Below are 288,358 nucleotides of genomic sequence, written 5' to 3' on the forward strand. Positions count from 1 at the left end.
GGATTTTTATCAATACTTAATGGAATATTTGAGGAACTCTAATGATTTTTAACCATTTTTCTGCTGTGATATTGATTTATAAAAGGCTTTTGGTTGAATTTTATGGATTTTTAAGGACTTTTTTCGCGTTTCAATGGAGTATTATAAGAGTTTAACTTTTATTTAGTGAATTATATGGCTCTATAATAGTATGATTGATGAACTTTACGGATTATTAATGAATTTGATGAATATTATCCCCTGTTTTATGGTGTTATGAGTGATTTTAGGAAATTTCCTTAATATTTTTGGGTTTTTACCAATAAATTATGATAAAATTTAGGAATTTTAAGAATTATGATGGGTTTGGAGGCTCTACTATGGAGGCAGTGAGGAAATTGAGTTGGTTATTCAAGAAAACTATTGATTTTTAACGAATTCTATCACTTTTTTAAGGATTTATAAAGGAGATTCAAAGATATTATCTAGTAATGAGATCCAATTGAGGAGTTTTTTGGAATTTTTTGGGATTTTTCAAGAATTTCTAGGATTTTTATCAATAATTTATGGAATATTTGAGGAACTCTAATGATTTTTAACCATTTTTCTGCTGTGATATTGATTTATAAAATGCTTTTGGTTGAATTTTATGGATTTTTAAGGACTTTTTTCGCGTTTCAATGGAGTATTATAAGAGTTTAACTTTTATTTAGTGAATTATATGGCTCTATAATAGTATGATTGATGAACTTTACGGATTATTAATGAATTTGATGAATATTATCCCCTGTTTTATGGTGTTATGAGTGATTTTAGGAAATTTCCGTAATATTTTTGGGTTTTTACCAATGAATTATGATAAAATTTAGGAATTTTAAGAATTATGATGGGTTTGGTGGCTCTACTATGGTGGCAGTGAGGAAATTGTGTTGGTTATTCAAGAAAACTATTGATTTTTAACGAATTCTATCACTTTTTTAAGGATTTATAAAGGAGATTCAAAGATATTATCTAGTAATGAGATTCAATTAAGGAGTTTTTTGGTTTTTTTTGGGATATTTCGAGAATTTCTAGGATTTTTATCAATACTTAATGGAATATTTGAGGAACTCTAATGATTTTTAACCATTTTTCTGCTGTGATATTGATTTATAAAAGGCTTTTGGTTGAATTTTATGGATTTTTAAGGACTTTTTTCGCGTTTCAATGGAGTATTATAAGAGTTTAACTTTTATTTAGTGAATTATATGGCTCTATAATAGTATGATTGATGAACTTTACGGATTATTAATGAATTTGATGAATATTATCCCCTGTTTTATGGTGTTATGAGTGATTTTAGGAAATTTCGGTAATATTTTTGGGTTTTTACCAATGAATTATGATAAAATTTAGGAATTTTAAGAATTATGATGGGTTTGGTGGCTCTACTATGGTGGCAGTGAGGAAATTGTGTTGGTTATTCAAGAAAACTATTGATTTTTAACGAATTCTATCACTTTTTTAAGGATTTATAAAGGAGATTCAAAGATATTATCTAGTAATGAGATTCAATTAAGGAGTTTTTTGGTTTTTTTTGGGATATTTCGAGAATTTCTAGGATTTTTATCAATACTTAATGGAATATTTGAGGAACTCTAATGATTTTTAACCATTTTTCTGCTGTGATATTGATTTATAAAATGCTTTTGGTTGAATTTTATGGATTTTTAAGGACTTTTTTCGCGTTTCAATGGAGTATTATAAGAGTTTAACTTTTATTTAGTGAATTATATGGCTCTATAATAGTATGATTGATGAACTTTACGGATTATTAATGAATTTGATGAATATTATCCCCTGTTTTATGGTGTTATGAGTGATTTTAGGAAATTTCCGTAATATTTTTGGGTTTTTACCAATGAATTATGATAAAATCTAGGAATTTTAAGAATTATGATGGGTTTGGAGGCTCTACTATGGAGGCAGTGAGGAAATTGTGTTGGTTATTCAAGAAAACTATTGATTTTTAACGAATTCTATCACTTTTTTAAGGATTTATAAAGGAGATTCAAAGATATTATCTAGTAATGAGATTCAATTAAGGAGTTTTTTGGTTTTTTTTGGTATATTTCTAGAATTTCTAGGATTTTTATCAATACTTAATGGAATATTTGAGGAACTCTAATGATTTTTAACCATTTTTCTGCTGTGATATTGATTTATAAAAGGCTTTTGGTTGAATTTTATGGATTTTTAAGGACTTTTTTCGCGTTTCAATGGAGTATTATAAGAGTTTAACTTTTATTTAGTGAATTATATGGCTCTATAATAGTATGATTGATGAACTTTACGGATTATTAATGAATTTGATGAATATTATCCCCTGTTTTATGGTGTTATGAGTGATTTTAGTAAATTTCCGTAATATTTTTGGGTTTTTACCAATGAATTATGATAAAATTTAGGAATTTTAAGAATTATGATGGGTTTGGAGGCTCTACTATGAAGGCAGTGAGGAAATTGTGTTGGTTATTCAAGAAAACTATTGATTTTTAACGAATTCTATCACTTTTTTAAGGATTTATAAAGGAGATTCAAAGATATTATCTAGTAATGAGATTCAATTGAGGAGTTTTTTGGAATTTTTTGGGATTTTTCAAGAATTTCTAGGATTTTTATCAATAATTTATGGAATATTTGAGGAACTCTAATGATTTTTAACCATTTTTCTGCTGTGATAAAGATTTATTGAAGGCTATTTGTAGAATTTTATGGATTTTTAAGGACTTTTTTCGCGTTTTAATGGAGTTTTATAAGAGTTTAACTTTTATTTAGTGAATTATATGGCTCTATAATAGTATGATTGATGAACTTTACGGATTATTAATGAATTTGATGAATATTTTCCCCTGTTTTATGGTGTTATGAGTGATTTTAGGAAATTTCCGTAATATTTTTGGGTTTTTACCAATGAATTATGATAAAATTTAGGAATTTTAATAATTATGATGGGTTTGGAGGCTCTACTATGGAGGCAGTGAGGAAATTGTGTTGGTTATTCAAGAATACTATTGATTTTTAACGAATTCTATCGAGCCATATAATTCACTAAATAAAAGTTAAACTCTTAAAAAACTCCATTGAAATGCGAAAAAAGTCCTTAAAAATCCATAAAATTCAACCAATAGCCTTCAATAAATCATTTTCACAGCAGAAAAATGGTTAAAATTCATTAGAGTTCCTCAAATATTCCATTAAGTATTGATAAAAATCCTAGAGATTCTTGAAAAATCCCAAAAAAAAACCAAAAAACTCCTCGATTGAATCTCATTACTAGATAATATCTTTGAATCTCCCTTATAAATCCTTAAAAAAGTGATAGAATTCGTTAAAAATCAATACTTTTCATGAATAACCAACACAATTTCCTCACTGCCTCCATAGTAGAGCCTCCAAACCCATCGTAATTCTTAAAATTCCAATATTTTATCATAATTCATTAGTAAAAACCCATAAATATTACGGAAATTTCCAAAAATTACTCATAACACCATAAAACAGGGGAGAGTATTCGTCAAATTCATTAAAAATCCGTAAAGTTCATCAATCATACTATTATAGAGCCATATAATTCAGTAAATAAAAGTTAAACTCTTAAAAAACTCTATTGAAATGCGAAAAAAGTCCATAAAAATCCATAAAATTCAACCAAAAACCTTCAATAAATCATTATCACAGCAGAAAAATGGTTAAAAATCATTAGAGTTCCTCAAATATTCCATAAAGTATTGAAAAATCCTAGAAATTCTTGAAAAATCCCAAATTGTACTAGTGCAATCCATTCCTTTTTATATTTTCTCGTATACTTCAATATTTGTTTTGGAATACTTACGAGTTAAAGTCTATATGTAAATATATTTTATATATTTCTTAAGAACCATTTTCGGTTAACTGATAAATTATAAACTTTTTTCTATAGTTTTTACCCGTTACAATAAAAGCATATCAGTGTGTCACGATAGTCGTTATAGCGTAATGACTATACTTAAACATTAAGTTAATAAGAAAAAACTGGGGAAAGACAATTTTTAGAAATGTTTAGTTTTTTTTATCAGTGTTGATTTAATAGTCTACAATCAATTTCTACTGTACCTACTAATATGTCCATGGTATAGATTCATTTATTCTCTAAAATATTAAACAGTACATTTTATAATATCACATTATGTGTTATGTGTTTATTTACCTATGAATAATTTTAATTATTTATTTATTTTATTTAAAATAATGATTTATTATTTCACTGTAAATATCATTTTATTTATTACAGAATTTAATATTGCTGTTTTCTGGACTTCTTACTCTAATACGGATGAAGGATGATCCAGCCATATCTAGTATATCAAATGTCGCCATATCATTTTTAACAAAAAACTATTTTATCGTAAAAAATGAAACCAACTCATAAAAGTTGAAACATTTTTTATACATTTTAAATTTAATTCCTAAATTTACAATTAGATTGGTAGTAATTTATGTTTTGAAATTGATTGAAAATAAACTACTAACTATGTCTACAAAACATTAGGTCAAAACTATGCCTTTGGTCCTACTCTCATATCACTAATCAAAACGTTGACACTAAAAACCACTTTAATATTTAAATTCTAGTGTTAATAAATATTAATCCAGTGAAATAATTAAGTATAAATACGTTTAATTTGTTAAAATGTAGATGAATTAGTTTATAATATTAAAACACGTATATTTATTAAAAATTAAAATTTAACACACACACACTTAGAGTTTAATTGACATTACGTATAATATACATATACTGATTAATTAGCGGTACCCATTAATTGGGTTACCATTATTCAGTAACTAGAACTGTAATTACTGAAAATGTGGTCGTACTATCAATAATAATTATATTGATATATTAGTAAACATATATTTGAAACCAATATTACAATTAAAATTTAAAATATACACACTATATTTTATTTTATTCACTGCTGTAATTCTAAATGAATCTTGAAGAATCCTATAAATCTATAGTTTAATATTTTTTTTACATAATATACATTTATATTCTAAACGGGACATAAGATAAAATGACGTATCTATTAATGATTTTTTACCAAAACATTAAATTAAATATAAATATGAAATACTTGTATAGTCCTTGTCCCTGCGAGTCTTATATATATATAAAAAAAAAAAATAGGAGTAAATTAAACGAATAAATCCTCGCAAGACACCATGTATATGAAAACTATATGTTAACTCAACCATCAAATGTGTATATTGCGTAATTAAAAATATAGAATGCAAATATAACTTTTAATAAATAAAGTAAATAACAACAATAATAACAATAAAGAATTCTCACAAAAAATAGTCGAAAATTTTAATAGAATTTAATAATATTGACACGATAAGCGTTTGAATTGATGTGTGAAAACAAACAATTTTCAAATAAGTAAATATCGTTTAAGCAAATAATAATTTCAATTGTTTCGGTTGATGGTAATTGATGTTAAACATTATTGTTAAAATGAAAAATGCGTAGTGTTCTTCCGTATTATCCAGTATTTTATCGTTGTAAAAATAATATTAAGAATCAACTTACTATCAACATTGAAATTTATGAGTACTTACTAGTAAAATGACGAACGTTTTTTAAATAAATACCAGTATAGTTTATTAATATGATCAAAAATTGTTGGATTTGTGCATATTGTGTAGATAAATTTGAAGTGGAATTATTAACCAAAAACACACACAAATTACACAAAATATTATTTTTGTCTAGAATTCATGCAGACGTTGGTGATGCTGATACGTACGTACTCAGTAAATGAAAAAGATTTTGTTTTTCATGCTACAATACAGGGCCTTGCACCCGAATTAACCCGAACCCCTAACACCCCTAAACACCATTAAAAAATCAAACACCCGAAACCCATATAACCCGAATGGTTCTGTTTTCCTAACACCTGTATTAACCAAAACCCGAATAGATCATTCGGGTTAACCCGTAACCCGAATATCTTTTTAATCTTCATGTGAATATGTGATATATAATTGTGTATGTATTTCATGTGGCGAGTTTAATTTTGTAGAGTTAAATAATTAGTAATAATAACAGGAACAATCATACAATCAATCATAGGTAAATTCAATAATTATTTACAGATATTTACTGATTTTTCCAGATTACTCAACACCCGTATTAACCAATATTAACTCGAATAATAACGGTTTTGAAAAACCCAAATGTTTGTTTAAATTGTTTTTTTCCGGTGTTTGAACACCCGAATAGATCCAGCACCCGAAACCCGAATAAATGATTCGGGTGCTAAACCCTACTACAATATTTATTGAATAAGTATTGATTATTAATTTTCATCATCAGAGTTTAAGATCCTCGGATCGTAAAGTAAGATTGTACAAATAATTATTATATAATGTATAAGTAGTTGATTTTAAAGTAGATAATATTTAAATTAAGTCACAGTGTGTCTTGGAAAAATATGAACATCTATGTTAAGTAATTTAATTCGAAAAATCACATTGAAATTAATCTTTATTCAAATCTGCTGAATACTTATTTTATTTGTCATATTAATTAGTAAGCTAATCACTGTCTTATTTTTAGATTTATTAATGACGTCATTGAATTTCACCAAAAAAAAAAACTAATGCTACTTCCGACCAACGCTGATAGACAATCTACGTGCATCAACCAAATGCAGGAAATTGACTAACATTGATTGTGTTATTATAGTAAATGTTATTGTTTATCATATAATATGTACTTATATAGACGTTCTATTTTCTATTATGTCACACAAAACTTATGATTTTTCTACAAAAACGATAATTTGTTTTTGGATAATGTTTTTATATCCATAGTAGTGATATACAGTAGAATCCGCTTATTTGGGACAACCGTTTAAATAGGGACAGATTGGCATAGTCCCGAACGAATGTATTGGTTTATTAGTTATTCGGTTAATCGGGACAGTCGGATAACGGGGACAAATAGGTAAACGCTCAATATGTTCCAATTAAGCGGATTTTACTGTATTTATGTTTTGTGATTTAAAAGATTTCTTACAGCTTGATCACGTGGTTTTGCGGCGATTCCAGGTAAATTAACACAATCTGCTATAATAATGTCTATGGAGTGCTTACAAATATTGCATGCTGATTTTTGCGAAATAATATAATTGTTAAGTCTAGGTAACGGCGTGATTCTATTAAGGTATTTCGTATTTTTAGTTTCCTAAGGTTATCATTGGTTACTATTATTTATACTTTGTCATTAAATATTCATCATAGGGCACATAATTTACACCTGATCATTACTTGGTGGTTGCAATTATTTATGTCGTTTATGAGATATTTTAAATGAAGCATCTTCCACATCAACATTGTCGTATATGTATCATTCATAAATGAATACGAGGTCAGCAAGGGTACCTGAAGGACCAGACAGGAATTATTTTCTGGGGCCCAATAATTTTATACTGTATTTTTCGGTAACACAGTACAAGAGCCAAGGCAGGAATCCCGACCCTCCGACCTTGGCCAGGCCGACCCTGAATGAAAAAGTAAGAAATTGTTTAAATTTTAAATCAATCATTACTAAAATTAACATAACACATAACTTAATTATTGTTATATGTTAATTTTTGGTATTTTTGAAAGTTTACCAACATGATATGCAAAATTATATAATTAAAAAATCTCTTATGTGTAAAACCGCATAAACAATAATAACAACTAACATTATATACTTAGGTATACTTTACATTGGCTTACTATAAATCATTTTATTAGTTGCACTTAATTTTTATTAAACTGATATTTTGACTATATAACCACAAATTACCTTTCATACGAGCCGCTTATTAGAAGGTTAATAACAAACAACAATGTGGACACTCATTATCTAGTTTAATTTTCTTCTTCTTTATAATTATTATTTTATATTATACTTAATCATGCATGCACTTAAGTTTATCATTGTAAATACTCTTAACACACTTTATGTAAAAAAGGCCTTGCCTATTAAATAAATAAAGTACATAAGATTATAAATGTGGTGCATCTAAATTGCCTATCTATAGTGCCGTGTCTAAAAAAAACTTGTGAGTATAATTTTGGGTGTGGCGAAGTATTTAGGTACTGTATTCAAGTTAAAAACCACAATTGAAATTTTCATTACATTATCGGCATATAAAAGGGAAATAATTACTTAAATGAGTAGTACATAAATTAGTATACTTATATATATATATATATTATATAAATATTAATATATTACACCTAACATTCAATTACATTAATTTTAGTAGTATTTATTGTACTTATGTAAGTAACTGTTGTGTCTTGTTGTCCGAGTTAATCGACCACTAAATATAGTTTTTTTTTCTATTGAAATAGAAGTTAATAACTATATTTAATTGTAATGTTTAATGTTATCTTTTTCTCTGGTGACTAAAACAAGACAGTGTTTTTGCCATGGCTATTCCTTTGACTATTATCAAATTTTGTGAAAATCTTCAGGAAAAATACAAAATGACGAGTAATTGCGTAGGCGGATATAATATATACAAGTATATTTGTATTTGAAATATTTTATATCTTATATTATACATTGATTAAAATAAACCTCCAATTGCATCGCTAGATGGCAGACCGCATACTATAATGGAATATATTTAATACTATCTAAAACATTTAAATTTTAAATACATGATGAAACAAATTAAAAATATTATTTTAAATTAATATTTTATGAATTGTAAATCTGTAAACAGTTGTTAAAAATAATGTAGTATTTTTATGAAGATAAACATTTATAAATTGAAATATTATTGTTCACGCATACACGTACATTATAGTTAATTTATTACTCAAGTTTGAGCATAAAATTCATCGACCGTCAATCGCAGCATATAATATACAATACATGATACAAATAATTTGTATAAATATCAATATGTCTACCTGACACCTGTAGCTACTTCATTTAATATGTTTAGGACTTATGGTACCTTATGTAATGCAATTAATTATTATTGTAATGTTTTTGTTCAAGAAAAATCGTCTATTCTAAATACTAAATAAACAGTTTATTATATTATATATTATATTATCTACTGTACTGATAACTTTGAATTATGTAATGTTTTTGGTAGTCAGTGTCATTTGAATAACACAAGATAAATTATTTGTTTTCTATTTATAATTCATAAAATACTTCAACTTTACTGGTTTTTTTACATCATGTAAAATGTCTACATTAATGTCATAAACTAGAATAAATTTTATTTATTATAATTTTTATAAAAATAATTTAATTTTTTTTTTTTTGTTTTCATAGCAATTGTAATAGAAATAATTTGGTCAGAAAAAAGTGTTATATCCAGCACATAAACATGTATATTATATTAAAAGGAAATATATTCACTTATACAACTCACTGATTATTTCTGACAACGTTAAGTTTGGTTACATGGTTTTATTTACTTATCAGTTATAAGTTATAACATATTATATACATATTTTTTTTTTCAAATAATTATACTGTGATTTTATTATTATACAATTATAACTATCATACTCATTATTTCAAAATCTATTTACATTTTTAATTTTTTTTTTCTTTACGTAATTCATAGTCAGATTAAGATAACAATTTAAAAAAAATATGTATTTTTCTTTTTTTTTTTTTGAATTAAAACAAATATATTTAAATTCATATTCTTAAACAGAATATTTTAATGTTTATTCATCGACATGTAGACTAGTAGTTTATAGGTATGTGATGAAAATAATAAACGCTAATCTAATGTATATTGCATATTTTATTTGGTTATATTTTTATTTTTATTTGTGATTATGATGAAGAACTGTACAATAATCTATTTTTCGATCTGATAACTTTCTAAATTTGCAAAATCGTACATAAAATAAATTATTAATCTGATTTTTAGATGTTCTTTTTCTGTTTGTTATTATAATATTATATATTATATTATTTGTACATGTGTATAAATGTATAATCCAGTCATTTTTTAAGTGTGATGATAGTAGAATGGGCGATGAATGATGACAGTCTTTAGACTCTAATTAAATGTATCTATAAAGTATATATCATTAGATTTAAATAGTATGTATCACCATTTACAAACTATAATACTAATATTGTTATCTATTATATAAAATTCTTCAGGTTAGAAATAAACGTTTGAAAATGTTTTGGTTTATGAACAAGACAATGTATATAAACAATAACGATATACGAGTTGTAGTATCTATCTACCTATAATACGTGCACAGGTACTATGTAAATGTTCCGGCGTTCCTTACAACATCGGCAGAACATCAGACCGTTTTTCGAATGACTCTTGTAGTCTTGCCTATAGTATATACAACTACGTAAAATAATAAATTATGCATTTATGTATATATTGATGACTTTGTGGCATACGGTAGCTGGTATTATACGTAGAATAGGTTGATACTTTAAAATGGTTATTGCCTTTTAACATAAATAAGTTCGTGTTGACGAACTAGTATAGCCAGTAAACAGATGTACAGGACTATTTATTTTGCGTGTATGCGCGCGCGTGTGTGCCCTCGTCAATCGCATTGGGTACGATATAGAAATAGCAATGTTCCATCGCTAAAAAGTATCTATAATAAATTGTATATACATATATATATATATATATATATATATATATGTGTGTGTGTGTGTGTATTGCATATAATATACAATGATATAAATTAATAATTATAATGCACGTTTTAGTATAATATATAGTATACTCAATACTAAAACGTTAGAAACGGCGTACATATGGTATGTATATATACATATACGTGTATGGCATACAACGGTATTTATTATTGCAGTAATAGTACCGTACTTCATTCAATATATAGTGTGATTATTTTATCAGTAAGCACTCGATTTTAATCAAATATTTTCAAGAAATGTCAATAGATATTACTACTTTCAAATATAATTATTTGTTCACTGCATTAATAGAATTACATTATTATATACATAAACAGATTTCAACAGTGTCGTCTCGTATAAACTTTAAAACTTACTTAAATATTTGAATACTGTTTAATAGAAATAAACAATTCAATTTCTACAATAATATTTACACTTCTTAGATTTATGAGTTGGTCATTTTGAAAATACAAGTTTTAATTTAAAATTTAGGTAAACCAGATAAAAAGAAAAAAATTAAAATAATCGTGACTTTCAGACTTGAGGGTAATGATTTTCCGAGATCTGTTTTTATATTAATTTAAATTTAATCATAATATTTTGACGGGACAAATGCGGTGAAACACTGTTTTACTTATATAAATTAAGACGGACCATGACAGTGAATCCTCCATTTTGAGTCGTATTTGGGATGGGATATGGGGAATGGATGGGGGTCTTCACGATACGTTTTAGATCATTAGAGGAATGGTCGACAGCTAATTCAATCGGTGCCAATGGATATACCACGATTGTGGGCATTCACCGAATAGTAGAAAAAGAAGAACGCCAAGAACATGACGAACGCTGACGGAAACGTGAACCGGGCCACCATATCGATCGTCTTGGCCAAATGGACTGGATCAGTTGATTTTGTCAAGATCTTTTCGTTCTGAAAAATCGTAAAAAAAAAATAAATGATTATTTTTACTACTTACGTAAAAATTCCACTTAAATAGAATAATGTAAATACGGTATTAATATGTCACAAGTCGGACGGTTACAACAGGTCAAATGCTGCACGCGATTGAAGAGAATGCGATAAAATACTACTATACGTAAATATAATTATTATTCACTTTACTTATATAACATATTAGTTTTAAATAAGTGAAAAATAATGCGAAACAAAATCTCACAATATAATATTATCAATATATTAGTTATTTCGCTGTCATTATATAAATATTAATTGGTTTTACATTTTTTATTTGGGATTTTGTATTACTCATTATTTGAATCCAATCGTATAACCAGCGCCTGGTTAGGTTAAATTATATATAATATAAACTAATAAGCTAAGTTAACTCCACCGCAGTTATAGTTTAGTTTTTACCACAACTCCAGTAGAGTTAACATAGTTTATAGTGCTTATAATCTACACATCGATCAAGTATACTTATGTGTTATGTCCAAAGTATATTTTGTCTGTCAGTATATCTGCTGTACACAAATTATGGTTGATAGATACAAATAAAAACCGTGATAATAATTCGTTATTTCTATGAACTATATTTGTTAAACTGCTACTTGAAATTAAGCTAGAGCACACAAATATAAACATTTTCTAAATTTGAACTAGCCCTTTTTAAATATTTGTTAAGGTTTGTATATTTTGCAAATCAATTAACACGTGGTGCCACCTTTGCACTGACACTATGCAAAAAATTCAAAAATAAGAAATATAGGAAACATTAATAATGTATAAGTTGCTGTACAGTAAATCTTGAGTGTACCTCGTCATAGAGTAAATCGCTATAGTAAATGTATTTTAATTTAAACTCAATAATAAGTGTTTTTAAACGGAGATTGTCTGTCAGCCTTTATGAATATGTATATTTTATTATATATGTCTAATTCCATTATATACATTTATTTTAATATTAGTAATACAGTATAACATAAAACTATAAATAGACAATGTTTTTGATTAGTCTATATTTTTTTTTAAATGACATTGCAACAGTGAAGTTTGAAGTCAAATGCTTCTAAAATAAAGTCATCCATATTATATATTTTATAATAAATTGTAATAAAAATAACTTTTGCGAGATCTAGTTTTAAATGTTCACGTTAATAGCCTAACCGTTTTTTCATTTTTAATTAATTTTTTTTTATTAATTCTTAACAATATTTTAAAATGTTATAGGTATGTCTATAAATAGTTTAAAATTAGTCTAAATATTTTGAAAATTTCATTGATTATAGGAAATGATAATTTAAGGAACAGTCGAATGTTTCAAGTCTTTATGATTATTAATTTATTTTTTGAATTACAATAAAATAAATAAAACTGTTTTTAAATCTTTATGTTATGCGTAAATATCTAATTTTGTCAAAATTGAAACTTCAAACATTTATAGAAAATTATATATTGAATCATAGTCAAACGCAACAATTTGTTTCAATATAAGTAACTTAATATGAGAAACCTTGTACTTATAATATTTTAATTTTTAAATAAATATAAACACATATACAAAGAAAAATCTAAAAAAAATTGTAAATTTTAAAATTCTTAAATAAAATAGTATTTTATTATTTTAACAACGTGCGGTTATTTTTTTTACGCATTTCATGATAATTTTTTCACGAACAAACATAGTGATGACGATTTATTTTTGTTTTGATACTGTTGTTACACTGTTTGTGATAGTGATTTTTTTATAATGTTTCCCGGTGAGATGGACTCCGCTTTGTATATAGTTGATACATTATTCTATTATAGGCGATTTAGATATGATATATTATTGTTATGAGGTGCTATTGTTTGCTATCAAGCGAGTATAAGTTCTAACGACTATTTTTTTAACGTTTATGATTATAATGATGGTGAAAAGTCGTTAATTATCATTATAACTATTTGATTTTTAAAAGACACCAGTGGTATTTTTATGTCCAGATTTACATTTGAAACCAAGATTAATGAATCTCCCAGAGAGTTGTTTTTAAATTTTTATTATATTTTAGTTATTAAAACATTTAAAACTAGGTATTTTATCTTACTAATGACTTTGGGTCATTTAAAGAATAAATTATCCTGAGAAATAAAACAAAAAACCCACCTAAAGTGTTGTTAGGTTTTAAATAGGGTTGTATTGTTCAACATTCATCGCAAAATTTAAATTTTATTTAGTGAATTAATCATATAAATCTTACGTTAGTAGTAAAAATTGATCTTAATAAACAGTATAAGGTATTTATTTTCTCAATTTTTTTAATGTTTTTCTTTAATCTTATTTTTTTGTAAACTCTCTAATAATAAGAAAAATCTTACTGTTTTTGGGAGAACATCTATGAGAAGCGAATGTGAGCATACATTTTGGGCGCATTCTGGACATTTAACTTCCTTGGAAATCTTCTAAAACAAACAAAAATACAATTATTATAAGTCATTATTTTTCAGTAAATTATGCATTTTTAATTTACAATTTAATGTATTAGTTTTTCAATACATTTTATATATTTTTGGTTTTAAATTAATTTTTTAGTTTCTAATGATTTTTAAGTTTATATAGTCATCAAACCCCTTTGGCTACAATTTCTTATAGTTTTTATTTATATACATACGTTTGTAGATTGTAGAGTTATAATTAAGAATAATAATTATAGTACCCAATACTGTTTAAACAAAACAAAACTTGTGTATAAATAATTTTGTTGAAATATACACGGTGTGTGGTATAGACTGTAATATATTATGCATCACATAATTTGGACATTAACATTTTGAATAAAATATATATTCTGTTCTATATTATAATACACGTACAATTGCTAGCAGGCAGTATATTATTGAACGAATGGATTTATGCGCGGATTTCAACGCCAGCACGGTGTGTATAGGTATGGGTTACATTAAATCTGAATGTTTCATGATGGTAAGACCGCATACAGTTGGTCATATAGCAAGGTAGCCTATATAGGTTTAGGTACCCAATAAAACTGTCGTTTGTTGTGGTTTTATACTGTTTCCATTAAACGCACAATAAAACTGAAACTGTTTAAATACCTTTTTATAATGTAAAATAAAAGATACAAACTGCGCCGATAGACGTTTATTGAAATTTCATTTTACAGTGTTGGTGGTCTCAACTACGTTATTGTAACCAATACATTTACAATAATAATAATGTTTTAACTGTGCCTTGCATAAAATATCGATAGACGATGACCGCGGTGTAACCGTCCCAATCGTATATTCCACCTAAGTTTTTTTTATTATTAGCTTCCAATGTTTAAATGAATACAACTCGAAAATTAATATATATCATATAAAAGATACTATTACAGTTCGTAATTAATATATATATTATAATAAATATACAGATATGATAAAAGTTATTGGAATTATATTTGTATTTTTATCTTGTATGCGTTAACTGTTGAGACACAAACAAACCTCTATACAATAATATTATGAATTATATTATTGAAAAAAATAAAAACATAAAAAAGTAATACAGTTCTCTCCTCTGAAATGTGTACCTACAGAATTCGACCTACAACCAAAAGCCTTCGATTAAACTGTAATTGTTGACAAATACAATTAAAGCAACGTCATGTCAATTTTGGTAGCTCATAGATAAAATAACAAATGAACAAAATTATAAAAAAATACAATAAAATTATATATAAGCATTAAATTTTATACCAATAAATACAAAGAATCAATAAATCATTCCTTTGACAAGTGCTACGATAATCAATCTCACTACACGATTGACGTCCGTAAATAACGATTTTTCTTATTAGATAAATTATTGATGTTACTGAAGTATAGTGTATACGACGATATCCGATTATGTCGTATGCTGTTATTTACGTCATACATTATATGCAGGTGAAATTATAGTATATAAGTTAGCGAATCTACAATTTCGTACTATCGAGTACCTATACCTGATTAGCTATAATTTGGTATGCAATTTGTGTAATTTGACTACAGTCTATGTTTCCAGAAAAAAACTAAAATTTTGTGAAGATTAATTGCAAAATAGTATCAGTAAATATGTAATAATTACCAGCTCCACTCACATGATTCATACTATTAATTTATTATAATTATATTATTATTAATTTTACAAGAAATTCGCGTCAATCTATACGAGTCACTCGTGTGCATGATGTGTAAAATAGTATGCATCTGCATTGACTTGAATAATTTTGTTAAAATCTATGTTTTTAGCATTCAAACATTTTGGTCGAGAATTTTATTTAAAAGTTTCGAAAAATAAACTTTTATATTAAGTCGTAAAATAAATATAACTTTGTCTATACATCGAAAGCAACTGTAATAAGCAATGCATTAAATATTGTCATATTGATCCGATCTTTTTGTCCTTCATCCGATTGTTGATAATTATTATTTATTATTCATCATGTTTATCCACGTGAATAGTCGTCGTGTGCTCGTACGTATTCCATATAATATTATATTAAACTAACGTATAATTCAGCATTCTGCGCTTCTGTCATTAATATTAAATAAGCAGTAATATAATAGAAGAAAATATAATTCTCGGACCGTCTCCATCGTATTCAAAGTTTGGTGACCCTTCCTCTACGACTTATTACAAACTTCCGAATTGATATATCATTTTCATATTGAATTAAATTAAATTAAACGTCTGCCACGCACAAACACGGTTATTTATGCGCCCGCACGCGCAATACTGTATTATATATAGAGCTGTAATTCGGAAGGTACCTACGTATTTTCGTCTGAAAGGGACTGAATCTGGAACGGGTTAATCGAGTCAACGAGTTTCTGTGACAGTCACACACACAGCACATCAGACGTCTGTGTGTAGTGTGTATCTATATACACCATATTTAATAATAGTTAATCCCTGTACGTTCCAGCTAGAGAAATTGAGCGGAAAATAATCGGTTTACTAAAATCGTCGGAATGTTCCGAAAATACAATTACCACTACCACATACACATATTATTGTTTGTCGGCGAATCCGGAAAATAGACTAATGTTTAATGCATTCCGGTCCACGTGTTTACGATGACGAAGGAATATTCTATACATAGGTACGGTACCTATTACGGTAACCTATTCGTAAAACGATGAATATTATATGACTGCATATACATATAATACAAGTGAAAAATATTGTATGGATTTTCTCGGGATGTTCAAAATTAGACGGTTTCATCGCGTCATTTATGTGTACAATACTAATAGGCACACGTGGCGATCCTATAGAATATTCACACTCAATACGATTGGATGGTATTTGTATTGAAAGCTTATTATTCTAAACGTTTTTGACGAATGAACATAAACCAATAAAGTGTATTATTTAATAAATAATTTAAAGTTTAGACAAGTGCGTGCAGTGGTGTGATTGTCGGCACTCGTCAAGGGATGATCATTATAAAAAAATATTGTCAGTTTTTGCCGTATAAAACATAAATAATCGTAATAAGTTCAAATTAATTATAAAAAATACTAAAATATTTTTCACGTGTATTATAAACTTAAAATCTAACATTATAATACGTTAATACGCACCTATGTATACTTTATAGCACATTTATCAATATATTAATATATTAACGAAGACAGTTTAATGAAACATTGTTTATTAAAGGACATATTTTTAAATGAATATTACTACAATAAACACGTTTTAATCATAAGTCTCAAGTCATAAACTCATAAACTCATAACAATTAAATTACCAATTAATCACACCGGTTTTTAAATTGAAATATGAATGTTATAATTTTCTGGGTGTTTTTTATATTATGTTGTATAGTTATGTCGAGTTTGCGTACAATTTCCGTACTTGTAATAATACCGTTCTATCTCACCACTGGGGACGGTGCGATCGTTATGTTCCGTTATACCGTACACTCGACTATAAACCTACCTAGGTACTTGATGATAACAACCATATCACCATCATCAATACAACTGTGTAGACAGCTTAACTACGCCATCGTCTGCTGTTGTAAATTCCACGAGTAAAATGGAATCGTCTTGCAATTCGTTATTATAATAATATTGTAGGTATGCGCCATATTTTAGTTTAAACTGAGCCGTTAAGCGTCACGCGTTATCACGGCCACGAACTTATTTTAATCGTGTTAATTTTTTTATTGACGAGATCTAGCTACATCGACAGTGCGTTGTCGGAAAATTTTACGCGAGATATAACATTAATGTATCGCGATTAGGGACAGCATTAGCTCTTATAACACATATATTATATTATTCTTATCGTCACCATTAATGTCATGTGAAACTCATAGTTTCATTGCTGTTTATTTATTTCATTTTATCGTCATCCCCTTAAATAAAAACCCAACCTAACCGTTACGAAACAATTGCTTTAGTATTATATGATATATTTGTTTTCCTGATAAGCGGCGTCCTTCACGCGTATAAAACGAAAAGAACAATAATTTACACCTACCAGTAGCGAATCTGATTCGTCTCATAGAAGGAAGGGGAATATTATCTTTTTGGTCCAAAGATTTAAATTTTTACTATTTACCCACTTTGGCCAATGCGGAGAAAAAACATGTTACATGTATTTAATAGTAAAATTCGTAGTTAAAAATGTAAAATACATTGTCATATTAAACAATTAAAAACAAATTTATATGTTTTTCTAAAATACAAAATCTAAATTTATTTTTTTCGCCGATTAATTATATTGTCAAATTATATATTATGATACTCTGTGAGCATTAAGTAGCGTCAGTACTACTTATTTAAAAACTATATTATCAACATCATGGACAGACGTAAATCAATCAATCGATTTTCCAGAAAATAACAAATATAAATACTTTGTAAAATTAAATGGGTATTTTATTTTATTTATTTAAGTATCTATTTAACTGCAATTATTTATAAAGTAATGTAAGTTTACATTTAATACGCTCAGCATTTCCACATCCATAAATTATTATTTATAAATTTGGCGACATTTGTTTACAATCGTATCGTTTTGGGGTCCATTGTTATCCTATATAACTGTCCACAATTGTGTTCTTATAAGGGTCGCCTCGATAATGACCATCTGCAAACGTGTATCGTCGAAAAATTCCATAGAAAATAAACTCTTGGAAATAAAAGCTCATGCAAATTACGTGGAATTTTAATATCATTTTATATTTTATAAAATATGAAAGATTCAAGTATGCTTAAGCACATAAGTACTAATATAAATAATAAAATAATTGACCACCTTCATTTGAAGATATAATCTTCATTCGTATATTTGATTGATTATTATAAAATAAAAAAATAAAGTTTAACAAGTTGATAGAAGTAATATTTAACAAAGTTAAAAATGTATCTAAATGTTGTTCGTTGTATAAATTAAAAATTTTAGTCACATTTAATACAACAAAACCTAATTATTAGACTATTTGTTTATTGTCTTCACATGACAATATATCAACTAAATCAATAATTAAAATTATATAAGTTGATTTCCTGAAAGTTGATTTTTTCCCGTGTTTTTTTTTTAGGTTTTTTTTCTGGTGCTTTAACCGTGTTTAGACTACACGCACTATAAACTAATCAATAAATATTAAATTATATTGAAGTTTAACAGTTATACTCATACCTATTGTGTGTTTATGTAAGAAATTAAATGTACTGCGAGTTGCGACTGTCAGCCGTCGGCACGTTCGTGTAGTTTAGGATGAAAAAAAGACGGAATATTAGCAATTAATAAAAATCAATACGAATTACGTTTAACCTCTGCGCTTACATAAACCATAGTGTGTTTTTAATAACTGTTAAGTCAATATAGTTTCTGTTATTATTATTATTATTATTATTACATCATCATCATCATCGTCATCATTCGTAGATACATTTATTTTTATTTTTAGCACTCAGCAGGGTGTGTCCGTTCACAAGCCATTTCTGATATTATTTAAAACAAATTAAAATTCCACGAGTAAAATTCGCAAAGGGCGGTCTGTAATTAAAAATATTATCGTTCAACTGCATCGATTATCCGTACATCGAATAACTAATTATTACTTTCAGTTGCGTCATTTCGTTTGGTATTTTTTTTTCAATAGATTACAATAATTAGTACCCTATGCAATATTATAGTCCAACCCCAGTACAATAAAAACAATGATTCGCATAAAACAATTTTTAAAAAATTAAATTACCAATACTTACCTATAGTAAGCTACAGTAGACTATACTACTGATTCAAAATATTGTTTTGTATTTTAAATTGTTTTTTTCTAATACAGTAATACTTAAAAGCGAAAAGTTTGTATTTTAGTTATCATTGTCTTATAATATTATTACCAGCGATGAAAATAGTTTATTTTTACCCAAACGTTAATTATAATCAACACGTTTAATTGTGCCTCGTGTCATTTCATTCATATTATAGTATATTGTAGTTACGCACCCACCCACAACACTGCATTGACACTTTATAATTTTGACTTGTTCCTTTGGTTTTACCTATTTTGAAAGCTAATTCAGAAAAGTTCATGACATGGTATATATACTTGGATAATGTCATAATATTTATTTTATTTTTTCAAATTATTAAAGAATAAATTAAATTAAAATAATATATGACCATTAAAAATTTCTTAGAATTTAACAAAATTGTCGAATACAATATTCAATATTCACGCATTGCATTTAATTTTGTGTAAAAATGAATTAGGATCAACCGATGATTAAAGTTTAATAATAAGGAGTAATAAGTATAACGATTTTATTCACAATTCATAGTGTATAAATGTATAATTGCATGTCTCAATATCTTTATATTAGCGTGAATGCAAGTATGCTTTTTGTATATAAATAAATTACATACAAGTTTGTAAAATTGAATTCTCCGATTTGTAATTTCCACGGCAAAAAAAAAATTATAGTAATAATAACTTAAAATAAAATGATTACAGTTGTGAGTACTGAGTATTGTAATATAAGAATTATTTAAAAAAAAAAACATTTTCTGGGGGGGTAGACCAATTAGAGGGGTTGGTGATCAGAGCAAACAGGGGCAAATCCCCCTGGAAATTGAATAATAATAATTAATATAAAATATAAAACTAAAAAATATGAACCATGGACAATAATTCAGTTATAATCTTGGAGTAATTTGTATTTCACTAAATTTTTTTTTTATATATATATATAGCAGTTTTATTTATTTTTACATAAATACACACCATTCACATTCTATGAATGTCATTCATTGCAATTTACTTAATTCAATAACATAATTTAAAATTATAGATGTAATCTTTATTAACTCCAATCATTTTTAAGTCATGGACATTATTTTATATTTCAAGACTTATCACAGATCGTGAGAAAACACGCAGAGGCGATTGTCGGAAATTCGATCAAACATCAAAATACTGGTTTGTATAGGCACCAGACCGCCAGGCACGATCCGAGGGATAGAACACAGCAGTTTTGGCTCACTATTGCACTGTTGTAGTCATATTATTATCGCATGTTTTTTCGACAACGATTTACACGGCAAGTCGGAGCGGCGTTTTCGAGTACATGATCAAATACCCCGTACATGCGCGTATATTATGTACAAGTCAGTCGCGGCTCCGCGCAGGTACAACGTTATCGCAAAGTCCACTAGCACGCTATGCGCAAATAATTGTATGCCTTTTTTTTTAACCAGTGCGTGCATGGTCCGCTACTGAATTTAAAATCTAGAATTTGATTATCGCGGGTAATATTATGATATTTTGATGCGGATTTTGTGAATGCATTCACGTGTCCGAAAAACATTTGCATACCCTGCCACAGATTGCTTTGAATTTTTCTTTTGTGAAATGAAAAAATTAAATCGTGAATCATAATGTTATACGAACCCAAATTGTATAATACTTATAGTGTTATTAGTTATTATGTGGTAACGGTGAACTGTATATTATTTCATATCAAGTCACTTTTAAAATTTAATAAGTATTCATGTCTTTCCAATACAGCTCTAAGACTATTTTATTTCACTATTATTGGTAAATTAAAAAACTTTATAGCAATTAACTTTATATAAATAAACTCATAATCAATTACATTCACAAAATATTTTAAAATGTGTGATTTATTTGTGAATGTTTTAAAAATATAAATTAATATTATCAGACAAAAATCATGCTGTAGCTATATTATGATTTTCATATTTCGAGTAATTAGGTAAGAATAAAATTTCATATAACATACTAATATAATATATATAATCATTAAAAATATATTCCCTAAATATTTGTTTTTAAATATCTTATGTAATATTTTTGTTCTATGAAATTCTAAAAAGAAATATATTTTTTTGATGCATTTACTAAAAATGGTTTTTCAAAATTCGTACGAAAGAAATGTATCACAGAAAAGTTAAGTGAGGACTATTTAATGTAAAAAATAATTTATAAAAACAATGTGTTTTAAATATTTTATTTAATATTTGACTATGCTAGGGCTTTTTCCATCAATTTATTTTCGGCAACAACTGATGAGCCAAAACCAAAAGTTTAGAGATTCGCAATAATGATAACAAAGAAAAAACAACATGCGTAACAAATTCGAATGTAGGTCATTAAAACATTTTTCAAGAGGTATTGTTCAAAACGATTAATTTTTCATATTTTTTATCATTTAATACAAAACTCATGATTTGTATGCTTTATTATTGTGCATTTATTTAATATTTGTTTTTTATAAACTATGTTGCTATACTTGGATATAAATATAACTATACCTAATAGTATTATTATTTTATATTGTTTAATTATATATGATTTATCTATATTCATAAATAGATATATTATACACGAATTCAATCTATAATTTATAATTATTATTAATTTGATTTGTAATGTATGCACTGTGTACTATAAGTTGAACTTAATTTTTCATGGATACAATTTTTTAAGCTACATTATTGTCGTAGATTCACTAAAAATGATGGTGACTATATTATTATAATAATATATAATATATGGATAATATTATATGCTGTGAATACAAACCATCGTTCACTGCAGTGGTTTAATCTCGAGGCTAAGTATCATAAAATGGCGAATGATTCAAAAAACAAAACACGTTTCATTATTCGAATTTCGTTTCCATGACAACTTTGTATTATCCTTTTTAGGAATTCAAGTTTGTTTGATGGTGATTTTATACATAAAATATTTTGGAAAAATATACAATTTATCCTTTAGTAATTTTTTTCTGCCGTAAGGCATTTTCAAATCTTGTTTACCAAACAGAAATATTATATATTGGGATAAAAAGACTCTTTTCATTTAGATTAACAAACATATTTTAATTTGTTTATACAACTTGCTGCAAGTTTGGATTCAATAATATAATACTTAATTTAACAATTGATAAAAAAAAAATTACAAATACATTATAAAGTTCAAAATGTTCTACTATTACAGACGAATTGTAAACTTAATAAATTGTGAGCACATCATTCAAATTAATTTAAATAACATAAAACATTATAATATTCGATTGAATACAACGAAACTCCTAAAATCTAACAAACAAAAATACTTCCAGGAAAAAACACAAAATAGATTGAAATATCTGTTTGTATTAATCGTTATGACATAATTTCAGTTTATAATTGTAGAATTTTTTCAAAATGGAAATCCTTACAAGTTTGTATTGAATTACACATTATTAGTTTTGTATACTGTGTGGATATTTATAGTTCAATATTGTTCAAAATAACTGTATAGTTTGAGAAAATAATAAATAAGTACATTTTATTATGTTGTTTCAATGCAACTAGTTATAGACTTCAGTATATTTTTTTTCAATCAATTATATATTATATATAGTATATTTCATTATTTTTATGTTAAAATTAAAAGAATTAATAAAGTATATAAGTACTAGTTACTAATTTCATATGTCTATTAAAAAATTGTCTTTGTATTTATTGTTTGAACTTTCTTGGAAATTATTTCTATTTAAAAAAACGTCACACCATATGTGTTGTCGCCGTCTTACTAACAAATAACATATTCAATTTTATGTTAAAAATATTAACATTTTAAAATGCTCATTACTTACTCAAAAAAAAAAAAAAAATTAAAAAGCATACGTAAACTAAATTATGTGTTTAATAACAAGTCAATTTACACTGATATTAAAAATATTTTATTAAAATGGATTCTTTTGAAAATAAAATTGGCTAAGTATTATGTTATGTGTTAATAAAACGAATTTCAACGTATGGATTTATAACGTTCTGTTAATCGAAATTGGGCCAAATTTAACCAAATGCTAATGTATAATGAAATAATTTAAATCTATATTTTATATTCTCGGTATAAAGTATGATTACATAATATGAAATTTTTTACTACATATACCTATGAAAAAAAATAATGCTAGAAAATATGAAATATAATACTAAACCGTTTTATTTATACATACAAATTGGTCGTTTATTCATCCCATGAGTGTTACAACATACTTTTTTCATACATTCAGAAATTATTCACAAGTTAAAATTATAGTTTATAGTAATCGACACAGTTGAATTAGATATTATGTTTTTTTTTTAGAAATTATTTATAATTTGCTCTTTTATCTGTAGTAATGGTTTAGTTTTTACAAAAAATCAATTCTCAAGCATAATTCAGAGCAGATATTTACAGTTAAGGTATAGAAAAACAATATACAGATCTAGGTTTAGTCGCACATCTATTATAGTACTTATATAAAAGAAATATAGCTTATATATATGTATGTGTGTATGTATGTATGTATGTATATATACGAAGGTGCACCAAAAGACGTTCCTTCTTTTTCTTTGTCACGGTAACTATAATTGTAATTTATATTGCTATACATAAATACTGCTGCAGCAGTGTTATTATCCCCTACTGGGAATTCGTCGTCCGCGGTTTTTCTCATCGCGTTCATACCGCATAATATTATTTTCTGGGGTGTTACGGCGTCGCTGCATTTTTCATTTTTCATTTTTCATATGCGATAGAATAGATTTTGTCACCTCAAGGTGTGCTCATAAATCGTACGAAAATTCTCGTGTAAGCCCAGCGATTATTTCATGTCTTTTTCTCACATTACTTTGTTGAAGTGGCTAAATGAAAATTTCACGTCTATTTTTTGACCGAATTGCATGCATAACAAATATCTCAAAATACGCTTCCAGCCATACCATACACTCTTACGTTAGCAAAATGTGATAGTTTGTGTCTATGTTTTCATAGACTCATTCTTTATAAAATATATATGGAGGCAACGGAGGGCGTGAAAATCTACAAAATTCATTCGGATTTATCTGAAATAATATTAAGAGAAAGCTAAGCGGGCTCTAATTGGAAGCACAATCTATCAACTACTGATTATTATCAACAAAATTTGTTCTACGGGTAATAATAATAATAATAATCAATATGCAGCTTGACACTATGCTGTTTGTATGTTAAAGTAATAATAAAGTAATTGGTATTATATTATAATATATTATACCGTAATTTATTTATTGATGTATATATCTACCATACATCGTGGATTTTTGTGATTTTTAATTCTTAAATTAATTTACTTTAATCTTAAAGTTGTGTCACCAAAAATAAATAGTAATATTCATAATATTTTTTCATATAAAATAATTTTTTTTTTGGATACATACTTAACTATCAACAGTACTAACAATTGTTAAAATGAATTACAAATTATTGGCTGAGGAAATATCTATTTAAGAAATTTATAGGGTAAAATCGTTTATCAAATATTGTTTTTTAAGTATCTAAAAAACAATTTTATCACTTAGATATAAATCACATCATTCACACCATTAATTAGTTTTATGAAGTTAAAACAAGAAAAGGTTATTTATTTAGTTAAATAATTATATTTAAAATATTATAATTTATAATATGTAATGACTAACATTTTATAGTGAATATTTAACACAATATACAGAATATATTCATAAAATAAAATAAAACTGCTTATAACCATTTTTTAAAGAAAAACTGATAAGGTTAGTTGTACTTATTTGATAAATTTAACTAGATTTGCAGAACAGAATAAGAATATCGGGTGTTTACTGATATTTGTTACACGTACACTACTTAATAGTTTTTGTCGAATTGGTAAGTACTTGATTTGGTTATTTTTTCATTGATAATTTTTTTTTAGTTGTTTTCCAATAATTTGAACTGTATAATTTTATTATTGTTGATTATTATAAACTAACGATATACCATGCGCACATGATTATTCCTTTGATAATAAATAAAAATTGAGTAGTAGACATTTAATTATCAGTAGTCATTAGTCAATAATAAAAAAAAAAATATTTATTACAAATACTTAATAATTATACTGCCTCAGATTTAACTTATCATTAGGGCCCCAAGTTAACCTTGGCCTCTAGTTGTGCCCCTGATTACATATTTAAGTATTACTTCTTCACAAAACATAGTATACTTCTTCACAAAGCATAGTATACATTAATATTATATTATAGGAGACATTAGTTTAAATAAATATATTAAACTCAGTCATACTATTTTAATGAATAATTGAAATTTGCACGAATAAAAAAATTAGCTTATAAAAATTGATTATATTAATAACTATAGTATTATAATATTTATAATTGATAATTTTCTACTTCTATTTTATCTTTAATAAAACACAAATGCAAATCATATTATTTTTAATCTATTTGTATGACAGATATAAATGTGTTTTATTTTAATTTGTGCCAATTCAATGAAATAAAATATCTGTAAAAACTGATAATTTTTTTTTTCAAATTAATGAGTAAAAAAAAAAAAAAATAGTACTTGCAATAGTACTACTAGTATATTACTATTACTATTATATACTAATAGTATTTGCAATTCCGCCAAATTTCGTCGGGCGAGGGTGGTTTAATCACGATTGGTCGTCATCTCTTGCTGCCTGATCGAAATTTCTCTCTGGACCAGCGCTATGTTGAGCCTGTCCAACGCGTTTTGCGGTCATCACGCGTGAATCGACGTAATTCGCTATTTTAATACCATCTGCGGTTATATTACCCGGGCCGTTAATAGGAAATACCGAAACGAAAAAATATACACGGCTGTACGTTTGTTTTGTAATCGGTTTCGGTTATCCGGCGACAGCTGTCAACGGCCAGCGAATCCGTGTGGGATACGTTCGAATCATATTTCACGGCACACAAGCGACTGCAGTGTGCTCATTCGCCGCAGGTGCAAGCGTTTCCGGTTTTGCCAAACAGAACGGACGAGGTTGTACAATATATTTTGTTTTTGTTTTATTTTTTAATAGGATCATTTATTACTTTACGTCAGTACATACAAACTACATTGAACTATATAATAGAGTTATTGTTAAATGTAATTCGATCAACCGCAGTACCTAACGAACCAACTCTATTCGGTCGCCGAATCGTTTTATTAAATATGTATAAAGCCATTGATTGCAATTTGTGATTTATTATACAATAAATGGTTTATCAAAAAAACAATACAATAATATTTTAGTTAAAATTATGTTTTTTTTTTTTTTTAATGTTATACAATGCTCATAAAGCTATTATATAACTGTTATATTGTATAACTATACAGAATATTATCACCATTTTTCATTTTTTCACCATATTTTTCATACCTCGCTTATTTGTATGAGGGTATTTTTTTTTATTTAATGTCGTGTTTCAGAAAGCTTTTCTTTTATATACAATTTTAGATTTTAAAATCTATATTTCCGTGTTAGTTGTTAAATATTATGTATTTAATGTTTTGGTAGGTACTAGCTTGTTCATTCGTATAATATTTTAATTTTATTACAAAAACTTTTTTAATTTGTTATCATAGTTACATATATTTATTTAACTATTGGTACAACTTAATTAGTTACTCTATTCGATTGTGAACAATTAATAACATTAATTGCTGATTTTTCTATGACAAAATACAGAATAACGAAAGAATTTGAAGTACTAAATAGTTGTTCATTAATATTGAATTATTTTTAAATTTAAATTTATCACTAATTTATTTAATTTTTTGTTTTGTATGTAAGAGTTTTTAGGCCATCAGAACTATACATATAGAACCCGAATATTTCAACCATTTGTCCACAGCATACTCGTATATTTGACTTTTTAACAGACAAAAAACAACAGTAATATTACTCGAGTCGTGTAACGATTTTGTGTACAGCTTAATATAATTTACTACAAAAAGTTATTATCACGACATATACACATATATAGATGTGACGAATTAACATGATTTGTATTTCTTCAACTATACTAAGTAGTAATATGGTTAAATGTCACGTGAAACACGTATACAGTATTAATATTTACTCATAAAACCCATTTAATACATCTATAAATGTTAAATAAAATATTTTACTAAACTATTTTAATTAATCTTCAAATTATCAAGCTTAACAGACTCGATTAATCATGCACTTGTACAGATCAACATTTTATCTATCTCACAATTATTTTAAAAACATATTTATAAGGTATCTAAAATTTATAATAATATGATTTTTGTATAGTAGGTATAATATTATCATCTTATTAGTATTCATTAACGTGATACCTAATTTAAATTATCAAATAATGCCGTGTATATTTACAAAAAATAACCAAAATGGAACTCAATTAGTAAAATGTGCAAATACTCATAAGACTAAGGTAATTATTTCCTAAAGCATAACTATTATACATAAAGGTACGTATCATATAAAATATATTATTTTAATGAGAAATGCATATGTATAATATAATAACATTTATATACGATACATATACTATTTACAGGATGATTCTTTTATCAAACAACACTCATTATTTCAAAAAGTATTAATATTTTTTTACATAGTTTCAAATTGTTAAAAAACAACGATTTTATTAAAAAATTATATTTTTAATCCTTATAATTTTTTAAGTTTTTCACTTTTTTGAATGACAACATAGTGTTTTAATTTCATATTCCAAAGCAGAATAATTTTTTGAGTATTTTGATACATAAAATTCGAATTTAGGGTGAGTAGTTTATGAGTTATACCTATTTAAAGTTTAGACAAGCGGAGTAGTGGACAAACATTTTGCAGGGTAACCTCGTACCATTCCACTCCACGCAACTAAACTTTAAATACGTATAACTCATAAACTGCTCGCCCTAAATTCGATTTTTATGTATCAAAATACTCAAAAAATTATTCTGCTTTGGAATATGAAATTAAAAATGTATGTTGTCATTCAAAAAAGTAAAAACTTCAAAAATTATAAGGATAAAAAATATTTAAAAATATAAATTTTTAATAAAAACGTTGTTTGTTAACAACTTGAAACTATGCAAAAAAAATATTTTCAAAAACATTAATACTTTTTAAAATAATGAGTGTTGTTTGATAAAAGAATCACCTTGTATATTACGTGTATATAAAGAACCGTACAATAACACAGTTTTAATAAATTAATTATGAGGGATATAAAATAGTTAATACAAAATTATATGTTATTTACAAAGTATATATTTCTTTACGATATCCACTGTTTGACTAAACTAAAACTATTATTTAAATATGAAGCGACCCTTATATAAACTCAGTTTTAGAAAAAAGTCCACAATCAGCCGTAACCTAAAACAATTTGATGTAAAATGTATGCGTCCTTTTTGCAAGTTACCGTGAATTGTTTATTAGTGTTTGCTGGTTGAAACTTATTCATTCAGTTAGAAACCAAATTTATTTATTTTTTTTTAACTTATAGTTATACCATTGTCATGAAATCACGATGAGGTCACGTAAAAGGCATAGGATAGCGCCGGATTAAACTGAGTTTACGCATAATAATTTGCTATAAAATTACCCTTATACCTACGTATGATGTCAAATCTTTGTAAATTTATTTCTAAGTCATACTAACCTGTATGTATTATCTGCATATTTAAATAATAAAATACAAAATTTCATTTCAAAACGTACATAAAATAGGTATATAGGCTACATTAATCACATACACGATTCTTTTTATCTTTGAATTTTAGGTTTGTTAGATATGTTTTTATTTCATATCGAAATCAAGTTATAGAACTAAATGTTCATCATGTCATAAATATTCAATTAATGCTATTTTAGTGATGGTGAAATTACATTTCGAAATAGGTAACGGCCTAGTGTATTATTTGAGGGAGTGGTAAGTACCCAGGAGGTTTGTCCAAAACGTAACTTTATAAAGAATTAATTGAAATTAAATAGTAGAAGTACGATTGGTGATTAGAGGATGTAGTCTCGAAAGTACCAAAGGGTAAAAGGTGTAATCTCCAAGGGTCTTGTTTTAATGGAGATAGGTAATTTCACCTATCTTCTTAAAATTAAGTTCAACTCTATTTACAAAGTTATATGAAATAATTATATATTTTAAAAATAAAGGTAATATATTATCTAACATTTTACACAATGCTATTAAACTGTATGGTTGATAGGTTGTGCAATTAAATAGGTTTTTAAATTAAATGTTAATATAAAGATTAAAACGTAGTTTTAGATTTTTTAAATAATTTGCTTAATTGAAACTAACAAAATTATTGTTATAAAATATATTTTATGAATAAAATTTTACATTTATCATTGTGATACTTGAACTTTAAGCTGTGTACCCGTATTTAGTTATATTAGTAAATAAATATTAAGTTAATTTTTTAAGATATTACGGGATATCATGGCTCACATTTAATTCGTTTAGTTAAAAGAAACTTTCAAAAAAAATTAATTTGTTATTTAACTTAGTTAAAAGTAACTTAACTTAAACTTTTCAACAAGTAAAACCTAACCTTGCGTGTAATAGAAGTTCACATTACTTATCATTCCTACAGCCTATACAGTATACAGGTATATTTTATTATTTGGTAGTTCAATTGTACATGACCAACATTTTCCGAGTAGTGTTGAATGTATAAAATATAACTACAGTAATAAATATAAAACAAAGAAAAAAAATTAAAATTATTAGGAAAGACTTGAAGCAAAAACTGGTTTGAAAAAACCTAACCTGGCCTAGCTGATTCAATGGATGAATAAGTTAAATGGCTATACACAAATACAATTTGTTAGGCTAGTAAATAATTAATAATTAATGACTTCAAATTTTGAGTGAACATAATCATAGATTATAATCAAAGTTATAAGGCGAAAAAAACCAAACGCCAAGTCTTCTATGAAAATTGAAACTCACGAAACATATCATATAGTCTTGAAAATTGAATAGTTAAAATATTGACAACGTTTAGTACGCAATCGTGCGGTAATATTATGGATTTCCTTTGTCATTCAACCAATATCTACGAATGTGTTTCTAAAAAGTTATATTGTACGCAATCGGATTCTATCCAAATGATGTACGATAAATGATAATTTAATGTAGATAATCAAGGTTAACAAGTAACGTTAAAATGATGAAAAACCCAAAAGTCAAACGATGTCTAACAAAAAAGGTCAAAATTAATAAAATTGTGATGACCAATAAATATTATCATAAAATAATAAAGGTCAAAGGGACTTATTTTTCTACAGCTAATAATATATGCATATACTTTACATATATAAATATAGTATTTTCTTTTCTATACAATTATAGATGTACAGAGAAAAAAGCCGTTATTTTTCATAAGAAACGCTCTCGCCAACGGATTTTAGTAGTCTATAATGTTCATAGAATTATGTTCAAAACACTTGTTGTTGAATGAATTTGATACAAAATATCTCGTACCGTATGTATTTTGAATAGAATATAAACACACCTTTACGCAGTTATTCTATAGATGCCTCTTTAAAAAAAAAAATGTATACACGCAGTGTGGCATTATAAATTACAATACACGGCAGACTGTTCTGCAATGTTTGTATATTATGTTTCTTCTGTTCGTTACTAAGAAAAATACGAGAAACGAGGGGAAGTGCGGTTTTAGAACACGTCCCTATCATTATTAGTGTAGAGTGTTGCCCTAATGAATGCAAATGCATACGCACTCTTATAATTTGGTATAATATAGTCAGTCAAGGACGGGACACAAATGCGACTCAAAAACCTCTACTGCATGATTTTATACAACAATCATAAAAACGATTTTCGTGCGAGCTTGCCAAATAGACACTGTAAAAAAATTGATTATTTAAATATTTTTCGCATTATTGTTGTATCTGTAAAGTTTTGAAATTCTATATTGCTATAAATGTATTATATTTTTTATCAAATTTATAAGTGAAATTTATTTTAGTTTTACCTATAATAAATACTTATATCATATGAATGGAATAATATATTATATTATATATATATATTATTAAATTAAATTAATTAATTTAATTTAATAAAATCGCTTCCGTTTTAAAATGCATAGTTAACATACATAAAAAATATACTAGTATGTTGACCATTTGTCGTTCACCTGTGTATACTATTTCTATTTTTATAAATTCAAAAGGTGAATCTAAGGGGAGTTCTTTTAAGACTTCACTCACCGGTATTTCTTTTATATATTTTGCAGTTAGTAAATATTTTACTTCGCGCTTAGGGAAATTACTGAGAAAATCGAAAAAAATTACACGTTTCAAATAGATATCTATTTGATTTTCAATTTTTAAATATATGAAGTTTTAGAACTTTTTCAATGTCTGGAAAAAATGTTGACGATAAAAAATTAGGTTATCGTAAACACAATATACTTTTTTTTTAAGTATGAATTATAGCCATTATAGGATAAATAAATTAATACAAATGTGTAGGTGAGTGTGAGGTAAGTTCTAGTAACGACACATAGTATTTGGTAGAAGTCCTAGCTGCCATATTATGTAATTATCCAAATTTTATTATATAATTTGTTGTTTATATAAGATACAGACAGTATAAAAATTGTTATCTTATTCGAGAATACAACTGTGACAGTAATTATAAATTGAGTGATCACAAGAAATTTTTTTAGAATACATTTAATTGAATGTTAAACTATTATTATTATTATTTATTTTTTTTTACGTATAATCATCAAATACTTATTTAACCATCTAATTAAGTATATTTTATAAGTTAAGTATAATAATTATGTAAAAACACAGTTACGAATTATTATAAAGTATGGAACAAAATTGATTTTAACCTTAATTAATACGGTTATAAGATTCTTACATTCTAGTTTTATGACGATATAACCTTGAAAATATATGTGTAATTTAAAAAAAAAAGTTCTAACGTATATTTGTGAGTACATAAAATACATGTAAGGTATTATATTACAATAGTACATAATAATATTATAATCTAAATTAAAATAATGGTAAATTTTACTTTCTAATGATAATTTTGCACATAGTAATAGACAAGATAATATTATACTACATATTTATTTATTTTTTTACGTGCTCTCTGGTTACTCATAGCCGAATTTGACTTGATCATTTTAAACTAAGTATTTACAATTTTAAGAGTATGATTCTTACTACAAAATAAGTGTTTTTGTTGTTTGTTCACAAATACCAAAGACAATACAGGGTTATAAAATTAATAATTATGTTATAATTTAACGTTTTCTCGGGCGATTCATATGTTTATTAAAAATAAATAAGGACAGTTCTTCGGTAATTTAATTCTCATTTTAGATAATTTATAATTTATTGTTAAACGCAAGAACAACGTGATATGTTATTAAATTCGTATGCCATCGAAATAGACTTATAAAATTACATAAACATATTACATTATAACTTTAGAGATGATAATTAACAGTAAATTAATACATTTTGAAATATTAAAATAGAATTTCTATGCATACAAGTAATTCTAGTTGTATTCAGTGAATAATAATTGATGAACATAAAAAAAATAAAGCCACTAAATTAAACAAATATTAATTCTATAATATTATACATATACAAACATTTTATCCGTTATTAAAATGATCTTTATGAAGCTGAACTCATAAGCTTAGAAGTTTTATCATCGTATTTAGCAACACTTTAAAAGTTTCTTTTAACAATATACTGCGTGTCTAGTATAGGTATTATAGCATTTTGAATCAATACATGATAAAAACATTTAATAAAATTAAAAGGCATATATTTTTATTAACAACTTAATTGGTATCGACAATAGTTTTATACTATAAAGAAGTCTAAAGTTCTAGATCACTGAAAAACATAAGGAGTGTTATTTTAAAATAATTAAATACATATTTAATCAATTATAATTGATCTTACGTGTGAATTATTCATTTTCCTTGATAGTTGTAAAATTATTTGATCAAAAAATTTTCCCTCAAATTGAATATTAAATGAGTATGTTGACCCGAAATGATTTTTTTATTTCTCACGTTATGTACATTATTTAATTTGTTATTAATTTAATTTTCATTATTTTTGATAAATTAAGTAATTTTTATTTAATAATAATTAGAAAAATTACTACGTAAGTGTTATAGTGTAATACATTATTTCTTATAACAAGTCACAGTTAATAGTAAAATCAAACTATTATTTTAATTTCAATAATAAATATATTCTTATGTATTATAGAACAGTAATGTTAAATATCAAATTCAATATACGTAAATACAGTGTACTTATCTATACGATTCGTGTATTCCCACACCAGTAATTGTTTATAAATAAGAATTCTACGTGGGTTGGAAATTATTTCTGATTATATATATCGCAACGTATAATGTTATAACCTAAAATTGTAGGATATTATATACGATTATAATCGTCAACTAATGGCATTTTAAACCATCATAACTTGTAAGAATAAAGGCATAAAAAAGAAATGAAAAACAGTACACGAATAAATCAATGCTTGAATTCAACAGCTAAGTAAGTGTTATATTATTTATCATCATTCAGGTCATAAATATTATTTTTGGTTGTCTGTACAAAGTTCTTACACAAGAATGATAACATTGTATTTGCACGTATGACATGAAAGCCAACGATGGTTTACGAGAATACATTGATGATAATATTTAGATGATAGAAGTTTTAAAGAGAAAAGATAAACAATAAAAACATTTTGATACGAAAAAAAATATATCAAGGTAATATAAAAAAGCTATAACCGAACTTTAATTAATTATATAGACATTCGAGAGGTAAAGAGATGGATTATATATAAGAAAACTAGTAAACCAAAATGGTTGGATACTAAAAGCAGCAGTTGACAAAGATAAATAGCATTGAGAACACTTTATTATCAGTTTTATTTTTTTTTAAATATAAGCAATTTAAAAAAATGTTTGTTTATATGGTTTAATAATATTGATTGTTACGAGTCAGCAATGTATGTATATTTTATAAAATAAAAAATCAATAGTGAATTATAATTTATAAATAAATTCATTTTAATCAATAACTTTAACCTTAATTTCAACGGCGAGTTAAATTATTAAATATTTAAATATTTCCATACTATTATATCAATCATGTGTGTGTATATTTTTTCTACTCATAATTAATATTTTATGGTTTTATAAGTTTTAACAGCGCATCACGTAGTTACCAATACTTTATGCGTTCAAACGATATTTGAATAATTCGCAACTAATTATCTACGTGTAATGTGTATACCTACTCGATGCGGGGAGATAGTTTTTATAGGTATTTATATCTCCGTAATTGACGTAAATCGATCGATTAAACATAATTTTTTAGATGGTTTTTATTATTTTCTTTTACATTATTTTTATTCAAATAAACGCTATCTAAACATATTATAATATTCAAATAAGATGTCTCTATATACACGAAAAGCATGTTTGTTTGCAGTTGATATACGTAGGACATAACTATAATGCATTCTAAACGAGACATTCTCAAACGTACAATAGGTTTCAGCTTGTTCAGATGTAGATAATATTTTATAATATAATCGTTAATCATTTTATTCCATTACAAATTTAAACATAATACAATTTAAAACTATTGTATTTTTTGTTAAATTCAACTAATATTTAATTATTTCAAACATTTCAAATAATATTATTTTGTATTCACTATTTATTTATTGTATTTACACTGTGTACTTATGTACGTTTTTTAGAGTTTTTTATTTTACATAATATATAGTTTATATTCTCTTTCTTGTTTTCCATGATTTATTGATTGATAATTAATAAAATAAAATAAATAATTTGTTGATAAAACCCGAGATAAAACAATAAAATTGATAATAATTTCAAATAATATATAAATTTATTAAAAAAATTTAAAACTAAAAATATACAGTCGCACAATATAATATAATCTAAACACGGCACATCGGTTATGCAATTTTATGGTGAGCAGATGTAATTGTAAAGAAAAGGCTTTCAAACTACAAAAAAAGATAAAATATTATTTATTATACTTATTAGCATATTGTACATTCTTATTATTATTTTATTGTAAATCATGATTCTAGATAGTTATAATAAAAGGGCTTACATTGACGTAGTCAGCTTATGTATTTATCATTAATAATATTATTATAATAATTCACAACTTATAATCTCGGCGAACAACTTAACTAAACCGCTGTGCGAAATTTAATAATGTAATTGTTACTATAAATTTTTTATAGATTTCCGATTTCTAACAAAACGTTTAAATACAAATTTAAAAAATATTATTATTTTATAAAATTATCGATCTTATTATTATTAAAATATTAATAAATCGTAAAATCCAAAACTATACGTTTCATTAAAATAAATTATATTAGGAAAATGCATTAACATTACCAAGTAACAATTCATGAAATTACAATTAATTTCAATTTCTCAGTAATTTTGACTTAACATTTTTACTAAAATATATTTTTCAAGTATATTTATAACAATACAATATATGATTAATTTTTTTTTACATTTTAGTAGATTTTAAATTAAAATAATATTAAGATTTTTGATTAAACGCATAAATAGAACCACTATATGCCACCGTCAATAGTTAATGTGGCCGGAATTTATGTATTCATAGTTTTATAATTAATTTGATATGGACGAGCAAAATAGTCTGAAAATTGTATTGCCATGGTTCAGTGTTATTGATGACATAATAATTTAATTCGTATACGAACAATATAGGTTTTAGATAACAACTCGATAAAAAATTCTATTTATAAAAGAATAAAAATAATTAATTTAATAATTTAAATAATATTTGAACCCTATAGTAAGTTATATTCATTTATATGGTGGAAAGATTTTTAAAATATTAAAAATGAGTCAGGGATAAAGTTGTATTCACATCTTATTTGTTAAATACACAGGATCAATAAATGAGATACACAAATATTAATTATTATTTTTTGGGTCGTTAACTATTTTAATGTTTGCTAAACGTTTTATAATTGATAATTTCAAATTTTAATTTAATATTTAAACGTATAATTATACTGCCAACTCAGTATTTTTAATTTCAAGAATTTCATGGAATTATTATAATATTCGTTTTTGAATGTCGTTGAAAATGCAGATGAATTTTTATATAATGTATCATCGGACATAATTACTACGTTTGTATGCGGTATTAACTAAATGCTAAAATATCAAGATTAGATGTTGAATAAAATTAAAAGTCAATGCGTATATCCATGCTTTATACTTTGGATTCTATGACTAAAATTATTATAATTTGACATTTTAAAATTCCCGCTAAAATATTAATTCACTTTAAGCGTTTACCTACATGCATTTCTTAATCCCGGGGAGTGTTAATTCGATTTGACGAATCAAATTAAATAATAAATGCGCATCAATTTAATACGAATTAAAAATGTGTTTATATGCACCTAAATTTCGTTTTTTCACCAAAAACTGCTGCATATAAATGCGGTAATTATCAACAGTTCTTTTTCTTTGAAATAGCTTCTAATGAATTTATTTTTTTGTGAAAGTTTATACTTTCTATTCATACTTTGTGCTTTCTTCATTATCATCCAGCCACCATATTAGTTTTATTTCTGCCGTGTCATATACCAATATTATACTGACGAAAAGTTTGAGTTCTGTAATTTGTCTATTAATTGGAAATAATTGGTGAAAATATTTATGAACATTTTCAACGTACAATTTCACGTATTCTTCTCACAATAATTTTTAATTTTATTGTATATAATGAACAAAACGTAAAAAGTTTTAGCGAAATAATATTGTATAGAAAAATACAGTAAGTTTGGTCTCTTGTACAAGTAAAATAAAAAATGTATGTTCTAACTCCTTTTTTCCACGAACTTACTTTTATATTAATTTTGAAACGAACGAATTTCCGTTTAGGTATTGTAAATAAAGAAATGCAGAAAAAAAATAAGTTCGGAATATAATAAGGTAAAATTGTTTTATAATATGTGTAGTGTAAGTAACTTAACTATTGGCATTTATATATTTTTTTTATTTAGAAAATCATTTGTTTAACACATTATAGAAGTCAATAATTTTAAAATGGCCCATTATTATAATTATTTGATAAAAATTCGCAGAAGAATAAAGTAACATGAACATTATTTTCATCGTTGTTGAAAAGTATATCATATCCACGAATAAATTGCACGGTATGTAAACAAACTAAATTACGTCAACATTTAATAATTTTATGGAAGTAAAATTATTTTCAGATATATTTTGTAGACATTTGATATTTTTGGCTTAAAAAATATAGTTTCAATTTAAAAATGAAAGTTAAACGTCTCAAATAATTTATATAATTTTCAAAATTATTATTTTTTTTTTTTTGTTTTTGTAATGAAATATTTCATTATAATATGTTATATTTGTGAATGTTTTCATAACAATCATGTTTTTAAATTCTATAAAATATAATGCTAAATAAATAATTATCCTCGTATTTTAGTCATAATGGATCCAGGGCTACTCTAGGTTCTCAGTTTTTGGAGTACTTATGGTACATTATTTTTATACAGATATTAAATACAATTTTTAATGGAATAAAAGAATGTTTCAAAAATTATATTATTCCCATGAGGATGTGAAAGTTTTAATGGCTTTTTATTCGTGACATTTTTTTTACGCCAAGTAGCTGTGCATTGGGTTTTATGGAAAATTACCACGTTGCCCTTAAACGAAATATATAGTGACCGCGTACACAAACACACGTCTATGTGCCAACTAACCGACAACTCCATGTTATTAAGAATGTATACGTGCCAAGTTTAATAAAATTCTGAGGTCTGATTTACCAGACTTTTTCACGTACGTTACCTCATATTATAGTTCATACAGAATAATAAAGGGTTTTATGCTTTATATTGTATTCCATATAACAATCAAGAGACGGGATTCATTGAATAATAATAAAAAGAAAAATATATTTATATATATATATTACCATGTATGATTTTCACTATATTTTAATGTGCCGACGAGAATAAAATAAATTGATTTTTCTCGTTTGAGGTTTGTAAAGTTAAATCACGAATCTGTACGATTAAAGAAACGCGTAGTTGGCAAATTTAGTCAGCTGTAGATCGGTAACGATGATAATGATAGTAATAATAATAAAATGAATTAATACCACTCTAGGGCAGCCTATTATAAAAACCGAAAACAATGTTTACTTACTTAAAAAATTAAACGATAATTTTAGACTGGTTATAGTGGTTATTGAATTAAGCGTTATTGCATATTTAATAATGATTGCGTGTGGATAATACGATATGAAATGTTTACAGTAAACATGTTTGTATAGTTTAATAACATACATAATAATTTTACAATCTCTCTAATTATCTTAATACATTAGAAGAACATAAACATAATTCCATTTGCCACGAGCATAAATCGTCTGCCTGCACATGCTTACTTGCCTTGTTGGAGATCCGGGCCAAGGATCGTTGTTAGTTATAACTACATATTTTATTTATCCAATGTTCATATATTTTATGTTTTTAATTGTTTGTGAAATTTTCTAACGAACCCTTAAAAATATGGACATTACTACCATACATATAGAATTAAAAATGTTCAATAGATAATTTTCCAATATCTAGTATACCTACCTATTCATTTTAACAGGCTGGCTTCCGTATAACTTGTGTTTATTATTTTACTTAATTGTATAATTTTAACTCAATCAGTATAATATTATAAGGAAATTAACATTATACATCATTAGGTATTCCTTAGCGTAGTAGTTTTATCAATAATGAACAAATAATCTCTTACCTTTGAAATACTGCAATTTCCCGCGTTACTTGAAATGTTTGATTTTACTTTTCTCCTCCCCGTACAATTTACTATTACGAATTCTACAAAACTGGCAAATACAAAGCACATACAGACTCCGTCCCAAACATTCATAGCAGTCAAATTAGCTACATCGGGCAAGGTCCGACGGAAGCTGTTGGAAGTCGTAAAGTAATTCAACATTGTCGTAACGCCTTAAAATACGCAAAATCACACTTAATTTAGTATTTTAATTAAAAATAAAATACAGTAAAAATATATAAAAATAAAGACCAATAATTGTTCTTGCTGGTACTGCGTCCCATTCAAGGAAAAATGTGATGAATGATGAAGTAACTAAAATTAAGCCTGGTATGAAAATAGTAGCAAAGTAAAACGTTCTATCTCTACTAAATATCATTTCCACTTGTAGACAACTGTAATTACCTAAAAAATATATATATAAAAATGTATTTAAAAGATCGGTTACAGTTTTAAGGTACAACAATAATGAAACATGAATACATGAAAATAAAATAAAAATAGCATTCAATATAATATAAAATAAATAAAAATTATTGAAAATATAGAGATTATAAGTAAAATAAAAATATTGTATACCGTATTATGTCTAATATATTAAATGTATAAACAATTAATTACCTCTCCAACTACCAGTAGAAGCACATTCATAAGTTCGATTTCGCTCCAAGTAAGCATTTGAAGTTTTCAAATTAGATGATTTTACTAAAACTGAATTATCGTCTTTCCAGACATATTTTAAATCAGACTTCTCATATGATACTGTGAAAAAAGGTTTACAAATTTAAAAAATGGTCGAAAAAAATGTAATTTATCATACCTACCTACCGTCAATTGATTATAATCACCAATGCCCAACAACATTTATCTTATGCAAGAACAAACATCATTATCTCAGCATAGTAAAAATTATTTTTAATTTTAATAACAAGTAATAAAATACAATATAATATGATATATATTATATTATTAATAAGTATTGTTTTAATACCAATTTAAAACTAAGATTCTCAGACATATTTCAAAAAATACTTTACAAAAATATAAATTATGACTACGTAATATCACCTTAAGGTTGAAATCTTTATTGAATAGTATTTTGTAGATTCTATGATACTCCGATTTCATCATTTCAATCAGAATTTGGGTACATATATTTTATATAATTAAGGATACCTTTATCTAGTACACGTTTTATTAATTTATAGTCATTATTATGATGTATTATACTTACTACTTTCCATGGCAAACGTACATAATGGTTGATCAAATGGGAATATATTCATTGATCCTTCACAACACAACGACAGATGACGCCTATGAAAAAAAAAAAAATTATAGCTTGAAATTATCTGCTTTATATATACAGAAACAGACTATAATCATTATTTAAAATTTATTCAAAATTTAATTTGGGATAATTTAAAATATATAAATGGAATTCTAATAAAACATTATTATATTGCTCTTATATTTTTCGAAGAATTTTTTATAATCAATGTATATTTTAATTGTTTAGTTTGAAGTAGGAATTTTTTATCGAACATATAAAACCGATGATATGTTTTCTATTAAAGTTATCTGAAAAAGGACAAAATAATAAAATATGTTAAAATAACTCGTATCTGTCTCCAAATAATAAGATAAAAAAACTTTTTACTTTTCTGTGTAACAAGCAAACTCATTGTTAAAAGCTTGACTATATAATATCATATATAAACTATTGATACATCATTAAATATTTAATAGTTATATAACATTTAACCTAACCTAACCAGTATGCAATAAATTAAGTATACCTATCTATCTACCAACTAATAACAGTAATAATGATCTACAGAAACGTAATATTCTATTTTTTTTTTTTTATTTTTTCAATTTTTGTATTGTTCAACAAATTTATATTTAATAATTGTAAATAAAATTATAAATTTAAAATAAAACATTTAAATGTATTCATACCTAGTATGATTAGTATGCAAAACATACGTTTTTATGGAAAATATACACTTATACCCAAAATATGCAAAATAAAAATTTTAATATTATTTATTTAGATATGATTGATGAAAATCCATTTACTGCATGTAGCTACTCGTAATTGCTTTTAAAAATATGAACATTCATTATATGCAAAATGTGGTCTTTATATAAAATGATTGGGATTTTGATGTAACATCATTTTTTCAAGTGTTATGACTTATAATGTAGCTCTTTGAGTATGAAAAATATTTTAGGCGATACTGATTATTTTAATATACAATATCAATATATTTTTAGACTGGATAAACAATTTTTTCTGACCGATTCCGTGAAGTATCCATGTTTCGCATTCATACTATTTTTAATCATAACTTTAAAAATATATTAATGATTCAATGGCTTTCCATTTAGTATTCAGCAAATAAAATATTAAGTTATTTTTTTTTTTAATTTATTGTAAAATTTTACGTTTTATTTTTTATGAATTTTTAAAGTATTTTATTTAAACTCTTGAGCGTTTATTTATTGTTATAATAAAAATCTATCCAATTGATAAGTATACATAAAAGCCAGATCGTGGCTATCATATTCTATTAAATATAATGCAACACTCATCAACTGCTGTCTCTTACCTACAAATGACTGAAGATAGCAATATTTCTATTTTAGTTTTCTTTATTCCTTCTATCATTGAAGTCTAGTTTAAAACACACATTTAAAAAAATATTAGAGAATTATTTTTTTTTTTACCTTTTAAGTTCTTATAATAATACATTTTAAATATCTTTTTGAGATTTTTAAGTAATTTTCATTTTTTTAGGACTTTTTATGATTTTTAAGGCATTTCAGTTGGTTCTAAATACATGTATATATAATTATAGACACGGGTAAATAATATCTCTATAACTCTACCTGGTTGTGTACTCTACTCGGCCATCACCGTACACGTTCAGAGTGAATCGTATGGGCCTCTGGGTTGGCTTAAAGTCGCCGTGCATGTGAAAGTTCGTGTCCGGCAGCCAAATGTCGCCCTGATGGTGGATGCCGTTCAGAACGCTAAAAGCCGTCTGATTGGGAAACTGTAGTCTTGAATCATACCATTCTTGTTGCAGCAGAAATTCAATGTCGTATTTCTGGAACAAATGACGAGTTGCGTGATAAAACCACAACGATATCGAATTAAGTAGCGAAACAATGGACATGGTTACGGGATTGATTACGGGACCGGGAACGAAAAACAAATAAATAAAACTATACACTCACGCCTATTTTCTTGCTCAGCACTTGGCAAAAATAATATGGGTACTAACTTTTCTAATGTAATAAAAAAAAATTACGTTTCTTAGCGCATTGTACACTTTTCAGTTCCCTTAAACGTTTTATCGCAAACCAACAAACATTTCGAAACATTCAACTACAGAACGTTATTCTTCAACAGAATGCCGGTACATTATTTATTATCGGTGTAAGTTAACTTTTTTTATGATAACCATTTTTGACTTCCGTATCAAATTTCTTCATTTGAATAATTTCACAAGCTGATATACTTTCAAAATTAAAAAAAGCGGCATTTTTTAAATCGTTTTAACAGTTTTATAAAAAGGTGTAGTTCAGCATATTAGTTGAAAAATAACATACCATCAGGTGACATTCCATTGAAATTGAAAATAGGGACACGCAAAAATATCTGAAAAATGTTCACTTTAAACTCAGTTCCCCTGCACTTCTCTCCCGGTTCTAAGTAAAACACCGCGCTTACCTTATAAGCGGTCTTGGTCGAGTCGTCAATCGAGTAAACCTGCTCTAAGTGTGAACACGTCGTAAAAGTATACCGGCCGGCCGTGTTTTATAAATAACGGAAAATATCATACGTATAAATTATATACGCACTTCGCGTTTAATGCGCGATTATAGTGCCGACGGGGCCGTTATGCAAATTAATCCTCGAGGTGCTAAAATGCACTAAACAACACGAGTATACTTGGAAAATTGCCCGATTTTGGACTATGGTGACAGTGCGTGATATATATGTATATATACACACGAGTAGTTCATCAGTGTTTAAAACACGCATGTTATAGAAGTTCCCATTGTCCGACATGCGTGGAAAAATATTAAAACACCGAATTCACCGAAATATATGTACCGCCTTGACATTGTTATCGAACTAAATTAAAACGAAGGGTTACGCACGTTACGCACTTACACGGAAATAGCGTGTATGTGCGTCGTAATTAGATTTGATTTAGAATGTACATATGTATTTTTTGTATAAATGCCTTTTTTTCGTCGTCATAAAACCGTACACGACTTCATCAAAAACTCATTTCTAAAAATGTGATATTGTTTTAAAGCTTAAAAGTAAACCGTTTCATATTTATTTTTTGGTTCAGAAATATTTTAGAAGGCGATTTATTCAAAACGGTCCAATAATATTAGGTTAGTTATGAATATTTTCTTACAAATACAATTTGTTTTGGACCATAGTTTGAATGAATTATGAAAAACACTAACTAACTATATTATATTGTAGAAAATATATTACAATTTTTTTACGACTTTAAGTCGGACGATCGATTAGTCCCCTTAAATCCACGAACAGACAGTTTGGCATACCCAGAATAAGTTTTATTTGCATTGTTTACAGCAATGATACTCATTCGTTGCTATTGTTTTTCTTAGAAAACTTATCCACAGTAGAAGAATAAGTGAAAAAAAATAACTTATCTCTGTTATTGGATATTAGATTATGTGATTATTAAACTTTCAAGTTTTAACCGAATACTTGGTAACGAATATTTATAGCTGGGTGATTGGCTGTTCAACAAATTACGAGAAAAAAATAACAGTACACTCAAATAACAGCTCTAAATTATTGTTTAGTATTCAAAATACGGCTACTAAAATCGCTATATACTATAATGGTTCATTATGGGTTACATTTAAATATTATAATTTATGCACTAATTTGATATGGTGCTTAACATAGATTTATGGTAAGTATATATACTTTCATTTATGAAAAAAAAAAATACAAAATAACATCAACTGTATGGTATAGTAGGTATTGACATTTTAATTTTATATAACTTCATGATAAATGTCCAAATCGTGTATTTTAATAAATATTAAAAAAAATCAAAATAATTATAAGTTTACCAAGCTTGATTCGTCGGGGGATGACAATGTAAATAACACTACGCTGACATTGACTATTGAAGGACCTGTAAAAATATATTTAATAAATTATAATAAATTCTTAAATATTTAATATATAATTATTTCATAGGTAATTTATTATCTAATAATATTATTGTACCTACGTATTATTATAACTATTAACACACCGATCTATAAACAATTATCAAGTACTAAAATTGTACAATGCAATTTAATAGAAACTCTCGTCGGGACAAAATATTATATATTTTAAATTGCACAGTAAAAAATTAGGAATCATAATGTACATAACTAATAAAATTTAATAATATCTTCTAGTGATCAGACTTATATTTTTGTGTTCTATTTGAAATACGTATCTGTATGTTAAAAAGATATTGTAAATTTTAATGGATAACCGATACCTCTAAACTATTTTTAATCGAGGGCCATATAAAAAAAATAAGTCTCTTAGTAAGCTAAAATTTCAGAGTAAGGTTACCTTACACTGTACCTAATTGAATTAATAATACATTTTAAAGATAAATAAAAATAAATAATTGTAAATTAGGTGTTAGCGTGTGACATTATAAATTTAAGTAGTCAATCATATTTAGTATATAGTATATAGTAGGTATGCTACAACTTTATAATTTAATTATATTTTGTAACACATGGGGTCAGTTGTCTCGTCCACAATTGTAGTTAAGAGTACTATGCTCCTATATATTATCTAGTAAATATATCTTATGAAATAAAAATATACTAATATATAATACAATCATTATATTTGTATATAATTTTAAATGAATACTTAAATCTATATAGGCACACAACAAGATATGTCTTGTGCAAAACTTACATAGAGTTACGCAATTTAGAAGTAATCGAGCAATCCATTAGTCATACTTAACTAAAGATTAAAAAGGATGTATGGTTAAAAAAAAAATAACTTAGGTAAATCAATAAATTATGGCTCCATATTATTTTGAGTAACTTTTATTAGTGTAGGTATATGTTGATTTTATAACTTAGAAAATTTTAGTGTATTAAATTAGTGTAGTATCTTTCTCAACTGGTCTAATGCCAACGTATTTATAATGAATAATTTAGGTAATAGGGATGAAGTGACTGTGATATTTTGGAATACTTTAATTTTATTTAACTGTAAATTTTTAGCCGAACCCCGTAGTTATTGTATCGAATGTGTCAATATTAGCTTTATAAGCATCTGATTAACTTAGAAATTTGATATTAAAGCTAGTAAATTTGTTTTTTGACAAAAAAAAAATTTTATGAGAGGTGTTGTTAAAAATAAACTTTTTAAATACTTTTATAATGTAAAAAATAAATGATTACATTACATAAATAATGTTTATACATTACACCGAGTAAAATAAACTCATTGTGAAATCTATATTATGTATATTATCTAAAATCATCAATTACCTAATGAATCCAGAAACCTAATTAATAATAGTTAATCGTGTTATGTATTATGTTTAAATTAATCACACGGTAACATAATATTGTATCGATAATAATAATTTAATAGTTTAGTCTGTTATTGCGTCCACTATATGTATGTACAATATTGTGGCGAATCTATTGTTATGTATATATACATATATATATATAATACCTATCTAAGTATTTAAAATAGTCAACCGAGGAAAATATTTGTGTGGAGGAGTTTGAGCGGTATGCAATTTTCAGCACAACTACACATGTCAACAGTAATATTTGATAAATGTAGGTATGAATAGGTGTACGTAATCTGTTATCCACCTCGATTATTAATAATATTATACGATTAATATTATTCCATATTTCATATTTCTATTACGGTTTTCTGTTCGTTGCACATATTGTATGATGTAACTTAATCATCTCTTTACGTTTGACTGGCTATATAAATTCGTTAAAAGGTATATAAACTTGTATGCATATAATATAATATTTATAAATATAATATGTGTACAACTAAAGTTTTTGACAGTTAATATAATTTCTGTAGAGTGAAAATATACACCTATTTAAATTATTAAACTCGTAATCATAATTAACTTTTTATGTAATCAAAAGTATCAGAATAACAGTATTGTTTAATACATTTCCATACTATATTTTGAGTTTTAGAAAATGGATTAAAAATGTATGTTTCTCTAACTAAATTACGAATTTCAAAATTATTTATTTTAAAATCGATTGTGACCGAATTTAAAATGTATAATCTACTCACAACAAACTAATTTTTTATTTAAAAACAATAGTAATTGAATCAATACAGTTCTGTTATTAGATTATTGAGTTTCGTTTGTGTACTTCGTACTCATTTCAAAGCTGAAAATGTAAAAACAATTTAATTTTTATAATATACATACCATAAGACGGTGGCAATAATCGCTTGTCATAAATATCGGTGTTCAATAGATGGTCAAGTATATGTTTGTCCGATTTTCCATTTTCAAATCTAAATACGAAATAAATATTTTATGTATAAAACTAGTTAATTGATGTTAAAATCATTAAATTAGTAGTACTTTATAAGATAAAAGAGAAGATGATTTCCAAATATATTCAAATATTACAAGAAAAAAAATAACCTATTCGTTTTATTTTTTTTTATTTTGGTGGTGCTTATTAAAAATAAATATCTTTTATTATAATTAAAAAAATGTAAATTATAATGCTTATTAAATTTAAAAATTTTAATTATTGAAGTTATATAAGTATATAATATTTATAAAATACGTTAAAAATGGACTAAATAAATCAGTGTAGACGGTGTAGTTAATCACGCCAAGGATAGGCCCAATAGTTGTAAATTTTAATCGTATTGGTAATAACGCTCAAAGCCATTTTAGATTTATTATCTTTTTGTAAGAAATGGTACTAAGTATGGTTATATTTCCATTACATCATTGTGATGTAAGGAAGATAACTTAGTGCAGTATATTGTTTTTTTTTATTTTAATTCTGAAATTTCATCAAAATTATAAAAGAATTGGACAATAGATTTATAAAGAACTAGAAAATATATAATTTTTTTCGATCAGTCTTGTTTTATTTAAAATGATTTAACATAAAATTTAAATGTTAAAATTGACATTAATCATTAAATTAAACATGATAATGTATATAAATAGATTAATCATCATATTTGTATTATATACATTTTATTATAATAATAATGAGTGATGATGAAATATTATAATAAAAATAATGAATTAAATTATTTAAATTTATACTTATGGAAATATTTATAATTTAATATTAAGTTTACATTTATTTATTTTTGAATGTATAAATTGGCTTGTAAAATTGAAAAAAATGGGCCTTGCTGCATTAAGTATAAAGCTCTATTTATTTAAATAGTTTTTTCTCTTACTATGCAATTATATTACATAATTTTATAATTTTTTTGTTTATAGCATCATATATTACTCTACTATACAGTATATATATAATTTAAGTATAGTAAATTAATTTATGAAATTTTAAATTTTTATTATTCATCAATATATATTATTCAATATTATATTTTCCCATATTTATCGATGATAAATAAATTAATGTATTTATTATTTACCATTCTATAGCAAAATATATTCCACAAACATTGATTTAATTTAAAACGTTAAATATTATTTAGAAGGTAATTACTTACTTAAATGGTACTTCTTTTGTCTGCAGTGATTCTGTATACTTCAATATTGATACATATAGTAACGATGCATACAATATTTTGGAAAATTTCATCGTCCTAAGATAATAAGTAAAAACAAATATTAATTTACAGATCAGTTGTGTATAATACTTGGCTATTAATTAAGTTTTTGGTGTAACGAATATCTACATTACATTATTGTGATATGTGTGAAATACTTCGTTTTTATAGACCAATCACGTTTATATATTATACCAATTATTAATACATATTATATACACAGCCAGACGTATTCAAATTATCAGTTATCGATAAATTATTATACATAAAAATTGTTCAAAATTCATAGAAATAGCTAGAGCTTTTATCAAGCGTGTTATCTATCACCACATGCAGAATATTAATAATAAATTAGAACACTTATAATATTACTTTATTAGTATGGTTATAAAACAAAAGTATTTTATTTTAATCAATTGGCTGCTAAAACCTCATACAGTAGTATTTATAGGTACACAATTTAGCAAATAATTAATATTTGGTCGATTTTGATCTAAATCGGTCAATTTTATCGAACTAGATTAATTACAATACAACTTACACTAGCGTTTTGTATGTCTACAACTATACATTTGTTTGATTATATTTTTTTTTATAATATCTAATCGTTAATACTGCACAGCAATTATTATTGAATAATCTAATGGGGACACGACCAATAGATTATTCACTGAGGTTATTATTCGTATTAGTTTACATAGAAAAACCATAACATGCCATCCGTACGTCATATTTGAAAAAATTAATTTGCGTAATGAAAGTTATATTATTACTAAAAAAACATATCAATGTATGTTATTAAGATTTATAATAAATTACATTTACTTGTGATTTATAAATTTCTAATAATATATAATATTATTATTTATTATATTTTATATTTTATGATTTACTTTTGATTAAAATTATGAATAATCCTACTAGTTGTGAGTGTTGTGACTAATTATTCGATAAAGAGTACACAATTTAAGTTTATACTTTAAAATATTGTTTATTTTTTTTTTTTTTTTTTTTAATTCACTTAACATTGCTTATAAGTACAGATTATCGGAAAAATACAATATATCAATATTATCATGTCATATTCATGAGCATTTCTCTCTGTATCATATATTTTCTCTTGACAACCATTTCTCTTTAAATCCAAATTATTTTTTATTTTTTAATATATTACCTTCTCATCATTCTACATACAAATTATATTTAAGAAAAAAAGTTGAACAAGTGTGTACCACTATGCTGTAAATTAGGTTTCGAGTGGATCACTGTAATTTATGTGTTAAATTTGATTTGATGACACATTTGATACAAAAACGATTGTGATCGGAGACGGTCTGTTTGTCAGCCTATGTAATTAAGTATATTTCATGCTATGTTATTGATATCGATATTAAAGTGAGGACTTATTGGTATTTATTATGATAGGTTGAATTAATTTTTTGGCGAAAACATTGCATTTATTATATTATTAGTTAATACTAAATTATATTATTGTTACTGACTTTTAGTCAGTACTACCTTACCATAAAGTAGTATGAATATTTAAGTAATCAAGTATGAAGTAATAATTTTTTTAAATTCTGTCTGGAATTATTCACAATTATATAATATAGATAAAAGCTGATATTTTATTGGTTTAATTTTCATCTGTCATTTGACCCAGTTTTTCGCTCGAACAATACACAAATCTTTATGTACTTGTCGTTTCATCGTGTTTTTAAATCACAATAGTTCACTGATTCAAAAAATATCGTCCTTTTTGTTTAAGAACGAAGCAATGTAGGAAGTGTAAGAATAATGCATTCGGAATGAGCAACGTTCATATTATGACGTATAACGTATTATAAAAAGAGAAAAAAAGAATCCTTTGAAACCGACCACACTTCGTGCGCTTTCATTGCTCATTACATCCACCGAAAGCCCGTAAATACTATACCGGTGGCCATTTTCTAGAATTTTTACACAGATGCACAATAAAGGACTTTTGATGTGCTTGTTTTTATTTAATTTTTTTTTTCGTTAATAACCGTCACTCTTCACACGCGAATGCAAATGTGCACATTTTTTTTCATAATGATTCATAATATATATCACATACTTTATATATATATATGTAATAGCATCGCTCGAAGAACAGCGGTTGAGGTTAAACATATTTCTTATATACTTAGAATACTCTAAATAATACCTACACTATACAACCACTGTAGTTACAATTACTATATTGTAATAAAATATTTGGTCTACGAAGCTCGTGATGTAACCATATTCCCATAAATTGAGGTTCGTAAATACGACTACGATCAGTTAATATTAATTTTTAAAATTTAAATATGAAAAATAAAAAAGCCATTCGCAATTATTTATCTTTAATATTATATATGTATATGTGTATATAGTAGCTGCTGTTAATACGAATTATTCTAATAATATCAGCCACCATTATTGCTTGCTCGATAAAAATAAGCAAATAAAATTTATATACACAGTTATTGCCAAATGGCTCTTTCAAATCCTTAATTGCTGTGCAAAATTTTTAATTTTGATTTATAATAAAATATTAAGTATTACAACTACAACTGTAAATTAATCATAACAAAACTATTTAACTGTTCTATACTGTGAGAGAAACTTTTATTTTAGATTCGGTATTAATCTTACAAAGTTTTTTTTTTTTAATTTTTATAATTTTGTCTGACATTTTGTTGTAATGCAGAATGTTTGTTTCAATTCAAAAATTTAAATTTCTATCTTTGCGGGTTGTTAATGGTGGATAATGTAATCTAATTTGTAAAGTTTAGTTGGTTTTTATGTATTAATAATTGAAAATTTGAAGTACATTTTTAATAATAGAGAAAAAACTGAAATCAGATTGTTAAACGACTTGAGTATTTCCCCAATACCAGTTGTAAATTTGTTTTTACGTTTCAATTCAAAAATAAATATTTGAGGTTTCATAAGTTCCATATATTGTTGCATCAGTTTGAAAATATCAAAAATAAATAGTTACAAATATTGTTTTTAGGCGTTTGGATTCCAAGATTTGATATATTTCATTAACATTACAAAATTGACTGGTCCTTGGTTGAAATTCTAAAGGATAATTAAATTAAATTAAACAGAATTTAGTGACAGAAGAACAAAAATAATTACGTTCGATTTCTTTGTAGGAATTCTGAAAAAAATGATAGGAATATAACGTAAACTATCACAATAAATAGACTCTGAGAATAAGTATAGATATAGTCTATATTAACCTAAACAAGATGTTTACATACTAATTATAAATGTTACTGAATATTAATTTTACAGACATTTAAAATAAGAGTCTACAAATCCCTGTCATTTTAGCTATCCTATTTCCTTTTATATTTTACGTTTCATTTTCAATGAGTTACAGAATTCAAGAGGGAATTAAAGTCATATATGCAGTACATTTTATCTTCCACATATACTTAATCTTCATTAATTACTTAATTTAAGTATTTGAATTCTATCAGATATTTCTGTTAGCAGATGATAATTTAAAATAAAAATAAAATAACACTTATATGATGTTGTATTATTATAATCAGACCTTAAATAAATATACAAATGTATAACTAATGTATATTGATTCAGTAAATAAACAAATTGTTACTTTTATGAATTTCAAAAGATTATTAATATACATTATTAATTGATTGTAAACATTGTATTAATATTGCTAATTTTAAGTTTAATCATTATAATTTTTAAATAAACATGTAATAAAAACAAATCATTAAATCGCATATTATATTATTATACATTTACATAAATGCATGATCAGTATTATATTAATTGCTGTCTGCTTATAATGCTTATCAATGTTCGCATTAATAATACAGTTTAAGTATGATTAGTTTATGAATTATAACACTAAATGATTTAAATATCGGTTATTATATGTTATAAGTAGTTCGAATTCGGTTTAATTAGACAGACGTTTTTGATTATGTTCTATTACAAATAACATTTAGAACTATACAAACCCGAAATAAAACAGTATTACGGACTAAAAAACATACGAATACGGGAAATGTATGAAATATATATTTCAATATAATTTTTTAAATAGGTATTGCTTATTCGAGTACTTACTACAATATATTATACAATATTCAATATAACTTGTAATTGTATGCTCATACCGATAACTGAGCACTAAAACGATTTTTTTTTTGTTTCTGCACTTTAGAACATGTTACACAGAAGGAAAGAAACAATATACCACGTTTCCATTAGACAGTGGCGGATTGCGGTTCTGAAACATTTTAATAAAATCGACGATAAATTTTGTACTTCTGAAGATATACATGTTAATACAATAACTGTACTCGCAGTGTAAAATAAAAGTGTCTACCTAGCCGGATTTAGAAGCCATTCAAAAAAACGGCGTGAATATAATATTATGCTTCCAATGCTCATTTTATCCATTGAGTCAACGCCCAAACGACTGTTTTCATTGAAATTGTTTCCAAAACGTTAAAAAATGCATTAAACATTGTATCGTTAAACGTGCGTGTATACATTATGTTTGCATATATTCCATTTGCAGCAGAGAACGGTTTGGATAAAAGAGAACTCAGTGGCAATATGTATAAAAACTCTTTGTGTTCGCTGTTCACGTTATAATGAACTTTTGAAATATTTTATACACGACGTGTGTACTGATATATGTACTCGTATTCAGTGTACTTAGAACGACATACAAAGTTTAACTGTTTTCGACATCATAACTGATTTCGCTTTCTGCCTTATAATTAATATTTTTTTTTGTTTTTCGATTACAAAATCCAAAAAAAAAAAAGTTATAAAAAAACTGAGCAAAATTAATTGGATCTCAATTGTTATTATAAAATGTTCCTGATTCTATAGTTGTGTTTACTAGCCTTTGATATTATTGTACATTACCGTACTATAATTATTATTTGTTATTGGAAATAATTATTATTAACCGTACTCTAAACTTTATGACTAGATACTTCCTAAATATTTCATTATTTCAAATGATAATTTATTGCTAATTTAATTAAATATATGATATCTGACAATAATAATATACCTTATTGATATAACTGTGTATTAAGAATTTTTTATAATTATTTGCTTTCAATAATTTATCGACATTTTCCATTATAATTATAATTTATCTTAATTAATTGATAACTTGTCCCTCAAAACCTCAAGACTTCTGGGAATATGCATGTATATTTAATAAATATTAATTTATGAAGGTTAATATTGTTTCATTTTTCTATTATTTTTGCGTACGGCTGCCAAGGTGTCTAGTTCGCTCTTTTTTTAGACACTTAAATATGAAAACTTCATTATCACACCTTGTAAAAAAAAAAAATCCGGTATACAAGTTCAATACAGTTTACTGTCAACAGTATAGTACTACTATGTCTCATCAATGAAGTACTTAAATTATTAAATACTGTACTTAAAGAAAACCAGTTACAAAGAATATAATATAGTAAACAATTTTCTACTGAATGTATAAAATAATTAAACATAATATAATGTATTACATTTGCTTTTATTCTTCCACACAAATGTCAGCTATCAATTTATAGTTACTACTTGGTACTTAGTCAGTTATAAATAACTATTATTTATTTAATATTAGGTTGGTGTGTACATTTTATTTGATGAATCTCATTTTTAATAACGATATTGATTATTACAATGTAAAGAATGCATAAAATATGTTATAAGTATAGTACCTGAATAATATCTATCTGTAATATTTATTTATAATGCTATTACAAATTATAAATGTATAATAATAAATTTACTATTAATTATGAATACATACAAATTATTTTGCTTGATCAACGACGATAGATTTAGTAAAGATTTTTTTTTTTAATAATATAATATGGTATCCATTACATTCTTTTTGGATTTATCAAAACTTCTTATAAATAAAAATAAATATTAAAAAAAACCTTTATATCTCTAGCCATTATAATCAACAAAATTAACGCGTGGGAGTAAAACAAATATTTGTAATGTTGAAGAGTAACCGAATGACTCATAACGAGCATTGTTAAGTAGGTAGGCATTTTCAAAAACTGGTAAAAAAATGTCAAAACAAATTACTACTTGAAAAATATACTCCTAATAGTTTTCTTTGTTAAAGAAATATAAATGAAAACATAAAAGTCCATAACAAAAGTATAAAAATAATACCTATATAAAAACATGCATAGATCGGTTCTGAATCTAAAGTAAAAAAATTTAAATATCTGATACAGTTTTATTGTTTTAATTATGTGAACATTTTTAATATAAAATTATAGTATTAAACAAATCGTTTTGTTAAAATGTATATCTCAATGTATTATGAGTGAAGTGAGAGTAATTTATTATTGGTGTTACAATTATATTGTGTTTTTTTTTTTTGTCAGTTATCACAAGGTTTAAAAATGCCTAAATTAAATTTCATACTATTATATATATATATATATATAAGTACAGATTTTGGAATTTAACAAAGCTTGAATTTAAACAAGTTAGTTTTTAATTCTCCTGTAACTAAAAAATTAATTTATAAAACCGTAAAAAAAAATGAGTAAATTGTATTAGTACAACACATTAGTTATTAATAAATATGATTTTGATTATAACAATATAAGAAGTAATAATTTTAATAATTTTACAATAATTTAAACAAGTCATTTGTTATAGATACATTAAACAAGTTTTGAAACCTTATAGACTTAATATAACACATTAAAAACTTGGTAGAATAGTATTTTTTTGGTTAAATTTGTTTATAAAATATACAACTTTGATTTTTTTCCCAAATTATCAATACATTTGCTAGTGGTTTGCATAAAATACGATTTTAGGTGAGAAACAACACTGATGATTTCATAGTTAATAAGGAAAACATTATTATTATCAAACTGTTTAATAATATAAAAAATAACATTAAGCATTTAATGTTATTTAAAAAAAAAGTACTGAAGTAAGCAAATTACAATTTTTTTAACATAATTTAATTTTAAGTACCCAGTTCAATGTTCTACCTCTCCACTTCATTTTTTTCATTTGTAACTATAAATTTGATATTCTAGCAGATCTGCCGATTACAGTAACTTCAATCATCTCGGAATGAATATAATAATCTAAGATCTGAATTATTTTGTTTGATAACATACCTATTTGGTATAAATAATGAAACATAAAATGGTCGTCAGTTTAAAATAATCTGTCCTTCTTCATAATATAATATACCTATACAAACATATAACAAAAATATCTTATGTAACATCATAAATTATTGGAGCATCAGATTACAAGTGATAATAAATAATACAATGTTTATTATTTTTATTTAATACGGAAGTGTTCTTAAGGATGATAAATATTTTTTGATATGTTATGATAATTTATGATAATTATAAGTACAATAATTATGTGTATAGTTTAATGTAATCTTGTACTTATAGTGTTATAGTAATGTTATTTGTTAAATATATTATTAATACGAAATATGAGTCAATCTAAATTCTAAATTGTAAAATTTAAAATAATTAGAATAATATCAATAATAATTATATTATTAATCATATTTTATAGCTTTATAGGTATTTAAATAAAACTAAATAAATATGAATTATTTGTACACATAAGGTATAAACGATAGGTAAAAAAATACGCATAGTCTTAAATTACAATCGTTTTTGAATGTTAAAATTAATATATCTCCATTCCACGCGTTATTTTCATATAGTAATTGACAATTATATTTATTTGAAATTATAGAGCGAAGATATTTTATATTGCTCTAAAAAACCACCATTGTATATTTTTAATTATTATTTGAGTAAACCGACTGTTATTTTCTTGTATACTTTATTCAGTATTTACAATTTATAATGCTGTTATGAATTAAAATCATAATTGACAAAATATTGAAATTTGTTATTTTATAATATACTATATTATAATGAGTTTGTTCTTAAATAATAGTTCCCATTGTTTATCATACAATTAAAAACTAAAACTATTGCATTTATATGAATATCTGATTTTTAAAATCTCTTAATCTCTTATTCTTATTATAATATAATAAGTAATTACATATAAGTAAACACATTTTTATTATTTATACTAAATAAAATCTTATTAATTACTTATTTAATGATTTATATGCCGTGGGTAGGTATATGCTTGATGTAAAAATATTTAACTTAGGTTATTTATTTATTTTTTTTTTATTTTTTTATATTTTATCGAAAAATAATTTATAGAAGTGATTATGATTAAATTATTTAATTAAATAATGACATTTAGTCTTTAGGATAAAAAAATAAACATGTTTTTTATACTTCAAAATACAGACATAACAACTGTAGATAATATGATATCCGTTAAAATTATAATTGTTGGATAATTAAATGTGCATATAGTATAGTTATTTGAGTTTCGGAAATCCAAAAATTAAAAATCAGACTTAATAGCTAATGAAACCTTCTCATCTTAGTCTCGCTCAAAAATAAACTTAACAACATAATCAGAAACAGAAACATTTAACCTTATTAAAAGCAAAAAATGGCAAAACAATATTGAAACAGCTTATCTCGCTCTAACAAACTTAGAAATGTAAAATTTAACATTAAAAAACGGAAATATAATTCTGATATTAAAATAACAGATGAAGTAATAATCATTCTAAAAAGAATAGTTACACTACTCATCTAACTCAATCATATCACATCAATCAAGGAACTTAAACAAGAATTATGTGAATAAAACATTATATATTCTAACAGATAGTGATCGGCTGCCTTAATACATATAAACATGGACCATTTTCAACAATCCATCTTCACTAAAACAAGAGCTCTATAATAATAAAGAAAATACTAAAAACTATTTATATATTTTTTTCCAAAATAAACTTTAGCCAAACATTGTCATATTTGAAATTAAACTTCAGATTTTATAAATTGTATTAAATTTAAGAACAAGTAAGCTAATAACCAACGACGTCGGAGCCTTAAAAAATAATAGTAATAATAATAAAAGTTTAACTGTTAATCCACAATATTATGATAATTCTATAATTTCCATCTTTTATCCATAGAATAAATGTTTCTTTATAAGAATTTCAACTTTTGATTGAATAGTCATCAAATGAAACTGACTATAAGTTAAATAATTTACGTAGTGTAAGGCAGAGGTCACACAGTCGATCTTTCTAGGAATATAGGTCAAACGTTAAAAAAAATCGGATAATAATGTGGATTATTCTCAAATAATTATTCTTTAAAGATTGGACTTTTTTTTTGCTCATCAAACAAATAAATCTTCCTAAAAACCTCAATTATCCGGGATGTCGATCACCATGGAATTAAAATTTCAAATATAGCTTACTTGTATTAAAAGGTTGGTGACCCATAATGTAAGGGATTGCAGTCTTTGTGGCTGATGTTATCAACTATTAACTTACTTTATCTTTATCCTATTTTTATTATGTACCACGCCTACATCATAAAAATAAAATTCTCCTCTATAAACATATATTGAGATTCACATACAAAAATTTACATTAAAACCATTTTTTACGCTTCAAAATAGAATTATTAAACCTAATATGAGTATCAACGATAATTGTCAACCATAACAAGTTTAATTATAAAAGTGTTATAAATAATTAAGATTTAAAAATAATAGTTATTGATAATCATATATTCGCATTTATAATAATTTAAAAAGATCGCACCAGTTTAATAAGTATTAGTCTAGTATATAATTACTACCGTTTTATATTTTATGAACAATCATTATTAATTATCATCACCCTTAGAAGCTTGTAGAAAAAAATTGTAAATAACTCATTTACCCTGAAATAAAAAATCGTTAGAAAAATAAAATATTTATTCAAATGAACTTCAATTATCAAGATAAATAATCATTTATTGTGAAAAAAAAATGTTTAAAGTATATTATTACGTATTATATTAAATTCATGAGAGATTTGTATTTTATGTAAAATTGTATTGCTTTTATTATCAAAGTCTTTTTTTTAAGTAGTAATTTCTCGTGGAGCATCAAGAAATATTTTATGTTAATTTTTATCTACCTATGTACGAAATGTACATTAGAGTAAAAGTAATGAGATATTTATTAATAAAGAAATCAATAGGATTAAAAAAATTGGACATAAAATGTATCGTTTATAATAATAATAATAATTATTATTATTATTATTATTACAATAGAACGTTAAATGTACATGTCTAATGTGAGAAATGTGCCAGCTTTTTGAGAAAAGTTTGTCAATTTGTCAGTGTCCGGTGTTACATAAGTCAACTATTGAAGACACATATTGTTATCTCAGTTATCTGTATCTAAACGAGCTTAATATTTGGTTTTTGCAGCCGTGTACTTTGAAAAAGCCAGTTATTTTAGTTATGCTATATTTCCTTAACAGGATTTTAATATTGTTTAAATATATCAATGAATATCACATTTAAATTGACAGTCTTGTTAATATATATATATTCGTTTTAAATTACGATATTATAAATTATTAAATGTTGATAGTGAAACGAAAGGAGCCCTTGAGAAGCAATTGCAGAACACTAAGGGCTCTGCGGAACATAGTTTAGAAATTACCCGTTTAGCTTATATGTATACAATTGCAACCATAAAAACAACTATAGAATATTAGAATTACGTAAAAATAAACACGGTCCAAAAGGAGGGGTGATTGGAAATCGCCATCCATATATCTGCCACTGACTTCGTACTCATATTTGTGGTGGTAAATACGGAATACAAATTTTTGTTTTTTAAGTGTGAGTAGGAGAAAGTTAAGGTATTGGACTAAAATGGCTGATATTCATACAATTTATTGTTTTAAGCTGAGTTTTGAAAAGTTTTACCCACCTTGTCATCACTAACCAACATACACATCGCATTCGTTGGTATACAATTGTTTTCTTAGAATTTAAGGGTACTACTAACCTTAACGTAACGGTAATGACTATCAATAATAAATATAAATGAGTAGTAAAATAAAATAAAGTGATAATACCGATATAATGTTAGGGTAGGTGTATGTTCACTTTGGCCCACGTCCATTGATCATAAATCATAACCATGATGATATACAGCATACGTACACGCGAACACAGTTTGTCTGTATTATATTGATTTTATGTTTGAAATTATCGCCCTCGTCGACAACGGTTGCAATATTATTTTTATATATATTATAATATACAAATATGATAGATTTTGTACGGAATAGTATACATCGTACGCCTGTAGTGGTGTCATTCTTTATCCTATTTTTTCGTATGACATTACATTATTATTATGTAGCAGCGTATTAAAATAGTCCTGAAAACGACGTAATCGACTATACTATTTGATTTTACGATGGTTGTGCCATAACGCCGTTATGTCCTGTCAGAACTGTTTGAATTTCATTATTTTGCAAATGCGATTTTCGCGACACGAATTTCTATTTCAAATTTTTTTTTTAAATCGCGAGTTCCCAGTCACGTATCCTCACTATATGTAGTATGGTTTATTGATTTATTTGTACACGAGTCATTCATACTGGGTAACAAATCCTAAATTAATCAACAAAAAAAATTAATTGTGTAAGTACACGATAATAGAAATAATATTGTTATATCAATCATCAAACAAGAAATAATCATATTATATTTTAATGAATATTGTTTGCTTTATTTGAAAAAAAAAAAATGTATCTCTAGTCTCATCCGGGCAAGTAAGACGTATTAGGTCGTATACAGGTGCAGCAGCTATAATGTTTCACCAATGATACATCGCTCTTGAAATACAAAGTGATGTCCATGCTTCGTTATAAATCATATGGGATTTTTACAGCGTTCTTTCTAGTTTCTTGTTTCGATGTTAAATGCCAAGTTTAAATTTAATGATTTGGCTTCTACAAATTATTTTGTCTGTCAATTTTTTTTATCTTGTATCTTGGTAAATTTTCCTTTGAAATTCCTATTGGTACAGACAATAAGTATAAATCAAAATCACGGTTAAGTGATTTTAAAATTATTTTTGAAAATAAGGAGATAAGTATGTTGCCTCCTAAACACTTTATTTTTTTTTTATATATAACTGAATAATTTTATCAAGCATTGCGAGAATAAATTATTTTATGTTCTCGCCCACTTTTCTCTGATAATATGAAAAAATATTGATAAAATACAGTAAGTAGTTATTAGTATATTGTTCATCGTACAATGTAATGCTATTTTTATTAAAAATTAAAATAAAATTCAATTTCAAAGATTTTGAAGAACAAATTACTTAGTACTGATGAAATTTTAATTGTATAGGTATTTAATAACTTAATAATAAATTAGAATAATATCCACGTGTATTTAATGGCCAAATTAGATGTATATTACAAATTCTTGTAAATATACGCATACACGCACAAACATAAATATATAATATGTATGGCACATTGGTTATTACGATAATTATGCTTATTTCTTTGAAGGCCATTGAAAATAGTTTCAACCGTACATACAGAACATCACATAAAGATTTAATAATTACAGAGCAGTAAAATTATTTACATTAAATTAATCAGTCACTTAAAATTACTGAATTAAAACTAATATATATTTTTTTTTTATTACTTCGCAATAAATTTAAAATGTTACAAAATTCGCACACGGTTTGATAGCAAACAATATTATAATATTATGTATAAATTACTGTTAATTATTTAAACATAATATTATATTCTTTGTAGTTAACACGATACGTAATTACCTAAATATGACGTTGATTATCTATAAGTATGGAGTACATTTGATGATGTTGATATAAGTATAGGTAGTATAGATATAGGTTATACATATTTAATGTTTTATTTTTAGCAATATTTATGAGTAAATGCATATTATGATGTACGCCGTAATCGTAAATATCATCTTACACTCTATGATTTTACAACCTTATTTTAAGCTATCACAATAAACGGGTATGCTAATTGTTTTATTTTGTAATATCACTATAAGCATTATTATTTTATAAATAAGGTAAAAAAAAAAACGAAGAGGTGTATTATATACTGATAGGTTATTATTTAACAAGCATTATATTTAATTTTCTTGTTGGTTTAGAATAAATCTTGAGATATGAAAAACTATTATACGCTATAAGTATTAAAACTCATCTTATTATCGTATCGTGTCACAATTTTCTCAAACTATTTTTCAAAATGTTAAATACGTATTACGAATTACTATCTTTGTCGAACTGACGTTAAACTAACTAACACCAAACAGAAATAATATACTCTCTCACTTCTCTAAGAAACCATATTTAAAAAAATAAATAAAAATAAATACATCAAAAGGCCAACAAAATCTAAAAATGTATAATATACTTATTCTATTAAAATGTAACCCATAAGTCTTTTATCGTTCCTCTTGAGCCACTATGTTATAAAATAAGTATGAATTAAACAAAAATGTTATTGTTTTTACTATTTCTTTCATATTAGTTTATTAAAGTGAAAAGTAAGCAACGAATTCATTTAAATATATACCATATGGTTGGTTCACGGGTAAAAGGGAATACTTAATTAAATTTAAACCATTTTATTTTTATTGCTTTATTTTGTAAAAAAAAAAATGTTCAGCGTAGTTTTTTTACTAAAATATAAGTGACTGATGTATTGTTTTTCAACTTAAATTAGCAGTAATGAATGAAAAATCCATTACAGTAAATATAGAAATGAGACGTTTCTTTCGTTTCCTGAAAAGTAGTAATTTTGACCTATTTAAATATTTCGTTATTTCGTTTCACCCGCAACAAAATATATTATAGTTTTAAATATGTCGTTTAACAATTTTGTACTATTATTGACGGTCACATAATAGCAATAATAATAAATCAATGTTAATTGGAGTTATAATAGTTATTAGTTATCTATTGGACAATTCGAAAAAATTACCATAAAAATTATTAGCTTTATTCTATTAAAATGCATTGAAAAAGAGTGTTGGATGAAACACGTAATTTTATATGGATTTATGAACTCGAATAACTGAATAATCATATTTAATAATTAATACATACCTCAGAAGAGAATTGTTTTGCTATACAGATGGGCAAATAATATGAATATTTAATTGTTTGGATATCCGTATCCCTTATCGAATGTATAATGTAAACACGGACCTTTTTTTATATGAAAAATTCTGCAATATTAATTTAAAAATCGATTTGGAATATCTAATTATTGTTATTTATAACAATATATGCGCGAGGTATCCACGTGGTTACAGATATAATGATAATCTATCCACGTGGATATCACTTATTAATTGATTTATGATTTAACAAACTTCTATTAAACTGTGGTAAAAAAAAATTAAACCTACTTTATGAGCAATGTAATGTATTGAATAGCGTTTGTTATGTGAATGCATATATATAAACAAACAAAATTCCGTGGTAAATATCATAAACACATCGTATTTAAAAGCATCTATTATATTTTTAGTATGAATTTGAGAATTTAAAAAAAAAATCTAGTTTTACGATGTTTATTCGCAATAGCTAATCAATTACTTAACCACATAGTATCATAATAGTTTTCAAATTAAATTAAGTGGAAAATTATACCAACTAACTGATATTTTATCTGCATACACACCGATTATAAACACACATTATATACATACGCGCACAATTTTCATTCAACGGTACACCTAATTTGATTAAAACTTTGAAAATCTATTAATTTAATTTAAATATATAAACTCAGTGAATGTATCTACGTTTGTTACAGTATAAGAGTTTCATTATTTTTCGATGGTTACCTTATACATAGTTCCAAATTTTATAAATATAGATAGATGTCTATCTATTATACACACCTTCCTACCTATATTTTACTTATTTAATTTACAGCCGTCTTAAAAGATTAAATGTTTGTTGAAAAACGTTTATTTAAAAAATAATTAAAGCAATTTTCACAACTCTAATTATATTTCTATATACTCTAACTAACATAGCTCCATCGTACATAAAGAATAATCAAGTCGCATACACTATGATTCTGCAAATGAAATACGCAAATATGTGTTGGAAACTCGACAAAAGAGTAATTACTTACAATTAGGATGACACAACAAAATACATGGTTCATTATTTCTCGTGCAATTATCTTCTATAATAAATTAATAACAATAAGAAATATTAAGCTACAACGATAAATTAAGATCTAGCTAAATATAATGTTAACCTTGAAATTAAACGTTTTTGAATAACTACTAGATGTATCATATATAAATGTATAATGCGTGAATAATAATTAAAAATATATTGAACTTATTACTATAGGTATACTTACAAAAATTGAGAGACACATTTAAGTTATAATATTATTTGTCTCTCGATACTGTATACCCATCTAATATTGTATATTAGTACTCGTATTCGATTATGGGTCGATTTCGAAACCAGTTATTTACATTTAAAAGTATTTAAGAGTTCTCACTCAATATTTATTTGCACGTAAAAGTAACTTCCAATTCATACATAATACTAGATCAAATACATCAAAACAATAATTATTTGCTTTCACATCTCATTAAATTATCCTAAGAAATCGTGTTGAAATCAAGGCTGTAACTTATTGAAATTAACTATATTTTAATATATATTATCTAAAATACTTATAGTTTAAAAAGTACAAAGAATAGCGTTGATAGAATTAAATAAAATATCGAATAAAAATTAAAAATTATACATATTATTATTGGTAATAACGTATAACGTATTATTCTGGTTATGAAAAAAAATATATCATTATTAATAGCTTACTAGGCCAAAATGCTAAAAATTATACAGCAAAATTATAAAAATTATACTTATGTACTTACAAAGTATAATTATTTAGAATTCTTTACTATCTATTATGTATAAAAAAAAACAAGTCAAGGACATTATCGCCCATACTTAATCTTTCAAAATCTGATAAAAATACTATAAACTGAATTATGAATTGTTCTTATTATCTATGAAAAGTAATAAATTACAATTATAATTTTTGGCAAACCTTTAAATTAATATTTATAAATTATAATCAATAATATTAAAATATGATATGAATTTAATATTTTTATTCAAAATAACTCAATAATATTCAACCAAGTATAAAACTAATATTTTATTTTCATTTACCACGAAGATGAAAAAATGAATAACTGTGTCTTATCAAATGAATAACTTTGATTCATCATTTATTGCAGTAAATTCTATGTAGATATTTTATTGGTTCGTAAAATATTGTATAACTATTATAATAATTTATTGTACAATTAATATAAATAACGTTTTAAATCCAATTTATTTAGACGGAATATAATTTTGTTGTGATACACGTGTGAAATACAAATTTTATAGACTGCCGATGTTGTGGTCATTTCAAAATGTATACCAATTAAAAATACATTATGCAAATACTTTAATATATATATATATATTAGATTATATTTATTATTTATACATTATTATGCATATAGTATTATAGGTATACCACTTAATTTTCAATGATATTCATTTTTAATATTTTCATTATTATATATTTTTTTATTTATTTTTTATTCTGGTAAATCAATACATACCTATAAATATATCTAGTATTTTTTTATTTTATAAAGCATTGAATGCAAAACTATTATAACTGCATAGGTTAAATTAAATAGTATAATAAGATCGTGTTGTAAGATGAGACAAACTACACAGTTTAATAAGTATAAATAAAAGTTTAAAAAATTCCGTTTATAGTAAACCATAGTATTTTTATAAAAGAATACATGAGTATTATTTTTAACAATATAACACATATTTATTTTTAAGATGATCATAATATAAATTATCCAGGTATATAAATTGTTGAATTAGGGTGCAGTGGATAAAAAGAAGTTTGAATAATGCATACACCATATCAGATAAGCTAAGCTAAGAAAACATTAATAGCAATAAGAAAAAATTAAGATCAACAAAATACGTAGTTGTATGAATGAAAAAATAATATTAATAAAAAGAACAATTTTGAAAAATAAATAAAATACCTATAGGAAGAAAAACAACTAGTGCAACGCAGATAAAAATGCAAACAATACATTCATCGTTCCACTCAGAATCTAAAATTAAACGGGTATATTTAATATATACATGGGTAAATTATTAAATAATAGTACAATTTTATAGAGACATTTAATTTAATGTATTATAATAGGTGGCTTATTTAAAATTAAAAAAAAACACGTACGGCCTAATAATAATAGTCTTCTGTAGAATTAATAACAATTTACATTTCAAATGTCTTGAAAGAGAGGGAATAAATTCTAACATATTATATAATAAACGGTATTCATTAATAACAGTAATAGTAAATACCCACAAAAAAAAATACTGAAGGTCAGACACCGAATATAAGCATAAAGAACAAAATATATATATATATTATAAAATTGTATTAAAAAATATTGTTATAACAAATTATCATACTACCAATAATAATAATACAATTATCAGTTGGTCTCAACTATATAAACAATATTTTATAACTTTTGATAATATTAATTTAATCTATTACCAAAACAGTGTAAAAAATAAACAAAGAAAGTATTTTATATTAATTATTATCGTAATCAATAGAATATTAATTACTATAAAGTACAACGATTATTATTACTTTATAACATAAAATGGAAATAATTAAATAATAACTATAAAATAATAGTACCTATGTTTGTTTATTACTGTATAATATATATTTTAATAAACATTATGTAGAAATTATTAGAATCAAAAAAAACATATTTTCATCAAGAAGACATGTATAACTTACGTCGAAACATACATATATTGATAATATAGAACAGGTTTTAGTACTTATGGCATGATGATCAGAATGTATAAAATCGAACAAGCCTTTTGTTTTATTTTTTATTTCACCATTACAATAGTAATTTTAAATATTTAAACATTTCATGCTGCATTATTCATTATATTATATAATTTCATCAATTACTTATTAAAATACAAGTAATACCATAACCTACGTGGTAGTAATATTATAACTTACTAATGTTTTAGTTTTTCACACGTGTTACACGATCACGCACACATGTTTATGTGAAATCCTGACAACAAAATATCAACATGTGTCTTTTGATACAAAACAATATGAAATATAAACATAACTATAATAAATTATACGAATTGCTTTGATAATAACTATTTGTTAACTTTTAAGCATATATTGTTTTTAAATCATACATTTTTCTTGTGGGGAAATAACAATGTACACCTATTTCTCGAATGTTCTTAACTACTCGTTTATCAGCTAAATATGTTTCTTTTATATTATACTCAACTACTGAATATTGACTTTATGTCACAGGAGTTTTATTTTTTCTATAGTGATACTTTTTTTTTTATTACATAGGTATAAAGTCATCTATAATTCTTGTATTCGAGTTAGTGTTGAGCTATTAAAGAAAATTACTTTCTAATTTAAAAATAACATAATTAAATGCATTTGAAAAGACATTTACACAAGGGGTGGATATAAAAATGCGTTTTTATTATTTGAGATATTCAAATTCTAAGTATCGTCGACAAAATTACTACTGTAGTTATAGTAGTATATACTACTAGTTATAAAGTACTGAAAGTATTAAAAAAAAAAAAAAAAATGTGTCTACAGTTACTGAATATTGTAAATAATATATTTTCTACTTAACGGTAGTCGGTGTAGATTGAATTTCTCGTCACGTATAAATTCGATTTTTATTATTATTAAATATAAGACCCCGTTACCATTCGCTGTATTAAACAAATAAAATAGGAAAAACAATTTTTGAATTCAACGTACCTTTCACGTTCTGTTTTCGACTCCTTAATCTGCAAACCCGCAAACGTCGAATTTTACATACACGCGATCTCGTTCGAACGATGTGTGCCGTCTGGTATAATCAGACAACGTCGATGATGTGCTCTATACCAACGGATGTGTAAATTAAAACGCCGCAAAATGGAATTATTTTATAAGCCGAAAAAAAAAACGATTAGACAAATAGAATAGATGCCTCTGGTCGTATCGTGTTTATTATTGATACGAATCCTAATCGAACTATTTTATGATATCGTTGTCTTACTATTGCGGTGGCTCAACAAATTATCGATGCACCGTGAACGAGCAACGGCTAAGCGGGCACTGCGTGGACGATATATTTCATGTTGAAAACACGTTACACATCGACGAATGGTTCACAGACCGACAAACCGCTGGGGTGTTGTGATTTGGTTTTTTTTTTCGATGGTAGTGGTAAAATCACTGTGACGTAGCACCACGGCAATATTATATTGTATGCACGTGAGAATATCAATAGTGCAGGTAGGTGCCTACAGCGATGCGCACACGCGTAGGTAAAACAACAATAATGATATATTGTAACATAATCGTAAAAAAATTAGGTTCTCGATTCGTTGGTTTGCAAAATTAAATGTTATTTCTTATGTTTCCGCTCAAAAATAATCTCATAGAGATCAGACGTAGATCATTTCATTCATAATTTGTAATATTATTACGGTCTTGTGTGTATTTATTTTAGGAAGGATTCGCTTTAATCGTGCAAAATAATGTCAACAAACAAACACAATTTTTAAATGGACAGCATTTTTTTTTTATTTGGAAGCGGAGCGCTTGTGAATTTATCCCGTCCAATAAAATAAAAACAAATGGCAAATTCATCTTGTTATTGATGTTATTTTTACAAGGTTTCGTCGTGTATTTCTGGCTGAGTTAGTTATTAATACACACATTAATGTTCATTAAAAACCACACAACAATCGCTAATGAACGGGTTCAATAAATTGTAATTCAAATAACAGACGTACCTTATATAAAATCATAATACTATTCAATATACAACATACATTACAAAAATATTGAAATTGAACATCATAAATAAATAAATTGCGTGGTATTGTACGATTAAAATGTAAAAAAAAAAATTATTATTTTGTTAACTCTTATAATTTACAACTATTACTATACTCGTGGCTATTATCGCAGCTAATGATGTTTGGTTGTAATATTTGGTATTTTAATAAAATATGTAATGTACATTAATCACTAATCAATTCACTTTAAATCTCTATGCGCCGTTGAAAATCTGAAAATTTTTTTTAACAATATATATAAAGCCAGTATTTTAATACAAAAAGTTTTACTTTAGTAATTTTCACTAGGATTAACATGGCCGGTCAATATAACAAGTCTGTTCAAAACGTAGTTTTTTAAAGAAAAAAAAATGATAATTTCCAGGCTTGAAGTTTTGAAAATGTCATTAGAACTGAACATGTATGTGATTGTTGCGTGGTCGTCAAATTATGGACAGAACACGGAGACTAAGATTAAAGTATTACATAACTCGTCCAAAGAATGTGTAACCGGTGAAAATGTAACGTAAACACTACCTAGCCAACATTTCTTTGAATCCCAACGGTAATGTTTAGCGCATACAACAAAATATTATATGTTTGAGGCCATGAGTGGGCTACAGGTAGGTATAATGAAAAAAAAATTGCTACTTTTCATGTGCAAAAAGTGAAACTGAACAAACTGCTCTAGAGTAGCTGCCGGTCCACAGAAAGATTGCAATCGAATCGTGAGTTTTAGTTTTAAACTGCTCGCCCGAAGTACAAATGCTACAGCTGTATCGCGTGCAGTATAAGCATTAAATTATATCCATATAGTTATGCGTTTTTCAATACAAAAAACACGCAGTACACGTTTTAAATTAGTTTCATTGACACCGAATCTCATAGGGTCTCTTGGTGTCATTCGACTCGTATTATCTGTCAACTATTTTGTATAGATAATAACAAAACACCAATAAAAGATATTTCCGTATACCTATGATGTGTGCGGCGAGATTAAATTTACTGTTTCATTGTTCGACAACTTCCTTTCGCAGTACATAACAGTAATAACCGGATAATTTCATAGTCTGTTGCATAACATTAAGTACAACATTATAATAATATTATGTATGTCAGAAAAATTAAACTCTTAAGAAAACGTGTTAAACTGTGTCGTACATACAGTCAGTTTCATAATATATGAATGATCAATAATCATTAATATTATATATTAATATTTTTATTCATTAATAAATAGTTGCACAGGCCATAACACTAGTATATTAGTAGATATATTATTTTCAAATAATAATAATAGAAAAAAAATGTGGATAACAATAATATAATGTTCGTATTTTTATTTAATAAAATGTTATTTACTTTAGCGTATTACAGGTATAATAATATAGTATCTGGAGCTTTGAAGGCTTATTCAATATTTCAATTCCTTTGAAACATTAAAAATATTCCATAAATTCAGTAGTATACCTATTATTTATTCAAGTTTCGACAGTGATTAAAATATTCCTTCAAGCAAATTTTTGTTAATTTATATTTATCTAAATTTAATGACTGATTCAGCATTATCCACATGCATATAATATATCACATATAGGTATATATTTTTATCGACGTTTTATGTTTCAAATTTTTTTATGATTACTAATAGTCTACATTTATGTATATAATAATTATATAGTAGGAACAATATAATTACTAGTGTCGCCACAAAAAAATCAAATGCCATTTTTAATTTTTTTTTTCATATATATATATATATATATATATATGTATAGCAAGAAACTTGTATACGTGTATTTAATCATTATATAGTACTATTCTTAATTCACCTTTATTCTTTTCAATGATGCCGCCATATCAATTTAAAACCAAATCATAGTCTCTCAATCAATGGTGTATCAATGAGGAAGGGGGAAAAAGGTCAAAAATACATTTTGTTTATAAACTTTTTTTTTTGCTATTAAAATTCTGACCATGAAAAATTTATTATATTAGTATAAATTTAAATTTAAAATACATACATGCATATTCATATATAAATAATATAAATTTATTTCAATAGGTTAAGCGCACTCAGCTATCCACATGACACATAAACACGTTCACGATACGTATTTACGTATTGATTATGTGCTAAGACATAGATACTTGAATCACCGTTAGATAATCTTGAAATAAAAAAATAAAAAATATAATATTCACAGAAACTCTAATTAACCCAAAAAAAAGTTTGATATAGCGTCTTAGAAAATAATAGATTATTTAATTAAAAGAACTGTCAATAAATTAATACTCTTTTCTAAACATTTAACGCATGAAGAAAAGAATGGAACTCCCCAATAATAATTACAAATATAACTTTTTTTCAAGACTGAATGTCTATTCTTACTTTAGAAGATTTATACTAATGACAATGTGCATAATTAACAAAAATAAAATTTCAATTGAAAAATGATTGTTTTACGTAAAACGATAACATTTTGGCTATAGACCAATAGTAACAAGTAAATACATAAATATTAATAATGAAAAATGATTTATACTTACGAATGTATTTTTTTTTTTTCATGTAACTACTCTGTTAAATATTATAAATAATAATATATTATTTATTCATAAGTACATAATATTATAATTTCAAATATTTTTTAGAATACTATTATTTCTAGTAATGAAATAATATTTATTACGCTATAAATAGCGTAATAAATATAGTTTAAGTTAAAAAAATACATATAAATACCTACTAAGTTATTTTATTTCAAATAAAATAATATGTATCATATTAAAAAGACAATTATTCGTAAACTTGGTTATTTATTTGAACATCATTATCTAATGTTATTCAACAGTATTTCCATTAAAGAATTCAAAAAACAAACGCAGAAAGATATACAGGTCAATTTAGCAAGCATGTTTATCTTTTTTTCTTCAATAATACAGTCATTCAAGATTTGATTTTTGAAAATCTTAATGATCATATCTTCAAATTCCTGACGTCTATTGTACTGCTTGAGAGTTATTTTATAAAGATGTAAACTTCTATTTTTTAAATAAAAATCTTTATTTTCATTTTAAATTATTTAATAAATAATTTTTTTTTTAATGTTACGTATCAAAATTCAAATTTTTCGAATAATTTTAAATTATTTAACGTTGTGTTGTACTAAAGGTAAATAGATCCATGATAATAGATATGGATGACACGGAGATAATAATAAATTGAATATGTTAGACGTTAGTGATTAATATTAATCTATCAAAATTTATGATTTGTTAATTGGTCTAAGTATAATAAACACTAGATCCAAACTTATTTATATTTTATATATTTTAAAGGTCATTTTTAAGAACTATCATATTTAGTATAAAAATTATAATAATTGGAAAACTACTCACGTGAATATTGAATTAGATACTTCAATAAACATAACAAATATATTTAATAAATAATTTACAATAAAAAAGGGGTTCTCATTTAAAAAACTCTGTATCTCCACATGACTATTCTTAAGTTTTAAAAAATTAATTAAAAAAATTATCTTTGAGTATATTTAAAATTCCAAACATTAGGATTCAAAGAAATTAAAAAAATAGGGGTGAGCTATGCTCATGAATCACTCAGTAAATATATTAAAAAATATAACCGTATAATACTGCAATATATTTAACGAGTGTATTTTTTTCATTAAAGTGCATATCCAATTTGAAACATATTCCCGTGTAAGCAACAAAACAACGGACAGAAAACTAATATTAAAATGTTTCAGATTTAGAAAATAATTAATCGGTTATTTATCAGAATATCAGTTAATCCACGATTTTTTTAAATAATTAATTAACTTACCATTAATAAGTATAACCAGTCAAATGAAAGATGTAGATTTTTTGTAATTTATATGTAAAAAAAATATCTTGTAAAAGAAGTAGTATAAAAATTAGAATATTTTGTTTGTGAATAAGCGAGATGTTAATTAAAAATAGTTAAATAGTTTTTTAAATTATGATAATTGTGTTAATACACATTCCCGATCACTAAACAGTTGCTTGATTTTCAGCTTCTAAGAATTACAAAAAACTAAATAAGTTTAAAATTACACTGCACATTAATAATCAATAAAATTGTATAGTATTTTTATTTTATCATAATATTATAGGTTCAACTCAACGCTTTTACTCGAGCTTGGCAATTTATTTGAATTTACGTGACTCTATTGTGTATAATGTATATTAATAGTATCGTTGCATCAATTAGGATTATGAGGTGAACTGAGTGAAAAGAATACACCCGGTAGCTGTACTCTATTATTATGTATGCAAAAAAATAATGTCTATCGCTAATCATTTGTTTTCAATGTGCGTCCATTGGGTCTCAATAAACACGTGCGTATGTACTAAATACTACATGAAATAATGTGGAAACAAAGCAAACGGATGGGCCCAAACGCCCCAAGCACAGTGTTTAAGGGAAAATATCACAATGCGTTGAAACCTCAAATTCCAATGAATCGACCGTATCATTTTATTCGCGTTTTACGGCACTGTATACACTAACGCACAATCCGGCACCACGATCGGACGTTTGCGGGAAAAATGTCTGTAGACCGATTACCGAACTCATTAAAACTCTCTGTTTATCGGTTCTTTCGAGTCAATATTACATATTTACATTGTACTCTATAGGAATAAATAAGGGGAGAGGACATATCCAAAAATAACTGCATTAGTCCGTTCCGATAACTTGTTGATACTGAAACTGAACGTTTCAAGTTCTCGTTTGTTATCTGCGAAATAAATATCCGTCAATCGCCGCAGTTTACCAATATCATGCCAGTAAGAATACCATATTATCTACTATACGAGTGAAAAATGTTAGATATTCTTAATGGATGATCACAGTGCATAAAACGTACAATTAAGTCGATATAATGTTATAGTTGTTAGTAAGAATACGAATAGTTCAAATCATCCGTGTGTTGATTTAATTTATTTTATTTATTGTGCGTTCGTACGAAATTCGATGATGTCAATGCGAATTTGCCTATCCCCGTAGACTGGCGCTAGCTACAATATAATGAACACGATTCTAGTATAATGTGGTCTATGTATATATACATAAAATATTTCCATTACATTAGGACGATACAAAAACCTAAATTACGATTTACTTTAACTCGCATAATGTTGTGAAATTAGATTCGTGTCTAACATAATCAGTACGTAAAATACTTTACTTAGTTTTTAACCTAATAATATACTTCTACACTATTCAACGTCTAGTACAGTTTGTGTTCTAGACTACAATTTATTTTCATACGCTTCATTATTGCAATCCTCGTAACGATTAGATATTAGCTCGAAATATGGTACACTCTCATTCGTTTTGATTTATTTTTTAAGAAGCATTTCATTGTTTCGATTATTTCAGAACGTTTAGTAAGCACTTTAATCAACACAGTCTCGCTGCGTTATCGCCTCAAATAAATTCTATAGTATTAAATCCGGATCTGAAATTCGTGCGTTCGGAATAGAATGTATATATGCCGATGTATAGCGACAATAATATGTCACATTTGTCCAATATTGACGTGCTTTAACATACCTAATTAATAGTTAATGAATAATGATATATTTTGGAATGTCATAAATTGTTAGATAAGTATGAATTTTAATCACACGTTACATATTAATATTATTTGTACCACATTTCAAACGTCTTTCGTGACATATAGCGGCTTATCGTAATGTTATATAATATTGTATTAATAAAAATTTAAGAGAAATAAAATACTCCATCAAACTCTGATCAAACTTCATTAGTCATTAACTTAAACCGTAAAGAAGAAGATTCATTAAACATGATCAGAAGAGGTTCATCGAGGTACTCGTGGATGATGGCAAAGACATACGTTGTATACATCGTGCAATATATAACTATACAAGTAATAGTTAAACACATTGTTGTCAACTGTTCAAATTCTACAGAGCAGAAACGAATTCTTCAACCCGAAAATATCATGAAGCGATTGGACTTGTTTCAGATGTAAATAGATATAAATATAAAAAAAAATCTAATTTTATCAAATAATCTAATGAAAACAGCTTAATATAAGCTATTAATAATAACATCATATTTAATGCTAAAAAATAAATATTATGTTAAATCAATTCATGAAACATTTCTGGATTCACAATAGTTAAGTGATTGTTTATCATAACTATTGTAGTAAGTATTTACTTCATTATAAATATAAATACATCTTATCTTGGTTTATAATAAGCATTACATATTATTCTATTTTTTTCTGTTCTTAAGAAAAAATAAATGAAAATACTTACAATAGCCTTTATCATAACATAGCTCTGCACTCGAAAAATGAATTCTAAGATATTCAGATTTTAATGCAAGATTAAAAACAACTCGTATTGGTATTACGCTTCACATATAATTGGCATACTTTGGGCATCTTTTTTTTTTACAAACAAAATACAAATGTATGTACAAGACCAGTTTTATAAAAGCTTTTTACAAAATTAACAAGCTACTTCTTGTTTTTTTTTTTGTTATTTACTCAACAGTTTTAAATTGTATAGTTTTTTAGTTGACTATTTATGCGTCATTTTTATTCATTTCAAGTCTGGAAGACTAAAATATTTTATAAATAATTTTTTGCGAAAAAATTTTAATTTTATAATTTAAAATTTAAGTAATAAATAAAATCTTTTCCTTTGATTTATTAAATATATTATAAATACACATGTACGTATTATATTAATGCTAATCTATTTAAACACACATATATTATTGCTCAAGAATATTATAAGTCATAATATTCTTGAGCAATAAATTATAACGATAAATAGGCAGCAAATCATTGTACATTAAAACTCAAGATATCAAATATTACTAAATAATTGTAATTTATAACAATGATAAAAATATAACCATTGATAATAATATTTTATTATTTTTAAAATAAATTTAAAAATATATTATATTAAAATAAATTAATAATTATTCATGTAAGCTTATGACGTTTATAAATACAAGTGTTAATTGTTCTGAAAACAAAAGTAATAACTACAAATTATTACTTAATTAAATTTAATATTACGAAATATGAACGTAAAAAATATGAACGAATTAAGGCAAACAAACAGATGCAAAAACTATTAGCATTATACACAGTCGAGTTACATGGTTTTAAAATAATACAAGTTAATTTATTGATGTTTATTTTATTACACTTACTTTACTGGCTAAGTTTTATTTTTTATATACCTTACTATCATAGAAACTTAGTTTTTAGATGAAATAAGAGTTTAGAATAATATTTTATTTTATTTTTTATGTTTCTGCTTCGTTGTAATAGTAATCACTTTAAATTAGAACGTACTTACAGAGTTTCATATTATCTTATAAGTTTTAACGATAATGCATTATGCTTAAAGTTAATATACAAATACTTTAAATTTATTCAAATTCAGTTAATTTTTTTTAGATTAGGAGATATTTTTAGCTAGATACTATTTTTATCTTGACAATTATGCAGAGGATAGGCGCCATGCCCATGTATGTGTTGCTAAAATTCCCAGGTGGTCACCTATCCGGAAATTAGCAACGAAAAAAAAATGCAACAAAACTTTAATGTAATACAATCTTATTGTCACATACATTTCTTTGAATGTATAATACTATATAAGTAAAAATGTATAACATACTTTAATATTCAACAACCTTTTCCCTTAAACTGACATTTTATTTAACATATATAAATTTAGTATATTTATATAAGTTTTTATTTTTCGATATTCTTGTTTAAAAATTAGGTAATAATTGGATAATAAATAAAAGAGAAAATACTATGCTGTAAAAAATACATTGAACAAATTTGACTAAAAGAAGATCATACATTCTATAATCTTAAATGGATTTAGAAAAAAAAGAACAATAATGAATGCTTTAAATTGTTTAAAAAAAAATAATATGACGGATCGCAGATTATAGGGCTCAGACTGAGATATAGTTACGAATTATACAGTTAAATTATTGAAGGAATTGCGAAGGACATACGATCAAGGAAGTGAGAAGACAGAAAAGAACGTACATCAACCCAATAATGAAGGACTTGAGGGTTACTTGTTATAAAGAGACCAAGGATATGAGAAATATGGAAAATTTATTTGTCATAAACTCATCTTTGGATTGATAAAAATATTAATTTATTAATACGGTCATAATTATTAGAATTTATAAGTCTATATTGCATTAATTATTACAATTAATTTGTTAAAATATTTTTAAATACTTGGTACTGCTACCAAAAATGTTAACTATTGTCTATTTTATTATTAAAATACCTTCTTTTCATTTTTTCATACGAAATACATTTTTTTGGACGATTTGATAAAATAAAAAATTATGTCATTTTCAAGTTTAAATGGTTAAATATATTTTTAAATGACAACAAATTTTTATATTCTAGCATAAAATATATTCCTGTAAATGGATGTATTCATCATACTATCGATTATTTAACCTATAGTTTATTATTTATAAGTATTTGAGGTTCAGAGAAACGAAGTAGTGCAGTAAAATTTCGAAGGTCGTGCCATGTTACGTTACACCTCTTATATAAACTTAAAATGCTTATGGATACTAAATTAATGGTTCAATATTTTACACACAAATTTTTCAGAAAATAATCATCACTCAAAATTTAAAACAGAAGTTTCATTTCGTATTGTACAGACAACTCGAAAATTACCATAAATACAATACTAAATTGAACAATCTATTTTTCGTATTTTTATTTAATGAAATTCTAAACAATAACTTTATGCCTTTATCTAATTAAAAATAAATTCTACAATTAATGTCATTTTTCTACTTTTGTTAACGAGTAAACCAATCTACTCATCAAAAAACATACAACTGTGCTAGTCACTATGTAGGCTAGTAGTCAAGTAAAAAAAGTTCCTAGTCAAGTAGTCTAACAACAGGTTAACATGGTAGGAACTTAAAAACTGTTATTTAATACATTGTATGTACCAACGTCATAAAATTCAGAGTATCTATATATTGTTTAATTATTTTTATCTAATAATAGTAATATACTCATACTCGATGTTATTATTTGACGATTACATTTTTTTTCTAGTAATGAGATGTATTATTATGTAGGAAAAAGATCACTATTTATACAGATAAAAATAATATAAAGGATATATGTTTGTTATTTTATCTGGTATAGTGCAACATATTATGAGGATGTAAATCTATTTTATTATATTATGTCATCTTACATTTATTTTTATTAGTCTGTCGTTAAAATAACGATAAGTATACATAGTAACTGAAAAAAAAATGTAATCTTAACGTTGATATAGTATTTTATTTATTATTTTAATTTAAGTATATAAAAATAAATTCTTATAGACACATTACAAAATACGATTTAAACGCAACTAAGTTCCACCAATCTTTTTTTTTAAATACGTACTCAAATATAGTCAATAGTCTAAAATATTTAAAATGTTTTACCTTTAAAATGACACATTATTTCCGAATCTATTGTTACCTATGCCGTGTAATAAATACGACTATATGCGATCATTGGTTGACGGTGATGTGACAGTTTTTTTGCTAGGTGCCCGGCAACAATGATACTATAATAATACAGCTGAAAATAATATCCTTTTAAACCAATAATTCCGAGCTAAAATTTTTCTATGAAATAACAAATACATTTAGATACATTAAATTGGTTTGTAAATTCATATCCGGCAAAATCAAAACCAAGTATATAATATACAATTTATTGACTCTTTGTTTTGATACTTAACAAGGGTATGGATTTAATGTATTCATAAACTTGCTTATAACTACTTACAAAAATTTAAAAAAATATATTTATTTACACAATAACGACATGTATTAAATAAATGTGTTAACTATTGAGAACACTTTACCAAGGTGACATTGACAATATATCTATATATCATAAGATTAAATTAAACATAAAAATATAAATTACAGACATTTTGTTAAAAAAAAACCTAAGAAATTTAAATTTTTAACTAAAATTATGTTATCAAATTTACATATTTTATAGATTGCGGAGAAAATGTTAAACTTGAATTCGAAGATATATTATTTTATACGATTTTAAGAGGAGAAGGTATGTATATCACATTTACATCATTAAGTATATTTCCTAATAACATTGCTATTATTGAAGTAATTTATTATACAACGATGTAATATTGATATTACAGCAGTTATTTTTTTTTCTAAAAATATTGCATTTATTTATTAAAATAATAGAATATCTATATCATTATATATTATTGTTTTGTAGGAAGATGCTGCATCAGCATATTTTACGTTCTGAAGAATCCATTTAACTCCATTATGCTTAGTTATTACAATAATACAATTAGTTTATCTATTATCAAATTTAAAACTAAGAATATTATTTTTAATAATCAAAGATTTAAAACGACTTATGAAGATTTTTAAATTTTAAATTGTTTATGCATTATTTTCTGATTCTTCAGAACATTTCATTTGCTATATTATGCGTTTTGTAAGACGGAGACAACGCATGCGGATCCTCTTTACTTTTAAGTCAACCTTACCGTAAAATAGTGTGAATAAATTTATAATAAGAAAATATAAGAAAATATAAGGTATAGGTAATATCTTAAAATTCATTTATTCATTTTGAAAATGTTGTTGCGTATAATAAAATTCATAATATACGTAAACATTTAAAGTCCTGAAAATAATGATTATTTAATCGTTAAAGTTAGGTAATAAGTAGGTACAGTATGTGGGATGGTGTATTCTTAATATCACACTCAATATTACAGATAACACTAACTTTTTTGAGCATAGTTCTTTAATATAAGTTTAAATTTAAATCGTTACAAAAAACAACATTTTTTATGGTAATTATTTTTTGAAGTCTTAAAAGCATCAAATTTTACATACACTTTTAAGTTGTAACATACATTTTTAATTTCATTTACCAAGTAAAATTATATTTGAAGCAATGTCATTTATAAAAATCAAATTTTGGACAAGTAGCTTATTAGATATAAATATTTTAAGTTTAGCATTTTTCGCGGTGAGTACTCCTGTACCGCTTTACTTCTTTAATCATCACTTAAAATACTTATATTTAATAATCTAGTCATTCAAATTCAATTTTTATGTATCTAAGTAATCCAAAAAATACTTTGCTTTGAAATAAGAAATTCGATGGATGTTATCGTTAAAAAAAAAAAAAGTAAAAAAGTAAAACATTTTGAAAATAATAACCATAAAAAATAGAAAAAATATTGTTTTTCACAACTTAAAATTATTTAAAAGAAATATTTTCAAATAAAATAATAGTTTTTGAAATAATGAGTGTCTCGTGTTAAATGGATCTCTCGGTAAAGTCGTGGCTGAGTACCCACCCTCGGAACGCAGGCCCACCGACGTACCCGCACAGCTCGATGAGTTATAAAACGGAGGTACACGGGTACAGGTGAAAGCCGTTGTCCAGCCATTGTTAGGCACCGTAATGGACGGCACAGCTACAGTACATTTGTGGTCAAAGACGTTAAAGTACGTGTCGAATTCGTACTTGCACCCGCCCATCGGCGTTTTTTTTTTTTTTTTTCGCGTCCCGTTTTTGTTTCGCGTTTTACATCCCTGTCGGGACGGCGGCCACGGCGGTGGCGTTCATTGTTCAGTATCCCTCCGATGCGACACCGAGCTTAACGCTCGACACGCCAGTGGACGATTCGCATGGGGTTCCGCTGACGTCAAATTCGTTTGTGTCCGAATCCGATATATTTCGTTGTATTTATTATTTTTCACTAATATTATTATTATTACTACTATCGTCATTGTTTTAAACACGAAAAATAATTATTTCAAAATATTTAAATTTCGGAAGTGCGTTTTCCACGAACCGTAGAAGATTGGAACGGCTGTAGTAGCAGAGGTTATCAACGACATTATCGCTGTTGCCAATACGCGATAAGACACATACACACAATTAAACGATTACAGGTACAGAGTAAACTGCAACTGCATATAAATACGCATACGTCCCGCGTATTCCACAATCCAGACAAATTTTGTTAATGGCCAATATATTATATTATTAGTTATTTTTGCTGGATGGATAAGGTCATTTCGAAAGGTTTTTATTATACATTATTTATGATTTAGTATTTTTTAAATTCCAGAAAATGATTATTTAATCCGTCGTTTCTTTTTTGTGTTGTTGAAATGACGCTTGAATCACGCAATGTTGCTTATTTAAATTCATATAAGAATTGAAAAATTATTCTTATAATAGTTTTGAACGTTAGGGTGAATCGGTAAAATGGTAAAAAGTCTATGTTTAAAAATATGATATTAGTATATTTTTAACAGTCTTGTAATATACCTACTTGTAAATTGAGTAAAATTATTCAAATAATTTTTAAGTAATCAAATATACACAACGCACGTATTTTATATTTTAAAAAAACATTTGTACATAGGTACTCGTATTTTAAAAAATTTTTCTATATCTAATAATATCTTTAATTTTTTTCATTTAATATGAAATACTTATTTTACCACAAATGATTAGAATGAATTGAGAAAACTTTAAATACCCTTTAGGGTTAGCCTTTTGTTTGATTTTAAATAAATAGTTGACTAACGCAAATCAATAAAAAACTATTTCTTTACTATTTTGGTTTTATATTACATATATAATTTTTGATTTGTATTTCTTAATGAGGTAAAATATTTGTAACAAAAAATACGTTTATTATTATACTAATATTATTCTAAATAATAAATTATAATAAAAATGATTAAGTTATACTTGTAATATTTATAAAATATACAAACTAGAATTTGTACCCTAAGGATATATTATTATTAAAATATGTAATGCATCAAATGCACGTATTTCACAAGAAAAACAACTACTCGTTATTGACCCATTCAACCAGCTTTTGTTATATTTTTTGTTTGCTCAAGAAAAACATTGGGATTAGGTACATAATTGATTATTATTTATACTATCATACAAAGTAAACGTTTTTCATTGTTTTATGTTTCTGTATACAATATTATAGAATATAGGTATAAAATATAATACATACTCCTATTACATATTCCTATAACCATGTTTAGCCAGACTTTCTTAGGCGTGATAACTAGTTACTGCTAACTGTAAATCAGTAGCCAACAACATTATTTTATATTTTTTATCCATTTATTTCTCTCATATCTCAATTAATAAGACCATTAATTAATTTCAGTAATAAGTTAAACACATATAGGTATATCAAAAATCATGTTTTTCAGATTATTTTTTTTCTATATATTCAAAGCGACAACTGTTTTATAATTATGTTTGGGGAAATAAATCTGATTGGTTATAATTTTCAGAAAATCAATAAATTTAATTTGTGAAAAGTTAAATTATTTCTCCCTTAAAAGGACGCCATAGTGCCATACCCACATGTATTGTATCTGTCTTACTAACGTACATCGTAACAAATTTCCATTCAATAGAACACATTTAGTGATGTTGGCTTTAATATTAGAGTAAATTTACTTATTACCTAATTTAAAGGTAAGAATATTATCTAGGAAATTACATATGCTTTTATTGATATTACTATTTTAAAGTGAGTTATAGCTATGTATAATACTACAACTTTAAAATGTTCATAACTCACTTTAAAATAATAATATCAATAAAAGCATATGTAATTTTCTAGATAATATTCTTACCTTTAAATTTAGTAATAGGTACATAAATTTACTCTAATATTAAAGCCAACATCACAAAATGTGTTCCTCTGAACGAAAATTTGTTGTGATGTACGTTAGTATGACAGAAACAACACATGCAGATATGGCGTCCTCTTAAAAGAAATAGGCTATAAGAGAAACACATTTAAGTTATCAGTAGATGATTAGATGCTTAGTTAAAATGTTTTAGTTTAAGGTATTTAATAAATGTATTAAAAATTATTAAGTAGTAATTAAGTATAGATTAAAAGGTATATTATAGTTAAAAATATAATGCAGTTAAATTCACTCACTTAAACTTGTATAATTTTATTAACTTTTATTCATTCGTCTAAAAAAGATAAATTTTAATTAGCATAGATGATTTTCATAAATTAATAATTATATCGGAATATGGTAAATATAATATTAGTGAAAATCATGCCATTGAAGAAAGAACTAATATTATATAATAATAAAATACTTTTCGGTGATTTATAAAAATTAAACATCTATTTGAACTTTAAAATGCAATATCGCCATTTTATAAAACAAGCTGTGACCCACTTATTAATTAACCAGTTGAGTGTACTTAAATTTGTTTTATAATTTTAGTACATGTATTTTATTCAACTATGTTAATTTTGTATGCATTTATATCATCTAAAATCAAATCAATATTAGATCAGTAGAATATATAGCTTAATATCAAGTTAAAAGCATCTCACATCGATATAAAAAATATTGTTCAGGAGGAAATGTGGTAGAGTTATGGTTTTAGAAAATCGAATTAATTTAAACGATAGTTTTTCAATCGTTTTGAAATGTATAGACCATGGGATTTTCAAATAGTACTTCTATTATAGTATGTTATATAACAAATCAATTTCTTTCATCGTACATTATTTTTCTTATACACGTGTAGTATACAACCAATTATTTATAAATTACAATTTATAATTTTCAATCAATTTACTAATTTAAACTTAAGAATATTAATTGTATTATAGAACATATTAACAAATGATATTAACCATTATAAAATAATAACAAAAGTTAAGACATAATATATATTATAATTACCATTATATTTTGTTTTATGGTAGGTACTTAGAATGATTTAAAATGTATGTACACGGAATGCCTACATTATTTATTATATAATGTAGCCACTTGTTTAATTCTTTTTTTTTAACAACTAATTTTAGTTATAATATTATACCAATTTTTATTTTTTTAATACGAATTCATTTTTATTACAAGATTATCACGTAGCTCTATATTACTGAGATTATAAAATATGATGAAATAATTTATCTAATATTATAATCAAGGTATTTACATTTTTTTTTTTAAACATATAAGTTTACGATAAAATATTATTTCAAGCACATTTATATATACATTAACCATAATTTGTTATATAATTAATGTCCAATATGAATCCATAGTTTTTTAATGATAATTACGATACCAAGTAAAAAAATTATAATTAATTTAATTTCGAATGAACCCGAAATAAATTTTCCAGTTTTCACTGTAATTACAGAAATTGTTTCAATTAATTTATGCATAATAGTTATGTGTAGCAATAGTTTTAATGAAATATAATTGTTATATTTTAAAATCTTTAAATGATTTTACGTTGAAAACTGAAAAATGCTAACGATACATTATTTCATATAAAAATGTAATAAATATAGGTACTTTATATTTAAATAAAAACATACTAAAAAAAAATCAATTAATACTTAATTTGAAAACAAAATACACTGTGATTTCTATAGATGAAATGACTCACAGAGTCACGGCTAATATAGGAGGATATTATACAGTGAAACTTCCAATTAATGGTTACCGAAGGGACCATAAATAATGACCGCTATTTAGAGGTTGTTGTCCTATAGAGTTGACAATACATGGCATAACACTTGATGGGACCAAAAAACCTAACCGTTACATAGAGGTGACCATTAACGGAAGTTTTTCTGTAATAGAGTATAGATTTTTACTCATCCTTTGTACACTTTTCTATATTGAAACGATTTTTGTAATTTATAAACCATTGGTTTATTATTTAATTGACGTAGATAAGTATGTACACAAATACATCAATATTTGCACAGTTATTTTCTATTTAAGGCTCAAATAAAGCATTTTAATTATCTGCACATAATAATATAAGGTAAGGTACACATAATAAACCACAGTGATATTGTAAAAAACTTTTTAAAATCATTCACAGATTAAAATAAAATAAAATACATTATCTGGTATATTACCTTTTTTATTTTCGGCAAATATATTTATATATATATATTTTTTTTTACGTTAGAAGAGATTTTTAGCTAAACACTATTTTTAACTCGACGATTATAGTTAGGTAGGACACGACGTGTGTGTTGCGCTAAAATTCCCAGGTGGTCACTCATCCGGGAATTAGCAACGGAACTGCTAGCTGAATACCAACACCGTGGGGCAACTGGTGCGTCCACTACACCCCAAAATAATAAAATATTTAATTTATAGTGCCTGAACGTAATCAGAAAAAAAATAAAGTATATATGGAGATGATTGTCTATCTAATATAATTGGTAAATTTTTAAAAACACATCGAATGTGTTTCACATTTATATTCAAAAGTATGTAAAAATTACAGATTACGAATTACGGAAATCATAAGCTTTTTCCTAAGTTTATAATTTAATTTTTTCAGTTTTAATTTATAATACTATGATATAATTTTATAATATTTTTAATATATTTTAGAAAAAAATGTATTTTATTTTTAAAACGAAAAAGTATAAACATTATTCAGTGTAATGTACACATAAAGTACTTATAAATAATGTACAAAAAATACTGAATTCATACTTAATTTAATACATTAATTTTTAACTATATTATGAAAATTAAATCATCTATAAATAGTGTTATTATAAAAAAAAATAATAAATATTTCTAAGTCTCAAACATATTGTTTATGAATCTATAGCCATTAAAATGTATACAAAAAAATATGTTTATTTCTCAATTCAATCTTTATTCAAAATATATATTTTGAAATTAATTATTTCTGTTAGTTACCAAAAAATTAAATATCAAAATCACTATCAACTTGAAATTAAAAAATTAAATATACTATAAATATTTATTTTAACTTAGGTATGTAAATAAAAAAAATGTATACAAACTTTTTTCTTTGTTCTTTAGTTTTCTGTATTTAATATTAACTAATTTTCTACTTGGGCAAATTGAATGCATTTTTAAGTACCTATTAAATGAAAATATTTTAATATAAAATGTGATAAAAAATGTTTACTGTGTTTAAAGAAAACCTCTTTCTGTAAGAATTATATTAATTTAAAAATAGCAGATACTTATAAGTTTGTATTCTCACAGTACTGGTATATTTATTTATGTTGTTATTTTAAATGTTGGAAAAATTTTCTTTTTAGAACGACTTATTTAAGTATTTTATATTGTGAGTATCTAGCTGTAAACTTAAAATAATTTTTCCTTTTTTTTTCCTGAATTATAACTTAATCAATTTTGGTAGTGAATAATACGAAATGTTCCGTTTTTAAAATTGCCCTAAAATATCCATCGGGATATTCGTTCGACGACTTAAATTATAATAGAGTAACTATTCTATCAATGTATAACATTATTTAAGGAAACTATTCAGATTATACCTACTACAATGCATCTATTGTTATACTACAATCAATAATCACGAGGGGACTTTTATTTTATGATTCCTCATTTCTTATAGAATTATTGATTCTTTGAGATGTGAACTCTTCTTGCTTTCTCTGAAAGCTGCTAAATCACATTTAACTGTCCGGACGATTAATACGGAAACTTACAGTACAACTTATAACTATTTAGAAGAAAAAAATATTGAGTTTCACGCTTTTTTTAAAAGCTAACTCCACTCCATTACTCATGACTCAATTCATCCAATCCTTTTTGAACTTAGGCATTAATAGTTACACGCGTTTCTTACAATATTCTAGTAAACTTTTCATTTCACTACTTGTCATGAATGTACATTTTTAGTATTCACATTTGTATGAAGTACTTTTCAATGAAGTATTTAATTTCTTATTCATGACTTGCTGGATTATTGTACGTTATTTCATATGACATATTTAATAATTCATAATTATAATTTATCATAAAGTTATTCTTAAAAAACTGTTTTTGAAGATTGCTATTTTTGTAATACAAAGACTAATGCTATCATTTACAAACTTCCTTCTACTTTCTAAATTTAAGATTTTAGTTATTTTCTTACGTGTTTTATCATAATTTTCTTTCAGTATTATTGACTAGAAAGACTAGTAACTAGTGAGTAAGATTGACTTTACATCTTAGGTACTTTTTTTAATAAAATCCACAAATAGTTGTTGGAAAAATTATATATCATGGCATTTTAAAAGTTGGCTAATTTTATATACATATTTTTATTTTTTAACACGCAAAATATAAATTATGTCTAAGATTTTACAATGTACCCATAAATTTATACTAAAAATAAGTTTTTGAAATGTTCATTAAGTCAACTTTGTTAAAAAAAAAGGATGTTAATTAATGAATCTATTTAATTTTTGTTTAAACTCAATACTTTACTTTAGGTATGATTAAAATTAAAATAACAATGGATTGTTTTTTATAATATATAAATAGCATAATATAAAATATTAATATCTTATTTAAAAATCTATTAGTTATTATTTATTTCATAATAATATAAAAAATATTGTTGAACTAATTTTCTGAATGAGTTAATCACTTGCTTTTTTCTTAAAATATTAATGGTTTTGGATATATTTAACTTGTATATATAATTTGCGGTTTTTATAAAATAACATTAAAAAACAAAAATTGTTTTACTATTATTTATCGTTACTACTTATAAGTTTTTACTTAATTGAATATCAAAAACCTTTTTAATTCCATATTTTGAAACACAATATTTTTTTGTAAATTTCAGTAAATATTTATCAATTATTAAAGGATAACGACTGATTTCATGTGCAAACGTGTCTTTAAATATTATCCGTAACAATTTTACTAATTAGTACGGTTTAATGAAATTGATTCGTATGTATCCATTTGTCGATGTGTGTTTTGTTTCGATTGACGTGTTAATTGGTACTTGTAGTTATGCCGTTTGATGTTGATTCGTAAGTCGTATTAAATTGTTCTTCAACATGATCTTCATTAGCTTCGTAGCTAGTGTTAAGCCTTTGATGCCATAACAAGGTTCACAACTTCTCTACAAAGGTTTCTGTCTTGAATGTTGAATCCATTTATTATCGTGCTCTTTGAGTATACTTATCAGTAAATAATAGTTATTAAACTTTTTCTTTTCTAAATGATAAATAATAGCTGTAATAATGCTTTTTATATTTATAATATTTATAAATAAAACAATAATTAAGATAATCTACTCATAAATCATTATTAAATTAGTTTGTATAGTTTATTTAGTAATATTTATTAGTATTTATAGTATAATTAAATATGAATATTAAACATAAGTAAAGAGTTTTTTTTCTTAAAACTAATTTCATATTAAAAGTTTTAAACAAAAAAATTTAATTTTATTGACTTAAATATATCTATTGCATGCATAGTACATGCAATATACATTACTTAGTTGCTGTATAAGTTTAACTAATGTTTCACTTTATTATATTTTAAATTATAATTATTATGACTACCTACTTGCTTAATAGCACCTGTAATTTTATTTGACATTGAGATATGAATACTGCTGAAATGGAGTTGTTTTTACTTAATAAGAAAAAAATAATTATTGATCATATTTATTAGTACATTAATTTTAATTTTCAATAATAAAATGTGTCTATATGTGCTACATTTTGAATACCTACATGACATATTGAATTCTCATTTATGTAAATTGCATTGAAATAAAATCGAACTAAACGTTGTTAATAGTATACTTGGACGGAAGCCCATTTAAATTTTAATAACCTGTCATGTCTCTTTATTATATCTTGATATACCAACAAAAACTGGAGAAGTATCTTTGATTGCACAATAATAATAACTGTGCACTTAACAATTATTTCATTGAGTTTAAAAGAATAATAAATAATTCATGTTACTATGCAATATATATACAATCTACATGAAACATTTAGAAATCAGTTATTTTTTGTGATCAAAATTAAAATATACAAATATTATAAAGTGTGATTTTTGATAAGATATTTTTGCCATGTTGTTACAATCTTTGTCTCAAATGAATGTGCTTTTATGACAGCTGATAAATTACATGAGTTAGATAATAATTTACACACAAAATTTAGTATAATGATGTACAAGCTAAGTTGAAAATGCAAACTTTTTAAAACATTATTTTAAGTACATGTCATTAGCAACTCTAAATTATACATCTATTATCCTACTCAATTTTATAATTTTGTTCATCCAAAAATTACTTTTTTGCTAAACGATAAAATTGAATGTCTATAAACCTCAAAAAAAATTATAAATGCGTTTTGAAAAATATCTCTATTTAGATAATAGTTAATATACATTTATTTATTTATTTATTTTTTTTTTTTGAAGGAATATTTGTCTGTATTTTGTTGTTATTTCTACATAAACTACATGTATAATAATATATGCATAATACATGTCAAGTAGCACTAGACAAAAGATATGTTTTTAAAATGTCTAAATTTAAAAGTTTTAAAGGTTTTACATATAATAACGAAACATGTTATATAAAAAAAAAATCTATTACAAAATTATTTAATAACGGAGAACTAGAATTCTACTTATATGCATTTTCGCGCTTAAAACACTTATTAAACCATTATTTTCTTATGTATCAAAAACAATGTCAACAAAAAAGTAACAAATATTGTTTAACACAAAAATAAATAGATACGTAAATGTTTAAATAATAAATCCATAAAAGTAAAATAGTTATAAATATTAAGGTTATATAATAATGGATACCAAAAAAAAAAAAAAATAAATGACAAACATTAAACGAAACCTATAAACGTTATATGTATTAGTGTTATTTTTACTTCTAAGTAAATCCTTTTAACTAATTTAGCCGTGTTGTGATAACAATGTAAACAGTAAGTACATGTAACACAAAACTAATATAGATGACAATAATTTAAAAAAAAAAAATACTATTTAATAACACGGTACAATTTAATTTTTATGTAAACATATATAAAAATTCGCGGATAATTCATATATGAACATATTTTAGAACTTTACTGTGCAACAAACAGGAAATAGCTTATTTTTATTTAGTGCGAAACATATAGAACTACTATAGGTTTATATAAAATTTGTATTGTTCCATATTTGTATTGATTACCTATTTGTATTGTTATTAAACACATTGTATAAAAGACAATTTATTTTTCAAACGCTTTATTTAAAAATTATTTTAAAACTCAACTGGATTAAAATATACAAAAAACATGCCTCGAAAAGTTCAAAAAACAACATGTTATTTGACGTACGAGTTTAGACTATAAAGTCTATGTAACCAAATAAAATATCAGTTTGGTCTAACTTATTTACGTTAACAAACGCCATTCGAGATACCCACATTAATAACTTGCCCGTTTTCTTTTTTTATATAAAACGATGATTGACAAATTTCAGTGTAGACCTTCAGGTAAAAAATGGCATTCGAAGACTTTTTTTTGAAATCATTCTACATTACATTTTTAACTGGGACAACGCTTTCCACTATTATATACATTATAATAATTATTCAGACTATCGAATTATATTGTTCCAAAACTTTTTAAACTGGGGTAAAACATCAAAAGCCCTTGAACTTTGCATTTTAGAATAATAATGCGCATTCATACACAATACACAACGTGATACTTAAACACATACACACTAAATAATATTGATTTAAGGGTCACCTCAGTAGGTCTTGAGAAAAACGCATACCTTCATAACGTCGTACCATCATGACCTTATGGCCACTAAATTCCTATAAATTAATATAGAAGTTATTTATATAAAACGTCTATTTATTTTGGTTTGGATAAAACAATTACAAAACGATTTTCTTACATAATATTTAAAGAATCTTGATGAACTAAATAGTATTACAATGTTTATATTACACGTATGTATATAATAACCATGTATATGAATTATATAGTGATTCACCAAGCATATTTCTGTTGTAGAATTTTGAAATATACTTAAAGACCGTGGTTGTAGATTCTTGAGATTTTTTTACTTTTTAAAAATTATTCTATGGACATACAAACTTTTATTTTTCAAAAAAAATCTCTTTTTTCAACTGTATATTATTTAAAGGATAATTTTTCTAAAAATGTTGATATAGTATAAAAATAAAAATGTTAACGAATTGTGTTCAAGTTATTTAGCTTTGCGTACAGAAGATTATATAAAAATGAGTTCAGATGATATGATGGCTATGGTACCTTAAAAATTTTAGTAGTTAATATTAACCTATCAATATATTTTATAATTAGTAAAAATGGTTCAATTAAAAAAAACATTAACTCTAATATTACATATATTTCCTATTGCCGTAAGACCATTTTTAAACACTTTCATCTTTAGATAAGCATTTTAATAAATAATCAAAAGAATTTTGAATTAAACACAAAAACCTATAAATACATTTATCCATTAAATAATTTACAGAAAAAAAGAGGTTGTCATTTGAAAAATGGTACTTTGTATCACTTCATAACCTTTTAAGTAATACAATAAAATCTAAAGAATTTAAAAATTAGAATAAATTAATTAGGTATTAAAAAAAAAAAAAAATGAGTAAATATGCTTGGTGAAATACCGTGTAAAAATTTACAAATTCAGCAATCGTAGTTTGTTATATTTTATTTTTTTGATGTGTTTATCAGTAACATATATAATAAGAAAAAATCGATTTATGAATACTCAATGCCCCAAAGAAAATGAGGTTTATTCGTAAGACAAATATTTATCTTCTATTACTTGTACGCCACGCCGGAACCATTTAAGCTTTACAAATATTACTTTAAAATTATAGCTGGAAGACAAATAATGGAAAATATCGTAATGTGTTTTTTTTATACTCAAAATAATATTTTTTAATTTGTAATTTATTTTTACTCACAAATCATGATTAAATATTAATACTAAATAATGCTCTCCAAATAGTTTATGTCATATTTTCATGACTTTCTAAATAAAACTTAATTTTATTTTAGATTTTAACGGAACAAAAACGTAAGCCCATTTGTTTGACGGTGGGTTTGTTTTTATGTTTTGTCTAAAACATTATTAAGTTGTAAATGTGCGCCAAAAGTTTTATGTATATAACAACTAAATAAATATTCCGAAGGCAATGATTTTTTTGACTCTTTATTATTCAAAATTGTTATTGCTGTAAATAACAAAAAAATAATCATAGTCGTTTCACATCAATACAATAAATTGTCTACCCATGTAATTATGCTATAAATATTGTTGATACATTGCATTTTGATTTGTGGAAATCAAATAAAATTCAAACCGTTATGAATATAGATAATTTAACATACCTAACATACGATTTAAAGACTGTAAATAGCGATTTTCGATTTTTTTCTGTTTACGACACATTAGTGATTAAGTTTAAAAAAATATTGAATAAATCTCAAAATATTTAAACCTTAGCTACTTCTAATATTTTTTTAGAATTAAACGATTGATTTTAAATGTTTATTAATAATACACAAAAGTACACTACTTAAAACTTAAGCTAAGGTAAGCAAAACTAGAAAAGTAGATATTTTTTTCTAAAGTACATTACTATGTAGACAAAATATAAAGAAAATCCAACAACACAAAGGGAAGTTTACTAAATTATTGGTATAGTAAAAGGCATGAATAAATTTAAAAAAATCTAAAATGTATGTGTTTTTTTCAGAGAAATAAATATGATTTTACATTCCAATATCAAAGTGTTAAACCTAAGCAATTCTGACTATGTTTGAAAATCATCGTTCAAATTTATTTGGGATTAGTTTGTTTTATAAGCCCGTTCACTATATTTTATGATTCAATATCCTACCAAAAAATATTAAGCTTGATATAACTATATAAGGTTATAAAAGCCAATTTTCAGATAAAATGCACAAACAGCATGTTATAACAAAAGTCTGCTTAGAATCTAGGCCCTAGATAAATATCCATCAACCATAATAATATAACAATATTAAAACAATTAAATATTCTTAATAATTTATATCTATTGTGCATTACTATATAAAATGTATTACAAATTTGGTCCTATAATTTATAAATACACACGTTTCTTAACCTTAACAAAAATTAATAATTTGAATAAACCGGGCAATATTAATATATTATGTATTAAAGAGCACAATTGTATTAAAAATCATAATTAATCTCATGTATCAAATTATTCACACGTGTTTAAGCATATGCAATCTCAAATTATAATATTACTCTAATTATAAATATATATTATATATTTTAAGTTATAATATAAATGTATGGGAATTTACATAAAATTACATTTTGAAAAAATAACTTTCAAATTGTTCTTTAAAATGCGTTGGAGATATAACAAATTAAAATAATCTATTAAAACTTGAGAATGTTCTAAAGTAATAGAATGATTACTTTTAGAAGCAAAATTATACTCACGCAACAAGTAGTGTTTTGAATTAATAACTGTTAATTTATTAATAATTATCAATAAATATTTAAAATAGAGTTCTACTACATTCGATATGGATTTTACTTACAAATTAATTACCGTAAAACTTATTTTTTTACACTGTACAACATTGTTGAGTTTACATTATGTATTAAATAATCCAATAAAAGGCATAAATAATTAAAAACGTTTTTGCGATATAATCAAACCTTTTCAATAATAAATACAGAGTGCTTTAAAAATAGGATATTAATTATGATCTAAAAATGTCCTTCTAAACTTTCTAGGAATTGAAAAGCAAACACAATTTTATAGTTATTTTCATAATATTGTTATAAATAAAACTCAATATAAAAAAGAAGCCAGTTAATGAAATTTTAATCCATTAAAACTATCGGATTAATCAGAATTTTTACTTTTATATACAAGGGTTTCGGAAGGGAGAGGAGGCAAGTAGAGACAGAATTATAAATACATGATAATAAACGATCAGAACAATAAATAATTATGACCGATTGTTAAAAAAATAAAACGGTACTCGCGATTCTCCTATAATTAAATAATAGGTATCATATTTGAAAATTGAACAACAGTAAAAGTTTATTTGATGACATAAATATAGCAAATTTAAATATATGTGGTTAGAATTTCAAAGATAATTGATTTTTTTCCATCTGCAAAACCAGCAGCATATTATAATACATTCAAAATGTTTGTGTATTCTATACGTTGATAATAAGTGATGTACTCGAAGGCCTTACTATATGATATATTATGTATTGCATAAAGAATACATAAAAAAAATAAGTTAAAATATAACATTGGGGATATAGCAGCTATATATTATAATAATAATGTATACTATATTAAACAATTTGTTCGTTTCCCGTAAATATTATTCAATTTTATCTTTATAAATTTAATACGATTTTTAAAAATGTATGATATTATATATTTTTACAGCTTAGTAATTTCTTACCTCATTAAAAATAAAATCATTCATATCATGAAAAAAAAAATGGAAAATATTAAATTCAATAATACAAGTAACAACTAAAGTAGATATCATAGTAAATCTCTGAAAGTCTGACATAAATTCGTATCGTAACAATAGAAACTATACATAAAATGTATCTATTATGCAAAAGAAAACCACTTGAATAGGTGTGTTTAAAATGAAGTATTTTTCAACCACGTTTTAAAATAATTCTGAACCTATGTATTTTGATTTTTTATGAATAATAACAAGAGAAAAACTTAAAACTAAAAATAACCATATGTAATCCTAACTCTATAAATATTAATTATGATAAAAAGTAATTTATGATTAATTAGTTTATTTTGAACGAGTATGAATTTATTTTAACGAGCATTTTTGCCACACACAATTTAAAATATTGGACGCTGACTACTTCATAACTACACTGATCAAAAACAATGGTAATAAGAGGTGTGATCAAAGAATACCAGAATTACATTCAAAATATTGGTATCTCTACAGATACCGAAACCACGATGATCTTTTTCAATAAAGTAACTTCTAAAGAGTATTAAACTGTTGGTACCGATAATACAATTTAATTTTATTTCTCAGCGTTTTCACCAACCGTGTTTCAGTCGTATGGAAAATTTCGTTATAGACGTAACTGAAAATCGACGTTTGTGCGTGAAATTTCGTTATAAATAACAAACCAAAATCTATTGGAACTTTTAAACTTTTACAACAAACGTTTGTAGATTAAACAGACGGATATTGGGTTTTGAGTGGTTTAAACGGTTTAAGGAAGGTAGAACAATAATTAAAGACAATGAACAGCCTGGAACCCTCTACCTTTAAAACGGATGAATCCGTTGCTTTTGTTCATTAAATTATTCGAAATTATCATCAAATATCTATTAGAAAATAAACAGAAGGTAAGAGAGTGTGTAATAAAAATATTAAGCAAATGGTTGGAAAAAGGCCAAACAATTGGAAAAATGGTTCTAGAATTTTAATGAATAAAAAACCGAGCTTACAGTGGTATTATTGCAATATTGCATAATAATAATAATTATAGGATATTATAGTTAAGCACTTTGAATAAGATATAATTGATAGGATTAGGAATGTCGATCTTATTTACCTTGCTTTTATTTTTTTGTAAAGCCTATATATTATTACGATGAATATCTGGGGTAGTGAATTCACATTTATTTAAAGCTATTTATATTGATTTAAATAAGATTATTGAAAATGTTTGATATTATATATTTTTACAGCTTAGTAATTTTTTTACCTCATTAATAATTATTGTAATAGACTGAAAAGATGGAATCCTGTAGAACTGATAAAATAATAATATATAACAAGGAAGTAACATTATTTTACTGAAATAATTAAAACACTTTTGTGAAAAATATAATAATAACCAATTAGGTCTGCAATGACTATGTACGGAGCTTTGCTACTCTATTATCAACCCTACACGTAAACCAGAGAGAACTGACTGATCGATTCACTCACTGAGCATTGTTATTACATTTGGTCGTACTACTCGCACTTATCTGTCTGCTACTATCTAAGATCTATCATACTTGTTTTGTGCGATAACTGTTGTTTTGCTTTATTGAATAAAATATATAGTCCCAACATGACGTGTTATTATTAAGACACATTATGTCGTATTGATTAGAACATAATACATGACAATGTTCAGCGTTGTATATCATTTGATTAATTTAGTGTAGCAAATAGTACAGTTATTTTATTGGTTTAAAGAGTGACATATTAAATGGTATTATGATAATATTTAAGTATGAATATTGTAGCGTAATTAAGTGAATAAATGTACAGATAGTGTATCATGGTAAATGCTAACCCTTATAAGGACCAGTATTTTAGCGAAAAATAAACTTCTAGTTATTTCACAATTACGTCAAAGGACTTAGTTTTTAAACAGTTTATTACATTAAATAAAATAAAGAAATTAATCATAATAAGTGATTACTTGTAATGTCTACCAGTATTCTCAGAAATTGAAAGAAAAGTGGTAGTAGTGTACTGCTTCTCAGGGTGATCGCATTGAAATTTAAAATGTTTATTTAAAATATGGTGTTAATAAAGTCATATATTTAAAAATATGAATATTTTTTTATCATATTTTTGCATTTTAACCACATATTTATGCACCTCATCTTTAAAATTAAAAGCTTCAGTTTTGTTATTTATTCCTTGTTTTTGTTCAATAATTCAGTATATTTAAAATGTTATACGAATTTAGTTTTAACTATGTTTTATGATATTTAAAGTTGCTCATTACAACTTTTTTGCTCGACGGGTTTTTTCATTATACGTTAATTAACAACTATTCAACTTGTTTCGTTATAAGCCAACTAATCAGTTTCTAGAAACCAACGATAAAATTCTCACATGACATATAAAAATTAAATCAAAATATTAACCAAAATGTCAACATTTATTATAATATAATAAAACATTGAACATTTTGTGTTATCGTAAATGTTTGAGTTTACTTTATTTTTTTAATTACTGACATTTTAAACAAACTTACGCCAAACTTCGTAGTAATTTTACTATGACGCATTGAAAAAAACTTGTTTGACATTTATATTTGAGGTAAAAATTTCTATTTAAAAACAACTAAACTTTGAATAAAAGTTTTACCCAATATATTTAATATGGTTATAGGATGTATATATTATTATATTTATATATGTCTGACATTCTTGGAGCACAAAAAAAATAGGTAGTTCAACTTAATTAATACAATAAATAAATATTAGTCTAATCATAATATCACATACTATAACGAAATCAGGTGACCTAATTTTACTACTTAGATTGATTAATTTTCAATTGACATAAAAATAAAAATACACGAAAAATATACAAATATAACTGAACTCAGGTTGAAAGCCATTATGTATTATTTTTTTCGCAGGCTATAGATATAATAATAAAAAAAAAAAACAGGAAATTCGCTATGATATTTGGTAGGTTTTTTAGTGTACCTCGCCATTGAGTAGGACATAATAATGGATGCTTTTATTTTAATTCAATGATAAACCAGTGCATAAAAAAAATCGATTCTGAGTGAAGATAGCTAGTCAGTCTCTAAAGATATTTTATAACTAATTTATAAAATATATATAAGTAATAACTCATAACTAATAAGGTGGGTTAAAAAAAATCTATGTATTATACAATAATCTATTATTAAATTACTATATCATGTATTTTTATTATTAACTTATATAAGCCAAAACAATTAACGGTGTACATAATAATATGTTCGTAGTACAATATCTTAAATTTAGTCTAAACATTTTAAAAATCTCATAGTCTATAGGAAATATTTACAAACGTAATAGTGAAAAGTTGTAAGTCTTTATAGGAAATATTATTTTAACAACAACTAATAACTAAAATCGTTTTACGTATAACAGTTTTTTTTTTTTTTTTTGAGTTATCCAATTCCATCAAAACTTTAACTTACAATGTCTATAAACAATTGTGGTTATGGTAGTTATGTATTTGAGATACTGTAACATTATGAAATATAAGTATTTCAGAATACTATACGGCTAACTCATGAAAAATCTTAAATCAAATTGTTAAGCTTTTTTACTCGGTGAAATAACTTTTAAAAATACGTACATTTCAAAAAAAAAAAAAATTAAAATAATTAAAAATGTATAAATAACCAAAATGCCTATAAATAGCTTAAAAAAAGCTTAAATATTTTGAAAATATGTCACGACTATAATATATAAACACGTAAGTATTTTTTGATGATATGAAGTTTTTCAGATCCAAAACCTACCCTCAATATTGTTGATTAAATAAATTGTACTGCTCTATGGGGTAGACATACAATTAACTAACTAATAAAAAAATATATATCATTATATAAACGCTATCAATATATTAATTGCTCTGCTCAAAATCTAAAATTGACAATACGTCAAAACTGTAATAACACACTATACTAAATAAATAACTAATAAATAACTAAAATCATAATTATTCAAAAATTATTTAAAAATAAAATTACATTTAAGTATTAAATAACAGTGAAATCAATTTTTGAATGACAATGACTGACGCTTAAAAAACTTTTCTACGATCTGCATATTATTAAATATTATAAGCGTAATACATATTACAATAATGGTACTACTGCAAAGGTCACGGCGTGTTAATAGTCATGGGTGCCTTTGCTGGATATTCTCCACAATACTGCTGTTACCTTGTTATTATTAACCATCACTGCATTACTAAAACAGTAATAATATTATTATATTATTTTAAAGCTCGTCGGTTCTCGTGGTGCCCATGTTATAAACGTTTAGCAAAGGGGTTGCATCGACGACGGGGCGCATTTAACCTATTATAATTTACGACCCACGTAAATCCCCGCGGTTGCGAAAATTACACAAACCCTTTCAAAATTTCCGGTAAAATGTGATGTAGGTTACGGTTTCAACCTAGGAATTCGCATATAGCTACGCACTTGTACATACGACACGATAATAATAACAGTAAAACGCTATATTTCACGGAAGTTGCGATATGTATTAAGTCGTATGTATGATGCATAATATTACGTTTCGAGAACTTGACGGCCGCTGATGCTGTCCGCGTGAAACGTTGTATAAAATTATAAATATATACGTGTAAATATTTTACAAGTAGACAATATATCTATCAGTCACGAAAACTGGATTTTTGGTTAAAGGAGTTAAGGTGTTCTACCAAAAATTATAATATATATTATACAAAATTTTTTTCACCTATATATTTTACATTTTCTTTAGATAGTTCAGGATGATAATGGTCTTAATAATACTACAACATAAATAGGTATACAAACATTATTTTTATTGTAATTATTCTTACTTGTTTTGTCCAAATAATGACTTGATTAAACATACATTTTTAATTATATGTAAATAGACCTATGTATCTTTAATTTCTTCAACTTTCACGTAAATTATAAAAATAATTTATGATTTCTTCTAAAAAATTTTTTTTAGACTTACTAGGTACTTGTCTATACTGATCTCATTGTAAAAAAACTTTCAAAAATTATGTTTTGGTTACACATAATTACTTAATAATATTTTTACAATTATTTCAAGTCTATTAAATTATTTTAATATAATCCCTAGATAAATTTTCAATTCCTTTAGTTATTAATTTTTTAATTACAAAAAAACAATGAATTTGATTTTTCAAAAATTGGTATACGAATATTTTAATATTGACCTCTTCTCCTAAAAATAATAACTAGATCCAATTTGCATAATTTTATTGCTCCAAATAGTTATAACAGACCCCCCAAAATTAATTTATAAAACACACATCATTATAAAATCAATACCTTAATCGCTCCGTTTAGAACACAAAATTTAGAATAAATTCAATTCTAAGAAATAACTCGAGTAAACTTCAGTTGCTAAAGTTTTAATCATAAAAAATTATAATTTTCTCAATAGATAGTAAATACTATATAAGAAAATAACTAAAACGATTTTGAAGGTAATGCATACCAAAGGATAATTTATCATAAATTCATAAGCAAAATGCATATTATTTATAGCTTAAGATTTTATTATTTAAAATTGTAAGTGAACCATATAAACGTATCTGGATTTCGAATTGACATTATGATAAGTAATACATTCATTTTTTAAGCCTGCTTAAAATTACCTCTAAATTAAAAATCTATTATTATCAGCACATCTTACACCGTTAGCTAGATAAACTTATTTTAAAATACAATTAAAAACATAATTATTTATAACTAATAAGTACACAATTTAAATTAGGTGCGAAAAACGGAATTCTCGAGCATTTTTATGCCCGATTTGCAGATTGTGTACGCAAACAAAGTTCCATTAACTTTAAATCAATTAATAATGAAAAATAAATTACACTAAGAGAATAGTCTGGTTTTAATAGTGTTTCTGACAAAAACTGAGGTTACCAGATTACATATTCAAACTAAAATGGAAAACAAGCAAATGTTCTTACCGATCAATAAAGTTATTTTGTCATTTTAAATACCGCAACAGTACCTACCTATATCTAAACAAATAAATAATATTTAATCAAAGAAACATAATGGTATTAATGTATAGTTTTAGTCTTTTACGTAATTAACCAATAGACAATGGACTCAAAAATTTTGATATTCATTTTTGGATAAAAGTGTGATACATAATTTCATAATTTACAAAGTAAACGGTTATCTTGGGAATTTATATGGTTTTTCGGAATACTACGAAAATTACCTATTGATTTTGTCGCGTTAATTTCAAAATATCCTAATTGACCTTAACAAAAATACCTACATTATGAGCTACTAATTAAAATTTGGCAAATATTAATATTAAATTATAAACTCTTTTAATATTTAAAGTATATTAAATATGTATGAACTAATTCAGGAAAATAAATAAACACAGTCTACAAAAATATACAAAAGTTTCTAAAAAAGATTTTATCTGAACATTCGTTGCATTACTACGTTTTTATTTTTATTTCATCGTCCTTATTTACGGGTCCAATTGTTTAAATTGCATGTAATATTTTTTACAAGATGATGATGATTTTTTTCTTGCTAAAAAAACACCAAGGTTATATTCGAACATTATTTTTAATGCACCAAATGATTTATTATGCCTTAAACAAAGACAAACGACTAATACTAAATACATTCTCCAAGACTGTAAACAAAAAATCAATACCTAATCGAATTAAACCAGCAAATATTAGCGCACAAATGCATAATACTGTCGACAATTATTTATATTGATTTTCCCAACGATAAAATTATTTTTTACAACTTAATTCTACACAATTCTGCTTATATAAATGTATAATATAGATATTTTGCCACACTTTGATTTCATTTTATTTATTATATTAAAAAAGCAAGTTAATATTTGTAATCATAATGAACGAATGTTGTGTACTTTTTAAGGTAAGCAAATATAAGTATAATTTGCATAGTGTCGATGAAACTAACAACAACAATAATTGTTAGTATAATTATTATACCTATGTGTATTTTAAGCATTACATTACATATATATTACTTATATTATATTATTTCAAATAATAACAATAAAATAAAAGTTACATGTTACTGCTTAAACAAAATATGTATTGTAAGAAGTTTAATATTTTGTATCAAATTGTAATAGTTACAAAACGTACGCGTATTAAATGTATCTAAGTTTATTATATATTCAATATAAACAGTAAAATATTGTTATTCATAATTAATTTATACAGAAACTTAATAATATGGTTGTATTTAAAAACTAAACGGTGTTCAATATTATACAATGGAAGTATTGTTGTATAAATCATATTTATTATTTTTTAACTCAAAACATTAATTTTTCGTGCATTTAAACAAATATGTGCTATAAATTTTTAGTTGATATAAATTTTTAAATTAAAATTAATATGCGTTTTTAATACTAATAAGCTCGTGAAATCAATTATTCAAATTTTTGTTAGCCTGAAATATAAAATTTACCCTTCTATATTGTATAAAAAATCATTTTTATATCCGTGAATTTGATGGTGACATCGATCAAAAAAATTGTTAAAAATTACGCAAACTACAGTTATGTGTAAAATGTTGGGTTGGTGAGTTGAGAGATCGGGCGTATGGAGAAATCATCTAGTTATTAATAACCAAATTACTCGGTTTCCGGCGATACAACTTCTATGTTATAACACGCGATATTGAAAATAATTTGCACCATTCTCCTCTATTCATCACTCGAAATTATTAATTTAATATCCATGACCGACTTCAATAAATACCTAAGTGTGCAATTGCCGTACACGCTTGTCTGTAAGCTCATAGTATGGTGTTAAAGTTATACGATGTTGGGACATCGCGATCTTTAATGATCATATAAATGATGTTGTAAATTTATAATAAAAAAAATACTCATATATTTTGCATGCAGGGATATGTTTGTTATCAATGGTGTAGGGGTTGATGACGGATGTAGTTTATTATGAGGGTGTCTGCCCGTATTCTTTTTTTTTTTTTTTAGTATTTACGGTATATTTAATTTTTTTTATATCCAATATCCTGCCTCAGTTAGAAATTTTTCATTTCCGTAACTTTTCTTATGTCTTTCAATATATTAAATTTAACCATAGTGTTAAGGTTAAAATTTATTTATACTGTGAAAATGTAGTGTAGATCTCAAAAAATGTAAAACTGTGTTTGATTACAGTAAATGGTTATCATTGAATTATTATTAATTGTTTTACAATTGCCATGACGATTAATTAATGATAATCATACTTATAACTGTTTCTTACTAAAGATATATTTTTTTTATAACATAATATACTGTCTAAAATTATCTTCCAATATTTATGTCGTATCTAATGAATAAAAATATATTTAGATCATGTTAATTTATCTTCGATACTGTGCTAATTAATATATTATTATGTAAGGTTTATTCGTTTTATTTTTTTTTAAACAAGTTAAAATATACTATTGGAATGCTAAATTCCTGATTTTTAAACGTATTTTAGTATAACGCAGTAAACATTAATTTCATATACCTAATTAAAGTGGAATCTTGATAAGTTGAAAACCTTGATAAGTCAAAATAAATACCATTCCCTTGCGAAAATCTCGATTAATCGAAAGAAAAACTTTCTTTAGTCAAATCGAATGTTCTAAGTTTCGAATATAGACAGTCAACGACAAATAATTTGTATAACAATTTGTCTAATCTGCATGCGCGTTCCTGTTATTTAACCTAATTTATTATTATATTTTTCATTTGGTTTATTTTCACTACATTCGGTATTATCAGTTGCGATCGATCGGTTAAACGTATACAGTGGTATCGAATGTAAAAATTATTAATTATTTAATCACAATTTTTATCGTATTTTTTTAGTAATAATTTTAATATAAAAACAATCACAATATGCGCTGTAAATATATTATGTGTAACAATATAATAATTAAAAACTATAATAGACGTACATACATTTTAAAAACTCTTTAAGTCAAAATTTTTTCCTAAAACCTTCATAATTTGAAAACCTTAGTAAGTTTGAAACCTCGATAAGCCGAAAAAAATGTCGTGATGATTACTGATTAATGAATACAAAATAAAATAGATATTTTTTTCAATTAAAACTGCTGAAAATAATAAATTAAATATAAATATGACGAATTTAGTCTAAATGATGATTATTATTAATTTATAATTTTGAAGGGTACATAAATAACAAAACGTAAATATTCAATATATTCCAAGCATTTAATTTAAAGATTGAACTTTAATTCTAAACAACGAATTATATGACAAAGCGGCAAACTGTTATATGATTATGTATATATTTATTTATATATACATAGCCAATATAAGCGATGAATACCTATAAGTGCAGCACAAAATAAAATAGAATTGCTGTTGTTCCAAGCCCACACGATGCACAGTTGCACATGCGCCCGCCCATTTGTCCTCGTTCGATTTAAGCGTACCTATAACGGAGCAAAATGTTCGAATGATTTGTTTCCATCTCATCGTTACAATATCGGATATACATAAAACGGCATCATTTCCCTGTGGACTTAATTCTCACGTTCGTTTTTCTCCTCGACACTTGTTATATATTAGGAAGTACCTATACGTTATAACCTATACTACCTATGTAGAATGTAGATGATATATATCTATAAGACTGAAACGACTTAATCCTCCGTGATGTCTCATCCTCAGCAATCCATCTCAAACAAATTATTCAAATGCGTATGAGGGAGCAGTTCACACAACCCTATCATACAATACCGCACACTAAGCTGCAGTGAGGTGACCTGTATGAAACGTTTGTTCTCTAGAAATGTTACTATCTCTATTTCCAAATAAAAATTACTAATTTCAAAATATAAAATATATAAAATTTGAAACCACTATATCCTATCATTTAATTTGATTTTTGTCATACTTCTCCTGTCTAGTATCTGCGGTGTCTACCTCCATCATTAACATATTATATTATAGACATTTTAAATTTCTAAGATTTTAAAAGCATATCTTTCTAATTTTAGAGGCTTATCCACTTGTATATTGTTCTAATTTTAGTTTTTATTACTTCCACTTGAATTTATTCCTCTGTGTGTTTTAAATTTTTGAACAACTAGATTCTAGACAATTTCTAAAACTATAAATTTTAATATTGAAATTTTTAAGTTGTTTATTACTTCATATAAGTTAACGGATTCATCTTTATTGTTGATTTTATGTTAGAATTTATATATTATTGAGTAATAAGAAATTTTAGCAGTCTTAAACATTCACTATTTTATTATTTTAATTGTTTGGATTTTTATAGACTATGGTGTACACTGTACATACTATAATTTTACAATAAATATTAAACATAACCACAATAATTTCATATTAATGATGAAATGAATTCACTATTTTATACATATTTAACTGTCTCTTTATATTCTTATAAGCTACAATTTGTTATAGTAATCGTTAAAGACTTAATCCTATTTATTATAATGATTGCATTTCTATACATCTAAAAATTTTAATTTTGATATTAAATTATGTCTTGATCGAATGGTGGGGTTATAATTTTTATATAAGCCTTAGGTAAATAAATTAAGAAACCCCTGTGTTAAATTCTATGCTACTTATAATTCATATACTTTTTTGATTAAATTAGCACACATACGGTTTCAAACCTGTTGTATTTTAAAAATTTGAGTTATTATTATAATTTAGTTATATTTTTGTTATGTGTTTAATATTGTATTATATTCATTAAATATTGCATGCAACTTTTTAGTCTATTAGCATGATTCTTGATTTATATATTTGTTGGAACTTGGGAATATCAATAGTTTTAATAGTAGTGGTGAGGGTACGACTAAACCTTTAATTCTAAAATTGAAATTTTACTTGATTGGTGAAAAGATATTTTGTATTAAAAATAATAAATAAAACCTTAAAATAGACGACTCTGGAGAAGGTACACTAGTAATCCGTATAATATTTTGTGTGAAAAAGTGCGACTATTTCTGGGCCACCGAGTCGTCCTCGTATATAGTTTATTTCAACTGAAACCATATAATAATAATAATGGACTTACCACTTATACAGACGGGTATATATATTATTATATTATGCATATAGATCGTTTTATGCATATTATTTTTATTTAGGAATTTTGTATATTGAAAAATATTCTTTTGAATTATATAATACTGGATGATTCTCAATATTTTGGAAATATTAAAGAATATTAAACTAATATTAAACTTAATATTTTCTTTTACACAATTTAAAATGTCAGTGATGTTTTTTTCTGTTTACTAACAATTTTTAAATGTTTATTTGATTTATAACATACTTATATGTTTTATTTCATATTCCAATTTTAAATAATTTTATGAACACAATTTATTGCCACTTAAATTAGTGGCTAAATTGCATACAATTTTTATTTATAAATGTATCATTATTCTTTTTTACTATATAATAAAAATGTAATCATCAGCTTTTTGAGTTCAATTATAAATTCTACTTTATTATATTAGAATTTTTTATTTTTATTTTTTTTTTTTTTTTGTAAATGACTTCAGGTACCATTGCATTTAATTGGGTTTGGTCTCGTATTAATATATGCGTATACAAGGTTGCGTCAAAAAGTATTCATAACAATCTTTGTTATTAATTATTTTATTTTTAATCTCGATATTTTCACTTCAATACATACCTTCGTAGATGATCTAGTTGATGGGTTTATATGTTGATTTAAGTAAATTTTCAAAGGTTTTTATATCTCCGGAGTTGAGAAGTTAAATTACTGCATGATATTGACTGATTACCGTCAATGGTTACATCCTCAAAATTTAAATGCATTTTAATTTTTTTTTTAAATATGAATGACTCCGGCTTTAATAGAATTATAGTGAGTGTCCTACTAAGTGGACAAATATTATTGTTGTGTTCCCGCAAAAATTAGTAGCATTTTTCATGTATATATGTGTTTTTTTATTCACGAAATATATTTATTGACTGAATAATTTTATTTTGTGTATTTCAAAAAATATAGTGATCGCTATACCAAAATAACAAAAAGAAATAGATCTGTAGTCAAAAGCAGAATAACAAAAAAAAAATAAAAAGGCTTGTCACGTATTCGTGAGACATGGTAGGAACCACGGCCGATAGACGACAACGATCCATTACTAAATAATACTAGTGTACATAATATATATCCGTACAGAAAGAGAGAGAGTGGAAGGAATAGTTTAAAGTTTTTATAAATTAGTTTGTATAAAACCAGTAAAATGAAAAATTATCGAACCAGATGGTGTAGTTTTAACAACAATTTTAAAAAAATTCGCCACCGTGAATAAAATAATATGACAAACATGGGGTGGCATGGCGTCAGTCGAATCATAAATTTATATCATGAACTAGAGTTAAACTTTAGTTCATGGTTGATAACAAATGATGATTTTTGTTAGTTTTATTGGTTTGTGAAAAATATATACAAACCAATGGGCAAAGAGACACCATAGAACAGAAATCTTATACCTAAAAATTACGGTCTTTGCATATCACATATATTTTTACATGGGTGACCTAACCTATCCTCAATAGAATTATACTACAATGGAATTTGTACATAGTTGCGCTGTAAATAACTATATTTTATAGGTAAACATACTTACAAATATCGCATTTGTAGTGGTCAATAATTTAGAATAGTTACAATCTAATATTCCAATCTATATTAGCGCCTGAATTAAAACGAGCAATTCGCAAAACCATAAGAATTTCACGGTTTCACTTTAAGTTCTAGCATACTGACGGTGACGTCAGTAATTACAGCTGAGCCTTTGTTACAGCTGCCGTTATCCACTTTTGATAATTCCTATAAGAAATATATATCACTGTAATCGAGTGCACAAATTTTGTTTTTCCCTTTATACCCAATTGGACCACATCTTTCATACTCTAAGCTCGGATTATATAATATAATTATGTATACATTTTTACATCATATATTCAGACTGACGACTGTATAATATGTTATCATATTATTCGTAATAAAAAAAACAGCGTTAATATATGAAAAAGAGTACAGAACTAATTTAGAGATGAATTTTTCAGTTTTATTAGAACTCCATCAACAAATTATATGGAGTTCATTTTGTGACTAGCAGGCGAACATTTAATTTGATAGAATAACACCAGAGATAGAACGTAATACAAATCTAATAAAAACCTTTCGTAATATCGTATTATATTTTATTATTTACTATACACTATTCAATCATTAAACAATATCTTCCGTGGTATATTCATTCCAAAATGAACATTTTGTAAGATTTTTGGATTGTTGATTGCCATTAGTCTACAAAATAAGCTTTATTATCTAAATAATAAAATTATATTATATATATATCCACGTCAATTTTAATACTCTTACTCATTTATTTCTTTAAAACCCCATAAAAGCAATGAAGCAAGTTCATAAAATATAAAGCAATAAACATACCTATTTCAACATTTTGCCTCATTCTGTACAATTTTTTATTTAAGTGTAGGTAGTAGGTACAGATAAATACATTAAAAATGAAATAAGGATGTTACAATTGATGTATTATTGTAGTATTATATGACGGTCATGGATGGTGTAAAGATGTTATTTACGTAGCGGAAAAAGATACATTAAAGTAGAGGTTGTCTAGAAAAATAAAATTAGACGTGATAGATAATATGAAATTATATAGGGAACTATAAGTAATATCGTAGAGAAATAAATCCATATAGCTAAGACAAAATGTTAGAACTTATGTCTAACACATATTATACCTACTATAGTCACTATAGTATAATGTATAATGCATATTACGTAAAACGTTTCAATTAACAACTTACAAGAACGATTGTTCAGCTATTGATAAACTAAGACAGGAAATTAAATTAAATTCGTTTATACTGTCAAATTATCGCATACACATCGATCATTGATGCATATCGAACAATGGAAATCATAAATTATTTATAATGTATCATTAAAATGCGAATATATTTGATAGACAATTGCTGTATTACTGCGCCATATGCCATATAATATACACAGTATTATCATCATATCATTATTATTGTACCTGATGAAAAATTATAATCTTATGCAAGACCGTACTTGGGAGGGTTTTGAGGGTTCAACCCCCCTCCCCCAAAATGTTATCGTGTTTTATTATGTGGTAGTAAAATAACTATTTCAATCTCTGTTTTAATCAAACCACAATTTTTCTAGCTTGCCCCCTCCCCCCGAAATTAATTTCCAGTTACAGCCTTGATCTTATGAATCATTGCGTTTTAACTGTATAACTAATAAATGACGATTGCACGCAAGTACAATTAGATTAACTCCCCCTGGGATAGGTTAAACAGAAATCATTATTGAAAAAAATTTACCAGAAGAATGCTTACTAATAGAAAAATCAATATTTAGATTATTTTTCTCAAATGGATTATGCAATATATTTACTTTATTAATGTTGTCTCCGTCTTAAAAAATATATGTCTAATAACATTTTTATATTTTAGTATTTTTCATACTCATAATTCACTTAAAAATTAAAATATCGTATAAAATCATCGAAAACGCATAGAAAATGTTCCTACTTCTACGTATTATAATAGGTTAATTCACCCTGATAATACCGATATTAAAGATACCGACATAAGATTGGTTCTACTCTAAATGCGAATTTTCTATGTTGATAGCTTATAATGATTAAAGTATGATAGTGTATTTTTTAAAACGATGTTTCGATAATCATCTTGTAATGTCTATTACCATCAACGATTTATTTGTTAAAAAAATAATAATATTATATAATATGATATGATATTATGTATATTTCAATTTTCGTTTGCCGCACAATGAATGTGTGTACGATATTTTGTCATTAATAAAGGTGGCTGGCACAAGGTGTAACCTACGATGAAATCGATTCTTGGGAATTGAAAACTTCAAGTATAATATTATTAAGTAAATTATAGCAGCACTTGTGAACTAATGAGTAGGATATTTCACCTAAACATATGTGTTTATTCCATTGAGATGTGCATTATTATTATTATTATTATTATTATCAGCTGCGTTGGATGGCATTGTACTAGTATAGTACACAGATTTTTTGGTAACAACATAAAAAAGAAAAGAAAAAAAACGCTTTTGTCCGTATCCGCATAACAGCGATAAAAAATAAGAGGTAAAGAAAACTTTTTAAACCTCGAGAACGTTTATATTATGGCTTTGGAGATAGCATCTGCTAAACGACTCGAAATTCGAATGCTTGTACATAATACGTATTCCTTTGCAAAAAAAAGAAAAGTTTTCAGATCTTATTTTTTATCTATCTACAAAAAATGAATATCTGACCAATAAATAAATTATAAAAAAATACGGATATCAATTTATTTTTATTTTCTTAGTATCAAGTATTAACTATAATATTATTACTTATTAGATGACATTGGATTATTTGTAATAGATTTATTTTTGTTAAATAAATTACTAGTTTATTTGAATCTTAAAATAGTCTGTTTTCTTACAGATTTTCTGGTTTTAATAAATTCGTTCTGGTCTTTGTATATTTTAAAAAGTGAACAACAATGCGAATGCCATTTGTACATCGCATGAATGGTCTTGAAGAAGCTCGATCTTTGGCATTAAGCAACTATATAGAATTCTCGTTTATCAAATTCTGAACCTATTTATAGTATCGTTGAAAATTCAATTTTAAATTATCTGCCTTATTTCACATACAAAGTTTATATAAAGCGTTTAAGCTGTAGCAGATTATCCTAAATTACCTTCTGAGAAACACTTTGTTTTTTATGGAGTGGATTTTAGTGGATGTACAGGTTTCTAGAAAGAACAAATGTACAAACATAAAAATTAGTTTGACGTTATTTAAAATTAAGTATTTCAAAATGTAGATTAATGCTACCATTTCCAGAAATTGTTGAGTTATTTAAATTTTAAATAAGGGAATGTTTTCTTTATGAGTAATTGCCGAGTTATTTAAATTTTAAACAGGAAAATATTTTCGGCGGTTAATATAGATAGTCACAGAAAATAGGATCCTCATTTGCAAGACTAGTCGGCGTCAGTTGTACAAATTTAATCTATTATATCGCTATATGAATACATTGGCTACGGATGTTATTTTTATGACTTACTATCGTGAAAAAAAAACAATTGACTGATTTTAGTTGAGTTTCGGCTTTTGGTGCCACCGTTATCGTTTCAAAGTAGTTTTCAAAAACCAAATAAACGAACAAATATAAATATGATAAGACGTAATATAATATTGCGTCTGTCGTCTATTATGCATAAAGAAACCCAAAAAATCTCAGGAGACATTTTGGTAACCAGCCATCAATGTCTTGTACACCTATATGGTTTTTAGTATTCAAATTAAATTTGTTCACAAAAGGAACCGTATAACCTAGTTTCCCTTAACGAAAATCGTGTCGAATAAAAGGTGTGGCTGAAATAGGTTTTAGAATTGACGTCGTGATAAAAATTACGTCTCCGAAAAGTCAAAAACATTGAAGCGTAAACCAGAAATAATAAATATATTATTTTAATATAGGTGAACTATAAATAACATACCTATATAACATATGTATGACTCAACAAAAACGACTAATACCGATACATACGTGTAGGTATTCATAGGGTTCGTTGTTAATTTTAATAACTCTATAATTGCTATTATTTTAAACCATAATATGTTTAGCTTAATAATACACTCAACATTTTTTATTATCAGTTCCACCTTTAAAATATATTTATTACTTATATTTTCCACTATATTTAATGATTTTTTTTTTATTTAGATATAATAATCATAATTTTCAAAATTATGAATAAATAAAGAAAAAAGAAAAATTATTAATGATATTGATTCACTGCTATTCAATTTGCGTTGTATCTAAACTGTGATTTTTTTTTTAAATCAGATTTAATATTATAATATAAATTGTATGAGTTAAAATATACAAGATAAAAAAAAATCAATATAGATAATATTAAATACAGTACATTATTTTTAAATTTTTTGCAAAGTAAAATTGATAGAATAAAAATTATTTCATAACGTTGAGTTAATTTTTATTATTATTTTAACCAAAGTGTAACAGCACGCAATTGCAGATTCTTCAATTGAGGCCAGTTAATGATTTCAACTTGTCCCCACCAACAAATATTCCAGCACGCACAGTTATTCAAATTGAGCAAATGTGACATAGAAATAAAGAATGGAAAATTTATTATTCAGGGCACTATATGTCTATATAGAATAGTTAACTTTTTGTTACTTACTATAATCCAAAAATTGTTAAACTAGGTATACAAACCAGAAATGATTTTAACAATGTAATATAACTACTATATGAGGTTTTATTTTTAATTGCCATATGCTTGTTATTTTTATATAACAGTTATACATTAATGTTTTGATTTTATTTGTTTTCAATGCTATTGTAACCATTTAATCTTTCACTTGGTCATAAACAAAAAATGTTTTTTTTTTTAAATATATGACACTTATTGTTTAATAAACTGTGATAATAGTTAATAATCAGTCTTATAAATAAAGATATATATTATATATAATTTACCAAACGTTTACTTTATACTATGGAAAGTGATAAAAGAAACTTTGATTTAGTAATATGATAATATATCTCCCTAGCAAATCCAAAAAATACTGTAAATATGCAATTAAGAATATAAAATGTCGTGTTTAGAAACTAACAACCCAAATATTTACACAAAAATATGTAGATTCAAGTTCACTGTTACATGATTGAAATTTCTATAATGGAATAGTCGTGTTTTAAAAAGTCTTAAGAATTCAGTCCTAATTTTATTTTATTTCAATAATATATGTATACATGTAATAAAAGAGTCAATAAAATTTAAATCCCATCGATAATAAATTAATTATAGTAATGATTTAAAATAGCATTAATATAATTAGGTAGGTAATACATATGATAAATAATAGTAATAATCCAGTATTAACTATTCACATAAATAAAGGTGTGTTTACCTTTTCAATATTAATTTAAAAGCAAATAAATTATGTATGTATTTCACTTCTAGGTATGCGAGGTTTTTGATTCTGAAAACCAATATTTATATAATTCACTTATTTATAACAAAATGTATCGAACAACAATAAAGGATGTGCCTCGAGGAATTCTAATACGAACCAATCACTGTAGAAACTACCGTTTTGACACATATATGATATTGCTCGACTTATCAATCTAGGCATATAGTTATTACAAGTAATATAAAAAGAATATATAAAATAATAAACATTTATTATATTATTATAAGTTATAACAAGGGCCGAGAATTATATTTCTATTGATTAGTTAAAAAAAATAGCTAAGGAAGACACAAATTCGAATTTGTGCTTAATGAGTTAATGGGTGAAATTTTATTTTGCATATTTTTACATATTAAGAACTAAGTTTAGTTATAACTTTTAACTACAAATTAAAAATCTTCGATAAACCGTCAATTTCTAGAACATACCGGAACTCTGTTTATGTTGTTACACTGTTGTGCTTTTTTTTTTTTAATTTTAAGGGACGTATTTTTTTAAAATCTATTAAGATAAACCTTTTTTAATAAAATATATAATATACAAATAATAATTTACAGCATTTTAGATATTTTTGAAAATTAATTTGGCAATTACAAAACGGAACTTAGTAATCATACATATAATAAACTAATAACCTTCATAAGTAAAGTTTATAGGGCTCAATATAGTTGTTATTCCTCAACAAATTTGTAAACAATTTTAATTGATAAAAAGGTATATTATTATAAAAAATTTGGAGCACAGTTTTTATCGAAAAATATTGTATCATAATAGATACATTTGATTAACATATCATATCAAATTCATCACAATAAAAACAATAAATATCTATAAATTTTATGATAAATAATCGCTGCCAATATATTATTATAACATTATACTGTAGCATAAAAGGCTCTCGTTGTAATGTATAGTTTGTATGCTATTATGATAATATTTAATAACATCAAACTAAAAGCGGTATTCAGGATATTATGGTTGAACACGGTTTTCTCATGAGATATCAATAACAAAGAAATTACAAATACATATTATAGTAACGCTGATAGTCATAGTATGGAGCATAAATGCTTTTAAATAAATTTAAATACGAGTAGGTATGTATAGTATAATATAATTATAGCATATACAATTTATTGTATTCATCTAAATCATAATAACACTTAGGTATATTTTAATATTTTTCTATTAAATAAATGCACGATTGTCTCTTTAATAGTCAGATATACATTAAATTACGTCGATGTAATATTAAACATAATAATAGTAACAGTAAACATTTTAAGTGTTTTAGATATAGTAATAATATATAATAATAAAAATCTATTGTCTATATATTATACATAATTACAACAAAATAATCAAAACAAAAACTATTATGAAACAAATAACACACGATTATATGAATAAAATAATAATATTTTTCAATCAATCAATTTTTGTTTGGTAGTTTTTAGCGTCGTTCGTTTTTATATCTATCTTTTTTTTTTATTATTATTTAAAATATGAACAAATAAACAATACAAATATATTATTATATAATAATAATCTAAAAATCCCTATTAATATAGCTAATATATTATATCTTATATATTATAGTGTGTTTAATATTATAAAGTATAAATAAGACTTTTGACGAATAAATTGACATCAGTTAGTATTTGTCAAATGTAGAGACGAGTATTATTTTCCTAGTCGAATGAAGTTATACCTAAATACACTTATCCTTTAGGTGACAAAATGTAATATTCGAGTTCATTGAAAGTAACCTACATCAATTGATTTGAAATTCCTAACATAACCACTATTTTGAATATGAGTTTTCTAATTTAATTTATTGTATTTGACCAATTTCTAACTTCATAATTAATTATTCATTGTAAGCAGTGCATAGGCGCATAATGAGATTGTTATTTTGAGGAAGAGTTCTAACATGGATCATCCCCTCCAAATGACTAATTTATGAAAATCCAAACTGACCTAACAAGTTAAACACAAAGATAACGACTAAAAATGTTGTTACCTCAGAAATACAATTTTATTTATTTTAATTCTACGTATTGATAAAAATAAAACAGAAACGCGAAAGTCAGAAAATAAGTGCTTCGAAAATTTCATTATACGAAATAACAAATAGATTCAACTCTTTATGGATAATATTTTTTAAATTCCAACGAAATAACTATTTTTTTTTCGTTTAAATATCAAATTGTATAAACATTATAACCTAAAATAGCTATAAAAAAAAAAACCTTGAGTATTTTTATTATATTTTTAAAATTTTTCATTTACAAAAAAAAATATATTACCATGTATAAAATAATAAATGCAACTAAAATAAAATAATTCAAATATCTATAGTAGTATAAATAGTATAATAATAAATATAATATATAAAATGCTAATATAACTAATATTGATGGTTCCTTACCACATTATCTAGTATTTAAATGGCCTTTATATTATTATGTATACATCGATACACTCCTATGTTATCTATATGCAATTTATTATTTTCAATGACCACGAATTTATTTTAATAATAAAAAAAAATATTTGATGAAAAATTCAAGTCTACATTTATTTATCTTTTAAACATAACAAAACAACAAAATAGATAAAAAAAATTATATTGAGAAAATTCCCAATTTGTTTTCCATTGATTTTAAGAACCCATCTGCTCCTCTTTCAAACTACCATTTAAATCTAATTTGCTATTATACGGTATATATCTTTCTAAAATTTAAAGATTAAAATATTTTAACTTTTTCAAAAGGTTGTTTATAATCAAACACACACACACCACTGTAACACCAATATATTCATCGCCCATGTAACTATAATCTAAAACTAACTATTATTGTATTATGTACGAATATGAATTATTGAATTCTTAGTTTACTCATATGAATGTCGAACATAATATATAATTTTTATTATACAAAGCGATTACTGTATTATATTATATATAGGGACATTTCTCTTGTTATTTTTTTTTTTTTTTTTTGTAAAAAAAACGTGTCAAGTTTAAATACTTCAAAATAATAAGAGGTAGTAGGTATCTCTATTCCTACAGAACTTCAATTACGCAGTAAAAATAAGATCTCATACCTTACGAACACTTACACCTTTGTTATCCGTAAGATTTAACTGATTACTTGCTGCAGCGTATATACTACGCATAATAACTATTATTTTTAATTATAAAATCATTAAAAAAAAAACTACTAGTATTACACAGTAATACTTAGTACTTAGTATTACACAGAAATAAATAAACATATATAGTATTTTCTCAATTTGAAATGAACTCAAGCATTATTGTTTTAATAAGACAAATTTAAATCTAAATAATTTGAAGTACAATACTTTTCTATGTAGTTTTTGACAACAGTAACAAAAATGAGAGAGTGAGATTGGGCTCGTTTCAACTTCTATTGTGATAATAGTTAATAATAATAGTGTACGCCATAATATTATTATTTATGATGTTGTATGACTAATGACTTCCGATGCTGCTTTTGTTTCCTTGTACGTAGGTATACGTCGTTCTTCTATGTGTACGTTGAATCGTAGACGTCAAGGAAATAGAATGAGATGTCGAAATGGAAAAAACTTGATTTCATATCTTTATAATATAGGGAATTATAGAACTTTCTATTCATCTTTCAGTCTCTATGTTTTCTTTACATTTTTTTTCTATTTATTCTGGGATTTTTATCAAAACTTTATTAAAATAGATTGCTGTGAAACAAATAGGTAAACAGTTTCTGAAATTTTCTAATATTTTCTTGCTGAAGTTATTTGATTATTCACCAAACCACCGCATTCTAAGAACAAATCAAAGATTGTTTTTTGCTTAAAATAAAATAAATGCATTGACTAACTCACGAATTTGAAATGTTTAACACTTTTGAACTATAAGTATTTTTACATTTCACTCCAAAAATATCTAAATAATATTTGAGCATATATAAATATCAAATTATTTTTCCACCATATCATGCTATATATTTATTGATCACTATTAACACAACTTTTGATTAACCTAATTTTCATTGTTTATAATTGAATAATGAAAGATTTTAACATATTTTCCCCGTTGTATTGAACTCTATAATTATAATCACTTAATAATAATCATATAATATAATTTAAAGGTTAGTTTAAAATACTCCCCAAATTATATAAAATATTGTGTATGTTATATAGCAAGCTGTTATTTTTAGAAATTTTTCAGTAGATAAGTCGTTAATTTGACCAAAAAATATTAATTGTATTAGAGTGTATATTTCAAAATAAACAATAAATAATAACGTTTATTTCAAACTACAAAAACATAACATTTTGATAAGGTTTTTATTTTTTTTAAGTAAAAAAATTTAAACTTAAGAAAATACCATGACCAGTATTCAAGCTATAAATTGTGTATAAAGTCTTAAGTATTAAAGCGCCAACAAAAATTTAGATAATTAAATATAATACAGAAACAATTTAGTTGTTTAAAGTGAAAAATATTCCAATTTTTACTTTATATTCGTATTTGAAAATAAATACGATCAAACTAAATTATAAATTTAAATAACATAATTATTATTGCTATGCACTTCACATTTTAACTTAATTTCTTCTTTTCTTAAAAGTTAAAGGTAAATTATAATCTCAATTTTTGTGTGCAGTTGTAGCACACACAAATAGATGAAAATAAGTTTATGTGTATTAGTTACAACCCTTAAAAGTTAAAAGATGTTTGTCTAGATATGCTAAAAAAAAATTGTTAAGTGTATAGTAGCAAAATTTAGAAAGAAATAGATACTTAAAATATCTCTACATCTTCAAAGATCATATTAAACAAAATTAAATGAATCTATTAAAAACAATATCTGTACGACACGAGAATAATATCATTGTAGTTTATTTATTGAAGTTCAGTTTAACTTTAAAGACTGCCTAATACAGATGTAAAATCGTAAATAATAATTTATAAGTACAACACACTTTCAATGTTAAACGTAAATTGTACATAGAGTGTAGGTATTTATATGAAAGTAAAGTGTCTTTGAATTCTATAGTGTTCACTACTCTGGCTATACCTATTATTTTTTAGCGGTATAAAAGGGTTTCCATAATATATGTCTGCGCGTGTAAAATGTATTAAGAGCAAACCCAAATGTATAGAACACTGTATGGACTATAGTCAACATATGTATTGTATACATTCACTTCTTCGGAGTGTTACAATAATAGGATTTAAGTGCATAATATACATACGCATATAGTACACAGTTTTAAATTCTCAGCGAACCATCCAAAGATTGATGATTTCATGTATCGAATGAAGACATTGACGTGATTAATAATGTGTTCCGGTATTAAATAACAACAACGGTCGTATAACAAGGGACATATAAATCAATTTAGATATATTAATCATGAGGAATATAACAATGTACAAAAACCAGTCAAAAATATTTGCCGGTGCTCATTTTACATCTGAAAATATGTTAAGCAAATTATAAAAATCACCAATATGAATAATAACTAAACATCGTGTACCATAAAAAAAAAATATATTTAGAACAGTTTGTCTTTTTTTTTTAAATAACGAAGACACGTGCAACTTATTAAGATATTATTTTATAGTGCGGTATAATTTACTCATCGCTAACAATCTAAACTGAACTATTATTTTTATTGATCGCTTACAAAATTATTGAAAATGTATATTATTTCATTTTTAAATTAAGTTTTATTATATTTTTAATTTTAGTAAACAATGTTATAATATCCCAACCGTTTAATAATGCACACACACATGTCTTTTTAGCAGTGTAAAAAATATTCAATTTGTATAGTTAATATTTGAAAATTAAATAGAAGGTTCCTCAAATGTATCTAAATAATCTAATGCTAAAACCAAAAAATATAAGAAATATATAATCAAAAGATTTTTGCATAGTGGTAAAAACTACCATCCGTAATGTATTGTAATATGTTGTGTAAAAAAGAGACACAAATTAGAAAATGAAACCTTAATGAAATAAAATAAATTGTTTAACCAATTGTAATCTATTATTTTATTTTTTTGTTTTTTTAAATTTATATTTAACTTGAATATTTAGTGAAATAAAACGTTATTTATACTTCTGATGCGTAAACTACATGTTGTTCCTAGAGTTCATTTATGATTTTATTCCCATACGTTCCGAGGAATTTTCGTCATATTGTGTTTCCAGGAAGGTTAGGTATAACCCATTAGGTATATCCTTAAATGGGCGCATGTAAACTCCGCCACAAGTACCTTTTTTTACTGTACACTTCGCCAGAAAAAAAACAGGTAAAATTAAGTTCATGTAAACTCCACCACTGAAAAAAATCAGGTAAAATTGAGTTCATGTTAACTCCGCCAGTGAATAAAATCAAGTTGAAGTATAAAATTAATATGATATATTATTAAAAAAAAATTATAATATAACATAATATCATATCGTTCACATTAAATATTTAAATCACAGTAAAAAATCGTTATACCTAATAAGTAATAATATAAAATCATATTTTTCATAATAATAATCGTTATACTTGATAATCCAAAAATATATATAGTTAACTAAAATTATGTGATACAATTTGTAAATATTCTAGGTCTTGTATCACTGCATTAGTGTACATATTTATAGCCTCCTGTAATACAGCCATTTTTTTTTTTTTTTTGAATTTTTTAGTTTATTTACTTGAGTCATGCTATTTAGTTTAATATAAGTTTGGGTTCGAACTATATATAATAAGCTCACTATCGAAATCAGATAAAATTAAAAAACTTTCATCTCTGATCGTTTTTAGTGCCATCTGAATAAGTGAAGAGATAACTTCAGATCGCGAAGTTGGAACTGGTGGCATTAATTTTTTACGTGCATTATACATATTTCTTTTTACCAACGACATGCCATTCGAAGTTAAATTTGTTGAGTTTCTTATAGTACTGCTACAACATTCTAATCCCATATTTAATATTTTAGCCGTAAGAAAAATATATAAATATTTAATATCATGCAATCTTTCATTGATCATTTATTTTTTTTATTTTTATTTTTTTGTTTATGTAGATAGCATACAACACGTGTACTTTTTTATAACTATTTAATTTTGAAATGTATTTACTCGGTTTATCACGAATGTCGTCCGCCGCTTTTCTTTTTACACAACTACTTATTTCTTGTTTTTCTAGTATTTGGTTTGAAATTGGAAGGCATGAAGTAATGTGAGTATCATTTGAAAAATTTTCCAAAGTAATATTATGTTGCTCAGCTCCAACAGTTTTTATAAACGCATAAGAAATTTTTGTTATTGCACCTACATTTTATTTCACCAGACGCGTATTTTATATTTTTGTTATACTTGTAGTTGTTAAATACAACCAATAAATTGCCTCGTTAACCAGTTATTAATTTTATATTATTACTTTGTTGCGACATATTTTGTTCGGACATATTTCGTTCAATATAAAACATACATGGAGACACGCAGACTACGAATGATTATTTTCGTCAAAGTATACTTTGATTACTACTCATCATTGAAAATACTGATTTCAGATAATATGAAGATAAAATTATTAATAAATGAATCGATCTCACCTTGATATGATATTTTTGTCAATTTCGACATGTACTATGGATCGCAATAGATGTTAACGTATTTAATGTGAGAAGGCATATGGCAATGTGAGCACTGACCAGATAAACAAAAATAACTGGCGGAGTTTACAATCGTCCCCTTAAATATACTTATAGCGCCATGCTCATGAACTAAATATACACATATTTAAACCAAAATGCAACGAGTACCATAATATAATTAATTGTCCATTTCTTCTAGGACTAAGTCAGGTAGTGCAACTAGTATATACTCATATTATATTATAACATAATAATAATATATCCATGTTATCATTGAGAAAAAAAATATTATTAAAAATGTATTTGTTTAAAATGTACCATTCGCCATCCAATCATCGTTATACTATTATGTTTAATGAATAATTCATTCATTCATAATTGAAAATACAAACTTATGAAAATCAATAAACAATAATGAATATTATAACCATTTCAATTTAATTTAATTTAATTGATAGCCTAACTCTACATGGAACTTCCATGCATAATGTTAAACTTTTTTTTCAAATTGTTTAATGTCATTTTTAGATTCATTACATTAATATTAATATTTTAATATTATAATGGCTTTTATCATTTTTTTGCCTACAAATTGATTTCAATTATTCTGTCAAACATTAGTCTTAAAGCTTTACAATTTTTATTTGTTTGATAAATATATTTCCCATTGGCAATGACGTGCCTACATCCATAATAATTATAAATGGATTGTAAACATTTTTTAGTTATGAACACGAACGCAATAATTTTAAATAATATATATGTAAATAGCATTATTGTATTATGACGGCAATGAATAATATTGCGTGATGTTATTAATAGTTTACAAAACCAATGCGTTAAAAATATTTATCAATATATTTAACTGTAAAATAAACTGATAATTTTATTTTAAAGTAGAAAGTTTAATAGTTTTATTTTAATATTAATTATATAAAAATGAATAAAATATGTACTTAAATGAAATACAGTTAAATAGTTTATAAAAACTTTCAAAGTATCTTATTTCTGTTCCTAAAATTTAATTTCGTATAGAATATTTCTCTAACATTTTAGAGAATTCGAAATAATTGGTACTGACAGTTACAAACTACATTTAGTCAAAAACTATCAAAGACAACACAAAAGCTATAAAACATAATAAACTTATCTTAATTCATAACAATTCAATTGTAAAATTATTAAATTAAAACAAAAATTTTTTAGGTTATATAACAAATATATTATATACATGATTAAGAAAATTTGGAATTTATAGATTAAAATAAATTAAATATTTATTTTTGTATATCTAGAAATTGATTGCATTTAAGCGCATGCAACATTCAGAAATATTAAGTTATAAATAACATTTTAATAATAAATACTCAGATTATCGTAGTAATCGAAGTTTGAAACATTAATTATAATATTATAAAAACTATTTATTCATGTTTATTTATTCTTGATTTTAAACATTATTATGTATCGATAACGGCAAACTTCTAAAAATGGCACTTACTTTTATTTATAAATTCTTGGTATTTAATATCGGTTTCAAACAACATGTCACAAGTATTTGCGTACGTACAAATTAACAAATAAATAATTATTATGCAGAACCTCATATTTTACGAAATTAATGTGAATAGTAATGTGTTTCTATTCAATCGTAAAATTATAATCAGATCGCGTCGTATTATTTATAGACAAAAAGTATTTTTTGTATAAAAAAAATAAACATAAATAAGTATGAAGTTATGATTTTCAATATAGTTCAATAATAACGGTCACAATAAATGACGTGAATTATACGAATTTCTAAAATCTCTAATATACAATTAATGACATTTTTAAAATGTCCAATTTATGTAATTAATTTTACAAGGAACATAGTAAAGTAAGTTTAATGTCATATAACTCGAGTTCACAGTTTTTTTTTTCTTTCCTATTGGCTTAAATACGATATTATGATTCTGCTCATATCTATGAAAATATTTATTTACTCGCTATAGATAAATAGAATGGTGGTGATACTGTATATCATAACATATTACTGTAATATTAACGTGTGATAATTTTAATTTATAAGGCACCTACCTACAATACGTGTTTACTCGGCTGCTGTTTAAATGCAACAATATTCAGGTCGTGGTTAACATATTATTATAATATTTTACTTGATATACATATATACATGTGCGCGGATTTTATTATGTAAAAACAAAATATTTTACTATAATGTTTCTTGGTAATTGGTTTTGTTATCTACTTAGCACAGGAACATATTATTTATTTTTTTATGAGACATTGTTAGGAATCGTTTTTTGAAACACTTAGGTACATTTACACTGCGTATACAAAATTACAAACGTTTATGAATTATTCAAATAACACTGTTTAAACAAAATATCGATTACGTTCATTATCAAATTATCTTATCATTGTATACGCGATCAAAATAACGTTTAACCCACAGTCCGTTGTTCGCATTATGTTTATAATATTGTGCCCGCAGTGGTCCCATCAGGTGTTCATGCTTCTATCCATAAATTAGTTATGTAATCTATACAGATAGAACAAAATTGTACTGCCACCGAACGTTTGATACATAATTTACCTATAATATCGGAACATATAATTCGACGATAATATATTATAATTATGAATGATGGGTTAAAGATAAAAACATCGTTGTGTTTTGATGTCCTGCGGAATATACAAACAACCAACGGGACGTCGACTAGAACAGTAAATGTGTCGATTAAAATGCGTATTGAATATCGATACACGATAATGACGTTGTATAGACCATAGAATTCGAATATTATACAGCACACGTATTTTATACATTATGCAAAGCTCACGTGGGTCCCACACGACTACACGACCGGCGTGAATGCAATCGGCAGGCAAACGTCTTCGGTAGGTCCCCGCCAACGAAATCACTAGACATTCGTTATTATAATTATTATAATATCATATATTATAACAACGCAAACTCGTTAGTGCTAATAGTCGATAATTGGCCACTGTTCCTGTACTATGTATTATACGCACAATACAATAATTTTGCGTGTATGCCAAATATCTCAATATTACAGACGGCAAAGACTCGTTCACGGTTGTTATATACATACATATTATTATTAACGCAAATGTGGATATCATATATCTAACTCATATAGTCGTCAATAATATTATATTTTCGAAGAGCCCGCTCTCGATTATAGCCCATTATAGAATACAATTTTTACTTATTACGTCGTGTAACATAATAATAATATTTTTTTGTGTCACAAGAAAGCAATTAAAATCATTTCCAACCTACTGTTGTGGATCCAATTGATTGCCGTGATCGAAATCAATTGACTCAATTGATCGATCCGATCATTGTGTCCCATTGATTTCTTGCTGTTACTCAATTTTGCATTTATTATATAGAATAGCTATTAGCCTAAATGACAAATATATAATATAATAAAAAATATTATATCCAATCATAATAACTTTTTTATCATCTGTTACCAATGGCAACCCTATATATAAACAAAAAACAAATATTTGATTTAAAAAAGCTAAAATAAAACTCATATGTGAGCCACCCTATAGCGATCAATTGGGGTTGGAATACGAAGCTAAAAACTCTACACGAGTATAAGAAATCAATGAATATAACTTTTATTGAAAGCTGTTCATTAGTTTTTGAATTTATTGACTCAAAGAAAAAAAAAACATTAATTTATATATTCATATAGAGAGATATATTGAGCATGTCTAAACTAAATTTGTCTCATATTTAGCCTATGTAATTAATTTTAGTCATTTACAGCGCGACACCGCGACTAGTCGCTCTTACAGAATATGTTTAATATACCAACTCTCTGCTTTCATCAACATGATGCACATCGTCGCTTTGTCTGTTCCGTTTTTAATGACTCTTTAGATGTTCATTGCATCCTTTCAAAAATCAATTTCCGTGTCTATCTATTCTAAAAATTACATCCCTTTCCATATTTCGTTCAATTCATTATCATATGAGTATAATCATCACTTATCAATATAATGACCAGATATACTCTTTTTAATAGGACAAGGACAATACTATTTTTTAATTCATTGCCCTAATGTTCTTAACAATAGAGTTAAGTACGTGAAAACTTATTCATTTCTTAAAAATATTACGGGTGAATATATGGTTATGATTTTTTTATAGTTTGATTATTCATTAAAATTTTATGATTCGGCCTAATACAAATTAGTACAAACTAATATGTAAAAATTGATAAATATGAAACATGTAAATAAATATTTGTATTCAAGATTTAATTTTTCAATAACCATGTATTAGAATATTTCTTAAATTTTCAATGTATTAATGTATAATTTAGTATTTTCATCATAAAGAAACGCATATAATAAGTTGATATAATAATACAATTATAATTTCAAATAATTAGATTTTATAGTAAAAAAAAAACCAATTTATATAGATGAAGATGATCTATAAGAAAAATAGGTAGAATAATATACACATTGGTCGATTTACTCAAGAGGTGAGTTTTTTAAGATAGAAAAGCAATGTACTGAAATGTACTTTATTTTCAATTTTTATATTTGGTTACCATATAGATATACATCGTATGATACGATTTTAAAAATCAAATAACCCAAACAACATTAAACAAAAGCAATTAACACACAATTTTTGGAATTTAAGATCACATTACGATTTTCTTTTGTATAAATATTAATTTCATTCTCTTAAATTTACTGTATTACCATGTAAGATAATAATTACAAAAACTACTGTCTTGTTCTTGTATTAGCCTATAATTGTATTCTTAAAAATTGCCGTTTGCCGTATAAATAAATTATAATAATAATAATATTCCATAATATCACAAAAGCAGATTTATGTATAGAAGTGTTGAGTTATACTTGTTGTAGTTAGTGTAATAGAAATCATTGAATACAGACAATTTTTACGTGATACTCTATATAACTCTGCACACACACCTATCACGCATCAACTATACCGGTGTAGTATTATGCGGTATGGCAAATACCGATACATGCTAAGTTGAATATGCATGGAAAAGTCAGCAGAAATAATCTACTAGACAATGGCAAAGTGACTGTAGTCACTGAGTAAATGAGTAAATATTAAAGGGAGGCGTGTTGTACAGTGACGGGATAACTGGTTAGAGTAGTACGGCGTACCAGGCACGTTCGTGATTAAAACCCCAGTGAAAAAAAAAAACGTTTCTATAGGCATGGTATTGAAAGGCAGAGAGATTAATTTGTGTACTTATTATTATTATATCGCGTACCGTTGTTACTGACTCAATAATATTATTGTTATTTATAACTTGCCACTAGTTAGACCTTTGTGATTTTTATAAAGCTCGATTTCAAACACTGTTATAATAACACTATAATAACAGTCGATAAACCATATCCCATTGGCACTTTTTTCAAATATCCACACAATGTCTTAATAGTTTCGTATACAATAATACCCTTAACAACTACTTATTACGGGAGAATGTTCCTTCTCTATGCTATGGTAGCTCAATGATACATTTATAGAATAATATGGGACAAGATAGGTTAAATTGATTAGCTCTGATAATTGTTTACCAAGAGTATTACTTTGACGTTGAAGGAAGTTACAAATAGATTTTCCAAATTATATCGCAGGTGGGATATTATATTTGAACATTACTTGATTAAAATTTTAATATTTGACATATATTTCAATATTATAATTTCATATAAACGAAACAAACGTTCAATTTTATGAATCAATATTATTTTTTGAGTACGTTCTTGCGTTCCTCTACACCAATTCCATCAGTAACGTCATATGTTATGATTAAAATTGTCGGAAGTAGTTTCATTGAACCACTGGCCGTTATATAACTTCGCTATATAACCCGTCAGTAATAACTATAATATATTATTCTATGTACAACAATAATAAAAAAAAATACAATATATTATACTATATGTCTTGATTCAATTTTTCGTTTCATGGGATTATTTGGTTTAAAACCTTCCTGGCGGTTAGGTTGGGTACATTATGTACCGCTTAGTTATCAATTCCATAAGGTATTTATTTCTGTTTTAATTAAATCTTTAAATATTCGTTAAATTTTAAAAATAATAAATTAATACAGTACAAGTGTTGTAAAAATACTTTACCTAATATCCATAAAATAAAAACTATACAATATGTTTCTGTACTTTTTTCAGTTTTAAGGTGTTTAAACCATCAACCTCGATATATTTTATTGCAAAAATTTTGTTTAAGTATAAATGTTGATAACTGTACAAGAAAAAAATAATGGACTTATTTTTGTAAATAATCAAAAAATTATCACATGAAATGAGTAAATACTTAACCAAAATGTTTAATAATTTATGAATTATTACCCATTTATGGTTACATAAATCTATAATATTTGTTGCAAATTCTCTTATTTATTTAATATTTTTATCACGTATATAGATATAACAAAATATAACATAAGTTTAACAATAAAAAACTATTTAATGATGATACATTAAAAAAAAAAATTATTTCGTAACTGATTAACGATAAAAATGTCTTTTAATAGTTTTTATAGTGGAATATTATCAGTATTTTTAAAACAAATAGTCTGAGTTAATATGTATTTTTGTTAGTCTTTCTATGTAACAAATATGTATATGTGTGTACTGTGTATATATTAATATACGTACGTTTTTAACCACATATTTCTTAGACTAATACAATCATTATAAATTAAATGCATTAATCAATTTTCATTGAAATTGTATTTTTAGTTAAAATTATATTCACGAACTGATACAAACTCGAAGTATGGTAAAACATAAATTATTAATATTTCACACTTAACACTTTGGTAAGTAAATATTTAAGTGTATAATTTGAATATTTAAACGAATAATACTCTTCTAAGTATCTTCATGAAAATTTAAAAAATGGTATTTACTTGTCTTCAATTATCACATTAATAATTTTTTGTTTTTAATTTATTGTGATTTATATTTTAATAATTTTATCATACATTTTCAAAATATTACAATATTATAACCTATCATGAGTGATATGCCGAAACAAACTTCAACTCAATTGGATTCGTTCTTATAAAATTTAACATTAAATAAGATAAATTAATTTACTTAGATAAATTTAGGCATTTATCAAAATTAAATCTGTAAAATACTGGAACCAGACATCACCTTTCACAGAATTTCAAAATTACTAATGTGAGTAATAGGTACATTATATAATATACAGATTATAAGAACTAATTTGGTCAAATTTATCGAGTTAGTAGCTAGGTAATTACGAAACTAAGAACGCTTCTTGTGTAGGTACTCTGAAAATTACATTTAGACAACAACTGTGTATTATTACAAATTTCATTAGTGAACACTATTTGTACTAACTGTATGAATTACGAAATATCATACCATATATGGCTTTTAAATTATTAACAGTATTTTACATACAAATGTATAAGTGTAAAGGTATATATTTTGTAAATACTACCTATGTACTTACATAAATATTAATGCATCGATAAAATATTAAATTATGATATACGTATTTACACATCAATTGACATGATATCATGAAGTAAGGTGCAGTGGTCTCATCCATGATTTTTAAGATATGCAATGTTCAGGTTCACGTTTAATCCCGTTCAAATGAATAATATCCCTTCTTTGCACCTTTATTTACTTTTTTTTTCATCGATATTATTTTTATCCGGATTATGGTTAGGTACTTAGGTTAGGTTAAATATGAATTTGGTGGTTGGAGCTGGCTGTTAACATACATAGGAAAGATTACTAATGAAACTATAGATTAGGTTACCCGTTAGTTACCTAGTAATAATAGCTTAGAGTACCATAATCCATAATTTGTAATCTTAGCTTATTAGGGAAAAATTCAGTTACAGGAGGGGCAGTTGCATTAACTGTTAAATCAAAATTAAATGTTTATCAACTTTTATCATTGGAAATTGTTACTTGGGAAGTATTATAAAAACCAACATTTTGGTTGTAAAATAAAAATTATGTACACATTTCTTAAACATTAATATTTTAAATCTTTACTGTTTAATGTATATAATACTTGAGTACTACGTATTTAATTTTTAAATTTGAATGAATAATTCGTGTTAAAATATTTACATAATTGGATAATTACTATAGAATAGGATTTTTGTTATACGGAGTTATTTACCCTACATTCTGAAATTCTTTGATCAATAAATTATGAATTTACTCAAATTTTGATTTTTGAAATGTTTAAATATAATGAAGGTCCATATTTTCAATCAATTAGATTTTATATACAATTTGAGGAAGTTTTCTGTAAAGATACTTACTTATTTTTAAAAATAATCATACGTCCAAATCAAAATTCCCATGATGGATTTCTGAGTTATTCAAATATTTAAACCATGGATAATAGACCTTAAAAAAATGTTGTATTCATTATATTTGATGAAATTAAGTCTATTCTATTTAAAAATTTCAGAACGTTCTCACCTCTAATAATCACTATCCATCGTCCCACTATTTTTCAATAAACTAAATTTTTCCATAAGCCACTTTATCTCAGTCCTCATACAGTGATACTTGTATAAAATATTATTTAAGCCGTAACTGTAAATATATTAATTATAAATTGTTAATATTGTACCAACATGAAGACAACCATAAGGTCCCTCGTATCTGAGTTAAATTATTTAAAACAAACATTGTCTATTTCATATTCTACGAGTAAATCAAATAATAACTACTTTTAATGATTGATTATAATAATGGACTTGGGCTTATTACGAAATTGTTTAGTATAATACGTTTATGTAACTTAGTTTCACTCTTATTGTATGTAATTATCTAACAATTCCTGCATTGATATCTCTATACATTATATTATTTAGTCTTCAGTTTGAAAAAAAAATTGTTAATTTGTAAATAAACGTATGCTTATTTCAGATTATATATTGTTCTATAGTATGATCTTTGGCTGAAATCACTTGTATGACCACAACTTTATTATAAACATAATTTGTGTATTTCGAATATAATTATAGTTATCTTATCTACGCATGGAAATAAAATTTAAACTAGACTTTAAAATACGTGATACGTTTAAGCTAGAAAATATTGTACTATAGGAAAAATACTCGTGCTTATCCATCCGATTTTTATTTTTTAATACATATAGTTTAGTCGTAACAGTTTTAAAATCTACATAGAAACATGCATTAATCTAACCTATTAGTATATTTTATGTATCTGCATCGTTAACCCGTGTTAGGGCCATTTAAATATGCGCTTTTTTCTTCGTTACACTCGAAAACCGTAATGTACACTATAATTCATTATAATATTGTATGCACTATAAGACTCTTTTTCTTGAATTTTGGTAGCTTGCCGAAAATTACAGCTATCTTTTATGGTCATAAAGTTAACAGTCAGAACACCAACATAATAGTTAGTATGTAGTATAGTAAAATATTATGAAAATAAAAAATGTTCACCATAAGATGTTTGTTGACTTATAGTTGAGCGAAAAGTATAAAAATACATGCGATAAACAAAAGTATAATTTCGTACGAATGTACGATATATAATAATATATGTAAGCCAGAAAGTACGAATTTTGTAAAACATCTGTAAAAAAAAAAAAAAAAATAATTACACTAAATTATATAACAATGTAGTATAACGTGTTATTATTGTTATTATTATGGCAATATGTTATTTAGATTGCAAATGAATAATTCGGACAAGTAATTCGATATAAGTGGATACACAATAAGCGTATTCAATTCGTAAATTAACAGAGTATAATCATAATAATAATAATAATAATATTAATAATCAATACCTACTACACTATTAGCATCACGCAAAGGTACCGTCTCGGTTATCTATCGAGTAAGTATTACGAATCGCCTGCTGGGCGCCGCATCGTCGTCGTTCTAACTTCTTATCTTTGGACGTCTAGACAGCCTTAACGGGAATAGCCGTCTTTCGATGCCGATGGTCATTTATTATTTCGGTCACGTCGGTCGTGCACACTTAACAAAACGCGCGAGAATCAGTGTCTTGAAATTAATCGCACGTCGTGATCGATATTTTAGATCACGGTCTATACCTTCCTTACAAATATTTATAGCAATATAAATAATAATATTATTGTATGCTCCGTGTTCAATCTTAAGGTGTGTTGTTATCCATTATTGATACAGTACAACTTTACCGACCGATAAAACGTATGAATAGAACTACTTTTGTAAAAGTAAATTTTCCGTCAATATAAGTAAATAATACAACAAAAAAAATACTAAGGAAAAATATTATAATATATTCAGTCGGTTTGGTCATAAAAGATTGTTTTCATTTTTCAGGACCATTATAATTTATAACGTTTCGTAAAAGTATTTAATGTATTTACGCTAATTTCATGAACGTCCAAAATCAATTCAAATGGCTTTTTTTTATTTTCCACAAATGTTGTTAAGTTAAAACGCTAAAAAATACAAAAGTTTTAAACTTTGGAGAGTTTGCATCTGAGATCATCAAATGTTAGAGGTTGTTGAAATATTTAACATGATTAATTTAATGGCCTCAATGCACAAAGCATTGGTTTTTAAACTATTTGACATATTGATTTTATTTTCTGAATTAAAAATATGTGTCTAACCTATTAGGCACTCTTTAATTGCATTTAATTTAGGTAATTTTTTGAAGACTTAAAGATTATTAATTTTTTAACTCAAATATATAAAAACATTACGTATATAATCACCCGCTCGACATCAGAGAACGGCGCCGTATTATACGAAATGCACCAATATGCGGTGGCGGGAGCGGCTGATAATAACATTTCTACGGTCGTCGCCACTGCCCAACCGTCGATACTCAAAACACTAAGAGACTTCGGACGGTCGGTCGGTCGGTCGGTCGGTGAGGGTCGCTACCCCAATCGGCGAGACGAGAACCGGTCGTCGTCGTCGTGCGGGCGCCTTTTTTACGATCGTCTTGCGTGCCATTCGTTTGCCAATTTCTGTCGCACAACCCTCACCGCCAGTCTACCCCCCCTCTCCCCGCGCAACCCTCTTCTCATGGTCGCCGTGAAAATGCTAAAACTTCAATCGATAGCAATAGCGTACAAGTCACGTGCTCGCCGACACACACTAACACACCTACACACATACACATACGGGCGCACAACGAAAGAGCGAAAACGTAACATAAAATAATATACCCGTACAGTATATAACGGTATACTGTATTAAAGTATATAATATAATATACGTCATAACCCGTCCGGTCAAGCTGAATTATCAGCGCGCAACTGTTTCGAATTGTCGAATTGGACGAATAATATTTATATAATATTTTTATTTTTATATTTAAATTACCCTGACGTAAATTAACAAATTCGTTCGAATTTAAAATTGTGACTTCACCAAAACGACTACAGTAGTACAGTCTCAATACTCGCTGCCGCATTTCTCTGCATAAAATAATCTAATATAATAATGAGATAATTATATAATTGATATTTGTTATATTATAATGTGAATAATTAAGTAATTTAATAACAAATAAGCACATTTTGACTAAATTTACGATATTTTTCTACGTATCTAGAAATTTAGACGAATCGATGAGCTTATTGTCTCGTCAAATATAACATTAATCACGTATAATATTTCATAACAAAGTTAGAACAGAGATGCAATCCGAATACGATTTTTTTCTATTTTTAATTTTTCATAGGCTTGTGATCGATATTTTCTTTATATGTGTTATAAGTAACACGTGCTAAATATATTCAGTCGGTTCAACCTGACTTAAGATAAATGGTTACATGTGTTATATCGATTTGACTAAACTATAATCCTATTCCGCTAAAGAGTAAAATTTTCGATTGCGTTTGATTATAAATGTATATATTTCAAAACGGTATATAGGACATGATTCATCGGTATGTACATAATAATATGTTTTAACATTTCGCTCGTTGCAGGTTTTATCGCAGTGGAACAACCATCCAGGGTTTTTCGATAAGTTTCTTCAGTTCTATCAAATGACAATGGTTTTTATTTTTTACCCTGGCATAAAAACTCCGATGGCTTACTCAGAATTCAGAATTTACAGGATTTAAATATTCTCAAAAACATGGTTTGTCGTCTTATACTTTATCTACATGTTCTACATAACCTATTTGTCATTGTCAGTTTTATCCTTGATTCTCATTTCCCTGCATACTATAGTAACATTTTATACACAAGGGAGAAAAAAATTTGAACACAGATGATGTATCTGAAATTTTATGACTATCGATAATATATTTTTTAGTAGGCATTCTAAACAAAACTTAAAATAGTAAACATAACTCGTAAAACAATTTTTAAACAAAACTACTCGTATATAAGACAGTATTGACTTTTAAAAATCTGAATAATATTATTGCATGTTGAAAAATTAATTTTGTTGTATTTTATTTCCCAATATTTTTAACAGACATCGCAAAAATCCATTTAAAAGCACTATTTTTAATATATCATAACATATTGTTGTATATTATGCCATAAAAATATGATACATTTCACTATCGCATACATTTTTCATCGTGTACGAAATTGCATCGCTTTTTATAGATAGCCGTCAGATACCGGACTGTGAAAAGACAACTCAACAAGCCAGCGAAACTATAATTAGGTTAGATATTAATAGTGACAAATGTTCATGTTTGTCCACACCGTTGCGTTGACCAGAGTGACCGAACTAGTGTCGGATGGTAATTGTACTCTGTAAGTCTGACCTCGGAATACGTAGCGATCTTTGAACACTATATAGTACAACATTTCATAGTGATTAAATTCTATGAGAAAGTTACTTACACCGCGAATATCAAAATGATAACTGTAACTCGGACACGTCTAATCGAAATTCCCATATAGATACCAAATAGTTTTAATCTTATACTATACAATTTCTATTGAAGTTTTATAAATAAATATTATTTAATTAATTGTTTCAAACATTTTTTTTTCTTTTTGGTTTATGAATATTTAAAACTTTTTGGTTTATATACACGTACGTTTTATATTCGTAAATTATCTTGAACATTTTGAAATTAATATTAATATAAATTTAATTATCTTTTGTAGAGCAGTGTATTTAAATAATGTATGTAGATTTATTCACAATTATTTGTTTTTAAGCATAAACTGTCACTGAAGTAGGTACCAATTTTAGTGATAACAACTCATTTGATAGAAACGAAAACCAATATTTTTATCATGGTAATTGGTGGAAAAAAATGTTTTTGGAGAACTTGATGTATACTTAATAAAGTAATAAATCAGCTACAGAATAAGCGCGATTGTGGTGTGACCGTATTAAACGTCTTCAAAATAATAGTATAATTTATTGTACTATCGCGGTGTCTTAGACGATGGTTGTAATATTGATTTAGTATTCATTAATCGTTATATCAAAGAAAAACAATTTTTATTATTTTAATATATTTAAAAAAATACATGAATTTGAGTATAGAATTTTGATAAACAAAAATGTTGTGCATGATATAATATTATGATGTTGATATACTAATTCTCGAGTATATTTGGTATAAGTTAAAATATTTTCTGTTAAAAAAATATTATTGTTTTACTACCTTCCATAATAATATGTAATTTACATTTCATACATAGGTACTCAAGAGGTACCTAATAATAATCGTCGTTGCTATAATAGTGAGTTTATAAATATTACTTTATTTTATTTTTACTTTTTAGTTTTTAATATTATTTTAGTAACACGGCGATGTGGATAGGCAATATGGCTACACCACTGTCGTGGAATAATTAATTTTAGTGGAAATAATAATAATAGTTATGATAATAAACGAAATAAGCCACGAGAGTTCTGAACTCGAATAATAATAATAATATATGTATATTAAACAAAAAGCTTATTTTATTTTTTGGGAAATCATGACACTTCAATAAAATATTAAATCAAAATTTAATATTCGTGTTATTTCTTCTATTTCTATGCTTCTATTTTATGATTCGTAGCACAAACGATTATAAATAACCTGGGATGTGGGTTAGAATTTTTGTGCGACAAGAAAGGTAGATATTAAAAGCCCATATGTACCATGTATTCAATTATATTATTTGTAATTACTATATACTTTTATATAATAATTGTTAACTGATGAACTGATATAATCGATCTTCAACTTTACCATTTCATATTATATGTAGATAATTGATTCTACAATTATAAAACACATAAAAAACGTAATAGTATTATACTAAAACATTAAGTGAATAATATTTTTTTTTATTATCTGACTTCACAATTTATTACATTATCATAACTTATCATAATTATTAAAAAAAATTAAGTTTTAAATTCTTTTTCTCGGAATATTATTTACACTTTATCAGTTAATCATATATTGTGTCCTTATAAAAAAATAACGATAGTTTTTCAAGACCAACATTTCCTAAGGTAGTTAAATACACTTAATTATGTACTTGAATACATTACTTATTGGCTATTGTACTGGAATATTATGTACCTAGACATATATAATTGAAACAACTTTCTAACAATACAAAGTATTTGTAAAGGAAATCGAAAACAAAAGCACATTGCTAGAGTCAAGTTAAAACGTAAAAGTACATTAAAAATGAGGACAATAGGTAGCCACTCTGCTGTATAAGAGTCGTACCTTTTTACCTTTTAAAATTATTACCAACTAGTCTTAATTTTCTACCGGAAACCATCTTCAAATTTTAAAATTGATGTATTTTTCTTCTAAGTATAAATACACAAAAAAAAATCTAAAATATCTCAGAATTTAAAATGAAATTTAAATTAGGTTCTACGCATAAATATATTGAAAATTAATTGTAATAATACAAATTATGAGTTTTCTACATAGTCAACTAAGACAGTGTTATAGAAAAAGTTACATATCCGCGAAAATATATTTAAACGAATTAGAAAAGTATACTATTTTATGCTCATAGACGATTACTACAAATAGGTATACTTAAAGTCTGGGCTACGCATTTATGTAAATAAAAAATGACCATTACTAAACTACAACAAATTAGTCATATGCTTTTATTAAACCGGAATCACGTCTAAAAGCTTTTATTCGCGAGCCATGTTAATTAACAAATATATGACGTATTAAATGAATAAATATAACACGTTAACACGCATTTGAATTTAAAAAGGCACACGAATGAATACAAAACAAAATATAAGACACGAGTATTGATATAAATGATGGAAACCATTTATAATATGCCTATTACATTATGCTATTAATGGATTGATTCGCGGGAAACAGACAAATATCGAGTGATGACGGTAATACGGTATCCGAATTGTGACTTTTGTTGTTCCAGGTGACCGCATGGATGTAACTACGTATCGATTGTGACGTTGTAGTGGGGCCGGACTTTGTGAAAAGGTAAGCAAAATGCTTTTAGTGCCAAACCTTTCGGTTGTGTGTATGTGTATGGGGGGGGGAAGAACGGGTACACTATAATACAGGTGCGCACCTACCATCACCGTAAAGAAAACCAACAAAATAATTTTTACTTCTTCTTTTTTTATTTTTTTTTTACATTATTCTTTCGAATACACTTTATGTCGGTTGTATTATAAACATCCGACGGGCAAAAACCGTCGACGAGAAACTCTTTAACGAAACGTGACACAAATAATTATTTGATTGTCTCCACCCTTATAAGTATATGACTGTATACAGTTTGTGGTACACATGACTTGGAGAAATATGAAAAAGACCGTCTCGACCCAACTCTAAACTAAATTACCCAAGTTCTTGGAAACAATGGTACTGATAAAATTATATGTATAAGACATTTTAATACCCTATTACTATTGGTTTACAATAAACGTTATTGATTAACTATTTTATACTGTTCGAAACCACAACGCCCATACGCGAGGATTTGTAAAACTTCTATAAACGAATTTTATTCCATTTGAAGTTCTTTATTTTACAAAATGTTATAGTTACACTTGATAAAATTTAACTACTTGTAAATTTAATTTTAATAAACTTAATTTATATAAATTAAGTAGATAGTAATATTGCTATAAATAGTATACACTAATAGTATAACTAATAGTATATAAATTAAAATGTACATCAATTATAAAAAAAACTATGTACTTACTATAATAATTAAACACTTCTAAATCTACGATAATTGTAATGATTTATAAAATACATATTTATCATTTGTATGCAAGTATATTTCTTGATAGTATTTATTTTATTTGTATCTACAAACTATAAGTAAAGATTGAACAAATTATAATCTATAAATAACAACTTAAAACCATGAGAGGACACAACCACTAATTAAAAATATTCTCGAATAATAAATAAACAATATATCTATATTTAAAACTTGTAATATATATATATATATATATATTATACATTGTACAAGTATAGTTTTCACTAAGGTTCAATGCCAAAAGTATATGCTTAAATGTATTTGATTAGATTGGTATATATTTTGATTGATTGAAATGTTTCAAGTAGGTAGTACAAAACAAGAAATTTTTGACTATAAAATTAATTATATGGAACTTAAATTAAAAAATAATAAAAAAAAAAAACACGGCGAGTATATTATAGTGATTAGTGACTGGGTGTTGGCTGTAATTATGTTATTAAACTTTAAAGCAATGATAAATCATCGCATATTATTTGAAATATAATTCTGATTAGAATTTTACTTATTATATAATATCTTAATATGTAAAATATTTAAATGCATTAAATAGGTATAATATATTGCATAGTCGTGAACAATCATAGTAAAACCAAATTCGAAATCCGATTTTTATGTATCGAAGTACTCCGAAAAATATTCTGTCTTGAAATATAAAATGAAAATTGTATGTTGACATATTGTCGTTCAAAAAAATAAAACTTAAAAAAAAACTAAAATAATGAGTGTAGTCACTTAAATGGATTCCCTTTAAAACTACATATTATAAATGAAACTTTTAAGTACTTTAATTCTTCTATCCAAACATTCCAAACATTATTGTAATACTAATATTAATTACTCAACCTTCGCACATATAAATTCTAAAAGTAACGAAAAATTAGTATGTAACCTTGAAAGACAAACTTTTTAATAAGAATATACACGTGGTGTACTTAAGGACCTTCATATTATATTTTAACCTATATTTTGTTACATATTATTTACTTAGATAAAAAACTCACACACATGATATATAAACTTGTGTACACCAAGTGTATTTATGTTGTGCATGATTTAATATTATGTATAATATTATATAATGTGTAATATTTATTACTAAATAAATATATTATATTATTTATTTATTTATTTGTATTATTTTATTTTATCTATTTAATAAACAACTATAGTTTATCATAAACTGAGTTTATTAGGAGCGTATTAAAGAAAAATAATGAGAATAAGGGAACATCATTAAAATTTATTTAACAATATTAAAAACAACATTAATTTATTTATTTTTAGATCACAAATAGCATATTTTTCGTTGATAAATATCGTTTTAACACCTTGTAATCCATTTACTGGGTCCTTGTTGTTTAATTAAAACCATGGTGAAAAATAATGATTACCCTTTTTAAATTATCTTAATCGTAATGAAAAATGCATAAATTTAACACCTGCCTTATACAATTTTTTTTCAAACTTATTACATAAAATAATAAATATTTTTTTTTTAATTAAAACTGTTATTTATTTTAAAAATGTGATATTTAACATAATAATATAAGAAAACTGAAAATTTGTATGTTTAGTATAAAGTATATAAATAGTACCTATGTATATATTTTTTATAAATTAAATGTTTGTAATTATTTTCAATAATATAATAGAAGCAATTAATTATTCACAATAAATTCTTCATTTTTATTATCTTAGGGTATATTTTATTTTAACAAATAGAATTACTGCATGCATAAACATAATTAATTAAAAAAATATAATATACTCATGTTTACATAAAAAAAAAGAAACCAGAATAAATTTGAATCAATTGGAAACTTACATACGAGATGTCTATAGATTTAACAAAATGGATTCAAAAACAAATTCAATTACTATATCTTAAATAATTTTAAGGTTTTTGACCAACAAATATAAATGGGATGTAGAAAAAACTTTTAATTAACGACCAATATTGTAACTTATGAACGTGAAATAGGTAAAGGCTAATTTTTAATACAACGAGCATTTACCATAAGACTGTAACTCTGATAATAATAGATTTCAATTATACCTTGCTATAGAGTATGTCATTATAATAAAAGCGTTAAATTTTGGTTCAATGATAAACTATTGCTGCACACAATAAATTATTCTGAAAGGTGATAAGTGACAGCTTATATTTCTTATTATATTGTATAGCTTAATTTTCAATTAATAGTACACTAGTACGATGTGTTGAAATTAAACTATTTTTTACCTAAAAAAATAGCATATAAATATTATAATATTATACCATATATAATTGTTATTGTTATTGTCAAATACCACGTACCATAGAATAGTGTGTATAAATTATTGGTAAAAATAGTTTGAAATCAATTTAAACCTTTTAAAAAAATGTAATTATGTACATATAAAAATTATATACAGAATTGCGAAAATATTCAAGCCCCCGCGGTTAATATTTTTTTATTTACAACATAATCACAAAAATTCTCGGAGAATAAAACGTTATTATATATTTTAATATTCAATATCGTCAAAATTTAAACTTCAATTCAAAAGTTCAAACGCTTGTAAACAACAATAGTGCTTATATGGTTTTATATTAATTAAATTCTGTAAGAACAACTTACAAAAAACGTAATATTAAATATTAATGTTATGTTACTTACAAACAAAAATTTTGTTGTACATAAATTGAAAAATAAAGTTAAAAATTTTAAATATCTAAAAATAGCAAAAAAGAATGAGCAAACATATTTTTAAAGTGATGTAATTTTAATAAAATTTAAACTTAAATATTTGTTGAAAATTTAATTATCTTTGAACATTCCTTTTTTGGTATTACAACAAAAATTTAAATATATTTTGTCAAAAATTAAATAGCGTGCGTACATTTTCCTGATCTATTTTTATCCCCCCTGATTATTTTATAAAATATTGATAATTTTTTTTTTACTATTATACTCTCCTTAAAATATCAATCAAATATAATGTACTACCAAAAAACACACTCATAGTTTATAGTTAAAGCATTTTTATCTTAAAAATAAAGATAAAATACATTAGTTGTTATTTATTTGAGATATTAACACAATAAACACAATCTGTGTTTAAATATATCATTCTGAAGAATGAGCCGTACCTATACAAAATATACTGGTATACAATTGCGTGCAACACGCTGCAATAGTAATATACACTCGTTTGCACTTTAACCCTTATTCAAAAGTTAAACATATTTTTACTAAACTGTTATTTATCGATCATATCCACATACCTAATGTAATAGCCGCAAACACAATACAACAATATGTTTACATTTTCATTTCTAATAACGTAAAATTGTTATCGACACGTTGAAGAAGATAGAATATCGTGTTTCGATGGGTGTGAGAGTTTTACAGTGGATGAATGTATATACGATATAGTACGATAGCATTGTATATGAATAAATGTGAACAGGAACATTTGTAAATAAAAAAAAACGTACACACACACAAAAGCTGATTTACTAATACAAACACACAACTACAGGCGCGTCCAGCTAGGCCAAATAGATAGAAAATGAGCCACGAGCGAATGCTAAACACTGAACTACTTTTCTACCATACAACATATGCATTTACCATTTAGTAAATATTATGAGTGCGGTGTGTTTATTTATTTATATACATAAAGTAAAACGAGTTCATTTTCCCGATATCTCATTAGTATTTATATACGAACATATTATTTGCATTCAATCTCAATAACACAATATTTCTAACACGATAATATAGATATAAGGAGGATTCAGAATATGTAGCAAATAATAATATATATATATCTTCATATACATCACTTCCCACTTTTCGATTAACAATAAATTTATTCAAATTTTGAATTTAGGAATTTTTAAATTTACATTAAAACCCATTTTTTTAAATCCTTGAAATTGTTTGTACTAAAAGTATCGTTTTTGATACAAACTTCTGTTTATAAAATGAGAATCCCCTTTTTTTTGTAAATTACTTTTTAAATAATTCTTTTGAACATCTTGATGTACCTAATTAAATGTTCAGACGAGTAGTTTTTTAGAAATTGAATTCCTTATAGGTACTAAGAACAATGGTTCTTAAAAATTATTTTACAAAAATTTTAAATATATGTAAATCAGATTTATTATTTATTTCACTTTGGCCATTTTTAAAAATTATTGATATTTACTGATTTTATTATTTACAAAATGTATACAGTCTAATTCATTAATTTTACTGAATTCATCCAATTGTTATATTCACTAAGACTACTCATACCACACCCAACTCTACGCTTATCTCACTATATCACTCTATAAGTACAACTCGTTGGATACTGGTCAGTTTCTCAAAATCTGTACATGTTCCACCGACCTAGTCACGTCACTTAAACATTTTTTAATTTTATATATAAAATGCACCTGACACGCGCTTCACTTACATTAACCTAACACCTAAAATATGGTAACGATAGCGAACGTCCCCAATCGAGTTGTCGTTTACGATGAAGTAAACCAAGAAGACCAACTTTTTATAAAATAAATTTAATTATTTTAATATTCTGTATTTTTAAATGATTGTATCAAAATTATATTAAATCTTAAAATTGATTTAGAAATTCTAAATCCAATATAAAAGTTATGGTCAAAATGAAAGTATAGAATATACTTTTGTTTTAAAATTACAAATTATTGACAATTACAAATATTACTCTAATGTTAACAATAGTATACCATGTATAAAAATATATAAAAATAATATTTGCTTACAATTTATCATATCACGATTTTTGGTCCTTTATTATTTTATGAACCATAGTAACCATAATTGGTAACTACTTGCATAATTTATATCCATAGAGATACGAACAATCATACTATAAAATAGTTATAAATATTATTAAATTAATAAATAATAATTATTATTATTATGATAATATTCATAACAAGCCAGGTTCCTACAACTCGTGCATTTAACTTATATACACTTTACAACTTAACAGAGTACTTGTATGAGCATTTGATATTTGGTATTCATTATTCGTCATTTGCCACTTCCCCGTGGATTATCAGTACAATGGCACGAATAATATATGAATAATAATTTAAATAATGTATTATATATTCGTCAAATACACACGCTGTGGAATTGATTTAATTGACTATAGGTATAATTTGACGATTATTAGAGTATTCGTATGTATTCGTCAAATATACAAGTCGTGGGAATAATATAGCTTAATGCGTACAACTATACGCTCCATGAACTATTCATTAACTCTACTTAATAGATTTTAGTTGCTTAAAATAAAAAAAAACTATAGCATGTATGTTGAAAGAAGTTCAAGCCCATTAATTTGTCTAGTAACTAGGTATATGTATAATGTTTGCAAAATATATACATTTGTGATGTACATGCGAATTTCTTTTCAGTAGAGTAAACACAATTTGTATGAATGCTCTGTGCAAATAATAATTTGTATTCTTTTGTAACTACACTTAACCTAAACTAACCATACTTGTCATTTATCAATAAATATGATCAAGGCCATAACTGGGGAAAGGGTCCTTGGATCCGGACTTCCCTCTCCAATATTTTTAAAAATAGAAAAATTTTAGTGGTGAATATAAGCTATAATATAGGGTAATATATAGGTATCTATACTAAAAAAATATTGGACCCCAATCCCTCCCAATTTTTTTTTTCAGTTACAGCCTTGAATACGATAATTATTTATTGCACGTGGTTGCCATCTTATGAAAATAATATTATTGAAATGCTTCACGTCGATACACTTTTGGTGATGTAAATTAATACTTAACGATTTTTGACACGAAACTTCCAAAATGTCTGTGTTACATTGGTGATCATTCAAAACACAATTTGCATTGTTTGATCGTGTAACATGAATTCTATACAATAAAGTATATTATTTCACACAATAGTCCTGTAAATTATAACAATAATATATATATATATTAAAGTTAGGGAATAGTCTGTACGTTATCGCATAATGGTTTCCACGTGTATTAAAATTTGGTGACCATTTTACCTACATATTAATGATACTATTATGTAAATGACTAATAACGATCCAGAAATTATACAAAAACAAAACAATGATTTTTTTTAAAAATCGACGAAATCGAGAAAAGTAACAATACAATCTATTTATTTATTTTATAAGTACGATATATTAGCAAATAATTTTAAATTTACGAGGCGCAATAGACTTGTAAGGGAATAATTACATATTATATTTTAAAAAATATCAATATGTACACATAAATTAGTGCCTACTGCAGATTTTAAAATACATTTTACTAAGTTTTAAGACTGCAGAAATACATTTTGTAATAAATAGTATATTAAATAATGTTATAACTGAATCATAAAAATCAGTCGTATTATCCGAGAATGGGTTTTACAATACAAAACATGGCTGTACGTATTTGCATATAATAACGATTGGACTACACAAACAATATTACGGTATAAGGCTATAATACATGTATATACATTAGAAAATTCCATAAAATATTCAAAGCGCAAATTATGTTAGATAGGCAGTACCTACGTATCTGTACAAACATTAACGTTAATCGAGTAAATCAATTTAATTTCTAGACACTTAAATAAATCGAAGTACGTATGTATTGTAGTCCCAAAGACGGCACGACAGCTAGTGTAGGGATGACGTGTTAATTTGGACTTACTTGATGCATTATTCAACGAGTTGTGTTTTCCAATGTTACACAAAATAATATACATATATCATGTGGAACATGTTATATTATTATGATATTAGAGTTAGTAACTTTAGATTAGTCGACAAAATAATTTGGTAAGTTACCAAAGTACAGAAGAAGTTTTGAAAAACTTAGCCGGTTTTCATTTGTTATTATTGTTCTATTGGTTTTATTATTTCCACCTACTAGCGAGAAAACGTATTAGTTTCATTTCAAACGAATACTATTCGATACACCTGATCCCACGGTTGAATGAAACGTTTCATTAGATATATATGACTACTTGCATAAAGGAGCTGTAGACATCCTGCGTATACATTATATATATTATTATGTACGAAATAAAGTGTAAAATATTACACGTTTTTCCACTCTCGGGTAGTCGGTGACGATTTTTTTTACTTATGTTTCAAGATTCAACTAATGGACATAGACAGTCTTGTTTATTTCGTCAACCGAATAGCACATGGGTTGAAGACACATTATAACCAAAATCCGCAACTCTTTAATATGATGACATAATATTCACGGGTATTTTTATCAACTGTGAATTTTGTACATAAACTAAATAATTAGTAGACAAATATTTCAAAAATATTTATTAATTTAAAAATAATACAGACTGTACAGTGTACTTGTTCATACAAAATTCCAATCGATTTTTTTTTAAAGCCAATTTTCAAAAATTATTTATTTTGTAGCAAACTACAAAATAATTTAGTCTTAAGTTTGAAGGTTAGGTTCTTCTAATATCTTATAACCAAATCGTATTCAATCATTTACAGCGAGATAATTTTATATTGAATTTTCAACTGTCACATAGTGAACGTCACAATCACAAGCCAAGCTTTATTAAGTACTTAAAATTTAAATCATAAAATGTACGTTCATGGTTATATATAACTATAGGTTATGACTTAGGTTATAGCTATGAATAGTTAAGTGATAACATTTTTTCCATTTAAAAGCTTAAATAAAATAAAATGTACCTAATATAAATATTATATTTTAATGTAAAATAAATACATATTATACTTATCATAAAAATGATTAAACAAACTAAAAATGTGTTGATTTTATAAAATTGTCTTTCGTAAAATTGTTATTTAACAACCAACTTGTGACAATCAATAATGAGGATCAATCATTGAACAACTTAGTCAAAAATGATTTCATCTGAATGCTCTCGATTAACACAAATTGTTAGTGAAGTACCGTCCACGAAGCAAACATTTAATTTTAAATATAACATATTATAAAACGTCATTGTGGCATACAATATATACTCAATACTCATATACAATTTTATGTATGATATATATAATTCATAAATGCTTTTTAGTAATGATTTTCTTCAAAGCAAACTTAAAGTAATATATAGCCACTTCGTGTCCTCATTTTCCGATTAAAAATTAAAAATTTTCTATGTCTGCTAAAATAAAAATAAAGTAATAATTTTGCGTATATTTCATATAGTACGCGTGATATTTATGCTTACGATCGCGTGCCACATTATGTCCTATAACCACAATAATGTTTTTGTATAACAATATACCTACGCGGCAGCGTTCATGTATAATAGCGGACCACAAAAACGTTATAAATATAATTCTGACCTAGTACAACACACTGTGATTTTTTTTTTTTTACCCCCTGGGACGCCACTGTTATTATTATACCTACACGTTAGGTATTTTTGTATTTTTTTTAGTTTTGATTACTTTTACACCTTTGCGGTGGATCAATATACTAGCAGTCACGTAGTTAACAAAATGTTAACGTATGATATATACTCACTTCCAAAGTCCTTAATTATCAAAATATATTCTTTGAAAGACATACATAAAAAAATTAATAATCATTTATACATAAATATACATTTTCCATTCGAGATTATTAATTATACTACATTAATTAATTAATTTAAATACATAAAAATTGATTATTATTAATTTATGAACAATAGTAATAAACTTAATACAAAAGGTACTTTAAACTCTTTATAAAAGTATAAATGTTTTGTATGTAATTAAATATAATATAATTCTATAAAATGAAATTATGTACAATAATAAATAAAAAACTTAAACTTAAAATATATTTTATCATAGCTTAAATCATAGTTTACGTCATATAAATATGTAGAGCAAAAATATGTCCGTTTCGATACATATTGAAGCCATAATAAGAATATTTTATTTTATTTATTATTTTCAAACAAGATATAAATAAATTATTAATAAAAAAAATATAATTTATGAGACATGACTTCTAAAAAACATACCTTTTTTCAACTAGTATAAACTAAACATAATAAATTCATCGTAGAATCTACGAATTTTAAGGGATGACTTTTGAAAACAGAATTGACAAATTTTATAGCTACAGTAAAAATATTATTGGTTTATAGGAATGTTAAGAAAAATAAATAAGAAGTTATACGTCATAATAGAATATCTCAAATGTTTAGTAATTTGTTAATTACTAAAAATCGCTAAATTCATCTTATATTTTACATTGAATGCGAAGTTAAAGAACACCAGATACTGGAAATTAATCTTATCGAAATAATCAGATTCTATAAGAATGTTAAGCATGATATAGGAAATTGCAATACTTAAAATGAAACCCTTTACTATTTGAATTATATACCTTAATCAAATATTTGCTATGCATTGTTGGGGGGAAGTCAATAAATAAATTTAATCTTAAATAAATAAATATTTTTAAATTATTTGAGTGTATAGTACATGGTAATTAATGTAAATTCAAATTTTTAGGTCGGTGGAAAAGTTGATAGCGCTCTGCTGTTCGTTTGAGTCGCTTTAATAAATGTGTTAAATATTTTGAATTCCCAAAATTTGTTCTCTCATATATTAATTATATTAATACAAACTCAAAATATTTTAATTTATTTTTTAAACCTTTAGCTTTATTAATTTCTTTGTTTTTAATTTACTTTTTAACTTTTATTGTTTTCTACCTACTCTCTATATATTTAAAAACCTCATTTTTTTTTCTAACTGGAGTCCTGTTTATGGTGCTATATACCTCCAATCATATAGGAACATTACATTATATATACTTTACATGTAGGAACTTTCTGTCATCACTAGGAAATCGAATTTTGAGTGCCTTGACATCACATTACACAGATAAGCAGTATTTCAGTAATTCTGATCAGAGATGATCGATCAGCCTATATCAATATAACTATATTTCATAAGATATATTTTTTTATTGCAGATATTATATTAATTTTTCTTATAGAAATATCAAAGTAAGTTAGTTTAATTGTTACCAAAACCATTGCACTCATTAAATTGTTCATATTCACTTATTATAATAATATTTATATTTATACCAAATTGCATTATTCTCATTAAATTGTAATTCCTTTCATTACTGTAAAACAGTGTGAATAGGTGCATGATATAAATAGATGATATCTTAAAATTAATCTATATATTTTATGTCATTATTAAACTGATTTTATAAACATATTATAACGAATAAAAAAATATTAACGAATAGATATTGAATGATATTTATTAGACACTCATTAAGGAACTAAACTAACAATATTTAGTAAATATAGTATAATATTCTTTATATGTTTGAATAAAGCAAAATTAGTTTAAAAACGCAGTATGAAAAATACGCAAATTTTACAAATGACATCTACAACAATGATTCGGAAAAATTAATTAGATATCGGTATATATTATGACATATGAGTAAACGGCACATCGTCATTGCATAGGGATCAATATTTTATAATTAGTTAAAAATTAATTAATAAATTGCATTGTTATATTTTTATGTAGGTAATGACTTTTTTTTTTATTAAAAGTCTAATGAACGTGAATCAAAAGTGACGTAGTTAATATTGATTAAAAATATTTGTCAATCAATACCAACTTTTTAAATTAAATGTGTTATTTTAAGACTAGTGATTAACATTATTTTGAACCATTATAATTTATTATTGTATTAATAATATCATAAAGTGTTTGTTTCAGATGCCATAGAATGGAACGAACGTGGAGGCTGCTACAAGCGGCTTCCTTTCTCGTGCCGTTACTACAAAACGTGTTATCAAATAGCTCAGACGTGTAAGTATAAAATCATAAAAAAAAGATACATTATAATAATCGTATTCAAAACTAAAACCCTACGGTCAACAAATATGTGTTTACTAGAAAGTAAAAACTAATTAAGTTCAAGTAGTCAATTTAGCTTTATACCACATCTTTTATTACAATATCTTTCTTGATGTTCTCTATACACTAAACTGAACTTTTTTATTAACCTGAAAATTATCAATCAATAAAAACTGGAGCGTCTAAATTGCATACAAAATTATATTCTTATCAAATTTCATACACGATTATCCCGTAACAAATCTTAATTGTGTCCGTGCGCTTTCACGACATGTCAAAGTTAGGTGTGTCCCCAATTATAATTACAAATTATACATTTTCAATCTCACTTTTACAGACTGAGGACTGTCACTTACATAAATAAAATTTACTCGTACCTTTTTAACACTACCATCTTAAAATATAAATATTTTAAAACTTCTGAAAAGCAAACTTATTGACATTAATAATGTATAATTGTTTATTTTTTTTTTTCACTTAAAACTTGTAATAATGAATAATAAAAATTTCAAAAGTAAAAAAATCGTTATCGCATTATCACTTTATATTGTTAGTGCAAAATTAATTTCTAGCTATATGGTTATCACGATGTATATAATTCTCTTTAAATGCAATTCAAACGCAGCCATTTGCACATGTAACTGTAAAAATAGTAGTACCATCACTTAATTTTTAAACAATTTTTTTTTTTTTTTAGAACAATCTAAATTTTAGTTTTGAACTCTATACATATAGAGTTTTATAACCAATTTGTTTCAATTTAACCAAAGTTATACATAATTTTTTAATTTCTAAAATTCTTTATTGTTTGTAATCTATTTTAATATTTATTATGAATAAATAAATTTTAAATTATAAATTTAATGATCCCAACTTTCTGTTTATAGTATATGTTTGTAGATCGTCTGTATTATAATAAGTATTAAATAAGTTTTAATTTAAAGTAACTTAACATATTATATAATTACTATAGAACTTCAAATGTTTGAATTTATTGAGTATTTCATTTAAGATTTGAAAATGGAAAATCGGACAAAGAAATACTTGATAATTTGGTGAACCCAAACAGATATGACAAAAGATTATTGCCACCAGTGGATGGTAAGTAATTTTCGATTGATTAATATTCACTAATAACAATGATTGTATCAACAAAACTCAAACTCCGTCAGATAGATACTTAAATAATAATTTGGAAAACTACTTTTATATATAGTATATATTATTAATTGAATATTGTGCAAACATTTAATTTAAAAAATGATACCTGAAGGCAAGCGTAGTGAATTACAGTATACTCCTATTTCAGATTAATATTATAATATTTATTAGAATCAGTAGGTTTACAGTGAAACCTCTAAATACCGAACACCCTAGGTCGCTGATATTTTGTCCGCTATTTGGAGGTGTTTGGTATTTAGAGGAAGAAATATAATATTAAAGAAATAAAAAATTGAAGTTATAATTAAAAAATGCATTTATTTATTTAGTTATTTATACATATACAATATACATAGGTACATAATAAATTTAATTTATTTTTATGTATTAAATACGAAGGTAAAAAGATAAAAAATTGATAATATAAAAATTAAAACTAACATATATTAAAAAAATAAGTTACTTTAGATTGTTTCGTATTTTGACACAAAGTCATTTTGTATGTTAATGCATTTTCTAATTCCACAAATTTACGATAAAAATGATTAAAATCATAATTTAAAATTCCATAAATATGTCTGTTATTTAGAGGTTTTCCTATAGAAAGGTAGTGAAAATTTACCCGTTCTCCAAAAAATTTTCGCTATTTAGAGGTATCGCGTCGGTTAAGAGAGGTTTCGCTGTATTTACTAAACATTTTTATTTTTAAAATAATTATATCATATAAACTGAGCTGTAATTTTCGATTCAAATAAAACATAATTTTATACTAAATTAATTATTTGATTTTTCTTCTTAAAATACATCATTTACTAGTGGGCATCTCTATATTTTTATACTTTTCCTCCATCCCCCAACTTATGTCTAATTATATTTTATTTATATTTTCGTTTATGTATTTAATATTTTTGGTCTGTTATTTGATATAGCCTAATGTCTACGTTTTCGCAACAACAAACTTGTTTAGTTAATTTAATTATATATATATATATATATATATATTTAATACATTTAATTGTGGGTACCTCCGAAATCCTTTTAATTTTTTCTTCATATTGTTAAATTTATTAAATTTTTTATACTTTTTTCAGCGATCACTATGTGACATCAGAATATTTATTCATTAATGGAGTTATTAGATATTAATCAATTAGGTTTATATATTAGAACAAAATACAATCTACAGCTCCCATTACAACATAATTTAATAGTCAATTTAATTTTTTTTTTTTTTTAAATGCATTTAATTGCGATTGCCTCTGTTCCTTTCGCTATTTTTATTTCCTATTTTATACTCAAGTTAATTAATTTTATATATCTTTTCCAGTGAACTCTAAATCACATCTAAATAATTGTATGTTTTTAAACTTAATTTTTAATACATTTTTGAGATTAAAAATTCTCATAAATTTCAGTATTCGATTCTATAAGAACATAATTATATAAGTAGTGAATTTAATTTTTTTTTGTCCCTTGTCTATGTGCGCCCGTGTTCCTCTTGTCATTTTTTTGTTTATATATTATACTCAAGATAATTCATTTTTTATACTTTTGCCTGTTACTTTGGGATGTGACCTCTAAATAATCATTTATTAATACATTTTCCTGCCGATACCGCTAGACATAGTATTGACACAATGATAATGAATTGTTTAATTTAATAATTTGAATAATACCTACTAATAAAATGTTAATGAAGTAAAATAAAAGTTTATATACACATATAATATATGAATGCAATATATAAATGTAATATTGTAAGCTTTAAAATGTATAACGTATAGTGATTTATGAAAAAACATAAAACATATTTTTTCAAAAAAAAGAACACGAATAACTAATATTATATTGTACTACAAAGGGGTTAAAGTAGTAACTGACGACAGTGTAATCGTTTAATCCTGTGAATATTTTCTGGTCGTTTTTATAAATATTAAATAGGGTTTATCTCTTTGTTATATATATAATTCTTATAGCCCTTATCGATCTAACACTGAGTCTTAATAAGCACCAACTGAGCCTAATGATAGAATTACTTATTCTGTAAAATAATATTAATTATTATCTAAATTCGAATCTAAACTATAATTTATTATAATACGAATATACTTGTATTGTTTAAAAATACAAAACACTTTTTCAGTCGACAAACACTAAATACCTGCATAGTACCATAATAATAGTAGTATAACTATAACAATATATAACAACTAGATAGGTAATCGAATTCATGGTAATATTAAAGTCGGCATTCATAATATGCTAATAGGACAATGTTTACAAAATTCTGGTATTATATGAAACTATTATTATCGATAAAGGTGTATTATCTATTGAGTTATTTTGTATAAACATTGCCCTGTTTGCATATGGCCGCACAACTTCGACGTTTCTATAGGAATGTAATAGGTAATAGGTATGCAGTCCGATATTTAGTTTACATATTTATATTTATTTAATTAATAATTATTGCATTCAATATTTATACCTAAAAACCATAAAATATAAGTATTACACATTTTTTAACTTATTTTATTTATTAATAACAAAATAATTGAAATAATTGAAATAAAATGAATAGTGTCACAATTTATAAAACCCAACCATCTCCATTTATTTCTATTACGTATTGCAAAACATTTTTCATTTTTCTGTCTCCCGTACTTAAAATTCATATAGTGTGGTTTAGTTTCTACGGTCGTTCTACAAACCTCAAAGCATATTTTATAATATATAGGGAATATAATATAATAAAATATAATATAATATTATGTACCCATAACAATAAAACAATGAACAGACCAACTAAAATTATTCTTTATAATTGTTAACTTGATTAAGCATCATGTATATGATCTTGTTAAAAAGGATTTTTATATAATATTATATCGTAAGTATTTATTTTATAAAAACAGAAATTTAATAATGAAAATAGAAATGCGCAGAATCGTAAGAAGGGGGAAATTAGGTAACCGCTCTGTTGAACAGTAATAGTCTAGTGTACCTTATCACTGAGTAGGTCACTGAAATGGACGTGTTTAATTTAAATTCAATAATAAACTATTCTATACGAAAAACTATTTTGAACTGAGACTGTCTATCAGCTTGATATTATACAAATATGTTGCTATTAATTACTCTTAGTAATACGATATAAACTATAAAATATAAGCAATAGTATAAAATTGATTTAAATGTTTTTAGAATGGCATTGTGTATATAAAATATAATAAAATACGTAAAAGTTTGAAATCCCCACGGAAAAAAATTTTGAATTATAATAAAATAACTAAAATCGTTATTTTTAATTTAAATATTGAATTCCACGTAATTTTGAATTTCAAATATCTATAAAAAAAAATTATGCTTTTATATTTTTAGATTATTTGTTTTCAGTATGAACTGCTATTGGAGGAACCTTACATTAGATTTTTGAAGTTTTTGATCCAGCGAAAAATTTGTATTGACATTTATACAAAATAAAATAAATTAAATTAAAAATTGTATAAGTAGCTCAAACATTGTCAATATATTTAGACAACTATACTATAATAATGTAGGAAATTCTAATGCGAATATTTAGTGAAAAGTTTTAAATATATAATATGATTATTATTATTTTACCAAAAAAATAAAACCAATTTCGACGAAAACTTGTTATGCATAAAAATCTCTCCCTCCCTCAGATTAGTTTTAAAAGAGATTTTTCAATTTTAACCCTTCAAAAGTATCAACTAAATCAAATTTTCTATCATAAATTGTCTTCATAGTTGAAAATCAGTATATTGTATCTACTATTTTGGCGTATACAAATACAAAAAAATATACACATCATTGTATAATAAATTATCATTTATCACTCTACTCATAAACTAAATGCAAATAAATATCAAATTTAAATTTGTGTACGAACACACTTCTGTCAGTGTGAACAAACAATTAAAATAATTACAACAGTTATTGATTAGTCTCAAAGTAAATTTTATGTTTGAAAAATAACTATCTTTTTGAAAATATAAAAACCATATGTATGTTATTTAGATCAAGATTTTTGTTGTGGGATGAAAACACCTCAAGATGTAAGAGTGATACTTCCTTCGGCCAATAGACATCCTATTCGTAAAGGTATGTGCCCAAGCGTCATAGTTTTGTCCAACTTAGAAATCATATTTTAATAAAATTATAAATTTCTAGGACCTTTATTAGTAAATGTCAGCGTATTGCTACTCAGTCTGGCCTCTCCCGATGAGTCTAGTTTGGTAAGGAAAAAAAATATAATATAAATCGATCGTTTTAATGATAATAATATGCACATCCATGACACGTCTATTTTCATTTTTCTACAAGAATGTTCATTTTTTTATTTGTTTCGTCTAGAAGTACGAGGTTGAATTTTTACTGCAACAACAATGGTATGATCCTCGTTTACGGTACTCAAACCAAAGTCGGTATGATTTTCTAAATGCTATTCATCACCACGGAGATATTTGGTTACCAGATACGTATTTCATCATGCACGGCGATTTCAAGGCATCGCTAATACCGGTACACTTTTCGCTAAGGATCTACAGGAACGGCAGTGTCCATTATTTGATGAGGTAATTATAACTATATATTACCTATTTACCTACCCCACTCGGCTCCCATTTTAAAGGTCGAATATGAAATAACTGGCTAGTTGGTAAAGTCCTATAGTTGAATTGTTAGTATACCCATTACCCATATAATTGCAATACAATTGGGTTTCCCGTACATTTGTTAAATCCTGACCAGTACTTAATAAATATGTTCACACACCTACTGACATCCCGTGGGCAGTAAATATTCCATAGAAGCAATATGGCAAAGCGGTAAACCGTTAAGTCAAATAAATTTAATTTGCCTTCCTACAACTATGAAACTTCCAAAAGCGACCGTTTATTTTTGACACACGAGAATTTTACAATGATACAGTGCATATAGAAAAAAATTAACAATTTTTTCAGACGCCATTTAATCCTGTCATGCCAGGGTATACTGAACATATTTCCGTTTGACGATCCGCAGTGCACATTTTCAATGGAAAGCAGTAAATATTTTATTTTCATAACGTTTATATTATTAAGTGATAAATAAAATAACAAATTGATTTTCGTAAACAAGGTACGACGATCAGAATTGTATCTTATTTTTACGACTCATCATAAAAGTTATTGGTTTGTTTTCATTGAAGTAATGAAGTGTTACTTAATAAAAAGTATTTTTATGAGATGAAAAAGTCGTAAATACGATTAATGTTATGTTATATATTTCATTTTTGTACGTACGGGCAACGAAATTGCATTTTTTTTTTTTTTTTTTTATCACTCTTGATTGTCATCTATTCTGTTTAGTATCATATGAAATGTCAGCTATAAAATATGTATGGAAAAATGATGAAAGCACGTTGAAGAAATCACCATCGTTAAAAACTTTAAATGCATACTTAGACCGAAATCATACAACTGAATGTCCATCTACTGGCAGTTGGAGAGGTAAAATAATTCATTTTAAGTTCATAAATTATTAATTTTATAAATTCTCGCACAATCGATATTATTTATATTATAGGATTATTATTATTATAGAAAACAATTCGATATGATTTTTATTAAAGCAAAATCTCGAAAATATACATTTTTATTTTATTATTGCTAAATAATTGCAAAACCAAAACTCTAAACAAACACATTCAGATACATATATTTAAATGGTAAAATAATTACTGTTTCCTGGTGTCAACTAATTATGTTTGAAACAAAATATATGGACAATTTAAAAATCTATCCATTACATCCGATTAAATATTTAATTGATTTAATGTCAAAAATATTTTGAATAGAGGACTTAATACACAAACAAATCAATATACATATAGCTAGATAAATTTAAGTTTCAGAGAACTTCAAATATTTTAAGGTACAGAAATAGAGGTATAATTTATTTGATTCAAGTCAATTTTACAATTTTTAAATTACTATCCATTTGTAAAATATTATTATGAATCAGTATTTATTTGTTGTAATTTTGAAAAAGTATTATAGGTTTTTCATAAAATTTTTAATATTAAATATTGTGCGTTAAATAGGTATTATATTATTATACATTATAATATTTAAATACATAATTTTAACAAATATACATTATTTATAGGTAACTATAGCTGCCTTGAAGTGAATTTGATTTTTACCAGAGACAGAGCATTCTATTTTACTACGGTTTTCATACCTGGTATAATATTGGTGACTTCATCATTCATCACGTTCTTTCTTGAATGGAATGCAGTGCCAGCAAGAGTAATGATAGGTATTTTATTTTAATCTACCGCAACTATATTATTTCATTCAAAAGTCCAAATTAAGTATCCTCCATTTTTAATAATAAAGTTTATGAAAATCATTAAGTTAACTATTTTTGGAATTTTAAATAAATATATGCAATTAATAAATAAGTTAAACAAAATAATATTTTCATTTAAATAATATTTAAATACACACGAAAAGTCATGTCACTCACAAAACTCAAAATGTATAGGTATCAAAATAATACATGAGATAACATGATATAATATCTAACATAATATCTAACATAATATTACATACCTAATTAATATTATAGATTTAAAAAAAACCCGATACTAAGCCATTTTTTTTTTAATTATTTAATATTTCTTTTATTTAGTTCAATAATTTCGAGTTTATGGATTGGTATTATTAATATATCAGACCATTTAGCTATTCGTTTATAACACTATAAGTCTACAATGTACTTTGACATTTTTTACAGATTCTTTTTTATTATTTAAATTTTTATAAAATAATTTATTCATTGTATATTTGTCTTATATGACATATTTGACATATATTTATCAAATGTGAAAGGTTTCAAGTAGTTTATTAAAATTAAAACATTATTATATACAACGTCTCCCAATACATAATTGATTTCAATGGACGAAATAATATTATTAAATCCTCATTTATATCATAATAATTATTTTTAAAAACTTTAATTTATAAAAATTAAAACAAAAATACCGCAAACAACTTAATAACATATTAGCATAATATGTTGATATATTTTAGGCGTAACTACAATGTTGAATTTTTTCACCACATCAAACGGTTTCCGAAGTACTCTGCCAGTGGTATCAAATTTAACAGCCATGAACGTTTGGGATGGCGTATGTATGTGTTGTATATACGCCAGTTTATTGGAGTTTGTGTTAGTAAACTACGTGGGACGAAAACGTTCTGACTGGCCGTTACCCATTGTATACCAAAATAAAGATCAAGACTACAAACAAATAACACAAGTAAGGTTTAATATTTTACTAAGTTTTTCTTTTTATATTGTAGTTGCATACCATCAAATACGTATCATAATCAAGTAACTTTAATTGCTTGTGACTTACTAATATTATCATATAGGTGTTAACTACTTTGAAATATAGCAATGCTGTAACTATTTAAGCAATTTATGTTAATATGTATATATGTTCCTCGGGAGTTACATATCAATAATTTTATTTACTGATGTTTCTCTATTATTTACTAATATATTATAAGTTACAAGTCCTCGCCCATCACTCATTAGTAATGAGTTATTACGTATAAAATACTCGAAAGTTAAAAGATAGCTAACTATATAAATATTACAGGAGTGCATGAAACAATCAAGCAGTTCTTTATTACTTATATTTACTGATATTTTATTCGAGCTTAATGTCATTATAAATATTAAGTATAGGTACGACAGGTACGTATTATAAAAATATAACACCAGGTTCTAATTACAATAATTGATTTTATCTAATATAAACGTATTTTCATATAGCATGAGTAGTTATCTCGTGAAACACTGATGAAATATTTTTTAACCGATAAGAAATGAGTTTAGGAAACCCACTACCTAATACACATTTCATTATACTCAACAAAAAAAAAATATTAAAAAGAAACATAAAATTATTATACGTTTTTATTATGAAAAGTTATCATTCGAAAAGAGCAATGATTTTACTATAGAAGTCCTATATTATGTATGCCCATGACATATTTAATTTCAATCGTATAATATATTAGTATAATAACCTGAAGATCGTTACGGAAAATAAAATCAAACTTGCCATATATTTTTTCATATTATATAACCTACATTTATACTAAGCAAGTACATTCTTAAACATAAAATATTAATAACAATAAACAAATCTAAAACTACTGAGTTAGAAGCTAGTGTACCAGAATGAATGTGTCACGGTGACTTTTTGCTCGAAAATATTGTAAAATAAAGTTAATACATTTGCATTTTAATATAAAAGTGATAAAAATACTATATGCGACTATCCTCTTGTCTAGAAAGTTCGTGTGTTATATTATACTTTATCCTGTTATGACATAATAATAACTTTATGAAACTTATAATGTCGTCCCGGTAAACATTTGCGCGCACACGTTTTTCACAATACATATATATCTACTATATTATATACCTACATAATATAAACTTCACACCTGAGGACGTCATAATTATATTAGACTACGTCTATCTTCATTTATAAAAGTCATTTAAGTGATATTGTTTGCAGAAATGCAGTGTATTTTTTAATTTATCAGATGTTTGGTTTAATATTAGTATTCTAATTCACTCAGAGATGAATCTAAGATAATTTTATAGGAAATATTACGATTATTATTATATTACACATTTATCAGAATCAAAACTGATAATAATTAATAATATAATTTCTTACCAAACAAAAATAAAAAGCAACTGCGTGCGAAGAGGGTGCTAACGCGCTAAGCCCGCTCCCGGACTAGATCTACCACTGTAACTATATACATTTGTAATAAAATAAATAATATAATAATACGTTTTATACTTTATATTCTATAGTAAGTTAGTATCAATTTCTTAATATGGAGGATCTGCTTCCCTTTCGGATACTTTCTTCTGGCATGAATTCTTTATGAACACTACCATAGCCATAAATCACTAAATGTAATTTCATAAAAATACCCGTTACAAATTATTAGAAAAAAATTGTGTTGCACTCTACAGACAATCTAAATTACTAACTGACTACCTACCTGTTGTTAATAAATATTTGTTTGCAATAAACTTTATTAAAAATGCACAGTTGAATCTAATATTTTTTTACTTTGAAGAAAAATATTTATAAAAGTGTTATTTTCAACTATCTGTTAAAATATACACTAAAAAAACGAAGTATTCCCGTGATATCAAAAACATTCCCTAAATATTAAATTATGCAAATACGAGATATGTTTATTGTATATGTGTATATATCGTATATGTGCTGTAAACTTTGGTTATATCATCGAGAATGTTGAAATCATATTTTGTAATTACTTTGCATACAATAGAAACAAGAAAAAATATTCGAATACATGAAACAGTTTTAGTTATCACTAATCTGCAATCATCACTTACCACACTGACGCATTGACGAATCTAATAATTTTATGTAGGAGGGAGTTAACTAAGGTTAAAAAGAGTGAGGACTTTTTTTAGTCCTCAAAATGAATGTATTTTAGTGCTTAATATTCAAAAGGATAAACATGAGCCTACTGAAAAATACATGTTGTGTAGAGTATTTGTTTTGCAAGAAACAACATCCCAAGGTGGGTACTCCTCTCTAGATCTGCACCTGCTTCGACGTAACACGTTATTAAGCTCGTTGCTTACCTGTTAACTAAATTAACTTAATTTATATATAGAGGAAAGTGGGCAGAACCGTACTACTAATTTCCAAGCACTGTAGAACTCACAAAATTTTAAGAACTTGAAATTAGGTTGCATAATTAAAAATACGATTTTCCCCCCCCTATTAAAGATAGTATAATAATTTTATGATCTAAAATAGTAGAAATATAATCAGTGATACTCAATACCCTTAATAAAAAATGTTTCGTAACACTAATTATTGTTAATAAATTCATCTTTTATAAAATAATTATAACATCCATTTACCTATTAATGTACACCTATGATGCTCGTATATATTTTAGGCATTCTCACGCAGTGGGATGGAGGAGAAATTTATTTTAGATATTGTTAGAGTGATATTCATATTTAACAGATATTAAGTGTTAATAAATATTTACATTTTTTAATTTTTTATAATTCCGAATGGCATACGTTTTAGCCCCAATGATTTCGCCACATAGTAGGCTTAAAATTAACAGTACCTAATTAAGTAAAATATTTCGTTTATTTTTTACACAAAATGTGACAAAATAATTTTTATCTCGATATTCCCACAGCGTTACTTAAATCGACAAGATGCAAACCAAATTAGTTATGAAAGTTATGTGGATAACGAAAAATACTCAATATACGTAAGATTTTTGATAATAATTAAGTAATATTGTAGGAAATCGGACACGGTTTATTTACGTACCGTATTACTGATGTAGTATATGACATATACCCTGCAGTAGAAAACTGATTTAAGAAAAAAAAATGTATGCAGTATATTGTTTAGCAAGCTTACTTAAAATATCACAGGTAACACATCCGTAATAACGCTATACGTAATTACTAATTTATAGCATATGCTTGATAACAATTTTAATAAATAACACATAGTTATTATCTTAGAAGTATATTACATTATATTAAACACGACATGTAAATTGTATGGATGTTGGTCGTTGGACTTAATAAATTTGGGTATAGCGAGAAAATAACTGTATTTTATTTAAACCATTTACCCAATTTCTTTAAGTATTTCATATACAATTATTTGAATAAAATAAAAATTTCAATATCGGTTTTTTCATACCTTTTTGAGACTCATTTCGATCTTTTGTATTAACCTAATTTGCATATTTTTAATTAATTATCAGAACTAATCTTAATATATTTACCTAAGTATACATTTTATAAATTATTCACTTTTATGTTATCGAATTGTTTTTCGTGAATATTAATAACTACCATATTTATAAATTATATATATATAAATACAGAAAAATCATTTACAACTTTGACGGTTAGTGCGATTAATACATTATAATTAATTTTCAAATCTTACTTGTCTTTGCATCTTACTCTAATTTCCCAAGGCATGTTGATTTTTAATTTAAATTATTTAAATCAAATACCATTATGATCAATAATATGACATGCCAATAAAAAAAAAATACATATTTTATTTTGTATACTTTTAATAAATTAATATGTACCTATTTTATAACTAATAAAAAATTATTATTAATTGTATTTTTTCCAACATTCATAGCTATATAATTTATTTATAATCATTGTATGTAATAATAAATATATACACTTTTGCTCAATAATTTATAAATCTAATTTTATATTAAATAACAAATCCAAAAATCATGATTTATTTAAGTAAAATATTTGTAAATGTAAACAAAGTATACATCGTTTAAAAAATAAGTTTTTTAATTGAATTTTCAAATATTGATGTGCATTAGATCACATTACACTATGTAAACAACATAATTAAATGTATACATAACTAAATTAACAGAATATCATGTATAAGCATAAAAAATAAACTTCCACGGAAAAATAGATAGTTAATAATACTTATACTAAATAATATGAATACGTTTACCGAAATATAATGTTAGCTATTAGATTAAAGTAAGACAGTACTATTGTATTAAGATATACAAATATATAATTTATAATATAGTATATATATATACAAGTTATACTTATAACTTATGTCATATGTGCTAAGTTAATAAAATAATTAATATAGAGATACTTAATAATACTTATGCGTTATGCAATGTGAACTCTCCTACACAATAAGAATAGTAATATTGTAAATTACATTATTTATTTTTGATCAAACTACGAGTAATACTCGTAAATTTAGATTACATGGTTACTGGTTAGATTTAATATTTTTATAAATTGATATTGGTATAATTAGTTCAAAATAAATACTATAGTATGAAATTGCGAATAATAAGCATAAAATAATTTAACTCGCCTATTTAACCTATAGGTATAATAAAGTGAAAAATAAAAATTTCACTACCATAGGAATTAATTTTGATAGGGAAAAAATGTCAAACTTATTTTCTTATTTATATCTAATATATAATAATATGAATAGAAATTATACAATATAATAACTTTCAAATAAAGAATTTTTAACTACTGTTGTTATAACAATATTATTTTAAATACAAATAAGATTTATTTTATATACATCAACCATTAGCTATTCATTTTAACTTGCTATTATCAATAAAAATATCTTACCTTTAAAATTTAAACCCTATGGATTAATAGACTTCGTAATATTTTAGTAATGTGTTTTTTTTAATAATTAATTATTTTTTATTAACACCCTAATATTCATAGGTACTTAAAATATTTGCAATTTTCACAACCTTCAACTTATAGGTACCTAGTTTATATCTATTTTAATTGAATAGTATTTTTCAATAACTTGAAAATTTATTACACTTAGGTATGAAATAAAATTTCATAAAACATTTAAACAATATCTGTGTGGTTTTAAAATTAACTATTTCCATTTAAAGGGCAAACAATATGTTTCCACATAATATTCCCGCTAGGAATAATTATACACTTTCTAAGGTACACAATATATTTGACAAAGGTCAGACTTACTACCTTTACAGGGCTGTAGTGTGCATTATTCAAAACCACTAACGCCATCGCTGTGAAGGGGATCATAATATACAGGGTGTCTCACGAGGATTTACCCATTGCGATATCTCCTGAAATAATGGAGATATCATAATTCTGGTTTTTTAATAAGATTCACAGGAACAAGAACTACAAATATTTCATGTTTTAATTTATTCTTATGTTTTGGTATAAAAGTTAAAAAATGTATTTTTTAATTTAATTATTTAAAAAAAAATTGAAGATAGCCATTTTGTAGAGTTTTTTTTCTGAAAATATTGACGTTTTAACATTTTAATTTCATCGATTTCCTGATTTTTAATATTTTATCCAACCACACTGAAACCCGTTCGCCAGCCGTACGAGCACGCAAACTACTTGTTTGATACAATGATACCACTATGGCACTATCGAAATTAAATTCGCAGTTTTTTTCGAAACTAGAAAAAATATTAAAAATCAGGAAATTGATGAAATTAGAATGTTAAAACGTCAATATTTTCAGAAAAAAAAACTCTACAAAATGGCTATCTTCAATTTTTTTTTTAAATAATTAAATAAAAAAATACATTTTTCAACTTTTTTACCAAGACATAAAAATAAATTAAAACATGAAATATTTGTAGTTCTTGTTCCTGTGAATCTTATTAAAAAACCAGAATTATGATAACTCCATTATTTTAGAAGATATCGCAATGGGTAAATCCTCGCGGGACACTCTGTATAGGTACAGGGTACTTCACCAAGGACTCTAGTCACAGTCACCTTTCCCCTTCAATGGTGGGTTATTCAAAATCTAATTTTTAGAATTTTTAAATACACTTAAAAAACATATTTTTGAATAATTGATATTTTTATATCAATATTTAATATTTATTCAAATATTTATGTGTTTTTAAAATTGGAAATCCCCCCTTTTTCTATAAATTATAGTACAGGTATTTTTTTTAAAAAATTGATGTATATTAATAATAATTCAAACAAGTAATTTCCGAGTTATTAAATTTTATGTATAAAGGATAACTTACAAAATACGTTAGATAAGAGATTTGACGTTCGAGTTATTTTAACATATTTTAATGATAAATAATAATCTATCAACATTTATAAGTTATAATTAATAAAAATGGTCCAAGTATAATAAATAAAAGATTCAATATCAAATCTAATTTATATTTTTGTAAAACCATTTTTAAGGATCATTATTTTTATTATAATATTTAAACATTTTAATAACTTAGAAACCATTCCTTCAAATTTTTATTTAAATATATCAAATTTAAAAAAATATATATGTTTAAACATTTACAGAAAAATAGATGGTTCCTATTTAAAAAATAGAAGTTTATATCGCCATCTGGGCATCGAGCTATTTTAAAATGATACAAAAAAATTTAAGTATTCGAAAATATAATCTTCAAGTGTATTTTAAATTCCAGAAATCAGATTTTGAATAACTCCATTATTAAAGAAAAAAAGGGGCGGGCATCCCTGATGAATCACTCCGTATGGCCCACATGAATGGTAATCGTTTTTAGCCAAACATATTTCTATATTATGTCGTTCATAATAAACTGGCTTATTTGATTATCAGCTCGTAATGGCCAATTGACAGCAGCACTTTCTAACTTTAAAAATATTTTTTTGTCTAGTATTTTTCACTTGCTATAGTCAATGAATTTAAGTGGAATATTTAGTTCTTTGAAATAACAATTTTTACCGCCGAATGTCCCAGTAATACTCGTCTACAAATGCTAAGTGGTTGTGAATGTCTTTAAATTAAATCCGTTAGTTTTTGTTTTATTTTTGGTTGGTTTATTCTGAACTGCAATGATGAATTAGAGTTTTATTTCAGTATCATCTTGTTCGTTTACTAACCAAATAAACTGTAAAATGCAATATGAGTATTTCACAATTTCATGAATAAATGGATACAATGTTTCAGCTGTATACATTACATTATATTGTTTCGTTTTCGGAAAATAGAGAAACACTAATACGTAAAATGATCAGTAACCAAGTATTGTATAGATACTACTAAAGATCAGTGTGTATTTCCCCCCTCCTGAAAAAGTATACGATATTTTTACTTCTCTTTATTGCTCCTATGGCATACCCATGTTATTGAGTTGAAATTATAGAAGTCTGAATACTCTGAATTATGAAAAGTGACCTATCGCAACTATTAACCATTTAAAATATAACTATTTTCTATAAATAATTATCCTTCTTTATTACTTTACGATCATGAAGTAGATAAATATAATTATAATGTAGATAAATTGTATTTACACGCCTATTTATAAATATATATATATATATTTTAATATTCATTTAAATGCAATACATACTTTAATTTACAAACATTTTATTGAAATCCTACAAGAGTTAATATTATTGTATATAGTAATAATATTCATTCCATTACTTTTTTTTTTAATTTAGAGTGACAAGACCCAAGGGGAATGTTCCAGTTGTGGGCAAGGGGCATGCACACATTCGTTATTACACAACACCTGCCCATCAAAAACAGTATGTATACTTTTTCAATAAGCGTGTAAAAACGTTTATTAGAATAATTTAGAGTTTAAACTAAACAAAAGATAATGTTCTATTTTTTCAACAAATAACTATATTAAATTTAATTATTAAATAGCATGTCGTGGTTAATTCACATATAATACATGTATGATTAATATTGCCCGTATTGGTGAATAATCTATGTATTATTTATATTACCTATGTAAGGTTTATTTATACTATATTTACAAAGAAATGTATGAGATATCAACACTATCAACATACATTAATTCAATACTTCAGGCTAAAATATAATTTTGTTTATCAATTTGTATATTACCATATGAGTCTCTCGTCAGTCTTTCTATCTTTGACAGAAAATTGCAACTTTTGCATATAATAATAATTAATACAATATACCTAATTTATCTCCAAATGAGATTACGGACCGATAGTTTTTCATTTGAAAATGAAACTTAAACTTTACTTAAGAGATTTTTATTTTTATTACTTCATACTCATTTTACAATCATAAACCAAACAACATTGTTATTCTATGTTAACCTATGGGATACCTATATAGGATTAATTTAGCAGTTTATAAACCTTGGGCCGCAAAGTCCTGAGTCCACGTGACATTCATGCCAGGGTCCTTACGCTATTACCTATTATTAATACCGAAATTTATACGAAAAATCCTTCTACGTTATTGTTTTTATTTTAAAAAAAATTCAAAACAGTATAGAATACATATAATCCAAATTGCCATTAAAGCTTTAAAGCTTTCGTCTATTGAGCTCAAAATTCAAAAACTGATGTCCAGATTTAATACCACTCTCGCCTCGCATTAAGTAGTAAAAATTAAATTTTAAAATAAATAAAATTATTTAATAATACATTTCTATGTAAAAGGGTTTTGTATCATACCAGCTACACTCAATTTTCCATCAAGAGCACTATAACACGGTACTTTTTTAGTACACCTACTTGAAAAAAAGATCAACAAAAAAATAACACAATACGTACCTAATACCTATACTATAATTATTTCAAATCCATCATAAAATTTAAAAAAAAATGAATTTATTTGTACAATGTAATAAGTAGTAATACAATAATAAATGATATCATGTCTATAACTAACTATTCGAACGGTTAAATTATAATATTGGTATTAATTTTTATTTTTTATCAGGAGGAACAAAATATTAGAAGCAATGGCGGCAACAAACGTAAAATGCCACCACACCCGATACGAATCGCCAAGACCATCGACGTTATCGCCCGCATCACATTTCCTACGGCATATGCAGTGTTTCTGATATTCTTCTTCATTCATTACACTAGTCATCCAAGCCATTGGTCCCAATAGGCATATTATTATGTATTATACGGATGGCTCAAGAAGCTCAACGTTTATATATAGCAATATAATAATAATTTGATATAATGTTATTTTAAATACGATCAATACCGGTATTGTTTACAACTTTACATTGGACTAATAAACTCAGGGGTCCAGTGAAGTTAATCTAGATCTAGAAACACAATAATTTAGGCTTGAGAAAAAAAATCTCATATCACGGACAAAAAAAATCTTTAAAATGTAAAAATATTATCAAATATCGATACTATATTAGCGTACCATTTTAATTCTTTGAACAAAAAATACAATAAAAAAATCTATTAAAATACAATTAATTAAGTAAAATAAAACATGTTCATTATTAAGAAAATTAGAAACATGAATATTGTTTAATATTTTGCACCTATTTTATTATTCAAAACATTTACGTAGATTTCTTAACTGTAACGTTGAATTGAATTTCTAAATTATTTTGGTAATGTGAATAAGTTCTCGTGTAACCATCAAGTCATATTTTAGCATTACAAGAGATAAACTTTCAAAACTCACTCGAAGAAAAAAAAATTTTAATTATAAAAGCACAAAATTACCAGAAAAATGTCAACTGGAATATAATGCAACCTGTCTAAAAATTTGGTAAGGAAATTTAAACCTAATACAATATTATATGTTATATTTGTAATAATAATATCATCTGTACAATGGCCTGCAGTGAGTTTAATAAATTACCACAATGTCGATGTATTATATAGGTATGAAGATTTTTTTGTCCGTTGTTTGAGATTTATTTTTTCAACATTTTTTATCCAATAGGAACAGATAAATAAATGATATCAAATATTATAAGTATAATACTATCGAGTATTAGGTATGCCGGTAAATGGTTGGGGGTTGGCGGTTGGCGTACAGTGTTTTTGTGATGGTATACTGCAGAAGTTATCGAACGACAGTTGTATACAGATATCAACGCATTGAACGCATTGACCTCATTAACTAAGTGCATAGGTACATAACGGTTTAAGTTACGGGTAGGTGAACTACGCGGATATTGTAGACTTCGAGGTATAATTCACGTATTTTATTTGATTGTAAATTTACACCAATGTGTCATATACTCATGTGATAATTTAGTAGCATTTATTTGTTTATTTTTATTGTATTACTATTTATTTATTTTTATTTTATTAGGTAATAAGTAACTTTTTTAGGATTTTAAATTATTATACGCATACGCCATACGGTATAATATTATAATTGCGCCTGTATGAAGTATCATACATTTTACAGTCTTACTGTTTGAAAGTATCAATTATTAACAAGTCTCTTGGACATGTAGTAACATTTTTTTTTTTTTTGGTATGTATTCTTATTGTATAACATTTATATAATTAATGAAACGTGGAAGTGCTTACTTACCATAGTTTCAAAAAATATTTATCATCCAAATATGATAGATACTTTATTTTTTGGTTCGTCAGTTTTACGAACGATACTAAAAACAACAAAAAATGTTATTAAAGTTTATCCGTTACGATAAGACGTAGATACATATCTTGGTACATTTCGCCGTAACGTTATATTTCTCAAATGAGTATCATAAAAAAAATTTAACATAAAGATCAAACGCGCCTAACCGAAATGTTTGATCATATTCGTGTAAAAATAGTCGCATAGCCGTGGACCATAAAAAAATTATATTTACTTATAGGCAACTGTTGCAAAATATACAGGTTAAACATAGTCTCTTTTCAAAATGTTTTATTATACTAATATTATAGATATGCTAATTATACAAGTATACAGTATTCTAATAGAATAATAATAATTGATCCGATACGAAATCATTACAATTTCTATTGGTTATTTTTTCATTTATCATCATAGCTCAATAATAATTTATATAAATAGGTATATATTCCGTTATCTGTAGATGAAAATTTTATTAATAACACTATTTCGATCTGTTAATAATTTCGGACAATCAGAACCTTGTATATTATATAGTGTACGTCTGGATCTTTTAACCATTTCAAAACGATGCTGTAACTTAAGATACACATACGTGTAGGTACAAATAAAACTATAACAGATATCATTTTAAATACTACATTATTTTTTTTTAACACATCAGGATTAGATTTTAGACTTTTTTAAATAATTAAATACCGCCTTATTCACGCTTTGTTTAAAACGTATACATTTGTCAAATACCACGTAAAATTCACGTACAGGGTCTAGTGTATATTTTTACATCCAATTCTTTCAAAGATTCAATATATATTATCTTATTTGGAAAAACCATAAATAAAGAAAATTACAGAATAACTACTTGTCGACAAAATGCATCACCACTATACATCCTGTATTTGTACTTATATATAATATTATACTAAGCTAATATAAAACATCATAAACTATACCTATTTTCCATATTTTTGATTTTTTTTTTTTACGTTATAATTATAATTTTTTACCAAATTATTCCTTCAGTAAAAGTTTGGAGTTCGAGAAATGGACCAACTTATAGTTTATATTAAATTTCGATTTTTTTCATTTAAAAATATGTATGCAAAATATAGTCACACACCAAGAGATTCTTTAATACGTTGTAAATTGTACTCTGTTACGTAAGTAATAAAGATTAGATTAGATATTATATTAACACTAATTTTTATTCATTCGTTTAAAATAAAATGTAAATTTTTAATAAAAACAATAAGTAGGTATAATAGTACTATACAATATTGATTATTATATAAAAATAATAATAATAATACTAATAATAATAAATTGTATTAATTTCTTATTTTTTTAACAATATTCCTATTAGTACCTACGGTGCCTACCCATAAATGCAATTTGCGCTGTTTGAGGGAAAATGATACGAATACATGCACATTCATATAATACGACAAAATCAACTTGGCAATATACATAATTTATAATTTATACCTAACCAAACTGTAATTTTTCTTTGTACCTAGGTGGCTCGTGGCTAAATACTTAAAATAAACATATGATGTCCTTAAGTTTTAAATCATTACAATAATATTCGTAATTTCATCTAGGTAAATATACGTTTAACGACACGATGTATTACCTTATTAATTAATTCCATTTAATTATCACACATAATACAAATTATTTTTCATACTGTGTTATTGTTACACCCAGTTACGTGTTTTACAACAAGCTTTATTTTTTTACCCGATGACCACCTTACTTGGCATTTCACAGAAATTCGAGAAGTATAACATGGTATTCGATTTGCGGAGCCACGTGCGTTCAAAACACGAGAAATCACTTAAGAAAAATGAACTTTTGACTCTAAAAGGTCAACAGCTATAAAATTTACATGCACCCCGTGTCGTAAATTATACGTATAAAATATTCTTTATCAGTCGCGGCGCACATGACACATTATACATAAATCACATTTAGTGTGTGACACAAATTATGTATTTTTTTATCATCTTCTTGACGCAGATTGCATTGTAGGTACTCTTTAAAATATTAGTTTGTATCAATACATTATACAGTAAATATCATCAAAATTCTTGTAAACTATTTATAAAATTAACATCAATACAATTTTATGATTTAAAACTTAAAACTATACATTCATGGCGTAAACGTAGAAAAAAATGTTCATAAATGTCATACTATTCATTTATAGGTCAGGTAATTAATTTTTTGTTCCTGATATTTCGAAGGAGGTTTAAACACCCAAACCCCTCCTGCGTTCGCGCCTGCATTCATATAATTAATACTAATTTGAATGCATAAATATTACATATTGTATTATAATATTTTGAATACATTATAATTTAAAAATTATAAAATTGACTATTCCAGAAATGGTATTACAGCCTCTTGGCTTTTATATAATTAAATAATTTATAGAAAAACAAGACATATTCAAAAATTCATTAAATATATAATAGGTAGTTTTTAATTTTAAATACCCTATTTAAGCCATGTAATCAAGTGTATAATTTCAAAATTTAATATTGCCATACCACTTCTGTGTATGCCGTTGTATTTACTTGGTTTTACTAACGGTTTAGATAGTAGTTTAGTAGGTATAACAATTTGTTTCATCATGTCTTATATTTTCATAATTATTGTGTTTCTAATGAGCAATAATATGAATTGCATTAAAATCAAACTTAAAATAACGTTGTCATTGAATTATTAATAAAACGCTTTATTGTATAGGTGTAACACTTATTTATCTAAAAAGTAAATATTTTTATATTTTAGATTGGTACCTACCTACCTATATAAACAATAAACATATAATATTATACTCGTTAATCATAATCATTTTTTTTTCAATACGACAAGATTAAATAAATTAAACAACTAAATAAATGTTATGAATACTATATAATAAATTTATAATAAAAATGAGAGTTATTCTAAGTTTTATTATTTCTATTTTCCGCTATTACAAAAAGTATTTAAACTTATCTATTTATTATTTATTCAGCTAATTAAATACACAAATTACAATATGATATTATATATTATGATATACAATTTAATGATATTAAAATTACCTACCCGGTTGTTAAAAAAAATTATGAGCAAAATATTAAATTTACAACGAAATGTTGTTATTTTGGCAAACTATTGATTTATTTTTTTTCATATACCTACTTACGTAATATATTTAATAATACATTTTGCTAATCAAGTTCTGGAAGATGTAAAAAATCATTTTTATATCTATACGAAAGAAGTAATAACTAACGAAAAATAAAAAAAAATTTGTTCATCAATTTTGAAAAATAACCAATAATAGCTCGTTTATAAAAATAATAAAGTATAACAATTAATTTGATTAAATTAAAATATAGCCATATAGGTACAGCAACCTATACCTAGGTACCATATTCATCTTTATGTCTAGGTAGCCGGTAGGTAGGTACCATTTACAACAAAACAATTTACAATTCATTCGTATAATATTATTAGCTATTTAAAATGTATTATATTTTATACTAAACTATTAGAAAGGTAACTATCTCGTTTTCATTTTTATAGTCTAATATTTTAATCGTTTAGGATTTGTACCTATTTACAATTTGTTATTATGGCGTAATACATACCTATATATATATATATATATATATATATATATATATATATTTAGCGAACTCGATTTTACACTACCATACAATTTGCAATCATTACTCATTAGTGTACGTCATTCTGATTTATAAAAAAAAGGGATTCTAACACCATTGTAGCTATAAACAAAATCATCATGCGTTTTATAATGCCTATTGGCTAATCGTATAATGAACAACTTTTATTTAATATTTTTTTTAGGTAGGTACCTACTATATTATTACGCTATATTATTAACATAGCTAATTACGCTTTTCTTCTTTTTTATATACAAAAACAACAAGAACGACATTTAAATCATAATCGTAATATATAAGTGCCTTTGTGTAGTTATATTGTTTTGCGAATAATGCCATTGAATGGTTGTAATTCAATATTGTTTATCAACATTATAATAATGGATCAACGGGTATATTTGTAAATTACAAATTGTAATCAAAGTTTAGTGGCACATTGAGCGTTATGGAAAACACAATATTTCATTGTTATGTGTGCGTATATTTTATTTGAGTATTTTTAAGCAGTCAAGCATATCAATTTACGCTGTGTTATTATTTTTAAAATTGTATAACTCGTATTATTATTATTATTATTATTATTATTATTATTGTTATAATAATATATATATATAGTTGCATTTGCATATAATGATTTTAATTTTTGTTAGTTCGTTTTACAATTATTATATTATGGCAATTATTAATTTGTTTTTAAATTTTTTTCTGTTAACATTGTTCTTTTCTATAAAATATAATTTAAAAAAATGATAAAGAACGTTATTGCTAAATGCTAATCGTACTCGTGAAATATTGACACATTTTATATTATCAATAAACATACCAAATAGGTAATAATAGTAATATGTAATATTACAAAATTTATTATTATTATTTAATATACATAACTAAACTTTAAATTGTATAGTTTACTGTTTAAAAAATAAATTAATAAATTGCTTATAATATTTTAACATATTTGGTAGTCTTAGATTCAATTTATATACAATTTATATATACCTAAAAAATATACATAATTATGACTTTAGCTGAATTTAGATTTAATATAATGTTTAATTTAATATTAATTTTCTTTAAATTATAGAGTAGCTACATAATTTGTTGTTTTTCTTAACTAAAAATAGTTTTAAAGTACTTTTTTTTGCATTTGTTATTTTATACACAGGTACTCATTTTTCTTGTAATAAAAATATATACTTATAGATATTTATATTATTACATAATATATTATTTGATACACATTAATTGTATGATTTATATAAAGATGCATAACATATGATATTAATAACAAGTAATAATTAATAAGCAATAAGTTATTATTAATAACTATAGAGCAAGGATTTTTATGCACTAAATATTCCATATAATAATATTTAAAAAAACATTTTTTTTTATAATGAATTATGGAAAAAAAAACCAAAAATAATTATTTGATTTGCAAATTTAACAACTCATAATAATAAGATATATACTTAAATGAAAAAAAAATTAAGGATTTTTGAATAAATTATTATATTCTTAAAATGTTATTGATAATTAAAATGAATTATGCATTTCCAGTTTTTAAAGCGTCACAAAGCTGTGGCGTTTATCTGTTAATATATTTGATGTCAACTGAAATTATTTGGGCATATTTAAAGGAACTACATATTGTAGATAGGGACTTAATAAATATATTTTATTTATACATGTCAAAGTTTATCATATTTATATTACTAATTATTGCCTACAAAATGTATTTTTGATTTTTACTGACAATAAAATCATGCATAATACTTTTTTTTTTTAATTTTCACTTCAATATACAATAGCCATTAAATTTTCAGAAGTATGCAAAAAAAATTTCACCATTAATTTCAAACTATTATGATTCTCAAAAATTACTGACAAAAATCCAAAAATATGCAATTGCATAGAAATCCATGCTCTAGTAATAACCAACCAATAACAATATATAAGGTGTAACAAGACTACTTGACAAATTTCCTTTGCAAATGTTACTATATTTACCTGTACATTCATACCCACTTCCTAATAAACTTTAAAACTTATATGTTATTATTTTAAAGCACATAAAATAAATTAGTTACTTAATTTATAAATATTTATTTATCTACCTGAAATAACTTATTTAAATAAAAATATTTTTAATAAATTATAAAACATAATTTTCTGGATAACAACATAACATTTTTGGATTCTATTCTTATTTTAAACTATAAAAAATAGTTATAATTATGTTTATACATCTCAATGATTATTAATTATAATAAAATGTTGAAATTTTAACTTCAATTACTCATATAAAATGTAAGTATATGTACGCTAAACTATTTTTCTTAGTTTCCAGTAGGTAATAACATTTATGATACGAGGAATCCGATATTACATTTTCAAACATTATATAATTATATGATAAAATACAAAATTGTATACATTTTTAACTACTGTAAAAAATATACATATTTACAGTTTTTTTAATAAATTTAACTTCAATACTTATAAATAAAAAGGAGATTACTTATATTTTTTGATATTTTTAATGTCTATAAGAATAACTTATGAGAAACCTTGTAATAGATTTTATGCATTTATTAGATATCTAATCTAACCTTGTGACAAAAGAAGTTTATCTTACTGAAAATAAATTATATTAACACCAAACTTCTACAAAAATCAATATTCTCATTATAACTAATATATTCTTTTATTTTCTTAAGTTAACAAAATGTATATATTATTTTTAAGTACTTTACAAAAGAAGTACAAGGGTATTAAATTCACCATTTTCATTTTTTTTTTTCTATTATAATTATTCTAAACTAAAGATATTTCAATAATTTTTCTAACTTTGTTCATAATTGGTGAATACAAAACTTATACAAAATAAATAAATAATAGACAAAATATTTTAACTTAAATATTTCAATTTGAAACTTAAAATATTAATATTACTACTATAGATATACATAAAAAAAAAAAAATGACTAAAGGAACAAAATATATAAGTTTCATTTACAAATTAAATGGCCCTTCATTATCATATCGAAATTGACCATTGTTCAAAGTGGTAATACCCAAGCCGTATAAATGACCACAGTATTTTTTACTGTCGATCATTCCTTCAAAGTACATATCTCTAATTTTAAAAAAGGCCATGCCTGTTAATAAGGAATCACTACCAGCCTGATGTTGAGGCCCAATACGCTTTAATTCCAGTTGATCAGCCACTTCTTGCAGACCGCCCTTCAAATTTTTACAGCTCTTCATTAGGTATTTGATATCATACACACAGGGGAAGTACAGAGAAAACATCTCAAAGAACTCAGATTCTTCCTGTGGAAGTTTTTCATCAGTCAACACTTTAACCAAGTAACCAAAATCAAAACTACTGTGGAATGTCATCCATTTTAAATTATCCATTAATACTAAGCCAGATGTTATTATGAATTCAGCAAAAACTATCGGTTCAATTCCATTCTCTTCATGATTTTTGAATTGTATTCTGTAAAACAAAAATTGATTTCAAGACATACACCATTGTAAAATTATTTTGTTTATTTATATAAATTGATACAATTTGGCTTAATTTAAGTAGTACTATACAAAAATTAAAATTAAATTATCAATTACCTGGAATTTGTCAATAATTCTATACTGTCTTGAGCGTACATGTCTTCGGACAAATTAAATTTAAAATTAAACTGCCATGTTGTATATTGGCCAGTGGGTGTCCTGCCATCTTCATCAAAAAATGAAAGCCCTAATTGAATGATTCTCAAAAGATCAACATTGCATCGTAACAACTGATATAAATAATCAGCAGCCGTCTTGAAATCGCCAATTGGTCGGGCTACGACTCCAGGAAATTCAGTATCCATAGCTACATAACAATATTTTGGCAATAGTTTTCTAATTGATGCAAATTCTTCTTCTAAATTATGAGCCCATACATCTTTTATACCAAAATTGGGACATACCCATGACTGTAGTTCCGGTTCTTGTTCATCTACTTCAGTGGCAAGTGTTAGATTATTATCAGACATATCAATGGTGTAATGCTTAACCTGTGTAATATGTATACATATAAGTCTTAACAACTTTTTTTTTAATTTATAAAGTTGTATTAGTTTGTATTTTTTTTAAACATTAGATAGATACCAACCATTATAACTATTATATATGACTAGAAAGGTTAAAAAACATAAGAAAAATAATGTTCTTTTTACAACTTTACTGCATTTTTAAATATTACAAATTTTTGTATATTAAAATACAAAATTAAATTGATTTTTATGTTTAAAAATTGTATACATAATACTATTAACACATATTTTTGTTTAATAAAACAAAATTAATTTAATTTAAAAAAAAAACCTTCATGTAGGTTACATACTATAAATTGAATAATTATTTTTAATGAGTATGTATTGAATATTAATATTTAAATTAGATAAAAAAATTTAAAAAATATTGTATAATTAATAATTAAAAAAAATGTTATGAATTAAAAATTTTTAAAGTTTATTCTCGCGTAAATGAGTATACATATTATAAGTACTTTGTGTTCAAGGTTTTTTTAATACATGTAATTATGTTTTCACTCATTTTTTTGATTTGTAGTGTATAAAGTTCTAAGCCTTGTAATTTGAAAAAAATTGTAAAATAATATAATTTATCAATAGAATTAGAATACTTGCATAAGTACATGTAAGCAAATGAAATTATTCAAAAAGTATTAAGTTATGTACTTTATACTACAACCACAATATAAACAAAATATTTATGTACCAGCAATCTGACATGTACCTATAACATAATACTAGTCATGTTATTATTTAAAAATTAATAAAAACAATAAAAATTACAACTATAGAAACTTTAACAAGTATATTAGCTTGTGAAATGTGCCTAATTATTAGAACTTTCACTAATATGAAATTAAATAATATGTTTACCAACATTTATTTTGAGCAGAATAAGGTTATCTAAATGTTGAGAAAATTAGAAATGAGAATGTTAATTACTTTAAAATCTATTGTTTACCAAGCTGGTAAAATAACATTTTCTGGGCAAATACTCATATGAAAGTATTAACATTTTATTTCAAAAACATACAATTAGTTAAAATATTAATTAAGTGTTAAAAAATAAAGAACAAACACAGAAAACACTAACCTAATAGCAATAAATGATTTGAAATAGTTTCTCATTTATACTGATGCAATTGGACAATTGAACAAGAAGCTAGACGTAACATTTTATTAACTTAAAAATCATAAAGTACAAAGATTAAAAGATAATGAAATTGGCACATAAAATACCTACATTAAACAAATTTACTAACATAGACAAAGGATGTTTATATAAAATAAGACAAAATGTATTAAAGTTTTTTTTAATATTAGCATGTGAATATTAATTGTTAAAATTAAATATTTAGGTACAATATATAGGTAATGTAATTAAAACACCACCAGTAATATTTGACCTCTGTAGTTATATCATTGGTGTTAACTATTTAAACTTTTAAGTAGTTACCATTCCAAGGACCTCTATTTAATTTATAAATAGTAAATACCTTTCTACATAATAAAACAGTACCAAAAATAAAAAAACACGATTTATTGATCATCTATCAAATTAGATAATATTAGGTACCTAATACCAGGTACAAATTTAAAAATACCTCGGCAATTAAAAATATAAAGTCAAAATAATTAATATCAACATTAAATTGCCTAATAAATAAACTACTTATTCTTAAAAATTAGAACAAGCTACACAATAATTTATTATACTTACCAATAAATTTGTTTTTGATAACTAGGTTTGATTAAAACTTAACGAGAACACAGTGTAATACTAAATAGATACCACCTTAATTATTAATGTTTCAATCATATTAAAATGTTCTACACATTTTAGTCGTCTACAAAAATATCCTTGAAATTTGAATCGTGAAACAACGATACTGATATACTACTATAATAATATTAGTAATAATAATTGTTAAATGACTAGAGAAAATCAACAGTAATAGTTCAGTTCGGGTACCTATGAGAAATAAGAATATTGCTCATAAAGGAATATTGGTCCGTCGACTGTCGAACATCAATTATTAACTAATATTTATTAATTTATTATTACTGCTTATTGGCTATTGTTAATTTATATTATTATATTATTATTATTATTATTTATTAAGTTTATTCGAGATATTACGTATTACGGGAAAACACGTAGTAGTCGAGTGTATAAATAAACGAGATAGAACCATTCAACCATATTATTTAAAAGATACTAATGCGAATAAAGATTATAAAATTCTGATTATAGTTAATAGTATATACATAAATATTACCAATAATAGAGACTAAAATATTGTGTGTAGTACAAAATGCCAAGTGTATAATACATCAATACGAAATTAAAAAGTGATCTGTACCTAATGCCTTGTTTTTTTTTTCATTTAAATTATTGATTGATTAATTTATATTTATATATATTTTTTGTAAAAATATCTTTTTTGTATAATATAATATGTTACAGTCTATAATCAAAATTCTTAAATTTAACATTATACCTTGTATCATTATATTTTAATTCTTATTTATGGCTTTAAGCATAATCATATTTAATTATATTTTAACAATGATATTTATTTTATTATCATAAAATTCAAGACGCTGCGGTTTTGCATAAGCCATAAATAAAGTTGATTATGAATAGGTTCGCCTGGGCAAAAGTCAAAATATGACATTTTGCTAAAATATTGTGGTATCGTGGACAATTCGCATTTTGTCCAAGTATTTCTGAGGTTTGCCCGTAACATATAATGTGTATATATAGTTAGGTTATCCTTAACTATATAAATGCAGTACTCGAATTGGGAAAAATAAGTAGAGCTCAATCCAACGTTTAAAAAACTGTATTCCAAGTGCACAATTATTGAATTATTTAACACAAATCCGTAGGGCCCGTGGAGGGCTTTTCCTTCCACAGTGGCACAGTCCCACACCCCTCTCAACAACCTTACTTATATTTTAGATACCACTTTTCAAATTATTTAAATTCTAAACATAATGTATTTTGATAGTAATACCTTCATGTTACAGTAAAAAATAAAATTAATAATAATAATCAACATACATAATTTATTCAATATACTAAATAGATAACAAAATTAATAATAATTATTGTATATGATAATAAAAATTGTAAAATTCGTTATACAATTGACGTAATTGAAATCCACATTTTAATAAAAATTATTTTGGACATAAGTTTGTGCCGTCTCCACGTTTCAGTAATAAAATATAGTAGGGATATGCGCACCCCCCCCTCTTAATTTGAGCATTTTATAAATTACTAACGTAGTAACGTACTACATACTATTTCTGTAGAAACTTTGGCTGTTTCATGTTTATGTGTATCGACTTATTGAGTATGACTACATACATTTGTTAATGCGAAGTTATGTATAAAATATTGTGTAGTATACAAAAAAATATGAGTTAGTCTCTGACCTACATAATATATTGTAGGATATAGGAGTGATAGGACATGCGCCTCCCATTCACCCATTTCGCACTTCGATCCACTTCGACCGGACCTTTAACACTATTAAATAATACCTAATTACAATATACATTCAGACCATTCAGTAGTCAGTATAGACATTAGACTGTATAGTTATTAGTTAATATTTACTTTGTAATACACCCTGCGACACTCATTTTTTGTGTCCGTCTTACACTCTTACAAATACGTAACGTCATAACTAGGATTCTGATTTGAATAAGGCAAAAGCATTTTTTAATATAATAATAGAAAAATAAGTTTTGTATACAAATGTGTGTCATTTAATACTTAAGACGATAGATGTATTTTTTGGGGGTTTTTTTACTTATAAAATATGCCTTTTTTGTGTTTATATTTTAATTAATTTGATAGTACACGACATGCGTACAAAATACAAATCGATAAGATCTTCTGAAAACGGTGCATTGACGTTTTTCAATTATTTTTAATAAGTTTTATTATAGGCGATATTTATCGATATCGCTGAATACTTTATTGAGTATTTTCCATTTGGTATGGCACTATGGGCAATTAATTTAAAGTTTATAAAAGTACCCATTCTACCAATCTATGTTCATAATGCGTAGATACTAGATTCAAAATGGTTCGTCAGTCCGCATTACTGAAGACAGTTTATCTAAGTATATGGTAATGAATTTTTAATTTAATACAAACTAGTTAAAATGTACAATATACAAACTATTTATTTTTTTAATAAATTTAATGCTTTTTTATTAATTATACTACGTTTAAATCAGAACCCTAGTTATAACCTACTATGAAGCAGCTTCATTGAAGCATATTGGTAAGAACATATACCTATATACCTAAGTACCTATTATATCATTTATATCTGTATTAGACTGTCAGGTTTTTATAATAATTTTGTAAATTCGCTCAAATATTAAAGCTAACAAAACTAGACATTAAGTCAAGAACTACTGAACTTGAATTTAATATAATAGGATAATACGCAAATACACTAAGCGCACATCTTATAAAAATTGTGGATTAGGCCGTATCTGAGGGAGGTTCAAGGGGTCCGGACTTAGCTCCCCAAAATTGCTTAAATAGTTTACAAATATTTAAAATAATTAATTATTTTTAACACCAACATATATATTTTCAATCATAAATGGCTTTTACTCCAATTTAATATTTATATTTATTGACTGTTTTGTATCATAATATATAATATATTATACTATAGATTTATAGCGTCTAATAATAGATTGTTATTGATCTGTCAACAATATTATATTTATGTAAATTAAAAATATTATTATAATGTGTCCAATATCCATAAAGATATTACATTTAATCCCAAATAAGTATTAAATCAGTTTGCTCTTCAAAAAGATATGAATATATTATAATTTAAAATTTAGGTATTGTATTTGTGCAAGTTTTATTTTTATCACTTGATTTTATTTTTTATATTTGTTATAATGTAACTATTAAAGTACTAACTAGTCATTAGTGTACTGTAAGGTGACAAGATGTCAAAGTAATTTTGTTTATTTGATCATATTATCTTTTTTTATATTATTTTTAACCAAATGTCAAAACCTAAATTGAGTAGATATACAACTATATAAGTACAATATATATTATATATACAGGTTTTGGACCTCCCCGCAGAAAAAAATGTCAGGATACGGCCTTGATCGTGATTATGGCTTCATTTTAAACATTGTAATACAATTTACAATACTTGTCAAGCTTATTTTTTTTTTCAAATTTAATAGGTATTTATTGATAACCATTTAACACTTGTTCAAACAATATACATATTAATAATAATCTGCATGTGTCTCCGTTGCTTCAAATTATTAAATTATTAAATAATAATTAATAGTTATGCCTAATGCCCTGATGACAACGAATTTTGGTAAAAAAATACCCAGATCTATCATATATGGTATCCAAAGAAAAAAATTCGGCATAATATTTACGAGGTAAAAATATACCCGATGCATGCATGTAAATGTAAGTGATATCGTTTACTGTTTAGAGGTAAAAATATGTCAATAAATGTAATACAATTTATATATATTAAACATTAAATAATTGATTTATTATATTTATTATTTAAAAAATGTGTTTATTAATTTATTTTATTTTGTAATAAGTATTAAAATAACCCTATATACTTTCTTTTTTCTTCTAAAATAATTTATACAAATGAAAAAATGTCCAAAAATAAAAATATTATGTTCTTATAAGGCTCACGCGATGAAGTGTGATGGTAATACGAATAAACAAATAGTTTGGTTACCTACCTAAACAATAAACAATACCTACCTATCTACCTACTTTATTGTATAAACAATAATATTATACAACTTGCAACCGTTGTCTGTTACTATATTAATACACTTAATAATCGGTCAATGACATTGCAAAACGAACAGTAAAAAATTCCACATAATTTGCTAAAGGAATTAGTGAATTAAGTACAGGAATAATAAATAAAAAATGTCTCCTGAAAATATCGTGAAGAGAAAAATTATTCATAATCGAAGGAAAAGTGTCCTGAGGCTGAGACTTATATAGAGCATTATATATTATGAAGGTAAAATAGTCTGGTAATACCATCTGTAACTTATTTATACATCTATGTATAATATAATATATATACTTTACTTATGTTCAATATTTTAGTATACCTTACCTACTATTTATAATTTTAGATAACAATATTGATTTTACAATGTATTTTTATCTGCCATACCACTCGTACCTTTTGATCTTTTGGGGCAGTAAAAATGATTCGATTTACAATTTTGGAAGTGGTTTCTGGTTACAAATTGGATTTAGTTAGTACTTTGGAATATCTAAAGTAAAAATTCTTAAACGATTTAAAAATAACCTAGAAAAATCAAAAAAATTAAGAAAAAACGAGAATTTTTTACGTAAAACTAATACCCAGTCGACTAAATTAATGAGTAAATGAACCGCAAACAAATCAGTCTTCTTTTCTTTAATACATTCATACCACTTCTATACAAGTATCAACCACCCATAAACAAATTCAGAACAAGATTAATAATTATTAATTATACTTGAGTTTGCTAAATTTAGATTCAGTTTATAAATTAATTACTAGAAATAATATGGTAATCCACAAATTTTAGATAAAAAGTAGTAAATACGTAAATACTTCAACTAAAATTTAATAACATAAAAACCAACTATTAAAAGAAAAACACTTTCCATCAAATGTTTTACATTTATAATCCGGTAGACTTTCCGGATGTTGAATGTTCGTACGTCATAAATGAGTTACTTTATGAAAACATATTTGTCGAATAAAAACTTAGGAGTTAAGGCTTAAAGTTATCATTACTCATTAGCATTGTAATTATTTTTAAGTTAAATAGGTATTTTTCATTTGATATGAAGCTATAAAATAACAAGTCAATTGAAATATAATACTGTAAAGTGTAAATTATAATTTAAAATGCTTAAAAAAAATGTTTTAATGGAAGTGGAATTAGAGATTAATAAGAGCGGTAAATGGAAAAAATTGAATAATTCAAAAAATATATTATTAATCATTATAATAAAATCTATTAAACAAAAATTATAAACTTTAAATGGATTAACATTAGTTTAAATCATACCTATATTAAAAAACAAAAGTATGTACTCTGTTATAAAATAATTCATAAAAAATATAAAAGAAATTGTACATTTTGCTTTACAAATTGTTGTTATTTAATTTACAAATATGTTACAATCATACTTTCTTTTTAGTTAAATAAAATTCATAATAAAAAAAAATACACATTACATAAGTATAATAGAAAAATTATAATATTCAAATTGACATAGGTAAAGAATTAGGAAATTAAGATAGGAATCCAGAAAGCACAATGGTCAAAAGCGTAATATTTAGTAAAATTATTTTTACATTTTGTTGGAATAATATCAGTCAACATAAGTTAAGTACCTAGTACTATTAAGTTAACATTATTTCTTCCTGTATAAATATGATTTCTATTATAACAAAAAATATTATACTAAATATATGGTATTTGATAATAAAATGCAGACGTCTTATAATAAATAATGTAAGTAGTATATTTTATTTTTTTAAACATACTACTTGTAAACTATACTTTCATAGTTACACAATCAAAGTTATTTATCTAATATTAATAGAAGAAGAATAATAATTTCCTAAAATCTATTTGTACAACAATATTAAATAAAGCTTAAACTATAAACTATAATAATGATGATGTTTAGAATTGTAAAACGCTCCACTAACAAAAAAAACTATTTTAATAAGAAAGCAAAGATACAAAAATAATATATTAAGGCAATAAATGTGAAGTGTATTTTTAAGAACTGGTAAAAATTAAATATAAAGTGAATTACTTCATCAGTAAAATGTTTAAAGTTAAGTATTTTTATAAATAAATTAAATGAATACACTATATATAAATATATTTTTTTTTTACATAGGTGTATACTATAATGTATATCTAAAGTAATTAATAAATAATATATTAAAATAATATTTAAGTATTTATCTTAAATTATAAATTAAAAACACTATTAATTATTGTGCTGTTTGTACAATAAAACTGGCATAAAATATATTATGTTCAGTAAATATGTGGTATATAAATAGTTACATTAACTATTATGATTTCTTAATAATTATGTAACAGAATAAATATTTTTTAATTTCTATTTTTATCAGTAGAAAATATTTTAACAGTTTTCTATTAGCTTATAATAATAATTACTAGATAATATACAATATCAGAATATAAATTATAGTTGTTAAACTATGTTGGATTTACCCTGTTAGGTATTAATTTTGCTTAAAATTGCCTTTAATATGCTATTTACTTAGATGTCTATAATACAGTAATCCTATTCAAAATAAAATATGGCATATTAACTTTAAAAGTTCAAATATTACTTAGTAATTTGGAAATTAATATATTAATAATACTTGATAGAAATGTAGTACATCTTCACTTTAAATAACCTAATCAACAAATAAAATTATAGTTAATAGTTAGAGGAACGTCTTATATATACTTAAATTTATTAACATTGAGTTAATTTTTAACAAACCCTTTAGTTATCCACTAGAGTGACGTGTACACCTGATGTTTCCATTCGTTGTAACCGTTTTGGATCACAGTAGATTAAACAATTACCAACTTGATTTGTCTTTTGATTTAGTACAGAGTTTTCTCCGTCTTCATAAAATGTAATGCCTGGTTGAAGAGCATATTTTTTCTTTTCTAGACGTTCTTTACTAGCAAATACATCATGCCTTTCTGTTTTTTTCCATAAATAATAAAAATGAACAAGTTCACCGACTGTTCTTGTAGTCACTCTATGCTGTTGAATCAGATAAAAGTTTTTATTAAAGCAACGAATGCCATTTTCAAAGTTTTTGCATTCTTCTTCTGACCAAACCATCATAGCTCTTCGGCCAAACATTTGATCATTTAATGAAACTCGACGTAATGCTTCTTCAGTATTAAATCCGCATTGCAAAAGTAAAAATAGTGCGTTTTCATCATCTCGTACATGCTTACCTTTGGGTAATATATTTGTACCATGAGAAATTTGATGAATATGATGAAGATAGTCAGCAATAACTGCATCAGTTGTGTTATGAGGATCCCAAAGAAGTTTATCAACATTTTGGTATGGTGGATCATCTCCATACTTGGACAGTCCATCAGGAATTTGTGCTTGATAATCACTACCTACCATGATAGTTTTTTTCTTCACTTCATCAAAATCACTGCCATCACTATCATCAGTAGGATCAGAATAATCAGGGCGATCATTTGTAACTCGCTTGGACATAATTCTAAGACTTTTAAATCTAAAAATTAAATATATTTATTAATTACTTACATTTTATTTAGTTTTAAATAGATTTAAAATGTAAAAAACAAAATAAATGTTAAGATTATTTAAAAAAATAAACGCCTACATTATTTTTAAACAAATATTTATTTATGTATTAAACAATTGATTCTAGAATATATACTTTATTATCAATAATAATACATAACTACAATTATCTTATTTTAAATATAATTACTATTTTTTTAAGAGAAAGCTTCTTTTTTTTTAAGTACATTCAATAACAGTTATTAAATTAGTACCTATCCTCTTAAAAATAATCAGGATTCTTATACCCAGACTGAAAATGAAATACAAATTTTCAATTAACAACTGAAAAAAAACTAAAATAATCTTAATCCGTGATATACGTCTTGAGAATCAAAATTCAAACGAATACAACTAAAAATTATAGTTAATTTAGAATTATTTAACTAATAACTATTGACAATTAATAGTCACTAACTCACAACTCTAAAGTATGATGAACTAATTGTTTATAAACAAATAAACAATACAATGCAATGTTACCAAATTTCTGATTTCTGATAAACATATGTTTTTAACTTTTATTTTGTTGCCGATTTATAATATTCTATCTATATCTATACTTATAGATGATAATATTCTTTGTTGATACTATTTCATGGAATAGAATCTATGATAATATTATTAGTGTATTGCCAAAAAATGTCCCAAATTCAAAATCCAACTGACCGCCGAACGGCAAGCAAGCCCGCTTTCTGTAAAATATAATAAATATTTTGCATTTAAATATTTAATAGCTGTAATTTAATTATTATTTGTAATAGAACACTTAAAGACGTATTACATAAATTATAAGGTAATAAACTAATTAAGTAATAAATAATAATTATTAAGTACCTAAGTGCTTGATACTTGACAAAGATTATAAATACATAACTATGATATAAGAACGATCTCTACATCGTGGCTGTGAGTCATTAATCTAATATAAATATAAATAAATAACTTATTATTAGGTCAATGCACACACACGTCTTCTATATTATAATATTAATATGTATAGACAATAGGCAATATAATGAAAAATAATACGTTTTACAATATCTGTGGACTGCGGGATAATGGTATAAGAGTATAAGACATAAGTAACACATTTAATCATAGACGATAGACGCCCTAAATTATTTAATATATTTTTTAAGTATCTAATGTCTATAAAATAAACATTTACAGTACAAAACCAAACAAAATAGGCTGATAAGGTTTATGTACTTAATATATTGATAACATGACAACTGTATGCGATCATGATTGATAAAATAAAGATACATACTCACTAGGACTAGATAGTAATATAGTATTTTGTAGAATTTACTTATTTTATTCTAATTTAATTAAAATTAAAATTATCTAAAATAAAATTAATTTTTACATCTCTAGTCTATACTCTCTATATATGTATTAATATATTTCGTAATAACATTAATTATCATTATAAATAATGGGTAAGAATAACTTGTTTTTATTCAAGTATATATTCGTACAGTAAATGAAATAATTACCAGCAATACAAATACCAATATATGTACATATATATATACATACCTAAATATTTGTTATTATTACTTTTTACTGAAAATTAATTTTTCTATATAAGATAAATACATTTTAATGAGTGTTCCAATGTATTCTGTTTTTTGCTTACAATAATATTATGAATAGTATATTAATAAGTAGTAGTTGTGCCTATCTACATTTCTTAGTAAAATGTCTTAGTAAATATAAACAATTTTTGGTATTTTCAGTTTCAGTTATTTGTGCTCAACTTTTTATTCAAATGAGTGATTATCAATTTATTTATTAATCTTCATTATACATTATACACCTCTTACAATTTTATATCATTAATATTTATCATGATTACTTATATACTATAATATTGTACAGATTCTTTCATTTAATATATTCATTAAAGATAGAACTTAATGTCCCCCTAAATCGATATCTTCCAGAAATTAAAGTACTATCTTTTAAAATTGTCAATTTTTCAGTAGTAAAAACAATTTAAATATGGCTCTGAAGACTTAATTATAATACAATATAATACATGTTTCATTGTTTCTATATATTTACTCATCAACAATAATATTTATTCTAATGAAATAATTTAGTAATAAACTGAGTTCAATCTACACTGTTCCGTGTTATGTTTCATTTATATAAAGTAACAAATTTTGTTAACTAGTTGAATTTAATAATATTCAACTATACTCTGCACCGTGTAGTAAGAACCTGGGTTTTGATGTTAATAGGACACTATACCTGTATGCGTTGTCTTCATTTTACTAACCCATAACATAGATAATGTAACACTCAGACTGTCTTACTCTGTTATTTTTAATACCAGAGTGAATTGACCTATTATTAATTTTAAAGGTAAACAACTTATCTAGGCCACTATGAAGTGTAAGGTTTTTTGATATTTTAATTTTAAAGCATTTTAAAATTGTAAATATAATACATATAAATGTAACAACTTCTTAATAACTAATTAAACTTGAAATATAAGATAAAAAATCATATTTTTTTGATATAACTTAAAAGAATTATAAAAGATAATAGGAAAAATCATATTTTATATTCTACCATCTTAAATACCTGACAGATATCTAGAAGAACAATGTATTAATTTGTTTAAAAATTAAATTAAGTTGTCAAATTTTATTTATTGTTTTTGTATTGCTTATAATTCCACATGTTGTAATGATAATCAATAACATCACAATTTAATTTTAGACGTGTCATCAAATCCAACAACTTCACAAGCAAATGAAACTGAAAATCAGTATCCAGAAGTAAGAATTCGTCAAAATCCACAAACCCATCATGTGCATGCTGGAGATCAAACTGAACATAGACCACCCCCAAATTGGAGAACAAGTATAAAAATGGATGAAAAGCTAACTATCTGTCGTATATATTATATTGCAGGATTTTTCTTGTTGCCATTTTTTTGGTTGGTAAATTTTGTATGGCATTATAATGATGCTTACTTAGCTGAACCATTTGAAGAACAGCCACAATTTAGGCGCTATGTTCTGAGATCAGGTATTGGCTTCATTTTTTGGTCTGTGTTACTTATTGGTTGGGTATTTTACTTTCAAACACAAAGGAATTATTATAACTGGGACTATCTAACCTTTAATTTCCCTACTGGATCTGCTTAAATTGATCGAGGAATTAACCTGTTCTCTATTACTTAAGTATTTTATTTTTTTATGTAATATTTAATAACTATTAATGTAAAAAAAATAAATAATATTAATATGATTTTTATAACAACAAATATTATTAATTTTTAATTCCATACCTACCAAAATGTTGGATCAAATATTATTATTGTATATATTTGATAATTTATGTCTTGATCAAAATAAAATTTAAAAAATTTAATTCAATATAAACAACTTTGTTCTTATTTCTTCAGTCAATTTTATTTTCACCTATTTAAGTAAAATTAATTTTAAAGTTTTATGTGTCTTGTATGTGTAGTTTTTATATTGACCAAAAGACTAATGTTTATTGTTAATTAAAAACTGTCTTCATAATGAACTTCTATTAAATAAAATATTTTTTAGAACCATTATTAAATTAGAATCAAATGTATGCACTCATGTTGTTATGGAATTCTATTTAACAAATCTCTTTATAGTGAAATTTTTTTTGTAACTCATGGAGACTATTTAACTATTATAATATGTTAGTATGAAAATTTCATTGTATATTAAAATTTGTATTTTTATAGAAAAACTAATCAAACTTACATTGTGTAATTAAAGATGTAAGTTATATTTTTATGACAGATTTAATTACTTCAATGTTTGATGAAAACGTGTAATGTGATTTAATTATTAATTGAAAAATTGTGTATTTACTGATCAACTATTAAATATTACTCTTAACAATGTTCATTTTAAAGTTTTTCATGTTATTTATATAATACTAGTAGTTATATAACTCCATTAAAATGAAATAATGAACAAATATGAAATGAATACCTCGCTTTATTTATTAATATAGCTATAGTACATGGAATATATTTTAATATAATTTAAGCTATATTCTGGTTTTCCTAAAAACAATTTCTGAAATTTTTTAATTTTTGAGTCTTTAAGCAGTAACCAATGATAACCCTTTGTATAAACACAAACATATTAAATTTGTGTAAGCAAAAATAAAATTCATTTGTGAGCCATCACAATAAAGCCATCCCATGGCAATTTATAGGTATTTGTATTTTATACAAAGTTATAGAAACTTTCGAGTCTTAAAAAATATTTGCATGCAAAATTGACAATAATTTGACTACCATTAGTAGTTTCCAAGTCTATTAAGTCACATCCAAATACAAATTTATATATATAATAATAGTTTATTTACTTTTAACTTAATATTGATCTGTAGTTTATCTACTCTTAGCTTATTTTTACATAGTTAACATCTGAATGGTTTAAGATGAAGATACAATTGATTATAATATAGAATATTAAAAAACATTAAACTATTAGTATAGTATAGATATAGTATAGATCTATGGAAATCTAACAGTGAATACGGGATGACCCTATTTATTATTAATAAATGATAATTATTAAGTCCAATGTCCAATTGAATATGTTACTTAAAACTCATTAAAGTTATTTTGTATTATTATTGTACATTTGAATTATTATTTTACAAACTATAATATAGTGTTTAGATATTAAACTAGGTATAAAATAATATTATTAAACTTCATTAACAAATTATCAATTGCCAAAACTGATTACAAAAATAATACTACGCAATATTATACCTATAGTAAATTGTAATATAAAGTCCAATTATTTTATAATCTTCCAATTCAAAACAGTTATGTAAGTACTTAATTTAAATGTTAAATGATCTATATTTGCTGTTTGGATATTCCAGTAGTGATATCAGTTTTCTATCATGTCTTCATGCTAACCTAATAATTATAATATTATCATATAAGTTTATTTACAAAAGTTATTCAACTAATTTAAACAAACTAAAAAATAAATATAATAATCTATATTAACAATGATTTTAACAAATCAAAAAAATATGATTAACTACGTTATTACTTATATTGTTATTACATTTAGTAATAGCCAACAAAGCTTTAACAATTAAATACATTAAATTTTCAACTAGCTCATAATATTTTAAATGTAAAACATAATATGGTGATTATTTAAATAATGTTTTACTTGAAATTTAAAAATTTACTTCATTTTTAAAATTGTTTAAAATGTTAAAATAATTCATAATATATCAAATACGTAATACATTGTTCAATTTAATCAATTTTATTTTAAATTTGTGTAGCAAAAAATCTATTTCATTTTATTCAACCTTAATTATAAAATTATTTAAAATTAAAAGTTTTATTGTACAAATTAACATAGTATTAAGACATTTCCTATATACCAATTGTTGCATATTATATATAATAATATGAAAATATTATCATAATGATATTATTAAATATATATTAATATTATTAATATAATTTATGATGCACTTTGATTAATGATTATTAACTGAAGTGTTGATGACTATTTATTGTTCTTGATTTTCAACCATATTTTTTAAAATTAAGAAATTTTAAGATTACATTAAATAAATAATTTAATAAATATGTCATTTATGAAAAATTATATTTAATTTTTTTACAGTTAAATCACATGTATTAAATATTTAAATGTTTGGGTCTTGAATATTAAAATTACTAGTTTAATTCATTTAAAATTGTAGTCTATAAATAAAAATGAATGCTTTCTAAAACAAATAATACAGAATATTTTTGAGATTTAAATTGTAGGTAAAATAACAATTGAATTATTGTTAAATATCTTTAATCAGAACTTAACATTTTATTTAGGTCAAAAGTGATTTGTTTTGAGATTATTTTAATCAGAATAAGTTGAATAACTAGAAAATCCAATTTTTAGAAAATAATTATCTAATGGGTAATATATCATTAATATATTATTTTGTGCATAATAATATTTATGAAGTTTATCAATAAATACCAACAATTATTTTATTTATTATATTACATCATTAACTCATTATAATTTATAAGGTACATTGTAACAATGTTCTTAATTTTATTTTAATGATTTTATTATATTGTTGAATGTAGACATGAGTACTTATAATATGTTATCTAAAATCATGTATATTGTATCATTAACACATTATAACCCATAGAATATATTGTAACAATGTATTTAAATGTATTTTAACAATAATTATATTATATTATAATATGTAGACATGAGTACGTATAATAGATGATCAATGGTCAAGTAATTTATCACGTGGTCATTAATAATCAATCTGATTAAATGGAAACACTAATGTAATAAAAGCTGATAGGTAAAATAAAAGTAGTGGGGCATACAGTTTCCTATAAAACTGTAAAGTTTTAAAAGATTGAAACACTCAAATTAGATATTGTTGTACCTGTTGAACAATTGTGTTTTGAAAATCAGTTTTTACATTGTAATCTGTGCTTATACTTGAAACAATGCGTCTTGGTGAGTAATTTATTATTTTTATATATATTTATATTGTTAAGTACAATAATAATGTAAATATTTTTAATGTTTCCAAATAATAACAATCTGTCGTAATACATGTTACAGATGTATATTTATATTTTTTTATGAAGTATTAAAAATAATTTGTGATATTCTTTATATTTATAATTTAGTAAAATCAAATATAATTAATATTACAAATATGATTAATTGAACAATGATTTTAGATTGTTCTAGTAGGTATAAACTATGCAAATTTCATTTACAATCCATAAAAAATTATTAATTTTTTTTTGTACCTTAGTTAATTAACATTTCTGTTAAATTTAATTTTAAAGAAAATAAAAAATCAGTGGCGATCGTTGGCTGTGGTGCAGCTGGATTAGCAGCTCTTAAACACTTTACAGCAGAAGGATCTCCATTTACATGTGTATCTTATGAACAGACTGATAACGTTGGTGGCACTTGGGTATATACTGACAGAGTAGGCAAGGATAAATATGGCTTACCAGTTCATTCGAGCATGTACAAAAGTTTAAGGTACATGATTGGTATTTATCAAAAGTATTCATATTTTTAATAAAAATGATTTTGTTTTTAGGACAAATTTGCCTAAAGAAATTATGGAACTTCAGGGATTTCCACATAAAGGTCCTGAAGATAAATCATATGTGGCCGCCAATGAAATGTTAAAATATTTGGAAGACTATGCAGACCATTTTAACTTAAGGAAACATATCAAGGTAATAACTAATAATATTAATTGATAGATTTATAACATATTATTACTTATATACTATTTATATTATAGTTCCATCACCACGTAAAAGAAATTAGTCCTTTAGCGGGAGATCGTTGGCGTGTGACTGTAATTGATTTGCAAGAAAATATTGTGGAAACATTGGAATTTGATGGAGTTGTTATTTGTATCGGGTAATTTACTTATATATATATATTTTTTTTTTAATTATTTTTACTATTAAAATTTTTTTAAATTAACTTTTTTTATGTTACAGTAATTACAGTAATCCTGCAATTCCCGAGGTTCCTGGAATAGAGAAATTTTGCGGAATGAAAATTCATAGCCATGATTATAGAGATTCTTCAGTATTTAAGGACAAAAGTACTGTGGTAATTGGTTGTGGTCCCTCAGGATTAGATATATCATTTGACATTGCAAAAGTAGCAAAAAAAGTAATAGCAATAGATACATTTTTATTTTTTTATTTCATTCCAAGTATTAATAAAGATAATAAAATATATTTTAGGTTTACTTGAGTCATCACAATCAGCGTGTTAAAAACATGAAGTTTCCATCAAATATGGTTCAGAAAATTGATATAAAAGAAGTAGTAGAAAATGGAATAGTTTTCCAAGATGGATCTTATGAACAAGTTGATTCAATTTTATATTGTACAGGTAAGCAAATTCTTCTTATAAATTATATAATTAATATTACAATTTATAAAAAAATAATTAAAAATGTTAGCTATTAAAATTAATTTTAATTATTTTGTTTTAGAAAAATAAAGAAATTGGCCTACTATGGCTATAAAGAAATCTTATGGCCTATTTTGGCACATATCATCAAAATGTTCATGTTACTATACTGGGTTTTCTTCATTTGAATGACCTTTCAAAGGTCTAGAACTAATAAGATATTTTTTTTAGTTATTTAATTTTTATTTCTAATCTTAAATTCAACTTAAGTCTTAAATTAATTTATACATAGTATTTTACTTTAAAATTTGTATTTTCACATAATTTATTTATAATTTATTTAACTTTGAGCAGGATACAACTATAAGTACCCATTTCTGAGCCCAGAATGCGGTATTCGTGTAGAAAACAATCATGTAGAGCCACTTTTTAAGCACATATTGAACATTGAACACCCTACAATGTACTTTATTGGAATTCCAACCAACACCGCTGGTTTCTGTATGATTGATTTACAGGTAATTGTTCAATTAATACAAACTAAAAATACCACTAAATTCCAATAATTGTGAATCTTATTAAATAAAATAAAAATATGTTTTAATATGTTAAATACTTTGGTTTACCATTAACTGAATTTTATTTATAGGTACAATTTGCCAAAACGTTTTTAGAGGGGCGAGCAAAATTACCTAGTAAAGAAGAAATGATTGAGGATACACGACTAGATGTAGAGTCAAGATTAGCAAGTGGATTACGACCTAAAGAATTACACATGATGGGTCGTAGATCAAAGGATTATTATGATTCATTGGCATCTTTATCGGGACTGGAATCGGTGTCACCTGTTGTTCTACAAATCTACTTTGATGGGATTGATAGATTTATGTGTGATTTCTCACACTTTAGAGAAGACAAATACAAATTATTGGATAAAGATCATTATATGGTTAAATTTCCAAATGAAGAAGAACCAGTAATGAGGAGACAAGAGATTGTTTTAGATTAAGTTTTTGTTTATAGATTATTATTTAGTTATGAAAACATTCATAGTCTATAATATGAATGCATAATATAGCAATATAAATGTTATTAAACTATTTATTTAAGTTAAGTAGTTTTATATTAAATAATCGAACTGATTTGTATTAAATTTAATTTGTATTTGATATTTTGTACTAGTTATATTTTTGTTATTATTTTTAATTATAATTAATTTTTTTTACAAGTAAAACTATGCTGTTTTTAATACTAGGGTATCCTAATAACATTTATTAGAAGTATTTTATGTTGAGTATTATGATTATCTCTAAAGATTCCAGCCTATCATTATACAAAAAAAAATATCATCTTAAAACTTATTTTAAAAACATAGAACAAATTATAAGTTATAACACAAAAACTTAGCCAAATGAAAAAAATCCACAAATCTAATGTTTCTGAAATTATTTTATGAAAAAATATTTATCTTTGAATAATTTTAAATATACGTACTAATATACAAAGCATATTATACATTCATGTATTTAGATTATCACACAACTTCAATTAAATAGTATTTTTGAAAGGGAGAGATTATAAATTGCTTAATATTTTTGTAAAGATATTTAACGGCATTAGATAAATGTAAATTATAATAACATTTATAGGTAGCACAATGGCCTTTTCCTGCGGAATTTAATTATTTAAAAAAGTTATAATCAACTCTCATACAAATAATGACCCCAGTTATAGTAAAAAGAGTAGAATTATTATTTATTTTCCTTTAATTAATGTAATTTTATAAGTTAATATGGAAAAATACAGTGATGTTTTTGTATACCTACATATTTTATAGTTACCTATTGGCTATTGGATATTGACAAAACATAGATACCAAAAATATATTTAATTAGGATAAGCCACGTCTTACTATAAATTATTTTAATTATAATATTATTATATTTTTTTAATAATACCATTATGTAATAAATCGACGACCGATATGGGGTGATCGATGAACCATTTAACAAAAAACACTTATAATGAATATATTTTAAATAATCTTAAGTCATTACAAAACATCATTTTTGAAAAAAAAATATAATTTTTTATCGTTTAATGTTTTAAGTTTTTGCCGTTTTAAATGACAACATAGATTTATAATTTCATTTTTCTAACCATATTATTCTGAGTATTTCGACCAATCAAATTCAAATTTTGGAAAAGTAATTTATTAATTATAAATATTTAAAATACAACGGAGTAGTTGACCAACATTTTACGGGATATCCCTATAAAACTCAACTCCGCTCATCAAAAGTTTGAATATTTATAACTCATAAATTATACTCGTTCAAAATATCAATATGCGTAATCTGCAGTGTATCATAGTACTATTAAAAGTATTCTATTTTGGAATAATGAATTAAAAATATATGTTATTATTAAAAAAAAAAAATAAAAATGATAATGATAAAAAAAATAGTAAAGAATATATTTTTAACGACTTAAAATTATGCATTTAAAATATATTTACACATATTAATAGTTTTTTAAATAAAAAATGTTTTACATTATATGGATCACTAGGTATATATACTATATTATATAGTAAATACTTTAGTTATACTCAATACATAATATGTTACTATTATAAATAAGGTAATATCGTAATGATGTACCTATATTGTACCTAAATAAAACTACCTAAGTGTATTCAAATAGTAATGCTTTGAAGGCTCGTGTGTAAAAGTATACTATTACCAGTCTATTGGCGGAAATTTGGTTGAATTTTTAGGGGGCTTATAATAATCCGATGCAAAATAAATAATAATATTTTGAATAAAGTTTCGATTTTTGGGTTCTATTGAAATTTATGGTAGGGAGGTAAGCCCCCCCCTAGCATATGACAAAGTAATATACTATACTATATAGCATATTAAGTAGCCTTTAACAAACTACCACCAAGTCATAAAGTCATTAAAGTTTATAAATTAATTTCTTAATAATACATGTTTCATATACAATACTGTACCTACTGATTTTTTTTTTATTCAAGTGGAAAAAACGACAAAAATATTTTAAAAATTTAAAAAATTAACTTTTATTTTTTTATGTGAGAATAAAGTAATTACATATTTTTTTTAATTATCTCAAACTCTAATAATCTATAACTCACTAAATGAAACCTTTTAAGTCCAGCAGTCATAAACTCATTGAATAGGATATAAATCACTTATCACATATTCACATTTATATTTCAATTTCTATAGTTTCAGTAAATAAGTATGTAACTAAAATATTTTGTATACGAGTGTCCAGTAAGAATTTACTCATTCTGGGTAAATATGTAGTAGGGTAATATTGACAGGATAAAAATTGTTGTTTTTTACAATTTTTCTAGAAACTAAAAATATATTATAAATCATTAGAATAATAAAAATAAAATGACATTTATTTTTAACAACGATATATTAATTTAAAATTGTTTGCCTTATAACGGCTAATATTAATAGATAATTACAAATTAAATCTATTGGGATTCTGTCTAACTGATCACATGATAATATTCAATTTGATAATAACAAGGAGTTTATTCTTAGGTCAATGGATAAGTTGTAACAGTAACCATATTTAAAAGAAAAACTCAGTTAGCAACTACTGCTAACGACTATCATAAATTATGGATAATAATATTCCTTTCTCCGATTAATAATGACACAGTAAATTTACTATTAATAGGTCAATGGTATGGTATTATATGTATAACAATAACGCACCTGGCACCTATTTATACATTATAATAATTAAAACATTTTATATTATTAATAAATATTAAATTATAATTCCATAGGTTTTAGGTACTATAGTTAGTATACCTATACAATCTAAGAGTTTAGCATCATTGTTTATAAATACCTACCTACTACTACTAATATCAATGATAAGTATATCAACAGTATAGATTCTATAGTATGTTCTAGACGAAATGTTTGCTAAAAGGCAAATTGAAAAGGTCAATTAGTTTATCCGTAGAACGTACCTAGTATAAAACATTATAATTTTCATTTAACATCATCAATATAATAAACAATTAAAAATATATGTTCACTTAATTACCTATGTCCTATTACTCCTATTGTCTTAAAGTAATCATTATCATTAAAAATGCAAATGGGTAAAAGCAATAATATTTAGTGATAATTTATTTTATTATTTAATAGGTACTATTTTCAATTGCTTGAAATAACTTAATAAATCTCTTAGTTGTTGCCAGCCTCCATGCGCCTGAATACGTAATATGATGTAATTATTGCATTAAAAAAGATGAATAGGCGGTATACCTACACATAGTATGTTTAGTCTATCACAATGACATTACATGTCATAGTCTATAGATAAATAATAGTCTTAACTTATAAATCTATAATGAATTACCTCCAAATGAAAACACCAGACTACCAGAACCAGACTATCTAACAGATTTTTGTATTGCTAAAAAGACACTTTTCTTTATATATATGGCCATATAGATGAAGAGATCTATGCAAGCAGTTATTGCGGTGTTAGTTTTACTGTTAAACTTAAGCAGATACTTCAACTTGTAGAATAACGAAGCAATAAATTAGGTATCTGCAAATAACTTGTTTATTGAATACAAATGTAATAATGCTATGTCTATATATTTTTTTCCACCAGGGCTTGTATAAAAATATTAAAAAAAGTTTTTGACAAGACACGGTATTATTGTCAATATTTTTTAATTGTTGATAACAGGTCGTTGAATAAGATACATTAAACAATTTTATCGACTAATTTTATTACGGCATTTTGTTACTGGATCTAATGGTGAAATATTAATTTCTAGTTTCCACAAAGTATTCATCACTTATAAGAGTATATAATATTAATCATATATATTGATAATAAGTATAACTGGTATAAGACCATAATTTAGATGCTCTTCAGTAGTTTAGTCTTCAAATCTACAGTACCTATAATATTGTGAATGTGAATAATAAAATATCAATAATACATATAAAAAATACATTTTATGTAATCTAAAACAATGTTTATTAGGTACTTTCCTACATTTAGGATGAAAATTAATTTTTCAAATTGTTTTGTTTTTAAAAGAATATTCTTGATTGTTTAAGAACTCAACAGCGTGCATATGTATAATCTAGTACATATTTAGAACAGTAAAATTCAAGTTAAAATTATTAAGTATATCCCTATATTGTACATATTATGCATATTGTATACCTAACTGCGTAACAAGTATATTATTATAATCATGTTGTAACACGTGGTCGCACTACTTGTCTGCATGTTTTTTTTAATAGGCGAGATTTAAAAGATAGTAGTTTTAAATTAATTTAACCGAGAAGTACCTACCTATACATTTAAAAGAAGTTGCTAACAATCACGTGATAAAAGCCAATCCCGTATTGGTGTAATAATAATCGCGATGTATAGAAATCGAATGGATTTAATATTTTTTTTTTACGATAAGTCATAAGTGATTACATCTGTATAAATATATAATATAAAACATTTAGATAATTAGATAGAAACTACTCGAAAAAATAAATTTATTACTTAAAATGTTTTTATGTTTTTACCGATTTTGTTATTGAATTGTGGATTCCCTAACTGACATTTTATCACGCGTAGTAGAGAATAGTACATTGATTAAAAAAATAATGATGCACACCGGTAAGTTTGAACACTAATCATTTTGTTTTCTCGTATTTGAGATTAATTACTAACCTATTTAATATTATGCATAATTATAGTGTATTAGTGTTCTTATCTTATATTTTATTTATTTGAATTTCTTATTTGCTGGTAATTGGAATTTATTTTGAACTTCGTACGATTACTAATTTTAAGACTAACGGCTAACATTAGGGTCAAACATAAATACATAATATAGTATAGTAATTCAATAATATGCTTAATGGATGTCCATAATATACTATAAACAATACACATAGGTATTATTATATATAGTATATCTATTACTAGATACGAGTTAAACACATTTTTTTTAAATGTATATCGATGTATTTTAATACATATTAATTGTTGAATATTGATATACTTTCGTAGAATTCTCACTTCCAGTGTGGTCGAATATATTATATCAACTACTATAAGTATTACTTAGTTAGAAATTTAAATTTTTATATCACGTGATAGATTTGATTTGCACAATAGTTGTTAATAGTTATTGAGGACTCTGACTATCTAAATACTAAATATTAATCATAGGTAGGTACTGCACAACAGTCTCTAGAGCATGTACTGATTTTTATATAGAAGATTTCCAAACACTATAATATATTATCTTAAAGACGTTACCGTAATATGAATGTGTGATTACCTAATTTGGAAGTTTTATTGCGGAATGTGGATTATTATGAATATATGCACTTAATGTAATATTGTTACTTGTTTCATAACAAATATAATGAATTACATACAATCATTGTTTATAAATACCTACTGGTGTATTTGATATTATATCCTTTATAAAAACTGGTCTACTATTAGGTACATATTATAACATAAGGCTTGAGATATTTTTTTTTTAAATTTGTTATGATATATATTTAAATATGTGATGTTAGTTATCATGTTTGTAATAAATAATTAATAAGCGAACTATTATAAGTATAATATTATATAAGTAATGTAATTTTATACATTGAAAAAGCTATTATCAGTAATCAAATTGGTAAAATAAAATTAGGACTGTTTACTTCTAAAAAATAGCGTATCCATATTGAATCTTCTAGAGGTCAAAATTAAAAATTCTTAGTTTTTTTTTCAATAACTGAAAAAATAAATCAAGGAAATAAAACGGAAAATGTACACTAACATTTTGATAAAATCTATTTTGTTTTTTGTTGTAATTGAAAAACATTAATAACTACAGATTCTTGAAATTTTCAACAAATATTTTTTGATCCATTTATAGATATTTGAAATTTAATTTTTTATTTTTAGTATTTTTCTATAAATTTTGATAACATATTTGGCTTGATCAAATTACTTGAAAAATTAATAAAAAGTTTCTCATACATTTTTACTATAGCTACTTAAAATATTAAGGGTATACATAAACATTGAAAGTTTCAACCTTGACAAAGTTCATAAAAAACCAGTAAATTTAAAAATTATTTATAGATAAAAATATAAAACTAATGTTGGGTTTTATCACAAAATGACAATCTCCCTCTTCATGTTTATCAATGTTGATAGTGTTGTGTATTTATTTTTTATTTTCTAGTTTGCTTATAGATATTTAAACGAAGAATACAATTTTAGTAAATTCGTTATGAATTTATGATTCAAAAATATTTTTCTCAGAGACTTTAAACTTTCGCATATTATATTATAATATTTTATATACGCAAAAACATTTTTAAAACATATAGATTAACTGTATGCTTTTGTTCATTTATGAACCTATATTCAAATTTCATGCAGTTTTACAGTGAATTGGTATTAATTCAAGTGCTAATAACAAAAATAGAAGACATTTTGAGCTTGTTAGTAGAGTAGGGTAATTATTCTGTATTTATAGTTGTTAGACTCAGGACTAAAATCACATAATATAATAAAATGTTACCAATTTTATAAAAGTAATATATTGTATTTATTTTTGTTTAAAATAATGTTACAGGGAATTCATTTTTAATTGGTATCTCAAGTCTCAATTTAAATTTTTAAAACAAAAAAAAAAATATTTTGCTTAAAATCTAAAGAATTTCTAAAGCATTTATAAATCATAATTTATAATATTCTATGTACTTAGTACTTATATAGGTTTCTTGTAGTAATACTCAGATAGTGTGTACATCGTGACTAGGTAAATATATTTAATAGGTAATAGTGATTAATATAAGGTATTGTTTTAGCAGACAATGATAACCAACAGGTGTTATTGGTAAACTACTAACATGGCTTTTAATTATTTAAAATTTAAATGATAACATTAATGTTAAATTCGTCATCGTGATAACGTTGTGTTTACTAATAATTCATGTAAGCTGTGGGTACATAAACAAACAGAGAGAAAAATTGCGTATCAACAAAATTGAACGTTTGCCAACAGAAGGTGATTTTAAATAGAACCAATAAACGTTGCCATTAACCATATTATAGGCACTATACATTAAATTAATTGTAAAAATGTTGAACAATTTAAATGATGTTTTAGGATTCGTTCTAATGAATGCATACGTCAAAGTTCCAACCTTATCTGTTTTAAGAATATGTTTCAACAGACACAAACACCACAATATTACTCAAAGACGTTACCGCCATAATCAAGTACAAGGTAGGCAATGTTTATTACATTTATTAAACCGTGAACAGTCAACAGGCATGACAAAATATTTTGTATAGCAGTAGTAGTGGCCAATCCATGGCCCGCGGGTCACATGCGGTCCGCGAAATTTATCAGACTTTACAAAATATGTTTATTTTTAATTGATTGTATTGGGTTCAAATCTAATATAATTAATATGGGGATATATAATTTTGTTAGCCTTTGGTCAACTGCAGCATTATAATTCATTACCAAAGTGGCCCACAAGAAAGATTTTTTGGCTTAGTCACTCCTGTTGTATAATAATTAGAAATGAAAATCTTAAGCATACAATGGTTTATTTTAAAGAATTTTTAATTTATGACTTATCTATGTACTTAAGAAATAATTAACTTATGAAAAACGAGAATGTTTATTTGATTTCGCTCATAAAAAAAAGGCATAAAAGGACATATATATTCTTAAATTCTCCCATAAATACGTCATTGATATAATATAATAAACATTATATGTATATGTATATTAATTTTAGTGCAAACTACAAGCTATAGTGAACTGTGGACTTATCATTGTTCATCATAATTAATCATGTAACAATATACCTATGAATATAACCTACTCTAGGTATACTCTTAAGTCTTTTTTAATAGGTATTAAAGATGCCCATTCAATATTTGTTGATGAAAAGTGAAAGTCTATTCTCTATAGTATTGATAAACCTATAAGTGGTTAAGTATAATTATAGATTATAAATCAGTATACTTAGTACTTTTTGAAACATATAAGTAGGACAGTGTATAAAAATTATATTTATTTTAGTGTTCCAAGACTATCAACCAGTCGTTTATAATATAATGACTACAATGGCATCTTATGAACATTCGATGATTGTTGTAATATACAATTATATTTATATATGTATTAAACTTCTGAAAACTTTTTATAAAATAATTATATTAAAAAAAAAAAAATAACAATGAGTGGTAACAGCTTCAGTTTCTCTATATTGTATATTCGTCTTATACAATTAATGTCCAAATTATCGTTATCATCAGGTATCATTGAATAACGTATTTAAATAATAATTATGTTAGACTGCAATTAAGTGTAGATACACCTTTATATTTAGCCGTGATTTTAATATATTTTATATGACACTTGTATATATAGACTTATATACACTTCTATATTATGTATAGATTAGGTATAGTTGTGTGTTAGTTGAGAAAAGAGACGAAAAGGAATATATTAATATCAGAGGCGTACCCAAGAGGGGATGGTTGGATGGTTGGGTCTGGACTCCGCGGTTCAGTCGGTCCTCTCATTGATTGACAGAATTTAAAATTCTTGAGGTGCAAATCATCACTGATTGTATAATACTTTTTATATATTAAAAAAATTTAGACCGAGGGTCCCCTTGAAAAATTCCTGGATACGTCATGATTAATATACAAACACTTTTTTGCTGTGTACAAATTACTTCACTTATAGACAATTATTAGACATAGTAGGGAAGGAAATGATTATACCTTTAAAAAAAGTTTTGAGGAGTAGATTTGCACAAAAAAATTATTTACCTAAGGTAAGTAAAATACGAAAATAGGAATACTAGTCCAGTAAAATAAAACTTTAGACTTGATTATGATTTATGAATGACGCACATAATACGTATACCTATTATGAAAATCACATGAGAAAAATAATATGATATAAAACAATCGCTGAGATTTATACGCCTATACCTAACTTATACTTATTATTGCATCACATCGGTTCTTTATCACGTTTGTATAAAATATTGGTAGGTACATATCAGGGGTCACCAACTAATTTTTATAGAGGTCCGTTTTGAAACTTACCATACTGCTGGCCGTGGTCCCTAACAGTATTAATAATTTATACACGTTAATAAATATATATTTTTTAAATTAGTATTTATACTGAATTATTTATGCATTTGTCCAATACAGATTAATTAATTTTTTTTTCGTATTATAAATTTTATATGACACATTTATAATTTGTATTTATTTATATTATACAAATTTTAAAATTTACTCCGCGGATAAAGGTCCGTAAAAAAGTATTCGCGGTCTGGATGCGGACCACGGTCCGCCAGTTGGTGACCCCTGGTATATATTATAGTGATATATTGTAGAAACCTACATAATTAGTAAATGTAAACAGACGTTTCTCCTTGTCGTTCGACTATAGGAATTAGGTCATATCCCGTTTCGCCACCTGATGTTTATTTCTCAAATTGTTTTTGTTAGTTATTACTTATTTTTATATTATATTATTTTATTTATCATTATTATTCAGCTATGGACTATTGACTTGTGTACAATGTAATATAATATACGTAATACAACCTACCTATATAACCTACATCTTAGAATAAGTGCAATTATTTTCATAGTTAAAATATTGTTAAATGCCTACTAATATGAAGTATACAAACCCTACAAACGCGATAGATTTTGATGGGGGCTGAACGTTTGGACACATTGACCCAAAAGCCAACACGTTTGGGTATAAATAGACACAACATTTGGGCACATAAAATAAAGGGTATTTTCGTTTTTACTTGGTAAATCAGAAAACGTTTGGGTACACTTTATAAACATGTGATCTAGAATAGTGGTATACTCTGAGTATAATACTCATAGACATATACTTTATCTCCAAACCAATTAATAACAATTACTTAGTATATTATTTTAATTATTCAATGATTATTATCGTAGTATAATACAAGACTACGAATTTATACGTAGGTAAAACATACTGTACTTGTTATCGACTATAATCTTTATTACGCCTGCTTCAATATTATATTATATATATATAATATATATTTTTGCAAAATTCTTTATTCACTCAGTGTAACAGTGTCTCAGATGTGTCTTCAATTCCATTCTGAACGGTCATGGATAATCGTATTACTGAAGTGCTTGAAACCCGTCGTGGTAAAAAGTGTGTGATTATTGATCGTTTTAAATTCATCGAATTTAGAGTAAATAAGGACAGCATCATTTTTCATTGTACTCGTATTAATCGTAAGTGTAACATAACAACAAAAGTTCCTGAAACCAGATAAATTCAAAAGACCTCCTCGCGGTGTCTCCTGGGTAACGCTAATAGACTCTAAAAAAATACAATTTTAAAGTTTAAAAGTAAAATAGTGTACCTAAACGTGTGTTTCCAATCGTTCTGCAAAATCACAGATAAAAATATCGTTTTGTGTCCAAACGTGTTACGGCCATTTTGTTAATAGGAATATTTATACTCATACAATATACAGCATCGATAAGTGATAAATGATAATTATTATATGTACCTATACACTAATTTGAATTATTTTGGTTTATAATAAATGATAATGTAATATTCTAATTTCTAATTGTCTACTTGACTTGTAATTTTATTTTTAATTGTTTTTATTTATGATTTTATGATTTAGCTAATTTTACCTATTGTACCTAATTATGTATGCAATTTTGTATTGCATTTAGTTAACTGAAACCTATATTAAATATTATAAATTCTAAGATTTTTTTTAATGTAAAACAATCTGTACATCATAGCAGTACATTAAGTAATTTGGATAATACATAATTATAACAATGAAGAAATGTTGAGGAAAACACCCATTACGGGTAACCATTTACTAATATTAATTAATTTAATTTTCAAACACGATTCCAATTTCGTTTAAGCTTGCGAGATGGTTTATCAGGGATGAATAATGTAGCCACATTTTTAATGAAGGTATTAGTACTTGAAGTGAGTAGTTGGTAGCGAAATGAAAATGAAACATTGGAAAAATGGTAACTGACTCTTTGGCAAACATTAAAATAGAACATTTAATAACCAAGAATTACTAGAAATAAGAAGTTTAATCCCATTATAGGTTTAATAATACATACGTATATAGGTACCTAGCTAAGTTCAGCATTTATTAATGAAATTATACACATTTAGAATTTAAGTCACCGGTTATAACTGCATCAAAATAATATCGTAGTATCGTACCTACGTCATTTACACATCTGCAATATATAAAATAATAAAAAGGTATAAAAAATATTGTAAAGTATATACACATAGTTGTACATCACATACATCATACATGATATATAATATACCTATTAAAAGTTCTTTTAATAGTAAATTCTGGTTTGATTTGAAAATTGAATAATTGTTTTAATTCGCATAATATAACAATTATAGTAATTATGCCTTATTATACTTATGAAAAGAATAAAAGATAAAATAGTACTTAAAATAATAGTCATAATTACAATAGATATATCGTATATATTACAGCGATAAAAATCTATAGGCTGATTCAGTTGTTTAATAGTGTCATAATAATGTAATATAGCATAACCATATAAGTACCTATGTTTTTATTTTTAAACAGAAATATATACCTACTCAATACTTGAAAACTGAAAATGGATAATAAACAATCGTCAAATTTTAAGTTAAAAGTTAATAAGCAATTTTAATTTTTGAGTATTTCTATAATCTCTTCCAGTGTCCAGTCGACAGTCGTATTGTTAAACATATTATATGTTGATGCGCAAATGATTTACAAGATCTATCTCGTATATTAGACGTATATTGAGTATTTGATGTAAAATAAATCAGTAATGTATAAAATACAAACTATGCAAATGCAAACATCGAATAACGCGCAACTGTCTTACAAAAAAATCGGAATAAACAATACTCATAATAATATTGGTACATAGATAATAATATAATAAAGTAGGTACTTACAACCATTGAAGTAAAGCTCACATACTACATACTATACATGTCTGTCTATACTCGTTGCACTTTTAAAACATTTAATTTTAAACTCATATTATAATCGTGAGTTAATTATTAACTTTTCATCGTTTATAATCATATATTATGTATATTATTTAATTTATTGTCATTTTTATATAAGTGAATAGTTAAAAAATTAACTATATTGAATACATTTCCAAACTTACTTTACATTATTATTGTCTTACTAAATGTTATTGAAAAAATATATAAAAAAATAATGATTTAATTATGAATCTATAACTTTGATCTCGTTAAAAAAATTAATATTAACGGACGTTTATCATCATTCCCTGTAAATATTATTTGTTAGAAGGATATTTGATCCTTAGTGTGTATTGACTATAGGACTTTCCAAGTTTTTTTTTATATCTATTGCCTATTGGTTATTGTGAATAAACTTAATAATATATTTCAAGGTCAAAGTTGAGTCATATATCGTGTTATTATAGTTACTGACTTATTTAGAAGTTGTTTGCCTTTAGAAAATATAATAGATAATCTAGCTATAGTGCGTATAAGTATTTTAAAGGGCTGATCGTTTGAATTTCTGTTTAAAATGAAGAATATATTGATAAAAAAAAATAGGTCCACGAATATAAAACTGAAACGCGCGATGTCGAAAATGTGAAAAAGTATATGTATGAATCGTTTATCTTTTCATTTTATTAGAATAAACTTTTGAATTATATTATTATATTATACGGTTATACGCTGATTATTCAGCATTTATAAATTTTACATTCGGTGTCAATTGTCCTATTATTAGGTGTTAAATGTCCTAGATTCAAAACAAACAATGCAAATGCGTCCAATAATTATTAGACTATTATTTGTTTAGATCTTTAATATTATAATATAAATAAAAACGTTATAAATAATATTATCTATATAGCTATAGGAGGTGACGGTAACTGGTAAGTGTGATATTGCCGGAACTTTTAACACGCGAAACGATGGTCAATGATCGCACTCTGTACCTATCGGCTACCGATACTACATGAATGTAATCGTTTATTAAATAATATACAGAGTGATTCTTTTAAAGTAGGTGAACTCGTTTTTTGAACAGTACCTATATTGACGTATTTGGAAATAGTGTTTAGCCTACATTTAATTCATTACAAATTAACAAAATAATTTTTTATTACTTTTTTTTTCTTTTAATTACCTACGTTTTCCAAAGCAGAATAGTTTTTTAAAATTCATAACAATTAAAAACGATAACGATAGAAAATTATAAAAAAAATATTGTCTTCAAAAATATTATTTTCAAAAAACAATACCTAATAATTTTCGAAAAAATTAAAAAACATATATTCATCTCCAAAAGAATCACCCATTACTCTGTGTCTCTGTGTCTCTGTATACCTACTGTATAGTCTGTATAGCAATTAGTTATTACGTAGTAGTAACTGGTGTTATTACTATTTGGTCATTATACTATCACCTACTTATTTTTTTGCGCATTTGAAATCGGAAATAATAATAATATTAAACATTCTGTGTGACGCACTGGTGTCGTGTACTCATCACAACTTAAAATGATAATTACTTTCTAATGTAGGTATTGAAAATCATTATCTAACACTATAGACAGATTGGTATACGATATTAGATACTATTCTAAATTTTACTACTATTATACGCCTGTACGGCTGTAATACTTAGATAGTTAAATATTAGAAACTCGATTACTTGAATTTGCCGTGATGCTACTATAGCAAAATATTAATAATAATAAGGGCCGTGACCGTACACTGAAGTAGAGCCGTACAATGAATATTGTTGTTATGACGTAATAAAGTAGGTAGAACAATAATTAAAATCCAGCTCCATCACAACAGAACAATCTATGAATTACATCACAGAAAGATATTGCTATCATCTTAATAATATTATCCGTTATTATTTGTTATCAATTGTCATTTGTCGGGAGTCGCGCAATATCACGTTTGACTCGTTTATAAACTTAATAATAATTCAACAAGTTAAAGTACTCAAGTGGATAAAATTGATAAAAATCTCATCGTGTGATTTACAATTCGACTTTCGAGTGGTAATTCTCGTTTCGTTTATTTATTTAAATCGAACGCTCGCTGCCCGTGCACGTTGGACGCATACCTACTACCTATACCCTAAATTTTTTTTTGGATTCAGTGTCTTTGGCACGAAGTAATTTTTTTAAAAAAACTACTGTAAACCATTATGTCTCCGTGTACTAAAGAAGTGAACAAAAAGACCATTGGAATTATTGGATGTGGGGCATCCGGTTTGGCGGCTCTGAAAAATTTTGCAGCCGAAGATTCATCGTTCAAATGCGTTGCGTTTGAACAGACTGCCAGCATAGGAGGTACATGGGTCTATACAGACGATGTCGACCGAGATCAGTATGGCTTACCAGTTCACTCCAGCATGTACAAAAGCCTGAGGTATATGTGTGAATGAATCGTGATTGTTAGGTATCGCACTTGTCATATTATGCACTTATATTTCAACATATTGCCTATACTATCAGGTCAAATCTGCCAAAAGAAATTATGGAGTTGAGTGGATTTCCACATAAAGGCGTTGGCGACGCTTGCTACTTTCCAGCTGCATACATACAGAAATATCTGAACGATTTTACTGACCATTTTAATTTAAGACCGTATATTAAGGTAAGTCAAACATTACATTCTGCAATTAAGAATAATTATATTTAACCCTCGTAAATATTATTGTTATATTTTATGTATAGTTTCAACATCATGTTGAAAAAGTAAGACCTATTAACGACAGTCAATGGGAAGTAAATGTTCTCAATTTGCAGCAACAAAGTAAAGAAACTTTCATCTTTGATGCATTGTTGATATGTGTTGGGTAAGTGATCATAGACATATTAACAGTTTTTAAAACAAATTCATTTTACAATGTATTTTATTCAGTTCAAATTTAAGAATTTACTGAAACACATAATTGTCATAATTAATTTGATTAAAATTGTTTTTATTTCTTAAACATTTTTTTAAAGAATCATATTTTTTATGTAATTATATCAATTAATATAACATATTCATAACTGTGTATCTACTCTATTATTAATTTAAAGTTGTTGGCTATAATTTAAATATTTTATTACTATTCAATAAGTATTATATAGTACACACTATATATAAGATATTTTATATTATATTTTTTTATAATCAAAGTTAATTTAATTTAAAAATAAATAAATAAATAAACTTTTGCAAAAATCAGTAGTTTATAACAGTGTTTCTTAACCATTTAGTGGTCGTAGACTGGCAGGTGAGTTATTATATAGAATTACAGACCATTTAGTACAGTACATTAAAAATATAATTTTTTGCAATATAATGTGGACTAGTACCCTTTTAATCAGTTGAGAGTCACTGGTTTATAAAATATATTGTATATATTATATACTTTAATGTGATTTACTTATTTAACCTTGTTCATATTCTAGTAATTATAGCAATCCTGCTATTCCAGATGTTAAAGGTTCCAATATATTCAGTGGGAAAATCATGCATAGTCATAGCTATAGAGATGCAGATATATTTAAAGGAAACTCAGTGTTGGTTATTGGCTGTGGTGCATCTGGGCTAGATATATCATTTGGCGCATCAAAAGTAGCGGATAAGGTAATCTTAAAAATCATATTTAAAGTATACCTATTAATAATAATTTAAACATCATTTTAGGTTTTCTTGAGTCATCATAATCCTCGACTTATGAAGTTGAAAATTCCATCTAATTATTTTCACAAGACCGATGTTAAAGAAATTGTTGAAGATGGTGTTATTTTTCAAGATGGCTCTTATGAAAAAATTGACACTATAGTGTACTGTACAGGTGAGTTAAAAGAATTTATTTCATTCCATGTTACTTATTGATTTTATTTTTTAGGATATACATATAAATATCCATTTTTAAGTAGTGAATGTGGAATTAATGTTGAAAATAATGTTATTAAAAATCTTTTTAAACATATGATTAATATTGAATATCCAACGATGGCATTTATTGGTGTACCTAGGAACACTACAGGATTTTACTTATTTGATTTTCAGGTAATTTAATAGTTTTTTTTATATATAATATGAGCAATTTAAAAATACATATTTTTATTATCATTTATATGATAATTAATATATTTTCAGTCCAGAATTGTTAAAAAGATTTTAGAAGGTGGTGTAAAAATGCCTGTTAAAAAAGAAATGCTTCAAGATACCTATGATGAAATTGAGGCTCGATTGGCTGGTGGTCAGAGATTAAAGGATCTTCATGCGCTAGGTAAAACAAAGTGGGCAATGCATTATTATACTTCAGTTTCGAAATTTGCCGGTATAGAACACCCACCACCAGTGTTATTACAAATATATTTTGATGGTCTTGAAAGACTTTCAGAAGACTTTTTGAACTTCAGAGGTGATAAATACCAAATTATTGATAAAGAACATTATAAGGTACAATATTTTGACCAAAATGAATCAATTATTAAAAAACAAATTTTATATTCTTTTTAAAACAATTATAACTTTTAATTATATTTTGTTAAATATTTGTTTTTTAGAGTTTAAATTTGTTACATTGATTATTATAAATTATATTGTATCATATATTATAGAAATATATTTTATGTATCATGCTGTTTATATATTATGCCTTATAACTTGGTTAAATGTTAAAATAAAATTGTGATTGTCTGTCATTTTGTGTTAGGAAATATAAGGTCAATATATAAATATATCTACTATTTAACAACATTATCAACTAATGACAGTTTTATATGCCACTAAAATATATTTCTTTTATATGTTACTACCTATGTCAGTTTTAATTAATTTGTTGATAAAATATTATTGATCTTATAATATATGTATCCACATTAACTAAAAATATATTTTCATATAAATATATATTTTTCTTGTTTTATAATATTGTTATTGTCATGTTTTGTTTTTGTATGTGTACTTAATAAGTAGTTGATAAAATGCTTTAATTTTTAATTTTGAGAATGGTTTTAGATAGACAATTGAATTTAGTTTGTATTTTAGAACTTACCATGGTGAGCTCTACATGAGTTGCTTGTCATAGCTTAACCCAAGATATAAAACTTCATTGGATCCAATGAAGGACTGATAAGGACTTGGTTGTTATTTTTGGGTATTCACTATTTTACAATGAGAATGTTACATATATGCACAGATGCAACTAGAGCTCTATTTCTGGGTAGGCTAAATTGATATCAATGACCTGTGAAGGCTTTGCCCCTACATCATTAATATTGATTATTAACAATAACATAAAAAACTGGGTGGGCTAAGCCTCCCCCCCTGGTTGCGCCTATGCATATATGAATTTTGATTGATTAATTTTTATTTTTCAACGATTCTTCCGTAAGCTAATCATATTTAAATTATTTTGAATCATTAAGAGGACATCATAACCAATACCTGCATGTGTTGTCTCCGTCTTACGAACATAAAACATAGCAAATTTGCATTCAGTAAAATCAATTTATTGCTGTTAACTTTAATATTAGGGCAAATTTACCTATTATCAAACTTAAAGGCTTATAATATTTTGGTATACTAAATAATATTATCTATGGCATCTCATAGGTTTTTATTGATATTTTAATTTAAAAATAAGTTACGAGCATTAAGTTTTAATATTTTACATAACTATAACAACTCGTACTGGTTTTATAAATTTAAATTCAGTAGGTACCTATTCAATAATAGTAAGTTGTAAGTATTCAAAGCAACAATACTTGAATAATTAATTGATAGCAATATTATATATAAAAAAAAAAAAAACTTATCAACAATTATAATATAGCCCCCCCCTGGTTGCGCCACTTCATAATATACACTTATTTTTCATAATAAATACGTGTGCAATCTGCTACTGTTATTCTTATTATTATATTAAATTAATATTATGATTCGATGTTGGTATTGATAATAATAATTTTTGAAGAACATTTCAGAAATAAATTTGATTAAAATTTCATTACCAATTATGATACAAAAACTATTTCATGCAATATTATAAGTAGGTGTACTCTAAAATTTAAAGTCTAAGTATTTAAACAATTTTTGAAAGAATGCATAATTATAGCAGCGGTTCTTAACCTTTTGTAAAACAACTGACCCCCGATAAAAGATTTTTAGAAATCGCGGATCCCTTACCAATTTTTTGTCGAATACCTTTTTTTTTAAAAAACATATGATATTATAATAACCAAAATTACAATAATAATTTTATATTACAAATTATAGAAGTAGACATAACAAAACATACACATTTATTTTTATTAAAGTTAACTTTTCATAAAACTGTAGGTAATATAAATTATTTTATTTTTAATATTCTTAAAGCTGTCGATGACCCCCAGGGGGCCGTGGACCACAGGTTAATAGCCACTGAATTATAGAATTTATAAATGGAATAATTTGAATATTATTACGTCAATGTCGTCAATTATTTATGCTTTAATATAAGTAGAATACAATATTTATTAATTTAATTAAATAATTTATTATAACTGAATAAATATACAATGTATATATTATTACAGTATTGGTCAATAACAATTAATTTAATTTTTAATTACTTAGCTACCATTTATTTTCCCGCATTTCTTCATTTCCAATCCAGTAAGTCCATTTAATATCATATGAAACGTTATAAATTTATCTTCATCACATTCACATTTTAAATCACGATCCACTAAATCTATATCTTTTCCTACAAATCCAGCTGCATATTCGGCAGCAAATTTACCCTATAAATTAAGGATAAAATGTAAATAACTTATATCATACTAGGCACTACAATGTATTACTTTTTCGAAGAATGTTACTTCATTGTCAGCACACCATGTATATTTATAATCAGGATTTTCACAGTACTATAAACATTTATTAATAATATATTAATAATATGAATTATTTCAATTTAAATGTAATACAACTTTTTTTTTAATTACAATAATAACAAGGTATATAAAGAATCTTGATGATTATTAATTATTTTATAAAATTTTTAACTAAAAAATGACTAACAGTAATATTCATGATTTCGACAAATTTCCTCAAGATTCTAACTTTAAAGACGTATAAATAAATATTATAAAAATATATTTGATGTATCTTTTAACTGGCATATAATTTATGATTATGTATAACTTATAGGGGGCTTCATATTAAATTTTCGAAGATTTTGACCAAATAAAATTTTTTTTATTTACAATAATCGAATTAATTTTTAAAAAAAAATTTTAAAAGATAATTGTCAAAATATAATTCAATAGAGATAAAAATGTTATCATGTATAAAAAATGCTATTATATACATTTGATGAAAATTTCAAACATTTTAGTTTATTCGTTTTTTTTTTGTTAGATACACCAAAAAAATCCGGTGGTCGTACATTTTACACTTACACCGTTCAAAACCGCACATATTTGATTCATAGTTAAAAATTAAACAGCAAAATCATAGAATTGTTTTTCAGACAAGTATAGTTATAATCTCAACAAACGCATTATGAATCAAATGTAATGGTAAAATGTAAATAACTAAATAAGGTAAACCAAAAAAAAGTTTTAACTATAATCCAGATTACTTATACATTTTTATTATTGTAATTTTTTTTTAGGTATGGAATAGAACTGATTTTTCTGTATAGTCCCGAAAGTTTTATTTTTATGATTTTGTGATCGTTATTAAATATGATTAACTGGTGTGGGGTACTAAATGATAATGTTATTTTTGATAAATGTATATGTTATTAATATATCAATATGTATGGTATTTAACGGTTTAATTTGGGGAAAATATGCGGGATTTAAGTATTAAGTATAAATAAAGCGTGCGGTTTTGAACGACGCCTAAAAAATCGAAGTTAGGCTAGTCGAATACAGGTTATGTATAAATGTTTCGGTTATTTTAAAAAGTACTGGAAATTGTTTACTTTTGATCCTTTAAAGTACAAACTAGATCCAATTTTCTATATTAGAAACCACTCCCAATATTTAAAATCAAAGTATATTTACTGCTCCAAAGTCGATGATATTGGTGAAAAACAATACATTGTAAAATCAATACATTTATTGATCTTCTTAAATCTATAAATGAGACGGCAATTAAATTACACCTAATTTCTTAATATATGGTTTTACTCTTTAGATAGGTACGTTTATATGTTAATATAATAGAACATGATTTGGAGAAAATTATATTTTGTATTATTTTAACGTTATTTTTTTCAGTCCTTTTCACTTTACTTTATGCATTTCTATATTTTCTTGTACAAAAATACTTAGTATTAGATTTAAATATACTGATATTAACTATGTGATCTCCATAATTTATTGTTATAATTCTTTGATATAAGTATTAAATAAATAATTATTATACCTCGTTATAAGATATTTCACAAGGTAAAAAATTCATTTCATCTTGTTTATTCACCGAAGGATTTATTAAATATTCTAAATAAACTATGTCCTTCGAAATGGTTGATTCGCTTAAAGCAATTCCAAGTTGACTCTGAAAAAAGCAAAATATTTTTTATCTCATTTTTGATTCAAAGATTTGATATAAATCTTACTAAGGTATTAATACTTGGATCTGTTGGATCTGGTGAATCCAAAGGAGTAATTCCACCATTTAAAAAATTAGAATTGCATTCATTAAAATCTTTAAATCCAAATAGATATAAATCCATAACTTCATTTAATGTTGTAAAATTAAACCCTTTACAAAAAACATAGATAATATATATATGTTACAGTAAAAATGAACTATCAGGAAATGGGGTACGTCGATACATGCCCTGGTATATGTATACTTTGCCCGTAGTAAAATGGGAATTATAACTAATTATATATATGAAAAAATTATATCAAACTCTCTAGTCTCTATATTATCGCCGTTACAAGATTATGTCATAATCGGTGCCATATACATATACACATAATATGCCTAATGTTATAGTAGTACACCTACCTATGGCATATATTTTAAGGTACCTTTTTATTATTATTAGTTATTACAATATTACATTATCACAATTCACGATTATATGTAACATGTGAGTTGCTAGTACTATTTATAAAAGTGCAGTGTCGTCGTGTATATTGTAGTATTTTACTAAAGTGTGTGCAGTGTTTAAATTTAATTAAAATGGAAGAGTAATATTTAAAGAAATTAAAAATTTTATAACAAAAAATAAAATAAAATAACCAGTATATATTTGATTAAACTGAATTATTATGAATTAATATCTGAAGTAAAAGAACTCAAATCGAAATCAAGGAACCACAGTAACATACACATTTTTAGAAAAATATAAATATGATATCATAATAATATCTGATGGGGGAAAAATTAATTGTTTCAGTGATTTTTAGTACTGTTCACAACGAAGAATTATTTAATATTATAAATGATACTCATTTAGCTATCAATCGTGGTGGACGAAACCGTATGAAGTATGAAATAAATAAAAAAATATAAGAAAATTAAAAGAAAATTGATTATGTTATATTTAAATATCTGTAAATCTTTTTTTTTTTTTTAAAAGGGAAAACTGCAAAGAAAAGTCTAGTTGTAAAACCAATAATCTCTAATGAAATGAATTCTTGATGGCGTTATAAATGGTAGGCACAAACTGATGGTTGATTTTCAGCATTAATTAAAGAAGTAAAAGTAAGTTCTAGAAAAAATAAAACAATTAAACAGATTCAGTCACGAATTTTAAAAAATCCAAGCGAGTAGATTGGAAAAGAAACAGAAAAAGATTTTGTGAAGGAAAAGCTGGAAAAACCGAAGAAATCAAAATACCTGATTTAGTCAGAGCGCATAATGATGTATCATGTATGTAGTTTTCTTGGAGTTATACTATCAGATAATAGTTAAATTGTATTGTAAAGTGAAGTATAATACGTATTTTATTATTTTATTTATTAATTTAGTTCACGAGAACAATAAATTATGAGATTGAAACCACTGACGGAAAATTGAAACAGCATAGGTATACTTGTAATCAGCTTACTACGTGTAAAGAAAAATTAGTTGATGCAGGGGACAATGCTTAATTTAACAATTATCTCATTAAAAGAAATAGCGTAGACATTTTCCATTTTAATAAGAGGAGAGGGCGTATGTTAGATGTAATATTGCACTAATAAATGCTTATATAAAAAAACCTAACCTAAGGCAGCAGGGAAAAAATTTAATTCTAAATGTCAGTCCAATAATAATTGCTCAGTTTTTTTTTTCTAATCATAATATATTTTTAGTAGTAGTACCTAAGAATTTTGTTTATTAATAATAACAATTTTATGTTCTTAATTTATTAAAGGATTTATATAATTAGTAATTAAATTTATAGAATAGCCCAATAATTATAAAATAGCATTGGTAAAGTAGCGAACTAACAATTGTGGTTAACATTGCCCAAGCTACACTGAGCTATTCTATGTAGGCTGGGCAATGTATAATTTTGCCTACATTGCCCATAAAAATCGGGCAGTACCACAATGTCCGGTAGTGAACTTTGCCTGTAACATATACGGCTATAAGTAACATAGATTATATAGTTAAATCTTCAGTATCATTATTATAATTTAAGACACCTGCAGTGGTACCACAATTATTATTGTTCTACTAATACTAATTCGAATTAAACAGTTATTGTTGTCTATGTCAGTTTATCCACTTACAATTCGAAATCGTTGAAGTAGTCGTAGTGCTATAAAATATCATACTTTTTGCTTCTAAATACAACCCAATTGACAAATTTGGTATTTCATTTTTTATAGTTGTCACATAATTTGCTAAATTTGTATAAAAGTTGTCAGGAACATTATAATCTAAATTCTACAGAGAAAAAAGAAATTAAATATGAAATTATAATTATAAATGCAAAAATGTAAATGTACCTAACACTGTATGTTCCAACTAAACTATTTACATTTAATAACAATAAATTAATATATTGGTAATTATATTAGTGATATATATATATTATTTTAGTGATAAATATATATATATATATATATAGGTAGGTATATTATATATGTTATTGGTGTATGGTTTAACGTTTAAAAGCTTAAGAGGATGTCATATCCCCATGTGTTGTGGCGTTGTCTTCGTCTTACTAACGCGTACCATACTAAAATATTATACGTTCAGTAGTTCCAATTCTTATTATAAAACTTAATGATTAGAAAATTATCTACGTTCTATCATCGGTTCTTTACAATACTTAAATTTTTAAGTGGATTATGTGCGTTTATAAATATTAATATTTTACATAACTGTGAAACTCCATTTGAAATGTGGGAAAAACTACTTAGTATTTATGACCAAAAATCTGAGGCAAGTATCATTTGCTTCAAATTCTGAGCAATTGCGACGTATGAACTCGAATATACGAAGAGCCTTATTAATGCATATCATGTTTATATGAATATTAAAAGGCAGGTTGATAGTTATATGGGTACTTAAATCTTTTGTTTGCAATACGACTACCGCTAAATCAGAATTATTGATTTTATAATAATTACATTTTAAATTTAATTTTCAATGAGAAAAAGTTATATGCGAACATTTTTCTGCGTTTAAATCAAGACCGTTTGATGTGTAGCACTAATGAAGTTTTTTTAAATTAGATTGACCTTAATACAATTATTAACTGAATAATTTAGCAAATAATGTTTTGGATCGTCAGCAAAAATTTAGAAGTTACAGTTTTTAAAAATGTTAGTTACGTCGTTCATAAATATTAAAATAAGTAAAAGTGATAGATGTCCACTCTGATGAACATTGAATGTAACATTAATGCTCGACAAGATAGATTTTTTAAATTTAATTTGTTGAGACTTATCATTTAAATATGATTTAAACCATTTAAACATTGATTTTGAAATGCCGCTGTATTTTAGATCCTTTTTAATAAAACAGATATCGAAATTTTTTCTAATATTAGGGTAAACTTCATCACCTTGGGTACCTTTACTAATTACTGATACAATATCAGTATAGTAAAATAGTAAATTTGTTATAACCGATTTAGCATAACAAAAATTATGTTGATTATCCGAAACTATATGAGAAAATACCACTACCAATTATTAAAGTCCAGTTGTATGTTACATTTATATTATATACTTATACATATATTACAGTATTAACTTAATCATAAAGTTGTGTTATTTTTCTACGTAAAATCCTAAATCATAAATTATCAAATTATTCGTAGTATATAGTAGCTACTTACAAGTTCATAATGGTAATTTATTTCTTTCAGAATCAAACCTGACACAGGAAACATGCTAATAAATTCTTTCAATTTTTGAGCTTCTTTTAAAGTGTTTTCGGGATCAACTGCCTTAAACCAAGCTTGTATGTCTTGGTGATTATAATATAAAAACACACTAGGGCTGTTTTCAATTAGATCTTTAATACGATCTGGAAAAAATTATAAATACACTTTAATTACTGTTAATCAAAATATTATGATATTTGTTAATTATACAGTATGCATGCATATGTGTACATACTATATAGGTTAGATCAGCGTTTTCTAAAGTGTGTTCTATGGAACCTTAGTATTTTATATTATTTAAAAATGGAGGTTCCACGAAAAACAAACTATTTCTCAAGGGTTCCGTGATCGTAAAAGTGTGGGAACCGCTGGGTTAGATTATTCGAAAATCATACTCAGGTAAATGTAATTTACACTGATTTAAAAAAGGCTTTTGGTTTGGCTAATCACAATATTATATTAGTTAAAATAATTAGGGTGAATTGTTTTGGTGAGTCATTTGTAAAATGGTTTTTCTTTTATTTAAGTAATAAATCTTTATTTTATCATAGTATTTGGTATATTTTATTCTTTTCTTGTGTCCTTCTGGTGCTTAACAATAAGGTCAGTTATCGCCACTACTATTTTCGATGTATGTCAATAGTGCATATTAAGTGTTGAATCACGATAAACGGTTTTGTTTCGCAGATGACATGGACATTTTTATGAAAATTAACTCTTCTGACGATTATCGTAAACTCCAAATCGATTTAACAACAATTTATTGATTGGTCTTATCACTAAAGTTCAATATTGAAAAGTCATATCACTCAATAGAAACCATTGAAAAATATGATAGATTACTATATTAGGGCAACTATTAAGCTTTTTAACACAACGATTGATTTAAATTTTAAGTTTAATAGTTATAGGTACCTATGTAGATTCTTAACCATATATCAAAACAAAATGCTGTAACTCTGTAAGGCTTGTAAAATGTTAGGATTCATAAAAAGACTAGCCAAGAATTTTAAACTTTGTCAGTCTTTAAAAACTATCTATAGCTCACTTGTTCATTCTATTTATACTATAGCTTACAAGCAAACGTACCTAGGTGGCTAGGTGACGATCAAAATGCGTTCAAACTCGCGCACCCACCAATTAATATTTAATAACACAAATCAGGAGTAGTGGAACGTAACTAAGTCCTGAAACATTTTTTAGGTGCAATGGCTTAGTCTATGAATCCGACTTACGCTATTGCGCCTAAAGAAGTTTTACTTTAAAAAAAAAATTGTATCGCTGTCCGCTATCGGTTGCACCGGTACCGGTAGCTGTCATGATGGACCAGTATTTCCATTACATGCAGATGCATGACTCATGGCTACTGAATAATTTACCAATATTGGTTTTATTAGGTAATTTACAAGTGATTCATTTTGATGCTTTCTGTGTCGCACAAATTTGTAGACTGACCCCAGCCATAAGACATAAAAAAAGGCTCTAGAGTACTGAATGCATAATCAACGATATGGTATACTGATACTGACATCTGCAACTTTACAATAAAGCATATAATTAGATTTTATATCTACTTGTCCCCGCATTATCCTTTAATCTTTTTTCCAGTGATAAATCAAAAACGATTACGACTATAGAAATTTCACGTCAATCAGATATAAATCTTGAATACGTTTGAATACTGTTACCATGGTTGTATATTATAAATATTTCTAGTTTAAACTATATTTTTTAAATCTTAATAATAATTAGTAATGACTATTCTAAATTACTAATCTACTAAAAATTTAAAAATTCGAAAACTATTCAAAATATAATTTTGAATACCTACTTTATGTCTTTATTATAGTAATAATTAAATATTATATTCATGAAATGGGTACTTATATCTGTAATCATTTTTTTTACCTATATCAGTTGGAAAATAGGTAGGGCTAATTAAAAAATTATCGTCAATTTTTATTCCATCATAAAGTAAATCTGAACATTCTACTGGTAGAGTTTCTATTCTCACATTATCTTCATGACAGCGGTCATTATCGGGATCAATACCACCTGAATATTTACATGCTGATGGACCAAATCCTAAAAATACAAAAAAAATAATCAATTATTATCTTATTCTATTTTTAAATTAAGCACGAATAGAAAATTTCATATCACTTCAACTTATCATTCAAATAAAAAAAAAGGTGGATCCATGTAACAATCAAAGAAGTACTATAGTTGTACGAAACACGAGTACTTTGTCTTTTATCATTATCACTGATGATGTCTATACTATGTGTCAAGCCAACGACCAAAATGATTCGAAAGAGTCTATAAACATTATGAACTTGTCTCACAAAATAAGTTATCAAAAGTCATCATAACTTGGTAAATCCTTATCAACAAATCCGGCAAGAGGAGGGGGGCAGCAGGTCTTATTTTTAATATGGGATCAATATCGCGTTATTAATGGGCCGCCAATATTATTCATGCTAATAACCTATTTAAATAATTATATCGTACTATGCTGTAATAATAATTCTGCGATAAAGTGAATTGAAACCACGATGTAGGGAAAATGATTGAAATACTACAGTATTAGTGTAAGATGATGTAGATAAGGAAAATTTTCGAGGAATAACCTAATGAATATTTTAAAATTTTAAAATAGTCTATAGAATAACCATGACAGCTGTTGGTCGATAAGATAACAAGAACGACTTTCAAGTTTAGGTACATATTCTATGGGACCTATTCTTGCTAGACAACTAGATTATGATAGTATTATCGATATTTTTGCAAATGAAAAATCTAGAAAAGCTATTTTTAAGACTAAAAATGAATTATGTTACCTAGTAACAATATGATTTTTGCTTTTAATACCTATACCTTAAATTAGCACATTTTTTTTTCACGAATAACAAATACATGATTTATTAAAAAGTACCAGGATAAATATACAAAAATACTTAAATGGTATAAAAATTGTGTGATATTTATACGATATATTTTTAATATTCATGTTTTAAAGATGACAATGTATGTGAGTGTTAAGTTTAATACTTGAATGTGTGAGGCCTGTGAGGGGGTGGATTAGTTTTTCCCCGGGGTCCTTGATTTCTCTCCACGGCCCTGCCCTGTTCATAAATTATCATTTAAATTATCAGATGATTGAAAAAGTACAAATAACATAAATCAAATTTTATTAATTAGTCAATAAAAAGCTTTTTTCGTAATTTATTAATACTATTTAACATCTGGAAATGCCCAAAAATTGGTCAACGTCGCTTTTTCAATAATTTAAGATAGTAGCGAAAAGGTTTTCTAGACGTCAATAATTGGATGAAAGATCAGAATGCAAACACCAAATCGTATCATTATATTTTGTTTTTCCAGATTATATTTTAAAATATTATACATATTTAATTTTTGAACGGAGTGATGAATATATTGATTTTACAACGATGTACAATTTTTTTTTGTTTACACGACAAGTGATTGACGACGAGTAATTGATTTTAAATTTTGATAATGGTTTTGGATAGAAAATTGCCCTTAGTTTATATTTTAAATTGTTCAAAACTAAAAATTTACGATATTGTAAACAAAATAAGGAAAAAGAAGAGTTACTGTGCAAGTCCAATTTCTGACAAAATCGGTTAAATTTTGAATGAACGAAATAAACTTCTATTTAAAAAAATACACTATAATATAATGGTAAAATTTTATGATTTCCATATTTTGATAACTAATTTTATAATTCAACAGATTATAAAGAACACATAACTCGTTAATTTTTATGTAAAATTTTATATTTATTTTTATAATTAATGAATACCTTTTCTGCAGGGCATACGTAAACTGCACTCGGAATTTTATCTATGTTAAAAAGGTATACTTAAAAGGTAACTTAAGCTGATCACCGTTTCTAAAATATACAAAACTTTTGACTTATTAAAGTCTCTATGATTGTGTACTTTTTCAATTATATCACAGAAATTTTATTTTCATCTAGAAATACCTACCAACACGTTATCGAATAACTAAGCTCATTATCCGCCTGAAGTATGGGCTCAAGCATTAGCAGAGCCAAATTTAACTACTAATGCATGCGAGTCTTTTCATTCTCACCTTAATTCTGGCTTTTATATAACTCATTCAAATATTTTCATGTTTATAGAAAAGTTATAATAAATTCAAATAAAAACATATATCAAACTAAATAGTATAAATGAACCCTTTAAATACCAAAATTTCTAAAAAAAAAAGAAAAAACGCGAAAAGTTACAAAATTTAAAGTAAATAGAATAGTGGTCAAACTCTAATTAATGAATATGTATCAAAAATATGTTATTATTTGTAATATTCTAATTATTTTACCTTTTAAAATTATATATTTAATGTTAACTTTAATTATTCATATTTTATGACTGTAACGAATTAATTATACGTTAAAGATAATTTTGAAAAAATATAGCTATTGATTTTTTTAAATTTTACCCGGCGAAGTTAAATGTCATCTTTTTACACTTGATAAAAACTCGAACGCAGTTGCAGTTTATATGTGTGATCTTGTATTTACCTGTATTTTTAGCGCAGTTTACGATCGCCGCCTTTTCTGCGTACTCGGGAATAGAACATTTAATTTTATTGAATTAATGAGGTGAAATAAAATAAGAAATTAGGTTATTTATGTACCCCGCATTATGCACTGATAGAATTTTAATTTTTCAAATTACAGCTACTGACTTTCCAATTAATTTACATAGTATATATTATTATAATAATTAAATACTAATAAGAAATAAATGTAATATTTCCAGAAAAAATTATTTAACTTGAAAAATAAATGAGTAAGAAACTAATGGTCATATCAAAAAAATATATTATTATGAAATATACTTAGTTAAAGACTAAAAGACCATTTTCGCTCAGAATATACAATGATTTGTCATTGGATTATAATTTAACACATCCACCGCTACAGTGATCCACTCTAGATATACCTATACCATACAGCTAACCGGTATCCACTTGCTTACCTTTTTATTTCTGATTCTTCTTCTTTATTTAAAACTTGAAGATTAATGCACTATTACTGCTCTTAAATGTGACAAGTGATAATACACAACAATTTACTTAAAGAACACATATAATTGTAAAAATAAAACATTCGTTATTTAATTTTCCTATCAAAATCTAATGAGACATTACAGATTATTTAATAAAATAATTGTACTATTAAAAATTAAAATCATCAAACTTAAAATTATTTTAATATTTGATAAATTTAGATGATAGTATATATATATATATATATATATATATCCATGTAATAACTAATAAGTGGAAAAGACTTACAAATAATGAATTACAGTGAAAGAGCTAATGGACGCAATTTTAGTTACAAAATATGTTGAAACATTAAATAATATACTTAATTAAGTCTTTATATTCTAAGATCATAAAGAGTTAAGTTTCTTATGTAGACCTGGTATATATTACAATAATTATTAGAAAACCACGTAATCACTATCTTTCTACTTTCTAAAATTATTTTTAAATTAATTTACATATTATTTTTCTTAATATTCATCATATAATTAAGTATATTGTTATAAATATTTATATTTACCAGCTACTGCAATGACTAAAATACTTAGATTTAATAAAACAATAAAAATATTAACCAGTAAAATATTCATTTTATTATTTTAAATATAAAATAAAATACTATAATGAATTATAACAAATTTGAAAATAAATTTGGAAGTTGTGTAATTATATATTTTTTACGTCCATATTAGTGATATAAATAGGTACTTTATTGATATTTGAACAATACATTTAACAATTGTTCGCAGGTGTGAACATAAATACATATCAGAAAATAAACATAATGAATTTGTCATTAATATAATTTATTTCATAATTATGACATAATCATGAATTATATTTAATATATTTAAAATATTATTGTAATTTTTAACCTGTGATTGTATGTATATATTGAATGTAACCTATTTTATTTTTTACCTTTATACAAGTTATATTCTACATGAATTGTAGATTCTTTTTCACGTAAAATATGTTAGGTTATGCGTTAATAACATATGAAAGGAAATTTCCATTAAATCTAAAAACTCCATAATTTTTTATTGTTTTAACAAAAATTAAAACAAGATTTGTATACTCTTTAATTTTTCAATAGGTAACGTAAAATGACATTTTGTTTTACATGTACTATTGACGCGGGTATAATAATTATTGACGTCGTTATTATAATAATTATTATTACTTTTATCTGTACTGTTTTATCTTATTCCCTTCGATATTTGTCCGTCCGTTGGTAAATTATATTTTAGTATTTTAGTCACTGCATAAAAAATAAATTTTTTAGATATACAAAATAATTAAATCAAAAATACAAAAAAAAAAACAAATTAAACCTAAACTGCCTACTAAAAATACAGAAGGCAACAGGTACCTACTTTTAAATGATGGATATAAGCACTGTCTTCGCATAATGTACATTTTACGTCGTGGTCACAACGCAACTTTTGGTACGGATGTAATTTAGGTGTGGTTTTCAATTAAGCAGATGCATATGAGACTTGTTTCAATGTGTTATGGTGTGGCCATAATTTTGGAAGTTTATATATTGAAGAGCCTGTTTATCGATTCAAGGGTCTTCGGTTTTTATTTTTGTATAATGTAAATATTCCAACTCGACTATATCATTATTCATTGTTGTATTTATACATAGCTTTTATTTTAAATCAATAAAAAATACATCAGGTACTGGTATTTTGGATGTTTTGTGATGGGTGTTCAGAATATTTGAAGTCATGAAACCTGTTTGTTGTTAAGTGAAATATAAACTTTTGTTAACAACCCTATTTGGTTTGTTTTATTTTTAATTTGTATCCAAAAAAATATTACAATATGAATAAATAATAATAAATTAATAACGTTTGCACTTTTGTTATACGAGAATTGGCACCTAAAAATCTGAAATAATAATTTGCCTTTCTAAAATGTAACATTTGTGGGTGTGTTCATGCAATTTCAATTAATTAGGCTTTGTAATAAAATGTGAATACACAAAACAATATTAAAAATTTAATAAAAAACGGTTTGTACTTTTTGAATAATAAACGACTAACTGTCGTAAAATTATAAGGCACGCTGTTTGTTCAGATGTTTTTAAGCTAATAAATGTATATATTATAATATTGCTATGTATACATTATAATATATTTTTTAATTTAATATAATTTTAATAATTACATAATTATTCTCTATAAGTCTCTTAAATATTTTATTTATTTATTTGTCCAACTCGTTGGCCATCGTAGCATTCAGTTTTCAGTATCTATGTAAATAGACACGATTACGAATGGGAATGTTGGAGTTCTTATAATTTTAAGATTTTGTGTTATGATTATACAGCCAGTAGCGTCGGAAGACTCGTTAACGCCCCAAGCAATCTTAGGAAAAAGCTCCTTTTTACCAATTAAAAAAATTGACAAATATACAAAATGTACGCAATGATGAATGGGACAATTTGGGATTTTCCTTATGCTATTTCATAATTTCATTATTAAATTCACACGTAGTTGTAGTGAATTATCATATGTTGCCTATAACATGTTTGTTAATTTTATTTTAATAAATATAAGGAACTAATATACTATATTACCTATTAAATAATAAATTGTTTATTTCTTATCATGGTTTGTATTTTTTAAATTTTGTTCAAAAAATATTTAAATAATATACATCAGTTTTTATTTTCATAAATAATATTTATGTTTCTTCAATCACTGTTCTCATCATTGGTAATTTCTAAAAGTTTTCCGCGACTCATTTTAATTGTCTTTGTTTCTTTCTATCCAAGTAGAATTTGTTTTTTATTATAAATATAAATTATTACATCGTTTTAGCTTCATAGATGCACACTTCAAAAAACGAATGCAATTTTAAATTAACAACGGTCCCTATTCTTCAGAACACAAATCTGGAATAGTTTTATGTATACTTAGCTCAATGTAACATGTCAGTTAAACATACACTATAGAAGCATTATTGCGATTCCACGTGATGGTAAGAAATTATTTTTATATAAGTCTTTGCAAGACCGGATTGGCTCGACGAGTTAAATCGTGCAAAACTCGGTAGGCCGTGACAATTTTGAGTCGCCCAAGTCATGAGGAACCGTTGGCCAGAAATATGTAAAATGAGTTAAAAGTTGAAAAAACGAAGACTAAATGTTGGACTTGCGTAGACCATAATAGATGGTTGTGAGTTGTTGAAACTCGGTGAGCAGAATTAATCCAATCCGGCCATGAATCTTAGTACAGTAAAGTTAAACTAGGTACTTAATTCAAGTAAAATAACTTTATGTATTTTGTAAACATATGTATAAGTATAGGTATATATTACAGACTTATTAAATTATTTTAAATATTTATTATAGCTATAATGTAGCATAATATAATATATAAATATTTTAATTGTTTATATAATATATTTACGGATAGAGGATGACCTGTGGGCTATGATTGGGGCAGATGATAATTCAGTGACTAGAGGATTTTGACGATTTAGTAGATTAGGAATAAAAATTGTTCGTGTCGCATCACTCCCGTAATATTCGTACCGCGTAGATACCTATATTATTACTATTATTATTATTTTATTATTTTATTTAGTTGTCGTCCCATTACGCAACACATATTAATATTATAATAATATAATATTAAAACGTTATCTATATCATTTATTAAGAAGAAAACAAATAATAATTTTACAACGAATAAATATCCCTTTTAGCTTTGCCTTCGACGTACATTTTGCTTAACTTTCAATTAAATAGTAGCTGCCTTTCACGTTCCTCTTCCTCTCGCTTTGAAAGCACTTGTGACAGTACCTCTTTACCAAATCCCAGTTGCTCTCGGACAACTATATGTTATATTTTTTAAATATACTAAACATTTTTATATCTTATTATTATTTCAAATTTTATTTTATAGAATAGAGTTGGTTTTAAACGTAGGAAAACGCTTAATTATTTTATTTTGAAACCCATAAAAAATACATACACACAATTTAACAATAAACTTGAATTATAACTTTAAAGGAATTATTAAAAATGAGGAGACCATGAAAATAGTAGATGTACTCATATTCATAAATAAATAAAAATGTGTACGCGCGCAAGACGTTGTGTGGCTTTGTTCTAAGTTATATGTTATTTCATCTTTTCGTCAACAATAACGTCAAATGACAGTAAATTTGTCTATAAATAGATCCTAAGCTAAAGAAATATTACCAACACGTCAACATAAGTTTTTAAAAAAAAAAATTAAATTTTTAAAAAGTTAAAGGTTATTTAAAAATAAATTATGAAATCATCGCTATTTTTAAATGATATAATGAACGTTATATTGAGAATAATAGAAAAAACTCATTATCTTGCCCTCCAAAATATTGTCATTTTTTAAATTTTATAATAAGTATATTTTCTAGAACCAAAATTGAGCGAGTTCTAAGACGGGGACAACACATGGCGGGTGCGACGTCCTCTTAACGATTATGAACAGAATCGACAGAACCTGATATAGCTATTTAATACAAATATAATATCATTATGATTGTTGTTCCATGAATAACTACGTTTATGCGACCCATTATGTCATAATTTATAATATATATGTGTACATTATATATTGTCTTATTTTGTGATATGAACATATATAGTGTATATAATATATGTATAAATTATGTATAGCTGGGAAATAATAGGCACTTATTTTCTCAATATACATTATGGTTTAATTTTTTAGAAGATGGGTTTTATTTTTTGGGGGTGCACAAGTCCCCTGTGCACACGCCTAGTTGCACCAATGCATTACCCGTTTTTTTCGATGTTTTATATGCATGCAGTATATAGTGTTGAAGTTTGTATAACAGTGAAAATCGTATTTTTATTTCTATAGGTTTCTTTATTGAACTAAATTATATTGTATTATTGGTATATAGTTCAAGACGTTTAAGTCGTTGAATATATTTTTAATTATTTTAATGCATTCATGGTATGTATGCAAGACGCCACGAAATTTATTGTATTTTTTATAAGGTGCATGATGTACCCAATTATTACCTAAATATTTGTAAAATGACTATTATAATATGTCTATTATCTTGTACGTGAGCTTTTTTTTAAAAATATTATAAATAGATATATAATATAGGATCAGGCAGATCAGCTGACTAGTCTGAAATCCGTACAACATTCATACATCATGTTGTGAGTAGTATTTATTTCAGTTGTTGTACTATTATAGTCTAAAAAATCTAGAATATTGTAATTTTAATAGTTAAGCTCCAATAGCTGTTTGTTATATCTAAATACTTACAATATAATATTATTATAGCGTAGACAGTTATATTTATTATTGATTTATATATTGTATTGTGTACGTATACCTATCATTATATAACAAAAAGAAAAGTGTTGAATGTAAATAATAGCAACCGAAGGAAGGTTTAATATATTTAATTTCGATCTATCTATCTTTTGTTAAAGGGTTCCACCCGTTTATAAAAAGCAAATATATGTATGATTTAATTCATATTTTCTAAAAATTTAGTTGGCTATTAATTGATTAAGCCTATACTTAAAAGTATATAAATAATAAAATACATAATACATAATACATAAGACATAATATTATAATAATTGAAATAATCGAATAGTTATTAGTTTTATGGGTACTTGTGCGTTATCGCGCTTACCGCGCGCCACATATGCGTTATCACGACTACCTCATATTATGGGTTATAGCGACGCCGTTTTAAACGCAATTCTATTTCTAATTCTATTTTTTCCAATGTCGTTACATTCGCACTTATCGTAATTTTTATAGACTGGCTGGGTAACTTTTAGGACACTTAGACATTTAGTCACAACCACGCTGTCACGCTGGTAGTAGTAATAACTTGTTGTACAATTATGATTATTTGGCAATGGATCTGTGGAACTTACCAACTACGGAAAAAGATGCTGTAACTTTTTTTCAAGAAAAAGGCATTTTACCACATAAACGAATCTGTTCGAACGGTCACAAAGCGAAACTCTATTTTTGAAAACAAGTATTTTGGAAGTGCAATGTGAAAAGTTGTTAACAAAAAGTTAACATGCGTGTTGCCAATTGGTTTGTGAATAGTCGCATATCATTTTAGCAAGCTTTACGTTTTGTTTTGTTGGACAGAGGAAATGACTTCAGTGAAATTTTGTGAAAAACACTTAAAACTTAGTAATAATACGGTAAATGATTGGAATAATTATTTATGGGAAGTATGTGTAATAAGTTTGAGAGAAAAAGAAAATAAAAAAATTGGAAGAAAAGGAAAAAAATAGTGGAAATTGACAAAAGTTTGTTCACTAAACGTAAAAATAATTGTGGAAGAGTACTCCCCCAGCAATGGATTTTTGGCGGAATATGCCGTGAAACAAAAGAGGTATTTTTAGTAGAAGTTCCGGATCGGTCTTTTGCTACTTTGATGTCAAAAATACATCAACACATAGAGAAAGGGACGATAATTTACTCTGATTGCTGGCGGGCATATAACGCAATACAAGATAATGGTTATCAGCATTTTACAGTGAATCATTCTTATAATTTCGTTGATCCAAGTACACATGCTCACACACAAGGAATAGAAAGACTTTGGGGATCGGCGAAATGGAGAAACAAACGTCATAGAGGTACAGCGAGACACCATTTAGAATCCTACTTGGCGGAATTTATGTGGAGGAATACTAATCATAATGAATACAAGTTCAACGTTTTACTTAATAGTATTGCAAAACAATGGCCACCACAAATCGATTTTTAAATTTTTACTAAATTTTATTTTATTTTATAAATTTTACTCGTAATTTTTGATATATAAATTTGACATATATTATATTATCACATATTTTATTTTATTATATTTGACATATTATTAATATTATTATATTAACAATAAATACATTGACTTTTAGCTTTGGGTAGTTTTGTATTATTATAAACGTATTAAAAATATGTTGCGTAAAATAAAATGCGTTCGAAATCAAAGGAGTCGCGATAACTCACAAGTGAAATCAAGGTAGTCCAGATGAGTCGGCGGTAGGCGCGATAACGCACAAGTACCGTTTTATGATTTAATTAGAATACAAGACAATAATTAAGTATTAATTCAAATAAATAATTTATTATAAATTAAAATATCAGCTATTACAATATTAGACAATAATAAATAATTCAATCATTATTATTGTTATTATTATTTTCTTTCTAATTTATCACAAATTAATATATCTTGTTTAGTATACCCATTTAACATCATATTGAACGCTATATACTTATCACCACTACATTCACATTTTAGATCACGATCGATTAAATCTATAAACTTTGCTATGAATCCATTTGAAAATATACCAGCAAATTGACCCTATAAATTGTAAATACAATCTTGATAAAATTTATCATATAACTACATATTAAAGAGTATTACTTTTTTGAATAAATCGTTTTGATAATCGACACACATGATTTCTTTATATTCAGGATTTTCACAATACTGCAAGCATTTATACAAAACGTCAATATTTTCAGAAAAAAAAACTACAAAATGGCTATCTTCAATTTTAAATAATTAAATAATAAAATACATTTTTAAACTATTTTACCAAAACATAAAAATAAATCAAAATATGAAATATTTGTAGTTCTTGTTCCTGTGAATCTTATTAAAAAACCAGAATTATGATATCTCCATTATTTCAGGAGATATCACAATGGGTAAATCCTCGCCAAACACTCTGTATACATAAAACCAAAAAGAGAAATCAGATCTGATAGAAGGAAATCATAGATTTCTTCAAATAAGATATATATATATATATATATATATATATATATATATATATAAGACTATAAGAGACTATTTGGACTTTCATCGTCCCCTTTACTTAAGTATTCTACAATCAGTTACAACATGTATTCGTACATGAAATTATGCAAAATGTAGTTATTCAAAATAGGAAACAAATAAAGTATTTTTGTTTTGTTTTTAAAGAAGAATGCTTAAACGGAATTATGGAATAATCTTAGAATATGGTGTGTTCAGAATGAGAATAAATACATAGAGTAGATTAGTAAGTCTACTAGAAACCTGATAAAAGCGCCTACTTACCTTAACCTTATGAATAAATGATTCAAATGGGTGAGGAAATGTACTAAATCGAACAGCCTTCTTAAGAAAGCCTCGGTAGTTTAGAAGAAAATCTAGGGATTGTTATATGTAGCATATTGCATAAATAACAGAATCAAGAATGATATAATCAAATCCATCTAGGGTGTATAACATTAGAATATATCTTATTATTGATATATCGATATATATCGTAATTTACTACTGGTCTTTGCAAAGAATAATATTGTTATAATCAATGCCTCACAGCCCTAATAACCTGTTTACATGTGGGAAAAACAAAAACAAACACATGAAAATTTCAAACCACATATCTTCGAGCAGCTATAACTTGCTAAAGGTTAAATAAAACATAATAATTTTATCGTTAAAATTCATAAAAATAGCCTAAACAATTTTATACTATTTTAAATATTGGTTGTCTTTAGAAAATTAAAAGTTGCTAGTGGTTTCACTATTAAATATGAGAATGAAAAAAATAAAAATGTTATAATATAATTTTAGAAAAACATGTAACTAATAATTTTGAAAAACGTAAAACCACAATCTTTCAATTCACGTATAGGTACAATGAGGTACACAATTAAAAATATAACGCAAATAACAATGACTCTTTAGAGGGCGTCATACCCGCATGTGTTGTCTCCATCTTACAAGTACGTAACATCATAGCAAATTTACCCTTAGTAGATCACGTTTAGCTCCGTTAGTTTAAAAATTAGAGTGAATCGACCTATTATGAAACTTGATGGAAAGAACATTATCTATGTTTGTAATGTTTCTATGTTTAATGTTCTTACCATCAAGTTTCATAATAGGTCAATTAATTCTAATTTTTAATCTAACGGAGCTAAACATGATCTTCTGCTGAGCGTAAATTTGCTATGTTGCGCACTTGTAAGATGGAGACAACGTGGGTGTTGCGTCTTCTTAAATCTTAAAAATGTACCTTTAAATGTACTTAATATAAAATAACAATAAAAGACCATTATTTAATAGAAAATTTAATTTATGCATATGATTTTAACTTATTTTTTTTTAGTTAATTTAACAATTCAATATTTTCTTGTACAAATACCTATATTCAGTTTTATACGTAAATAGATAAAAGAACATTGGTATTAGAAGTAGATAAATATTGATGTAAATTATGTGATGTGAACGAATACAAAGTAATAATTGTTCTGAGTATTGGATATATTAAATTAAAAATACATTATTATACCTCATTATATGATATTTCACATGGGATAAATTCTTTTTCTTTTTCTACCTTCACTGTAGGATTTATTAAAAATTCAAAATAAACTTTATTCTTTGCAATGGCAGATTTAGTTAAAGCATCTTGAAATTTAACCTGAAAAAAGTATAATATTTTTATTCTTTTTATTGACTCAGGTATTTGATTTCAAACTTACTAACGTATTTTTACTTGGATCTGATAAATCATAAGGTACAACTCCGCCAATTAATAAATCTTCAGTACATACATTGAACTTATCGAATCCAATTACAAAATAATCCATAACATAGTTTAATATATTAAAATCAAGCCCTTTCACATAAAAAATAACACAAAGTATATTTATATTTTACTTAATGTATAACATAGATTTTAATATGTAATTCTGATTTTAAACCTATTGCGTGATTAACATATTGACTCATTTATACCTATTTAAATTAAATGTTTATTGTTGTTTAATGTTGTTAATAAACTTACAATCTGTAGACATTGAATTATTACTATAGAACATTATGCTTAGTGCTTCCACATGCAACCCGATTTTCAAATTAGGAATTGCAGTTTTCATTGCGTTAACATAAGCTTCTAAATTAACGTAGAAATTGCCAGGAATATGAAAATCTTGAGGCTACAAATATTGAAATTATTATTAAATAATTAAATAATATTAACTAACCATGTTAAATGGAAATGTACCAATATATGTATTAACTAATTAACTATTTATATACTATGCTAATAAATGAATAGATTGGTAAATAGTTATAAATTTGGTTTCTTAATTTATATATTATAATATATTATATGATTTTAAGAACTAATAGTTAAAGGATGAAAGTAAAATATAGCATTTTGCAAAGTGAAAAATCTTTTTCTTCCCAAAGAATCAACTAGATTCAATTTTAAAATGTATTGAAGTTTAAATTCTAAACAAATTTTAATTCTACTGCTCTAAAAAGTAACGACTGATAAACAACGATAAACATAAAAACGCATAATTTGTAAAATTAATACATCAATCGTTCCATTCAAAATCAAAAACTTAATAAAATAATAACGTAAGTAACCTATGAAAATGATTTTTTTTTGTACATTTTTTTGAATCCATAAGGCAGTTACTATTGTATTCTAATTATTAGTATCACCCGTGAAACCACGCTATAATATATATATATGGTTTACTATCATATACTGGGATAGCTGCCAGCTGGTCACACACACGCAACGTATTTGATTAATATATTTATTTTTGTTTAATTATTTATGTTAACATTGCCGTTGTGAGCTATATTACATAAGTATTAAGATTACGTACGCCCGCTATCGGCCACCGCCGGTGTCGCAGGTTCCGGGGTATAAATATCCTAGGCTGCTTTTAACGGGGGTATTAATATCCGGAGGTAAAAATCACCTGTTACATGTCGCGTCAGCACCAAAATATTTAAATATTATATTAGCAAAAATCGGCGTTATTTTTATTATATTGTATTGTTAATCGCCAAGCGCAAATTGCCAGTGTTTTTTGTTTTATTATATATTTGCAAGGCACGAATCGCCACTGTTAATATTATTATACATTGAGTGAGCGCGAATTGCCACCTTTTATTATTATTGCATTGTGAATTAACTTGTTATTTATTATAATGTTATTATATTGTGTGCGCTATTGCGCTAATTGCCACATTTCTATATATTTTTTTTAATTTACTATACGTGCACGAATCACCGTTTAATTATATTAGGTACAAGGGCGTAGCCGAAACGGCAACTCAAATTATTATATATTTTACTTGTTGGGCCAAAAGGGCCATACTTTATTTATATTATAAATAACTACCATACGTGATTTGGGTGTGTTACTGTCTTTTGACTTAACATTTAATGGTTATATTGATACAATATATAGTAAAGCATTACGTAATAAGGATTATAGCATTTACTAAACGTAATTGGTCTGATTTTTATTAATATAAACGTTTTTTGAGAATAATGGCTTTTAAACTAGGAAAGACATCTGAGTTTGGATGTTATTGCTACAGAACTTGGTATAGAGCCACTAACTTCTAGACGTTTATAAAATGAAGTAGATTTTATTCATAAGTTAATTACTGGGCTATTAATATGCATTGATTTTTTTTTTAATTATTATTTATTTAGTCTTTTTTAAAATAAATTTAAACTAAAAAAAAAAGCCAATGTGATAGCTAGGAGAAATAAAAATAAAATGCTCATGAAAATTGCCCCGATTTCTTCGAGTTTTAATTCTAGAAACTATCCTCCCTTTCTAGTTACTCAGTACTCTAGAAATTTAATTGTACATAGTCCGGAGTACCACTTTTTAAACATTGTAATGATATACTAAAAAATTTTAATTTTTGTTTCGACTCTAGCTAAATTAAAAAATATTATTATGTATATTTCTTAAACAATCTATTTAATATTTCTTACTATGAATTTTTTTTGTTATTGAATATTATTAGATTTAAGTTTGTATGAAATTGCCTGTACTTATTATCCCTTTTGGGTGATAAATGTATATAAATAATTAAGTACTTACAATCTTATAATCATAAAAAATATTTTTCAGAATCAATCCAGCCACAGGAAATTCGGTAACAAATTTCTCCATATTTGGAATTTCTTTAAAATCATTTCCATTTTCAAGTGCCTTAGACCAAGCTTGTATGTCTTTATGACCATAATACAAAAACACATTGGTGCTAAATTCTACAAGCTCTTTTATGATGTCTGTAAATCATAAATATACATCAATTACCTACTGTAGTTAATCAAAATTTGACTTATTTTAATAATACACGTATACAGAATAATATAGGTAGTGTGTGTCTGCGGAAACAGGGTACACTTTATCATTCATTACCTGTATATGTTTTTCAATTCTATTTGCGTGGCGTTTAACTAGACTAATGAATCATACATTTCTATGACTTAAAATGTCTACATTGATTTCTTTTATTACCTATATTCCTTGGATAATAAGACGGAACAATTAAATAGTTTTCATCACATGTTACTCCATCATATACAAAAGCTGTACATGGTGCTGTAATTTTTTCCAACTTCACTGCATCTTTGTGACAACGTTTATTTTCGGGATCAACTTCACCTAAATATCTACATGATGATATACCAAGTTCTAAAAATATAAAAAAAAATTATCAAATATTCTGTTATAAAATACAAATATTGATAAGAAATAAACTCGTTATCGACTATTGTTCGACGCAGTGATGAACTTTGTACCTGTAGTTACTACGTCCAACGTGTAATAACATATTGTATTATTGTCATATCTAATATAAATAATAAACTAGGGGTATGCCAGTAGTCTTGATGAGAAATTTAATCTTTGTAAATAATAATAACTGTGTTATAATTGACGTCTCACAAAGTCACAACCGTAACAACCGCAGCAAATAGTGTTGAACTATACATCCAAACAATCTATTCAACGAAAATTATCAGGAAATGTGGAAAAAAATATATATTTTTACAAAAACCGTGATAGGTCTAAGATTATTTTTGTGGGAAGCCCAACATTATTCATATTATCATGTATGTTATATATAATTTCGGAAGCCCAATATTTAGGATTTGATGTTGGCCTTACAAATATTATATAACTTTAATGGGGTAGCGGACAATCACTCCACCACTTAAATCTAACACCGTACAAAAAATATAATTTTTACGTGTATTTAATAATAATGCATGGCGTTGCGGTTAGATTAACTATATAACTCGCTAACGGTTAAATGAAAAATAATAATTTTAACATTAAAATTCATAGAAAAAATAGCTCAATTATTTTATAACATTTTAAATATAGGTTGCCATTTGAAAATCAAAAGTTGATAGTGGTTTCACTATTAAATATAAGGGTGAAAACTTTTCAAAATAATGAGTGTTCAATAAAAAAAGAATCGCCCTGTATTATTTACATACCTACGTCAACCAAAAAAATAGTGAAAACATATAATATATTTCATGAAATGAGTTACTTTTCTAGTATAGTGTTTTTCTAGTAGTAGAAACCAATATACCTATACCAAAAATTATAAGGTTAACTTATTATTTAGAAAATTATATCATACCTAAAAAATGCTGTATAAAATTTTTGTGAAAATTAAAATCTTTATACGATTGTACAGTTTATTATTTTTGAATAAAATTTATTTTGTCAATAACTGGTTTTACATAAAATTCCCGTTTTTCTTTATTGTATTTGAAATATTTATTATGTATATGTCGTAGGCCATATAGAAAATAGGTTTTTTTGCAAAAACACTAGGCTTTTTGCAATGGGGTAACCCGTTTACGAACTACTTATTATTTTTTCAAACAGCCTGGTGTTTTTTAGACTCATTGCATACAGACTAACAGCTGTTAGGCCTTTTAAGAACTACAATTATTTTATGGTAAAAACCATTTTAATTATTTTATTTTAAGGGTTATTGATAATAACACAGTACAATATATGTAACATGTAAGAGGTAACATTATTATTTATTACTTATTACTTATTAATTTTGTAGAGTTGTTGACCATTGAATTATTATAATTATTATTATTAATATTAATATATAGGTTTTACTAACAAAAAAAAAAAAAAAAAATGTAAAATATCAAATTAAATTACATTACAATATTAAATATTATTTAAAGTATAATGTATATAAGTTGCAAAACATCGTGCAAAACAAATAAATGCGCTTATCGGAAAAACAATGTACTGTGTAGCTCAAGATGCCACAAAAAAACCACATGTAACAATAAATAACTCAGCTTTAATTAAGTATATTATATAGGTATTTTAGTTGTCCAGTTGATATTTTAGGAGATATTTGTTAAAAACTGATTTTTGAGCAATTTTCACCCCTTAAAAATTAAGCACATTTGTTATCACCGGAGACTTTAAGGAGAATAATTAGGACCCTAAACTATAACAAAAAAACCAATCAAAACCTTTTATTTGATTTATTCCTACTAAAGCTTTTTTTGCGCCTATCTTCTGTAGACTAAAGTCTTTTTGCAAAAAAAACTAATTTTTCATATGGCCTACGACATATAATAAATAATAAAAAAATAAACGAATATCTTGTTAAAAACAAATGTTTTGTAAATTGATGATTATTTTCATTTCGTATTATTTATAATTCAATTAAATAGGTACATTATTGTATAAATTCGTATTTACCAGATGCTGTAGTGACGTAAACCAAAATTCTTAGATGTAAAATAAAAATATTAATATTAACCACTAAAATATTCATTTTATTAATTAAAAAATAAAATACAATATAATTAATAAAACATATTAAACATCCAATTTTTATATGCATTTTTTATGACAATAATTGAAGTGATATAAATAACCTATTTGGTATTTAAACAATAAATTAAACAATTGTTTACAGTTGTGTACATATTATGTAAAACACATTGAAAACAATAAAATTGTGTACTTTGCTATTATAATAAATAATTCTATAATTTTGTTCTACTTATAGTCTACGTTTAATTTGTAATGCATTTATATACGTTACACAAATTTCGATAAATAAAAAATAAAAAAAAAAAAAAAAATATTCATATTTTTGGCAGAAGTTATATTATAATTTACTGAGTGATTATAATATCGCAAATTATATAACAGTGTGTAATCAATGTATATACTATATAGGGTATTAGTTGAACACCTACAGTATTCTGTTACCTATATTATAACGAATATCTCTCTTAACGGACGAAATATAAAACGATATTATATAATATTAGATTATATATGTATTTCAAACTGTCTAAAAATTATAATGACTGTCATCTATAATATAGATTCTATAGTGATTAGAATATACAATATTTGAATATAATAGTCACTTTTCGTGAGCCCGACTAAGTGAAAGTATTTGTGTAACAAAAAATTTAATATTTGACAGTGTGTATATATTTAAAATATTTCAATATATAAACATAAATTATTGTTTAGTATTTTAAATTTTTGTTTATTATAATTTAAAATGTCTTAAAATAAACGACAACGTAGTAAAACAAATAAAAGTTATTTTTCACGTGTACAATTATTTTAAAAACCAAAATCGTTGTTACTTAAAATGATGAGGTCTTAAAAAAACATTTTGAACAGACTCAAAAATTACTACCGAAGCTTGTGGTACTTATATCTCTAGTGTAAGACGAATTTGTGTAGAAGGATATTCCATATACACCCAATAGTGTGCCGGATTCACCACAATCAAGTACATCATTTACCTCACCACGAAAAATATATATACGTACAAAGCATGCTACAGAATTTGAGAATTTTTATTTTGGATAGTGATATTGTACGAAGTATCGGGCATGCATTTTATGAAAAAGGTTAATATTCAACTTCAAAAATATGTTATGAAATTTAATTATAATGGTAGTCTCCTCACTTCTATACAAATATTGTTGATAAAATTAAAATTTTTAAGTTTACGAAATCACATTGTAGCTTGAAGATGTACATTAATTTACGCGTACAATGTGTAAGCTTTATAAAAATAATGATTTTCATTCAATCATATACTTAAATGGTTATTAAAAATTACAATTGAGAACGCTGGAATCAACGCTCACTTTTCGTGAATCCGACTAGCCGTTGATTTGATGTCGTGGAACAATGTGCTGGAGGTGCTAGTTAGCTATACCGATGGCATCGGTGCTCCGCAAACAGCTATCGGTCGTGGTGAAAAAACACTTCATGTTAGGGGGCAAGGGGAGATTAACTCACATCATTGTTGCATAAAATTGATTATATAAACATAATACTAATTATTAAAGGTAAAAAGAAAAGTCGGAAAATTGTTAGGGGGCTTTAAATTACGTGACGTTACAAGCTAATTGTAATATATTTGTTCATTGCCGATTACGTCGACGATTAATTAATTACGTACTTTTGTACATAGAACGTTATTCGTGAATATTCTCGATCGGCTAGTCTTCCAAAGCCCCATGTGATAACGGAGCCGGTTTCACTGCCTGTGGCGTTCTTTTCGTTGTAACTTGTACACGCGCCAACCGTGGCATGCGGTGTATTGTCGTCTTCGAGCCACCGCCGTATGCTTGACCTGTAATTTGTTTCTTTTAATTTGTCGTCGCAGACCTCTCGAAGTTTCTTTTCGTTTACGTATCGGCACAGATGCGGTCGGCACTGTTGCGGTCAATACCTTTTTGGTGGCACTTGCGGTCACTGTATATTTTATCGCGACTTCCCACGTCGTCAAAACCCAATTTGCCGAATCCCAATTCGTCGACTATTTATTTACACGTTCCCAATTTGCCGATTTATTAAAAAATATCAGTAAATATAAATTTGTCATGTATAAATGGTTATTAATACACTGTCAGTAGATATATTATATAAAAATAAAAGTAGGTTATGAAATAATCATTCTTATTTCAAAATAAATTTGAAATGTTTTTGATTTAAAAGCCAAATCATTTCTCAAAGCAACTTCTTTAATTATATTGAACATTATCTTATAAGTATTATTGCTTTTATTCGTTAAAGGAGCATAAACCTAACCTAAATAAATATATTAATTTAATATATTATAATGTATAAAAATATGAATAGATAATAGATAATAGATATGTTAATATATATATATATATATATTAATTTTTGAAATAATAACATACCATAACCATTGGTACTATAACACCCATTACAAAACAGTGTAATGTGTATATTTGCATAAATAATTTGGGGGTGGCAGGGCTTGAAATCGAAATAAAAATAATATATTGATTTTGTGGTTTTATGATTTTTTTATTGATGCAGAATATCGATTTAATTATATTATGATTTTGATTTTAGTTTAATTTTAAAATTTACAATATTGGAAAAAATATTTTTCCAACCGTTTTATTTAATAAACCAATCGTGTGTAGGTACCTATCAAAATAAAACTTGCAATAACAACAAGTCAACAACGATCGTTCGTCGAACCCCGATTCCTATTATAGTATTATCCTATAATATGTATACTATATTGTAAATATTCTATTCTCAGAAAACAAAATATTAGACATTAGTTATTAATTATTAGTAGTTATTACTATACACACTATTGTGTATGATATGCAATATGTATAGTAAATGTTATTACCCAATTTAACAATAAGTGTGCCTATGAACAATATAAAATATAAATAGACCTGATATATGTTTAATTGTATACTTTTGAATTTAAAATTAAAATTTTTTTACATTTATTTAAAATCGATTTGATTTTGTAATGATTTTGATTTTGATATAAATTATTGATTTTAACTTTTTTCAATTTTAATAGAAATTTTGAAAATCATTAACAAGCATTCACGATTTCGATATTACTTTTGATTTTTTAAAAAATTTTTAACGATTTTTATCGGTATTTAAAATCGATTTCAAGCCCTGGGGGTGGATTTAAATGTACCACTGTCGGTGAAAAGGCAATATTTTAAAAATATTTTAAAACTGGTATATTTGTCGGCAAACTGAGTTGTCGGTGAATTGGGATTCGGCAAAGTGGGCAAAGTGGGTATGAAGTATGAACCATATTTTATACCTATGAACTGGTTTTACAATACTCACATAATAATAATAATTATTATTATTATTATAAAATAACATATCTACTGACGTGCTTAAAAGTTTTTAAATATTTATTAAAAATTTATATGATATTTAATTATCAATTTATAGACTCAATTTTATTGAGATATGTCAGTTAATTTTTATGGTTTATCAAGCAAGTTTTTAAATGAACGAAAGAATTTTTAGACATTTTTTTAAGTCTCTATTCTCCTCATATGATTTTAATGTTTTGTCAATTCTAATGTCGAGTTCCATGTAACATTTTTTCCTTTTCTTTCCTTCTAAATTTTAAAAATATCACCATGCTCAGCTTCTAATTTAAGACATTTGTACAAAACTAAAAAAGTTGGTCTAGGTCTATTAATTTGTTCAATCTGCTGTTCCAACTTTCAACAACATTATTTGTCCTGTGTCTTTTTTGGTAACAATTCCATATATTCTTGGACATTATTTCATTTTTGAGCCACTGTTCTACAAAATATTCATGAAATAATTTAAATTTTTCATTATTAGGACTGCCTTCCATAATTATTAGCCAACCTTCGTTAATATCTTGAAGTGGAATAAGAGCTAAAGCAAAACACATTCTAATATTAAGGCGAATTTCTTCATTATCTCTATACTCATCTACTAGTCCTATATTTTGAACTTTTCGCCATAGAGATTGGTTGAAAAGATAATTACAGCCACTTATTTGAGTATAAGGAAAAACATCTTTAATCGCTTGAATAGTTGCTGCTTCAAAATCAATTGTAATTAAATTGGGGTTGACATTTGGAATATGCTCTTTTATAAGTTTAAATAATCGAGTATATATAATTTTTGTTTTGTTTGGAAGCAAAACAAAAATTACTAGAATTACATTTGTTTCTTTCGATGTGCTTCCAATATCTACGGATATTGTGTATATTTGTAGGAATTGTTTGCTACAACTTTTAAAAGTCCCGTCAAAAAAAAATGTATATGTAGATGCAGCTTCTTGTTGAGCACTACTTGAAAAAGTAATAATTCTTTCTTCAACATCATCGTCAAATAGTAAAAATTGGTATTGTTACCAAATTGTGAAATATCATCGGGCATAATTATTTCTTCTTTCAAATTTGGATCTAATGTATTACCAAGTGTCCTTTTTTAATCTTATTTAAAGTTGTTTTGGCGGAAGCATATTTAGGAATATTTGTAACGTGGTCTTAGTCTTTTTGGAATAAAGGGGGCATCTCTTAAAGAAAAATTTGAGATGATGTATATGACGACTCTTCTCGCACTCTTTACTTGCATTATCAAATTGTTTTTTTACTTCACTTGCGACCACATCAGCCTTACATAAATGATCGGAAAAATTAATTGTTTCTAAATTTTTAGTTCTCATACGACCCGTACACTTATCCTTTTTTTCATTCAGACATACCCAAATTGTCCCATTTTCATTTTGTCTGTATTTTCTGAATTGATAACCATTAAAAATTGCTAAAGGCTTACCTTTTGTTGTTTCGATTATTTCTATTTTTTGGCCTACTGCATCTGTGCAGGAATACATTTCTTACTTAGTTGTGTCGCCTAAAAGGTTTTGTCTACTACTGATAAACACTCGTACTGAAAAATATGACTTGCACGCCGTAGTCGCAATGTAATATAATAACAATTATTACCGCATTGACATCGATAACGTTGTACCAAACTGTATACAAAAATAACAGAAAAGAAGGGAAGTTTGGTTTTACTATATTACTATGTCAGTATTGTAATACCAGTTAAAATATATAGTGACCGCTAGTGCCACCAAAAAGGTATGACCGCAACCGTGCCGTCTCCCTCGAGATCGACAGTGCACAAGGGAAAACACTGATCGACGTTAACGACGGCAATAGGAATGAAGTAAACGCACTGACACGCGCGAAGTCGAACCGTCCGAACAACGCAGGTACAATGATGAATAACGCGTGACGTCGTACGGAACGTTGTAAAAGGCGGTCGAAGTACGGACCCGTACACCGAAAAATGAACTCCCGGCGAGAGCGCGATCGTCTTCGGCCAGCAAAGCACGGGCGTGCGTAGGGAACTGGTTGACGACGCGCCCGACGCGGGTGGCAACGATGGATCGCGGCGGTAAAACGCTTCACCGGAGCGATCATTGATGGGTGGAGAGGGGGTGGGGGGTTAACGTCGCAAACGTTCGTCGCCCGTTGCGACGTACGTCGGAGTAACGGGCCGGCGATGGCGCACAAACAATAGTAATTTTTTTTTATAGAACAACAATAAACAATCGATAAGAAAATATAGCTAAGTATTTATATCAATACAAAATGTTAAATTTTTATTATTACCAGCTATTTAACTAAATTTGTAGGCGGACAACAAAATCGCATAGTAATGTAATTCGTTGACTATTTGCCTGGCCATTTAGTAAAATTGCTGATTTGACTATACCTATGCATACGACATATTAATTTACCAGCTATTTATGCATAAAATGTTTCTTTCCTACTTTTGCTACTCATTAATTAAATATCAATTTAATATATTATTTTATTATCATTATTAAAATTCATAATTTTATTGTGCACTCGAATAAGCGTCGTAATATTATTATTTCCCAGCCACGAGGGATACAATTTATTCTATTTATTTATTTTAATAACTATTGTTATATTGTTGTACAGCTACACTTATTGTAATTATTATTTGTATAGAATAAAAACTACCGTTCAACGTCAATACTAATATTAATAAACTATTGTTTAATATACTTAGCGCTACCATAGAGTGTTGCCGGGCGTATAGTATAGGCAAAGTAGATTACGTCACTGCGTAGTGTTTAATATTTTTAATAATTACAATTCAGCCCATTGCAATTTCGTTCCCTGAGAGAATGTATTAATTATTTAACCATAACATACCGTTCCCCGCCGAAAATACCAAAGTCCAAAATCCCCACTCTTCACCAACAATAGAAGTCGCAAACTAAATTCTCTCGGAGAACGGAATATAGTATTAATGTATTATACATTCATCCGATATTGTGTACACAGTCAAAATATCTAAACACGATCACAAGATCGATTATGAGTTGTAATTCTATAAAAAAAATGTTTAAATTAAAATAAAATGTCCGCAAAATCATCACATAACTTCAAAAATACTATTAAAGAATGATATATAGTTATATATATAAAAAAAAAATATATAAGATACTTACTATTTTTTATGCTTCAGAGTTGACGTATCTTATACATTTGAATGTAAATTATTTAAAAAATTCAATTTTATTTTTATATCAGTATTCTCATAAAAGATTAATTATTTTTCAGTAATAATCTCAGTCGAACAATTGGGTTTTCAGTGTTTTCACTAGTGTTGGATACTCGGATATTTTAAAATCTGGATATAAGTTAATTAATATAGTCGAATATTTAGACAACTGTAGTATTTGGATATATTCAGTTATTTTATTATTCGAATATAAACATGTATTATACCTACTATTGTCTATTCAGATATTGTAATGCGTAAATCCCGATTCTCATACAATTTATCTCATGGGCCACAGTAAAAATAAACGCAGTTAATGAGTTGTGTCCCGACGAAATTTCTAGTAAAAGACTTGTGTCTCAATTATAAAACTGGGGTACACGAATTGTGTCCCAACTGTTTTATGAAGATTTACTCAAGTTGTGTGCTGATAAATTCAATACGATATTTTACACAAAAATAAAACGGTATCATTTAAATTTTTGTCTAATATGTAATATTATTAAAATGATTTATGTAGTAAATTTTAATTTTAGTTTATATGAATTACACGAAACCACATTAATTATTTTTAAGTTAGGTTAATATTTTTACTATAATCATAGACTTTATAAGGTCTATGACTATAACAATATAATATGACAATTTTTTGTACGAACTTCTCATTTTTCGTGTAAAATATGATATTAGTATATTACATATCATACCTTTAATATTGTAACAGATAAATATTTCAATGTGAATTTATAAAAATTGTTTAATTTACATTTTTGCTTTATATGTAATATTATTGAAATTATTTGTGTAGTTATTTTTAATTTTAATTTATATTAGTTGGACCAAACTTATGCGTACTAACCCGAAAAAAATTGAGAGTCACAATTCAGTATTTAGAACACAGTTCGTTTGCAGCCAAAATAAATATCTATATACTTGAAAAACATTGAAAATACAGAAATCTGAATACTATAAATATTCGAATATTCGAGTAGGAATCCGTAATATTTGGATTTTGCAATTCGAAATACTAGGATATAACATTTTGGCTATCCGAATGTATTATGTCCCAATACTAATTATCACATCATTGTTAATGTATGATATCACCAGAAAAAATTGTTATGTAAGCGTTACATAAGTGTTATATTTAACATTGTTTCATGCCCATTCGTCATATCAGCGGTGGTCGATCAAATTATCGTTAGTTTTTCTTCGTCCAATATAATTATTATATAATACTGCGAAGAAATGTGGGAAAATAGTATTATCGCCCTCGTAAAATCGTGTCGTTTTTATGTTTAGTTAATCTATGCAACATTTGAGGGTATTAGCTCATTAAATAAATCAAAAAATAATTAATGAAGAAAATGTATTATAAGCGAAAAAATAAGATAAATGTCTTATTGCGGTGCATAGATGAGATTATTTCCATAGTTTATATAGCCACTCCATGTCATCTCGTTATACTTTCACAGAATATAACTTTTTAGTGGACGGTTACGGAATAAATTTATTTAATTTTTAAGAAATTAGGTCAGTAGTCATTATATGCAAAACAAGTAATTATAAGTTCTAATAAACAATAAACCTGAAATGTGTCAAATTCATGGATTTACTTCTATGTTTTTTAAATATATATATTAAATATTATATAATATTAATTTACGCAGTTACATAAATGCATAAAATAGTTATATAGTTTTTTTTCCATTTCATACAAAATTTGCCGGCTCTAGTCACGGAGCGGAAGAATGTTACAAAAAATGTTTTATCTTTTGACCGTCACGGGCGGCGAGCGGAAACAGTAGCGCTATCGTATTGACAACGATACGCGATTAAAGTGCTAAAAAATCAGTGATTGCCGAACCTAGCATAACTCGTTCGCTAAGATTCCGAGGCGTAAAAGTGGTGATTAGCGGATCACCTCGCGGGTACTGATGGTACTCGAAAATTATCGCCCAGTCGGTCATCATGCTGCCTGAATCCGGTCACCGTCGACGTCACTATGACGGTCTTATGACGATCGGCACTGATGACATTATTATTTTTATTCCAAAGTCAGTTACCCCGTACAGAGTGTACACTGTGTACAGTCTCCACCGTCAATAGATCGCTTTCACAGTCAGCACTGCCGGGGCTGCGTTGTTTCCCGCGCCCGTACAATTAGCCGCCTTACCGCTATCGTCTGACATCACGGTACCGGCCTCGGTATATGTATAGATTATATTTATATATACTTGATTTATTTCGGCGGCGGCCGTGGATCTATAGACAAATTGTTTTACGTCTCTCAAAACGCAACATTTTCTCGCTCTCTTTTCACCGACGATAACGTCTTGCTGCACTCGCAGATTCGATTTTTCATCATATTTAAGTCTTGCAACTTCTGTTGCGTATGTGTAATTATATTGTAATGTGTGACTATAGTGACGGCGCTGGGGAGGGAGGGGCACTCCGTGCAAATGCCCGGGGCCCCATGTCTACTTATTTGTTTTTCATAATTTTATGGCACACAACTTGAGAACAATTTTTTGTAAATAAGTAATGCAGACAATGTGCATAGTTTGTAATCATACAGGGAAAAATGAAATTAATATTTGTATTTTAAATATCAATTATTATAAGCTATAAATTATAATACATTATAAAATATACTAATATAAATACAACACACTTCGGTGTATTTAACACTACTCGTGTTATCGTTATTCATTACTTATATGTGATTTGTCTAATTGTCTGTCAAGCCCGGCTAGCCGCGTAGTTTGTAATGTATAAATTGTACAAGTCGACTATAGTGTGTACATTTTACTAATTGTTTTCGTTTCGTTCATTTTACATGTTTATCCATAGTTTTGTGAACATTAATTATCAAAATATCGCGGCTATTTGCTTATTTACGATTAAATTAAATTTTTAATACCTTTTACGTTACATGTATATTTAAGTGGATCATTAAAAAGAAAATTAAAAAAACAATGCGATGACAAAATAAAAATTCTCCAGCAAATAATAATTTTTTTTAATAACGCAGTAGCAGTTACTACAGAAAATTTGATCAATAAGTCAGTAAAATCTACACCGGAAAAAGCAACTGATATTGTAAGTACTTTTAAGTACTAATTTTTTTTTATTTCCTACCTACATAAATATTTATATATTTCGTATTATATGTATATTATATTGTAGTTTAAATCAAAATTCTTACTGTAAAATTCAAATATCATAATTGTAAAATTGGGGCCTATAAAAATTTAAAGCTAGGATTTATTATTTATATTTTATTTTATTTTTGTTTTGATTTATATGTATATACAAGTATATAATAAATTGTATAGTCAATTTATTATCTTATGACTAATATTATAAAATCAATTTTATAATTAAATCATTATCGATATAATCATTTTAAACAAATAATACTATTACATATTGATTTTTTTTTTAAATTTTTAAGGAACAAATAATTGTAGCAAAAGATGAAGAAATACAGACAGCTTATGATGAAAATCAAATCATATCCACCAGAAAGAACCATTTCGAATTGGAAAATTTACCAAATTTGTCGATACGGATCTATTAAAACATTGCATGAATCTCTAAAACCGTTTAACTGATGGAGAATCCAAAGATATTGATGCATTAGTTTTTTATTCAGAATTAATAATTTTTAGATTGCTTGTTAATGAAAACCAAACTTCTCTAGAAGTACTTTTAACAGTTAAAAATTACAATGGTTCATTTACAAATATTATTACGCTTAGGTTTCGGATACTTCTAACCATTCCAGTCACTTCAGCTAGCGCAGAGAAGTTTTTCTAAGCTAAAAATCATAAAAAATTATCTCCGTAATAAGATCAGCCAAGAATAGCTTTGTGGGTTGTCTATGATACATATCGAAAAGTCAATATCGGATACAATAAATTATGCTTTACTGCAGCAAAATCTAGGAAAAAATCATTTTAATTATCTTGTTGACAATTTGACATGTTATATATGTACACATATTATATATTTTATTAAAAACAAAATACGAATATTACCCTTTAATTATATTTATTTTATTATAATTTAATTTACACACTACACACATTGACACATGAATATATAAGTATACGAGTATTCTTTTTTTATGTAGCTAACTACTCGTATTTTTTTTTTATCTTATAAATTTAAAAAGTTAAATAATTATAATTTTTTTGTTTTATATGATTTATTTTAGCTTCATAACTTTTTAAAACCAATTGTATTCAATAACTAACACTGAGGACGGTGTCGAATGAAATCGGTTGCCCGAATTCAATGCAGAACTCCGATAAAATCAACGCATGGGCTATGACATAACTGACTTTAAACAAAAGATACAATATTGTTTCTTGTAAACTTAACACATATTTACTGACATTACATTTTTTTTTGTGATAGTATATAGTCCCAGCACTCTAAGCAATGTGTTTGTATATTCATAAGTTCATAACATATTGTTATTATTAAATTACAATTTTCACACATATTTTCATAAACAGGAATGGAATTTTAGTTTTATACTTACATTGGCGATTATTTATTCAAACATTCCTTTTATTGCATTATCTATACGGATTATTTAACTCAGGATAAAAAATTTAATAAAATGTACACTTTTATGTTGAACGTTGACTATGATACATATATTAGTTTGTGATTAATTTAATTATTCTCGAATATAACAAGTTTTATAATCATTTATTTTTATATTAAACATGTGTTTTTCTTTTCAAATAAATACTAGATTATTTAGCAATATTTATTTTTACTACGAAAATTTTTTGTGATTTCGGAAGGTCAATCATCTATCACTGTTTTGGTAACAAATTAATTTATTAAATTATTATGTAGTTATTGTTTTCAATTATGTAGTAATAACCATTCTATCTCGATACCAATGAAATAAGATAACTATACGTAACAAATTATACTCACAGTTAATTATTAAAATTTACCTTCAGATTTCAGATATATACTTAAAATATTAAATGAATCTATTTGACTTATTTCTCTTGGTAAAATTATCAAGTAATAACCTTTAAATTCTATTAGATTTAATAACTGCTATATGTAAAATAAAGATTGTATTCGATTCTATCTCTATGTTTAATTATAATTATAGATATACAGACCCTGTTGTTTTATTCTTACTTATTATAAATTTATGATATTATTATTTGAACTGTATACATAATAAGACCGTATTTTGTATAATTATATAAAAGTATTAGAGATCTAGACATAAATTCCGGCGTTTCTTTGTTAAGTTTAACTTAACCATACTTAAATGCCAATATACCTTAATTGAATAATTTTGAAAAATATTTTGATAATTTTTTATCATATTTTGAAAATTTTAATCTATTAATATTAGTCGTGCTGAATCCATGAATATAATACAAAAAACCTAAAATATGAACTAAAAGCATAATGAATATAGGAAATATGATCAAACAAGTAAAAATCGAACAAATATGCTAAAGTATATAAATTTAAATTGATAAGTTTAAATTCTTTGAGTAATGAAACAAATTTTTATTTTACTCCACGTTAATTTAGATGTTATTAAAAAATATGATGAATGCATAAAATTCCGTTCCTTATATTATTAGTTTTATTTATATAATATGATATATAAAAAGTTATTTTTTATTTATAATAATTATAATATATAATTTAATATTTAGAAGTAAAAATCTATAATAAGAAGAAAGTAAGAATCTATAATTAAATAATTGTTTTTAGATGAATAATATCTTGGAACATTCATAATTTTGGCGGTATCATGGCTTATTGCAGAAAGCTTAACAAAAACAAAAATTACGGGAACTGCCATTCTTTGAACGGACTATTTGTACTGGTTTTTACAATGGTAAATACGATATAAATTGATAATTATGATTAAGAAAATATTTTAATTTTATTGAAGTGTATATCAAAATATTTGTTTAATATTACTTAAAAAATTTACACAAAATAATTTAAAAATAAAAACGAGTATGGAAAAAAAACAGTATTTTATCATATTCAACAAGTTATTTTATTTTGGATATATTTTAGTTGAAAATATTTTAAAAAAATGTTTAACAAAAGATTTTGAAATTGAAATTTACATAAACGGAAAATATTGAAGTTGTGAGAAGTTTAAAATTATATAAATAAAGTATCTATATTTACGAAATAAATATACCAATAAACTGCAGAATCTTACTTCTTTCATTATTAGATTTAGTAAAAATATTAATACAGCTTTTCACAATTTTTCGACTATAATATTAGCATTTTAAAAATTATTAATGTTAAAAAAAAAAAAATAATAAACAGACTTAAAATAGTTAAAATGCCAATAAAAATTAATAAACGGTTTTTTTCCATTAGATTTTGATGTTTGAATCAGTTAGTAGTACATTGGAAACGGATTCAAATAATACCAGTTGTTCAAATGCACTAACATGCACTAAATGTACAATCAAAGCTCAATGCAAATGGTCTCTAAAACAACAGAAATGTATAAAAAAGATAAATGTTTCAAATTTAATAGCCTCAACTATTGGGGAGTGTCCACAGTTTTCAGTTGATAGACACTACAGTTATAATAATTTTTATGGTTTTGCTGATTTTAATTACACTTTAAAGGTATCAAACGATTCAGTAGGTTTTAAGAATTATCTTCGAACCAGTACAATTTATTTGCATACAATGTCATCCAGTTTTAGTCCCACGTTTGATAAAGAAAAAAATAATTTTTTTTTTTCAATAGCTTTTTGGGAAATATCACACAAAGTATTCAATCAGCCGTTCACTGAATTTTTTTTTATTAAGTTCAATAAGGTCATTTTGCGGTTCGACAACGTCGCCGATCATTATGTTACGTTTTATAGACGTAATCAATGTGCCGACCACGAGAAGGACAAATTCTGTGCGATTTGTGCATGGAACTACAACGGGTATTTTAACTATTTGAAATGGTGTTCGAAGGACAACGTCTGTGTGGGTCGAAAGCTGTTGTACCTGAAGAACAACGCCGAAGAATTATTAAAAGAATATAGAATATTAGATTTTGACGACCGGATTGAAGAAGCCTACGTGACGAACGACTGTCCTGAAGTAAACGTGATAGCGGTCAATCCGCTGTCTGGACCACGTAGTGGTGGAACGGTGGTAACGGTCACAGTTAGAAACCACATGATACTTGCGGAGGACATGACGATACAGGTGATAGTGGCAGGAATGGTGTGCATGAACCCCAGAACATCAGGACCCGAGACGATCACTTGCACCACGTCACTATGGGTAACCGACAACGAAGAACCACCGACCCCCGGTTCAATCCTAGTCAAATACTCGTCAGACAAAGGTAGATTAACGATCAAATCATCGCAGATATTTCAGTATGACGTCCATCCAACTTGTGGCTCACCCAGACCCGTACTGAACGCGAATCAGCGACTTAGAGCTTTAGAATCGGGAGACATCACTGTGCCGGTGCGTGGTATTCGTTTCGTCAAACCATGTGTTGTATCCTCCGCCCAACTCTTCGTCGTGCTGACAAATGGTACTATGCAGTTCGCGTCCAGTTATTGTGATATACCGGTCAACGATACGTACATGGTCTGTCGGTCGCCGAGAGTTGACAGTCGTGTATGGCGTAACGCATATTCGTTTGATGAAGGAATCTTATTGGATTTCGGGCTGAATGTGACGAATTTCATCGGAAATCAGTCGCTGTTGGTGAAAGGGCCGCCACACGGTTTTCACTTACTCCTCGATCCGGTGCTAGTGGATTTTTATATAATAAATAGTACTGGTTCAATAGAATTCAACGGGCGCTACTTGAATAACTTGCAGTCCGACGTCATCCTGATAAGGCTCCCAAAATCATCGGCGATGAGTTGCGAATCTGTGCTGGACTGCGCAGTTGTGGCGTGTTGCGAAAATGTGGTGATTTCAGAACAACGTATAATATGCAAGCCGAACGTGACCATCGCTTCAGCTGCCACTACATCGCACAACATCTTGGTCACGATCGACGACCAATTGTCGTACACCGTGCCCAATAGATTTCCACCCCCCGATTTTACTGACTGGTTCCGTATTATCATCAGGTGGTCAACGTGTCTGTTACTTGTTTTCGCGATGGTTTTTTATATAAAGACTGAAAATAAGTACGGCTTGACGAAAACTGTTGGTGACCCACTGGTGTCTTCCACGAGATCACAAACTGGCGGACACTACGATATAGTTTTAAATAGTTAATTAACTAGTAGTGTATTTATTTTGGTTGTTATTATTAACTAAACATAATATATTCCAAAATAACTAGTGTTTTTTTCCCAATATTATTCCCAAAACTGAACTTATTTTGATAAATTATGTAAAAAATTATTTTTAAAATATTCCAAATATTTCTCACTGTGTTCTGTTATTTATATCTCGAGTAATAATTTTTCACCAAAGAAATTTAAAATTTTTTTTGCTTATTCGGCAATTAACACAAAACTTTTAAAAATCTATTCGAGATTGGTATAACGTCCAAAAATTACAGATTGTTAGTTTAGTTATAATATGTTTGTTTAAAAATACAAATAAAAAATTACAAATATTAATGGTTTACAAATAATATAATAATATCATTTTCTTTATAAACTTAATCAAACAGTGCTTTACGTATAAAATTTAATTGTGAACGTGAATCGTGGTATAAATTAATATATGTACTGTACTATTGTACTAAATAATAATAGCAGATAATCACCAAATTTTTTTTTATTTCATTGATAGTTATAATTAGTAGATAATATTGAAATATATAAAACATCGTCTAATTAATATATTTATACCATATAATTTAATAACTAAGAATTTTCATAAAGTAATGTATTCCACGTGTATATAAAATATGACTGTTTAAGTTAAGTTATAAGCCATTATATAATTCTTATAAAATTAAAATTTACTTTTTAGAAAATGTACTAAATATATATTTCTAAGTTAATCATTGATAACTTACATCATTTCCATCAAAAACCCTATTTTATATAACCGTTAAATAACTTTTAATTTAATTTAAATTAAATTCAATAACCGTATAATGTAGTAAAAAAACACTATCTCATTAAAAAAATATAATGTAGATTAATATCAAATAACATATGAATCAAAGAATATATATATAGTATCTGAATTCAATGATGAATCCTTGTAAACGAAAAACGATTCAGAGTAGATGAGATTGTTTGAGCAGAATCTATTTGAAGTATAGTTTATGCTATTTTATATTTAAAATATTATTAGTATTTTAATAATACAGTAGAGGTTAGACTGATTTTTGTTAACAATATTATATAGAACTTGTGTAATTACTTATGGACCAAAGGAAGATGTTTATATTATGTTTTTTGTGTTTTAATAAGTACAAATAACTTGAAAGTAATCTAAAATATTATAAAAAATGTATTATGTATGAAAAATAATACTGTATGTAATGTTAGTGATTAAAATTTATACGATTAATATGATTTGAAATAAATTTAATTAAGATGCTAAGCAAAGCATTTGTATGTTCAATGTTCATATAATATATTATTATTAAGTTGAAATTTTTACACATATTTTCGTAAATAGTTAAGAATGGAATTTCAGGTGTATATTAACATTGGCTATTATTTATCCAAACATTCCTTTGATTGTATTATCTATGATCTATTTAACACGGAATGAAGTTTGATAAATAATTTAATAAAATGAACACTTTTATGTCGAACGTTGACTAAGATACATATAAGTTTGTGATTTAATTTAATTATTCTCAAATATAACAAGCTTTATAATCATTTATTTTTATATTAAAAAGGTGTTTTTCTTTTCAAATAAATACAAGTTATTTAGTAATATTTATTTATACGACGAACATTTTTTGTAACTTGGGAAGGTTGATCATTTATCGCTATTTTGGTAACAAATTGATTTTTAATATTAATATGTAGTTAATTATTGTGTACAATTGCCCAGTAATAACTATTTTATCTCGATACCAATGAAATAAGATAAACATACGTAGCAAAGTATACTCACTGTTAATTATTAAAATATACATCTTCAGATTTCGGATATACTATAATTTTAAATGAATCTATTTTTCGCATTACCCAGTGGCGGTTTTTAGGACGGTGAAGAGGCACTCATCGCTCGCCCCTTGGATTTTTTTGTGTCAATTTTTATGTTCTGTATGTCATATTATTATTTTCACAGTAAATCTTCAAGCTTTTTTTTTATATCAGCATGAAACATTGAATTGACAAAAAAGAAATATTGATATTATTGTTTAAATAATTTTCTTTACTTTAAATAATTTAATTGTTTTCCATTTTTTTTATTAATTTTTGTTTAATTATTATTATGTTTACTATTTTTAATGTAATTAAATTACTTTTATAAACTTATTAGTTGATTTGTTTTGCATGTTAAATTTTTTTAAGCTGTTTATCTAAATATACTACAATGTTCTTTTTACATACAATCATTTTTACAACTATACCTATAGGCATTATTTCCGTGTTATTTTTTTAATTGTTATTACACTAAATGCTTAAATTGCTTTAAATTTATTACTTCAGTTTTGCATTTATTATTTAAATTTTTTTTAGATTGTAGTCAACATTACGGACTTTTTACTATATTATATAACAGTATGTACACGTTTAAAGTTAAGTATAAATCAGATATTTGATGTTAAAAATGTTATTTATTATAGGACCATGTACAGATTTTTATTATTTTTTGATATATGTAATTATGGTGGTAGAGAACGTGCACAATTGAAAATAGCCCCCACCCTAAATGTTATATCAAAACCGCTACTGGCAATTCCGCTGCGAAAATCACCACACTTGTATGTAGAATAAAGTATGTACCTATAATTTAGGTACTACCTATTCAATTATATTATTATAATTACAAGTATACAGACCATTTTATTTTATTATTACTTATTATTGTTAATTACGAGTTTATTATTTAGACTGGTGTAAATAAAATAAAACCGTATTTTGTATAATGATTAGAAGTAGAGTTTAAAACATAATTCTTCAGTTACATTTGTTAAATTTAATTTAACAATAGTTAAATGCTTAAATACTTCAATTGAATAATTTTTACAAACATTTTATAAATTTGAAAAATATAGAGGGTGATACGTCTTTTTAGTTAAGAAGTACATTGTCTATAATTATTGTATAATTTTTGTAAGTTTCCTCAATTACACAATAATTTCAAAAAAACCGATATCATAAATATATATTATCATAAAATATAAATTTATTAGTTCTATTTATATATAATACATATTAAGTTATTTTTTATTTATAATAATATAAATATAATATTTTAATATATTGAAGTAAAATAATCAATACATATCTATTAGTATATAAAGTTAATTTATTTATAATAATTGTAATATTTATTTCAATATTTTGAAGTAAAAATCTTAAAAGTATCTATAATTAAATAATTATTTTTAGATGAATAATATTTTGGAACATTCATAATTTTGGCGGTATCATGGCTTATTGTAGAAAGCTTAACAAAAACAAAAATTATGTGAACTGTTATTCTTTGAACGGACTATTTGTACTGGTTTTTACAATGGTAAATATAATATAAATTGATAGTTATAATTAAGAAAATATTTTAATTTTTAATTGAAGTGTATATCAAAATATTTGTTCAATAATACTTAAAGTATTTACAGAAAATAATTTGAAATTTAAAATGAACATTAAAAAAAAATGTATTTTATCATAATATTCAATAAGTTATTCTATTCTCAATATATTTTAGGAGTAAATATTTAAAAAAATTGCTTAACAGAATGATTCGAAACCGAAACTTACATAAAAGAAAAAATATTGAATAAACTATAAGAAGTTTAAAATTATAAAGTAATATATACGTAATAAATATAACAATAAACTGCTGAATCTCACCTCGTGCATTAGATTTAGATAAAATATAAATACAACTTTTCACAATTTTCCGGTTATAATATTAGCATTTTAAAAATTTGAATATTAAAAAAAAAATAAACAGTATTATAATCACGTATTTAGAATGCAAATAAAAATTAATAAATGTTTTTTTTCCATTAGATTTTGATGTTTAAATCAGTTAGTAGTACATTGGAAACGGAGTCAAAAAATACCAGTTGTTCAAATGCAATAACATGCACTAAATGTACAATCAAAGCTCAATGTCAATGGTCTCTAGAACAACAAAATTGTATAAAAAAGACAAATTTTTCAAATTTAATAGCCTCAACTATTGGGGAGTGTCCACAGTTTTCAGTTGATAAACAATATAATTATGATAGCAGTTTTATTTCTCTGAAATACACTTTTAAGGTATCAAACGATTCAGTAGGATTCACAAATTATCTTCGAACCAGTCAAATTTTTTTACGAAGAACGTCATCCCTTCATAGTGCTATAGTTAAGCAGATAATAAATGATAGTTTTATATTTTCATTCAACACGCCGACAGAGTACTTCAATATATTAAATAATCAGTCGATCACTGAATTTCTTTTTATTGAGTTCAATAATGTAACGCTGCGGTTCGACAACGTCGCCGATCATTATGTTACATTTTATAGACCTAATAATGAATGTGACAACTACGAGAAGAAGGAATTCTGTGCAACTTGTGCATGGAACTATAACGGGTATGCGAACTACTTGAGATGGTGTTCGAATAAGACATTGATCTGTGAGGGTCGAAAGCAGTTGTACCTGAAGAACAGGTCCGAAGAAATATTTCCTATAAATCGATTTGTAGACCAGCGAATTGAAGAAGCCTACGTAACGAACGACTGTTCCGAAGTAAAAGTGATAGCCGTACACCCGCTGTCCGGACCGCATACTGGTGGAACGGTGGTAACGATTACAGTTAAAAACCACAGGATACTCGCGGAGGACCAAACGATACTGGTGATGGTGGCAGGAACGGTGTGTACGAACCCTAGGACATTGGGATCAGAAACGATCACTTGCACCACGTCACCATGGGTAAACGTTACAGGAGGACCACCGGCTCTCGGTCCGATCTTGGTTAAATACTCGTCGGACAAAGGTCGATTAACGATCGAATCGTCGCAGAGGTTCCAGTATGACGTCCATCCTACTTGTGGCTCGCCCAAACCCGTACTGGACGCGGAGCAACAACTTAGAGCCTCAGAATTTGGAGACATCGTCGTGCCGGTGCGTGGTGTTCATTTCGTCACACCATGTGTAGCTTCCTCCGCCCGACTCTTCGTCAAGCTACCAGATGGTATTATGCAGTTCGCGTCCAGTTATTGTGATATACCGGTCAACGACACATATATGGTCTGTCGATCACCGAGAGTGGACAGCCGTGGCTGGCCTGATAGGAACTTGTCTGATGAAGGACTTTTATTGAATTTCGGGTTGAATGTGATGTATTCCATTGGGAATCAGTCGCTCTCCGTGGAAGGACCGTCGGGTGGTTTTCACGTACTCTTCGATCCGGTGCTAGTGGATTTTAATATAATAAAAAGTAATGGTTCAATAGTCTTCAACGGTCGCTACTTGAATCATTTGCAGTCCGACGTTGTCCTAATGCGGCTCCCGAATTCATCGGCGACGGGTTGCGAATCTGTGCTGGACTGCGCAGTCGTGGTGTGTTGCAAAAATGTGATGATTTCAGAACAACGTATAATATGCAAGCCGAACATGACCATCGCTCCAGCTGCCACCACATCGCGCAATATCTTGGTCACAATAGGCGATCGGTTGTCGTACACCGTGCCCAATAAATCGTTACCCCCCGCACAACCGTCCATATTTTCCGGCTGGCGCAGTGTTGTCATCTGGTTGTCCGCGTGTCTGTTTATTGTTTGCGTGTTGCTTTTTTATCTTAGGAATAGAAGTCAGTACAGATTGACGAAATCTGTTGACGACCCATCGGTTACTTCCACGAGATCACAAGCTGGTCTACACTACGATATAATTTTAAATAGTTAATTTAGTAGCAGTGTATTCATTTTGACTTTAATTATTATTTAAACATAATATATTACAAAATAATACGCCTTTTATTTTCAATTATCCCAAAAAGTAAACATGTTTTGATAAAATATGTATAAAATAATTTTTAGAATATTTAAAATAATTTTATGTTATTCAATGTTTTAAGGACGCCATTATAAAATTGTACCAATATTAATATGCTCACTGAGTTCTATTATTATTAATTTATATCTTGATTAATTCTTCACCAATGAAATTTTAAAATTAAAATTGTGTTTGCTTATTCGGAAATTAACACCAAACAGTTAATAAACTATTCGTTATTTCCAGAAATTATAGTGTGATATCACTATCAGCTTGTTTCAATAGACAGTTAAAATAATACACATGTTAGATGTTTCACAAATAACATAATAATTATTTATTTTTTTATATATTTTATCAAACTGTGTTTAAATATTTAATAAATTTGATGTTGAACGTAGAATTTTTGTAGTTTGTGCTTTTAAAGCAATACTGTATTTTAAATACTGAATTACGATCATGGTATATATCAATCGTATGTATGTACTGTACCTATTTAATAATAATATAATATAATATTAAGATAATCACTATATTTATGTAATATCGTAGTTATTATTGAAACTTTAAAACACTGCCTAATTAATATAAATTATACCATATATCATATGAATCAAGAAATATATCTATTATATATATTACCATATGGAATATGGATGTATTATATATTTTAATTCAATGATGAATCTTTGTGTAGTGTGTATGAATAACTGTTCAGATCAGATGCAATTTTTTGATTATAAGAATCTATTTTAAGTATAGTTATGGAAGTTATGCTACATTATATTTAAAATATTATGAGTATTTTTGTAATGCAGTAAGTTAAACTAATTTTAGTCAACAATTTTATACAGAACTTGTGTAATTACTTATGGATCAAAGAAAGACGTGCCTAATGCATATTATATTCTTTGTGTTTTAATAAGTATAAATAACTTAAAATATTCTTAAAAATGTATTGTGTATGAAAAATAATAATGTATGTAATGTTAGTGTTTAAAATCTGTATGATTAATATATTTTGAATTATACAACAAAATATCTGAATTTGATTAAGTGAAAATTGTCATTTTTTTAACTCCAGTGGTTCCAAAATTAAGAGTTCAAACATTAATAAAATATAAATAGAAAGTAGTATCTGAAATAAGAAAATTTCCACAGTTTTTAGTAGTTATAAAATATGAATTTCGTGAGGTCTTCCTCTATGGTGTACATTAATTTATAAAATTATTTTATTATTTTATAATACATAAAATAAGTCAATAAATTGTATAATACCACTTTGACTAAAATTAATTATTATAATTTAAAAAATTACAATGTATTGTCAATTTACCTAAATAATAGATGTTATGAATCTTCGCAACAGTAATATCATTAATTATAAAATAGACTACAATCAATGATGGTAATATCAAAATATTTTGATTTATTAATTATTAATTAAGCTCAAGAGCTCGAGAGCGTTACCATGTCATCATAAACCACCATCAGGTTAGTTTTAGTTCAAGTGTTAAACTAGTTAGGTACAAAAAAATGATATATAAAAGTATCTATTTACAATATATTATTCACAATTCTCACAAGTCGTATATAAACTAATTTTACAATAAAATCAAAAAATCAAAATAATAAAATAATAAACAATTAAATAACTTGACAAAAAACTTTATTTGCGTCAAACATAATTTTTAGTACACTGAATATAGCTAATAAATATAAGCTATATATTAAAATAGGTACAGATATAACATTCTATGTTACGCCATATATTTATTAAGCGCAGCAGCAAATTAAACATCAGAAAAACTTTTTTGTCCGTTTCCAAAAAGATCCGCTTTTTAACGATTATTAACGCTACGTTTACGAATCGTCGGTCGAAATTTGCATTTCTATTTCGATAGGCGTCACGCTTATCGAAATATTCGGCAATGAAACAGATCGCCATTTGTTGTTACTGTTTAAATGTGCATCAGACGTCATAATATATAATATAAATCATAGCATATATAGTTTTTTAGTTCCTTATATCTATTTAAAGAAAATTAATAACAAACATTATTTAGTTAGCATATTATTTTATTAACATTTATCATAAATTATAATATAAAATATGAATAAATAGTTAACGTTTTATATTATGTTTATAGCCAACATACGATAATCAAAAATAATACTAACTACTAATAAAACACTAAAGTAGGTACTATTATATAATATATAACACATATTATGTATTAAATAGGTATAACAGGTGTCAGGCGGGATTGCAATGTATGTAATGTACATATTTCCAAAATGGCCCGCAAGATCATTTGGGTTGGCCAATTCCTGCTTTAAAGCATATTACACACACACAAACATCAAATTAAAATTAATTCATCACACCGCTCATAATATTGATGATGTATTTTCGATTCTTCGTCGTAATCAACTTATAAATAAATATTATAACCACGTAACACTAACAAAAATAATAATAATTTTTACGTACGAATGCAGATCTTTAATCGCCGAAAGAAACCAAATATAAAATATCACGATCGTGACGGCTAGCAGTACTGACGAATAAGACATCGGACAGTGGTACTGGCGAGTCAAACGGCCTAATACCAGAGACTGTGCGGGGTGATTTGATTAGAATTTAAATATCAGCTGTGCCGATCAAGAATTTCCGTGTACGATGCTGATGCGTGACATCGACGGCCGCCGCGTCTGGATGCAGCATAACCGACAAGGCGATAATAATTATCCATTATCAGAACCTGTGCGGTCGTGTACTTTTCGCCTCGTTAACGTCTTGGGATATAGACAACCAACCGAGTTATGCCGACGGTGATTACCAATTCTGCAGCATTTTAATCGCATATTTATCACCACTGTCATCGCGCACAACAACATCGCAGACCATATCTGCTAGTCGTCCGTTACTATATCGTTACGCATAGTTATAAAAACGCCGGTCCGTGTAAGCAATATTTCGATACTACCAAAATACAAAACTTATGAGGATATATTTTATAAGCCTAGTGTTGTATAATATCGAAATAACAATCGCATAATAAAAAATTATTATTAGAATTAAAATTCAGAAGAAATATGAAACGACATTAATGAAATATGGATTTAATATACTATTTTATAATAAATATTAAAATATTTAATTTTATGGCGCGCTCGAATAAGGGCCATAATATTATTATTTCCGAGCCGCAAGGGCTAAGAGTTTCAATATTTTTTTAACTTATAACATTTATTTATTATAATATTGTTGTATAGCTACAATTATTTTAAATATTATTTTTATTGAATAAAAACGACCGTTCAACATCAACATAAATTAATAAGATGATGCTACTCAAAATTAGATGTATATAAAATATAAAATATAAATTTAATACACTAGCTATTGTTGAACATACTTTGCATAGGCGTAAATTTTTCTTGTTAGAAGAAGGGACTAGGGCTTTGCCCCCCAAACCCCGTACATATATAAATGTATATAAAAACTTCAAAATTATTTATTTAACGGCGTATTATAACTTTTTATTGTAGTCGTTATAAAACATTAACGTATAGCCAGTGGCGTATTTTCAATTTTTTTCTGGGGGAGGGGTCTAATAAATCCGACATAATATAGATAGGTACTGATATAAAGAAATAGTTTTTAATAGATTATAAGAATAAAAAATAGTTGTTTTATTATATTTTAAAGTACAAAATCCAAGCGTCTTTTTTTTTTACAATTATTGATGTTTATCTAATACGGGTATTTTATGAAGTGGTAATACATAAAATACAAGGAAAAGTTTAGTTACGCGCGGCGGCGGGTTTTTGAGCATTCGACCGCATCCGTTGGCTAATTTTAAGCTATATTTTATATAAATATTTTGTTCACGGGAAAAATTGCATCGTCCGCGCGTGCCTACATAAATCGAGGTTTGCAAATATGTAAGAATTTTTAGTTTTTTTTTTTTTTTTAGAGGTTTTAAAGGGGATCCAGTACCCCTGGACCCCCGGTAAATACGCCACTGCGTATAGCTCAATCATTTTAATTTTATTACAAATTTGCAATACAAAATTCATACATGAAACTTAAATGTTCAAATAACACATACCTATCAGATATCCTGATTAGGAATTATGTCATACATTTTATAATTTTTCTAATAAATAACCTTAAATTTCTTGAAAAACTTTTAAAAAATGTAGGAGGCTAAGCCCCCCTAAATGTATGCCTATGATACTTTGCACTAATATAGAGTTTTGCCCGATGTATAGTATAGAAAAAGTAGGTTACGATACTATAAACTTTATATAGTATAAAGAGTTCAATATTTCTAATAATTACAATTTAGCATTTAGGCATTTTGCCTATTGCAACTTTGTTCGCCGAGAGAATGTGGTTCCGTAATCTACACTGTTCACGCCGTAAATACCAAAAACCAAAATCCCCACTCTTTACCACCAATAGTAGTTGCAAACTACATTTTTTCGGAGAACGGAATATAATAGTATCATACATTTATATTGTTTATACAATCAAAAATCTTTACACGATTAAAGATCGATAAGACAATGAGTTTTAATTCTATAAAAATAATGTATAAATTAAAATAAAATTTACGTAAAATTATCACATAATTTATAAAATACTAAAGGTGTGATACACATATATGAAAAAACTATTAATTATTTACTAATTTTTTTTTTAATATTGTTTTAATATTAGTTTAATATATATATAAGTTAGTTTAGTTTAACTAAATTCAGATATAGATTACAGTGCTATTAATGCAAAGACTTAAAATCTAAATTATGTTCGTATATGTATACATTATTATTATGAATATAATATATAGTACATAATGTATGGATACTTTTTAATTTCTTATAAAGTACAAACGAAATAACTCAGATATATCATATTTAAATTTAATACATAGGTATTAACAATATTAAAATTAATTAATATATCTATCTGTACTCATAATATATTTTTCAGTTATTTAATAATCTATAACATTTTTATCAAGATTCAATATTGATAAATAATTATAATTATAATAATTGTATTTATGTTATTGCTTATTAATATACAGTGTGTTATTATTAGTACACACATGCTATTTGATAGATAATATTTACTACGTTTATATGATGGCGTTAAAACGGTTTGAAATTAAAACCTATTAATGTCATGTAAACACTAAGATATTTTAGTCTTTAGTAAAAAAAATGATATCTTTCTTAAGACAACGTCGTGTACCTAACGTAACCTAACGTTTCCGACATATTAACGCATACAATACCAAAATATACATTCAGCAATTCTAATTGTGTGTATTTAGCTTAAATATTAGAATTCAAAGTGAAAAGGAAAAATGATCAAACTTAAAGCTAAGAAACTAATAACATTATTTATATCTTATCAACAGTTTTTACGATTATTTTGCTTTGTAAGTAAATGATGAGTAAAAAATAAAAAAACTGAACTTAAAAATTAAAATACCGTAAAAATTTATGAGAGAACACATATAATGTTTTTACCTATAAGTTATAATAAGTCATTTCACTCTAATACTTAGCTATAAATACACAAAATTCTGAACGTATATTTTGGTATGATATACGTATTAGTAAAATGGAGACACATATACAGCCATTGCTATACAAGTACAACATTCTCTAAAACATTTGGTCGATTAGATACACTAATATACATTAAGTTTGTAATTTATGGTATGTTTATTTAAAACAATGTGGATTTATCGTTTATATAAATCATAAAATATAAGATATTCCTACTTACTGCGTGGTTTTGTTTTGTTTTTTTTTTTTGGGGGGGGGGTGGGAGAGTTTGGCCAATATTGTTTTAAATAGTCAAGGAGCTGAATTACGATTTCAGTTTTAATTGTTGATGATGTATCACAGAAAAATAAATCAAAACTAAATTTTTATGTGTTTCTATTGTGTCATGTCTTATGAAAACATTGATTTTATAATAACAAATCTAAATCAATAATCCAACTGACCAGGAAACCAGTTGCACTAATTAGATATAGACTATAGAGTATAGGTACTTACAAATGCGTAGACAGGATTTTTTAATGGAGATTTGTTTTAATTTAATATTTACAACTTAGAGATGGGGGGTTGTACACACTACATCATAGTCTATAGTCATACGGGCATATTAAAAAAATTGTTTAACATTATAACTATACATTTATCTTTTGAATAATATCTTTAGACAAAATATATGTAAAGTACCTACAATCCATCCTAACCTAATCTGAACTATTCTTAGCATATAATATGTTTTTGGATTATACATGGATTTATATTACCGTAGGGGTTATTTTAATACACAAAACTACACTATGCATCTGGATACTTGCACAATGTGTAGAACAAACATTTTTTTATTAAATTGTTTAATCTTAGAAAAAAAATAAAAATTTGGTTAGTCCAATAAATTAAAAACAAATAAAAATTTGATCAACATATAAGTAAAAAATAAAGATAGTTAGATATAAAAAAACTAGTTTTAAATAGTTTTTACTTTTTATTATTGTATTTTTATGTTTTGATTATTAATTGTTTATTTTTTCTTTCTTCACTGATGCCTAAATTACATAACATAGGTATTAGACAGTAGCAATTTTCATAGAAATAACAACAATTTTAACATATATTAATAATGGTTACGTTTTATGTAAGTTGCAAGTCCTAGCCTTGTATAGGCTATTAGTTATAATATAAGCAGGTAAGCTATTAACTTAGGTAATATCTAAATAATATGTCAATATGTTCACACAACATCAAAACCATTTTTAATTTTTCATGAAATTTCAAGGGACATGGATCAATTGCACCTAACACAAAATTTTCATCTAGGGTCAGTATACCAATTGTGTTCCTTATATTTTAGGTTTAGTGATGAAACAAATTATAATGTAATGTAACTTGTATTTAATTTTGAATAATTGACAATCATAAAATAACTTGTAAAATGTGAAAAAAATTTATTCATTTATTTATATTATATTATGTATTAATATTCACAAATCAATCGGTTAGTGTTTTCATTTAATATATAATAATAATAACTAGGTATAAATAATAAAAATAATGTAAATACATTTTCCTTAGGTATTGTAAAATGTTTTGAGCTCAATTGGTATATAAAAAAGTAATTTTAGACGCAATTGGTAAAATGCCATTTCAAGGACTACAACCCTACCAGCCCCTTAGCAACTCAACTGTTATGATTGAAATATATTGATATTGGTTTTTGTAATAATAATGAATAAAATGTCCATACATCAGTTTTTAGGAATATCCGACACAATTACCATCCATAAAATATATTATGAGTTTATGATGACCAAGTAACATGTGGCTCTACATCAATTTTTTTTTTAATTCTAGTAAGATGAAGTAGACTAAGTAAACGAATATTATATGACAAATATTTCAAATTTTAAATCTAAACGTTTTATGAATTCTTTTATATGTTTTCTTTTTTATATTGTTTAAGTCATAAGTTGATAAGTAAATTTGTTTTCAAAATTTTTATCACGATATTAAATCGATTATTATTTATTACGTTAGAATGAAATTAGGTCTTTTTAACATCGTGTAAAACTGTAAAACGTTCCATTTCAAACCCCTTCAAATATTATTTTAAAATGGTTTGCGTCTACCACTGATTGGCAATTGATCAAACACTGCGTGGAGATGATATCTTCTTGAGAAATGAGAGCTAAATAGAAGATGTAAAATTAACACAATTCATGATAAACGATAATTATTGACAAAATGATTTTTTTAATTTATTTGTTATGAGTATGACTCATTTCACCAGACGTGAATCATAATAGTACAATACAATCAATTCACCTTGATTCAAATCCAGTGGTTTAAATGCTTATATTCAAGGACGCGGCAATCCTTATCAGCTGCTAAATATGATTAATAAATTGACCTTGGATTCAGTTCAGTTCTGTAGTTATCAGGATTACCGTACGGGCCCAGTGTGTACCTTGTACAATGGTCGTCGAACATCATGGCGAGCCAGTAGTCACACTGTCACGCACGTTGGACATCCCTACGCCGTTACGATATGCCGCGCCGAGCCGCGGTATTGTTCATACTAATTACTTGGTATAAGGTAAGGTACGAACGACATTATATTCGTAACCAAACCATCATTATCGTGAACCGTGGACCGTAGTCTCACATTTTTATGCTCTACGCCTCAACAGTCAACTTTACTGATTTGCAGCGTGTAGGAGCAAGGACTAAAGGACTAAAGGATAAAAGATAAACTTTAATTCAGAATTCTTAAGCACATCGCCGGCCCTGCGGAACGGAGTACGCATTACGAAATCCGAACTAAAGCCGGATTGGCGAAGCACGGGCATACATTTTAACCGGTAGTACAACAACTCGTGGTCGTCAGTGACATCCGCTTGCCGGCAACAATACACGCTAACGGGTGTTTAATCATCGATAACAAGGTTTGCAGCGCAATAACTATCACAGGAACCGAGACCGTCATCACGAACTCAATCATGGCCGGAGGCGACAATATGGGTGATTTCCATCAAATACTCGCTAGCCTGCTGAGTACTGACAACAATGTGCGACTGACCGCCGAGGTAAATTAATATTTTTCACTGTAAGTCGATTATGGAATGGGTGGCCGTTTATTCCTCATTACCTCAAGGGTTGTGGTAGTTGTTCGAGTCCCTCGTTTGTCTCCAATGCCTAGTGTATAATCTGTTTATCATTGCATTTATTCATTGAATAAGTAATTTGAACTATAAGGTATAATGTGTGCGTTTGAAAACTGTTATTTCTCTTAAATTTTGTAATGTTTCCACTGATTGTCTGTTTAAGTCTGAGTATCAATATTGTGAATACTCGTCAACTACTTGTTGATTTTGATTTAATTTGTGTTAACAACTGAAATTATATATATCTACTTTAATCTTCTCATGGATTTCTTAAATGTAACTTTTGTTACATGGTATTGCAAATTTGTTTGTTGTTATGATTTAGTAGAAATACCTAATTATTTTTATTTATTTTTTTATTTCAATTTTTATTCAGTAATCATTATTATTTAGAACGTGATATTGTTTTACTTAAGTTTGAAGTTTCTAGATTAGACCATTAAAAGGTTTAATTTAAGCCAAGTTTCCATTTAACTGTTTCATGTTGTGTTTTTTACAAATATAAAATAAATAATTGGTTACAAGTTACTTATAAGTTGAGCTATATTCAACTACATGGTACTGTAGGATAGTGGTAATTCAGTTCAATACTCTGTTCACTGAGAGAATAGTATCTCTGCACATACAACTGACAAAAATTAAATTTGTCCCTATTCGAAAGCAACTGGTGGTAAGGGGGTGGCCTAACTGTTTCGTGCTATAGTGGGAAGAAACAATGAGTTTTAATCTGCAGCACAGCACTTTACTCTCTATGAATAGAGTATATTTTAACATTTTTTTTTTTAATAGTTAAATGATTTTCATTAAAATATTTCCTTTAAATTAAATGAATCCAATAAACTTGGTTTCAGTTTAATTAAATTATTCTATTTTTTTTTTTATCCCTTATGAACTATATACTTTAGTATATAATAGACTTTTCTAAGATAACTATTAAATTACCTCTACTTATTAGGTTATATGGATGGTAAACTGTAATTGTTTTTTTTATTTTATACTTGAATTTATATTATAACATTTTTTTTTCTTTTTAGGAAACGTATCAAGCGTTACCTTTAGAAACAAAAGTATCATATTTATTCAATGCTGTACAAAATCAAGCCGGTGATATAGATGAAAAACAAGTGGCAGCTGTAATGTTGCGTAGGCTTATGGCTAATGAATTCATGGATTTTTATTCTCATGTTAGTTCTTTTTTTACTTAAATGTATGGATTTATTTGTTTTTTTTTAACTAACTTTTAATTTTAGTTGTCACCTGAAAATCAGAAACAGTTTAAAAACAATTTGTTATTAAGCGTAAATAATGAAAAAAATGACATATTACGTAGACGCATGTGTGATGTTGCTTCCGAGGTAGCTAGAAATCAGCTGGATGATGATGGTAATAACAGCTGGCCAGAATTTTTGAATTTCCTGTTTCAATGTGCTAATTCTCCTTCAAATGATATGAAAGATTCTGCGCTTAGAATGTTCACGTTAGTAAAGCATTTTTGATACTTAAATTAAAATTTGTCTTTTACTAATTTTTTTCATATATTAGAAATGTACCTGGGGTTTTTGGTAATCAACAATCAAATTATTTGGTTGTGATAAAACAAATGCTTCAACAATCATTAAATGTACCTGATTCAAATGTAAGTCTTAACAGCTATTAGTTGTTTATAAATTTCACTTATTCATTTTTTTTTTTTTATAGGTACAAGTACAAGCTGTGAAAGCTATTTGTGCTTTCATATTACATCATGATAAAGTTATAGAAATTCAAAAACAATTTACTGATTTATTACCAAACATGATGAGAGTAAGGCTTTATAAATAATTGAATAAAATAAAAAAACTACTGTATTTTGTTTTTATAGATAACAAATGAAAGCTTAATAGCTGAAGAAGATGATTCTTTGATTAAACTATTGGTTGAATTAGCTGAAAATGCACCAAAGTTTTTAAGATCTCAGTTGTCAAATATTGTAGAAATGTGTTTGAGGGTAATTTAATTCTTTTATGTAAATATTGTTCAGAGTTATATTATTAATATTTTTAGTATCTTGGAAACGAAGAGGCAAGTGAATCATACCGCCAGATGTGCCTTGAAGTAATTGTTACATTAGCTGAAACAGCTCCAGCAATGATGCGTAAAGAGTCATCTAAGTATATCATACAGTTAATTGGACAGGTATTAGAACTTATGGCTACTGTGGAAGATGATGATGATTGGGGTACTCAAGATGATCCAGATGAAACTGACCAAGAAAGGTATTACTACTTTTATTGGCAATTCATTCTTTATCGTGCATTTTAATATTTCAAAGTATCTAATGTGTTTGTGTATTATTTGTTTTAAGTATGAGTGTTATAGCTGAATCTGCACTGGACAGACTAGCTTGTGGTCTTGGTGGTAAAACAATGTTGCCACATATATTAAGTAATGTCTCATCAATGTTAGCCAATCCAAGTTGGAAATATAGGTAAAAAATATAATTTGGATATATTTTATTTCTTTATATTTATCCAATTATTTTAATATTTTAGACATGCTGCATTGATGGCAATATCAGCTGTAGGCGAAGGTTGTCATAAACAAATGTTGCCTATGCTCCCAGAAATTTTGGATGGAATTTTAACTTTCTTACAAGATCCAGTAAGTAATTTAATGTTACAACTTACAATTCAAAATAATGTTATCGCTAATGTTATTATTATTTGTTTAGCATCCTAGAGTAAGATATTCAATGTGCAATGCAATAGGACAGATGGCAGCAGACTTTGCTCCCACGTTTCAAAAAAAATTCCATGACAAAATTGTGCCTGCTATATTACTGTTACTTGAAGATAATTTGAATCCTAGAGTACAAGCACATGCAGGTAAATTATATTGTTAATAAATTATAATCTACTTAAATTAAAATGTTATTCAATATTTTCAATATAATTATTAATTGTAGTTATCTTAATAGATAATGAAATATACAAAATTAGTAAAAATTGTAGTCGGAAAAAATGTAATTCAATACAAGGAAAAACATTTAATTTTTGGAATTAAGTTATCATAGATTTATGACTTCATTCATCAAAAATATTTATATTTGTGTATTAGGAGGAGAAAATGATATCATAATAATAACTGTATAATATTGAAATATTATAATTTATAAACCTAATTTATTATTTTAATTTTAATATTCCTTGTTTCGACTATAATTATTTTTTATCATATAAATTAGTATTAATTGTAATTAGTTTTAGGCGTTTTAAATTTAGATATATTAGTTATTTCTATTATTAGATGTGTAATTATTTTTAATATAATAAATTAATGATATTGAATTTTTAAATTATTTTTAGGAGCTGCTCTTGTAAACTTTTGCGAAGATTGCCCAAAAAGAACACTTTTATCTTACATGGATCTGATTATGGTAAAACTTGAAAGTATATTGCAAGCCCGTATTGCTGATCTTGTGAAAGGTGGTGGTAGACGACTAGTATTAGAGCAAATGGTAACCACTATTGCATCTGTAGCTGACACATGCGAAGGAGATTTTGTTAAATTTTATGACCATCTTATGCCATGCTTAAAAGAAATCATTCGTAATGCTGTTGCTCCTGAATTAAAGCTGTTGAGAGGCAAAACAATAGAATGTGTTAGCTTGATAGGTTTGGCTGTTGGACAAGAGAAAGTAAGTTAATTAATAATTATAACATTTATTTTATTGAAATGTATAAAATTGTGTTCTATGTAGTTTTTGGCGGACGCTAGTGTTATAATGGATTTAATGCTGGCAACACATAACAAAGATGAGAAACTCTCAGAAGATGATCCACAAACTTCATACTTAATATCATCGTGGGCTCGAATGTGTAAAGTGATGGGTATGTGTTATTCAATTAATTGTGTTTTAATTATTAATAAAGAACAATTTAATAGGTCAACAATTTGAACAGTATCTTCCTTTGGTGATTGGTCCGGTAATGGCTGCGGCTTCATTAAAACCTGAAGTTGCATTGTTAGATAATGATGACATGAGTAATATGACTGACAATAGCGAATGGCAGTTTGTACCCCTAGGGGAACAGCAAAACTTTGGTATTAAGACTTCAGGTCTAGAAGACAAGGCATCAGCCTGTGAAATGCTTGTATGTTATGCACGAGAATTGAAAACTGGTTTTGCACCCTATGCAGAAGATGTTGTTAAACTTATGGTGCCTTTATTAAAATTTTATTTCCATGATAATGTTCGGATTGCTGCAGCTCAAAGCATGCCTAGCCTTTTGGAGTGTGCAGAAATAAGAGGTATGTTAAGAAATTAATTCCTGAGCTACTATACCAGTGTTTCTCAACCGGTGTGTCGCCGGGGAAGTATTAATATTAAATGTACAAACCTTGTTGACTCTATATTTACAAAAATTAATAAGTATTTTTATTGTGTGTCACAAAGTATGAATATTTTTAATAGTGTGTTGCCATAATACAAAGGTTGAGAAACACTGTATTATACACTAACTTTTTTCTTTTTGTCTCATATCAACAATAGAGTGGACCTTAGTTATTGTCTTCTCTAGAAGATGTAAAAGGATAAATATTTTTAATTTCTTCCTTTAAATAATAAACAATAATGTTATCAAATCAACTGTTGAATTGTAATTGTCAAATTTTAATTTTATATAATAGACTAAAAAAAAAAAAAACAAATTATTTGGTAGTGTAGTAAGAAGCATTTATAGTATCTATTTAGCCAGTGATTCTTAACCTTATATGACATGTGATCCACTTAAAAATTTTCTTTAACCATAATTCTCCGAGTTATTTAATTAAAAATATATCATTTTTAATATTAATATATTTTCCTAAAATGTATTTACATATTTATTTTTAATATAATATTTTTTATGAGTTGGTGTTTGGACATCTCCCTTTATATTTATAGATTATGGTTTTATATAAGATAAAAGAAGAAATTTGAGAATATGTTTTATAATTATTTAGTTAAATGGGACACTGAGTTCTATAGGTCATTAATTAATATTTTTGAAGGGCCATATTAGGGATCTGAATATTTTTTGCAGGTCATCAAAGTTCTAATTACATATTTTTAACACTTAATAAAACAATAGGTATTATTTTAAAATTGGATGTAATGAGAACAATATTTTTTTATTTATGATTTGCTATTGCTCATAAAGTTACAAACATTAAGAATATAATTAATATTAGTATATTACAAATATTTGAAAAAACTTAAAATAAAAATGAATTATAAATACAATAAAATAGATAGCTGTAAAGTAAGAAAAATGATCAACCAATATACCAACTGTTGTTGGTAAAATCCAATAATTTATAACGAAAATAATAATTTACAACAATCACTTATAATGTTGCCGTAATATGTGTTGTGTATAATGTATAATATTTAAGTAAATTGTCCTGTTTTAAAATTTAAAGATTTGTTGTTGATTAGTATTAGTATTAAGTTCAATGTGTTTCATCCTCTTTATAATTTATTATTTACAAATTATTTTTGTTTGTAACAGGACCAGAATATTTGCAACATATGTGGGGTTATATTTGTCCTGAACTTTTACAAGCTATTGAATCTGAACCTGAACCAGATGTTAGTGCTGAGATGTATGATGCATTAGGAAAAGTAAATAACTTAAAATAATTATTATAGTTTAATATATTTTAATTGTTATATTTATTTTTTTAATGTAATTTTAAGTGCATAGAATTATTGGGAACAGGATGTTTATCAGACAAATGGATGAAAGATCTATTGCATACTTTGGAAAAAAATTTAAATTCTCACTTTGAAAATGAAGCTCAACGTTTTGAAAGACGCAAAGATGAAGATTACGATGAGGTGTGAATTTATGAGATTTTTTTGTTAATTTATTATTGTAAGTTTTTAATGTAAACTGTATATTATTAGGTTGTAGAGGAAAGACTAGCTTTGGAAGATACTGATGATGTCTACAAATTAAGCAAAATGACTGACATTCTGCATGCTCTTTTTGTTACTTTTAAAACAGACTTCTTTCAGTATTTTGATCTTATTGTACAACAATTTGCTAAACTATTGGTAAGATTTTACTATGTTCATTTATTTCATATTTTAACTTTAAATATCATATTTATAGGATTCTGATAAAAGTGCATCTGATCATCAGTGGGGTCTTTGTGTCTTTGATGACCTTATTGAATTTTGTGGCCCTGGTTGCGCTAAATATCAAGAATATTTCTTGCGACCTATGGTTGGATATGTTACGGATATTAACAGTGAAGTTCGTCAGGCAGCTATTTATGGCTGTGGAGTGCTAGGCATGTGTGGAGGACCTAGTTTTGCGGGTGTGTGTGCTGAGATCATGCCATTCCTTCTACAAGTGATCAACAACAGTGAAGCCCGATCTGCTGAAAACATAAGTGCAACTGAAAATGCAGTATCAGCCATTGCCAAAATATTAGAATTTAACAGTTCAGCTGTTAATGTTAATGAAATATTACCTCTCTGGTAAAACAAAAACGATAACTCGATAATTTTGTTTAAAATAATATCAATACAATTTTTTAGGCTGTGCAACTTACCAGTTTGTGAAGATACTGATGAAGCTCCATTTGTATACGGTTACTTGTGTAAGCTCATTGAAAATCACCATCCTTTGGTATTAGGACAAAACAATTCCAATATCCCTAGTTTAATAAGGATTATTGCTGAAGCATTTTTGCGAGATGCAATTGACAGGTCACATACTGTTGCCCAGCGAATGATTATGATTGTTAATGGAATACAGGTAATTATAGTATTTTATTTTAACTTGATATAATATAAAATGTATACATATATTTATAACAGACATAAACATTTTTATATTTTCCAATTTTTTTTTTTATTACTGATTTGATTGAATTCCTTATTGTTATTTTTCCAAAAAATCATAGATTTTTATATAGTAAAATCTCGTTACAACAAATTGCAGGGGACCGAATTTTTTTTCTTTGTTTTAACAGAAATTTCATTGTAACAAAAATTTTAATAAGCTCTTTATAAGCCCTGATTTTTGGCAGGAGACTTCTATGACTTCTAACGGAAATTTACTGTATTATTATTTTTATTATATTGAACAATTTGTAATTACTTACACAAGCTTATTAATTAATTATTTAAGTTAATTTATTTATTTAATTTAGAACATACAAAAGTAGGTTTTCTAAAAAGTAAGGTTACGCAATTTAAAAATACATTAAATACATACATTTTTATCAAATTTATAGATAGAAATAAACTTGTACCACAATAATATGTATTATTATAAATTGTATAATGTCATATAAACATTTGGGAGGAGGATCCAGATCCCATGGACACTCCCCACTCACCCGTAAATCCGCCACTGGTTCTGTAACTAACTGAGAAACTGGTGAAAGTTTAAAAATGCAAGAATTTTATGTTCTTTGGATAGGAAATTGTTATTCACTCCCTTATAATCTGGATTTCTTACACAATGATCAACATTTTTTAATGAGCTCAAGAAGTATTTAGGTGGATAACAACAAATAATTAGGTGAAAGAGACTGTTGATAAGTGACTAAAGGATGTGGTAGCGAGTTCTTTAACACTGGTGACAAAAATATCTAGTGTCAAATGTGCCATGCCAACAAAAATGTATCATTTTAAAAAGTTATTATTTGGAAAGATAACTAAATGCCTGTGGTACAATTTGAATATTTCATGAAAATATTTGTTCTTCTCAATTAAAAAAAAAATCTAGTCTCACCTTATGGATGATTCTCATACATAAAATATTAATCAATTAAAAATATAAAAATCGATAAAATATTAAATTACATTAACTAACCTAACTAAAATTGTATGGGAATATGATGTGATGACTGATGATATAATAATATTATAATATTTATAAATTATGTTTTTTGTTATTTATTAATACAAATTTTGTGTAAATATTTAATTCTAATTAATTATTTTGTTATTTAAAATATGTTTTTAGACAAACCAAGAGGTATTTAATGCATGTTTAGCTGTATTGAATCCAGAACAGATGAAGGTGTTACAAAGTCTTATAATGGCTAATAATTGATTTTGACATTTACTCGTTAATATTTTATTTTTGTGACAAATTTGAATCTTTACTATAACCCCGCTTCTATTATTTTTAATTTATGTCATCCACTTGTTATTTTTTGTTATATAGTAACAAAATTAAATGATTTCGAAGATGTATTAAAAATATTTGAAATTTTAATACTCTTAAAAATTAAAATTAAATTAATGTTATATACTTATTATATAAACATTGTATGATTTAAATTGATAATATTATGTACTACTACTTTTGTAATATACATTTTATTTTATATCTAGATATCATTGATGATAATTTTTACTCATAATTTTATTTTATAATGTAAAATAATATTTTCTGTATTTAACTATCAATTACTATTTATAACTACTAATTACATATTGTTTTTTGCCGTATTAGAAAACATAAGAGTACGCTAAGTTATAATTTTTCCTTCAGATTTAGTAACATGTTAAATTATTGTTATCACTCAAGTTTTCATCAAAATGTCTATTTATGATAGAAAATATCTTGTAGCAACTGATATTGTATGCTTCTCTTTATGAGTACATTATTATATAGATCATATTGTAATTTTTTTTTTTGCAGAAGTTAGAACATTACTTACAGTCTAATTTATTTATGCAATGATGAAATATTTAAAAATGTGAATTATGAAAAAAAAAAAAATCAGTTTTTAAGATTAAAGTGGATGTTATCTTACCTTATTAATGCTTACTATGATTGAATCAAACTGCATATTATTATTATTTTAGAATTTGTAATTGTTTTCAAAATACGTTATTAAAAATATTATGTTTGAGGAGAAACGTGTTAGAAATGTGACCCATCTGCAATATTAATGAATTTCCGTTACCATATTTTGGTATTCAATGCAGTGTTGATAATATTAACGAATTTACAATTGTATAATGAATAATATGTGAAATGTATTTAAATGAAATATTATGATCATGTTCTATAAATAGACTACTAAAGATTACATCTGTGTTTTCTAAACCTTTTCCAGTAACCTGAGTATGATAATTTTTTTTGATAAACCGTGGATTTACATATATATTATTTTATATGTTTTTGGAACTATTCACAAGTTTATGCATAATATGGAACATTTTAAGGCAGTGTTTCTCAACTGGTGTATCGCCTGGCAAATCCAAACGTGTTGTGGGAAGTACTAATATTAAATGTACGAACCTTGTTGACACTATATTTACAAAAATTAATAGGTATTATTCTTATTTTTTTTTTTTATTGTGTGTCACAATGTATGAAAAATTTTAATAGTGTGTCACCATAATACAAAGGTTGAGAAACACTGTTAAAATATACATTTTATAATTTTTCAATTTTTGTACTGCATGTTATTAAGAAATTCATAATAAGTTGATTGTTGTTTTCTTAATGCAAAATATTTTAATTTCTGAGTGAAGTGATAAATATAATGGTTTTACAATTATGAGTTTTTGTATGATCAGTAAAAACGCTTCAATCTTTAATTTTAAGGATGGTTTTAGTTTGGTTCTTTAGAATATAAAAGGAAACAATTCCCTATATTTTTTAAAATAATTGGCTTACCAAAAAAAAAAAAAAAAATACTGGTTTATCTTTATAAACTCGCACTTTTTTATATCGTCAATCTAGGTGATTGTTGTAATTCAAAAATAAATCTGTGAACTTGAATTTTTCACCAATTATTTACGAGTACATTATTATTTTCTAAACATACTATAGTCTTTAAAATATTATTGCTTTGTGTGTTATTTATAAACATCTTAATATATTAGATTTTTAGATTTTCTTTTTATGTATGATACAATTAATTGATAGCGAGCAAAAAATATTTGATGGTTTATTAAGATTAGGTTCCTCGTAAGTTTTTCTACATTTTGAAATAAAAAAATATCGATTATATATTAATATTATTTTTTTAGATGTTTCGTGTTCGAATTTGACGAAATTGATAAAAACAATTATGTTGTTCTGCCTAATTCAAAATATACGTTGGGTCTTGATTCTTTTCGTCATTTCGTATATTATTTTTACAGTACACAATGACGTTTTAAAATAGTTTTTTAGTAAGTATTTAGTATTTAAATTGTTCTAAGGTACCTATAAGTCCTGTCACGGACCACGGTGCCAATAGATATTCACTTATTTGAGTTCTTCGCATACCCAGTATTCTTGTCGATGCGCATACTTAGCCGGTTGCTAGGAGTCGTAGGAACATCTCGTTTAAGTCCCATCTTTGTTGGTTCCACATTCCTTCTAATCTGAATCTCCACCTAAAGCTTCTACGTCTTTTTTCACCACATCCTCTCATTTCATACCTACTTAGACAATATATGCGATTTGTTTTTGCTAAAAGTTAATTCAATACATTTTTATTGTACCAATGCAATAAATAAACAGATTATAATACAAACACACGTGTTATGAGAATAGATATGATTTAAACATCAATATATTTTTGAATATTTTCGATAACCACCAATAAAATATCTTAAATTAGTTACCTAATTTTAATACATTTTTAAAACCTAAAATTGATCAATTTATTTACATCATTTTTTCCTACATAGCAAAGCAAGAAGATTTCTTTATTATTTTTTTTTTTTATTTAACTTTTATTGCTCTTTATTATTTTACTTATCTTTACAGTAATATACTTTATCTATACAAACTAGTGGTTTTAAACCGGTGTGCCGTGAGTGCTCTTGAAGTGTGCCGCGAAAAATCTGTTAATAGTTTTATTAGTATGTACGTACCTATTCATATGACGTATGTATAGGATATATATATATGATATGCTTCACATATATGGATTGGTGTGCCGCGAAAATTTTGTAGGAGATTAAGTGTGCCGCATGGTTAAAAAGGTTGAAAACTACTGACACAAAACCAAAGGCTATCATTCATAAGTGGAACATTTTTGAGCTATGCAGGACGTAGACTATACATTTTAAAATGCTAATTTATTGCTTCAAAATTAAACTATAAAAAAAACATTGGTGGGGTCCTAGGCCATTAGATAATACATATTCTTACATTTATATTTGATAAATAAATAAATAAATACCTAATATAGGTCAAACCACTTCAGTGTTTAAATAACAAAGTAAAATGGATTATTCAAGGCGTACCTACAAATTGTTATTGAAGCGTTACTGTGTATAAGTAAAACTGAGACCACAATTAACTATTTATAATATTTCTATTATTTTATTAACCATAAAAATATATTTATTTAATTTTACAAATCACTAGGCCAAAATTCTAAGTCTGTTTGCATAGGTAATGAAATTGATACTTTTGTAAAACAGAATGAATTATCTATAAGGCTATACCTATAGGTAATGTTATAGAGTATGTACAAGTGATTCGACGTTTTGTTACGTTGAAAATTCAATTAAGTATTTTAGTTTGTGATATTACATATTTTATGAGTGCATTTCTTGTGAGTTAGTTAAAGCAGTAATTACAACTAAGGTCTCTAAATATTGTGCGAAAGCTACATTCATGAAAATCGTGAAAATAATAAATTATGACGATAATGAGTAGGTATTGACGACGATCGTTATTATACAGCCGAAGTTTCTGTTATATATGTACTGTGTACATGTACTTAAATAGTATTATTATAGTAAACAAAACGCATGTGGCTTAAATCATATTTACTCTAAAACGCGCCGCCTACGATTTACCCACGTACAACTCGTACAAGTTTTCAGCGAACGTAATATTGACAATAAATAAATTAGGCATTTATCGGTAGGTACCTATAGGTATACCTTCTAATTACGAATTTCAAGCAGACTACAACAGATATTGAGATATTATATTATCATTATTGACGCTTTGAATACAACTCATTTACAATATTACAATAAACTTAAGGTTTTTTGTCTCCAAAAAAAGTACCTATCTCTACGGGCTCAACGTGTATTACTTATTTAAAAGTAAAAATTTAAAAAAATAAAAACAACATAAAATTGAAGAAATTTTAATTGATTTGCTATTTCACAGATGATTGTTGCTGTCTTATTATTATTGAAATCAATGAAAGCAAAACTGCATACATCAATATCAATTCATTATAGTATAAGTAGTTAGTAGGTATAGTATAAATCATGTAAAATTTTAATAATATATCAATTTGTAAACCAAGATTAAATTTCCTTGTTGTATAATAGATTTAAAAGCCACTCCTAAAAAATAAAAAAATTATAATAATAAGTAATTAATTATCAGTTCTAAAAATAAAGTATAAAAAAACGAAACTCCGCGTAAATAACTTAAGTATTAGATAGGTACCTTTATGGCTTTAAAAACAAACTATTTTATATTAAAACTGCATTAATTTGAAAAATACCTAGATTATAGATTTTATTTACCTACTAAAGTCTAAAGGTAGTAGAGGAATAAGGATTCCTATACTGTATTTTGTACCAAATATCAATACCTACATCATAAATAGGTAAGTGAAATAAAATATGTGTAGAATTAAAAATTATTTATGTCTCACTCTCCCACGTGTGCGGTCAGTTCATGTGTATAAATGAATACTAAAATAGAAGTTACTTGTCAAAAAGCTTGAAAATATTCAACACTAAACTTAACCTCACGCGCGAAGTTTTATTACACTATTTACAAAAAAACTTAAAGTATCTGTATACATACTATCTGTTAAGTATCTTTGTCGGCCTTATTTAATAATAATATATAAAATAAAATATCAAAAACCAATTGAATAATATAACAAAAACATTTATTTGTGAAAAACAATACTATTTTCATAGACATAATACTAATAATATAATATTAAGCATTTGCTTTTATTTTAACTTGTATGCAGTTGGAAGTTCAAATATTATAATTTATAATAGTATATAATTTATAAACTATATACTGGGTGGTTCAAACAACACTTATTATAATTAACATAATTTCAAGTCAATAAAAATTCGTCCTTTATCATATTTTAAACTATGTGCTCTATGCCTATATTACACACAACAAAACAATCGGCGTTTTATCTTATAACTACGGATATTTACATTTGTTTACTTTTAATAGATAATAGCTGTCCTCGTCACTTCGTTGTCCATAAAAAAATGCCACCTCAAAACTTCGTAGTCCCTAAAACTTTACCAACTTTTCAAAAATGATTTCGTCATTAACTGACAATATCCACAATTTATTGTCAGGCCCACACTCACCGCGTCACATCGCCGCATCGTTCTTTCTGACTTTTTTTTTTGCTCGGCCCCCGAGGGTCGTAGCGTGAAGTTAAATAGCCTAATAATGACCTTTCTTAAGAATTGGACTGTCAAATACAAATATAATTTTTCAAATCCGGCTAGTAGTTTCAGAAATTAGCGCATTCAAACAAACAAACTTTAGTTTTATTTTAATAGTATACATTTAAAATTCATAAATTTCAATAAATATTTAGATTCGTAGTACGATAATAAACGTATCGTTGTTTTGCCCATAAAGAATTTTTATATTTTATATGATCTTGAGTCTATATAAAAATGTCACTAAAAATAGATTTTTCAGTTTTCCCAATTTTTTCAAATTTTCCATTTTTCTTTTCATAAAAACTTTATTTGGATTATTATAAACATTAAAAAAAAAAAAAAAATAGTTCTATAGGTCCATCCGCTTTTATTTAACTCGAAGACCAAAATAGTCAGAACTTTGACCTATACCTACCGATATCATAATATAGTCGGGGATTTTATTGGATTTTGGCTGGAACTATTTTGGCTAATTCCACATAAAATCAGCCAATTAAAGACGTACAAAAATTATTTCCATTTTAATTTTGAGGAAGCTTTGAATAATGTTTGGGAAGAGAGCTGAGCCTCCACACTCAAATAATTCCCTATACTAGGTACTTATATAGTTGCTTACTGTTTATATTATTATATATTATGTACAGTTACTTACGAAGGCTTATTCTAATGATAAGCATAATATTATAATCCCATCAAAAACCTATACTCGTAAAATGTAAAACGAGAGCCAAGTTCAATATTATGATATATGCCTTGGTTGTTGACTTCAACGGCAAAAAAAATGAGATCTAAATGGGTACCAAGTTCAACGGTCAGTCCTCAAATTTATTTATAACAACATAAAATATTTTATAACAACTTAAAATATCATTTCTTCTTCTTCGACTGACCATTGAACACGACACTCATTTAGATCTCACTTCTTTTGTCGTTGAAGTCAACAACCAAGGCATATAATATTATCATAATATTGAACTTGGCTTTCATTTTACATATGTGAAATATGTTTTTGATGGGATATCATTACTTTTTGCACATAAATTATTAGTAGCTACGTATTCATAGAAAAATTAATACCAAATGGTTTTTGTTAAACTACTGTATTTAATATAATAATAATAATAATAATAATAATATATAATTGGTTTTTATTTTTGTTTATATTTATTTTTCCCGCGAAACGACTTCGTCGATAACAATAATATACCATGTATTCTATAAATAAACGTTTATTACTATAATTCAGCTTATTATAAAATATTTTCTGTTGTATTACAGCGTATTCCTACAAAATACAGTGATTAGAAAAATATAAAATTATTTTATCACTTTTTGAATATATTTTTGATTATCATAATTTTATTTACAATTATTTCTCCCGGTGGGTGGGTAATTCATAATCGTAAGATAAGTTATTTAATTGTAATTTTTTAAAAAACTCATATTAATTACATAGGAAAAAAAAGTGTGTTGCTGTGCTCGGGTCGCCAATGTCGACACATATTCGACTGGACGTATTTTTGGCGCGGAGGTGCGTGAAAGGTTCTGATAATAGTAGCGGAGCTATATAAGTCGACATATAATTTTGATTGGTGATTCTTTAAATTCTTACATTACATTACATTACAGCCATTATAAGCAATTTAAGTTTTCCTGATAGAATTAATTAATTAAAAAAATTATAAAAATTTACTAGTTTCTGATTTATTTCTTTGTATTCACCGAACTACCTTTCTGGTTGCCAAATTTGAATTTTCTAAGTCATCTGGAACTGGGTTAGAATTTTGATCTATAGGTCAGTCAGTGATAAAAATGACGATCTTTGGACGTTAATATCTAAATAACAGTTTGAGGTGTGCTTATAAAATTTGGAGCATATATGTATCTCGCAAGTCTCAATATATGAGCCAAATTTGACATGTTTTTGTCAAATAGTTTTTGAGTTATGACTTATGAGGGGATAAAAAGTGGTTCCAAATGGTTCAGGTAATATTACACACGGTGCTTCTTGCCAGTTCTGTTAGCTAGAAATTGGTTTGACACACTACCGCGTGTCCAGATTTGTAATTGGTAAAGTATCTACACGTGATTAAAAATTATAAAAGTTCGTCGACAGAACACCCGATTATAAAATATTCAAAATAGGGACGAAATTAAATGGAAATAAATATTTTACAATGTATTAATTATTGAGCAACCATAAAAAAGATAAGTACTTACGTACAAAGGCCGTGCTTACTAATTAAAAATATTACTTAATAATTATGACCGAAATGGTAGTACTTGTAGTTTGTACATTTTTTAAAACCTATGGTACTCAACTTTGATAGCTAAGGTATACATAGGTGCTATGTAATAATTATTTACATCTTTATAATTAATTCTTTAATATTTATTAAAAAAAATTAAAAGATTTTGAACGAGGAGGTAAATATTTTATTGATTTTACAATTATGTGTTTTTGTGTGTGTATATATATGGGATAAGTCTTAAAAAAAAATCTTTGATTTCAAAGTTGAGAGTGATTTCTGTTAGAAAATTGGGTTTAGTTTGTACTTTAATAAGAGGGTCAAAATTAAATACTCCAAGTATTATTTTTAAAAAGTAGGAAAATATAAATTCAGGAATTACACGAATATTTACGCAAATTCAGTTTTTGACAAAATTGATTTTGTTATTTTAATTTTAACTCAAAAATAAATAACTGTAGTTATTTAAATTTTTCCTTGAATATTTATGTTACTATAATTATTACTTACACAGTATTACATTAGTATACAGTATACAGTATTATATTCAAAATATGTTGACTTTTCAAGCTATTTATAAACATTTGTAATTTGCCATTTTTTTAGTTTTATTTTATTTATCAGAAAAATTTTATTTGAATAAATTATTATTTGAATGAATTTTTCTGAATTACTTGAATAAAAAAATAATGAATAATTATCAAAGGTAATTATTCTAATAATTTTCGTTAATTTTATTTGATTAAACAATGATTAGTAATTTACTAATTTGAAACACGCAAATATTAAAAATAATAGTTTACATTGTATTTTAAGTTATATGATTGGAAATTTCACTTTATTTTAAATTAATCCAAAAATATTTTAAATTAATATTAAATGAATACAAAACTATAGTATAATGTATAATAGAAGAAAGTAAAGAGTTAAATAAAAATAGGTATATGTATATATTTTATTTTGAATTACTACAGTAGTTAATAATAATTTCGTAATAACTACAATAAAAATAAATAGTACCTAATAACTATCTAACTAAATAACAAAAATGAAAATAATATGAATAACAAATTTCAATAAATAAGTACTATACTTATAGTAACTTATTAATTATTATAATTATAATTTAAATATTAAATAACATTATACTTATTACTAAATTTTTAAATTAGATTTCAAAATAACCTTTTCGTAAAACTTAATATCGTCTGATAGTTTATTACATTTCAATATTCAGTAAATTGGTCATACTTGTATGGAAAAATAATCATTCAACGGGACGACCTGAATACGACAGTGGTGTTGGTGTATTATAATTTATAACATAAAAATATATCTTTGATTGGTGGATATTGCTATTTTATAGTTTATGAAATACCTGTACATTTGAAAAATACCTTTTTCTATGTTTAGTTTGTACTATAATAGGTATACCATAAGATTAAACAGTCACTTTTTATAGATTTATGTTACATGTGTCACATATATATATATCAAACTTAATATTATGTTTAAAAAATAAAAACTATTTGAATACATTTATAAATGAATAATAAATTGTAAAAAATCATTTGAATTAATTTTTATTCGAATAATCAGTTTTTATAATTATTCAAATACATTTTTATTTCAGTATTTGTAAAAAAAATCACTTGAATAATTTTGTATTTGAATAATTATCTAGATATACATTTTTCTAACTCTGAGTATAACGTTGTTTTTAATACGTATATGTATATCAGATTGTTATATTTATATGTTTGTATGTATGTAATTTTAACTTAATTTTTTTTTCAGATAATATTGTTATCGATTTTATCGGCATCCTTCTCATACATAGGTATTATTTATATTTGTTATAATACATGTATACGATGTATCTAATATGTACATCAGTAGCTCAACTACGGGAGTAGGTACACTATGGTACATAGTATATTATGTTATATGCATTTTTCGTTTTTCATTTTATAGTTAATCGGTAATCAGTTGTTTGACGACACTTTAACTATCCACAATATTGTTGTCGTGTATAAACGATGAGTACATACTCTTACGTATTATCGTATAGGACTATAGGTAAAATTAATTGTTAATTTACTACTCATATAGTCATATGATAATTAAATACCCATCATGTTTGCTTTGTATAAAAAAAATATTTTTAAAAAATGGAAAACTATAACTTTTTTTTACAAATATGTACTATAATATTATTATTATTTTTAAATATATAAATTGTATGTACATATTTAAAAAAAATAAGTCTAAATCAAATTTTAAGTTATTATTAATTTTAATATAAAATAAAAACAATATATTATGTGAAAAAAAAATAATATATAGATAAAATAGTTGAATCGTGCAACTTTACCATATAATAGTAAAATAATACATTGTTATTAATTTCCAGGAACATGTTATTATAATAAAGTGCGTTTAAAAATGATTCACTTAACGTTTTTTTGGTTAACGTCATGTTTTTTACGAATCTAACCTCGACGTTAAACGAGGATTTATTGTATTTAAAATTGTGGTTAATTATAAGTTTTTATTGTAAATTGTTTATTTTTTTAATTTTTTTTTTATTAGTTTCCTCGTATATTTTTAGAAGGTTTTCATTTACTATTTTTTTGTTTTCCATTAATTTATTACTGATATTATTTAATTGTTCTTTAAATATAAAAGTTTTTATTTCAGTTGAAGTCTGTGCTATTTCGCAGGTGAACTCTACTATTTCATATTTTCGAATAATAATTTTTCTGGGACTTTTTTTAATTTGGGCTCTTTTCTTAATAAGTCAATTAATTTTAATAAATTATTACGTGAATGTACATTAGGTACTTTAATTTTGATTCTTCAATAATTTTGTTCAACAATACAACAATTTATCACAAATTTATAATTTTAACTATCTACGCATATAATTTAAATTATTATACTCATATTAATAACAACTGCATTTATAAGTAAATCGGCATATGAACTTTTATTTTTTTAAACTAATAATTATATAATATTTTTTAATTAGATATACTTGAATTTATGATGATTTAATAAACTATTCATATTTTGTATAAAAAATAAATTAAATACTAATAATATATATATTACAGATAATAAATTTAATTAAAATTAAATTAGTACTCAAATAATCTAAATTGCATAGGATGTAGGAATAGTCCTTTAGTGAAAAAAAATAACTAATAGTAACTTTAGTGATAATTATTATAGTTAAAACATAATTTTCTTGGCTCAACACTATTAGATTGTTATAATTATTTTTTCAACTCTGTATTTTTTTTTATTTTTTTTTGAGAACCGATTTTAGGTGACACGAATTTAATTTAAAATAAATATAACAATGCTTATAAAGTGTTCATGAATATAATAAAATAGTCATATTAGTTCTATGTTTATATAGCAAACAACAGATATGTTAATTTTTCAAATTGCATATAATTTAACTCAAACTGATGACCTTACTATTTAGTAATATATAATAACTACTTATATCATATAATAATAAACAGTAATATAATAATCCTATAACAGTATAACATCTAATAGATTTTACTTAAATCTATTTTTATTTAAGATTTTTAGACTTAAGTTTATAATTTTAAGTCATTATAATATGATAATAGGTCTTTCACGCTAATTAAAAAAACTACTGTATATGTTATAAATATAATATTTTTAAAAAACTACATTTATTTAATTTTTATTCTTTTTGATGTCTATTCTATTTAATTTACCTTCGATAATGGTTAATGCAAAATTTTATTCCTCAAAATCTTTTGTAATTGATTCTCCGTTTTAAAGCATTTAAGTAACCTAGCTTTTAAATCTGAGACAGTACCCGTAGTTACTAGAGACCTATTTTAATTAATTCAGAGGTTAACTTCGATTCTTTAGCTTATAGTATCTTTGTTAGATATTTACTGAATATTTTATAATGATTATTATTTAAAATACACACACACACACACACACACACACACATATACAAGTATATTACATACATTCATTAGTTTTTTAAAAAACTAATTATTTTCTTGTTTAATATTTAGTAACATAAAAATAGGATTTTCATCTAAAAATTGTTGAGTATATATTTCCATACTCAAAATACTAACAAATAGGCCAAACAGTTAGATGGAGAAAAAGAGTTCATCTTTATAATGTCAAAAACAAACACAATTAATAAACGTAATATAGACATTATTCCAAAAGCACTACACTTTAATGCTAAATATAACAATGATGATATACCAATATTTATTGACACAGAACTGCAAACATATTTTGCTAAGACATACTCTCGAACAATCGAATCTAAAAACTAAATCATAACCAAAGTACCTAACTAATATGGAATAAACTATTTAATTTAATGGGTTCCACGAGATGAACTTTCACAGTTTTAAAATATTAACACATATTGTTGAAGACTTTCTTATGCATTAATAAAATATTTTTTTAGTAAATCAACAAACAGAATATAAATATAATTTATTTCTATATATAATAATACAAATATTTGAAATTCATTTATAAGTATAGTTTATGCTGGAGAGTTTTAATTGAGTCGTGATATATCTAATTCTAATAAGATTTACATTTAATTATACAAATATATGAGTAAAATCTATATTTTTTAAGTATAACTTAAGTGCATTTACATTATTGAATTTATTTATATTAATTTCAAGTATTCTACATAGCTTAGTTGCTACAGATATAGAGCTTTTTATACCAAATTGTTTAAAGAAGATAGGAACACTAATATTTATATTTTCTTTGTGGCGTGTACTATAGGCTGTAAGTGACATGATTTATATTATTTATAAATTTATAAAAAGGATAATAATACATTTGTATAATAGAAATACTTAATACTAAGTAAATTTATCAAGTAATAATTACATTTATTATTTGTAATCCTATATGTAAAAATAAATTTAAAAAAATAACATAATAATTATAAGTTAATCTTTGAAAAATAATACCATTATTAATAACTGATAGTACTAAAAATAAATGTATCGTCCATTTTATATACATATTGAATATATCATGTATATCACAAAAAATATAAAAATTATTTATATTATAATACTTAAAAAATTACTAATATGATGGGAATTACATTTTAATTTATTGACTAAGGTAAGGTACATGATATAATTTGAATTTTTAAGATGACACAATTATTACAATTATTTTGACAATTGAATGAATACATTTGTATTTTTAAATAACGTTACAATGGAAATATGTATTTAAATGATCATGTTTAATTATATACTTAAGAACTAATATTAAATAAAGTTTGTAATGATGTACATTACAAGTTATTGAATTGATTTATGTATCGTAATAATTGAAGTCTATATAACTGATGGATTTATCGAGAATTAAACGATGTTCAAAAAGTATTAATACAACTTCCTATTATATCATTAAACTATTAAAGCATAAGTATCTATTATTAAAATATTGTTCTAATTTAAAATTATTTTATGGCATGATGTTCTAACTTGAGAGCAAGAGTTGACTTAACACATGAGTAACCGTTGGTGGTAGTAAAAATCCTCCGTAGGAAAGTTTTAGTTGGATAATGATATCGTGTCTTGGAACAACGAGGCAATAGAACTTATTCATATGGGTGAAAAAGTAAGATGACTTTTCAAAATGTTAAATATTTTGTATAAAAAATTGAGTAAAAAAGATTTTAAAATAATTCTGTAATTTTTGTATAAAAATTCAACTATACTAGAATAATAGGTATCAAAAACTTATTAGTATTTAGGTTTTATATAAACATTACACGAATTGTAAGCAGGTGCACGCAATTTATATTTAACAACTCAACTAAAAAGAACCAATAAGTAAAAAAAATCT

The 288,358-nt window shown here is 25.5% G+C and overlaps 12 protein-coding genes across 21 annotated transcripts; 7 read left to right on the forward strand and 5 right to left on the reverse strand.

Annotated features, from left to right (window-relative positions):
• Window positions 1-11,100: 11,100 nt before the first annotated feature.
• On the reverse strand, window positions 11,101-68,201 carry LOC113550111 (glutamate-gated chloride channel-like). Of its 2 annotated transcripts, XM_026951762.1 has the most exons (12): window positions 67,837-68,201; window positions 53,013-53,175; window positions 48,831-48,926; window positions 47,545-47,633; window positions 45,161-45,225; window positions 42,914-43,134; window positions 41,253-41,335; window positions 40,640-40,780; window positions 40,271-40,423; window positions 39,977-40,191; window positions 14,043-14,126; window positions 11,101-11,657 (listed from the first exon to the last, which is right to left on the reverse strand). In XM_026951762.1, the coding sequence occupies exons 3-12, from the start codon at window positions 48,920-48,922 to the stop codon at window positions 11,490-11,492; spliced, it is 1,311 nt and encodes a 436-aa protein (XP_026807563.1). In that variant the 5' UTR covers window positions 48,923-48,926; window positions 53,013-53,175; window positions 67,837-68,201; the 3' UTR covers window positions 11,101-11,489. The 2 variants fall into 2 exon arrangements, with proteins under 2 accessions (XP_026807563.1, XP_026807562.1); XM_026951761.1 differs by lacking the exon at window positions 53,013-53,175.
• A 12,465-nt stretch (window positions 68,202-80,666) lies between these two features.
• On the forward strand, window positions 80,667-169,535 carry LOC113550322 (glutamate-gated chloride channel alpha-like). 2 transcript variants are annotated; one of them, XM_026952068.1, is made up of 13 exons: window positions 80,667-80,976; window positions 135,803-135,867; window positions 147,449-147,541; window positions 148,563-148,690; window positions 152,792-152,875; window positions 152,945-153,009; window positions 153,128-153,348; window positions 153,736-153,818; window positions 154,123-154,263; window positions 154,922-155,074; window positions 155,854-156,083; window positions 163,883-163,969; window positions 165,153-169,535. In XM_026952068.1, the coding sequence occupies exons 5-13, from the start codon at window positions 152,812-152,814 to the stop codon at window positions 165,327-165,329; spliced, it is 1,221 nt and encodes a 406-aa protein (XP_026807869.1). In that variant the 5' UTR covers window positions 80,667-80,976; window positions 135,803-135,867; window positions 147,449-147,541; window positions 148,563-148,690; window positions 152,792-152,811; the 3' UTR covers window positions 165,330-169,535. The 2 variants fall into 2 exon arrangements, with proteins under 2 accessions (XP_026807869.1, XP_026807868.1); XM_026952067.1 differs by lacking the exon at window positions 135,803-135,867 and having other exon boundaries at window positions 147,437-147,541; window positions 148,602-148,690.
• Window positions 169,536-173,299: 3,764 nt separating this feature from the next.
• On the reverse strand, window positions 173,300-176,568 carry LOC113560615 (CCR4-NOT transcription complex subunit 7-like). Of its 3 annotated transcripts, none has more exons than XM_026966601.1 (4): window positions 176,282-176,568; window positions 174,457-174,543; window positions 174,110-174,359; window positions 173,300-173,981 (listed from the first exon to the last, which is right to left on the reverse strand). In XM_026966601.1, exons 2-4 carry the CDS (start codon window positions 174,458-174,460, stop codon window positions 173,492-173,494), a joined length of 744 nt encoding a protein of 247 aa, XP_026822402.1. In that variant the 5' UTR covers window positions 174,461-174,543; window positions 176,282-176,568; the 3' UTR covers window positions 173,300-173,491. The 3 variants fall into 3 exon arrangements, with proteins under 3 accessions (XP_026822402.1, XP_026822401.1, XP_026822400.1); XM_026966600.1 differs by adding an exon at window positions 175,655-175,723 and having other exon boundaries at window positions 174,110-174,543; XM_026966599.1 differs by having other exon boundaries at window positions 174,110-174,543.
• Window positions 176,569-182,786: 6,218 nt separating this feature from the next.
• Window positions 182,787-184,441, reverse strand: LOC113548460 (mesoderm induction early response protein 1-like). Of its 3 annotated transcripts, XM_026949344.1 has the most exons (3): window positions 184,213-184,440; window positions 183,158-183,926; window positions 182,787-183,068 (listed from the first exon to the last, which is right to left on the reverse strand). In XM_026949344.1, the coding sequence occupies exon 2, from the start codon at window positions 183,905-183,907 to the stop codon at window positions 183,161-183,163; it is 747 nt and encodes a 248-aa protein (XP_026805145.1). In that variant the 5' UTR covers window positions 183,908-183,926; window positions 184,213-184,440; the 3' UTR covers window positions 182,787-183,068; window positions 183,158-183,160. The 3 variants fall into 3 exon arrangements, with proteins under 3 accessions (XP_026805145.1, XP_026805146.1, XP_026805144.1); XM_026949345.1 differs by having other exon boundaries at window positions 182,787-183,926; window positions 184,149-184,441; XM_026949343.1 differs by having other exon boundaries at window positions 182,787-183,926.
• Window positions 184,442-185,381: 940 nt separating this feature from the next.
• On the forward strand, window positions 185,382-187,341 carry LOC113549099 (gamma-secretase subunit PEN-2). 2 transcript variants are annotated; one of them, XM_026950259.1, is made up of 2 exons: window positions 185,382-185,442; window positions 186,734-187,341. In XM_026950259.1, exons 1-2 carry the CDS (start codon window positions 185,439-185,441, stop codon window positions 187,162-187,164), a joined length of 435 nt encoding a protein of 144 aa, XP_026806060.1. In that variant the 5' UTR covers window positions 185,382-185,438; the 3' UTR covers window positions 187,165-187,341. The 2 variants fall into 2 exon arrangements, with proteins under 2 accessions (XP_026806060.1, XP_026806059.1); XM_026950258.1 differs by lacking the exon at window positions 185,382-185,442 and adding an exon at window positions 185,650-185,778.
• Window positions 187,342-190,374: 3,033 nt separating this feature from the next.
• Window positions 190,375-193,165, forward strand: LOC113549341 (flavin-containing monooxygenase FMO GS-OX4-like). Its single transcript, XM_026950634.1, has 8 exons — window positions 190,375-190,545; window positions 190,887-191,088; window positions 191,150-191,291; window positions 191,360-191,481; window positions 191,565-191,742; window positions 191,817-191,967; window positions 192,343-192,506; window positions 192,638-193,165. Exons 1-8 carry the CDS (start codon window positions 190,536-190,538, stop codon window positions 192,995-192,997), a joined length of 1,329 nt encoding a protein of 442 aa, XP_026806435.1. The 5' UTR covers window positions 190,375-190,535; the 3' UTR covers window positions 192,998-193,165.
• Window positions 193,166-197,549: 4,384 nt separating this feature from the next.
• On the forward strand, window positions 197,550-209,697 carry LOC113549214 (senecionine N-oxygenase-like). Of its 2 annotated transcripts, none has more exons than XM_026950446.1 (9): window positions 197,550-197,688; window positions 200,201-200,320; window positions 207,381-207,585; window positions 207,672-207,813; window positions 207,894-208,015; window positions 208,620-208,797; window positions 208,858-209,008; window positions 209,063-209,226; window positions 209,317-209,697. In XM_026950446.1, exons 1-9 carry the CDS (start codon window positions 197,676-197,678, stop codon window positions 209,680-209,682), a joined length of 1,461 nt encoding a protein of 486 aa, XP_026806247.1. In that variant the 5' UTR covers window positions 197,550-197,675; the 3' UTR covers window positions 209,683-209,697. The 2 variants fall into 2 exon arrangements, with proteins under 2 accessions (XP_026806247.1, XP_026806321.1); XM_026950520.1 differs by lacking the exon at window positions 197,550-197,688 and adding an exon at window positions 199,981-200,098.
• Window positions 209,698-211,778: 2,081 nt separating this feature from the next.
• LOC113560395 lies at window positions 211,779-219,761 on the reverse strand. The gene is made up of 8 exons (XM_026966252.1): window positions 219,734-219,761; window positions 219,410-219,586; window positions 217,454-217,644; window positions 215,895-216,051; window positions 213,779-213,924; window positions 213,586-213,717; window positions 212,010-212,075; window positions 211,779-211,949 (listed from the first exon to the last, which is right to left on the reverse strand). The coding sequence occupies exons 1-8, from the start codon at window positions 219,759-219,761 to the stop codon at window positions 211,779-211,781; spliced, it is 1,068 nt and encodes a 355-aa protein (XP_026822053.1).
• A 6,594-nt stretch (window positions 219,762-226,355) lies between these two features.
• On the reverse strand, window positions 226,356-239,316 carry LOC113560403. Its single transcript, XM_026966264.1, has 10 exons — window positions 239,197-239,316; window positions 238,964-239,137; window positions 234,985-235,161; window positions 234,562-234,752; window positions 232,482-232,632; window positions 232,177-232,313; window positions 231,984-232,115; window positions 230,060-230,125; window positions 229,849-229,996; window positions 226,356-226,453 (listed from the first exon to the last, which is right to left on the reverse strand). Exons 2-10 carry the CDS (start codon window positions 238,971-238,973, stop codon window positions 226,356-226,358), a joined length of 1,110 nt encoding a protein of 369 aa, XP_026822065.1. The 5' UTR covers window positions 238,974-239,137; window positions 239,197-239,316.
• Window positions 239,317-248,690: 9,374 nt separating this feature from the next.
• LOC113560421 lies at window positions 248,691-252,183 on the forward strand. The gene is made up of 3 exons (XM_026966287.1): window positions 248,691-248,746; window positions 249,673-249,799; window positions 250,306-252,183. The coding sequence occupies exons 2-3, from the start codon at window positions 249,713-249,715 to the stop codon at window positions 252,181-252,183; spliced, it is 1,965 nt and encodes a 654-aa protein (XP_026822088.1). The 5' UTR covers window positions 248,691-248,746; window positions 249,673-249,712.
• Window positions 252,184-253,696: 1,513 nt separating this feature from the next.
• LOC113548336 lies at window positions 253,697-258,086 on the forward strand. Of its 2 annotated transcripts, none has more exons than XM_026949164.1 (3): window positions 253,697-253,881; window positions 255,450-255,576; window positions 256,077-258,086. In XM_026949164.1, the coding sequence occupies exons 2-3, from the start codon at window positions 255,490-255,492 to the stop codon at window positions 257,964-257,966; spliced, it is 1,977 nt and encodes a 658-aa protein (XP_026804965.1). In that variant the 5' UTR covers window positions 253,697-253,881; window positions 255,450-255,489; the 3' UTR covers window positions 257,967-258,086. The 2 variants fall into 2 exon arrangements, with proteins under 2 accessions (XP_026804965.1, XP_026804966.1); XM_026949165.1 differs by lacking the exon at window positions 253,697-253,881 and adding an exon at window positions 254,705-254,832.
• An 8,164-nt stretch (window positions 258,087-266,250) lies between these two features.
• On the forward strand, window positions 266,251-275,884 carry LOC113560924 (importin-5). The gene is made up of 19 exons (XM_026967051.1): window positions 266,251-266,722; window positions 267,835-267,984; window positions 268,051-268,277; window positions 268,343-268,436; window positions 268,499-268,603; window positions 268,662-268,787; window positions 268,844-269,055; window positions 269,145-269,267; window positions 269,332-269,440; window positions 269,511-269,664; window positions 270,145-270,476; window positions 270,540-270,669; window positions 270,725-271,090; window positions 272,332-272,444; window positions 272,520-272,660; window positions 272,730-272,879; window positions 272,938-273,308; window positions 273,369-273,588; window positions 274,807-275,884. Exons 1-19 carry the CDS (start codon window positions 266,636-266,638, stop codon window positions 274,894-274,896), a joined length of 3,300 nt encoding a protein of 1,099 aa, XP_026822852.1. The 5' UTR covers window positions 266,251-266,635; the 3' UTR covers window positions 274,897-275,884.
• The last annotated feature ends 12,474 nt before the right edge of the window (window positions 275,885-288,358 follow it).

The sequence above is a fragment of the Rhopalosiphum maidis genome, chromosome 1 (assembly GCF_003676215.2).
Source record: "Rhopalosiphum maidis isolate BTI-1 chromosome 1, ASM367621v3, whole genome shotgun sequence".
In the NCBI taxonomy this organism is placed as follows: Eukaryota; Metazoa; Arthropoda; class Insecta; order Hemiptera; family Aphididae; genus Rhopalosiphum; species Rhopalosiphum maidis.

What these genes read in the sequence shown, in the direction of transcription:
- LOC113550111 (XM_026951761.1), bottom strand. Translation starts at nt 48,922, where the DNA reads ATGAAATTTTCCAAAATATTGTATGCATCGTTACTATATGTATCAATA. An exon ending in ATTATTGCCACCGTCTTATG is followed by an intron (nt 45,226 to 47,544) that starts GTATGTATATTA and finishes ATATTTTTACAG; the next exon opens with GTCCTTCAATAGTCAATGTC. An exon ending in CCCCCGACGAATCAAGCTTG is followed by an intron (nt 43,135 to 45,160) that starts GTAAACTTATAA and finishes CATTTGTTCCAG; the next exon opens with AAATACGACATTGAATTTCT.
- LOC113550322 (XM_026952067.1), top strand. Translation starts at nt 147,459, where the DNA reads ATGGAACGAACGTGGAGGCTGCTACAAGCGGCTTCCTTTCTCGTGCCG. An exon ending in TAGACATCCTATTCGTAAAG is followed by an intron (nt 152,876 to 152,944) that starts GTATGTGCCCAA and finishes ATAAATTTCTAG; the next exon opens with GACCTTTATTAGTAAATGTC. An exon ending in CACATTTTCAATGGAAAGCA is followed by an intron (nt 153,819 to 154,122) that starts GTAAATATTTTA and finishes TATTCTGTTTAG; the next exon opens with TATCATATGAAATGTCAGCT.
- LOC113560615 (XM_026966599.1), bottom strand. Translation starts at nt 174,522, where the DNA reads ATGTCTGATAATAATCTAACACTTGCCACTGAAGTAGATGAACAAGAA. An exon ending in GAATTATTGACAAATTCCAG is followed by an intron (nt 173,982 to 174,109) that starts GTAATTGATAAT and finishes TTTGTTTTACAG; the next exon opens with AATACAATTCAAAAATCATG.
- LOC113548460 (XM_026949345.1), bottom strand. Translation starts at nt 183,907, where the DNA reads ATGTCCAAGCGAGTTACAAATGATCGCCCTGATTATTCTGATCCTACT.
- LOC113549099 (XM_026950258.1), top strand. Translation starts at nt 185,652, where the DNA reads ATGAATAGTATATTAATAAGTAGTAGTTGTGCCTATCTACATTTCTTA. An exon ending in TCAACTTTTTATTCAAATGA is followed by an intron (nt 185,779 to 186,733) that starts GTGATTATCAAT and finishes ATTTAATTTTAG; the next exon opens with ACGTGTCATCAAATCCAACA.
- LOC113549341 (XM_026950634.1), top strand. An exon ending in TTCAATTTTATATTGTACAG is followed by an intron (nt 191,968 to 192,342) that starts GTAAGCAAATTC and finishes AACTTTGAGCAG; the next exon opens with GATACAACTATAAGTACCCA. An exon ending in TCTGTATGATTGATTTACAG is followed by an intron (nt 192,507 to 192,637) that starts GTAATTGTTCAA and finishes TTTTATTTATAG; the next exon opens with GTACAATTTGCCAAAACGTT.
- LOC113549214 (XM_026950446.1), top strand. An exon ending in GCATTGTTGATATGTGTTGG is followed by an intron (nt 208,016 to 208,619) that starts GTAAGTGATCAT and finishes TTCATATTCTAG; the next exon opens with TAATTATAGCAATCCTGCTA. An exon ending in CATCAAAAGTAGCGGATAAG is followed by an intron (nt 208,798 to 208,857) that starts GTAATCTTAAAA and finishes ACATCATTTTAG; the next exon opens with GTTTTCTTGAGTCATCATAA.
- LOC113560395 (XM_026966252.1), bottom strand. Translation starts at nt 219,761, where the DNA reads ATGATAAAAGACAAAGTACTCGTGTTTC. An exon ending in AGACAAAGTACTCGTGTTTC is followed by an intron (nt 219,587 to 219,733) that starts GTACAACTATAG and finishes TTGTATTTTTAG; the next exon opens with GATTTGGTCCATCAGCATGT. An exon ending in AAGTAACATTCTTCGAAAAA is followed by an intron (nt 211,950 to 212,009) that starts GTAATACATTGT and finishes CTTAATTTATAG; the next exon opens with GGTAAATTTGCTGCCGAATA.
- LOC113560403 (XM_026966264.1), bottom strand. An exon ending in ATCCAAGTAAAAATACGTTA is followed by an intron (nt 232,116 to 232,176) that starts GTAAGTTTGAAA and finishes TACTTTTTTCAG; the next exon opens with GTTAAATTTCAAGATGCTTT. An exon ending in AAAACGATTTATTCAAAAAA is followed by an intron (nt 229,997 to 230,059) that starts GTAATACTCTTT and finishes TACAATTTATAG; the next exon opens with GGTCAATTTGCTGGTATATT.
- LOC113560421 (XM_026966287.1), top strand. Translation starts at nt 249,713, where the DNA reads ATGGCTTATTGCAGAAAGCTTAACAAAAACAAAAATTACGGGAACTGC. An exon ending in TTGTACTGGTTTTTACAATG is followed by an intron (nt 249,800 to 250,305) that starts GTAAATACGATA and finishes TTTTTCCATTAG; the next exon opens with ATTTTGATGTTTGAATCAGT.
- LOC113548336 (XM_026949164.1), top strand. Translation starts at nt 255,490, where the DNA reads ATGGCTTATTGTAGAAAGCTTAACAAAAACAAAAATTATGTGAACTGT. An exon ending in TTGTACTGGTTTTTACAATG is followed by an intron (nt 255,577 to 256,076) that starts GTAAATATAATA and finishes TTTTTCCATTAG; the next exon opens with ATTTTGATGTTTAAATCAGT.
- LOC113560924 (XM_026967051.1), top strand. Translation starts at nt 266,636, where the DNA reads ATGGCCGGAGGCGACAATATGGGTGATTTCCATCAAATACTCGCTAGC. An exon ending in AATCCAAGTTGGAAATATAG is followed by an intron (nt 269,268 to 269,331) that starts GTAAAAAATATA and finishes TTAATATTTTAG; the next exon opens with ACATGCTGCATTGATGGCAA. An exon ending in AACAATTTGCTAAACTATTG is followed by an intron (nt 272,880 to 272,937) that starts GTAAGATTTTAC and finishes TCATATTTATAG; the next exon opens with GATTCTGATAAAAGTGCATC.